Below are 288,358 nucleotides of genomic sequence, written 5' to 3'. Positions count from 1 at the left end.
GGGACCATGGTGAGTGGTGTGAGAGGTGGAGGGATTACTGGAGAGTAATTTGAGAGGTCAGGGTCTCCGGGGAGTGGTGTGAGAGGTGGAGGGGTCCCTGGTGACTGGTGTGAGAGGTTGGGGCCCCTGCTGAGTGTTGTGAGACGTCGGGACCCTGGTGAGTGATGTGAGAGGTCGGGGTCCCTGGTGAGTGGTGTGAGAGGTGGAGGGGACACTGGTGAGTGCTGTGAGAGGTCGAGGGGCCCTGATGAGTGGTGTGAGAGGTGGAGGGGTCCCTGGTGAGTGGTGTGAGGGAGCGGGGCCCCTTGTGAGTTGTGTGAGAGGTTGGGACCCTGGTGAGTGGTGTCAGAGGTCGGAGTCCGGTTGAGTGGTGTGAGAGGTCGGAGTCCGGTTGAGTGGTGTGAGAGGTCAGGGGACCCCGGTGAGTGGAGTGAGAGGTGGAGGGGTCACTGGTGAGTGGTGTGAGACGTGGAGGGTGTCTTGGTGAGTGATGTGAACGGTCAGGGCCCCTGGTGAGTGGTGTGAGAGGTGGAGGGTCCCCTGGTGAGTGATGTGAGAGGTCGGGGTCCCTGGTGAGTGGTGTGAGAGATCGGGGTCCCGGGCGAGTGCTATGAGAAGTCGGGGTCCCTGGTGAGTGGTGTGAGAGGTCGGGTCCCTGGTGAGTGGTGTGAGTGGTGGAAGGGTCACTGGTGAGTGGTGTGAGAGGTCGGGACCCCTGGTGAGTGGTGTTAGAGGTCGGAGTCCAGGTGAGTGGTGTGAGAGTTGGAGGGATTACTGGAGAGTAATTTGAGAGGTCAGGGTCTCCGGGGAGTGGTGTGAGAGGTGGAGGGGTCCCTGGTGACTGGTGTGAGAGGTTGGGGCCCCTGCTGAGTGTTGTGAGACGTCGGGACCCTGGTGAGTGATGTGAGAGGTCGGGGACCCTGGTGAGTGGTGTGAGAGGTGGAGGGGACACTTCTGAGTGCTGTGAGAGGTCGAGGGGCCCTGATAAGTGGTGTGTGAGAGGTGGAGGGGTCCCTGGTGAGTGGTGTGAGGGGTCGGGGCCCCTGGTGAGTTGTGTGAGAGGGTGGGACCCTGGTGAGTGGTGTCAGAGGTCGGAGTCCGGTTGAGTGGTGTGAGAGGTCGGAGTCCGGTTGAGTGGTGTGAGAGGTCAGGGGACCCCGGTGAGTGGAGTGAGAGGTGGAGGGGTCACTGGTGAGTGGTGTGAGACGTGGAGGGTGTCTTGGTGAGTGATGTGAGCGGTCAGGGCCCCTGGTGAGTGGTGTGAGAGGTTGAGGGGTCACTGGTGAGTGATGTGAGAGGTCGAGGTCCCTGGTGAGTGATGTGAGAGGTGGAGGGGTCGCTGGTGAGTGGTGTGAGAGGTGGAGGGGTCACTGGTGAGTGGTGTGAGAGGTCGGGGTCACTGGTGAGTCGTGTGAGAGGTCAGGGGACCCTGGTGAGTGGTGTGAGAGGTCGGGGTCACTGGTGAGTCGTGTGAGAGGTCAGGGGACCCTGGTGAGTGCTGTGAGAGGTTGGGGTCTCTGGGGAGTGGTGTGTGAGGTCGGGGTCACTGGTGTGTGATGTGAGAGGTCAGGATCCCTGGTGAGTGGTGTGAGAGGTTGGGGTCTCTGGTGAGAGGTGTGAGAGGTCGGCGTCCTGGGGAGTGGTGTGAGAGGTCGGGGTCCTGGCGAGTGGTCTGAGAGGTTGGCGTCCTGGTGAGTGGTGTGAGAGGTCGGGGGACCCCGGTGAGTGGAGTGGTCACTGGTGAGTTGTGTGAGAGGTCAGGGTCCCTGGTGAGTGGTGTGAGAGGTCGGGGTCCCTGGTGAGTGGTGTGAGAGGTGGAGGGATCACTGGTGAGTGGTGTGAGAGGTCGGGGTCCCTGGTGATTGGTGTGAGAGGTCGGGACCCCTGGTGAGTGGTGTGAGAGGTTGGGGTCTCTGGTGAGAGGTGTGAGAGGTCGGCGTCCTGGGGAGTGGTGTGAGAGGTCGGGGTCCTGGCGAGTGGTCTGAGAGGTCGGCGTCCTGGTGAGTGGTGTGAGAGGTCGGGGGACCCCGGTGAGTGGAGTGAGAGGTGGAGGGGTCACTGGTGAGTGGTGTGAGAGATGGAGGGTACCTGCTGGGTTGTCTGAGAGGTCGGGATCCCTGGTGAGTGGTGTGAGAGGTGGAGGGTCCCTGGTGAGTGGCGTGTGAGGTCGGGGTCCCTGGTGAGTGGTGTGAGAGGTGGAGGGGTCACTGGTGAGTGGTGTGAGAGGTCGGGGTCCCTGGTGAGTGGTGTGAGAGATGGAGGGGTCACTGGTGAGTGGTGTGAGAGGTCGGGGTCCCTGGTGATTGGTGTGAGAGGTCGGGACCCCTGGTGGGTGGTGTGAGAAGTCGGAATCCTGGTGAGTGGTGTGAGGGATCGGGGTCCCTGGTGAGTGGTGTGAGAGATGGAGGGTACCTGCTGGGTGGTCTGAGAGTTCGGGGTCCCTGGTGAGTGGTGTGAGAGGTGGAGGGGTCACCGGTGAGTGACATGAGAGTTTGGGACCATGGTGAGTGGTGTGAGAGGTGGAGGGATTACTGGAGAGTAATTTGAGAGGTCAGGGTCTCCGGGGAGTGGTGTGAGAGGTGGAGGGGTCCCTGGTGACTGGTGTGAGAGGTTGGGGCCCCTGCTGAGTGTTGTGAGACGTCGGGACCCTGGTGAGTGATGTGAGAGGTCGGGGTCCCTGGTGAGTGGTGTGAGAGGTGGAGGGGACACTGGTGAGTGCTGTGAGAGGTCGAGGGGCCCTGATGAGTGGTGTGAGAGGTGGAGGGGTCCCTGGTGAGTGGTGTGAGGGAGCGGGGCCCCTTGTGAGTTGTGTGAGAGGTTGGGACCCTGGTGAGTGGTGTCAGAGGTCGGAGTCCGGTTGAGTGGTGTGAGAGGTCGGAGTCCGGTTGAGTGGTGTGAGAGGTCAGGGGACCCCGGTGAGTGGAGTGAGAGGTGGAGGGGTCACTGGTGAGTGGTGTGAGACGTGGAGGGTGTCTTGGTGAGTGATGTGAACGGTCAGGGCCCCTGGTGAGTGGTGTGAGAGGTGGAGGGTCCCCTGGTGAGTGATGTGAGAGGTCGGGGTCCCTGGTGAGTGGTGTGAGAGATCGGGGTCCCGGGCGAGTGCTATGAGAAGTCGGGGTCCCTGGTGAGTGGTGTGAGAGGTCGGGTCCCTGGTGAGTGGTGTGAGTGGTGGAAGGGTCACTGGTGAGTGGTGTGAGAGGTCGGGACCCCTGGTGAGTGGTGTTAGAGGTCGGAGTCCTGGTGAGTGGTGTGAGAGGTCGAGACCCTGGTGAGTGATGTGAGAGGTGGAGGGATCACTGGTGAGTGGTGTGAGAGGTCGGGACCCTGGGGAGTGGTGTGAGAGTTCGGGTCCCTGGGGAGTGGTGTGAGAGGTCAGGGTCACTGGTGAGATGCGTGAGAGGTGGAGGGTCCCTGGTGGGTGGTGTGAGAGGTCGGGACCCTGTTGAGTGGTGTGAGAGATGGAGGGTCCTTGGTGAGTGGTCTGAGAGTTCGGGGTCCCTGGTGAGTGGTGTGAGAGGTGGAGGGGTCACTGGTGAGTGACATGAGAGGTCGGGACCCTGTTGAGTGGTGTGAGAGGTGGAGGGCCCCTGCTGAGTGATGTGAGAGGTGGAGGGGTCACTGGTGAGTACTGTGAGAGGTCGGGGTCACTGGTGAGTCGTGTCAGAGGTCAGGGGCCCCTGGTGAGTGCTGTGAGAGGTTGGGGTCTCTGGTGAGTGGTGTGTGAGGTCGGGGTCCCTGGTGTGTGATGTGAGAGGTCAGGATCCCTGGTGAGTGGTGTGAGAGGTTGGGGTCTCTGGTGAGAGGTGTGAGAGGTCGGCGTCCTGGGGAGTGGTGTGAGAGGTCGGAGTCCCGGTGAGTGGTGTGAGAGGTCGGGGTCCTGGCGAGTGGTCTGAGAGGTCGGCGTCCTGGTGAGTGGTGTGAGAGGTCGGGAGACCCCGGTGAGTGGAGTGAGAGGTGGAGGGGTCACTGGTGAGTGGTGTGAGAGATGGAGGGTACCTGCTGGGTGGTCTGAGAGGTCGGGGTCCCTGGTGAGTGGTGTGAGAGGTGGAGGGTCCCTGGTGAGTGGTGTGAGAGGTCGGGGTCCCTGGTGAGTGGTGTGACAGGTGGAGGGGTCACTGGTGAGTGGTGTGAGGGGTCGGGGTCCCTGGTGAGTGGTGTGAGAGATGGAGGGTACCTGCTGGGTGGTCTGAGAGTTCGGGGTCCCTGGTGAGTGGTGTGAGAGGTGGAGGGGTCACCGGTGAGTGACATGAGAGTTTGGGACCATGGTGAGTGGTGTGAGAGTTGGAGGGATTACTGGAGAGTAATTTGAGAGGTCAGGGTCTCCGGGGAGTGGTGTGAGAGGTGGAGGGGTCCCTGGTGACTGGTGTGAGAGGTTGGGGCCCCTGCTGAGTGTTGTGAGACGTCGGGACCCTGGTGAGTGATGTGAGAGGTCGGGGACCCTGGTGAGTGGTGTGAGAGGTGGAGGGGACACTTCTGAGTGCTGTGAGAGGTCGAGGGGCCCTGATAAGTGGTGTGAGAGGTGGAGGGGTCCCTGGTGAGTGGTGTGAGGGGTCGGGGCCCCTGGTGAGTTGTGTGAGAGGGTGGGACCCTGGTGAGTGGTGTCAGAGGTCGGAGTCCGGTTGAGTGGTGTGAGAGGTCGGAGTCCGGTTGAGTGGTGTGAGAGGTCAGGGGACCCCGGTGAGTGGAGTGAGAGGTGGAGGGGTCACTGGTGAGTGGTGTGAGACGTGGAGGGTGTCTTGGTGAGTGATGTGAGCGGTCAGGGCCCCTGGTGAGTGGTGTGAGAGGTTGAGGGGTCACTGGTGAGTGATGTGAGAGGTCGAGGTCCCTGGTGAGTGATGTGAGAGGTGGAGGGGTCGCTGGTGAGTGGTGTGAGAGGTGGAGGGGTCACTGGTGAGTGGTGTGAGAGGTCGGGGTCACTGGTGAGTCGTGTGAGAGGTCAGGGGACCCTGGTGAGTGGTGTGAGAGGTCGGGGTCACTGGTGAGTCGTGTGAGAGGTCAGGGGACCCTGGTGAGTGCTGTGAGAGGTTGGGGTCTCTGGGGAGTGGTGTGTGAGGTCGGGGTCACTGGTGTGTGATGTAAGAGGTCAGGATCCCTGGTGAGTGGTGTGAGAGGTTGGGGTCTCTGGTGAGAGGTGTGAGAGGTTGGCGTCCTGGGGAGTGGTGTGAGAGGTCGGGGTCCTGGCGAGTGGTCTGAGAGGTTGGCGTCCTGGTGAGTGGTGTGAGAGGTCGGGGGACCCCGGTGAGTGGAGTGGTCACTGGTGAGTTGTGTGAGAGGTCAGGGTCCCTGGTGAGTGGTGTGAGAGGTCGGGGTCCCTGGTGAGTGGTGTGAGAGGTGGAGGGATCACTGGTGAGTGGTGTGAGAGGTCGGGGTCCCTGGTGATTGGTGTGAGAGGTCGGGATCCCTGGTGGGTGGTGTGAGAAGTCGGAATCCTGGTGAGTGGTGTGAGGGGTCGGGGTCCCTAGTGAGTGGTGTGAGAGATGGAGGGTACCTGCTGGGTGGTCTGAGAGTTCGGGGTCCCTGGTGAGTGGTGTGAGAGGTGGAGGGGTCACCGGTGAGTGACATGAGAGTTTGGGACCATGGTGAGTGGTGTGAGAGGTGGAGGGATTACTGGAGAGTAATTTGAGAGGTCGGGGTCTCCGGGCAGTGGTGTGAGAGGTGGAGGGGTCCCTGGTGACTGGTGTGAGAGGTTGGGGCCCGTGCTGAGTGTTGTGAGACGTCGGGACCCTGGTGAGTGATGTGAGAGGTCGGGGTCCCTGGTGAGTGGTGTGAGAGGTGGAGGGGACACTGGTGAGTGCTGTGAGATGTCGAGGGGCCCTGATGAGTGGTGTGAGAGGTGGAGGGGTCCCTGGTGAGTGGTGTGAGAGGTCAGGTCCCTGGGGAGTGATGTGAGAGGTCAGGGTCACTGGTGAGATGCGTGAGAGGTGGAGGGGTCCTGGTGAGTGGTGTGAGAGGTCGGGATTCCTGGTGAGTGGTGTGAGAGGTCGGGGTGACTGGTGAGTGTTGTGAGAGGTTGGGGTCCCTGGAGATTGGTGTGGGAGGTCGGGGTCACTGGTGATTGGTGTGAGAGGTGGAGGGCCCCTGGTGAGTGGTGTGAGAGGTGGAGGGTCCCTGGTGAGTGATGTGAGAGGTCAGGGTCCCTGGTCAGTGGTGTGAGAGATTGGGGCCCCTGGTGAGTGGTGTGAGAGGTCGGGACCCTGTTGAATGGTGTGAGAGGTGGAGGGCCCCTGGTGAGTGGTCTGAGAGTTCGGGGTCGCTGGTGAGTGGTGTGAGAGGTCGGGGTCCCTGGTGAGTGGTGTGAGAGGTCGGGGTCCCTGGTGAGTGGTGTGAGAGGTGGAAGGGTCACTGGTGAGTGGTGTGAGAGGTCGGGGTCCCTGGTGAGTGGTATGAGAAGTGGAGGGGTCCCTGGTGAGTGGTGTGAGAGGTCGGGACCCTGGTGAGTGGTGTGAGAGGTCAGGACCCTGGTGAGTGGTGTGAGAAGTGGAGGGGTCCCTGGTGAGTGGTGTGAGAGGTCGGGACCCTGGTGAGTGGTGTGAGAGGTCGGGACCATGGTGAGTGGTGTGAGAGGTGGAGGGGTCACAAGTGAGTGATGTGAGAGGTTGGGGTCCTGGAGATTGGTGTGAGAGGTCGGCGTCACTGGTGATTGGTGTGAGAGGTGGAGGGCCCCTGGTGAGTGGTGTGAGAGGTGGAGGGGTCACTGGTGAGTGCTGTGAGGGGTCGGGGTCACTGGTGAGTTGTGTGAGAGGTCAGGGGACCCTGGTGAGTGCTGTGAGAGGTCGGGGTCACTGGTGAGTCGTGTGAGAGGTCAGGGGACCCTGGTGAGTGCTGTGAGAGGTTGGGGTCTCTGGTGAGTGGTGTGTGAGGTCGGGGTCACTGGTGTGTGATGTGAGAGGTCAGGATCCCTGGTGAGTGGTGTGAGAGGTTGGGGTCTCTGGTGAGAGGTGTGAGAGGTCGGCACCCTGGGGAGTGGTGTGAGAGGTCGGAGTCCCGGTGAGTGGTGTGAGAGGTCGGGGTCCTGGCGAGTGGTCTGAGAGGTCGGCGTCCTGGTGACTGGTGTGAGGGGTCGGGGGACCCCGGTGAGTGGAGTGAGAGGTGGAGGGGTTACTGGTGAGTTGTGTGAGAGGTCGGGGTCCCTGGTGAGTGGTGTGAGAGGTGGAGGGGTCACTGGTGAGTGGTGTGAGAGGTCGGGGTCCCTGGTGATTGGTGTGAGAGGTCGGGACCCCTGGTGGGTGGTGTGAGAAGTCGGAATCCTGGTGAGTGGTGTGAGGGGTCGGGGTCCCTGGTGAGTGGTGTGAGAGATGGAGGGTACCTGCTGGGTGGTCTGAGAGTTCGGGGTCCCTGGTGAGTGGTGTGAGAGGTGGAGGGGTCACCGGTGAGTGACATGAGAGTTTGGGACCATGGTGAGTGGTGTGAGAGGTGGAGGGATTACTGGAGAGTAATTTGAGAGGTCGGGGTCTCCGGCGAGTGGTGTGAGAGGTGGAGGGGTCCCTGGTGACTGGTGTGAGAGGTTGGGGCCCCTGCTGAGTGTTGTGAGACGTCGGGACCCTGGTGAGTGGTGTGAGAGGTGGAGGGGACACTGGTGAGTGCTGTGAGAGGTCGAGGGGCCCTGATGAGTGGTGTGAGAGGTGGAGGGGTCCCTGGTGAGTGGTGTGAGGGGTCGGGGCCCCTGGTGAGTTGTGTGAGAGGTTGGGACCCTGGTGAGTGGTGTCAGAGGTCGGAGTCCGGTTGAGTGGTGTGAGAGGTCAGGGGACCCCGGTGAGTGGAGTGAGAGGTGGAGGGGTTACTGGTGAGTGTTGTGAGAGGTCGGGGTCCCTGGTGAGTGGTGTGAGAGGTTGAGGGGTCACTGGTGAGTGATGTGAGAGGTCGAGGTCCCTGGTGAGTGGTGTGAGAGGTGGAGGGGTCGCTGGTGAGTGGTGTGAGAGGTGGAGAGTTCACTGGTGAGTGGTGTGAGAGGTCGGGGTCACTGGTGAGTGGTGTGAGAGGTGGAGGGGTCTCTGGTGAGTGGTGTGAGAGGTGGAGGGGTGACTAGTGAGTGGTGTGAGAGGTGGAGGAGTCCCTGGTGAGTGTTGTGAGAGGTCGGGGTCCCTGGTGAGTGGTGTCAGAGGTTGAGGGGTCACTGGTGAGTGATGTGAGAGGTCGAGGTCCCTGGTGAGTGATGTGAGAGGTGGAGGGGTCGCTGGTGAGTGGTGTGAGAGGTGGAGAGTTCACTGGTGAGTGGTGTGAGAGGTCGGGGTCACTGGTGAGTGGTGTGAGAGGTGGAGGGCCCATGGTGAGTGGTGTGAGAGTTGGAGGGCCCCTGGTGAGTGATGTGAGAGGTCATTGATCCCTGGTGAGTGGTGTGAGAGGTGGAGGGTCCCTGGTGGGTGGTGTGAGAGGTCGGAACCCTGGTGAGTGTTGTGAGAGGTGGAGGGTCCCTGGTGACTGGTGTGAGAGGTCGGGGTCCCCTGGTGAGTGGTGTGAGGGTCACTGGTGAGTCGTGTGAGAGGTCAGGGGCCCCTGGTGACTGGTGTGAGAGGTCGGGGCCCCTGGTGACTGGTGTGAGAGGTGGAGGGGTCACTGGTGAGTGGTGTGAGTGGTCGGGACCATGGTGAGTGGTGTGAGAGCTGGAGGGGTCACTGGTAAGTGGTGTGAGAGGTCGGGACCCTGGTGAGTGGTGTGAGAGTTCGGGTCCCTGGGGAGTGGTGTGAGAGGTCAGGGTCACTGGTGAGATGCGTGAGAGGTGGAGGGTCCCTGGTGGGTGGTGTGAGAGGTCGGGACCCTGTTGAGTGGTGTGAGAGATGGAGGGTCCTTGGTGAGTGGTCTGAGAGTTCGGGGTCCCTGGTGAGTGGTGTGAGAGGTCAGGGACCCCTGGTGAGTGGTGTGAGAGGTGGAGGGCCCCTAGTGAGTCCTGTGAGAGGTTGGGGTGTCTCTGGTGAGTGGTGTGTGAGGTCGGGGTCCCTGGTGTGTGATGTGAGAGGTCAGGATCCCTGGTGAGTGGTGTGAGAGGGAGGTGGAGGGGTCACTGGTGAGTGACGTGAGAGATCGGGACCCTGGTGAGTTGTGTGAGAGGTCGGGGTCACTGGTGAGTGATGTGAGAGGTGGAGGGCCCCTGGTGAGTGGTGTGAGAGGTAGAGGGGTCACTGGTGAGTGCTGTGAGAGGTCGGCGTCACTGGTGAGTCGTGTGAGAGGTCAGGGGCCCCTGGTGAGTGGTGTGAGAGGTCTCGGTCTCTGGTGAGTGGTGTGAGAGGTTGGGGCCCCTGTTGAGTGGTGTGAGAGGTCTGGGTCTCTGGTGAGTGGTGTGAGAGGTTGGGGCCCCTGGTGAGTGGTGTGAGAGTTAGGGGTGTCTCTGTTGAGTGGTGTGAGAGGTGGAGGGCCCCTGATGAGTGGTGTGAGAGTTCGGGGTCACTGGTGACTGGTGTAAGAGGTTGGGACCCTGGTGAGTGGTGTGAGAGGTCGGGGCCCCTGGTGAGTGGTGTGAGAGGTCGGGTCCCTGGTGAGTGGTGTGAGAGGTGGAGGGGTCACTGGTGAGTGATGTGAGAGTTCGGGGTCCCTTGTGAGTGGTGTGAGAGGTGGAGGGGTCACTGGGGAGTGGTGTGAGAGGTCGGGGTCCCTTGTGAGTGGTGTGAGAGGTCGGGCGGGCCCTGGTGAGTGCTATGAGAGGTCGGGGTCCCTAGTGAGTGATGTGAGAGGTCGGGGTCACTGGTGAGTGGTGTGAGGGGTCGGGGTTCCTGGTGAATGGTGTGAGGGGTCGGGGTCCCGGGTTAGTGGTGTGAGAAATGGAGGGTCCCTGGTGAGTGGTCTGAGAGGTCGGGACCATGGTGAGTGGTGTGAGAGGTGGAGGGGTCACAAGTGAGTGATGTGAGAGGTTGGGGTCCTGGAGATTGGTGTGAGAGGTCGGGGTCACTGGTGATTGGTGTGAGAGGTGGAGGGCCCCTGGTGAGTGGTGTGAGAGGTGGAGGGGTCACTGGTGAGTGCTGTGAGGGGTCGGGGTCACTGGTGAGTTGTGTGAGAGGTCAGGGGACCCTGGTGAGTGCTGTGAGAGGTCGGGGTCACTGGTGAGTCGTGTGAGAGGTCAGGGGACCCTGGTGAGTGCTGTGAGAGGTTGGGGTCTCTGGTGAGTGGTGTGTGAGGTCGGGGTCACTGGTGTGTGATGTGAGAGGTCAGGATCCCTGGTGAGTGGTGTGAGAGGTTGGGGTCTCTGGTGAGAGGTGTGAGAGGTCGGCACCCTGGGGAGTGGTGTGAGAGGTCGGAGTCCCGGTGAGTGGTGTGAGAGGTCGGGGTCCTGGCGAGTGGTCTGAGAGGTCGGCGTCCTGGTGACTGGTGTGAGGGGTCGGGGGACCCCGGTGAGTGGAGTGAGAGGTGGAGGGGTTACTGGTGAGTTGTGTGAGAGGTCGGGGTCCCTGGTGAGTGGTGTGAGAGGTGGAGGGGTCACTGGTGAGTGGTGTGAGAGGTCGGGGTCCCTGGTGATTGGTGTGAGAGGTCGGGACCCCTGGTGGGTGGTGTGAGAAGTCGGAATCCTGGTGAGTGGTGTGAGGGGTCGGGGTCCCTGGTGAGTGGTGTGAGAGATGGAGGGTACCTGCTGGGTGGTCTGAGAGTTCGGGGTCCCTGGTGAGTGGTGTGAGAGGTGGAGGGGTCACCGGTGAGTGACATGAGAGTTTGGGACCATGGTGAGTGGTGTGAGAGGTGGAGGGATTACTGGAGAGTAATTTGAGAGGTCGGGGTCTCCGGCGAGTGGTGTGAGAGGTGGAGGGGTCCCTGGTGACTGGTGTGAGAGGTTGGGGCCCCTGCTGAGTGTTGTGAGACGTCGGGACCCTGGTGAGTGGTGTGAGAGGTGGAGGGGACACTGGTGAGTGCTGTGAGAGGTCGAGGGGCCCTGATGAGTGGTGTGAGAGGTGGAGGGGTCCCTGGTGAGTGGTGTGAGGGGTCGGGGCCCCTGGTGAGTTGTGTGAGAGGTTGGGACCCTGGTGAGTGGTGTCAGAGGTCGGAGTCCGGTTGAGTGGTGTGAGAGGTCAGGGGACCCCGGTGAGTGGAGTGAGAGGTGGAGGGGTTACTGGTGAGTGTTGTGAGAGGTCGGGGTCCCTGGTGAGTGGTGTGAGAGGTTGAGGGGTCACTGGTGAGTGATGTGAGAGGTCGAGGTCCCTGGTGAGTGGTGTGAGAGGTGGAGGGGTCGCTGGTGAGTGGTGTGAGAGGTGGAGAGTTCACTGGTGAGTGGTGTGAGAGGTTGAGAGGTCGGGGTCACTGGTGAGTGGTGTGAGAGGTGGAGGGGTCACTGGTGAGTGGTGTGAGAGGTGGAGGGGTGACTAGTGAGTGGTGTGAGAGGTGGAGGAGTCCCTGGTGAGTGTTGTGAGAGGTCGGGGTCCCTGGTGAGTGGTGTGAGAGGTTGAGGGGTCACTGGTGAGTGATGTGAGAGGTCGAGGTCCCTGGTGAGTGATGTGAGAGGTGGAGGGGTCGCTGGTGAGTGGTGTGAGAGGTGGAGAGTTCACTGGTGAGTGGTGTGAGAGGTCGGGGTCACTGGTGAGTGGTGTGAGAGGTGGAGGGCCCATGGTGAGTGGTGTGAGAGTTGGAGGGCCCCTGGTGAGTGATGTGAGAGGTCATTGATCCCTGGTGAGTGGTGTGAGAGGTGGAGGGTCCCTGGTGGGTGGTGTGAGAGGTCGGAACCCTGGTGAGTGTTGTGAGAGGTGGAGGGTCCCTGGTGACTGGTGTGAGAGGTCGGGGTCCCCTGGTGAGTGGTGTGAGGGTCACTGGTGAGTCGTGTGAGAGGTCAGGGGCCCCTGGTGACTGGTGTGAGAGGTCGGGGCCCCTGGTGACTGGTGTGAGAGGTGGAGGGGTCACTGGTGAGTGGTGTGAGTGGTCGGGACCATGGTGAGTGGTGTGAGAGCTGGAGGGGTCACTGGTAAGTGGTGTGAGAGGTCGGGACCCTGGTGAGTGGTGTGAGAGTTCGGGTCCCTGGGGAGTGGTGTGAGAGGTCAGGGTCACTGGTGAGATGCGTGAGAGGTGGAGGGTCCCTGGTGGGTGGTGTGAGAGGTCGGGACCCTGTTGAGTGGTGTGAGAGATGGAGGGTCCTTGGTGAGTGGTCTGAGAGTTCGGGGTCCCTGGTGAGTGGTGTGAGAGGTCAGGGACCCCTGGTGAGTGGTGTGAGAGGTGGAGGGCCCCTAGTGAGTCCTGTGAGAGGTTGGGGTGTCTCTGGTGAGTGGTGTGTGAGGTCGGGGTCCCTGGTGTGTGATGTGAGAGGTCAGGATCCCTGGTGAGTGGTGTGAGAGGGAGGTGGAGGGGTCACTGGTGAGTGACGTGAGAGATCGGGACCCTGGTGAGTTGTGTGAGAGGTCGGGGTCACTGGTGAGTGATGTGAGAGGTGGAGGGCCCCTGGTGAGTGGTGTGAGAGGTAGAGGGGTCACTGGTGAGTGCTGTGAGAGGTCGGCGTCACTGGTGAGTCGTGTGAGAGGTCAGGGGCCCCTGGTGAGTGGTGTGAGAGGTCTCGGTCTCTGGTGAGTGGTGTGAGAGGTTGGGGCCCCTGTTGAGTGGTGTGAGAGGTCTGGGTCTCTGGTGAGTGGTGTGAGAGGTTGGGGCCCCTGGTGAGTGGTGTGAGAGTTAGGGGTGTCTCTGTTGAGTGGTGTGAGAGGTGGAGGGCCCCTGATGAGTGGTGTGAGAGTTCGGGGTCACTGGTGACTGGTGTAAGAGGTTGGGACCCTGGTGAGTGGTGTGAGAGGTCGGGGCCCCTGGTGAGTGGTGTGAGAGGTCGGGTCCCTGGTGAGTGGTGTGAGAGGTGGAGGGGTCACTGGTGAGTGATGTGAGAGTTCGGGGTCCCTTGTGAGTGGTGTGAGAGGTGGAGGGGTCACTGGGGAGTGGTGTGAGAGGTCGGGGTCCCTTGTGAGTGGTGTGAGAGGTCGGGCGGGCCCTGGTGAGTGCTATGAGAGGTCGGGGTCCCTAGTGAGTGATGTGAGAGGTCGGGGTCACTGGTGAGTGGTGTGAGAGGTCGGGGTCCCTGGTGAGTGTTGTGAGAGGTGGAGGGGTCACTGGTGAGTGATGTGAGAGGTCGGGGTCCCTGGTGAGTGGTGTGAGAGGTTGGGACCCTGGTGAGTGTTGTGAGAGGTGGAGGGTCCCCTGGTGAGTGATGTGAGAGGTCAGGGGGCCCTGGTGAGTGGTGTGAGAGGTCGGGGTCCCGGGCGAGTGCTATGAGAAGTCGGGGTCCCTGGTGAGTGGTGTGAGAGGTCGGGTCCCTGGTGAGTGGTCTGAGAGTTCGGGGTCGCTGGTGAGTGGTGTGAGAGGTCGGGGTCCCTGGTGAGTGGTGTGAGAGGAGGAAGGGTCACTGGTGAGTGGTGTGAGAGGTCGGGACCCTGGTGAGTGGTGTGAGAGCTGGAGGGCCACTGGTGAGTGGTGTGAGAGGTCGGGACCCCTGGTGAGTGGTGTGAGAGGTCGGAGTCCTGGTGAGTGGTGTGAGAGGTCGAGACCCTGGTGAGTGATTTGAGAGGTGGAGGGATCACTGGTGAGTGGTGTGAGAGGTCGGGACCCTGGTGAGTGGTGTGAGAGTTCGGGTCCCTGGGGAGTGGTGTGAGAGGTCAGGGTCACTGGTGAGATGCGTGAGAGGTGGAGGGTCCCTGGTGGGTGGTGTGAGAGGTCGGGACCCTGTTGAGTGGTGTGAGAGATGGAGGGTCCTTGGTGAGTGGTGTGAGAGGTCGGGACCCCGGTGAGTGGTGTGAGAGGTCAGGGTCACTGGTGAGATGCGTGAGAGGTGGAGGGGTCCTGGTGAGTGGTGTGAGAGATCGGGGTGACTGGTGAGTGTTGTGAGAGGTTGGGGTCCCTGGAGATTGGTGTGGGAGGTCGGGGTCACTGGTGAGTGGTGTGAGAGGTGGAGGGCCCCTGGTCAGTGGTGTGAGAGGTGGAGGGTCCCTGGTGAGTGATGTGAGAGGTCGGGGTCCCTGGTCAGTGGTGTGAGAGATTGGGGCCCCTGGTGAGTGGTGTGAGAGGTCGGGGTCCCTGGTGAGTGTTGTGAGAGGTGGAGGGTCCCCTGGTGAGTGATGTGAGAGGTCGGGGTCCCTGGTGAGTGGTGTGAGAGGTCGGGGTCCCGGGCGAGTGCTATGAGAAGTCGGGGTCCCTGGTGAGTGGTGTGAGAGGTCGGGTCCCTGGTGAGTGGTGTGAGTGGTGGAAGGGTCACTGGTGAGTGGTGTGAGAGGTCGGGACCCCTGGTGAGTGGTGTTAGAGGTCGGAGTCCTGGTGAGTGGTGTGAGAGGTCGAGACCCTGGTGAGTGATGTGAGAGGTGGAGAGATCACTGGTGAGTGGTGTGAGAGGTCGGGACCCTGGTGAGTGGTGTGAGAGTTCGGGTCCCTGGGGAGTGGTGTGAGAGGTCAGGGTCACTGGTGAGATGCGTGAGAGGTGGAGGGTCCCTGGTGGGTGGTGTGAGAGGTCGGGACCCTGTTGAGTGGTGTGAGAGATGGAGGGTCCTTGGTGAGTGGTCTGAGAGTTCGGGGTCCCTGGTGAGTGGTGTGAGAGGTGGAGGGGTCACTGGTGAGTGACGTGAGAGGTCGGGACCCTGTTGAGTGGTGTGAGAGGTGGAGGGCCCCTGGTGAGTGGTGTGAGAGGTGGAGGGCTCCTGCTGAGTGATGTGAGAGGTGGAGGGGTCACTGGTGAGTACTGTGAGAGGTCGGGGTCACTGGTGAGTCGTGTCAGAGGTCAGGGGCCCCTGGTGAGTGCTGTGAGAGGTTGGGGTCTCTGGTGAGTCGTGTCAGAGGTCAGGGGCCCCTGGTGAGTGGTGTGAGAGGTTGGGGTCTCTGGTGAGAGGTGTGAGAGGTCGGCGTCCTGGGGAGTGGTGTGAGAGGTCGGAGTCCCGGTGAGTGGTGTGAGAGGTCGGGGTCCTGGCGAGTGGTCTGAGAGGTCGTCGTCCTGGTGAGTGGTGTGAGAGGTCGTGGGACCCCGGTGAGTGGAGTGAGAGGTGGAGGGGTCACTGGTGAGTGGTGTGAGAGATGGAGGGTACCTGCTGGGTGGTCTGAGAGGTCGGGGTCCCTGGTGAGTGGTGTGAGAGGTGGAGGGTCCCTGGTGAGTGGTGTGAGAGGTCGGGGTCCCTGGTGAGTGGTGTGAGAGGTGGAGGGGTCACTGGTGAGTGGTGTGAGAGGTCGGGGTCCCTGGTGAGTGGTGAGAGAGGTGGAGGGGTCACTGGTGAGTGGTGTGAGAGGTCGGGGTCCCTGGTGATTGGTGTGAGAGGTCGGGACCCCTGGTGGGTGGTGTGAGAAGTCGGAATCCTGGTGAGTGGTGTGAGGGGTCGGGGTCCCTGGTGAGTGGTGTGAGAGATGGAGGGTACCTGCTGGGTGGTCTGAGAGTTCGGGGTCCCTGGTGAGTGGTGTGAGAGGTGGAGGGGTCACCGGTGAGTGACATGAGAGTTTGGGACCATGGTGAGTGGTGTGAGAGGTGGAGGGATTACTGGAGAGTAATTTGAGAGGTCAGGGTCTCCGGGGAGTGGTGTGAGAGGTGGAGGGGTCCCTGGTGACTGGTGTGAGAGGTTGGGGCCCCTGCTGAGTGTTGTGAGACGTCGGGACCCTGGTGAGTGATGTGAGAGGTCGGGGTCCCTGGTGAGTGGTGTGAGAGGTGGAGGGGACACTGGTGAGTGCTGTGAGAGGTCGAGGGGCCCTGATGAGTGGTGTGAGAGGTGGAGGGGTCCCTGGTGAGTGGTGTGAGGGGTCGGGGCCCCTGGTGAGTTGTGTGAGAGGTTGGGACCCTGGTGAGTGGTGTCAGAGGTCGGAGTCCGGTTGAGTGGTGTGAGAGGTCAGGGGACCCCGGTGAGTGGAGTGAGAGGTGGAGGGGTCACTGGTGAGTGGTGTGAGACGTGGAGGGTGTCTTGGTGAGTGATGTGAGCGGTCAGGGCCCCTGGTGAGTGGTGTGAGAGGTGGAGAGTTCACTGGTGAGTGGTGTGAGAGGTCGGGGTCACTGGTGAGTGGTGTGAGAGGTGGAGGGCCCATGGTGAGTGGTGTGAGAGTTGGAGGGCCCCTGGTGAGTGATGTGAGAGGTCATTGATCCCTGGTGAGTGGTGTGAGAGGTGGAGGGTCCCTGGTGGGTGGTGTGAGAGGTCGGAACCCTGGTGAGTGTTGTGAGAGGTGGAGGGTCCCTGGTGACTGGTGTGAGAGGTCGGGGTCCCCTGGTGAGTGGTGTGAGGGTCACTGGTGAGTCGTGTGAGAGGTCAGGGGCCCCTGGTGACTGGTGTGAGAGGTCGGGGCCCCTGGTGACTGGTGTGAGAGGTGGAGGGGTCACTGGTGAGTGGTGTGAGTGGTCGGGACCATGGTGAGTGGTGTGAGAGCTGGAGGGGTCACTGGTAAGTGGTGTGAGAGGTCGGGACCCTGGTGAGTGGTGTGAGAGTTCGGGTCCCTGGGGAGTGGTGTGAGAGGTCAGGGTCACTGGTGAGATGCGTGAGAGGTGGAGGGTCCCTGGTGGGTGGTGTGAGAGGTCGGGACCCTGTTGAGTGGTGTGAGAGATGGAGGGTCCTTGGTGAGTGGTCTGAGAGTTCGGGGTCCCTGGTGAGTGGTGTGAGAGGTCAGGGACCCCTGGTGAGTGGTGTGAGAGGTGGAGGGCCCCTAGTGAGTCCTGTGAGAGGTTGGGGTGTCTCTGGTGAGTGGTGTGTGAGGTCGGGGTCCCTGGTGTGTGATGTGAGAGGTCAGGATCCCTGGTGAGTGGTGTGAGAGGGAGGTGGAGGGGTCACTGGTGAGTGACGTGAGAGATCGGGACCCTGGTGAGTTGTGTGAGAGGTCGGGGTCACTGGTGAGTGATGTGAGAGGTGGAGGGCCCCTGGTGAGTGGTGTGAGAGGTAGAGGGGTCACTGGTGAGTGCTGTGAGAGGTCGGCGTCACTGGTGAGTCGTGTGAGAGGTCAGGGGCCCCTGGTGAGTGGTGTGAGAGGTCTCGGTCTCTGGTGAGTGGTGTGAGAGGTTGGGGCCCCTGTTGAGTGGTGTGAGAGGTCTGGGTCTCTGGTGAGTGGTGTGAGAGGTTGGGGCCCCTGGTGAGTGGTGTGAGAGTTAGGGGTGTCTCTGTTGAGTGGTGTGAGAGGTGGAGGGCCCCTGATGAGTGGTGTGAGAGTTCGGGGTCACTGGTGACTGGTGTAAGAGGTTGGGACCCTGGTGAGTGGTGTGAGAGGTCGGGGCCCCTGGTGAGTGGTGTGAGAGGTCGGGTCCCTGGTGAGTGGTGTGAGAGGTGGAGGGGTCACTGGTGAGTGATGTGAGAGTTCGGGGTCCCTTGTGAGTGGTGTGAGAGGTGGAGGGGTCACTGGGGAGTGGTGTGAGAGGTCGGGGTCCCTTGTGAGTGGTGTGAGAGGTCGGGCGGGCCCTGGTGAGTGCTATGAGAGGTCGGGGTCCCTAGTGAGTGATGTGAGAGGTCGGGGTCACTGGTGAGTGGTGTGAGAGGTCGGGGTCCCTGGTGAGTGTTGTGAGAGGTGGAGGGGTCACTGGTGAGTGATGTGAGAGGTCGGGGTCCCTGGTGAGTGGTGTGAGAGGTTGGGACCCTGGTGAGTGTTGTGAGAGGTGGAGGGTCCCCTGGTGAGTGATGTGAGAGGTCAGGGGGCCCTGGTGAGTGGTGTGAGAGGTCGGGGTCCCGGGCGAGTGCTATGAGAAGTCGGGGTCCCTGGTGAGTGGTGTGAGAGGTCGGGTCCCTGGTGAGTGGTCTGAGAGTTCGGGGTCGCTGGTGAGTGGTGTGAGAGGTCGGGGTCCCTGGTGAGTGGTGTGAGAGGAGGAAGGGTCACTGGTGAGTGGTGTGAGAGGTCGGGACCCTGGTGAGTGGTGTGAGAGCTGGAGGGCCACTGGTGAGTGGTGTGAGAGGTCGGGACCCCTGGTGAGTGGTGTGAGAGGTCGGAGTCCTGGTGAGTGGTGTGAGAGGTCGAGAGCCTGGTGAGTGATTTGAGAGGTGGAGGGATCACTGGTGAGTGGTGTGAGAGGTCGGGACCCTGGGGAGTGGTGTGAGAGTTCGGGTCCCTGGGGAGTGGTGTGAGAGGTCAGGGTCACTGGTGAGATGCGTGAGAGGTGGAGGGTCCCTGGTGGGTGGTGTGAGAGGTCGGGACCCTGTTGAGTGGTGTGAGAGATGGAGGGTCCTTGGTGAGTGGTGTGAGAGGTCGGGACCCCGGTGAGTGGTGTGAGAGGTCAGGGTCACTGGTGAGATGCGTGAGAGGTGGAGGGGTCCTGGTGAGTGGTGTGAGAGATCGGGGTGACTGGTGAGTGTTGTGAGAGGTTGGGGTCCCTGGAGATTGGTGTGGGAGGTCGGGGTCACTGGTGAGTGGTGTGAGAGGTGGAGGGCCCCTGGTCAGTGGTGTGAGAGGTGGAGGGTCCCTGGTGAGTGATGTGAGAGGTCGGGGTCCCTGGTCAGTGGTGTGAGAGATTGGGGCCCCTGGTGAGTGGTGTGAGAGGTCGGGGTCCCTGGTGAGTGTTGTGAGAGGTGGAGGGTCCCCTGGTGAGTGATGTGAGAGGTCGGGGTCCCTGGTGAGTGGTGTGAGAGGTCGGGGTCCCGGGCGAGTGCTATGAGAAGTCGGGGTCCCTGGTGAGTGGTGTGAGAGGTCGGGTCCCTGGTGAGTGGTGTGAGTGGTGGAAGGGTCACTGGTGAGTGGTGTGAGAGGTCGGGACCCCTGGTGAGTGGTGTTAGAGGTCGGAGTCCTGGTGAGTGGTGTGAGAGGTCGAGACCCTGGTGAGTGATGTGAGAGGTGGAGAGATCACTGGTGAGTGGTGTGAGAGGTCGGGACCCTGGTGAGTGGTGTGAGAGTTCGGGTCCCTGGGGAGTGGTGTGAGAGGTCAGGGTCACTGGTGAGATGCGTGAGAGGTGGAGGGTCCCTGGTGGGTGGTGTGAGAGGTCGGGACCCTGTTGAGTGGTGTGAGAGATGGAGGGTCCTTGGTGAGTGGTCTGAGAGTTCGGGGTCCCTGGTGAGTGGTGTGAGAGGTGGAGGGGTCACTGGTGAGTGACGTGAGAGGTCGGTACCCTGTTGAGTGGTGTGAGAGGTGGAGGGCCCCTGGTGAGTGGTGTGAGAGGTGGAGGGCTCCTGCTGAGTGATGTGAGAGGTGGAGGGGTCACTGGTGAGTACTGTGAGAGGTCGGGGTCACTGGTGAGTCGTGTCAGAGGTCAGGGGCCCCTGGTGAGTGCTGTGAGAGGTTGGGGTCTCTGGTGAGTCGTGTCAGAGGTCAGGGGCCCCTGGTGAGTGGTGTGAGAGGTTGGGGTCTCTGGTGAGAGGTGTGAGAGGTCGGCGTCCTGGGGAGTGGTGTGAGAGGTCGGAGTCCCGGTGAGTGGTGTGAGAGGTCGGGGTCCTGGCGAGTGGTCTGAGAGGTCGTCGTCCTGGTGAGTGGTGTGAGAGGTCGTGGGACCCCGGTGAGTGGAGTGAGAGGTGGAGGGGTCACTGGTGAGTGGTGTGAGAGATGGAGGGTACCTGCTGGGTGGTCTGAGAGGTCGGGGTCCCTGGTGAGTGGTGTGAGAGGTGGAGGGTCCCTGGTGAGTGGTGTGAGAGGTCGGGGTCCCTGGTGAGTGGTGTGAGAGGTGGAGGGGTCACTGGTGAGTGGTGTGAGAGGTCGGGGTCCCTGGTGAGTGGTGAGAGAGGTGGAGGGGTCACTGGTGAGTGGTGTGAGAGGTCGGGGTCCCTGGTGATTGGTGTGAGAGGTCGGGACCCCTGGTGGGTGGTGTGAGAAGTCGGAATCCTGGTGAGTGGTGTGAGGGGTCGGGGTCCCTGGTGAGTGGTGTGAGAGATGGAGGGTACCTGCTGGGTGGTCTGAGAGTTCGGGGTCCCTGGTGAGTGGTGTGAGAGGTGGAGGGGTCACCGGTGAGTGACATGAGAGTTTGGGACCATGGTGAGTGGTGTGAGAGGTGGAGGGATTACTGGAGAGTAATTTGAGAGGTCAGGGTCTCCGGGGAGTGGTGTGAGAGGTGGAGGGGTCCCTGGTGACTGGTGTGAGAGGTTGGGGCCCCTGCTGAGTGTTGTGAGACGTCGGGACCCTGGTGAGTGATGTGAGAGGTCGGGGTCCCTGGTGAGTGGTGTGAGAGGTGGAGGGGACACTGGTGAGTGCTGTGAGAGGTCGAGGGGCCCTGATGAGTGGTGTGAGAGGTGGAGGGGTCCCTGGTGAGTGGTGTGAGGGGTCGGGGCCCCTGGTGAGTTGTGTGAGAGGTTGGGACCCTGGTGAGTGGTGTCAGAGGTCGGAGTCCGGTTGAGTGGTGTGAGAGGTCGGAGTCCGGTTGAGTGGTGTGAGAGGTCAGGGGACCCCGGTGAGTGGAGTGAGAGGTGGAGGGGTCACTGGTGAGTGGTGTGAGACGTGGAGGGTGTCTTGGTGAGTGATGTGAGCGGTCAGGGCCCCTGGTGAGTGGTGTGAGAGGTGGAGGAGTCCCTGGTGAGTGTTGTGAGAGGTCGGGGTCCCTGGTGAGTGGTGTGAGAGGTTGAGGGGTCACTGGTGAGTGATGTGAGAGGTCGAGGTCCCTGGTGAGTGATGTGAGAGGTGGAGGGGTCGCTGGTGAGTGGTGTGAGAGGTGGAGGGGTCACTGGTGAGTGGTGTGAGAGGTCGGGGTCACTGGTGAGTCGTGTGAGAGGTCAGGGGACCCTGGTGAGTGCTGTGAGAGGTCGGGGTCACTGGTGAGTCGTGTGAGAGGTCAGGGGTCCCTGGTGAGTGCTGTGAGAGGTCGGGACCCCTGGTGGGTGGTGTGAGAAGTCGGAATCCTGGTGAGTGGTGTGAGGGGTCGGGGTCCCTGGTGAGTGGTGTGAGAGCTGGAGGGTACCTGCTGGGTGGTCTGAGAGTTCGGGGTCCCTGGTGAGTGGTGTGAGAGGTGGAGGGGTCACCGGTGAGTGACATGAGAGTTTGGGACCATGGTGAGTGGTGTGAGAGGTGGAGGGATTACTGGAGAGTAATTTGAGAGGTCAGGGTCTCCGGGGAGTGGTGTGAGAGGTGGAGGGGTCCCTGGTAACTGGTGTGAGAGGTTGGGGCCCCTGCTGAGTGTTGTGAGACGTCGGGACCCTGGTGAGTGATGTGAGAGGTCGGGGTCCCTGGTGAGTGGTGTGAGAGGTGGAGGGGACACTGGTGAGTGCCTCGAGAGGTCGAGGGGCCCTGATGAGTGATGTGAGAGGTGAAGGGGTCCCTGGTGGGTGGTGTGAGAGGTCGGGACCCTGTTGAGTGGTGTGAGAGATGGAGGGTCCTTGGTGAGTGGTCTGAGAGTTCGGGGTCCCTGGTGAGTGGTGTGAGAGGTGGAGGGGTCACTGGTGAGTGACGTGAGAGGTCGGGACCATGGTGAGTGGTGTGAGAGGTGGAGGGGTCACTGGTGAGTGATGTGAGAGGTTGGGGTCTCTGGAGATTGGTGTGAGTGGTAGGGGTCACTGGTGATTGGTGTGAGAGGTGGAGGGCCCCTGGTGAGTGGTGTGAGAGGTGGAGGGCCCCTGCTGAGTGATGTGAGAGGTGGAGGGGACACTGGTGAGTGCCTCGAGAGGTCGAGGGGCCCTGATGAGTGATGTGAGAGGTGAAGGGGTCCCTGGTGGGTGGTGTGAGAGGTCGGGACCCTGTTGAGTGGTGTGAGAGATGGAGGGTCCTTGGTGAGTGGTCTAAGAGTTCGGGGTCCCTGGTGAGTGGTGTGAGAGGTGGAGGGGTCACTGGTGAGTGACGTGAGAGGTCGGGACCATGGTGAGTGGTGTGAGAGGTGGAGGGGTCACTGGTGAGTGATGTGAGAGGTTGGGGTCTCTGGAGATTGGTGTGAGTGGTAGGGGTCACTGGTGATTGGTGTGAGAGGTGGAGGGCCCCTGGTGAGTGGTGTGAGAGGTGGAGGGCCCCTGCTGAGTGATGTGAGAGGTGGAGGGGTCACTGGTGAGTACTGTGAGAGGTCAGGGTCACTGGTGAGTCGTGTGAGAGGTCAGGGGCCCCTGGTGAGTGCTGTGAGAGGTTGGGGTCTCTGGTGAGTGGTGTGTGAGGTCGGGGTCCCTGGTGTGTGATGTGAGAGGTCAGGATCCCTGGTGAGTGGTGTGAGAGGTTGGGGTCTCTGGTGAGAGGTGTGAGAGGTCGGCGTCCTGGGGAGTGGTGTGAGAGGTCGGGGTCCTGGCGAGTGGTCTGAGAGGTCGGCGTCCTGGTGAGTGGTGTGAGAGGTCGGGGGACCCCGGTGAGTGGAGTGAGAGGTGGAGGGGTCACTGGTGAGTGGTGTGAGAGATGGAGGGTACCTGCTGGGTTGTCTGAGAGGTCGGGATCCCTGGTGAGTGGTGTGAGAGGTGGAGGGTCCCTGGTGAGTGGCGTGAGAGGTCGGGGTCCCTGGTGAGTGGTGTGAGAGGTGGAGGGGTCACTGGTGAGTGGTGTGAGAGGTCGGGGTCCCTGGTGAGTCGTGTGAGAGGTCAGGGGACCCTGGTGAGTGCTGTGAGAGGTCGGGGTCACTGGTGAGTCGTGTGAGAGGTCAGGGGTCCCTGGTGAGTGCTGTGAGAGGTCGGGACCCCTGGTGGGTGGTGTGAGAAGTCGGAATCCTGGTGAGTGGTGTGAGGGGTCGGGGTCCCTGGTGAGTGGTGTGAGAGCTGGAGGGTACCTGCTGGGTGGTCTGAGAGTTCGGGGTCCCTGGTGAGTGGTGTGAGAGGTGGAGGGGTCACCGGTGAGTGACATGAGAGTTTGGGACCATGGTGAGTGGTGTGAGAGGTGGAGGGATTACTGGAGAGTAATTTGAGAGGTCAGGGTCTCCGGGGAGTGGTGTGAGAGGTGGAGGGGTCCCTGGTAACTGGTGTGAGAGGTTGGGGCCCCTGCTGAGTGTTGTGAGACGTCGGGACCCTGGTGAGTGATGTGAGAGGTCGGGGTCCCTGGTGAGTGGTGTGAGAGGTGGAGGGGACACTGGTGAGTGCCTCGAGAGGTCGAGGGGCCCTGATGAGTGATGTGAGAGGTGAAGGGGTCTCTGGTGGGTGGTGTGAGAGGTCGGGACCCTGTTGAGTGGTGTGAGAGATGGAGGGTCCTTGGTGAGTGGTCTGAGAGTTCGGGGTCCCTGGTGAGTGGTGTGAGAGGTGGAGGGGTCACTGGTGAGTGACGTGAGAGGTCGGGACCATGGTGAGTGGGTGGAGGGGTCACTGGTGAGTGATGTGAGAGGTTGGGGTCTCTGGAGATTGGTGTGAGTGGTAGGGGTCACTGGTGATTGGTGTGAGAGGTGGAGGGCCCCTGGTGAGTGGTGTGAGAGGTGGAGGGCCCCTGCTGAGTGATGTGAGAGGTGGAGGGGACACTGGTGAGTGCCTCGAGAGGTCGAGGGGCCCTGATGAGTGATGTGAGAGGTGAAGGGGTCCCTGGTGGGTGGTGTGAGAGGTCGGGACCCTGTTGAGTGGTGTGAGAGATGGAGGGTCCTTGGTGAGTGGTCTGAGAGTTCGGGGTCCCTGGTGAGTGGTGTGAGAGGTGGAGGGGTCACTGGTGAGTGACGTGAGAGGTCGGGACCATGGTGAGTGGTGTGAGAGGTGGAGGGGTCACTGGTGAGTGATGTGAGAGGTTGGGGTCTCTGGAGATTGGTGTGAGTGGTAGGGGTCACTGGTGATTGGTGTGAGAGGTGGAGGGCCCCTGGTGAGTGGTGTGAGAGGTGCAGGGCCCCTGCTGAGTGATGTGAGAGGTGGAGGGGTCACTGGTGAGTACTGTGAGAGGTCAGGGTCACTGGTGAGTCGTGTGAGAGGTCAGGGGCCCCTGGTGAGTGCTGTGAGAGGTTGGGGTCTCTGGTGAGTGGTGTGTGAGGTCGGGGTCCCTGGTGTGTGATGTGAGAGGTCAGGATCCCTGGTGAGTGGTGTGAGAGGTTGGGGTCTCTGGTGAGAGGTGTGAGAGGTCGGCGTCCTGGGGAGTGGTGTGAGAGGTCGGGGTCCCTGGCGAGTGGTCTGAGAGGTCGGCGTCCTGGTGAGTGGTGTGAGAGGTCGTGGGACCCCGGTGAGTGGAGTGAGAGGTGGAGGGGTCACTGGTGAGTGGTGTGAGAGATGGAGGGTACCTGCTGGGTTGTCTGAGAGGTCGGGATCCCTGGTGAGTGGTGTGAGAGGTGGAGGGTCCCTGGTGAGTGGCGTGAGAGGTCGGGGTCCCTGGTGAGTGGTGTGAGAGGTGGAGGGGTCACTGGTGAGTGGTGTGAGAGGTCGGGGTCCCTGGTGAGTGGTGTGAGAGATGGAGGGGTCACTGGTGAGTGGTGTGAGAGGTCGGGGTCCCTGGTGATTGGTGTGAGAGGTCGGGACCCCTGGTGGGTGGTGTGAGAAGTCGGAATCCTGGTGAGTGGTGTGAGGGATCGGGGTCCCTGGTGAGTGGTATGAGAGATGGAGGGTACCTGCTGGGTGGTCTGAGAGTTCGGGGGTCCCTGGTGAGTGGTGTGAGAGGTGGAGGGGTCACCGGTGAGTGACATGAGAGTTTGGGACCATGGTGAGTGGTGTGAGAGGTGGAGGGATTACTGGAGAGTAATTTGAGAGGTCAGGGTCTCCGGGGAGTGGTGTGAGAGGTGGAGGGGTCCCTGGTGACTGGTGTGAGAGGTTGGGGCCCCTGCTGAGTGTTGTGAGACGTCGGGACCCTGGTGAGTGATGTGAGAGGTCGGGGTCCCTGGTGAGTGGTGTGAGAGGTGGAGGGGACACTGGTGAGTGCTGTGAGAGGTCGAGGAGCCCTGATGAGTGGTGTGAGAGGTGGAGGGGTCCCTGGTGAGTTGTGTGAGAGGTTGGGACCCTGGTGAGTGGTGTCAGAGGTCGGAGTCCGGTTGAGTGGTGTGAGAGGTCGGAGTCCGGTTGAGTGGTGTGAGAGGTCAGGGGACCCCGGTGAGTGGAGTGAGAGGTGGAGGGGGTCACTGGTGAGTGGTGTGTGAGACGTGGAGGGTGTCTTGGTGAGTGATGTGAACGGTCAGGGCCCCTGGTGAGTGGTGTGAGAGGTGGAGGGTCCCCTGGTGAGTGATGTGAGAGGTCGGGGTCCCTGGTGAGTGGTGTGAGAGGTCGGGGTCCCGGGCGAGTGCTATGAGAAGTCGGGGTCCCTGGTGAGTGGTGTGAGAGGTCGGGTCCCTGGTGAGTGGTGTGAGTGGTGGAAGGGTCACTGGTGAGTGGTGTGAGAGGTCGGGACCCCTGGTGAGTGGTGTTAGAGGTCGGAGTCCTGGTGAGTGGTGTGAGAGGTCGAGACCCTGGTGAGTGATGTGAGAGGTGGAGGGATCACTGGTGAGTGGTGTGAGAGGTCGGGACCCTGGGGAGTGGTGTGAGAGTTCGGGTCCCTGGGGAGTGGTGTGAGAGGTCAGGGTCACTGGTGAGATGCGTGAGAGGTGGAGGGTCCCTGGTGGGTGGTGTGAGAGGTCGGGACCCTGGTGAGTGGTGTGAGAGCTGGAGGGCCACTGGTGAGTGGTGTGAGAGGTCGGGACCCCTGGTGAGTGGTGTGAGAGGTCGGAGTCCTGGTGAGTGGTGTGAGAGGTCGAGAGCCTGGTGAGTGATTTGAGAGGTGGAGGGATCACTGGTGAGTGGTGTGAGAGGTCGGGACCCTGGTGAGTGGTGTGAGAGTTCGGGTCCCTGGGGAGTGGTGTGAGAGGTCAGGGTCACTGGTGAGATGCGTGAGAGGTGGAGGGTCCCTGGTGGGTGGTGTGAGAGGTCGGGACCCTGTTGAGTGGTGTGAGAGATGGAGGGTCCTTGGTGAGTGGTGTGAGAGGTCGGGACCCCGGTGAGTGGTGTGAGAGGTCAGGGTCACTGGTGAGATGCGTGAGAGGTGGAGGGGTCCTGGTGAGTGGTGTGAGAGATCGGGGTGACTGGTGAGTGTTGTGAGAGGTTGGGGTCCCTGGAGATTGGTGTGGGAGGTCGGGGTCACTGGTGAGTGGTGTGAGAGGTGGAGGGCCCCTGGTCAGTGGTGTGAGAGGTGGAGGGTCCCTGGTGAGTGATGTGAGAGGTCGGGGTCCCTGGTCAGTGGTGTGAGAGATTGGGGCCCCTGGTGAGTGGTGTGAGAGGTCGGGGTCCCTGGTGAGTGTTGTGAGAGGTGGAGGGTCCCCTGGTGAGTGATGTGAGAGGTCGGGGTCCCTGGTGAGTGGTGTGAGAGGTCGGGGTCCCGGGCGAGTGCTATGAGAAGTCGGGGTCCCTGGTGAGTGGTGTGAGAGGTCGGGTCCCTGGTGAGTGGTGTGAGTGGTGGAAGGGTCACTGGTGAGTGGTGTGAGAGGTTGGGACCCCTGGTGAGTGGTGTTAGAGGTCGGAGTCCTGGTGAGTGGTGTGAGAGGTCGAGACCCTGGTGAGTGATGTGAGAGGTGGAGAGATCACTGGTGAGTGGTGTGAGAGGTCGGGACCCTGGTGAGTGGTGTGAGAGTTCGGGTCCCTGGGGAGTGGTGTGAGAGGTCAGGGTCACTGGTGAGATGCGTGAGAGGTGGAGGGTCCCTGGTGGGTGGTGTGAGGAGGTCGGGACCCTGTTGAGTGGTGTGAGAGATGGAGGGTCCTTGGTGAGTGGTCTGAGAGTTCGGGGTCCCTGGTGAGTGGTGTGAGAGGTGGAGGGGTCACTGGTGAGTGACGTGAGAGGTCGGTACCCTGTTGAGTGGTGTGAGAGGTGGAGGGCCCCTGGTGAGTGGTGTGAGAGGTGGAGGGCTCCTGCTGAGTGATGTGAGAGGTGGAGGGGTCACTGGTGAGTACTGTGAGAGGTCGGGGTCACTGGTGAGTCGTGTCAGAGGTCAGGGGCCCCTGGTGAGTGCTGTGAGAGGTTGGGGTCTCTGGTGAGTCGTGTCAGAGGTCAGGGGCCCCTGGTGAGTGGTGTGAGAGGTTGGGGTCTCTGGTGAGAGGTGTGAGAGGTCGGCGTCCTGGGGAGTGGTGTGAGAGGTCGGAGTCCCGGTGAGTGGTGTGAGAGGTCGGGGTCCTGGCGAGTGGTCTGAGAGGTCGTCGTCCTGGTGAGTGGTGTGAGAGGTCGTGGGACCCCGGTGAGTGGAGTGAGAGGTGGAGGGGTCACTGGTGAGTGGTGTGAGAGATGGAGGGTACCTGCTGGGGTGGGTCTGAGAGGTCGGGGTCCCTGGTGAGTGGTGTGAGAGGTGGAGGGTCCCTGGTGAGTGGTGTGAGAGGTCGGGGTCCCTGGGTGAGTGGGTGAGAGGTGGAGGGGGTCACTGGTGAGTGGTGTGAGAGGTCGGGGTCCCTGGTGAGTGGTGAGAGAGGTGGAGGGGTCACTGGTGAGTGGTGTGAGAGGTCGGGGTCCCTGGTGATTGGTGTGAGAGGTCGGGACCCCTGGTGGGTGGTGTGAGAAGTCGGAATCCTGGTGAGTGGTGTGAGGGGTCGGGGTCCCTGGTGAGTGGTGTGAGAGATGGAGGGTACCTGCTGGGTGGTCTGAGAGTTCGGGGTCCCTGGTGAGTGGTGTGAGAGGTGGAGGGGTCACCGGTGAGTGACATGAGAGTTTGGGACCATGGTGAGTGGTGTGAGAGGTGGAGGGATTACTGGAGAGTAATTTGAGAGGTCAGGGTCTCCGGGGAGTGGTGTGAGAGGTGGAGGGGTCCCTGGTGACTGGTGTGAGAGGTTGGGGCCCCTGCTGAGTGTTGTGAGACGTCGGGACCCTGGTGAGTGATGTGAGAGGTCGGGGTCCCTGGTGAGTGGTGTGAGAGGTGGAGGGGACACTGGTGAGTGCTGTGAGAGGTCGAGGGGCCCTGATGAGTGGTGTGAGAGGTGGAGGGGTCCCTGGTGAGTGGTGTGAGGGGTCGGGGCCCCTGGTGAGTTGTGTGAGAGGTTGGGACCCTGGTGAGTGGTGTCAGAGGTCGGAGTCCGGTTGAGTGGTGTGAGAGGTCGGAGTCCGGTTGAGTGGTGTGAGAGGTCAGGGGACCCCGGTGAGTGGAGTGAGAGGTGGAGGGGTCACTGGTGAGTGGTGTGAGACGTGGAGGGTGTCTTGGTGAGTGATGTGAGCGGTCAGGGCCCCTGGTGAGTGGTGTGAGAGGTGGAGGAGTCCCTGGTGAGTGTTGTGAGAGGTCGGGGTCCCTGGTGAGTGGTGTGAGAGGTTGAGGGGTCACTGGTGAGTGATGTGAGAGGTCGAGGTCCCTGGTGAGTGATGTGAGAGGTGGAGGGGACGCTGGTGAGTGGTGTGAGAGGTGGAGGGGTCACTGGTGAGTGGTGTGAGAGGTCGGGGTCACTGGTGAGTCGTGTGAGAGGTCAGGGGACCCTGGTGAGTGCTGTGAGAGGTCGGGGTCACTGGTGAGTCGTGTGAGAGGTCAGGGGTCCCTGGTGAGTGCTGTGAGAGGTCGGGACCCCTGGTGGGTGGTGTGAGAAGTCGGAATCCTGGTGAGTGGTGTGAGGGGTCGGGGTCCCTGGTGAGTGGTGTGAGAGCTGGAGGGTACCTGCTGGGTGGTCTGAGAGTTCGGGGTCCCTGGTGAGTGGTGTGAGAGGTGGAGGGGTCACCGGTGAGTGACATGAGAGTTTGGGACCATGGTGAGTGGTGTGAGAGGTGGAGGGATTACTGGAGAGTAATTTGAGAGGTCAGGGTCTCCGGGGAGTGGTGTGAGAGGTGGAGGGGTCCCTGGTAACTGGTGTGAGAGGTTGGGGCCCCTGCTGAGTGTTGTGAGACGTCGGGACCCTGGTGAGTGATGTGAGAGGTCGGGGTCCCTGGTGAGTGGTGTGAGAGGTGGAGGGGACACTGGTGAGTGCCTCGAGAGGTCGAGGGGCCCTGATGAGTGATGTGAGAGGTGAAGGGGTCCCTGGTGGGTGGTGTGAGAGGTCGGGACCCTGTTGAGTGGTGTGAGAGATGGAGGGTCCTTGGTGAGTGGTCTGAGAGTTCGGGGTCCCTGGTGAGTGGTGTGAGAGGTGGAGGGGTCACTGGTGAGTGACGTGAGAGGTCGGGACCATGGTGAGTGGTGTGAGAGGTGGAGGGGTCACTGGTGAGTGATGTGAGAGGTTGGGGTCTCTGGAGATTGGTGTGAGTGGTAGGGGTCACTGGTGATTGGTGTGAGAGGTGGAGGGCCCCTGGTGAGTGGTGTGAGAGGTGGAGGGCCCCTGCTGAGTGATGTGAGAGGTGGAGGGGACACTGGTGAGTGCCTCGAGAGGTCGAGGGGCCCTGATGAGTGATGTGAGAGGTGAAGGGGTCCCTGGTGGGTGGTGTGAGAGGTCGGGACCCTGTTGAGTGGTGTGAGAGATGGAGGGTCCTTGGTGAGTGGTCTGAGAGTTCGGGGTCCCTGGTGAGTGGTGTGAGAGGTGGAGGGGTCACTGGTGAGTGACGTGAGAGGTCGGGACCATGGTGAGTGGTGTGAGAGGTGGAGGGGTCACTGGTGAGTGATGTGAGAGGTTGGGGTCTCTGGAGATTGGTGTGAGTGGTAGGGGTCACTGGTGATTGGTGTGAGAGGTGGAGGGCCCCTGGTGAGTGGTGTGAGAGGTGCAGGGCCCCTGCTGAGTGATGTGAGAGGTGGAGGGGTCACTGGTGAGTACTGTGAGAGGTCAGGGTCACTGGTGAGTCGTGTGAGAGGTCAGGGGCCCCTGGTGAGTGCTGTGAGAGGTTGGGGTCTCTGGTGAGTGGTGTGTGAGGTCGGGGTCCCTGGTGTGTGATGTGAGAGGTCAGGATCCCTGGTGAGTGGTGTGAGAGGTTGGGGTCTCTGGTGAGAGGTGTGAGAGGTCGGCGTCCTGGGGAGTGGTGTGAGAGGTCGGGGTCCTGGCGAGTGGTCTGAGAGGTCGGCGTCCTGGTGAGTGGTGTGAGAGGTCGGGGGACCCCGGTGAGTGGAGTGAGAGGTGGAGGGGTCACTGGTGAGTGGTGTGAGAGATGGAGGGTACCTGCTGGGTTGTCTGAGAGGTCGGGATCCCTGGTGAGTGGTGTGAGAGGTGGAGGGTCCCTGGTGAGTGGCGTGAGAGGTCGGGGTCCCTGGTGAGTGGTGTGAGAGGTGGAGGGGTCACTGGTGAGTGGTGTGAGAGGTCGGGGTCCCTGGTGAGTCGTGTGAGAGGTCAGGGGACCCTGGTGAGTGCTGTGAGAGGTCGGGGTCACTGGTGAGTCGTGTGAGAGGTCAGGGGTCCCTGGTGAGTGCTGTGAGAGGTCGGGACCCCTGGTGGGTGGTGTGAGAAGTCGGAATCCTGGTGAGTGGTGTGAGGGGTCGGGGTCCCTGGTGAGTGGTGTGAGAGCTGGAGGGTACCTGCTGGGTGGTCTGAGAGTTCGGGGTCCCTGGTGAGTGGTGTGAGAGGTGGAGGGGTCACCGGTGAGTGACATGAGAGTTTGGGACCATGGTGAGTGGTGTGAGAGGTGGAGGGATTACTGGAGAGTAATTTGAGAGGTCAGGGTCTCCGGGGAGTGGTGTGAGAGGTGGAGGGGTCCCTGGTAACTGGTGTGAGAGGTTGGGGCCCCTGCTGAGTGTTGTGAGACGTCGGGACCCTGGTGAGTGATGTGAGAGGTCGGGGTCCCTGGTGAGTGGTGTGAGAGGTGGAGGGGACACTGGTGAGTGCCTCGAGAGGTCGAGGGGCCCTGATGAGTGATGTGAGAGGTGAAGGGGTCTCTGGTGGGTGGTGTGAGAGGTCGGGACCCTGTTGAGTGGTGTGAGAGATGGAGGGTCCTTGGTGAGTGGTCTGAGAGTTCGGGGTCCCTGGTGAGTGGTGTGAGAGGTGGAGGGGTCACTGGTGAGTGACGTGAGAGGTCGGGACCATGGTGAGTGGTGTGAGAGGTGGAGGGGTCACTGGTGAGTGATGTGAGAGGTTGGGGTCTCTGGAGATTGGTGTGAGTGGTAGGGGTCACTGGTGATTGGTGTGAGAGGTGGAGGGCCCCTGGTGAGTGGTGTGAGAGGTGGAGGGCCCCTGCTGAGTGATGTGAGAGGTGGAGGGGACACTGGTGAGTGCCTCGAGAGGTCGAGGGGCCCTGATGAGTGATGTGAGAGGTGAAGGGGTCCCTGGTGGGTGGTGTGAGAGGTCGGGACCCTGTTGAGTGGTGTGAGAGATGGAGGGTCCTTGGTGAGTGGTCTGAGAGTTCGGGGTCCCTGGTGAGTGGTGTGAGAGGTGGAGGGGTCACTGGTGAGTGACGTGAGAGGTCGGGACCATGGTGAGTGGTGTGAGAGGTGGAGGGGTCACTGGTGAGTGATGTGAGAGGTTGGGGTCTCTGGAGATTGGTGTGAGTGGTAGGGGTCACTGGTGATTGGTGTGAGAGGTGGAGGGCCCCTGGTGAGTGGTGTGAGAGGTGCAGGGCCCCTGCTGAGTGATGTGAGAGGTGGAGGGGTCACTGGTGAGTACTGTGAGAGGTCAGGGTCACTGGTGAGTCGTGTGAGAGGTCAGGGGCCCCTGGTGAGTGCTGTGAGAGGTTGGGGTCTCTGGTGAGTGGTGTGTGAGGTCGGGGTCCCTGGTGTGTGATGTGAGAGGTCAGGATCCCTGGTGAGTGGTGTGAGAGGTTGGGGTCTCTGGTGAGAGGTGTGAGAGGTCGGCGTCCTGGGGAGTGGTGTGAGAGGTCGGGGTCCTGGCGAGTGGTCTGAGAGGTCGGCGTCCTGGTGAGTGGTGTGAGAGGTCGTGGGACCCCGGTGAGTGGAGTGAGAGGTGGAGGGGTCACTGGTGAGTGGTGTGAGAGATGGAGGGTACCTGCTGGGTTGTCTGAGAGGTCGGGATCCCTGGTGAGTGGTGTGAGAGGTGGAGGGTCCCTGGTGAGTGGCGTGAGAGGTCGGGGTCCCTGGTGAGTGGTGTGAGAGGTGGAGGGGTCACTGGTGAGTGGTGTGAGAGGTCGGGGTCCCTGGTGAGTGGTGTGAGAGATGGAGGGGTCACTGGTGAGTGGTGTGAGAGGTCGGGGTCCCTGGTGATTGGTGTGAGAGGTCGGGACCCCTGGTGGGTGGTGTGAGAAGTCGGAATCCTGGTGAGTGGTGTGAGGGATCGGGGTCCCTGGTGAGTGGTATGAGAGATGGAGGGTACCTGCTGGGTGGTCTGAGAGTTCGGGGTCCCTGGTGAGTGGTGTGAGAGGTGGAGGGGTCACCGGTGAGTGACATGAGAGTTTGGGACCATGGTGAGTGGTGTGAGAGGTGGAGGGATTACTGGAGAGTAATTTGAGAGGTCAGGGTCTCCGGGGAGTGGTGTGAGAGGTGGAGGGGTCCCTGGTGACTGGTGTGAGAGGTTGGGGCCCCTGCTGAGTGTTGTGAGACGTCGGGACCCTGGTGAGTGATGTGAGAGGTCGGGGTCCCTGGTGAGTGGTGTGAGAGGTGGAGGGGACACTGGTGAGTGCTGTGAGAGGTCGAGGAGCCCTGATGAGTGGTGTGAGAGGTGGAGGGGTCCCTGGTGAGTTGTGTGAGAGGTTGGGACCCTGGTGAGTGGTGTCAGAGGTCGGAGTCCGGTTGAGTGGTGTGAGAGGTCGGAGTCCGGTTGAGTGGTGTGAGAGGTCAGGGGACCCCGGTGAGTGGAGTGAGAGGTGGAGGGGTCACTGGTGAGTGGTGTGAGACGTGGAGGGTGTCTTGGTGAGTGATGTGAACGGTCAGGGCCCCTGGTGAGTGGTGTGAGAGGTGGAGGGTCCCCTGGTGAGTGATGTGAGAGGTCGGGGTCCCTGGTGAGTGGTGTGAGAGGTCGGGGTCCCGGGCGAGTGCTATGAGAAGTCGGGGTCCCTGGTGAGTGGTGTGAGAGGTCGGGTCCCTGGTGAGTGGTGTGAGTGGTGGAAGGGTCACTGGTGAGTGGTGTGAGAGGTCGGGACCCCTGGTGAGTGGTGTTAGAGGTCGGAGTCCTGGTGAGTGGTGTGAGAGGTCGAGACCCTGGTGAGTGATGTGAGAGGTGGAGGGATCACTGGTGAGTGGTGTGAGAGGTCGGGACCCTGGGGAGTGGTGTGAGAGTTCGGGTCCCTGGGGAGTGGTGTGAGAGGTCAGGGTCACTGGTGAGATGCGTGAGAGGTGGAGGGTCCCTGGTGGGTGGTGTGAGAGGTCGGGACCCTGTTGAGTGGTGTGAGAGATGGAGGGTCCTTGGTGAGTGGTCTGAGAGTTCGGGGTCCCTGGTGAGTGGTGTGAGAGGTGGAGGGGTCACTGGTGAGTGACGTGAGAGGTCGGGACCCTGTTGAGTGGTGTGAGAGGTGGAGGGCCCCTGCTGAGTGATGTGAGAGGTGGAGGGGTCACTGGTGAGTACTGTGAGAGGTCGGGGTCACTGGTGAGTCGTGTCAGAGGTCAGGGGCCCCTGGTGAGTGCTGTGAGAGGTTGGGGTCTCTGGTGAGTGGTGTGTGAGGTCGGGGTCCCTGGTGTGTGATGTGAGAGGTCAGGATCCCTGGTGAGTGGTGTGAGAGGTTGGGGTCTCTGGTGAGAGGTGTGAGAGGTCGGCGTCCTGGGGAGTGGTGTGAGAGGTCGGAGTCCCGGTGAGTGGTGTGAGAGGTCGGGGTCCTGGCGAGTGGTCTGAGAGGTCGGCGTCCTGGTGAGTGGTGTGAGAGGTCGGGAGACCCCGGTGAGTGGAGTGAGAGGTGGAGGGGTCACTGGTGAGTGGTGTGAGAGATGGAGGGTACCTGCTGGGTGGTCTGAGAGGTCGGGGTCCCTGGTGAGTGGTGTGAGAGGTGGAGGGTCCCTGGTGAGTGGTGTGAGAGGTCGGGGTCCCTGGTGAGTGGTGTGACAGGTGGAGGGGTCACTGGTGAGTGGTGTGAGGGGTCGGGGTCCCTGGTGAGTGGTGTGAGAGATGGAGGGTACCTGCTGGGTGGTCTGAGAGTTCGGGGTCCCTGGTGAGTGGTGTGAGAGGTGGAGGGGTCACCGGTGAGTGACATGAGAGTTTGGGACCATGGTGAGTGGTGTGAGAGTTGGAGGGATTACTGGAGAGTAATTTGAGAGGTCAGGGTCTCCGGGGAGTGGTGTGAGAGGTGGAGGGGTCCCTGGTGACTGGTGTGAGAGGTTGGGGCCCCTGCTGAGTGTTGTGAGACGTCGGGACCCTGGTGAGTGATGTGAGAGGTCGGGGTCCCTGGTGAGTGGTGTGAGAGGTGGAGGGGACACTTCTGAGTGCTGTGAGAGGTCGAGGGGCCCTGATAAGTGGTGTGAGAGGTGGAGGGGTCCCTGGTGAGTGGTGTGAGGGGTCGGGGCCCCTGGTGAGTTGTGTGAGAGGGTGGGACCCTGGTGAGTGGTGTCAGAGGTCGGAGTCCGGTTGAGTGGTGTGAGAGGTCGGAGTCCGGTTGAGTGGTGTGAGAGGTCAGGGGACCCCGGTGAGTGGAGTGAGAGGTGGAGGGGTCACTGGTGAGTGGTGTGAGACGTGGAGGGTGTCTTGGTGAGTGATGTGAGCGGTCAGGGCCCCTGGTGAGTGGTGTGAGAGGTTGAGGGGTCACTGGTGAGTGATGTGAGAGGTCGAGGTCCCTGGTGAGTGATGTGAGAGGTGGAGGGGTCGCTGGTGAGTGGTGTGAGAGGTGGAGGGGTCACTGGTGAGTGGTGTGAGAGGTCGGGGTCACTGGTGAGTCGTGTGAGAGGTCAGGGGACCCTGGTGAGTGGTGTGAGAGGTCGGGGTCACTGGTGAGTCGTGTGAGAGGTCAGGGGACCCTGGTGAGTGCTGTGAGAGGTTGGGGTCTCTGGGGAGTGGTGTGTGAGGTCGGGGTCACTGGTGTGTGATGTGAGAGGTCAGGATCCCTGGTGAGTGGTGTGAGAGGTTGGGGTCTCTGGTGAGAGGTGTGAGAGGTCGGCGTCCTGGGGAGTGGTGTGAGAGGTCGGGGTCCTGGCGAGTGGTCTGAGAGGTTGGCGTCCTGGTGAGTGGTGTGAGAGGTCGGGGGACCCCGGTGAGTGGAGTGGTCACTGGTGAGTTGTGTGAGAGGTCAGGGTCCCTGGTGAGTGGTGTGAGAGGTCGGGGTCCCTGGTGAGTGGTGTGAGAGGTGGAGGGATCACTGGTGAGTGGTGTGAGAGGTCGGGGTCCCTGGTGATTGGTGTGAGAGGTCGGGACCCCTGGTGGGTGGTGTGAGAAGTCGGAATCCTGGTGAGTGGTGTGAGGGGTCGGGGTCCCTAGTGAGTGGTGTGAGAGATGGAGGGTACCTGCTGGGTGGTCTGAGAGTTCGGGGTCCCTGGTGAGTGGTGTGAGAGGTGGAGGGGTCACCGGTGAGTGACATGAGAGTTTGGGACCATGGTGAGTGGTGTGAGAGGTGGAGGGATTACTGGAGAGTAATTTGAGAGGTCGGGGTCTCCGGGCAGTGGTGTGAGAGGTGGAGGGGTCCCTGGTGACTGGTGTGAGAGGTTGGGGCCCGTGCTGAGTGTTGTGAGACGTCGGGACCCTGGTGAGTGATGTGAGAGGTCGGGGTCCCTGGTGAGTGGTGTGAGAGGTGGAGGGGACACTGGTGAGTGCTGTGAGAGGTCGAGGGGCCCTGATGAGTGGTGTGAGAGGTGGAGGGGTCCCTGGTGAGTGGTGTGAGGGGTCGGGGCCCCTGGTGAGTTGTGTGAGAGGTTGGGACCCTGGTGAGTGGTGTCAGAGGTCGGAGTCCGGTTGAGTGGTGTGAGAGGTCAGGGGACCCCGGTGAGTGGAGTGAGAGGTGGAGGGGTCACTGCTGAGTGGTGTGAGACGTGGAGGGTGTCTTGGTGAGTGATGTGAACGGTCAGGGCCCCTGGTGAGTGGTGTGAGAGGTGGAGGAGTCCCTGGTGAGTGTTGTGAGAGGTCGGGGTCCCTGGTGAGTGTTGTGAGAGGTGGAGGGTCCCCTGGTGAGTGATGTGAGAGGTCGGGGTCCCTGGTGAGTGGTGTGAGAGGTCGGGGTCCCGGGCGAGTGCTGTGAGAAGTCGGGGTCCCTGGTGAGTGGTGTGAGAGGTCGGGTCCCTGGTGAGTGGTGTGAGAGGTGGAAGGGTCACTGGTGAGTGGTGTGAGAGGTCGGGACCCCTGGTGAGTGGTGTTAGAGGTCGGAGTCCTGGTGAGTGGTGTGAGAGGTCGAGACCCTGGTGAGTGATGTGAGAGGTGGAGGGATCACTGGTGAGTGGTGTGAGAGGACGGGACCCTGGTGAGTGGTGTGAGAGTTCGGGTCCCTGGGGAGTGGTGTGAGAGGTCAGGGTCACTGGTGAGATGCGTGAGAGGTGTAGGGGTCCTGGTGAGTGGTGTGAGAGGTCGGGATCCCTGGTGAGTGGTGTGAGAGATCGGGGTGACTGGTGAGTGTTGTGAGAGGTTGGGGTCCTTGGAGATTGGTGTGGGAGGTCGGGGTCACTGGTGATTGGTGTGATAGGTGGAGGGCCCCTGGTGAGTGGTGTGAGAGGTGGAGGGTCCCTGGTGAGTGATGTGAGAGGTCGGGGTCCCTGGTCAGTGGTGTGAGAGATTGGGGCCCCTGGTGAGTGGTGTGAGAGGTCGGGACCGTGTTGAATGGTGTGAGAGGTGGAGGGTCCCTGGTGAGTGGTCTGAGAGTTCGGGGTCGCTGGTGAGTGGAGTGAGAGGTCGGGGTCCCTGGTGAGTGGTGTGAGAGATTGGGGCCCCTGGTGAGTGGTGTGAGAGGTCGAGACCCTGGTGAGTGGTGTGAGGGGTCGGGGTCCCTGGTGAGTGGTGTGAGGGGTCGGGGTCCCTGGTTAGTGGTGTGAGAGGTGGAGGGTCCTGGTGGGTGGTGTGAGAGGTCGGGACCCTGTTGAGTGGTGTGAGAGATGGAGGGTCCTTGGTGAGTGGTCTGAGAGTTCGGGGTCCCTGGTGAGTGGTGTGAGAGGTGGAGGGGTCACTGGTGAGTGACGTGAGAGGTCGGGACCATGGTGAGTGGTGTGAGAGGTGGAGGGGTCACTGGTGAGTGATGTGAGAGGTTGGGGTCCCTGGAGATTGGTGTGAGTGGTCAGGGTCACTGGTGATTGGTGTGAGAGGTGGAGGGCCCCTGGTGAGTGGTGTGAGAGGTGGAGGGCCCCTGCTGAGTGATGTGAGAGGTGGAGGGGTCACTGGTGAGTACTGTGAGAGGTCGGGGTCACTGGTGAGTCGTGTGAGAGGTCAGGGGCCCCTGGTGAGTGCTGTGAGAGGTTGGGGTCTCTGGTGAGTGGTGTGTGAGGTCGGGGTCACTGGTGTGTGATGTGAGAGGTCAGGATCCCTGGTGAGTGGTGTGAGAGGTTGGGGTCTCTGGTGAGAGGTGTGAGAGGCGGAGGGGTCACAGTGAGTGATGTCAGATGTCGGGGTCCCTAGTGAGTGGAGTGAGAGGTGGAGGGGTCCCTGGTGGGTGGTGTGAGTGGTCGGGACTCTGGTGAGTGGTGTGAGATGTGGAGGGTCCCTAGTGAGAGGTGTGAGGGCTCGGTGTCCATGGTGAGTGGGGTGAGAGGTGGAGGGCCCCTGGTTTGAGTGATGTGAGAGGTCGGGGTTCCTGGTGACTGGTGTGAGAGGTTGAAACCCTGTTGAGTGGTGTATGTGGTGGGAGACCCTGGTGAGTGGTGTGAGAGGTCGGAGTCCTGGCGAGTGGTGTGAGAGGTCGGGATCCCTGGTGAGTGGTGTGAGGGGTCGGGACCATGGTGAGTGTTGTGAGAGCTGGAGGGCCCCTGGTGAGTGGTGTGAGAGGTCGGGACTCCTGGTGAGTGGTGTGAGAGGTCGGAGTCCTGGTGAGAGGTGTGAGGGGTCGGGGTCCCTGGTGAGAGTTGTGAGAGGTGGAGGGTCCCTGGTGGTTGCTCTGAGAGTTCGGGGTCCCTGGTGAGTGGTGTGAGAGGTCAGGGGTCCCTGGTGAGTGATGTCAGATGTCGGGGTCGCTGGTGAGTGGTGTGAGAGGTCGGGGTCGCTGGGGAGTGGTGTGAGAGGTCAGGGTCCCTGGTGAGTGGTGTGAGAGGTCGGGACCCTGGTGAGGGATGTGAGAGGTCAGTGTCCCGGGGAGTGGTGTGAGTGGTCGGGGTCCCTGGTGAGTGATGTGAGAGGTCGGGGTCCCTGGTGAGTGGTGTGAGAGGTGGAGGGGTCACTGGTGAGTGATGTCAGATGTCGGGGTCCCTGGTGAGTGGAGTGAGAGGTGGAGGGGTCCCTGGTGAGTGGTGTGAGTGTTCGGGGCCCCTGGTGAGTGGTGTGAGAGGTGGAGGGGACACTGGTGAGTGATGAGAGAGGTCGGGGTCCCTGGTGAGTGGTGTGAGAGGTCGGGGTCCCTGGTGAGTGGTGTGAGAGGTCGAGGGGCCCTGATGAGTGGTGTGAGAGGTCAGGGGTTCCAGGTGAGTGGTGTGAGAGGTCGGGGTCCCTGGTGAGTGATGTGCGAGGTCGGGGTCCCTGGTGAGTAGTGTGAGAGGTGGAGGGGTCACTGGTGAGTGATGTGAGATGTCAGGGTCCCTGGTGAGTGGAGTGAGAGGTGGAGGGGTCACTGGTGAGTGATGTCAGATGTCGGGGTCCCTGGTGAGTGGAGTGAGAGTTCGGGGCCCCTGGTGAGTGGTGTGTGAGGTTGGGACCCTGGTGAGTGGTGTGAGAGGTCGGAGTCCGGGTGAGTGGTGTGAGAGGTCAGGGGACCCCGGTGAGTGGAGTGAGAGGTGGAGGGGTCACTGGTGAGTCGTGTGAGAGGTGGAGGGTGTCCTGGTGAGTGATGTGAAAGGTCGGGGTCCCTGTTGAGAGGTGTGAGAGGTGGAGGGGTCCCTGGTGAGTGGTGTGAGAGGTCGGGACCCTGTTGAGTGATGTGAGAGGTCAGAGTCCTGGGGATGGTATGAGGGGTCGGGACCCTGGTGAGTGGTGAGATAGGTGGAGGGTCCCTGGTGAGTGGTGTGAGAGGTTGAGGGGCCCTGATGAGTGGTGTGAGAGGTCAGGGGTCCCTGGTGAGTGGTGTGAGAGGTCGGGGTCCCTGGTGAGTGATGTGCGAGGTCGGGGTCCCTGGTGAGTGGTGTGAGAGGTGGAGGGGTCACTGGTGAGTGGTGTCAGATGTCGGGGTCGCTGGGGAGTGCTGTGAGAGGTGGAGGGGTCCCTGGTGAGTGGTGTGAAAGGTCGGGATCCCTGGTGAGTGGTGTGAGAGGTCGGGACCCTGGTGAGTGTTGTGAGAGCTGGAGGGCCCCTGGTGAGTGGTGTGAGAGGTCGGGACTCCTGGTGAGTGGTGTGAGAGGTCGGAGTCCTGGTGAGAGGTGTGAGGGGTCGGGGTCCCTGGTGAGAGGTGTGAGAGGTGGAGGGTCCCTGGTGGTTGGTCTGAGAGTTCGGGGTCCCTGGTGAGTGGTGTGAGAGGTCAGGGGTCCCTGGTGAGTGATGTCAGATGTCGGGGTCGCTGGTGAGTAGTGTGAGAGTTCGGGGTCCCTGGTGAGTGGTGTGAGAGGTCAGGGGTCCCTGGTGAGTGATGTCAGATGTCGGGGTCGCTGGTGAGTAGTGTGAGAGGTCAGGGTCGCTGGGGAATGGTGTGAGAGGTCGGGGTCACTGGTGAGTGGTGTGAGAGGTCGGGACCCTGGTGAGTGGTGTGCGAGGTCGGGGTCCCTGGTGAGTGGTGTGAGAGGTCGGGGTCCCTGGTGAGTGGTGTGAGGGGTCGGGGTCCCTGGTGAGTGATGTGAGAGGTCGGGGTCCCTGGTGAGTGGTGTGAGAGGTGGAGGGGTCACTGGTGAGTGATGTCAGATGTCGGGGTCCCTGGTGAGTGGAGTGAGAGGTGGAGAGGTCCCTGGTGAGTGGTGTGAGGGGTCGGGGCCCCTGGTGAGTGGTGTGAGAGGTTGGGATCCTGGTGAGTGGTGTGAGAGGTCGGAGTCTGGTTGAGTGGTGTGAGAGGTCAAGGGACCCCGGTGAGTGGAGTGAGAGGTGGAGGGGTCACTGGTGAGTGGAGTGAGAGGAGGAGGGGTCACTGGTGACTGGTGTGAGGGGTGGAGGGTGTCGTGGTGAGTGATGTGAACGGTCAGGGCCCCTGGTGAGTGGTGTGAGAGGTGGAGGGGTCTCTGGTGAGTAATGTGAGAGGTTGGGGTCCTGGTGAGTGGTGTGAGGGGTCAGGGGACCCCGGTGAGTGGAGTGAGAGGTGGAGGGGTCACTGGTGAGTGGTGTGAGAGGTGGAGGGTGTCCTGGTGAGTGGTGTGAGAGGTTGGGGTCCTGGTGAGTGGTGTGAGGGGTCGAAGTCTGGTGAGTGGTGTGAGAGGCGGAGGAGTCACTGGTGAGTGATGTGAACGGTCAGGGCCTCTGGTGAGTGGTGTGAGAGGTGGAGGGTCTCTGGTGAGTGGTGTGAGAGGTCGGGGTCCTGGTGAGTGGTGTGAGGGGTCGAAGTCTGGTTAGTGGTGTGAGAGGTCGAAGTCCTGGTGAGTGGTGTGAGGGGTCGGGGTCCATGGTGAGTGCTGTGAGAGGTGGAGGGTCCCTGGTGACTGGTGTGAGAGGTCGGGGTCCCTGGTGAGTGGTGTGAGGGGTCGGGGTCCATGGTGAGTGCTGTGAGAGGTGGAGGGTCCCTGGTGGGTGGTGTGAGAGGTCGGGACTCTGGTGAGTGGTGTGAGATGTGGAGGGCCCCTGGTGAGAGGTGTGAGGGCTCGGTGTCCATGGTGAGTGGTGTGAGAGGTGGAGGGCCCCTGGTGAGAGGTGTGAGGGGTCGGAGTCTAGGGTGAGTAGTGTGAGAGGTGGAGGGCCCCTCGTGAGTGGTGTGAGAGGTGGAGGGGTCACTGGTGAGTGGTGTTAGAGGTGGAGGGGTCACTGGTGAGTGGTGTGAGAGGTGGAGGGTCCCTGGTGGGTGGTGTGAGAGGTCGGAACCCTGGTGAGTGGTGTGAGTGGTGTGAGAGGTGGAGGGTCCCTGGTGACTGGTGTGAGAGGTCGCGGTCCCTCGTGAGTGGTGTGTGGGGTCGGGGTCCATGGTGAGTGCTGTGAGAGGTGGAGGGTCCCTGGTGGGTGGTGTGAGAGGTCGGGACTCTGGTGAGTGGTGTGAGATGTGGAGGGTCCCTGGTGAGAGGTGTGAGGGCTCGGTGTCCATGGTGAGTGGTGTGAGAGGTTGAGGGCCCCTGGTGAGAGGTGTGAGGGGTCGGAGTCTGGGGTGAGTAGTGTGAGAGGTGGAGGGCCCCTCGTGAGATGTGTGAGAGGTGGAGGGCCCCTGGTTTGAGTGATGTGAGAGGTCGGGGTTCCTGGTGACTGGTGTGAGAGGTGGAGGGGTGACTAGTGAGTGGTGTGAGAGGTGGAGGGTCCCTGGTGGGTGGTGTGAGAGGTCGGGACTCTGGTGAGTGGTGTGAGAGGTCGGGGTCGCTGGTGAGTGGTGTGAGAGGGCGGGGTCACTGGTGAGCGGTGTGAGAGGTTGAGGGGTCGCTGGTGAGCGATGTGAGACGTCGAGGTCCCTGGTGAGTGATGTGAGAGGTGGAGGGGTCGCTGGTGAGTGGTGTGAGAGGTTGGAGAACATGGTGAGTGGTGTGAGAGGTCGGGGTCCCTGGTGAGTGGTGTGAGAGGTGGAGAGTTCACTGGTGAGTGGTGTGAGAGGTCGGGGTCACTGGTGAGTGGTGTGAGAGGTGGAGGGCCCATGGTGAGTGGTGTGAGAGTTGGAGGGCCCCTGGTGAGTGATGTGAGAGGTCATTGACCCCTGGTGAGTGGTGTGAGAGGTCAGGGGCCCCTGGTGAGTGGTGTCAGAGGTCGGGGTCCCTGGTGAGTGCTGTGAGAGGTCGGGTCCCTGGTGAGTTGTGTCAGAGGTCGGGGTCGCTGGTGAGTGGTGTGCGAGGTGGAGGGGGCTCTGGTGAGTGGTGTGAGAGATCAGGGGGCCCTGGTGAGTGGTGTGAGAGGTGGAGGGGTCCCTGGTGAGTGGTGTGAGAGGTCGGGACCCTGGTGAGTGGTGTGAGAGGTGGAGGGGTCCCTGGTGAGTGGTGTGAGAGGTGGAGGGTCCCTGGTGAGAGGTGTGAGAGGTCGGGACCCTGGTGACTGGTGTGAGAGGTCGGGCCCCTGGTGAGTGGTGTGAGTGGCCCGGGTCCCTGGTGAGTGGTTTGACTGGTCGGGGACCCTGGTGAGTGCTGTGAGAGGTGGGGGGGTCACTGGTGAGATGAGTGAGAGGTCGGGGTCCCTGGTGAGTGGTGTGAGAGGTCGGGGGGCCCTGGTGAGTGGTGTGAGAGGTCAGGGTCCCTGGTGAGTGGTGTGAGAGGTGGAAGGGTCAGTAGTGAGTGATGTGAGAGGTCGGGGTCCCTGATCAGTGGTGTGAGAGGTGGAGGGGTCACTGGTGAGTGATGTGAGAGGTCAGGGTCCCTTGTGAGTGGTGTGAGAAGTGGAGGGGTCACTGGTGTGTAATGTGAGAGGTCGGGGTCCCTGGTCAGCGGTGCGAGAGGTGGGGGGGATCACTGGTGAGTGATGTGAGAGGTCGGGGATCTGGTGACTGGTGTGACAGGTGGAGGGTCCCCGGTGAGAGGTGTGAGAGGTCGGGGTCACTGGTGAATGGTGTGAGAGGTCGGGGTCCCTGGTGAGTGGTGTGAGAGGTCGGGTTCCTGGTGAGTGGTGTGAGAGGTGGAGGGGTCACTAGTGAGTGATGAGAGAGGTCGGGGTCCCTGGTGAGTGGTGTGAGAGGTCGGGGTCCCTGGTGAGTGGTGTGAGAGGTCGAGGGGCCCTGATGAGTGGTTTGAGAGGTCAGGGGTCCCAGGTGAGTGGTGTGAGAGGTCGGGGTCCCTGGTGAGTGATGTGCGAGGTCGGGGTCCCTGGTGAGTGGTGTGAGAGGTGGAGGGGTCACTGGTGAGTGATGTGAGATGTCAGGGTCCCTGGTGAGTGGAGTGAGAGGTGGAGGGGTCCCTGGTGAGTGGTGTGAGGGGTCGGGGCCCCTGGTGAGTGGTGTGTGAGGTTGGGACCCTGGTGAGTGGTGTGAGAGGTCGGAGTCTGGTTGAGTGGTGTGAGAGGTCAAGGGACCCCGGTGAGTGGAGTGAGAGGTGGAGGGGTCACTGGTGAGTCGTGTGAGAGGTGGAGGGTGTCCTGGTGAGTGATGTGAAAGGTCAGGGCCCCTGTTGAGAGGTGTGAGAGGTGGAGGGGTCCCTGGTGAGTGTTGTGAGAGGTCGGGGTCCCTGTTGAGAGGTGTGAGAGGTGGAGGGGTCCCTGGTGAGTGGTGTGAGAGGTCGGGACCCTGTTGAGTGATGTGAGAGGTCAGAGTCCTGGGGATGGTATGAGGGGTCGGGACCCTGGTGAGTGGTGAGATAGGTGGAGGGTCCCTGGTGAGAGGTGTGAGAGGTCGGGTTCCTGGTAAGTGGTGTGAGAGGTCGGGGTCCCTGGTTAGTGATGTGCGAGGTCGGGGTCCCTGGTGAGTGGTGTGAGAGGTGGAGGGGGCCCTGGTGAGTGGTGTGAGATGTCGGGGTCGCTGGGGAGTGGTGTGAGAGGTGGAGGGGTCACTGGTGAGTGGTGTCAGATGTCGGGGTCGCTGGGGAGTGGTGTGAGAGGTGGAGGGGTCACTGGTGAGTGGTGTCAGATGTCGGGGTCGCTGGGGAGTGGTGTGAGAGGTCGGGACTCCTGGTGAGTGGTGTGAGAGGTCGGGACCCTGGTGAGTGTTGTGAGAGCTGGAGGGCCCCTGGTGAGTGGTGTGAAAGGTCGGGATCCCTGGTGAGCGGTGTGAGAGGTCGGGACCCTGGTGAGTGTTGTGAGAGCTGGAGGGTCACTGGTGAGTGGTGTGAGAGGTCGGGACTCCTGGTGAGTGGTGTGAGAGGTCGGAGTCCTGGTGAGAGGTGTGAAGGGTCGGGGTCCCTGGTGAGAGGCGTGAGAGGTGGAGGGTCCCTGGTGGTTGGTCTGAGAGTTCGGGGTCCCTGGTGAGTGGTGTGAGAGGTCAGGGGTCCCTGGTGAGTGATGTCAGATGACAGGGTCCCTGGTGAGTGGTGTGAGAGGTCGGGGTCGCTGGCGAGTGGTGTGAGAGGTGGAGGGGTCACTGGTGAGTGGTGTGAGAGGTGGAGGGGTCACTGGTGAGTGGTGTGAGAGGTCGGGGTCCCTGGTGAGTGGCGTGAGAGGTCAGGACTCTGGTGAGTGACGTGAGAGGTCAGTGTCCCGGGGAGTGGTATGAGAGGTCGGGGTCACTGGTGAGTGGTGTGAGAGGTCGGGATGCTGGTGAGTGGTGTGAGAGGTGGAGGGACCCTGCTGAGTGGTCTGAGAGGTCGGGGTCCCTGCTGAGTGGTGTGAGAGGTGGTGGGGTTACTGGTGAGTGATGTGAGAAGTCGGGGTCCCTGGTGAGTGGTGTGAGTGGGGTCACTGGTGAGTGATGTGAGAGGTCCGGGTCCCTGGCGAGTGGTGTGAGAGGTGGAGGGGTCACTGGTGAGTGATGTGAGAGGTGGAGGGGTCACTGGTGAGTGGTGTGAGAGGTGGAGGGGTCACTGGTGAGTGGTGTGAGAGGTGGAGGGGTCACTGGTGAGTGATGTGAGAGGTCGGGGTCCCTGGTGAGTGGTGTGAGAGGTCAGGGGTCCCTGGTGAGTGATGTGAGATGTCGGGGTCCCTGGTAGGTGGTGTGAGAGGTCGGGGTCGCTGGGGAGTGGTGTGAGAGGTCGGGGTCCCTGGTGAGTGGTGTGAGAGGTCAGGACCCTGGTGAGTGATGTGAGGGGTCAGTGTCCTGGGGAGTGGTCTGAGAGGTCGAGGTCACTGGTGAGTGGTGTGAGAGGTCGGGATCCCTGGTGAGTGGTGTGAGAGGTCGGGTACCTGGTGAGTGGTGTGAGAGGTCGGGGTTCCTGGTGACTGGTGTGAGAGGTTGGGACCCTGTTGAGTGGTGTGTGTGGTCGGGGACCCTGGTGAGTGATGTGAGAGGTTAGGGTCCCTGGTGAGTCGTGTGAGAGGTCGGGGTCCCTGGTGAGTGATGTGAGAGTTTAGGGTCACTGGTGAGTGACGTGAGAGGTCCGGGTCCCTGGGGAGCAGTGTGAGAGGTCGGGGTGACTGGTGAGTTGTGTGAGAGGTTGAGACCCTGGTGAGTGGTGTGAGAGATGGAGGGTCACTGGTGAGTTGTGTGAGAGGTCGAGACCCTGGTGAGTGATGTGAGAGGTGGAGGGATCACTGGTGAGTGGTGTGAGAGGTCGGGACCCTGGTGAGTGGTGTGAGAGGTCGGGTCACTGGGGAGTGGTGTGAAAGGTCAGGGTCACTGGTGAGATTCGTGAGAGGTGGAGGGGTCACTGGTGAGAGGTGTGAGAGGTGGAGGGGCCCTTTTGAGTGGTGTGAGAGGTCGGGTCCCTGGTGAGTGATGTGAGAGGTCGGGACCCTGGTGAGTGGTGTGAGAGTTCGGGTCCCTGGGGACTGGTGTGAGAGGTCAGGGTCACTGGTGAGATGCGTGAGAGGTGGAGGGGTCCTGGTGAGTGGTGTGAGAGGTTGGGATCCCTGGTGATTGGTGTGAGAGGTGGAGGGCCCCTGGTGAGTGGTGTGAGAGGTGGAGGGCCTCTGCTGAGTGATGTGAGAGGTGGAGGGGTCACTGGTGAGTACTGTGAGAGGTCGGGGTCACTGGTGAGTCGTGTGAGAGGTCAGGAGCCCCTGGTGAGTGCTGTGAGAGGTTGGGGTCTCTGGTGAGTGGTGTGAGAGGTCGGGGTCACTGGTGAGTCGTGTGAGAGGTCAGGGGACCCTGGTGAGTGCTGTGAGAGGTCAGGGTCACTGGTGAGTCGTGTGACAGGTCAGGGGACCCTGGTGAGTGCTGTGAGAGGTTGGGGTCTCTGGTGAGTGGTGTGTGAGGTCGGGGTCACTGGTGTGTGATGTGAGAGGTCAGGATCCCTGGTGAGTGGTGTGAGAGGTTGGGGTCTCTGGTGAGAGGTGTGAGAGGTCGGCGTCCTGGGGAGTGGTGTGAGAGGTCGGAGTCCCGGTGAGTGGTGTGAGAGGTCGGGGTCCTGGCGAGTGGTCTGAGAGGTCGGCGTCCTGGGGAGTGGTGTGAGAGGTCGGAGTCCCGGTGAGTGGTGTGAGAGGTCGGGGTCCTGGCGAGTGGTCTGAGAGGTCGGCGTCCTGGTGAGTGGTGTGAGAGGTCGGGGTTCCTGGTGAGTGGTGTGAGAGGTCGGGGTCCCTGGTGAGTGGTGTGAGAGGTAGAGGGGTCACTGGTGAGTGGTGTGAGAGGTCGGGGTCCCTGGTGATTGGTGTGAGAGGTCGAGACCCCTGGTGGGTGGTGTGAGAAGTCGGAATCCTGGTGAGTGGTGTGAGGGGTCGGGGTCCCTGGTGAGTGGTGTGAGAGATGGAGGGTACCTGCTGGGTGGTCTGAGAGTTCGGGGTCCCTGGTGAGTGGTGTGAGAGGTGGAGGGGTCACCGGTGAGTGACATGAGTGTTTGGGACCATGGTGAGTGGTGTGAGAGGTGGAGGGATTACTGGAGAGTAATTTGAGAGGTCGGGGTCTCCGGGGAGTGGTGTGAGAGGTGGAGGGGTCCCTGGTGACTGGTGTGAGAGGTTGGGGCCCCTGCTGAGTGTTGTGAGACGTCGGGACTCTGGTGAGTTATGTGAGAGGTCGGGACCCTGGTGAGTGGTGTGAGAGGTGTAGGGGACACTGGTGAGTGCTGTGAGAGGTCGAGGGGCCCTGATGAGTGGTGTGAGAGGTGGAGGGGTCCCTGGTGAGTGGTGTGAGGGGTCGGGGCCCCTGGTGAGTTGTGTGAGAGGTTGGGACCCTGGTGAGTGGTGTCAGAGGTCGGAGTCCGGTTGAGTGGTGTGAGAGGTCGGAGTCCGGTTGAGTGGTGTGAGAGGTCAGGGGACCCCGGTGAGTGGAGTGAGAGGTGGAGGGGTCACCGGTGAGTGGTGTGAGACGTGGAGGGTGTCTTGGTGAGTGATGTGAACTGTCAGGGCCCCTGGTGAGTGGTGTGAGAGGTGGAGGGGTCCCTGGTGAGTGTTGTGAGAGGTCGGGGTCCCTGGTGAGTGGTGTGAGAGGTTGAGGGGTCACTGGTGAGTGATGTGAGAGGTCGAGGTCCCTGGTGAGTGATGTGAGAGGTGGAGGGGTCGCTGGTGAGTGGTGTGAGAGGTGGCGAGTTCACTGGTGAGTGGTGTGAGAGGTCAGGGTCACTGGTGAGTGGTGTGAGAGGTGGAGGGGTCACTGGTGAGTGTTGTGAGAGGTCGGGGTCCCTGGTGAGTGCTGTGAGAGGTTGAGGGGTCACTGGTGAGTGATGTAAGAGGTCGAGGTCCCTGGTGAGTGATGTGAGAGGTGGAGGGGTCACTGGTGAGTGGTGTGAGAGATCGGGGTCACTGGTGAGTGGTGTGAGAGGTGGAGGGCCCATGGTGAGTGGTGTGAGAGTTGGAGGGCCCCTGGTGAGTGATGTGAGAGGTCATTGACCCCTGGTGAGTGGTGTGAGAGGTGGAGGGTCACTGGTGAGTCGTGTGAGAGGTCAGGGGCCCCTGGTGAGTGGTGTGAGAGGTCGGGGTCTCTGGTGAGTGGTGTGTGAGGTCGAGGTCCCTGGTGAGTGATGTGAGAGGTCAGGGACCCCTGGTGAGTGATGTGAGAGGTCAGGGACCCCTGGTGAGTGATGTGAGAGGTGGAGGGCCCCTAGTGAGTCGTGTGAGAGGTCAGAGTCCTAGTGAGTGGTGTGAGAGGTCGGGGTCCCTGGTGAGTGATGTGAGAGGTCAGGCCGCTGGTGAGTGCTGTGATAGGTTGGGGTCTCTGGTGAGTGGTGTGTGAGGTCGGGGTCACTGGTGTGTGATGTGAGAGGTCAGGATCCCTGGTGAGTGGTGTGAGAGGTTGGGGTCTCTGGTGAGAGGTGTGAGAGGTCGGCGTCCTGGGGAGTGGTGTGAGAGGTCGGAGTCCCGGTGAGTGGTGTGAGAGGTCGGGGTCCTGGTGAGTGGTCTGAGAGGTCGGCGTCCTGGTGAGTGGTGTGAGAGGTCGGGGGACCCCGGTGAGTGGAGTGAGAGGTGGAGGGATTACTGGAGAGTAATTTGAGAGGTCGGGGTCTCCGGGGAGTGGTGTGAGAGGTGGAGGGGTCCCTGGTGACTGGTGTGAGAGGTTGGGGCCCCTGCTGAGTGTTGTGAGACGTCGGGACTCTGGTGAGTGATGTGAGAGGTCGGGACCCTGGTGAGTGGTGTGAGAGGTGGAGGGGACACTGGTGAGTGCTGTGAGAGGTCGAGGGGCCCTGATGAGTGGTGTGAGAGGTGGAGGGGTCCCTGGTGAGTGTTGTGAGAGGTCGGGGTCCCTGGTGAGTGGTGTGAGAGGTGGAGGGGTCACTGGTGAGTGATGTGAGAGGTCGAGGTCCCTGGTGAGTGATGTGAGAGGTGGAGGGGTCGCTGGTGAGTGGTGTGAGAGGTGGAGAGTTCACTGGTGAGTGGTGTGAGAGGTCGGGGTCACTGGTGAGTGGTGTGAGAGGTGGAGGGGTCACTGGTGAGTGTTGTGAGAGGTCGGGGTCCCTGGTGAGTGGTGTGAGAGGTTGAGGGGTCACTGGTGAGTGATGTGAGAGGTCGAGGTCCCTGGTGAGTGATGTGAGAGGTGGAGGGGTCGCTGGTGAGTGGTGTGAGAGGTGGAGGGGTCACTGGTGAGTGGTGTGAGAGGTCGGGGTCACTGGTGAGTGGTGTGAGAGGTGGAGGGTCACTGGTGAGTCGTGTGAGAGGTCAGGGGCCCCTGGTGAGTGGTGTGAGAGGTCGGGGTCTCTGGTGAGTGGTGTGTGAGGTCGAGGTCCCTGGTGAGTGATGTGAGAGGTCAGGGACCCCTGGTGAGTGATGTGAGAGGTCAGGGACCCCTGGTGAGTGATGTGAGAGGTGGAGGGCCCCTGGTGAGTGATGTGAGAGGTCAGAGTCCTAGTGAGTGGTGTGAGAGGTCGGGGTCACTGGTGAGTGATGTGAGAGGTCAGGCCGCTGGTGAGTGCTGTGAGAGGTTGGGGTCTCTGGTGAGTGGTGTGTGAGGTCGGGGTCACTGGTGTGTGATGTGAGAGGTCAGGATCCCTGGTGAGTGGTGTGAGAGGTTGGGGTCTCTGGTGAGAGGTGTGAGAGGTCGGCGTCCTGGGGAGTGGTGTGAGAGGTCGGAGTCCCGGTGAGTGGTGTGAGAGGTCGGGGTCCTGGCGAGTGGTCTGAGAGGTCGGGGGACCCCGGTGAGTGGAGTGAGAGGTGGAGGGGTCACTGGTGAGTGGTCTGAGAGTTCGGGGTCGCTGGTGAGTGGTGTGAGAGGTCGGGGTCCCTGGTGAGTGGTGTGACAGGTCGGGGGACCCTGGTGAGTGATGTGAGAGGTGGAGGGGTCACTGGTGAGTTGTGTGAGAGGTCGGGGTCCTTGGTGAGTGGTGTGAGAGGTCGGGGTCCCTGGTGAGTGGTGTGAGAGGTGGAGGGGTCACTGGTGAGTGGTGTGAGAGGTCGGGGTCCCTGGTGAGTGGTGTGAGAGGTGGAGGGGTCACTGGTGAGTGGTGTGAGAGGTCGGGGTCCCTGGTGAGTGGTGTGAGAAGTGGAGGGGTCACTGGTGAGTGGTGTGAGAGGTCGGGGTCCCTGGTGATTGGTGTGTGAGGTCGGGACCCCTGGTGGGTGGTGTGAGAGGTCGGGGGACCCCGGTGAGTGGAGTGAGAGGTGGAGGGGTCACTGGTGAGTTGTGTGAGAGGTCGGGGTCCCTGGTGAGTGGTGTGAGAGATCAGGGTCCCTGGTGAGTGGTGTGAGAGGTGGAGGGGTCACTGGTGAGTGGTGTGAGAGGTCGGGGTCCCTGGTGAGTGATGTGAGAGGTGGAGGGGTCACTGGTGAGTTGTGTGAGAGGTGGAGGGGTCACTGGTGAGTGGTGTGAGAGGTCGGGGTCCCTGGTGAGTGGTGTGAGAGATGGAGGGTACCTGCTGGGTGGTCTGAGAGTTCGGGGTCCCTGGTGAGTGATGTGAGAGGTGGAGGGATTACTGGAGAGTAATTTCAGAGGTCAGGGTCTCCGGGGAGTGGTGTGAGAGGTGGAGGGGTCCCTGGTGACTGGTGTGAGAGGTTGGGGCCCCTGCTGAGTGTTGTGAGACGTCGGGACCCTGGTGAGTGATGTGAGAGGTCGGGGTCCCTGGTGAGTGGTGTGAGAGGTGGAGGGGTCCCTGGTGAGTGGTGTGAGGGGTCGGGGCCCCTGGTGAGTTGTGTGAGAGGTTGGGACCCTGGTGAGTGGTGTCAGATGTCGGAGTCCGGTTGAGTGGTGTGAGAGGTCAGAGTCCGGTTGAGTGGTGTGAGAGGTCAGGGGACCCCGGTGAGTGGAGTGAGAGGTGGAGGGGTCACTGGTGAGTGGTGTGAGACGTGGAGGGTGTCTTGGTGAGTGATGTGAACGGTCAGGGCCCCTGGTGAGTGGTGTGAGAGGTGGAGGAGTCCCTGGTGAGTGTTGTGAGAGGCCGGGGTCCCTGGTGAGTGATGTGAGAGGTGGAGGGGTCGCTGGTGAGTGGTGTGAGAGGTGGAGGGGTCACTGGTGAGTGGTGTGAGAGGTCGGGGTCACTGGTGAGTGGTGTGAGAGGTGGAGGGCCCATGGTGAGTGATGTGAGAGGTCAGGGTCCCTGGTGAGTGGTGTGAGAGATCAGGGAACCTGGTGAGTGGTGTGAGAGGTGGAGGGGTCACTGGTGAGTTGTGTGAGAGGTGGAGGGGTCACTGGTGAGTGGTGTGAGAGGTCGGGGTCCCTGGTGAGTGGTGTGAGAGATGGAGGGTACCTGCTGGGTGGTCTGAGAGTTCGGGGTCCCTGGTGAGTGGTGTGAGAGGTGGAGGGATTACTGGAGAGTAATTTGAGAGGTCAGGGTCTCCGGGGAGTGGTGTGAGAGGTGGAGGAGTCCCTGGTGACTGGTGTGAGAGGTTGGGGCCCCTGCTGAGTGTTGTGAGACGTCGGGACCCTGGTGAGTGATGTGAGAGGTCGGGGTCCCTGGTGACTGGTGTGAGAGGTGGAGGGGTCCCTGGTGAGTGGTGTGAGGGGTCGGGGCCCCTGGTGAGTTGTGTGAGAGGTTGGGACCCTGGTGAGTGATGTCAGATGTCGGAGTCCGGTTGAGTGGTGTGAGAGGTCAGAGTCCGGTTGAGTGGTGTGAGAGGTCAGGGGACCCCGGTGAGTGGAGTGAGAGGTGGAGGGGTCACTGGTGAGTGGTGTGAGACGTGGAGGGTGTCTTGGTGAGTGATGTGAACGGTCAGGGCCCCTGGTGAGTGGTGTGAGAGGTGGAGGAGTCCCTGGTGAGTGTTGTGAGAGGTCGGGGTCCCTGGTGAGTGATGTCAGAGGTGGAGGGGTCGCTGGTGAGTGGTGTGAGAGGTGGAGGGGTCACTGGTGAGTGGTGTGAGAGGTCGGGGTCACTAGTGAGTGGTGTGAGAGGTGGAGGGCCCATGGTGAGTGATGTGAGAGGTCATTGACCTCTGGTGAGTGGTGTGAGAGGTGGAGGGTCCCTGGTGGGTGGTGTGATAGGTCGGAACCCTGGTGAGTGGTGTGAGAGGTGGAGGGTCCCTGGTGACTGGTGTGAGAGGTCGGGGTCCCCTGGTGAGTGGTGTGTGGGTTACTGGTGAGTCGTGTGAGAGGTCGGGGCCCCTGGTGAGTGGTGTGAGAGGTCGGGGTCTCTGGTGAGTTGTGTGAGAGATCGGGGTCACTGGTGAGTGATGTGAGAGGTGGAGGGCCCCTGGTGAGTGATGTGAGAGGTGGAGGGGTCACTGGTGAGTCGTGTGAGAGGTCGGGGTCACTGGTGAGTCGTGTGAGAGGTCAGGAGCCCCTGGTGAGTGGTGTGAGAGGTCTCGGTCTCTGGTGAGTGGTGTGAGAGGTTGGGGCCCCTGGTGAGTGGTGTGAGAGTTAGGGGTGTCTCTGTTGAGTGGTGTGAGAGGTGGAGGGCCCCTGATGAGTGGTGTGAGAGTTCGGGGTCACTGGTGACTGGTGTGAGAGGTTGGGACCCTGTTGAGTGGTTGAGAGGTCGGGGTACCTGGTGAGTGGTTTGAGAGGTCGGAGTCCTGGTGACTGGTGTGAGAGGTCGGGGCCCCTGGTGAGTGGTGTGAGAGGTGGAGGGGTCCCTGGTGAGTGGTCTGAGAGGTCGGGGTCCCTGGTGAGTGGTGTGAGAGGTGGAGGGGTCACTGGTGAGTGATGTGAGAGTTCGGGGTCCCTTGTGAGTGGTGTGAGAGGTGGAGGGGTCACTGGGGAGTGGTGTGAGAGGTCGGGCGGGCCCTGGTGAGTGCTATGAGAGGTCGGGGTCCCTAGTGAGTGATGCGAGAGGTCGGGGTCACTGGTGAGTGGTGTGAGAGGTCGGGGTCCCTGGTGAGTGGTGTGAGAGGTGGAGTGGTCACTGGTGAGTGATGTGAGAGTTCGGGGTCCCTTGTGAGTGGTGTGAGAGGTGGAGGGGTCACTGGGGAGTGGTGTGAGAGGTCGGGGTCCCTTGTGAGTGGTGTGAGAGGTCGGGCAGGCCCTGGTGAGTGCTATGAGAGGTCGGGGTCCCTAGTGAGTGATGTGAGAGGTCGGGGTCACTGGTGAGTGCTGTGAGAGGTCGGGGTCCCTGGTGAGTGTTGTGAGAGGTGGAGGGGTCACTGGTGAGTGATGTGAGAGGTCGGGGTCCCTTGTGAGTGGTGTGAGAGGTCGGGCAGGCCCTGGTGAGTGCTATGAGAGGTCGGGGTCCCTAGTGAGTGATGTGAGAGGTCGGGGTCACTGGTGAGTGCTGTGAGAGGTCGGGGTCCCTGGTGAGTGTTGTGAGAGGTGGAGGGGTCACTGGTGAGTGATGTGAGAGGTCGGGGTCCCTGGTGAGTGGTGTGAGAGATCGGGGTTCCTGGTGAGTGGTGTGAGAAGTCGGGTCCCTGGTGAGTGCTGTGAAAGGTGGAGCGCCCCTGGTGAGTGATGTGAGAGGTCAGGACCCTGGTGAGTGGTGTGAGATGTCATGCCCCTGGTGAGAGTGCTAAGATTGACAGGATGCAGTGAGGGTAAGCAGTAAGGATGGTCCCAAGATTTGAGTAGACAGGAGCAGCATCTTCTGTGGGTAAGGAGTGCAGGGAACAAGCAGCCAGCAGGCCAGCCAGTGGTCAGCCTTACCTTGCAGACGCCCTGTATGCAGATGTGGCGGTGTCCAGGCTCACACAGCGTGCCATCCTTCACTGCCCGGCTATGCCGGTAGTAGAAGTTCTCCCCCTGAGGGATGCAGTTCAGCTCACACTTATTGGAAGCTGTGGGAGGGTGAAGAGCTCAGTGTTAGTGAGGAACACTATCTGTTTAAGGAATGGGCAGCTGAGACCCCCACTTGGACTGGAAGAGAAGAGAGGACACAGCAGGAGGGCTGGGCTGGTGACCAGAGACTCCGAAAGGCCAAAACGAATGGAAGACCGTTTGGCGAAGCAGTCACCTAGTCTGTGTTTGGTGTCCCTGATGAACAGCAGATCATGTTCGGAGCACCAGAAGCAAGAAACAAGCCTGAAGAAATATGTGAGAGTAACTGCCTCATCTAAAAGGGCTGCTTTGGTCCCTAGATGGAGTTGAGGGAGGATGTGTAGGGGCAGGCGTTGCCTAGAGGGGGATTGATGGGTGGGAGGGATGAGCGGACCAGAGAAATTTCTCCGCATCTCTATTTGAAATAGACACCCCTCTACCCTGAGGCTGTGCGCCCTTGTCCTAGACTCTCCTACCATGGGAAACATCCTTTCCACATCTACTCTGTCTAGGCCTTTGTTTCAATGAGGTCCCCAACATCCTTCTGAATTCCAGCAAGTACAGACCCAGAGCCATCAAACGTTTCTCATATGATAACCTTTTCATTCCCGGAATCTCCTACATGTAATCTCATGAAAGAATTCCAACAGGTTTGTCAGACAAGATTTTCTCTTAAAGGAACTATGCTGACTTTGTCCTATCCTGTTCTGTCTCACCAAGTACTCCATCACCTCATCCTTAACAATTGACTCCACCATCTTCCCAACCACTGAGGTCAGACTACCTGGTCTATAATTTCCTTTCTGCTGCCTCCCTCCTTTCTTAAAGAGTGGACTGACATTTGCAATTTTCCAGTCCTCTGGTACCATGCTAGAGTCCAATGATTTTTGAAAGATCATTTCCAATACCTCCACAATCTCAACTGCTCTTTCAGAATCCTAGGGTGCAGTTCTGGTCTGGGTGGCAGATCTTCTCCATTGAAATAGTAACTGCACCCATTTCTCTTCCTTCACACAGTACAACGTCTGGCTCACTGCTTGTGTTTTCCACAGTGAAGACTGATGCAAAATACTCTTAGTTCATCTGCCATCTCCTTGTCCCCATCATTATTTTTCTGGCCTTATTTTCTAGCAATCCTATATCCACTCTCATCTCTCTTTTATAGTTACATACTTGAAAAAGCTTTTACTATCCACTTTGATATTGTTTGCTAGCTCATGTCTGTGTATGGTTCAGTGTATCTGTGGATACGTACCTCTGTGTTTCCATCTTGTGGCACATTCCACGCTCACACCATCCTCTGAGTGAAGAAGTTCCCCCTCAGACACCCCTTAAATATTTCACCTTTCACTCTAAACCTAGAACCTTTAGTCCCAGTCTCAAATAACCTGAGTGCAAAATGCCTCGGTGCTTTTCCCTGCTTTCACCCCATATATACCCCTGGTAACTTTGTATACCTGTGTAAGATCTCCCTTCATTCTCCTGCACTCCACAGAGTAGTTAACAAACTGATAGGAGTTATATAGAGGACTCCAAACCCTAGCCAGGATTTGGGGTAGAAATTATAACGGGATTAAAAAAGATGCGTATAATGGGCAATGTTGTGATAATCAACATGCAAATAGATTGGGAAAATTAGGTTGGTGCCAGATCCCAAGAGTGAAAACTTGTAGAATACCTATGAGATAGCTTTTTAGAGCATCTTGTGGTTAAGTCTCCTAGGGGAACAGCAATTATGAATTGGGTGTTATGTAATGACTCAGATCTGATTAGGGAGCTTAAGGTAAAGGAACCCTTAGGAGCCAGTGATCATAATATGATAGAATTCACCATGCAGTTTGAGAAGGAGAAGGTAAAATTGGATGTATCAGTATTACAGCAGAGTCAAGATAATTACAGAGGCATGAGAGAGGAGCTGGCCGAAGTTGATTTGAAGGGGACACAATCAGGGATGTTGGCAGATGATGACTGGAGTTTCTGGGGGCAATTCCAAAGGCATAAGATAGATATATCCCAAAAATGAAGAAGTATTCTAAAGGGAAGATGAAGCAACCGTGGCTGACAAGGGAAGTCAAACACAGCATAAAAGCTAAAGAGGACATAATAGAGCAAAAATTAACGGAAATTAAGAGGATTGGGAAGCTTAAAACCAACAGAAAGCAATGAAAAAACTCTAAAGACAGAAAACATTAAATATGAAGGCAAGCTAGCGAATAATATAAAAGAGGATATGAAAGTTTTTTCCTATATAAAGAGTGAGAAGTGTGAGTGGATATGGGACCACCAGAAAATGACACTGGAGATGTAGTAATGGGGACAATGAAATAGCAGACAAACTGAATAACAATTTTGTGACAGTTTTCTCTGTGGAAGACACCAGCAGAATGCTAGAAATGTGAGAGTGACAGGGGGCAGAAGTGAGTGTTGTTGCTATCACTAGGGAGAAGGTTCTTCGGAAACTGAAAGGTCTGAAGTTAGGTAGGTCACCTGGACCAGATGGACTACACCCCAGGACTCTGAAAGATGTAGCTGAAGAGATTATGAAGACATTCGTAAGGAAGTAAGGGAGGTAGAAGAAAGGAAATAGGCCAGTTAGCCTGATCTGAGTGGTTGCAAGGATGTTGGAGTCTATTATTAAAGATGAGATTCAGGTACTTGGAGGCACATGATAAAATAGGCCAAAGTCAGCATGGTTTTCTAAAGGGGAGTATAGAAGATTGGTTGACTGGCAGGAGGCAAAGATAGGGAATAAAGGGGGCCTTTTCTGGTTGGCTGCCAGTGACTAGTGGTGCTCCACAGGGGTCAGTGTTGGGACTGATTCTTTTTATGGTATATGTCAGTGATGTGGAGGAAGGAATTGATGGCTTTGTAGTCAAGTTTGCAGACGATACGGAGAAAAGTGGAGGCGCAGGTAGAGCTGATGAAGTAGGGAGTCTGCGGAAGGACTTGGACAGATTAAGAGAATGGGCAAAGTGGCCAGTGGAGTACGGTGTAGGGAAATGTATGGTCATTCACTTTGGCAGAAGGAATAAAGGCATGGACTATTTTCTAAATGGGGAAAACATGTAAAAATCAAGGTGCAAAGGGACTTGGGAGTCCTTGTGTAGGGTTCCCTGAGGGTTAATTTGCAGGTTGAGTCAGTGGTAAGAAAAGCAATGGCACTCCTTTTAAGAAGACTACAATACAAAGCAAGGATGCAATGCTGAGTCTTTATAGACATTGGTCAGACCACACTTGGAGAATTGTAAGCAGCCTAGGGCCCTTTGTTTAAGAAAAGATGTCTGACATCAGAGAAGGTTCATGAGAATGATCTCAAGAATGAAAGGGTTAACATGTGAAAAGTATTTGATGGGCTGAATGGCCTAATTCTGCTCCTATGTCTTAAGGCTCTGGGCCTGAACATGCTGGAGTTTAGAAGGATGAGGGGTAATTTCATTTGCAGTGGGTACCCGGGACAGTGTGATCGAGAAACCATTGCAGCAGGACGAGGAGGAGCGAAAGGCTCATGAGATAATTGGCAGGGACAAATAAAAGGAGGGGTAACTGAAGAGGAGTGGCCAACGTGCGAGTGGCTCAGAGTAGGAGTGGAGCTTTGAGGCTTTGGTTTGAGAGGCTTCAGCTAGCAGAGGCTGACGATGAGCCTGCTCCCAGTGAGGTAAGGCCAGGTAAGTTCCTTTAATTATGATGGAGGCAGCAGTTAGGGCACTCAAGTGCTCCTTATGCAGTATGTGGGAAGTCAGGGCAAGCACAATTGTCCCTGATGACTACACCTGTAAAAGGTGCATCCAGCTGCAGCTCCTGACAAGCCAAGTTAGGGAACTGGAGCTGGAGCTGGATGAACTTCGGATCATTCGTGAGGCAGAGGCAGAAATAGGAGCTTCACCCCTAAAAGTCAGGAGGCAGGTAGCTGGGTGACTTTTAGGAGAGGGAAGGGGAATAGACAGAAAGAGCAGAGCATCCCCGTGGTTGTTCCCATCAATAATAAGTACATAGTCATAGTCACAGTCATACTTTATTGATCCCAGGGGAAATTGGTTTTCGTTACAGTTGCATCATAAATAATTAAATAGTAATAAAACCATAAATAGTTAAATAGTAATATGTAAATTATGCCAGGAAATAAGTCCAGGACCAGCCTATTGGCTCAGGGTGTCTGACCCTCCAAGGGAGGAGTTGTAAAGTTTGATGGCCACAGGCAGGAATGACTTCCTATGACACTCTGTGTTGCATCTCGGTGGAATGAGTCTCTGGCTGAATGTACTCCTGTGCCCACCCAGTACATTATGTAGTGGATGGGAGACATTGTCCAAGATGGCATGCAGCTTGGACAGCATCCTCTTTTCAGACACCACCATCAGAGAGTCCAGTTCCATCCCCACAACATCACTGGTTTTGGATACTGTTGATGGGTACGACCTACCAGGGACAAGTTGCAGTGGTTGTGTCCCTGGCACTGAGACAGGACCCTCAGCTCAGAAGGGAAGGAGGGAAAAGAGGAGAGCAGTAGTGACAGGGGATTCGGTAGTTAAGGGGACAGATAAGAGGTTCTGTGGAAGAGATCGAGAATCCCGGATGGTCTGTTGCCTCCCTGGTGCCAGGGTCCGCGATATCTTGCATTGAGTTCTCGGTATTCTCAGGAAAGAGGGTGAGCAGCCAGATGTCGTGATCCATGTAGGGACCAATGACATGGATAGGAAGGAGGAGGAGGAGGTCCTGCAAGGAGAGCTTAGGGAGTTGGGTGCAAAGTTGAAGGACAGGACTGCCAGGGTTGCAATCTCAGGATTGCTGCCCATGCCACGTGCTAGTGAGGCTAGAAATAGGAAGATACTGCAGCTAAATACGTGGCTAAGGAGATGGTGCAGGAGGGAGGGCTTCATGTTTCCGGACAACTGGGCTTTGTTCCAGGGAAGATGGGACCTGTTCTGACAGGATGGGTTGCACCTGAACTGGAAGGGGACTAACATCCTAACTAGCTTTGCTAGTGCTGCTCCAGGGGGTTTAAACTAGATTTGCAGGGGGAGGGGAACCACAATGTTAGAGCAGATAGTGAGTTGGAAGAGGATAAAGGTCATGTGAGGACTGCTTGTGTGGACAGAAATCAAAGGTTTGTATGTGATAGAAATGTTCTCAGGTGCCAAACTAAAGGGACTGGGGAACAGCCGTCTGGCTCTCAAATAGAGAAAGATAGGAGACAGCGTGTGAGGGAGGATAGGCAGGTGATAAAGAGACGCGCTCAGACCGAAGGTCTGAGATGTGTCTATTTTAACGCAAGGAGTGTTATGAACAAAGCAGGTGATCTTAGAGCGTATATCAGTACTTGGAGATATGATGTGGTGGCCATTACAGAGACTTGGATGGCTAAGGGACAGGAATAGTTACTTCAAGTGCCGGGTTTTAGGTGTTTTAGGGCAGGGAGGGAGGCAAAAAAGGTGGGGGCGTGGCACTGTTGATCAGAGATAGTATCATGGCTGCAGAAAAGGTAGACACCATGGAGAGATTGTCTACAGAGTCTCTGTGGGTGGAGGTTAGGTACAGGAATGGGTCAATAACTTTACTGGGTGCTTTTTATAGGCCGCCCAATAGTAACAGGGATATCAAGGAGCAGATAGGGAAACAGATCCTGGAGAGGTGTAATAATAACAGAGTTGACGTGATGGGAGATTCTAATTTCCCAAATATCAATTGGCATCTCCATAGAGCAAGGGGTTTAGATGGGGTGGAGTTTGTTACGCGTGTTCAGGAAGGTTTCTTGACACAATACGTAGATAAGCCTACAAGAGGAGAGGCTGTACTTGATTTCGTATTGGGAAATGAACCTGGTCAGGTGTCAGATCTCTCAGTGGAAGAGCATTTTGGAGATAGTGATCATAATTCTATCTCCTTTACCATAGCATTGGAGAGAAATAGGAACAGACAGGTTAGAAAAGCGTTTAATTGAAGTAGGGGGAGTTATGAGGCTATCAGGTAGGAAATTGGAAGCTTAAATTGGAAACAGATGTTCTCAAGGAAAAGTACGGAAGAATGTGACAAATGTTCAGGAATATTTGTGTGAAGTTCTGCATAGGTACATTCCAATGAGACGGGGAAGTTATGGTATGGTGCAGGAACGGTGGTGTACAAAAGCTGTAATAAATCTGGTCAAGAAGAAAAGAAAAGCTTACAAAAGGTTCAGAGAACTAGGTAATGTTAGAGATCTAAAGATTATAAGGCTAACAGGAAGGAGCTTAAGAAGGAAATTAGGAGAGCCAGAAGGGGCCATGAGAAGGCCTTGGCGGCAGGATTAAGGAAAACCCCAAGGCATTCTACAAGTATGTGAAGAGCAGGAGGATAAGACGTGAAAGAATAGGACCTATCAAGTGTGACAGTGGGAAAGTATGCATGGAACCAGAGGAATACTTTACTTCAGTATTCACTATGGAAAAGGATCTTGGTGATAATAGTGACAACTTGCAATTGAAAAGCTTGAGCATATAGACATTAAGAAAGAGGATGTACTGAAGCTTTTGGAAAGCATCAAGTTGGATAAGTCGCCGGGACCAGATGAGACATACCCCAGGCTCCTGTGGGAGGTGAGGGAGGAGATTGCTGAGCCTCTGGCGATGATCTTTGCATCATCAATAGGGACAGGAGAGGTTCCAGAGGATTGGAGGGTTGCGAATGTTGTTCCTTTACTCAAGAAAGGGAGTAGAGATAGACCAGGAAATTACAGACCAGTAAGTATTACCAGTGAGGATTTATGAACATTTGGAGTGGTATAATATGATTAGGAATAGTCAGCATGGCTTTGTCAAGGGCAGGTCGAGCCTTATGAGCTCGATTGAATTTTTTGAGGATGTGACTAAACATATTGACGAAGGAAGAGCAGTAGATTGTAGTGTATATGGATTTCAGCAAGGCATTTGATAAGATTAGATTAGATTCAACTTTATTGTCATTGTGCTGAGTACAGATACAAAGCCAATGAAATGCATTTAGCATCTGACCAGAAATGCAAAGAATAGTGTTATTTACAAAATAACTGCAAATAAAAAAAGTGCTACAGCACAAATATAAAAGTACTGAGACAGTACAATACGGATGCAATACTGCTTAGCGCTGTGATGAGAGGTTCAGCAGTGTCACAGCCTCAGGGAAGAAGCTGTTCCTGTGCCTGCTGGTGCGGGAGCGGAGGCTCCTGTAGCGCCTAGTGGATGGGAGTACCCCATGCAAGGCTTACTGAGAAAGTAAGGAGGCATGAGATCCAAGGGGACATTCCTTTGTGGATCGAGAACTGGCTTGCCCACAGAAAGCAAGGAGTGGTTGTAGATGGGTCATATTCTGCATGGAGGTCGATCACCAGTGGAGTGCCTCAGGGATCTGTTCTGGGACCTTTACTCTTCATGACTTTTATAGATGACCTGGATGAGGAAGTGGAGGGATGGGTTAGTAAGTTTGCTGATGACACTAAGGTTGGAGGTGTTGTGGATAGTGTGGAGGGCTGTCAGAGGTTACAGCGGGACATTGATTAGATCCCAAACTGGGCTGAGAAGTGGCAGATGGAGTTCAACCCAGGTAAGTGTGAAGTGGCTCATTTTGGTAGGTCAAATATGATGGCAGAGTATAGTATTAATGGTAAGACTCTTGGCAGCGTGGAGGATCAGAGGAATTTTGGGGTCCGAGTCCATAGGATGCTCAAAGCAGCTGCGCAGGTTGACTCTGTGGTTAGGAAGGCGTATGGTGTATTGGCCTTCATCAATTGTGGAATTGAATTTAGGAGTCGAGAGGTAATATTGCAGCTATATAGGACCCTGGTCAGACCCCACTTGGAGTACTGTTCTCAGTTTTGGTCGCCTCACTACAGGAAGGATGTGGAAGCCATAGAAAGGGTGCAGAGGATGTTGCCTGGATTGGGGAGCATGACTTATGAGGTTAGGTTGAGTGAACTTGGCCTTTTCTCCTTGGAGCAACGAAGAATGAGAGGCGACCTGATAGAGGTGTTTAAGATGATGAGAGGCGTTGATCATGTGGATAGTCAGAGGCTTTTTCCCAGGGCTGAAATGGTTGCCACAAGAGGACACAGGTTTAAGGTGCTGGGGTATAGGTACAGAGGAGATGTCAGGGTTAAGTTTTTTACTCAGAGAGTGGTGAGTGCGTGGAATGGGCTGCTGGCAATGGTGGTGGAGGCGGATACAATAGGGTCTTTTAAAGAGACTTTTGGATAGGTACATGGAGCTTAGAAAAATAGAGGGTTATAGGTAAGCCTAGTAATTTCTAGGGTAGGGATATATTCAGCACAACGTTGTAAGGTTTTCTATGTTTCTATGAAACCTATGAGGTATTGACAGGCCTAGATAGAGAGGATGTTTCCTATAGTGGGGAAGACTAGGACCAGAGGGCACAGCCTCAGAATAGAGGGACATCCACTTAGACCTGAGATGAAGAAAAGGCTCCTTAGCCAGAGGGTGGTGAATCTGTGGAACCTGTTGCCACAGGTGGCTGTGGAGGCCAGGTCGTGGGTGTATATAAGGCAGAGTTTGATAGGTTCTAGGTTCAGGATGTCAAAGATTACAGAAAGAAGGGAAGAGAATGGGATTGAGAAGGATCAGAAATCGGCCATGATGGAATGGCGGAACAGACCCAGTGGGCCGAGTGGCCTAATTCTGCTCCTATGACTTATGGTGTTATGGTTTTATATTCAACCTTTCCCTACAAGTCAGACCCTGAAAAACTAGCAACATGTGCTTGTATGAGTTTGTGTGTGCAATCCTGATTTGACATGAGTGTCGTGGACTTCCCATTACAGTTGTACAACATTATTGCATGTCGTATGGAACACTACAGTGTATGACCAGTTAGAAACTCCCCAACTGCCATGTCCTTGAGGTAGAGCACAATATGAGCACATATGAAGGGTCACAGAGTACATAGGCAAGCCCTCTGGCCTACCCTGTCAGTGCCCACCATTACCCTCCAGTACCAAACCTGGTCCACAGCCCTCTATGGAGCTCCCTCACCTACTGTCTGTGCCACACCTCCTGCATTTATTCAGATGCTCTCGAAGGAGGCACGCTTTTCATGGTGAAAAGTTCTACTCAGAGGGACAGTCCCTGAAAGTACTGGGATGGTGGAAGGTTCAAAGGGCAGCAGGGTAGATGCTCAGTGAGGATGTATGTCAGATCAGGGGGTGGGGAGGGGGAGAGACTTGAGTGAATGACACTCAGCTTGGGCTGTGCTCAAAGGCATTGGTCGGACCGCACTTGGAGTATTGTGAGCAGTTTTGGGCCCCATATCTAAGAAAAGATGTGCTGGCATTGGAGAGGGTCCAGAGGAGTTTCACAAGAATGATTCCAGGAATGAAAAGATTAACAAATAACAAACAAGAGAAAATCTGCGGATGATGGAAATCCAAGCAACACACACAAATGCACAAAAGCATAAATAGTTGACATTCGGGCCAAGTTCTGATGAAGGGTCTCGGTCTGAAACGTCAACTTTTCATTTTTCCATAAACACTGCCTGGCCTGCTGAGTTCCTCCAGCATTTTGTGTGGGTCAACATATGATGTATCTGGACCTGTACTCAGTGAAACTTTAAAGAGGGTGAATCTCATTGAAACCTATCAAATACTGAAAGGATATACGTGACAATGCACTTTGGTAAAAGGAATAAGGGCATTTCTAAATGGAGAGAAATTCAGAAATCAGATATGCATAGGCACTTGGGAATCTTCGTGCAGGATTCCCTAAAGGTTAACTTACAGGTTAACTTGGTATTAAGGAAGGAAAATGCAATATTTGAGTTTCTATAGTGAGGGAGTCTAGGATGAGAGGCCACAGCCTCAGAATAGAGGATGTCCAGAAATGATGAGGAATTTCTTTAGCTAGAGGGTGGCAAAACTGTGAAACTCACAGCCAAATGATTGGGCATATTTAAAGTGAAGGTTGATAGGTTCTTGATTAGACAGGATGTCAAAGGTTACAGGGTTAGGGTTGAAAAGATTAATAAATCAGCCAAAGAGTAGACTTGATGGACCGAATGGCCTTCTCATGGATCACCAGCTTTTCCTGATTTATCTATTCACCAGTGCCCACCTAAGCCAGGAAGATTATTGTACTAATCGTACAATCTTCACTGAACATATTCGTGTAGAACCTTTACTGAAGACACCAAAGTTAGTGGTGTTGTGGATAGTGAGGGAGGTTGTCTAATCCTACAACAGGATATAGATCTATCAGTTAAATTGAGTAGAGCATCAGCAGATGGATTTTCATTCCGGCCAATATGAAGAGATACATTTTGTGAAGTAAAATCAGATCATGACATATACAGTAAATGGTACGGTGTTATAGGATGTTGATGAATGGAGGGACCTTGTGATTTAAAGCCCATAGTTCCCTGAAAGTGATAACACAGGAGAAACTGTGGTGAAGAAGGTACGTGGTATACTTGTCTTCCTAGGTTAGGGCATGAAATAGAATAGAAAAGTTAGGATATTGCATTGCAAAGTGATAGAGCCCAAAGGCCAAATATTCCAAATGCTGCCTGACCAATGATAATAAAGCTTCAGCATTACATCCTTAATCTTATAGTGAACGCTAATATTGCATTTGCCTTCTGTATCGTATAGCCTACAGTATAATAAGGGACTAATTTATGTTTTAGTAACACGTCATTGAATGCTCCATTAGGTGCATTTTGAGCATGCACTATTAGGCGCATATTGATCTGTACGTGTGTGCCGAGTTCAGTTCAGTTTCTGCCAGTAAAGAACCATGAAACTTAGCTCCCACCTCCAGCGTTTTTATTAATACCATTGTTGTGTAACCAGGCCACATCCACAACAAATTGGTGACAAGGTTAATGAACCTACATCATATTGGAACATCGTGTTTTAATTGATAATGACACTCGGAAGAAGAGCGCAAGGAACGAGCCAAGGAGCGGGAGAAGGAGACATAGCGAGGCCACAAGTCTGAAAGGAAGCGGGAGAACAGCCGGTGTTGGGAACGTCGGGAGACCAAGAAACACAGTCAGAGCCACAGCACGTCCAGCCGAGACCACAGCTGGCGCTGACCGCCAGGGGCTGAGTGTCTGCCTGCCACAGAAGGAAGGTAGAAAGGAGCGACACACACATCTAGACGGCGTGCGCTTGTAAAAAGGACACGTAAGTCAAAGAGGAAAATAAGGGGAGAACGGGGATTAATTAACATAACAAAGATGGCGATGATTGGAACCATTACAGTATTTGCTAGTGGCATTGAAGACTGAGCAACTTAGATTGAGAGCGTGGAGTTATATTGTGATGCTAACGATGTTAATGATGAAAAGAAAGCCAGCGTCTTCCTCAGCGTTATGGGAGCAAAAACATACGGGCTGCTACGGAGCTTGTTAACCCCTGAAAAGCCAGCTGATAAAACGTTCAAGCAAATAGTAGACACTCTCTAACAGCATTTAAACCCCAAACCACTGGTCATTGCTGAAAGATTTAAATTTCACAAACGGAATCACAGCAAAAACGAAAGCATTTCTGAATATCGTGCTGAATTGAATATCAGAACACTGTCAATTTGGAGCTGGTCTATCAGACACATTGAGGGTCAGGTTAGTGTGTGGCATGCACTGTGAAACCACACAGAAGAAGCTCCTGGGTGAAAAAAGACCTTACATTAGAGAAGGCGCTGAACATTGCAATATCAACGGAAACAGCAGCATGGGGTGCTTCAGAGATACAACAAAAATCTCCAGGATATGCTACGAATAAAATGTCACAGAACAGAAATGAAGGAAAGAAATATTACCATTGTGAGAACATGTCACATGACCCTGATGATTGTTGGTTTAAAGACAAAGAATGCAGAAACTGTGGCAAACAGGGCCACATTGGCAAAGTATACAAAGCTAGTAAACAGCGGAAAAAGGACAAAATACAGAGAAACACGAAACCCCAGAAAGGAAAATACAACAAGGTACACAAAATGAAAGAAAGCAATTCTGATGAAAACGACTTAAGACAAAAGTGCATTGTCTTGTCTGCAACTTCACAGTGTGAAAGAGACAGATGATCGAAGAGTAATAAGGATCACTCCACAAGCGGCAGGCGTGAGACTGAAAATGGAGTTGGGCACAGGCTCAGCTTTAACAGTGATCTCTGTATACAACTACAAACGACTGTTTTCTCACATACCTCTGAAACAAACTAAATTACTGCTAAAGACTTACACAGGACAGAAAGTGTGTCCCAAAGGTAAAATTAAAGTAACAGTGACCTACGGAGACAAAACACAGCAGCTGAACCTCAATGTACTGAAAAATGGAGGACCATTGTTGCTGGGACGTGAATGGCTCAGGAAAATCCAGTTGGATTGGCACACCATCAGGGCACTCGATGTGTCAACAAAGGAGGGCAGCTCGGCGGGGAAGATATCTGCTGCTCTCCTCTCACCCATTGTCGACTATTACAATGACAAGGAGGAGCTAAACAGCATCGATGATGAGGATGAACGCAGTATCTGTGGCCGTGACTCAGATGAAGATACAGAGGATGCAAGTGAGACAGATATTGCCAATAAGCAGGATGATGAAGACTACCTGGAAGTAAAGGAGCAGATGTACCAGGAGAAATTGACATCTCTCAAAAGACAGCTATGGCAGTTACAGGAAGGCACTTTGCAGAAGTATCATAAAAGGATGAAGAAACTAGATCAACAATACAAGGAAAGAATATGAAATGCAGAGGTTTTTCTGCAACTGGAGACAGAACAAGTGGAAAGGAATTATATTAAAGAGAAGAAGGGAGCAGTGAAAGAATTTGAAGATAAAAAGATTGAGTTAGAAGAAAAGAAAATGATTGAGAATGAGAGGCTAACAATGGAACTCAAAGGAGATTCTATGGAGGTAAAGCCAATAATGACTAGGAAACTAGGGAGGAGACCTAATGACCCTGTTTCATTTACAGACAGAAGATGAAAGCCTGCACCTGTGCAGTTAAATTACTTGTTAACAGATGAACAGATAATGGAAGATCTGCGAACTTCCAATAAGCTTAAATCTCCGAAAAGAGCAGCATCTCCGTCTTCTCCTGAGCACCTTCCCAGCACTCCTGCTGAATTACCAGCACAAAGATATGAAGCACGAATAGTAGAGGGAAAGTTATATTACGATAAGAGATGGTATCGTAAAGGAAAAGCTATCTATTTGGCATCTAAGGAGAATACGAAGATTGGCTGTGTAATTAAGCTCAGTTGGAACAAATGAGATATGGGTAAAGAAGACAAGTGATAGTACAAAGATGTGTATATATCTAGGACAGCTGCACAGAGCAGTCTTCATTATACGGAAGCGATTTGCTGCCTAGAACTCTTAGCAAGTTGCAGGTGCATGTCTTCTTAACTCCCTATGCTCAGAGGTCAACTTTTCATGACTTTTATATGGAAATCTGTATTAAAACAAACAAGTTTATTGGCAGACTGAAGAAAACACTATTTGAAGACACTTTCCAATGCCATCTCAGTTTCGATGATTGTACATATTTTTAAGAATAACATTCACTTGCTTTCGTCATCTTTGCAAGATGGAGGTGGAGCTGGAACCTGCCAATTTGTGGATTGTTTAATTTATTCCAGACAATGGAGTGAAGACCTATTTGCTTCAGTGCCGGACAATCTAGAGAAGACCCCCCACCAGAGACATAAGTTATAAATGGGTCTTAGACCAAAATTTTTTTTAAAAGGCTTGTTATAATTTGATATTATTACATTACTTTGTTATAATTTGATATTAAGTTACTAAGTAAACAAATGGTAGGCATTTGTATGTTAAGGGTAAACATATTTGTTTAGCATAGTGCCCCAGTAAAACAAAACAGTTGATACACTATTAAAATAAAAGAGGAAGAGTATACCATATAGCCTACAGTATAATAAGGGACTACTTTATGTTTTAGTAACACGTCATTGATTGCACTATTAGGCGCGTATTCATCTGTACGTGTGTGCCGAGTTCGGTTTCTGCCAGTAAAGAACCATGAAACTTAGCTCCCGTCTCCAGCGTTTTTATTAATACCATTGTTGTGTAACCAGGCCACATACGCAACACCTTCCTTGCTACCCACACAACCTACAAGTTAACCTTTAGAAAATCCTACACGAAGATTCCCAAGTCCCTTTGCACCTCTGATTTCTGAATTTGCTTCCCATTTAGAAAATAATCTATGTCTTTATTCCTTCTACCAAATTGCATGACCAACAATCCCTACACTATATTTCATCTGCCACTTCTTTACTCATTCTCCTAATCTGTCTAAGTCCTTCTGAAGACTTCCTGCTTCCTCAACACTAACCTGCCCCTCCATCTATCTTTGTATCATCTGCAAACTTGGCCGCAAAGCCAACAATTCTGTGACAGTGAGAGAAAGTAGTTCCAAATGGGATCTTATTTGGTAGAAGTCTGGAATGCACTGTCAGAGGAGGTGGTGCAATCAAATACAATCATTATGTTTAAGAAGCAGTTAGACAGGTAGCTGGATAGGCAAGGTATAGCAGGATATTGCCCTAACGTGGGCAAATAGGATTAGTATAGACGGGCAAAAAGGTTGACATGGGTGTTGTGAGCGAAAGGGCCTATTTCTGTGCTATACTATCCAATGGTGTGGAGGGTGAGGTTGACAGCTTTAGCTTCCTAGAAGTGACATCAATAGTCTGTCCTGGTCAACCACATAGATGTTCCTAGCAGTGAACATCGAGAGCCTGTCCTGCTCCACCATGTAGCCGTTCCTAGCAGTGAACATCAAAAATCTGTACTGGTCAACCACGTAGACACCATGGCCAAGAAAGTTCACCCATGCCTCTACATCCTCAGGTGCTAAAAAACACTGGCACGTCCCTGTTACATTGATAATATAGAGAGCATTCTATCTGGATGTAAGCACAAGGTTGTGATTGTGGGAGATCTTTTAATTTTCCACACATAGACTGGTAAGCCCATACTGTAAAAGGGCTGGATGGTTTGGAGTTTGTAAAATGTGTGCAGGATAGATTTTTGCAGCAATACATAGAGGTACCAACTAGAGAAGGGGCAGTGTTGGATCTCCTGTTAGGGAATGAGATAGGTCAGGTGACAGAAGTTTGTGTTGGGAAGCACTTCGGGTCCAGTGATCACAATACCATTAGTTTCAATATAGTTATGGTCTGGACTCAGGGTTGAGATTTTTGATTGGAGAAAGGCTAACTTTGAGAAGATGCGAAAGGATTTAGAAGGAGTGGATTGGGACAACTCGTTTTATGGGAAGGATGTAATAGAGAAATGGAGGTCATTTAAAGGTGAAATTTTGAGAGTACAGAATCTTTATGTTCCTGTTAGGTTGAAAGAAAAGGTTAAAAGTTTGAGAGAGCAATGGTTTTCAAGGGATATTGGAAACTTGGTTCAGAAAAAGAGAGATATTTACAATAAATATAGGCAGCATGGAGTAAATGAGGTGCTCGAGGAATATAAAGAATGTAAAAAGGATCTTAAGAAAGGAATTAGAAAAGCTAAAAGAAGATATGAGGTTGCTTTGGCAAGTAAGGTGAAAATAAATCCTGGTGTCGGAGGGCTGGTCGGAGGCTCGAAGTTTTCGGACATACTGAGTCAGACTATGGTCGGGTGCTTCCAAGATGCTGCATCGGCAAGTTTGTGGCGCTGGAAGCTCACGGCAGGAAGAGTTTCTCCCTTCAACCGTCTGCGTGAGATGATGGGACTTTCGAGAGACTTTGAGACTTTTTTTCACCGTGCCCATGGTCTGTTCTTCATCAAATTACGGTATTGCTTTGCACTGTTGTAACTATACGTTATAATTATGTGGTTTTTGTCAGTTTTTTTTTAGTCTTGGTTTGTCTTGTGTTTCTGTGATATCATTCTGGAGGAACAAATTGTATCATTTCTTAATGCATGCATTACTAAATGACAATAAAAGAGGACTGCGTGTCCTCATAATCTAATCTAATCTAAATCTAAGTTATGGAAACTATGATGGTGAAAGAAGAGGAAGTACTGACACTCTTAAGGAATATAAAAGTGGATAAGTCTCTGGGTCCTGACAGGATATTCTCTAGGACCTTGAAGGAAGTTAGTGTGGAAATAGCAGGGGCTCTGACAGAAATATTTCAAATGTCATTAGAAACGGGGATGGCGCCAGAGGATTGGCGTATTGCTCATGTTGTTCCATTGTTTAAAAAGGGTTCTAAGAGTAAACCTAGCAATTAATGGCCTGTGAGTTTGACGTCAGTGGTGGGTACATTGATGGAAAGTATTCTTAGAGATGATATATATAATTATCTGGATAGACAGAGTCTGATTAGGAACAGTCAACATGGATTTGTGTGTGGAAGGTCATGTTTGACAAATGTTATTGAATTTTTTGAAGAGGTTACTAGGAAAGTTGATGAGGGTAAAGCGGTGGATGTTGCCTATATGGACTTCAGTAAGGCCTTTGACAAGGTTCCACACAGAAGGTTGGTTAGGAAGGTTCAATCATTAGGTATTAATATTGGAGTAGTAAAATGGATTCAGCGGTGGCTGGATGGGAGATGCCAGAGAGTAGTGGTGGATAACTATTTGTCAGATTGGAGGCCGGTGACTAGCGGTGTGCCTCAGGGATCTGTACTGGGTCCAATGTTATTTGTCATATATATTAATGATCTGGATGATGGGGTGGTAAATTGGATGAGTAAGTATGCAGATGATACTAAGATAGGTGGGGTCGTGGATAATAAAGTAAGTTTTCAAAGTTTGTAGAGAGATTTAGGCCAGTTAGAAGAGTGGACTGAAAGATGGCAGATGGAGTTTAATGCTGAAAAATGTGAGGTGCCACATTTTGGTAGGACTAATCAAAATAGGACATACATGGTAAATGGTAGGGTATTGAAGAATGCAGTAGAACAGAGGGATCGAAGAATAATGGTGCATAGTTCTCTGAAGGTGGAATCTCGTGTGGATAGGGTGGTGAAGAAAGCTTTTGGTATGCTGGCCTTTATTAATCAGAGCATTGAGTATAGGAGTTGGGATGTAATGTTGAAATTGTACGAGGCATTGGTGAGGCCAAATTTGGAGTATTGTGTACATTTTCGGTCACCAAATTATAGGAAAGATGTCAACAAAACAGAGAGAGTACAGAGAAGATTTACTGGAATGTTACCTGGGTTTCATCACCTAAGTTACAGAGAAAGGTTGAACAAGTTGGGTCTTTATTCTTTGGAACGTAGAAGGTTGAGGGGGGATTTGATAGAAGTATTTGAAATTATGAGGGGGATTGATAGAGTTGACGTGGATAGGCTTTTTCCATTGAGAGTAGAGGAGATTCAAACAAGAGGACATGAGTTGAGAGTTAAAGGGCAAAAGTTTAGGGGTAACATGAAGGGGAACTTATTTACTCAGAGAGTGGTAGCTGTGTGGAACGAGCTTCCAGCAGAAGTGGTTGAGGCAGGTTCGATGTTGTCATTTAAAGTTAAATTGGATAGATATATGGACAGGAAAGGAATGGAGGGTTATGGGCTGAGTGCAGGTCGGTGGGACTAGGTGAGCGTAAGAGTTCAGCACGGACTAGAAGGACTCTGACTTTGTTTTGATAACACTTTTAATTATGACCTAGAGAGAGAGAGAGAGAGAGAGAGAGAGAAAGAGAGAGAGAGAGTACGGTGCGAGCTGAGACACGAGCTGGGAAGTCACCATGGTAACAGCTCAGAGCGGTTGAGCTAACGGACGCTGGAATTTTGGGATGGATTATAAAAAGTGGATCCTTCGGGCTGATAACGACAGAGGAGACACGACACGAGGGAACTGCGGAAACTACCCGAGAAACCACTGGTGGAGTCTAAGACCACCATGAGGGTGGAGGCAACAGACCGATTAATTTCCACCCGCGATTACCAGTGCGGGTAAGAGCTTGCCCGTGGGGGTCTGCTGTTGGTGAACCTGTGCCGTGGGTTAGTAGACCGTTCCCTAGATGTTCTCTGTCCATCTGTGTCTGTGTGGGGGTCACATAAAGTGACTCTGAAGACTTCGGAAGCAAGAAAAACTAAAGCTGCCAACTGGAACATCAACTCAATTAACCCTCTCTCTCTCCATCAATTCAACTCGACGCAACACAAAGTGAACTGAACTGCTTAAACTTACCTGACACTGAACTCCTGGACTATTATTTATTTTTGTATCCACACACACATCTACATATATATATATATAAAATAGTTTATCACCTGCATCATATTATCTGGTTTAATGATATTAATTCCAAGTAGTAATAGTCTTAATTTATAGTAAACCAGACTCCAGGTGTGTCCCATTTCTGCTGGTCCTTTTTAACCCGTCACGGGGTTCGTGACACCTTACAGAACTGTAATGGAATCCAACTCTGTGCAGGACATCCCAAGCTGTAATACTGTCTTGTAATCGCTGTGGTTCCCAGCATTTTCCGTACGTTACTCCACCTTCAGTGTGCCAGCACAACCTTCGGTGGTTTGAAGATCGAAACTCCAACCTAATGGAATATTGAGCAACAGTGACCCTAGTTTATGTATGATCTAGAGTAGGCACCTTAAACCTCCAGCACAACACCTGCCGAGCCTCCTATACACTTGAACAAATATCAGAATCCTGTCCTGTGAAATGTCCCAGAACTGAGGCCCTCTCTCACTTCAGCTTTGTGGAGCAGTCCACTTCATTTACATTTCTGACAGCAGGCTCCCTAAAGGTACACTTGATTCCAAACCCTATGATTGGAGGATGCAAGCTTTGCAAAGATTCCAGGTTGTTCTTGAGGACCTGTAACACACTCGAGTCTGTAGATCCTGCGTACGAGTAGTCCACCACAAAAACTACCCGCCCCATTCTCCCACAGCCTTCTGGACAGACTGTGATTCCCACATGGCCAGTGCAAAGGTACGATCCTCGATCCCAGGCTCTGTCTGAGAGACCATCGTTGTTCTGCTGTCAGCTGCACTGCTGAACCTGGTCCATGAGATTAGGCAGCAATAAAACGCAGCTTCTGTGTTGCAGCCAGAGTCCTCGGATAAATTTGTGTCCAGGAAAAAACAAAGAATTAATTACTGCTGAACTATAACTTGCCTATTGCCAAACAACAGCCCATAACCCATGTAAACGAGAAAGCTTCTGTACCAACGGGATAAATGCGCTGGGACGTGGACGTGCATTTGGTGATTTGTGGAGAGCAAAGTGAGAAGTTTGGACCAATGGTGACACTGTCAGGGGCTGCCTCAGGTAGAGTTATCCAATCAGGATTGTGGTGTGACTGACATCACCCACCCTTTACCCCAGCTCTTTATCAAACTCCTTCACAATTTTCAACACCTCTGAAGCACAAGATAAACAACAGTTAGGAAACACAATCATGTGCCCAAACACAGTCAGTTGGAAAGGTTTTTTCATTTTTCTTTCAGAGAGACAAACCATTTACCCTTCTGCAAAGTCATTGATGAGTCAGGCTAATACCTTATGACCAATCGTGAACCTTTAAAGAGCGGACACTGGGAACAACCATATCTGCCTTCTTATTGTACAAGGGATCTGTTCAGCAGTGGGAATGCAGTTGTTCTCGAGGCTGGAGAAACAGCAAGATTGTGGACGTAGCACAATGTATCACAAAAACCAGCTTCCCCACATTGCTTTTCATTCACAACTTCCTGTTGCCTCAGGAAAGCAGCCAACATAATCAGAGCTGCTTCCCACACTGGCCAGTCTGCCATCACACAGAAAACACTGAGGCTTGCCATGTACCACCAGGCTTTAGTCCCACTGGATAAACAACTGCTGAATGGAACTCGTGTGTGATAAAGATGAACTTTGATTGACCAGCCTACCTGGTCCTGGCCTTGCACTTTCTATGTCTATGAGATCCACATCATCCCTGTAACACTTTATTCTGCATTCTGTTTTCCTTCTCTACTATCTCGATGTACCTCCTTGCATAATGATCTGACAGGAAGGCACACCAACAAGTTGTTCATTGCATGTGACAGTACTTAATACCAATGACACGGGGAAATACTGACCCTAGAGGATTATGACCCTTCCTACTTTATCAGTGAGGGGGATGTGGTGCTCAGGAAAGACACTGCCCACTGTAAATGGAGCTCATTGCCATTCAGAGTCCCTACAAACTGTGGACAGCACTGCTGGTATAAGGACAGGGGTCACCGTTCTGGCAAGAAGGCTGACAGAGGGAAGGGTTTACAATGTCATGAAAATCCGTGAACCTGCTCACCTCCGTAATATGGCAGCCATTTGTACCTCTTTCCCTGGAACTCAGTCCCATCAAAGGCAGAGCACTGCTCCTCCCGGAAATCCCTCGAACCTTCCGGACAGTCCTGTGGAACAAAAAGCCAAAATAATCAGAGCAAGGCAGCGAGAGCCCACTCTCTGTGACCAATGAGGAGTCAAACCCCACCACACAACCCTCCTGTCCACCTCCTCCTCCTCCCTCACACCACCATCTCCGCCCCATTCTCACCCTCCTCTTCGTACTAACTTTCCGCTCCACAACTCCCCAAATTATCATCCTCAGTCCTAATCCTCTCACTCACACTCCTTCGGCCCAACCCTCTCACTCAAACTCCTCCTCCTCACCCTCTCACACTCCTCTGTCCCAACCCTCTCACTTAATCTCCATCCCAACCCCCTCAAACTCCTCAGTCCCAACGCTCTCACTCAAACTCCTCCGTCCCTACTCTCTCAATCTCTGTCCCAACCCTCTCAGTCAATCTCCTCCTCCTCTCACTCACACTCCTCCGTCCCAACCCTCTCAAACTCCTCAGTCCTGCTCTCACTCAAACTCCTCCGTCCCTACTCTCTCAATCTCTGTCCCAACCTTCTCAATCTCCTCCTCTTCATCCTCTCACTCAAACTCCTCCATCCCAACCCTCTCACTCAAACTCCTCCTCACCCTCACTCATACTCCTCCGTCCCAACCCTCTCACTCACACTCCTCCTCACCCTCTCTCACTCTACTTCTCTTGCTTTTCCCCCTCACCTCCCCAACCCTCCCCTCCTTACACCCTCCAACCTCACTCATTGTCCTTCACCCTCCATCACTACCTCCTCTGCCCTTTCCCTCTCGACCCCTCCTCCAGTCACTCCACCCTTCATTCCTGCATCCACCTCCTTCCTGTCCTTTCCCACATCATTCTTCACTCCTGACCCTTCTCGTCTCCCACACTGTCCCTCTTTTCCCACACCCTCCTGCCCCCTGCCCCCCCAAGCCTTCTTCACCCCAGTCAGGCCCTTTGCCCACCGACAATGCATCTCACTCACAGCCATCCTAGCCCAGCCATTCCATTCTTGCTACATTGCCATTGCCTCTCCCTAGACTCGAGCCCTCTCTCACACACACTAGGGGTAGTTCACAGTCACCAGCTGTCCTCTGAACTGGCACATAGCCTAGGGGTCAGGTTCTCAGATGTGAGTGCTGGGCCATGTCATGGGCACCAGATTATCAAAGTCCACAGCAATGAACCGGCTAAGTGGACAAAACATTGTGGCTTCACGTTTGCTGTCTATACAAGGGGTGAACCTCCGGACCTTGTGAGTTGCAGAGGTTCACTCTTCCAGTCTGATTGAAGCCGATATGAGTCGACACTGAAGGAAGAGCTGCAGGCGCTGGGGCAGAAGGCCAGGGGACAATGGGTGTTGGAGCAGGCTCCAGGGACTGGATGGCTGCTCTTGCTTCTGGCCCTTTCTCCCTCTCCCCCACACCACAACCACACAGCCATTCAGCCCAGCACATCAATGCTGACCAGTGCACCCATCCGTATCAACCCCATCTTCTAGCACGTGGCCCGTAGCCTGTGATGTCTCTGTGATCCAAGTTCTCACCCCGAGGACAAGAGGGCACGACTTCAGCATTGAAGGACGTCCATTTACAACTGAGATGCAGAGAAATTACTTTAGTCAGAGGATGGTAAATCTGTGGAATTTGTTGACTGTGGAGGCCAAGTCATTGGGTGCATTTAAGGCAGAGATAGATAGGTTCTTGATTAGCCAGGGCATCAAAGGGGATGGGGAGAAGGCAGGGGAGTGGGGATGACTGGAAGAATTGGATCAGCCCATGATTGAATGGTGGAGCAGACTCAATAGGCTGAATGGCCTATTTCTGCTTCTATATCTTACGGTCATATGGTCATCCAGTCACTGTTGATGAATCTGCCTGCAATATTCTCTCTGGCAGTGTATTCCAGGGACTGCTGCCCATCACATCCTGTCTAAACTCTCCTTACCCCACATCACGTCTGTGTGGTCTCGTTGTGTCTGCCCGTGATAAGGCGAGAAGTATGCTGCGGTATAGCTCCCATTAGTTTATATCCCATGTTCACCTGCTCAGCGCCAGGGAGAACAGACGCGAACTCTCCCATCTCCTGATAACATTCACCTGGAGTTGTGTGCTCTGACCCTGCAAGCCAAGCTTACTGCCTGAGACTCTGTGGGACAGACAGTCCAGCCAAGGTCTGTGTCACCATCAGGTGCTGACAGGCAGCTTGTCGAGCCAGGGCTCTGTCTTGAATTCACTACAATACACACTACCCCAGTGGTGCTGAGGCCAAGCTGGTTGAAAGTTTCACGTTCCTATATCACCAATAGCCTGTCTTGGTCCAACCACGCAGACACCACAGACAACACAGCCAAAGAACAGCTTACTTCCTCAGGGGGGTAAAGAAATTCACCAACGTCCACCAATCTTTACCGATGTTTAACAACTTCTCAGCCCATGACCACAAGAAACTGCAGAGAGCCGTGGGCTCGACTACAGAGAGCCGTGGGCACGACGCACAGAGCCGTGGGCACGACGCACAGAGCCGTGGGCACGACGCACAGAGCCGTGGACACAACTACAGAGAGCCGTGGGCACGACGCAGAGAGCCGTGGGCACGACGCAGAGAGCCGTGGGCACGACGCAGAGAGCCGTGGGCACGACTACAGAGAGCCGTGGGCACGACGCACAGAGCCGTGGGCACAACTACAGAGATCCGTGGGCACAACTACAGAGATCCGTGGGCACGACGCACAGAGCCGTGGGCACGACGCACAGAGCCGTGGGCACGACGCACAGAGCCGTGGGCACGACGCACAGAGCCGTGGGCACGACGCAGAGAGCCGTGGGCACGACGCAGAGAGCCGTGGGCACGACGCAGAGAGCCGTGGGCACAACTACAGAGCCGTGGGCACAAGTCAGAGAGCTGTGGGCACAACTACAGACAGCCGTGGGCATGACGCAGAGAGCCGTGGGCACAACGCACAGAGCCGTGGGCACAAGTCAGAGAGCCGTGGGCACAAGTCAGAGAGCCATGGACATGACGCAGAGAGCCGTGGGCACAACTGCAGAGCCATGGGCACAACTCAGAGAGCCGTGGGCACAACTGCAGAGCCATGGGCACAACTCAGAGAACCGTGGGCACAACGTATAGAGCCATGGGCACAAGTCAGAGAGCCGTGGGCACAAGTCAGAGAACTGTAGGCACAATGCACAGAGCCGTGGGCACAATGCACAGAGCCATGGGCACGACTACAGGGAGCCGTGGGCACAACGCAGAGAGCTGTGGGCACAACACAGAGAACCGTGGGCACAATGCACAGAGCCATGGGCACAAGTCAGAGAGCCGTGGGCACAAGTCAGAGAACTGTAGGCACAATGCACAGAGCCGTGGGCACGACTACAGGGAGCCGTGGGCACAACGCAGAGAGCTGTGGGCACAACACAGAGAGCTGTGGGCACAACTCAGAGAACCGTGGGCACAATGCACAGAGCCATGGGCACAAGTCAGAGAGCCGTGGGCACAAGTCAGAGAACTGTAGGCACAATGCACAGAGCCGTGGGCACAATGCACAGAGCCGTGGGCACGACTACAGGGAGCCGTGGGCACAACACAGAGAGCTGTGGGCACAACTCAGCACATGAGAGAAACCAGTCTCTGCTCCTCAGACTTCTCACAGTCAGCCTCATGAAAAAGCCTACTCACCTGGGGCGTTCTCTCCTCTCCCCTGCCTAGTCTGAAAGCACAAACCAACAGGCTCAAGGACTGCCTCCACCCGACTCTTAGACTAATGAAGGTCCCCAGTGATAAGACGGTCCTCAGAATCTACCGTGTGTCATTTAGGCTCCGTGCACTTTCTCTATAAATGTGACACCCTATGTGATCTGGATGATGGCTGCAAATCTGTGCACTGTACATGGAAACAAATCTTTGAAAACAAAGCTTTACACTGCACTTTGGGGCACGTGACTATAATAAACTAATTTACTCCCGACACCCCCAGCCAATCACTGACAGACAGCACATGAGTGAAGACAGTAAACTTCGAAAATGTTGAAAACCATTTCAGCACAGGAATCCCTCCCTTCAAACCACAACACAGCTATCGGAACTGGGACCCTCCCACTCCCCCTCCCTCCTCCCCACCCCTCAGACAATTCAGACCCTCAGCAACCTCTCCCCCCACAGTCAGCTCCTCCTGAGCCAAATGTGGGACCACCGGCCAACTCTGGTCCTCCCAGCCATTAAGCCGTTTCAGGTCCCAATCATTTGGCTGAATCTCCTCCCTCCCACCAGCCTAGTGTTAACTGCAGCCTCTGATCTCAGCACACCGCTCCCTACCAGCACCCTCCCTGGCCACAGCCCCCCACCTCAGGGGACGCCCATCACCCCAGGGTCACAGAGCTGCATCACCTACCTGCACGTTGCAAACACGGTAGTCTCTCAGTGGTCCCAGACAATTGCTCCCACCAGTTCTCCTGTAAAGAAGGTGAAAATCTGCGGTTTGAGGAGGCACATACATTGTTACAGGAGTTCAGATTAAACCATTAGACAGTGCAGGATCCCCATTCTGGGAGCAGAAGCTACAAAAATGGCAGGGATATGTAGAGCCACAGCTCAGCCCTAGAGTTCAGCACAAGGATCTCAGAGAGGGCTGCATTAACCCAGAGCTTGCCTCATCTCCTTCCTGGCAGCAAAGGATTCCAATTCCATAGCCTGTTAAGGCTGCCCACCCATTCCACTCCACCAGGCCTTGGGCATCATGTGGAGATGATGCACAAGGCCTGGGTGCCTGAAGCAGTAAACTCACATCTCAGGCTGTTCCAGGAAACCCAGAGCAACAAAGGCCCAACAAGAACAAATGGGTTTTTGGAGAGACTGGACAGGCAAGTTTTGTTTTCTTTGGCGTGGGGGAGGGAGGCAGTGTGCGGGGTGGTGGGTCATGAAAGAATGCAAAATTATGAGAGGCAGAGGGAAGGTAGAGGTAGATATAAGGAGACTCTTCCCCATAACAGAAGTATCTACAACCAGAGGCTTAAGGTAAGGCCCCCGAAAGCTAAGGAGATGTCCATAGCATTCTGAAGGAGGAGGATGAGCAGCCAGAAGTCTTGGTGCATGTTGGCGCCAATGACATAGGTAGCAAGGTGGGAATGTCCTGAAGGGAGCTAGATAGAAAGCTGATCCAAGGTAGTAATCTCTAGTTTGCTGCCTGTGTCACATGCCAATAAAGATAAGAATAGGATGATTTGGCAGGAGAACGCTTGGCTGAGGGATTGGTGCAGGGGACAGGGTTTCTTATAGTAGCCACATAGTGGTGGAAGAACAGACCAAATCAGCCAGCCCTTCCTTGAACTCTAGCCATGAAATTCTCCAATCCAGCTGAGATTGGAGGCAGGGCATTCAACATCTGCTCCTGGGCAGAAACGTCAGCTTGGTTTACAGGAAGACTTGGAGGTAGTGGCAATGCTTAGACCTCCATGATGCTGGTTGACACATGGGCCAGAGGTCCCAGATTGAGCCTTGCTCCATTCCACGTGGGCCTGAGCCTTGGTCCATTCTGTTCGGCCTGAGCCTTGGTGCATTCCACGTGGGCCTGAGCCTTGGCCCATTCCGCTTGGGCCCGAGCCTTGGCCCATTCCGCTTGGGCCCGAGCCTTGGCCCATTCCGCTTGGGCCCGAGCCTTGGCCCATTCCGCTTGGGCCCGAGCCTTGGCCCATTCCGCTTGGGCCCGAGCCTTGGCCCATTCCGCTTGGGCCCGAGCCTTGGTCCATTCCCCTTGGGCCCGAGCCTTGGCCCATTCCCCTTGGGCCCGAGCCTTGGTCCATTCCGTTGGGCCTGAGCCTTGGCCCATTCCACGTGGGCCCGAGACTTGGTCCATTCCGTTGGGCCTGAGCCTTGGCCCATTCCACGTGGGTCCCAGCCTTGGCCCATTCCCCTTGGGCCCGAGCCTTGGTCCATTCCGTTGGGCCTGAGCCTTGGCCCATTCCATTGGGCCAATTACCTTTTGGGCCACTTTCAAATGCTGTGAAGTGACTCCTGCTGGGCATAATACAAACATCCAGTTACGAAGGGAGAAGGCTAACCGTACCGTGCCTGCATAAACTTCAGTGAATCGTGGATACAGCCAGACCTTCACAGGACTCTTCTACTATAAAAGGGCAGAGTGACAAAGAGTTTGTCGAATGTGCTCAGTAAAGTTTCCTTAGTCAGCACACAGAAGTCCCAACAACAGAGAGTGTAAAACTAGAATGCATATTGGACAGGGAAGGGCAGGTCACAGAAGTTTGTGGAGGGCAATACTTTGCATCCAGTGATCACGATGCAATTAGTTTCAAGGCGATTATGGAGAAAGATTGGTCTGGTCTTCAGGTGGAGGTTCCAAAATGGAGAAAAGGCAATTCTGATGGTATCAGAAATGATCTGCGAAGTGTGCATGGGGACATGCTGTTTTCTGGGAAAGGTGTACTTGGTAAATGGGAGGCCTTCAAAAGTGAAATTTTAAGAGTACAGAGTTATTATAATCCAGTTAGAATAAAAGACGAGGATAACAGGTTTAGGGAACCTTAAGTTTTCGAGAGCTGTTGACGCCGTAGTTAAGAAAATGAAGGAGCTGCAGAAGAGGTAGGAACCAATGTGGCACTCAGGCAGAGTAAGAGAACACACACCAGAGACATCTGGAGGGATGAGATAGGCGATTCAGGAGGGACGAGAGAGGCACATCAGGAGGGACGAGAGAGGTGATTCAGGAGGGATGAGAGAGGCACATCAGGAGGGATGAGAGAGGCAAATCAGGTGGGATGAGAGGCGATTCAGGAGGGATGAGAGAAGTGATTCAGGAGGGATGAGAGAGGCAAATCAGGAGGGATGAGAGAGGTGATTCAGGAGGGATGAGAGGGGCAAATCAGGTGGGATGAGAGATGCAAATCAGGAGGGATGAGAGAGGCGATTCAGGAGGGATGAGAGAGGCGATTCAGGAGGGATGAGAGAGGCGATTCAGGAGGGATGAGAGAGGCGATTCAGGAGGGATGAGAGAGGCGATTCAGGAGGGATGAGAGAGGCGATTCAGGAGGGATGAGAGAGGTGACTCAGGAGGGATGAGAGAAGTGATTCAGGAGGGATGAGAGAAGTAATTCAGGAGGGATGAGAGAGGCGATTCAGGTGTGTCAAGGAAAGCAAATCAGGAGAGATAGAAGCAGCAAATCGGGGCACTCAGAGAGGGGAATTGGGGGTCTCAGACGGGGGATTGGGGGGGTCTCAGAGAGGGGGATCGGGGGTCTCAGAGAGGGGAATCGGGGGGTCTCAGAGTGGGGGATCGTTTGGTCTCAGAGGAGGGATGGGGGGGCTCAGAGAGGGAGATCAGGGGGTCTCAGAGAGGGGGATGGGGGGTCTCAGAGAGGGGGATCGGGGGTCTCAGAGTGGGGGATTGGGCGGTCTCAGAGTGGGGGATTGGGCGGTCTCAGAGGGGGGATGGGGGGCTGAGAGGGGGGAATCAGAGGGCTGAGAGGGGGATCGGGGTCTCAGAGAGGGGAATCGGGGGGTCTCAGAGAGGGGAATCGGTTGAGCTCGAGACTGTCAACAGCAAACAGAATTGTTATTCTGTCCCCTAAGAAGGTGACTGGCTAGTAAGATGGTTGGGGGGTGCTGTGGGCAGGAAGTGCTGGTCATCAAATGCAAGGACCCAGCCCACGGACACACTTCTACACAGCATTCAGATGATGCTCCATGTTGACTGGCCACTGGGAGACCACCTTCATACAGTGAAGCACCAGAAAGCAGTTCAGCAAAAGTGAAGAGGCACTAATGGGAATGAGAAAAACAGCAAATTAAGATTTTCCAACTGAAGTGAAGCACCAGCGTCAGGTCCTGACAGGAAAGACATTGTATTGTTCACTCACACTTCTACGGGTTGTACTCAATGATTCTGGAGCAATACAACGTTCCTGTGCAGCCTCCCCAGCAACTACCACTCTGTTCAGAGGCAAGTTGTCACAATTACAAACGGCAGAAGCATTTTATGTTTAAGAAAAACCATAACAACTCATTCATTGAACTCCCAACGCTGAACACAAAGCACAGTAAAAGTGCTTTACATATTTACTTCATCACGTCAGACCATCCTCTGAAAGTGAAGCCTGTGAATTCTGTACATTTCCATCCATTACATTACCCTTATTACTGCAAAACACCACTAAATTATACAGCTTGGTGCAAGCCAATAAACAGCTGTTATACCCCACTGATGTATAATCTAATGTTAATCTAATGAAGGGCTGGTCTGGAAACTCAACTTTTGGAGGCATTTCTCTAAGGCCATAAGAGATAGGAGCGGAATTAGGCCACCATCATGGCTGATCCAATTTTCCTCTCAGCCCCAGTCTCATGCCTTCTCCCCGTATCTGTTCATGCTCTGACCAGTCAGGATTCTATCAACCTCTGCCTTAAATATATATAAAGATTTGTTGTCCACCGCTGCAGAGAATTCCACAGATTCACCACTCTCTGGCTAAAGAAATTCCTCCTCATCTCCATTCTAAATGGACACTCCTCTATTCTGAGGCTGTGTCCTCTGGTCTTAGACTTTCCCATCATAGGAAACATCTCTCCATATCCACTCTATCAAGGCCTTTCACCATTCGATAGGTTTCAATTAGATCACCCCTCATTCTTCTGAATCTAGTGAATACAGGCCCAGAGCTATCAAACACTCTTCAAATGACAAGCGATTCAATCCTGGAATCATTTTTGTGAACCTCTTTTGAACCCTCTCCGGTGTCAGCACATCCTTTCTAAGATAAAGGGTCCAGACCTGCTTACAATACTCCAAGTGAGGCCTCACCAGTATTTATAAAGTCTCAACATTACATCCTTGCTTTTATATTCTTGTCCTCTTGAAATGAATGCTAACACTGCATTTGCCTTCCTCACCACAGACTCAACCCGCAAATTAATCTTTAGAGAATCCTGCACAAGGACTCCCAAGTCCCTTTCCACCTCAGCTTTATGTATTTTTTCTCCATTTAGAAAATAGTCAACCCTTTTATTTCTTCTACCGAAGCGCATGACCATACCCTTCCTGACATTGTATTCCATCTGCCATTTCTTTACCCATTCTCCTAATCTGTTTTAGTCCTTCTGTAGCCTCTCAACTTCCTCAAAACTACCTGATCCCCCACCTATATTTGTATCACTTGCAAACTTTGCATCAAAGCCATCAATTCCATCATCCAATTCATTGACGTACAATGTAAAAAGAATCGGTCCTCACACAGACCCCTGTGGAACATCACTAGTCACCGGCAGCCAGCAGGAAGAGGCTCCCTTTATTTCCACACTCTGCCTCCTGCCAATCCGCCACTGATTTATCCATGCTAGAATCTTCCCTGTAATACCATGGGCTCTTAGCTTGTTAAACAGCCTCATGTGTGGCACCTTGTCAAAGGCCTTCTGAAAATCCAAGTACACAACATCTTCTTTGTCTATTCTGCTTGGTCCTCTTTAAGGAATTCCAACAAATCTGTCAGGCAAGATTTTCCCTTGAGGAAACCATGCTGACTATGGTCTGTTTTATCAAGTGCCTCCAAGTACCCCAAAACTACATCCTCAACTCCAACATCTTCCCAACCACTGAGGTCAGACTAACTGGCCTATAGTTTCCTTTCTTCTGCCTCTCTCTCTTCTTGAAGAGTGGAGTGACATTTGCAATTTTCCAGTCTTCCGGAACCATTCCAGAATCTAATGATTCTTGAAAAATCATTACTAATCCTCCACAATCTCTTCAGCCACCTCTTTCAGAACCCTGGGGTGTACACCATCTGGTCCAGGTGACTTATCTACCTTCAGACCTTTCAGTTTCCCAAGAACCTTCTCCCTAGTAATGGTAACTTCACACACTTCATGACTCCTGACACCTGGAACTTCCATCATACTGCTACTGTCTTCCACAGTGAAGATTGATGCAAAATATTCAGTTTGCCTGCCATTTTATTATCCCCCATTTTCCAGTGGTCCGATATCCACTCTCGCCTCTCTTTTACACTTTATGTATCTAAAGAAACTTCTGGAATCCTCTTTAATATTACTGGTTAGCTTATCTTCATATTCCATCTTTACCTTCTTAATGTCTTTTTTATTTGCCTTCTATTGGTTTTTAAAAGCTTTCCAATCTCCTAACATTAATTTTTGCTCTATTATATGCCCTCTCTTTGACTTTTATGTTGGCTTTGACTTCTCTTGGTAGCCACAGCAGAAAAGTTAGCTATGCTATTTTTCAGTTTAAAAAGCTATTTTGTAAGACAGGTATATGGAGGAATTAGACAGGTATATGGAGGAATCTAAGGTGGGGGCTTATATGGGAGGCAGGGTTTGAGGGCCGACACAACATTGTATTGTGCTGTACTATTCTATGTTCTATGTTCTATGTAAGGATATGGGAAGTAAAACAGGGAACCCAAGCCTGTGACTTTGGCTAAACCCATTCCCCCAATGAGTACCAGATGGCAGTCTGTCCCTAAAGGCACCGAGTGGGATCTCCGCAGTGATCGCCACAAAGGGGTGCCTTTGAAATGTGGACATGGCAATAATGAAGGAAATACCACTACAATATTCACTGATATAGCTCCCACCAGCAGGGGAGATACATCTGTGGTTTGCAAATGTTGAGGGGCAGGAGACAGGACAGCGCCACCCACCCAGGCGGCAGAATGGATCTCAGTGTAGTATCTCTTCAGCTGACTTGGTGCCCCAGCTCCATGACTGACTGGATAGGGAGTTCCGTTCCTGAGCACCAGATGGGAGTTCCACCCAAGATCAAAGGTGGGAGTGTAACCCATGAGCAAAGGCTGGAGTGTCACCCATAAGCATGAGGTGGGAGTGTGACCTGTGGCCAGCTGAATGTGTTGGATCAGACGACAGAATCTTGCTTCTGGCAGAGCTGGACAGCAGCTTCTTCGAGCTCATCTGTGGAAGCAGCTTAATCTCTACAGTTAATGCCTCTTTTTTTTTAACCTTTTCAAGATGGATGGGTTCTGTCAGTGCCCGTGACCTACAGCTGCAATCAAACTGCGGTTCTTTATGGTGATGGTTCCTGCTGCTGGGGCTCACCAAGTGGCCATTTTTCAATATCCCATGCGCGTGGCCTAGAAGACGAGAGCGCCTTCATGGTCCCGAGGCTTTGCAGCCCCGTGGATAAGCCAGTTCTATGCTGGTGCCGCCAAATGAAGCATCACAGGAGAAAAGCGGAATATCGGAGACAGAGGGTCAACCAGAGATCCCTGTACTTGGCCAATAACTATCTATCTCCCTCTCCCTCTCCCATGGGAAAAGTTTGCTGCCGATTGTCGAGTTGCAGAACTCAAAAGAAATGCAATGCGACATTGTAACCAGTGAGTTGTCTCCCCTCTCACTGTGTGATGCCTCTCTACCCCTTTATTTTTTTATATATTATTTTTATTGAGTTTTCAAAGTGAATACATGAGAAAATAATATCTACCCTCCCCCCTCCCCTTAACCCTCCCCCTCCGATATATACTCCTACCTAAAGAGAAAAGAAAAAAAGAAGAAAAAAAAGAACCGCCTGAATATTGGAAGGTTTGCACGTGCTCCATGGGATTAAAAATAAATTTTATATATATTTGTTACTTTCCCCAAGGAACCAAGATCTTTATCATCGAAGCTGTAAATAAGGGCTCCAAATATTCAAAAATGTTTCATATTTATCTCTTAAAATCTAAAACATTACTTAGCTTCTCAACTCTCATAGTTCCCTGGGGAATCTCTTTGAACTTCACCATGTTGCTATGTGTTTCCCTCCCAATCATCCAGGCAAAAAGAAAAATAAGATAGATAAGATACAAAAAAAGAAAAAACAAAATATCCCCCCACTAAAGTTGTGAATGAAAAGATACACAGCACCACCCCCCTCCATTTTGCGGGTCGTGGCTATTGCCACGCTTGCACACATAGAAACATAGAAAATAAGTGCAGGAGTAGGCCATTCGGCCCTTCGAGCCTGCACCACCATTTATTATGATCATGGCTGATCATCCAACTCAGAACCCTGTACCAGCCTTCCCTCCATACCCCCTGACCCCCGTAGCCACAAGGGCCATATCTAACTCCCTCACATGAATAACGTAGCGATTGGTCAGTATTTCTTCCAGCTCCCCCGTAACAAAAAATTGTATATATAAAAAAAAATTAATGTCATTATTCCCAGCTAGTATTCCTCAAATTTTAACCTTTCTTCCCCTCCCTCATATAATTAATAATACATTTATATATTCATCCGCCTAAAAATCCAACAGGCCTAATCCTTGATCCAGTCTTCATCTTCAATCCATCTTGCTCCCCTGGGTTTGTTCTTGTATCTGGTGAATATTCAGAGAGTCTTGCACAAACTCCTCCGCTTTCCGGTAATCGTCAAAAAATCTTTTTTCTCCACCAGCCAAAAAAATCTTCAAGGTTGCAGGATAACGCAATATAGATTGATAACCGTGATCCCATAGGGCTTTTTTCACTGGATTAAATTTCTTCCTTCTCTTCAAAAGTTCATAACTTATGTCAGGGTAGAAAAAAAATTTCTTCCCTTCTATCATCAGTGGCCCTTTTCTCTTCTTGGCAGCTTGGGCAGCCGCCTGTAGAATCCTTTCTTTGTCTTGAAATCTTAAGAATTTTATTAAAATTGACCGTGGATATTGGTCATCTTGTGGTTTTGGTCTTAGAGCTCTATGTACCCGCTCAATTTCAATTGATCGGTCTTCTTCTTTCATTTGCAAGGTTTTTGGGATCCATCTTTGAAAAAATTCTATTGGATTATCTCCCTCTATACCTTCTTTAGGACTAACAATTTTAATATTATTACGTCTACTAAACTTTTCCAACACGTCCACTTTCTCCAAGAGTTGATTTCTTTCCGTGTTCCAGACAAGCATATCGTTTTCTGTTTTTTCCACTTTATCGTTAATATGCTCCATTGTTCTTTCCATCTTCTGAAGTTTCTTATCTATTTTATCCTGTCTTTTCATAGCTTTATCATAGCATATCTTCACGTCTCTAAGCTCTGTTCTTAATTTTCTTAGTTCAGCCGTTAATTGCAATAAAGCCTCTCTTATGTCTCCGTCATCTCCTTTACTTCCAGTCTCTTCCAGTTCTTCCTCCTCTTCTTCATCTGTATTCTCTGCGGTATCCAATTCTGACTCTGAGTCACTTTCAGTTGCAGTGGCCGTCGGTTCTTGTAGTTTAAGTTGTGTCAATTTGCACATGCACACTTCTTTGGGCATGCGCATTTCCGGCATCTTCTTCCGAGAGACCGCTACCGCCGCCATTGCTCCCTGTTCTTCTATGCCAGAGATAAAATGCGTCTCCTCCGAAGGAGATTCAACCTGAATCAGAGGCTCCATCGCTGCAGTAGGCCCTTTTCTCTTCCCATCTTGCGGCGATCTCACAACATCAGACTTCTTCTGTTGCAGTTTATGAGGCATATCGTAGAGTAGTCTCACGAAGTTTATAAGTAGTTTTCGGAAAGTATTTATTAACTTTACTTTGTTTAAACGGCACTTTGCTGATTTTTTATGGGAGAGCTGGATTTACACATCTCAATCCCACGTCATCACATGACACCCCCCTCTACCCCTTTATTAGGGACAGACAGGGGCTGTAGCAGGTCAAACTGGCCAACTGAACAATTAGTATTTCTGTACTACAGACCATGGTCTCTCCTGAGACCTTTGCTATTGCTTGCTTGGTGTGTGGAGGGTGCCGATGCTTTTTTGCTGAAATTGTTGGGGGGGTGTTGATGCTTTGCTGTTTTTGTGCATGGGAGGGGGAGAAGGGGACTTTGAGGTTCTAACATTTTGACTGTTACTCGCTCTGTGGCACACTCTTCTGTTTTGCGGAGAGTAAGAATTTCAGGTTGTATATTGTATACATTCTCTGACATTAAATGGAACAACTGAACGAGGGCTATGGCGGGTTGACATGTGCTGATGAAGGGTCTTGGCCTGAAACAATAACCATTCATTCCCCTCCCTAGATGCTTTCTGGCCTTCTTCCAATATTTTATGTGGTGCACCTCAGGGGTGTGTACTTAGCCCACTGCTCTACTCTCTGTATACACATGACTGCGTGGCTAGGCATAGCTCAAGTACCATCTATAAATTTGCTGACAATACAACCATTGTTGGTAGAATCTCAGGAGGTGACGAGAGGGTGAACAGGAGTGAGATATACAACCTGGCACTCAACATCAGTAAGACGAAAGAGCTGATTGTGGACTTCAGGAAGGGTAAGATGAAGGAACACACACCAATCCTCATAGAGGGATCAGAAGTGGAGAGAGTGAGCAGCTTCAAGTTCCTGGGTGTCAAGATCTCTGAGGATCTAAATTGGTCCCAACATATCAATGTAGTTATAAAGAAGGCAATGAAGAGGTTTGGCATGTCAACAAATACACTCAGAAACTTCTATAGATGTACCGTGAAGAGCATTCTGACAGGCTGCATTCACTGTCTGGTATGGAGGGGCTACTGCACAGGAGCAAAAGAAGCTGCAGAAGGTTGTAAATCTAGTCAGCTCCATCTTGAGTACTAGCCTACAAAGGGAGCGGTGTCTCAGAAAGGCAATGTCCACTATTAAGGACCTCCAGCACACAGGACATGCCCTTTTCTCACTGTTACCATCAGGTAGGAGATACAGAAGCCTGAAGGCACACACTCAGTGATTCAGGAACAGCTTCTTCCCCTCTGCCATCCAATTCCTGAATGGATATTGAATCCTTGAAAACTACCTCACTTTTTAAATATATATTATTTCTGTTTTGATCTATTCAATATACATATACTGTAACTGATTTACTTAATTTGTTTATTATTACTCAGCCTGAAGAAAACCAATGTGTTGGGCCAAGGCAATGAGCACCCCCCTGCCATTACCATCAACAACTACGAGCTGGCGGTAGTTCACGAGTTTACATACCTTGGCTCCACCATCACGGACAGCCTCTCCCTAGACCCCGAGATCAATAGACGGATCGGACGAGCAGCCTCAACATTCGCCAGGCTGACAAAGAGAGTCTGGGAGAACAGAAAGCTGATGACGCACACCAAAGTTGCAGTCTACAGGGCCTACGTCCTCAGCACACTGCTTTACGGCAGCAAGACCTGCAGCCTCTACTGCAGACAAGAGCGGCGTCTCAACGCTTTCCACCTTCGCAGCCTGAGACGCATCCTGGGCGTCACGTGGACTGACCGAGTCACCAACAATGAGGTCCTGGCCCGTGCCCAGATACCCAGCCTCTTCACCCTGCTCCAACAGCGCCGACTCCGCTGGCTGGGCCGCGTACACTGCATGTCAGACGGGAGGATCCCGAAAGACCTGCTGTACGGGGAACTGGCCTCCGGTAAGAGAGCACAAGGACTGCCTCATCTTCGTTTCAAAGACGTTTGCAAGAGAGACATGAAGTCACTGAAAACGAAAGTCAAGAGGTGGGAGGACATCGCAAGCAATCACTCTCACTGGAGGCTGGAACTACGCAGAGGTCTAAAAAGAGGAGAAGAGAAGCTGAGGCTTGCTGCTGAAGAAAAGCGCACTCATCGGAAAAACAGCACCAAGACAACACTGGAGGACAGCGCCTTCAAGTGCAGTCGCTGCAGCCAAGACTGTCACTCCCGTGTGGAACTCTACAGCCACAACAGATGCTGCTCTAACGCAGACTGAAGCAAGACTTTCCAGGCGCAGATCCATGGTCTCGTGAGACTAACGGATGCCACCACCACCACTATTATTATTTTAGTTTTGTTAGTATATTGCGTTGAACCGCTGCCGCTAAGTTAACAAATTTCACGACACATGCCGGTGGTAATAAACCTGATTCTGATTTTGGTATAGAGGGTAAACAACTGAGTTTACACAAAAGCTTAAGGCATCAGTTAACCCAAGACAGCATAAGGTTTCTCAAACCCTTGCAATGCCCTGAGAGGAGGAATACTTTGTCCAAGATAGGACAAGTTTTAACTTTGGTATCACAGCAGAAGGTCAAGTTGTTTTATCTCCATCCTGGGAAGGGAATTCCAAGCTCCAGGTCCCTACAGCAGAAACTCTTGTTCATTGACACAAATTCCCGCTTGCCGCTGGGTTCTGTGGTGCTCTGGCTGATGTCCTGCATTGCTGAGAGAGCAGAACCTTGTCCTGGAGTTCGACGCCTAGCTCAGTGCCTCAGATGTGAGAGAGTTCCTGAACCCAGTGTACCCTGATCATCAACACCACACAAATGTATGGTCTATCTGGCCCGTACATCCCACCAAGGCAAAGGGGTTAAATGGGCAAAGCTCTCCTGTTACAGTTGACATAAGAGTGTTCAGAGTTCTTTTCCACCAAGGGTCCACCTATTGAGTCCATCCTGGTCTGCCCGCACTCACCTCAATGTACTGATCGTCAGCTGTCTCCCCAGATAGATACCGAGTGCCTGGCCCTTCCAGACCAATGAGCCCATGCCGCCCAATCACATCTACGTGACCAATTAACCTACTAACCCGTACCCCTTGGGACTGTGTGAGGAAACCCCAGCAGTCACATAGGAAACATTCAACTCCTGACAGACAGCAGTGGGTCTGAATCTGAGACACAAGTGTTAAGCCAACCACTACGCGACTGCGCTACCCCGAGAGTCTGTGCAACCTACAAAACTACCAAACCACAGACGATGTGAGACGAAACCAGAGCAGCCGAAGGAGACCCAAGTAGTCACAGGGAGCTCACCCACCTGGACTGGGGAGCATGCCTTATGAGAACAGGTTGAGTGAACTCGGTCTTTTCTCCTTGGAGCGACAGAGGTGATCAGATAGAGGTGTATAAGATGATGAGAGGCATTGATCATGTGGATAGTCAGAGGCTTTTTCCCAGGGCTGAAATGGTTGCCACAAGAGGACACAGGTTTATGGTGCTGGGGAGTAGGTACAGAGGAGATGTCAGGGGTAAGTTGTTTTACTCAGAGAGTGGTGAGTGCGTGGAATGGGCCGCCGGCAACGGTGGTGGAGACGGATAAGATGAGGTCTTTTAAGAAACATTTAGATAGGTACTTGGAGCTTAGTAAAATAGAGGGCTGTAGGTAAGCCCTGTAATTTCTAAGGTAGGGACATGTTCGGCACAAATTTGTGGGCCGAAGGGCCTGTATTGTGCTGTAGGTTTTCTATGTTTCAAAGGAAACCCAGGTAGTCACAGGGAGCTCACCCACCACCAGCTCTTGGGTCAACGGAGACTTCATCTTCTTCTTACCTCTCCTTCCCTGAACACCCCAAACCTCCCTTCCCCTCGGGCGACCAACCATTTTCCCACCCGCTCCCCTCACCGATCCCAGCTGTCATCTATGCCAGGTCTCTACCAGTACCTCTGACCTTCCTCTCTCTGAGACAGAACAGTCTGTCCTCAGTAAGGGCCTCTCCTTTGTCAACCAGTCCCTCCGACCTTCCCCTCTCTGAGACAGAACAGTCTGTCCTCAGTAAGGGCCCCTCCTTTGTCAACCAGTCCCTCTGACCTTCCCCTCTCTGAGACAGAACAGTCTGTCCTCAGTAAGGGCCTCTCCTTTGTCAACCAGTACCTCTGACCTTCCTCTCTCTGAGACAGAACATCCTGTCCTCAGTAAGGGTCTCTCTTTTGTCAACCAGTCCCTCCGACCTTCCCCTCTCTGAGACAGAACAGTCTGTCCTCAGTAAGGGTCTCTCCTTTGTCCTCCTGCGCCCACATCTCAGTGAGTCCCACACCCAGCACAACACTGAGCTCTACTTCAGCCGCCTCTGTCTCCGAGCCTAATTCTTTGGCAAGGACTCCCCACCCGACACCAATGACCCTTTCTCCCTTCTTCAACTCTCCTCCTCTTCCTGGACACCCCACCCTGGTCTTCTGCCTGATCTGGACCTTTTCATTGGCAACTGCCAATGGGACATTAACCATCTAGACTTTAACACTCCTCTCTCTTATTCCAACCTCACTCTTTCTGAATGCCCAGCTCCCTACTCCCTCCTTACCAATCCTAACCTTACCATCAAACCCGCAGATAAGGGGGGGTTGCTGTCGTAGTCTGGCGTACTGACCTCTACCTTGCTGAGGCCCAGCAACAACTATCAGACACCTCCTCATGCTTACCCCACGAATAGGACTCCACTAAGGAACACCAGGCCATTGCCTCCCACACCGTCACCAACCTTATTGACACTGGAGATCTCCCATCCACCGCCACCAATCTCAAAGTTCCCACAGCCCGTACCTCCCGTTTCTACCTCCTACCCAGAATCCACAAACCCGCTTGTCCAGGTAGACCCATTGTTTCAGCTTGTTCCTGCCCCACTGAACTCATATCGGCTTACCTCGACTCTGTTTTATCCCCCCTAGTTCAGTCCCTTCCTACCTACATCCGTGACACTTCACGCTCTGGATCTTTTCAAGATTTCACATTCCCTGGCCCCCATCATCTTATTTTTACTATAGATGTCCAGTCCCTACATACCTCCATCCCCCACCAGGAAGGCCTCAAAGCTCTCTGTTTCTTTCTGGACACCAGACCCAACCGGTTCCCCTCCACCACCACTCTCCACCGTCTAGCGGAACTTGTCCTCACGCTCAATAATTTCTCCTTTGGCATCTCCCACTTCTTTCAAACAAAAGGTGTAGCCACGGATACTCCCATGGGTCCCAGCTACGCCTGCCTGCCACGGCTACATGAAACAATCTATGTTCCAAGCCTACACTGACCCTCCCGCACTTTTCCTACACTACATTAAGGACTGCATTGACGCTGCTTCCTGCACCTATGCTGAGCTTGTCAACTTCACCAACTTCCACCCTGCCCTCAAATTTACCTGGTCCACTTCTAACACCCCGCTCCCCTTTCTGTCTCTATCTCTGGAGACAGCTTATCTACTGATATTTCACAGCCACCTGGACTATACCTCTTCCTGCCCTGTTGCTTGTGAAATCGCCATCCCCTTCTCTCAGTTCCTCTGCCTCTGCCCCATCTGCTCTCAGGATGAGGCTTTTCATTCCCGAACAAAGGAGATGTCCTCCTTCGTCAAAGAAAGGGGCTTCCCTTCCTCCAACATCAATGCTGGCCTCACCCCATCCTCCCACCACCCTACCAGGGATAGGGTTCCTCTTGTCCTCACCTACCACTCCATCAGCCTCTACGTCCACCACATAATTCTCCAAAACTCCTGCCACCTCCAATGGGATCCCACCGCCATGCGCATTCCCCCCCCGCCACCTTCTGTATGGATCGCTCCCTATATGACTCTCTTGTCCATTTTCCCTCCCCACTGATCTCCCTCCCCGAACTTATCCTTGCAAGCAGAACAAGTGCCACATCTGCCCCTACACCTCCTCCCTCACTACCATTCAGGTCCCCAAATGTCCTTCCAGGTGAAGTGACACTTCACCTGTGAGTCTGTGTCCAGTGCTCCCAGTGTGGCCTCCTGTGTATCAGTGAGACCCGATGCAGATTGGGAGACCGCCTCGCTGTCCACCAGAAGCGGGATCTTCCAGCGGCTGCCCATTTTAATTCCATTTCCCATTTCCATTCCGACATGTCAGTCCATGACCTTCCCTATTGCCACAATGCGGCCACACTCAGGGTGGAGGAGCAACACCTTGTATTCCGTCTCCAACCTGATGGTATGAACATTGATTTCTTGAGTTTTCAGTAATGGCCGCCTCCCTCTTTTTCACCATTTCCCTCTTTCACCTTATTTCCTTAGTTACCCATCACCACCCTCTGGGGCTCCTCCCCCTTCCTTTCTTCCATGGCCTTTGGTCCTCTCCTGTCAGATTTCCCCTTCTCCAGCTCTTCATCTCTTTCACCAATCGACTTCCCAGCTCTTTACTTTCCCTTTCCCCCTCTCTCGGTTTCACCTATCTCCTACCCCCTTGTATTTCTTCCTCCCCTCTCCCCACCTTCATATGACTTCTCATATTTTTGCTCCAGTCCAGATGAAGGGCCTCGGCCCGAAACATCGACTGTTTACTCTTTTCCAGAGATGCTGCCTGGCCTGCTGAGTTCCTCCAGCGTTTACTCCACACAGACAACATCCGGGTTCAGGATTGAACCTGCGTCTCTGGAGTTGAGAAGCAACAGCAGTGTCATTTCAGCCTCTGATGTGCACAGTCTTTGGAGAAAACTGTATCAAAGAGCCAACCTCTCTAACAACCAATGCTGCCTGGATTAGAGAGCACGTCTTATGGGGGGAGGTTGAGCGAGCTTGGGTTTTCTCTTTGAAGCAAAAGGAGTACGAGGGGTGACTCGACAGAGATATACAAGATGATGAGAGGCACAGACAAAGTGGACAGCCTGGTAGAAATAGCTAACACAAGAGAGTATAACTTTAAGGTGCCTGGAAGATGTCACGGTGGGGTTTTTTTACAGAGAGAATAGTGGGTGCATGGAATATCCTGCCAAGGGTGGTGGTAGAGACAGATACATTAGGGACACCTAAGAGACTCTTAGATCAGTGGTCTCCAACCACCGGGCCGCGGACCGGTCGGGCTGCAAAGCATGTGCTACCGGGCCATGAGGAAACGATACGAGTCAGCTGCATCTTTCCTCATTCATTTTCATACCACTGTTGAACTTGAACACATGTGAGGTCATTACCCACGCGAGGTCATCAGTCAGTCATTAACCTACAACTACTTGATGAGTAAAAAAACAAATGTCGCTTGAGAGTTTCTTTGGAAGAGATGGTAGGGGACATAAAAGGCCTAATGATGAAGATAATGCAGAGACAGCTGAGGCCGAGACTGCAAAAAAAAAGAAAGCTTCCTTCAACAGAAAATACAATGAGTCGCACATAAAATATGGCTTTATTGCGACCGGTGACTTGCATGCTCCAAGCCCCCTGTGTGTGATATGTGGAGACAAGCTGTCTAATGAGGCAATGAAGCCCTCAAAACTGCTTCAGCAGCTTGAGTCCAAGCACCCTGCACTTAAAGACAAACCCGTTGAGTCTTTTGAGCGGAAAAAACGTGAGCAAACAGAACAGAAGCAAGTGCTGAGAGCCACCACCTCCACAAATGCTGCTGCTCTGAGAGCATCGTACTTAGTGGCTGGCCATGTTGCTAAGGCTAAGAAGCCTTTCACAGTCGGTGAAGAATTGATTCTGCCTGCTGCCAAGGACATGTGCCGTGAACCGTTGGGAGAGGCTGCAGCTAATAAGATGGCACAGGTTTCTCTTTCAGCTACCACAGATTCAAGGAAAATCGATGACATAGCGGAGGACATCAAAGCACAGCTGTTGGAACGGCTTAACGAGTCTGGTTTCACTACCTGAGACAAGAAGTTGCTCCTGAAAGCCAGTCTACACACTGTGTCACACACAGTGAAATGCTGGCTAGCCGAAAAATGTCACCTGATCTTAACAGTGTATTGAGTGACGTTGTTGAAGTTATTAATCACATCAAAGCAAAAGCCCTGAACTCACATCTGTTTGAGCAGCTTTGCAAGGAAATGGATGCAGAACACAAACGCCTTCTCTTACACACTGAGGTCAGGTGTGTAAGGGAGAAGAGCCCTGGCCAGGGTTTCTGAGTTAAGAGAGCAGCTACAGAGATCTCTTACAGGAAAAAAGTCACCACTGGCAGAAAACTTCAGTGATGAGGAGTGGATAGCAAAACTCACTTATCTGTGTGACATCTTCAACCTGCTCAATGAACTCAATTTGTCACTTCAGGGGAGAATGACAACTGTCTTCAAGTTGGCAGATAAAGTGTCTGCTTTCACAGCCAAACTGGAACTGTGGGGACAGTGAGTGGACAGGGACATATTTGACATGTTCCCAATATTAGCTGGGAATTTGGGAGAGACTGAGGCACACAGCTAGTGCATGAACACCTATCTTCACTGACGACAGAATTTGAGCGTTACTTCCCAACCGCAAATGACCCAAGACATGCAAAGGAGTGGGTCTGTGACCTATTTGTGAATGTCCCTAGTAAATCATGCATGTCAGCGCGGGAAGAAGATCAACTCCTCGAGCTTGCAAATGACGGTGGGCTGAAAAGTATGTTTGACATAACATCTCTGCCGGCATTCTGGATCAAAGTCAAGGCTGAATATCCTGAGATAACCACTTCCAACGTTGCTTCCATTTCCAACATCATATCTCTGTGAAGCAGGGTTTTCTGCAATTAATACAACGAAAACTAAATTGCAGAATACACTGGACATAAGGAACCCCCTTATGACTTTTCACTATATTCATGCGAGGAAAATATGCGTTGTGTGTTTAATATTAAATTCATTAGATAAACCCTTTTAGAAACAAAATTGAGTGTATTAGCCGCTGATAAGTGACTTATTGTTGACTTATCACCTATATTCCGGTCGTGATTAACACCTCCCCCCCGTCGGCCAGTCTGCAAGAATATTGTCAATATTAAACTGGTCCGTGGTGCAAAAAAGGTTGGGGACCCCTGTCTTAGATAACCACATGGATGATAGAAAAATGGAGGGCTCTGTGGGGGGGGGGGGGGGAGCGTGAGACTGATCTTGGAGTAGTTGGCACCCATACACATGAATACAACCAAACAAAACAGCGTTCCTCACGGGCCACAATGCAAAGCACAGCACCAACAGTCACACAGCACACAGGCAGAAAAACACAGTCACAAAAAATATATAGCCCAAGTCCCTGAGCTACCTAGCCTGCAGAGAGATGATGCATGGGATGTTAGCCTGGAGCCAGGTTTCTGCAAGAACAAGCACGTAGCAGTTCCTCATCACACATCAGATGAAAACAATGCAGCTGGTCTTCCACTGAGTGAACACTAGAGGGCAACACCAATGGGCAGGGCCAGCCCCCAACCCAGCCAGAATTCCAACATGCCCAGTGCTCACTCCCACACCACCTCCTCTCTACACAACAACCAATGAAACACTGCTTTCCCACCATTGGTCTCACCAATAAACCAGTGCATTGGACTTGCATCATTCCGCATTACCAATGTCCAAAAGGGTCTTACAATCACAATAAAAGTGTCCAGGACAATCACTTTCTCCATTCGTTGGTTTGCTTATTGCCTCCACACAATGGTATGCCACAACTCCAGGTGACAACAAGGTACGCAATAAGCCCAGCTCCATTGCTATCTAGCAACTCACATGTGGGGTAGACCTGACCTGATGTTCTTAATATCAGGCAGTGTCTTGTGATCATATAAGAGAGGTAAAGAATGAACAATTACACCTTTGTTTGGACTATCATGAGCTGGAGGTGCTGTACTGTTCTATATTTTAATCATCAGAGCGCTCTTAGCAAATTACAACCACACCCATTCCTACTTGACTCAACTTTGGTTTGAACAAACACACTCACGTTTGAACTCTGCTGATGAATCACTAACCAACAAGGATTAAATTGTATTATTAGTCATAGTCCATAAATGCTTCCAAAACTTGCAGCACTCATTTCTCCTGCAGCCACAGACTCAATGAAAAACAACACACTTGGCATCATTTGATGGGGCACACTGAATACAACAGATGGGAGGTGATGCATCTGGAGTACTGTGCGCTCTCTGGTCACCTAGAACTGCACATCGTTAAACTAGAAAGGGAGCAAAAAACATTCACCATAATCCTCCCAGGACAGCAAGACTTGAGTTATATGGAGAGAGGCTGCAAGTGTTTTCCCTGGAGCAAATGAGGCCGAGGGGTTTATAAAATCATGAGGTGAATGATCAGTCAGGGGAGAGCAAATCCAGAGGGCATGGGTTATGGTGAATGGGAAATTTAAAGGGGGCCTGAGGGGCAAGTTTTTCACACAGATGGTGGTGGGTTTATGGAACGAGCTGCCAGTGGAAGTAGCAGAGTTCATGTTTGGAGATATTTGGGCAGCTAAATGGATATGAAAGGTTTAGAGGGATAGGGACCAAACGTAGGGAAACGGGACTGGTTTATACGGGTACCTTGGTCAGCACAGACAAGTTGGACCAAAAGATTAGTTTTGGTGCTGCGTGTCTCTCTGACCACTTCCCATCCCACAAGGTCCTGTTGTCCACTCCACCTTACCTCAGGATCTACTTACTACCTTCAAATCAAGTTGTAGGTTCCAACTCCATCCCCTTTAACCAACCCTGGGCATAGCCAAGGAAGAGATAAGTAGGGGAAGGACTGTGGGGACAGTGAGGCTATGCTGGGAGAGGGTTCAAGGACAACTATTTCCCTTCAACCATTCGTTTCTTGAACCAAGCAGCACAACCCTAATCACTAAGGTTTGGCACACCTGTAACCACTTTGATCACTTCCCACAAAAACAAACTTTCTTTGTCCTGAATGTGTTCTTTTTTGAAAAAATGTATAATTTATGATTTTCTTGTTTATCAGATGCTACGTACCTGAGATCCTGCTACAAGTAAGTTTTTCACTGCACTCATGTACATGACAATAAACTCTTCTTTGACTTTAATTCTTGTCCCCGCAGTCGGATTGAGGGAGTGGGACATATCGGAAATCTCTGTCCAAAACCCCAGGCAGTGGGTGAAAGGTGCCTCTACACACGCTGGTAGCAGGACAATATTCTGGAACTACCTGCTGCACTACCACCACCCACTGCAAGAACAAAACCATAAGAAACAGGAGCAGAATTAGGCCATTCAGCCCATTGAGTCTGCTCCACTATTTCATCATGGCTGATTTATTATCCCTCTCAACCCCATTCTCCTATCTTCTCCCTGTAAACTTTGACACCTTGATATGTTCAAGAACACATCAATCTCCACTTTAGATAGATCCAATGACTTGGCTGCCACAGCCATCTGTGTTTCGCTACCTTCTGGCTAAAGGAATCCCCCTCATCTCTGTTCTAAATGGACGTCCCTCTTTTGCTGTACCCATTGGTTCTGACCCTCCCACCAAAGGAATCATCCTCTCCACATCCACTCTATCTATGCATTGCTGGCCAGAAAGAATGACAATCTACATATCAGTGAATTCAAATGAATCGAGGGCAGTGGAAGCAGACAGACTAATTGGCTTTGTTCTTGCCGCATGCTTGGGGATGGAGGCTGCCATTTTGTGAAGACACTCTATTCTCCATTTTGTGAGCTTGACATGCTGGGCTTGATCAACGTTTTAGAGAAGGCACAACATCTCTCTGTGCCTCACTAATCATCATTATAAAAAATATTTTTTTACAACAGCAACACACATCAAAGTTGCTGGTGAACGCAGCAGGCCAGGCAGCATCTCTAGGAAGAGGTATACAGTCGATGTTTCAGGCCGAGACCCTTCGTCAGGACTAACTGAAGGAAGAGCTAGTAAGAGATTTGAAAGTGGGAGGGGGAGGGGGAGATCCGAAATGATAGGAGAAGACAGGAGGGGGAGGGATGGAGCCAAGAGCTGGACAGGTGATTGGCAAAAGGGATATGAGAGGATCATGGGACAGGAGGCCCAGGGAGAAGGAAAAGGGGGGGGGGGGAAACCCAGAGGATGGGCAAGGGGTATAGTCAGAGGGACAGAGGGAGAAAAGGAGAGTGAGAGAAAGAATGTGTGTATATAACTAACGGATGGGGTACGAGGGGGAGGTGGGACATTAGCGGAAGTTAGAGAAGTCAAGAAGTCAATGCAGCAGTAGCCAGGAGACACACAGCACATCTTTAAGAAAAAAGCCGAAATAAACATGCTAATTAACTAGGTGCCGCCCGACGCGTAATTGTCAGCCCAGATCAGAGGCAATGTAATTGGCAATCGGCACTGATCTGGGCCAACAATTACGTGCCAAGTGGCATCTAATAATTAGCATGTTTATTTCGGCTTTTTTTCTTAAAGATGTGCTGTGTGCCTCCTGGCTACCGCGGCGTGCTTCGCGGATCGGTTCACTGCCTGGAAGGTGGGGGCCACTGCACCACCCCAACCTCCGACTCAGCCTAACACACCATCATCAGTGTGCTCTGCGCTTCCCCAATTCCGGTCAGTGATACTACACTGTACATACGTTATTTCTACTTTATATTGGCTGTGTATTTTTACGTGTTATTTGGTATGATTTGGCAGCTTCATAGTTTAAAGGTTACTTTACAACAGCAACACACTGTTGTGAGTGAGAGTGTTCTTGCCGACAGCGCTTGCGTGAGAGTTTCGCTACGGAGAACAGTTCAGTAATGATTGTGGAAAAGTATTTCTACTTTATATAAGCTGTGTATTTATCACATCATTCCTGCTTTTACTATATGTTACTGTTATTCTAGATTTTATGTATTATTTGGCATGATTTGGTAGGTTATTTTTTGGGTCTGGAAACGCTCACAAAATTTTCCCATATAAATAAATGGTAATTGCTTCTTCGCTTTACGACATTCCGGCTTACGAACTGTTTCATAGGAACACTCTACCTTCGGATGGCGGGGGAAACCTGTAACAGCAAAGTTTGATGTTGATAGCATCCCTGAAGAATATGCTGTGGAGGTGAAGAACAGATTCAATGGATTAGAGAAAGCCAGAGGAACCATGGACAGAAGTAAGGAGTATTACAGAAGTGCAGGCTCTACAACAGGCTGGGCAGTGAAGACAAGTGAAGGCCAATGGAGATTGGAACAAAAACCTCCAACTAAATGCAAAATTCAAGAAGATAGCAGGAAAGCAGGAAACCTACTTAAAGGAGTGATGCAAAGAAGCTAAAGAAGCCAACAGAATTGGAAAAACAATAGATTGATTCAAGAAGATGAGAGAAATCAAAGGAACATTTCATGCAAAATAGAATACTGACTTTGGCCTACTTTATCATCTGCTTCCAAGAATCCTGAGAGCTCATCTTAATATTGGCCTCCAACAGCGTCCAAACCACTGGGGTCAGACTAACTGACCTACAATTTCCTTTCTTCTGCCTCTCTCCCTTCTTGAAGAGTGGAGTGACATTTGCAATTTTCTAGTGCTCCGGAACCATTGCAGAATCTTGGTACCGGGAAGAACAGTAAAAAGATGGAATCTGACAGGAATTCCCTGACTCCAACCCCAGCACTCTGTCAGATAAAGTTTTTAACAATGCAGTGAGCTGCTGAGAATATCTGCTAGTAAGGAACTTTATTTTCTGTTTATTGGAAGGCCAGCACGTAAATATTTTATAATGTTGTGCACTTTCAACCCCAACACCACTGAGCCCATTCTGGGCCATTTCCTTACCCCGTGCTTCTGAATTGTCCAACACCACAACACGGTCAGGGCCTTGCTCTCCTATTTGTTGTCACCTGTATTCAATCAAAACCTTAAACAGACAGTTTGCCCTGAAGGGAATCCATTGGGTTACTGCGGGTTTGTTAATATGTAAAAGATTCATAACCTTATGAGAGAGGGTTCCTGGAGAGAGAGTGGAAGCAGGTAGGAGAGATCTTTTCCAATGCAAAGATGTTCAGTCTCATTTAGAGATAACACGAAGTGGAGCCAGAGGTGATGTTTGGAATTAGGAAGAACTCTCATTTCCAAATTTCCCCCAGAGCAAGCTCCCATCTACACCTGCCATGCACCAAGTGATTGGTGCCAAGCAATACACAACCTGCTGACTGTGAGTCCGTGGGTTGAGCAGCGTCTGTTGGGGAGGGGATGGGAGGGGAAGAGAGGGAAGGAAGTAACTGTTGATCTGGCTAAGAGTGGCTGGGATAAAGAGGAGACAGGGAATGGTGATGAAGGAGTCGGAGGTGATTGATGGATTGAGAAGGGTGAAGGATGAGGGGTAGAGGAGGAGAGGGGTGGAGTGGGGAGACACGATAGTTGGAGGCAGACATAGAAAATGGAGCGAGGAAGGAGCAGGTGGAGCCAGCTGCTGGCCGGGGGGTGGCCGGGGGGAGGTGACAGTCTCGGTGATAGATATTGACGTGACGGTCTGCTACAGTAGCAGTCTTCTGGTTCAAACCCCCTCCACCAAGCACCCCACCTCACAGCCTGCAGTTGTGCCACCTCACACAATCAGGCACAGTGCGGTGCGGTTTCACATCGAACCGGGCTCCCAGCTCCCCTACTCACCGGTTCGAGTAACAGCCACGCTCTCGGAAGGTAACGCCAATTCCACATGTCCGGCCGCACTCTCCCCACTCTCCCCAGGGGCCCCAGTAATCTGCCTGGCGGCTCTTCCTTACAGGCTGGGTGTAAACCAACAGGATACAATGAGAACTTGTACATCATCAGCCTACAACAGAATATATCCCCAAACTGGACTTGGTTAAGAGAGGGACAGGAATGGGTGGTGAATATCCCAGAGTTTCAATACTTTCAAAAAGAGAGAGGGAGGTAAAAAGTGGGAGTGGGGAGTTATGCTGCAAATCGGGGACAAATTACAGCTGCACTCACAGGGAACAATAATGGAGAGCTTGTCCACTGAGTCTACATGGATTAAACTCAAAGATAGGAACAGTGATGGGATTGTATAACAGACCTGCCCCCCTAATAGCCATGGGGACATTGAGGAACAGATATGCAGGCGGATTAAAGAAAGGGGTAAAAATAATAGGGTTGTTGTCATGAGGGACTTCAACTTCCCTCATATCAACTGGCACCTTCTTAGTGCGAGTGGTTTAGATGGGACAGAACTTGGTAGGTCCATCCAGGAGGGTTTCTTAAATCAACATGGACATAGTCCATCGAGAGGACGGAGTTTACTGATCCTGGTAATGAGCCTGGCCAGCTGACCGACCTTTCAGTGGGTGAGCGATTATGGAACAGTGACCACAAGCTGGCTATAGATAAGGGTAAGTGTGGTCCTTGTGGGAGAGTTTTAAATTGGAGCAGGGCAGATTACAAGGGCATTAGGGAGGAGCTAGGGAGAGTTAATTGGGAACAGTTGTTTTTGGGCAAGTCCACATCTGATGTGTGGAGGGTGTTTAAAGACCAACTGTACAGAGTACAAGGCAGGTATGTTCCAGTCAGAGGGAAGGACAAGGATGGCAAGGTAAGAGAACTGTGGATGTCCAGAGAGATAATGAATGTAGTTAAGAAGAAAAAGGGAAAGCATGTAAATCTTGGGAAGCTAGTATTTTAAAGAAACCAGAAAAGAACTGAAGAAGGGAATTCGAAAAGCCAGGAGTAGCCATAAAAAGTCATTGGCAAGTAGGAATAAGGTGAGTCCCAAGGTATTCCACACATACATCAAGAGCAAGAGGATAACTAGGGAGAGGGTGGGACCACTGAAAGATAGAGGAAAACATTTGCTTGGATGTGGAGAATATAGGTGAGGCTCTAAATGAGTCCTTGACACCAGTAGCTACCATGAGTCAGGAAGAAAGGGAAATCCATGCCAAACACATTGAGGTGAAGGATGAGGTAGTGTTGGGTCTCTTAAAAAGCATTAAGGTGGATAAGACCCCAGGGCCTGATGCAATATACCCCAGGTTATTGAGAAGTGCAAAGATGAGATTGCTGGGAACCAGGGAAAATCCTAGAAACTATCGACCGGTGAGTCTCACATCAGTGGTAGGGAGATTACTGGAGGAAATTCTTAAGGATAGGATTTATGAGCGTTTGGAAACCATGGCCTAATTAGGGACAGTCAGCAAGGCCAAGTGTGCAGGGCAAGTCACGTCTTACTAAGTTGATTGAGTGTTTTTTGACAGGTGATGAGGGTGATTGATGAAGGTAGAGCTGTGCAGCCTGGTGTCACAGCAGCATCACATTAGCCCATAACTGAATGGCTTCAAGGTCTTGTTACCTGCAGCACGGACTGGTTCCCTTGTTAAGATGCTGCAAATGCAATCATCAGTGAGCATCCCCACTACTGATCATTTGGTACTACTGATGAAGGTCATATATATATATATACACACACACACACACACACACACACACACACACACACACACACACACACACACACAGTTACTCCAATATTATTGAAATATTAAATACACAACACTCTTCCCAGCTTAGCTATAAAATCTAACTCGATGGAGAAGGCATCTCAGCTATTTACACAGTATTTTATAGAATGAAACTTATATATACAGACATCCACAGCATAGTAAATTTTTTAATTGTCCCATTCGGTCTAAATATTTAATTACTGAGGAGGATTTCTTACTCTTGTGGGGGGTCCTCCTCCGTGGTGGTTGTAGGAGTTGACTCTGGGACTGCAGGAAGTGGTTCTGACAGCTCGGGACACCTTTCTGTTTCACGTTCTCTCTCTCCATCTCTTCTCTCCTTTTTCTTCTTCTTGTTTGTGCATCTTGATCTTGAGAAGGTGCATTTAGCTCACTAGAGTACTCTCATGGACCCTTCTATTTTTCCCTTTATGATCTGATCTCTCCTCTTGGTTTCCTCATCCACATCGTCTGACAAACCCTCTGTTTTTGTATCTTCATTGACTCCTTCCATTCATCGAGATGGGCTTTGGTCTTTGCATCTACTTTTACAAGCAGCTTTTCGTCTCCCACTTAAAGTTCATCCAATAACCTTAATGCACACGGAGTAGAATGGTAGGTCTCACAAAAGATGAATGGTTGTAACTTTCCTGAAGATCCTTGACCTCTCTTCCAGCTTAAAACCAAGCCACATTTCCTAAGTAACTGCCCGATTAACACATCAGAGGCCTCTCAGATATGTTACCTACAAAAATTGTCGTAGTCTGATTACTGCTTTCATCACTTTTACAATTCTTCTGAGCAGCATGGTTCTTTTTGGTCTAATATGCTTTCCAACCAGAGACACAAAGGTTGGCACCAACACCTATTTGTTGGGCAATGGTTCATGGTGTTCATGGAGACAATTATGGCCTCATCCAGTATATTTCTTAATTCACTTTCAGTTGGCCTCATTGCCAGGGTTATTGCATGCAAATGGAGAATGGATCTCCAATCAAATTGTAGTTGTCTCAGTCATTCACGCTCCCACAATGTTAGTCCTCCTGTTTTTTTTACCAGATACAAGCTCAATGTGGCTTGTTGGTCGTTGTATTTCACTGTGACAAATGTCATTCCCACAGGAGTTATCTTTTCTCCAGTATAAGTTCTTAGTTGGATATCTACAAGCTTCAGTTTAGTATCTTTAAAATGGTGTTCAAACTCATTTTGTGGAATGACTGAAACAATTGAACCAGTGTCTAATTCCATTTTAATTAATTTGCCGTTCACTTCTGGTAAAAGCCATATTGCTTGTCTATTGTTAATTTTCACACATTAAATCTCAAAGCTACACAGTCTTGTGTGACTCTTACCATTACCAGATATTTTTATCAACAGCATGCAGATCAGTGCTATTTTTGAAATTGCAATTGGAATTTTTAGCCTTTTCTCTTACCTGTGCAGTCCATTTAATTTTGAATGCCCGACATGCTCTTTATATGTGTCCTACTTCGTTGCCTTTTTTCCCGCAAATTTTGCCTTTAAATCTGCATTGGTCTGGTGTATGTGAGCCCTCGCATTAGGCCACAACAGTAACACATATTGTTAGGCCAGGCAGGTTTCTATTTAGAGAATACAATTCTATTCACACGTACAACACCTATAAAAAGTATGGAGACCAGTCATATTCTGCATGGAGGTCGGTGACCAGTGGTGTGCCTCAGGGATCTGTTCTAGGACCGCTACTCTTTGTGATTTTTATAAATGATCTGAATGAGGAAGTGGAGGGATGGGTTAGTAAATTTGCTGATGACACAAAGGTTGGGGGTGTTGTGGATAATGAGGAGGTTTGTCAGAGATAACAGCGGAACATTGATAGGATGCAAAACTGGGCTAAGAAGTGGCAGATGGAGTTCAACCCAGATAAGTGTGAGGTGATTCATTTTGGTGGGTCAAATATGATGGCAGAATATAGTATTAATGGTAAGACTCTTGGCAGTGTGGAGGATCAGAGGGATCTTGGGGTCCGAGTCCATAGGACACACAAAGCTGCTACGCAGGTTGACTCTGTGGTTAACAAGGCATATAGTGTATTGGCCTTCATCAATCGTGGGATTGAGTTTATTTGCTGAGAGGTAATGTTGCAGCTTTATAGGACCCTGGTCAGACCACACTTGGAGTACTGTGCTCAGTTCTGGTCACCTCACTACAGGAAGGACGTGGAAACCATACAAAGGGTGCAGAGGAGATTTTCAAGGATGTTGCCTGGATTGGGGAGCATGCCTTATGAGAATAGGTTGAGTGAACTCGGCCTTCTCTCCTCGGAGTGACGGAGGATGAGAGGTGACCTGATAGAGGTGTACAAGATAATGAGAGGCATTGATCGTATGGATAGCCAGAGGCTTTTTCCCAGGGCTGAAATAGCTAGCATGAGAGGGCATAGTTTTAAGGTGCTTGGAAGTAGGTACAGAGGAGATGTCAGGGTTAAGTTTTTTACGCAGAGAGTGCTGAGTGCGTGGAATGGGCTGCCAGCAGCGGTGGTAGAGGTGGAAACGATAGGGTCTTTTAAGAGACTCCTGGATGGATACATGGAGTTTAGAAAAACAGAGGGCTATGGGTAAGCCTAGGTAGTTATAAGGTAAGGACATGTTCGGCACAACTTTGTGGGCCTAAGGGCCTGTATTGTGCTGTAGGTTCTCTCTTTCTGTGTTTCTATTCACCCCTTCCCCCTGGGAAGTTTTCATGGTTTATTGTTTTAATAACAATAACAAAATAATTGATGCATAAAAATTCACTCCCTTTTAATATGACAGACCAAGTCATCACTGGTATAGCCAATTGGTTTTAGAAGTCACATAATTAGCTAAATGGCGATCACCTGTGTACAGTCAAGGTGTTTCAGTTGATTGTAGTAAAATACACCTGTATCTGGAAAGTCCAACTGCTGGTGAGTCAGTATTCTGGCAAAAACTACACCATGAAGACAAAAGAACACTCCAGGCAACTCCATGAAAAGGTTATTGTAAAACACAAGTCAGGAGATGGATACAAGAAAATTTCCAAGTTACTGAATATCCCTTGGAGTACAGTTCAGTCAGTCAAAAAGAAATGGAAAGAATATGGCACAGCTGTAAATCTGCCCAGAGCAGACCATCCTCAAAAACTGAGTGACTGTGCAAGAAGGGGACTAGTGAGGGAGGCCACCAGGAGACCTATGACAACTCTGGAGGAGTTACAAGCCTCAGCGACTGAGATGGGAACGACAGTGCATACAACAGCTGTTGCCCGAGTGCTTCACCAGTCGCAGCTTTATGGGAGAATGGCAAAGAGAAAGCCACTGTTGAAAAAAAAACTCACATGAAATCTCAGCTAGAGTTTGCCAGAAGGCATGTGCGGGACTCTGAAGTCAGCTGGAAGAATGTTCTATGGTCTGATGAAACCAAAACTGAACTTTTTTTGGCCATTAGACTAAACCAATAAATTTTGTCCCTTGCTAACCTTTTGCCGTCAATATATCGGCAGAAGCAGATCTGAGATTATGTCAGCAAAGTCCACCCAGTGGCAACAATTGCTCCCATTGTGATTGGAGAGTGTGGTGAAACAGTCAACAGACTGTGACATTCCACACACACATCTCACCTCTGGTGGCTGGAGCTGGGTTACTACCCAAAGGTGGTACAACCTGGACTGAGACAGATCCATGTGGCAGTGTCTGAGCTTACAGGGACTCACCGCTCCCAAGTGGGCCTCATCTCTCTCCCAGAGCTGACCTACAGAAGAATGGGAACCAAGTGGCAGCCATTCCACCTGCCCACCCATACTCCGCATCTGTCATTCACTGTCCCAAAGTACAAGAGATTGTTTGGCCCATGCAGTACATCTGTCTCCAAGGGAACAGTCCTCCCATTCCCCTATTCGTATTTCCTTGTAAACCTGCAACTCAGAGTGTCATGGAGATAAATAGCATGGGAAGGCCTATGTTGATGCACCTTGGTCCATGCTGACCAAGATATATTTATCAAGTTAATCAAATTCCCAGCACTTGGACCATATCCCTTCAAACTCATCCATATACCTGTCCACATTCTCAAATTCCCAGCATGTGGACCATATCCCTCTAAACTCATCCATATACCTGTCCACATTCTCAAATTCCCATCACTTGGACCATATCCCTTCAACCTTATCCATATACCAGTCCACATTCTCAAATTCCCATCAGTTGGACCATATCTTTCTAAACTCATCCATATATCTGTCCACGTTCTTCAAAAAAGTATCTAATGTACCTGCATCAACAGCTTTCTCTGCCAGGTGGTTCCATATACTGTACCTACCACCCACACTCGGGTTCTTATTTTCCTTTCACATTTAACTTAAAACCTCTAGTCTTTGATTCCCCAACCCTGGAAAAAACACTGCTCACCCTACCTATACTACACTGCCTAACCTCAGTTCATTGAGTCATGGAAATATCCTTCGAAATTCTTATTGTACTTTTCCCATTTTAAACACATCCTTTGCATAACAGGGTCACCAAAATAAACACAATACTCCAAATGTGGCTTCACCTAACATCTTGTACAATCACAACATCACCTCACACGCTGTATTCAGAGCTTTGACTGATGAAGACCAGCATGCCATAAACCTTCTTCACGGCCTTGTCTACACACCTGTCTACAACACTGCTCAGGGGCTTTCCATTCAACGTAAAAGTCCTACCTTGATTTATCCTTCCAAAATGACTCTCTTAGCACTTATTTAAATTCCATTTGTCTCTGGGCATCAGCCCACCTACCCAGATAGAAGATTCCTGGCACTGCTGGTAAGGAGTGACCGCGTTCCACATTCCTTGTTGCTCCTTGTATTCTGGTTTCCTCCCACAGTCCAAAGACAGACCAGTTGGTGGGTTAATTGGTCATTGTAAATTGTCGTGTGATTAGGCTGGGGTTAAATTGGGGAATTGTTGAACAGTGTGGCTTAAAGGGCCAGAAGGGCCTACGGTCTACTCCATGCTGTGTCTCAATCAATCAATCAATGGGGTTGAACAAGATCTTGCTGAAGTTCTTGATACTCCTTTTCACTCTCTACAACACCGCCCATTTTTTGTGTCATCTGCAAACTTACTAAGTATTCCTTGTACTTTCATCCAAATCATTAATATAGATGACTGCACAAACTGACACATCACTAGTCATAGGCCACTTGTCCAAGAAACATCCTTCCACCAACACCTAGCCAATTATTCATATTGTTAGTTCTTCTTCGATCCCATACAATCTAACCTTCCAGAGCAGCCTACCCTATCAACAGCCTTGCTGGAATCTATACACATTACATCGATCACTCTACTCTCAGCATTCTTCCTCACCACCATTACAAAACTCAATCCAATTCGTAACAAAGATCTCCCATGCTGATTACCCCTGATCAATCTCTGCCTTTCCAAATGTAAGTATACCTTACCCGCTGGAGTGTTTTCCAGCAGCTTGTCTGCTATGGATGTTAGGCTGATGGTTCTCTAATTATCAGGTCCATCCTGACAGCACTTTTTATATAAAGATACAACAGTTACTATCCTCCAGTCTTCCAGCACCTTGCCAGAAGACAGCGATATTTCACATATCTCAGTGAGGGCTGCTGCAATTTCTTCTCCAGTTTCACTTGGATATGCTTTGCTCAGGTCTGGAGATCTGTCTACCTTCATACACATTAATACATGCACCGCCTCTCCTACTGTGATATGGACTGTTTCCATTAAACTTTCCAGGTCCCCTATCTTCATGTCTTCCTCAAAACATCTCCATTAAATTTTCCAGGTCCCCTATCTTCATGTCTTCCTCAAAGTATCTTCATTAACCTTTCCAGGTCCCCTATCTTCATGTTTTCCTCAATGGTAAAAGTAAATAAGTAGTAGATCATTGAGAGCTCCACCCATCTCCAGAGACTGCACACATACATTTTATCTTGGTTGTTGAGGGCCTAATTCATTCCCTAGCGTTGATTTTCTTAATATACTTAAGAAATCTCAGACTTTACCATTGTTTTGTCTCCCAAAGATATCTTACGGCCTCCTCTACTGTTGCGAAGAGGCACATTCAAGTTGGAGGAACTACACCTTATATTCCGTTTGGGTAGCCTCCAACCAGATGGCATCAACATCAATTTCTCGAACTTCTGGTAGTGACCCCCTGCCCCCTTCACCATTCTCCATCCCCTTTTCCCTCTTTCACTTTATCTCCTTGCCTGCCCATTGCCTCCTTCTGGTGCTCCTCCCCCTTTTCTTTCTTCCATGGCCTTTATCCTCTTCTATCAGACTCCCCCTTCTCCAGCCCTGTATCTCTTTCACCAATCAACTTCCCAGCTCTTTACTTCATTCCCCCCAACTTCAGGTTTCATCTGTCACCTTGTGTTTATCTCTATCTTCCCTCCACCTTTTAAATCCACTCCTTTTTTCCTCCTCCAGTCCTGCCGAAGGGTTTCAGCCCGAAACATCGACTGCATTTTTTTCCATTGGTGCTGCTTGGCCTGTGAGTTCCTCCAGCACTTTGCGCGTGTTGCTCGGATTTCCAGCGTCCGCAGACTCTCCCAACCAGAAGTCCTGGATGAACCATGAGATGCACGATCTGCTGAGGATCAGATCAGTGGTGTTCGGAACTGGCAACCCAAGAAAGCACAAGAGGTTCAGACAAGCAAAATGGCAGCTCTGAACAAAATTGGAATCTCAAAAGAATGCCCAAAACTATGGCAGGGCTTGAATGTCATCACCTCCTACAATGCAAAACCAAGCAACATAAGTGACAATGAGGTTTCACTTACCGATTAGCTCAATGCCTTTTATTGTCGCTTTGACTGACAGAAAATGGAACCCCCACAGCCCCCAACGACCCTGTGATCTCAGTGTCTGAGGCCGACATCCTTCGAGAGAATGAGCCCAGCAGGCCCAGGTGGCGTACTTGGCTGAGTAACACCTCAGCCTGGTGCTAATCAATCTGCTAGAGTATTCACTGATATCTTCAACCTCTCACTTCGGCAGTCTGAGGCTCGCACCTGCTTCAAGCAGACTTCAATCATACTGGTGTCCCAGAAGAACATGGTAGCCTGCCTCAGTGTCTATGGTCCAGCAGCACTTGCATTCACTGTGGTAAAGTGCTTTGAGAGATTGGTCATGAAGCATATCAGCTCCTGCTTGAGGTGGGATTTGTATCCATTCCAATTTGTCTACCGTCACAACAGGACAACAGTGGACTTTTCACTCTGCCCTGGAGTGAATCACATCTGGATAAAGAAGTTGCGTACATCCGGTTGCTCTTCATTGACTACAGCTCAGCATTCAACACTACCATCCAAGATGGAGGCCCATGAGCCAGTCCTTATTAGGGGATCAAAAACCCAGAGAGGGGGATCAGAAACCCAGAGAGGAGAATCCATCACAAAGAAGGCAAGAAAGTGCCTCAACTTTCTTAGATGTTTGTGCAGATTCAGTATGTCGTCTAACACTTTGACAAAACTCTATAGATGCACAGTGGAGAGTATCCTGACTCGCTGCATCACAGCCTGATATAGAAAAACCAATGCCCAGGAATGGAAAAGTCTACAAAAAATAGAGGAGGGGAGAGTGGAGTACATCACAGGCAACACCCTCTCCACCACTGAGCACAGTTACGAGGAGTCCTCCCACAAGAAAGCAGCGTCCATCATCAAGAGCCCCAATATACAGACCGTGTTCTCTTCTCCCTATTACAATCAGGCAGAAGGCACAAGAGCCTCAAGTCCCACAACACCATGCTTCCAAACAGCTATTACCCTACATTCATCAAGCAGCATGGATCACTTGTGAAACTGACTGGCGGGATTGCTAGGGGTGGGATCATCACATGAGACGGGGTGGTCTTGACTTTTGGCCGGGGGCTCTGCAGAGAGAAGGTCCACACTTACAATGGGCTTTTCACAGTTTAGGCAGTCCATGGTCAACCCTCCAAACAGACTAGTTCTGTAGAGCCAGATATCCAGGTGGATGGCAGCTGTGAAGAGGCCAGACAACACGCTGCCTGAGTCATGCCCTTGGTCAGTGGAGACTGGCCCAGGACAGAGGTGGTGGGATCAACACTGGTCTGGTGAGAGTGTTCTTCATGGACTGCCCAAGCTGTGAAAGGCCCATTGTAAGTGCTGACAGCCTCTGATAAAAGTCAAGACCACTCTGCCTTCTACAGTATCCCCACCAGTCCGTTTCACATTACTCACAGTAACCAAAGGATGCCAAGATTCACAGAGAAGACTTGTGTTTCGTTAGAAGGCAGGCAGTTTTCATTACCACTCAGCCTATCCAGTCTATGAGAACTCTTAGATCAATCCTATTGCCCCAGGCATTTTCTCTGTATAAAAAGCAGGTGAGTGTGACTTTACAGTGAGAGGAAGAAGTTTTAAAGGGGATCTGAGTGGCACAATACTTTCATGCAGTGACTGGTTGATGTCTGGAACACAGAGACACAGAGAACATGGTGGAATCAGGTACCATCATGGCAGCAAATTAGGCAAGGCACAAATGGGCATGTCCTGATGCAGGGACAGGGGGGCAATGCAGATGGGCATGTCCTGATGCAGGGACAGGGGGGCAATGTAGATCAGCATGTCCTGATGCAGGGACGGGGGGGGCAATGCAGATGGGCATGTCCTGATGCAGGGACAGGGGGGCAATGTAGATCAGCATGTCCTGATGCAGGGACGGGGGGGGCAATGTAGATGGGCATGTCCTGATGCAGGGATGGGGGGCAATGTAGACGGGCATGTCCTGATGCAGGGACGGGGGGGGCAATGTAGATGGGCATGTCCTGATGCAGGGACAGGGACAATGTAGATGGGCATGTCCTGATGCAGGGACAGGGGGGCAATGTAGATCAGCATGTCCTGATGCAGGGACAGGGGGGGGCAATGCAGATGGGCATGTCCTGATGCAGGGACAGGGACAATGTAGACGGGCATGTCCTGATGCAGGGACAGGGGGGCAATGTAGATGGGCATGTCCTGATGCAGGAACAGGGACAATGTAGATGGGCATGTCCTGATGCAGGGACAGGGACAATGTAGACGGGCATGTCCTGATGCAGGGACAGGGGGGGGCAATGTAGATGGGCATGTCCTGATGCAGGAACAGGGACAATGTAGATGGGCATGTCCTGATGCAGGGACAGGGGGGCAATGTAGATCAGCATGTCCTGATGCAGGGACAGGGGGGCAATGTAGATGGGCATGTCCTGATGCAGGAACAGGGACAATGTAGATGGGCATGTCCTGATGCAGGGACAGGGGGGCAATGTAGATCAGCATGTCCTGATGCAGGGACAGGGGGCAATGTAGATGGGCATGTCCTGATGCAGGGATGGGGGGCAATGTAGATGGGCATGTCCTGATGCAGGGACAGGGGGGCAATGTAGATCAGCATGTCCTGATGCAGGGACAGGGGGGGGCAATGCAGATGGGCATCTCCTGATGCAGGAACAGGGACAATGTAGATGGGCATGTCCTGATGCAGGAACAGGGACAATGTAGATGGGCATGTCCTGATGCAGGGACAGGGGGGCAATGTAGATCAGCATGTCCTGATGCAGGGACAGGGGGCAATGTAGATGGGCATGTCCTGATGCAGGGACAGGGGGGCAATGCAGATGGGCATGTCCTGATGCAGGGATGGGGGGCAATGTAGATGGGCATGTCCTGATGCAGGGATGGGGGGCAATGTAGATGGGCATGTCCTGATGCAGACACAGGGGGACAATGTAGATGGGCATGTCCTGATGCAGGGACAGGGGGGCAATGTAGATGGGCATGTCCTGATGCAGGAACAGGGACAATGTAGATGGGCATGTCCTGATGCAGGGACAGGGGGGCAATGTAGATCAGCATGTCCTGATGCAGGGACAGGGGGCAATGTAGATGGGCATGTGCTGATGCAGGGATGGGGGGCAATGTAGACGGGCATGTCCTGATGCAGGGACGGGGGGGGGCAATGTAGATGGGCATGTCCTGATGCAGGGACAGGGACAATGTAGATGGGCATGTCCTGATGCAGGGACAGGGGGGCAATGTAGATCAGCATGTCCTGATGCAGGGACAGGGGGGGGGCAATGCAGATGGGCATGTCCTGATGCAGGGACAGGGGGGCAATGTAGATCAGCATGTCCTGATGCAGGGACAGGGGGCAATGTAGATGGGCATGTCCTGATGCAGGGACAGGGGGGCAATGCAGATGGGCATGTCCTGATGCAGGGACAGGGGGGCAATGTAGATGGGCATGTCCTGATGCAGGGATGGGGGGCAATGTAGATGGGCATGTCCTGATGCAGACACAGGGGGACAATGTAGATGGGCATGTCCTAATGCAGGGACAGGGGGGCAATGTAGATGGGCATGTCCTGATGCAGGAACAGGGACAATGTAGATGGGCATGTCCTGATGCAGGAACAGGGACAATGTAGATGGGCATGTCCTGATGCAGGGATGGGGGGCAATGTAGATGGGCATGTCCTGATGCAGGGACAGGGGGGCAATGTAGATCAGCATGTCCTGATGCAGGGACAGGGGGCAATGTAGATGGGCATGTTCTGATGCAGGGACAGGGGGGCAATGTAGATGGGCATGTCCTGATGCAGGGACAGGGGGGCAATGTAGATGGGCATGTCCTGATGCAGGGACAGGGGGGCAATGCAGATGGGCATGTCCTGATGCAGGGACAGGGGGGCAATGTAGATGGGCATGTCCTGATGCAGGAACAGGGACAATGTAGATGGGCATGTCCTGATGCAGGGACGGGGGGGGCAATGCAGATGGGCATGTTCTGATGCAGGGACAGGGGGGCAATGTAGATGGGCATGTCCTGATGTAGGAACAGGGACAATGTAGATGGGCATGTCCTGATGCAGGGACGGGGGGGGCAATGTAGATGGGCATGTCCTGATGCAGGGATGGGGGGCAATGCAGATGGGCATGTCCTGATGCAAGAACAGGGACAATGTAGATGGGCATGTCCTGATGCAGGGACAGGGGGGGGGCAATGCAGATGGGCATGTCCTGATGCAAGGATGGGGGGCAATGCAGATGGGCATGTCCTGATGCAGGAACAGGGACAATGTAGATGGGCATGTCCTGATGCAGGGACAGGGGGGCAATGTAGATCAGCATGTCCTGATGCAGGGACAGGGGGCAATGTAGATGGGCATGTCCTGATGCAGGGACAGGGGGGCAATGCAGATGGGCATGTCCTGATGCAGGGATGGGGGGCAATGTAGATGGGCATGTCCTGATGCAGGGATGGGGGGCAATGTAGATGGGCATGTCCTGATGCAGACACAGGGGGACAATGTAGATGGGCATGTCCTGATGCAGGGACAGGGGGGCAATGTAGATGGGCATGTCCTGATGCAGGAACAGGGACAATGTAGATGGGCATGTCCTGATGCAGGAACAGGGACAATGTAGATGGGCATGTCCTGATGCAGGGACAGGGGGGCAATGTAGATCAGCATGTCCTGATGCAGGGACAGGGGGCAATGTAGATGGGCATGTCCTGATGCAGGGATGGGGGGCAATGTAGATGGGCATGTCCTGATGCAGGGACAGGGGGGCAATGTAGATCAGCATGTCCTGATGCAGGGACAGGGGGCAATGTAGATGGGCATGTTCTGATGCAGGGACAGGGGGGCAATGTAGATGGGCATGTCTTGATGCAGGGACAGGGGGGCAATGTAGATGGGCATGTCCTGATGCAGGGACAGGGGGGCAATGCAGATGGGCATGTCCTGATGCAGGGACAGGTGGGCAATGTAGATGGGCATGTCCTGATGCAGGAACAGGGACAATGTAGATGGGCATGTCCTGATGCAGGGACAGGGGGGGGCAATGCAGATGGGCATGTTCTGATGCAGGGACAGGGGGGCAATGTAGATGGGCATGTCCTGATGCAGGAACAGGGACAATGTAGATGGGCATGTCCTGATGCAGGGACGGGGGGGGCAATGTAGATGGGCATGTCCTGATGCAGGGATGCGGGGCAATGCAGATGGGCATGTCCTGATGCAGGAACAGGGACAATGTAGATGGGCATGTCCTGATGCAGGGACAGGGGGGGGCAATGCAGATGGGCATGTCCTGATGCAGGGATGGGGGGCAATGCAGATGGGCATGTCCTGATGCAGGAACAGGGACAATGTAGATGGGCATGTCCTGATGCAGGGACAGGGGGGCAATGTAGATCAGCATGTCCTGATGCAGGGACAGGGGGCAATGTAGATGGGCATGTCCTGATGCAGGGACAGGGGGGCAATGCAGATGGGCATGTCCTGATGCAGGGATGGGGGGCAATGTAGATGGGCATGTCCTGATGCAGGGATGGGGGGCAATGTAGATGGGCATGTCCTGATGCAGACACAGGGGGACAATGTAGATGGGCATGTCCTGATGCAGGGACAGGGGGGCAATGTAGATGGGCATGTCCTGATGCAGGAACAGGGACAATGTAGATGGGCATGTCCTGATGCAGGAACAGGGACAATGTAGATGGGCATGTCCTGATGCAGGGACAGGGGGGCAATGTAGATCAGCATGTCCTGATGCAGGGACAGGGGGCAATGTAGATGGGCATGTCCTGATGCAGGGATGGGGGGCAATGTAGATGGGCATGTCCTGATGCAGGGACAGGGGGGCAATGTAGATGGGCATGTCCTGATGCAAGGACAGGGGGGCAATGCAGATGGGCATGTCCTGATGCAGGGACAGGGGGGCAATGTAGAAGGGCATGTCCTGATGCAGGAACAGGGACAATGTAGATGGGCATGTCCTGATGCAGGGACAGGGGGGGGCAATGCAGATGGGCATGTCCTGATGCAGGGATGGGGGGCAATGCAGATGGGCATGTCCTGATGCAGGAACAGGGACAATGTAGATGGGCATGTCCTGATGCAGGGACAGGGGGGGGCAATGCAGATGGGCATGTCCTGATGCAGGGATGGGGGGCAATGCAGATGGGCATGTCCTGATGCAGGAACAGGGACAATGTAGATGGGCATGTCCTGATGCAGGAACAGGGACAATGTAGATGGGCATGTCCTGATGCAGGGACAGGGGGGCAATGTAGATCAGCATGTCCTGATGCAGGGACAGGGGGCAATGTAGATGGGCATGTTCTGATGCAGGGACAGGGGGGCAATGCAGATGGGCATGTCCTGATGCAGGGATGGGGGGCAATGTAGATGGGCATGTCCTGATGCAGGGATGGGGGGCAATGTAGATGGGCATGTCCTGATGCAGACACAGGGGGACAATGTAGATGGGCATGTCCTGATGCAGGGACAGGGGGGCAATGTAGATGGGCATGTCCTGATGCAGGAACAGGGACAATGTAGATGGGCATGTCCTGATGCAGGAACAGGGACAATGTAGATGGGCATGTCCTGATGCAGGGACAGGGGGGCAATGTAGATCAGCATGTCCTGATGCAGGGACAGGGGGCAATGTAGATGGGCATGTCCTGATGCAGGGACAGGGGGGCAATGTCGATGGGCATGTCCTGATGTAGGGACAGGGGGGCAATGCAGATGGGCATGTCCTGATGCAGGGACAGGGGGGGGGCAATGCAGATGGGCATGTCCTGATGCAGGGATGGGGGGCAATGTAGATGGGCATGTCCTGATGCAGACACAGGGGGACAATGCAGATGGGCATGTCCTGATGCAGGGATGGGGGGCAATGTAGATGGGCATGTCCTGATGCAGGGACAGGGGGGCAATGTCGACGGGCATGTCCTGATGTAGGGACAGGGGGGCAATGTAGATGGGCATGTCCTGATGCAGGGATGGGGGGCAATGTAGATGGGCATGTCCTGATGCAGGGATGGGGGGCAATGTAGATGGGCATGTCCTGATGCAGACACAGGGGGACAATGTAGATGGGCATGTCCTGATGCAGGGACAGGGGGGCAATGTAGATGGGCATGTCCTGATGCAGGAACAGGGACAATGTAGATGGGCATGTCCTGATGCAGGAACAGGGACAATGTAGATGGGCATGTCCTGATGCAGGGACAGGGGGCAATGTAGATGGGCATGTCCTGATGCAGGGACAGGGGGGCAATGTAGATGGGCATGTCCTGATGCAGGGACAGGGGGGCAATGTAGATGGGCATGTCCTGATGCAGGGACAGGGGGGCAATGTAGATGGGCATGTCCTGATGCAGGGATAGGGGGGCAATGCAGATGGGCATGTCCTGATGCAGGGATGGGGGGCAATGTAGATGGGCATGTCCTGATGCAGACACAGGGGGACAATGTAGATGGGCATGTCCTGATGCAGGGACAGGGGGGCAATGTAGATGGACATGTCCTGATGCAGGAACAGGGACAATGTAGATGGGCATGTCCTGATGCAGGGACAGGGGGGCAATGTAGATCAGCATGTCCTGATGCAGGGACAGGGGGCAATGTAGATGGGCATGTCCTGATGCAGGGACAGGGGGGCAATGTCGACGGGCATGTCCTGATGTAGGGACAGGGGGACAATGCAGATGGGCATGTCCTGATGCAGGGATGGGGGGCAATGCAGATGGGCATGTCCTGATGCAGACACAGGGGGACAATGTAGATGGGCATGTCCTGATGCAGGGATGGGGGCAATGTAGATGGGCATGTCCTGATGCAGACACAGGGGGACAATGTAGATGGGCAAAGTGGTCTGAATGGATGCAGTGGGCCTCAGGGCCTCTTTCTATGCTGTACCACTCTTCTCACCACATTCCCCTCTGCTTCCCTTAAAGATTTCCCAACATCTCTGCGCCCGAGAGGAACTTGCTGCAGGCATCTAACACACCAACACACATCTATGAGAAAACTGGAGCAGACAGAGAGACCTGCCAGTTCCGAGACTCTGCTCCACACACTTCAGTCGCTGGTTAACCTGGCAATGTGCAGGTCTCAGTAATAGCGCCAAAGCTCTCTGATGAACAAGAGGGCCGGCAGCCTTGGCAGGATTAATGAAAGGCAACAACAGAGCCAGGAAGCATTCTAATGAAAGGCTCTGATTTAATGGAGCGAGTATCTTCCCAGCAGCTCAATGGTGAAAACCCTCTGGTTATAGCAACATATAAACACACAATCAATGAAATAGATTTTATTCCACTTTACTACCCCACACGGAGCACAAAGCAACGGCACAGAATGTCCACAACAGCACATTCAAACTACAAATTAATTACTGCAGGTTTTGGAGACTTTGATTGTCTGGAGCAAGAAACCCAGTTATTATAGGTGATAAGGACTGGGGACCCTGTGGGGAGTGACTATTCCAGCTGTACCCTAAGTTCTGCCCCATCTACAGGGCACAGGTGGATCGGATCTATCCAATACACTCAGCTTTGCTGCCTGAGCCACAAGTGTACGGGAGCAGTTCCAATCCAGGGAGCTGAATTCAGAATGTCAGGTCACTGTCACAGAATGTACAACAGGGTACTCAAGCTAACAGTTCTCCTTGCTGCCTTGACCAACCTTTGGTGCTTCATCAATTTTGCTAACGTCTGGCAATTGGACTATCACAAGTCTACTTATCCCCACAATGTTCCTGTGGTCAAAGGTACCAGCCTCTCTGAACTGGCCAAGAAAGAGTCTCATGCAAACTTGGAATGGAGATAGAATCACTGCTGTGAAAGGAAGTAATATCATTGGAGAGTGATGTAATAGATTAACTATGGAAAGATAAAGTACTGACTGAAACCACAGGACCAAAGAGGCAGGTGCGGGCCCCATCCAAGGTGTACACTGGGTGGGGTTACTGGAGTTTCTGAGTGGCTGTGCACAGCACAGACATCCTAATTCTCACTCACCCTACAAAAGGTGAGTGGATTTGAGAGTTACCCTTGCTTCTCCCCGTGTTATGTGAACCGGGGCAACTGTGTACCTTTCAGATCCCCTGGCACTGCCCATTCACCCAGCTCCTTGCAGAACCACCCCCCGAGGCAGGAAGGTTTGTGGTCTCTTGAACAGTGCTGGGGTCACACTTACAACAGTGGCAGAGATGTGCTTCACATTCCTTATGGCTCCTGTCACTGTTGTCGAACGTTGTACATTGCTCTTACAGAGGAGACACCAAATTATGTTTAACAGTGTTGGCTGAGCTGCAGCTGGGCTTATAAGAGAAGCTTTTGCAAAGGGGTCAGAGAGCGTAGGTGAGGGGGATTCAGTCTTCAGGCTGCCAAAGGTGAAACACTGACACTTTGGGGCAAAGTCAGAGACTCGGGACCCTATGGGGAGGAGCAGCACCCAAGCTCTGTCCCCGTCTACAGGGCACAGGTCAGCAGCTTGAAGGAACACCCTCCGTTTGTCTGAATGAGTGTGGCCTCAAGAACTTTGACACCATCCTGGGTATAGCAGCCAATCTATTGGCTCCCCATCAACCACCCTAAACAACCCCTAACTCTGACTCCCTAAACTCCCTCAAAACTGACTCTCTTTGCTTAGGGTGCGTCAAGTGACTGCAGAGACAGTGGGGGAGCACTTTGGGACCAGTGGCCATGCTTCTAATAGTTATGGAAAGGGATAGATCTGGTCTACAAGGCAGAGTTCCAAACTGGGAAAAAGCAAATTTTAACAGCATTTAACAGTATTGAATTGATTGGAGAGACTGTTTGTAGGCAGAGACACATCTGGCAAAAGGATGGTATTTAAAGGCAAGATGTTGAGGTATGCATACGTCTGTTAGAGTGATGGGTAAAGCTGGTAGGAATAGGGAACCCTGGATGATGAGCAATATTGAGCCTCCGTCTAGAAAAAGGAGGCATGAACTATGTACAGGCAGCTGGAAGCATGAATTCCTGAGATGCAGCAGTGTACTGAAGAAGGAATTCACAAGGACCATGAGATGTCTTTGCCAAAGACGAAGAAGAAGTCAAAGAGATTTAATGTACCTGAGGAGAAAAACAATGGGGACCTTTAAAGGAAAAGTGGACATCGTGTGTGGAGCAGCAAGATCCTCAATGAAGATAGTAAAGTGTCGTACAGAACAAGTATGACTGTAGGGACTCAGTGTGGTACAGGGCGACTGTGATTGTAGGGAGTCAGTGTGGTACAGGGTGAGAGTGACTGTAGGGAGTCAGTGTGGTACAGGGTGAGAGTGACTGTAGGGTGTCAGTGTGGTACAGGGCGACAGTGACTGTAGGGAGTCAGTGTGGTACAGGGTGAGAGTGACTGTAGGGAGTCAGTGTGGTACAGGGTGAGTGACTGTAGGGAGTCAGTGTGGTACAGGGCGACAGTGACTGTAGGGAGTCAGTGTGGTACAGGGTGAGAGTGACTGTAGGGAGAGTGTGGTACAGGGCAACAGTGACTGTAGGGAGTCAGTGTGGTACAGGGTGAGAGTGACTGTAGGGTGTCAGTGTGGTACAGGGCAACAGTGACTGTAGGGAATCAGTGTGGTACAGGGCGACAGTGACTGTAGGGAGTCAGTGTGGTACAGGGTGAGAGTGACTGTAGGGTGTCAGTGTGGTACAGGGCAACAGTGACTGTAGGGAGTCAGTGTGGTACAGGGTGAGAGTGACTGTAGGGAGTCAGTGTGGTACAGGGCAAGAGTGATTGTAGGGAATCAGTGTGGTACAGGGCGACAGTGACTGTAGGGAGTCAGTGTGGTACAGGGTGAGAGTGACTGTAGGGTGTCAGTGTGGTACAGGGCGACAGTGACTGTAGGGTGTCAGTGTGGTACAAGGTGAGAGTGACTGACAGAACTTGGTGAGAAGGGAACAACGCACCTCACAAGTGCCAAAACATGGGGTAATGTTTTCTTCATACAGTCTGTTTCTGCATTTTGCTTTTGAACACTCATAAATATAGCATGTTTTTATTAATGAATGGAATGCTCACAGTCTGTCCTTGGAACTAAGACAACTATAAACAATATCGCAAAAGACCCACCCAAAATCAGCTTATCTGTCAGGTCTGCACTTCTAAGTCTGCTGTTAGCATACACTGGCCCTGAAAACTAACTGCATCAATACATTCTGGGTAAAAATCCCCTCCTTCTCAGGCATTTTAAGGGTTAAGGTCTCTGCCTTAAAGTGGGTGAATGAGGTGATGCTGATACTCTAAAGTTCACTGAAGGAACAAATACGATAACATGCCTGATGTCACACTCTGAGGAATGCACATTGTGAGTGCTCAGATTGTTCAGTGAAAGCAAAGCCATCATTAGTTTGCTTTCCATTGTAAGAAAAGGATCATTTACCCTTTTAAATCACAACTACAAAGAAGTTGCAAATTTAGTGATTTTTTAAATCAGTCGCTGGATGATGATTGAAAGAGGATTGATTTTCAGCAAGAGTGAAGCACTGTTTTTATAATGTTGCTGACTGGTACAAGGAGAATTTGTATTTCTGGGCAACTTCTCTTTGTCCTACACTGAGAGGTAGCAAGCAAAGTATTTTTATTGCAAAGCTCCACCTCCCTGAAGGCCTAAAGTGGGTTCTGGAAGTGGTGGGCACAAACGAGTCAGGCTGAAAGGCCTGTTCTGACACTACTCTGTGAAGTGTCATCGCAGCTGTAACCTAGGAAACCAGCAGCCAAGTTGTGCAAAGCAAGACCGAACAGTGACGATATACTTAGCTTTAGCTTCACTACAAAACTTCCCAGATCTCCTGTAACTACTGCTTTTGGGACCTTCCAATGTCCTCGTCATTGTCCCTACAAGGCCAGAGCCTCTGACACTGCAGGATTCCCATTGGATGCACTGCACTTGGTGCCCAGGACTCTGGAGCAAGCTGTGAACGCATTCAGATTTTGATCTCCTGAGTCAGGAGGGAAAGTGTCACCAACACTGCTTCATGAACAAGCAAAAGACTTCTACCCAAACATGTTAATTAGAAATATTTGGAGAAACTGAAGGAATTCTTTGAGTCAAGCAGCATCTATAAGAGGAAAATACACAGTCTGAGAGTTTTACCACATGGAAACGGGTCCTTTGGATGGGTTACCAGTGTATTCCTGGTTTATATATACATGCTCAGTTATGTTGGACTTCCTTCCAGAGGATGAGTCCTCCGCAGTGAACATCCAGCCAGCAAGCAGCTCGGCACATGATAGCACTGTGTAGAAAATCTCCACTTCAACATGGCCTTTCTCTGGAGGCTTGGAGCAGCCTAAGTGTTAGTGGTTCATTCAGCAAGTCCAGCTGGAGTGGGTTCTTCTCACTGACAGTGATGGTAATGGGATTAGTGCATCACTGATAATGGTATCACAACACATCAGAGTTTACACACTACAAACCTTCTATAAATCACTCAGCGCCTACTTTCAACCAACCGCAATATACATATGGAGTGATTGGATTACTCCCCAGCTGATTCCACACCCAACTGCCTCAGGAAGCCCGTCACTGTCCCGGTGAGAGTGGGATCGTTACACCACTTCTCCTACCCGCCACCCCTACTCCACAGCTGCACTGCGCATCCTGCTAGATGCTCACTGGGGCTTCCTCTTGATCTGGCTACCTCTACTACCCAGAAGGACAAGGTGAGCAAGTCCCTCTTCAGTTCCAATATAGGCATACTTTGCCAATCATTCGTCACCACAGTCACACTCCTGAAGCTCTGGCCCTGAAGCTACCAAAATCTGAAGTACAGCCCATTTGAGGCCCTGCGTTGGTCAAGGTCAACCATGGAGGTCGCATTTCAGCTGACTACCTGATATGCCAGCCTGTACGCAAGCCTGGGCCGTATGACATGGAGAGCAAGTTGTTGCCCACGTAGTAGGCTCTCCCTCTCCATGCAGCTGATTGAATCCAAAGGAAAGGCAGAGACAAATACAGTTGAGGATAAGGATAGGTCAGGTCCTCAAGTTGAGTTATGGATAAGGATAGGTCTGGTCCTCGAGTTGAGGTTCTAAATTGGAGAAGGACCAATTTTGTGGAAATGAGAAAGGATCTAGGAAGAGTGGATTGGGATAAGTTGTTTTCTGGCAAGGGTGTGTTCAGTAAGTGGAAGGTCTTCAAAGGCGAAATTTTGAGAGTGCAGAGTTTGCATGTTCCTGCCAGGATTAAAGCCAAAGTCAACAGGTATAGGGAACCTTGGTTTTCGAGGGATATTGGCGATCTGGTTAAGAAAAACAGAGAGGTGTATAGCAGGTATAGGCAACAATGAACAAATGATGTACTTGAAGAGTATAGAAAATGTAAGAAATTACTAAAGAAGGAAATCAGGAAGGCAAAAAGAAGACATGAGGTTGCTTTGGCAGATAATGTGAAGTTAAACCCGAAAGTTTTCTACAAGTATATTAAGAGTAAAAGGATAGTAAGGGACAAAATTGGTCCCCTAGAAGATCAGAGTGGTCATCTATGTGTGGAGCCTCACGAGATGGGGGAGATCTTAACAGTTTTTTTGCATCAGTATTTACCCAGGAAACTGGCATAGCATATATGGAAGTAACACACATCAAAGTTGCTGGTGAATGCAGCAGGCCGGGCAGCATCTCTAGGAAGAGGTACAGTCGACGTTTCAGGCCGAGACCCTTCGTCAGGTCCTGATGCAGTCCTGACGAAGGGTCTCGGCCTGAAACGTCGACTGTACCTCTTCCTAGAGATGCTGCCTGGCCTGCTGCGTTCACCAGCAACCTTGATGTGTGTTGCTTGAATTTCCAGCATCTGCAGAATTCCTGTTGTTAGCATATATGGAAGGAAGGGAAACAAGCAGTAGTGTCATGGAACATATAGAGATTAAAGAGGAGGTGGTGCTTGCTGCTTTACAGCAAATAAAGGTAGGTAAATCCCTCAGGCCTAACATGATATTTCCTCGGACCTTGAGAGAGACTAGTGTGGAAATTGCAGGGGCTCTGCCAGAAAAATTTTAAATGTCCTTAGCCATGGGTGCGGTGCCGGAGGTTTGGAGGTTAGCTCATGTTGTTCCGTCGTTTAAAAAAGGCTCCAAAAGTAAACCAGGTAATTACAGGCCAGTGAGCCTGACATCAGTGGTAGGTAAATTATTGGAAGGTGTTCTGAGAGATCGGATATACAAGAATTTGGATAGCCAAGGGCTGAATAAGGATAGTCAGCATGGCTTTGTGTGTGGTGGATCATGTTTAACAAATCTTGTAGAGTTTTTTGAGGAGGTTACCAAGAAAGTCAATGAAGGAAAGGCAGTGGATGTTGTCTACATGGACTTTAGTAAGGCCTTTGACAAGGTCCCACATGGGAGGTTAGTTCAGAAGGTTCAGACACTAGGTATCCATGGAGAGGTTGTAAACTGGATTCGAAATTGGTTGTGTGGGAGAAGACAGGGACTGGTAGTGGATGATTGCTTCTCAGACAGGAGGCCTGTGACTAGTGGTGTGCCTCAGGGATCTGTGCTGGGACCATTGTTGTTTGTTGTCTATATCAATGATCTAGATGATAATGTGGTAAATTGGATCAGCAAGTTTTCTGATGACACTAAGATTGGAGACGTTGTGGACAGCGAGGAAGGCTTTCAAAGCTTGCAGAGGGATCTGGACCAACTGGAAAAATGGGCCAGAAAATGGCAGATGGAATTTAATGCAGACAAGTGTGAGGTGTTGCATTTTGGAAGGACAAATCAAGGTAGGACATACACAATAAATGGTAGGGCACTGAGGAGTGTGGAGGAACAAAGGAATCTGGGAGTTCAGATACATAATTCTGAACTGTGTTCTGCAATTCTGAATTAGCGGCGTCACAGGTAGACAGGGTTGTAAAGAAGGCTTTTGGCATCCTGGCATTCATAAATCAAAGTATTGAGTATAGGAGTTGGGGTGTTAATGTGAGGTTGTACAAAACATGGTGAGGCCAAATTTGGAGTATTGTGTGCAGTAAGATTGAAAGAGTGCAGAGAAGATTTACCAGGATGTTGCTGGGTCTTCAGGAGTTGAGTTACAGGGAAAGATTGAACAGGTTAGGACTTTATTCCTTGGAGTGTAGAAGAATGTGGGGAGATTTGATAGAGGTTTACAAAATTATGAGGGTATAGACAGAGTAAATGTGAATAGGCTCTTTCCACTTAGATTAGGAGAGATAAATACAAGAGAACATGGCTTTTGGGTGAAAGGAGAAAGGTTTAGGGGGAACATTAGGGGGAACTTCTTCACTCAGAGAGTGGTGGGAGTGTGGAACGAGCTGCCATCTGATGTGGTAAATGTGGACTCACTCTTAAGGTTTAAGAATAAATTGGATAGATACATGGATGGGAGAGGTCTGGAGGGTTATGGACTGCGTGCAGGTCAATGGGACTAGCGGAATAAAGTTTTGGCACAGACTAGAAGGGCCAAATGGCCTGTTTTCTGTGCTGTAGTGTTCTATGGTTCTATGGAGTGAACTCAGCCTTTTCTCCTTAGAGCGACGGAGGATAAGAGGTGACCTGATAGAGGTGTATAAGATAATGAGAGGCATTGATCATGTGGATAGTCAGAGGCTTTTCCAAGGGCTGAAATGGCTAGCACGAGGGGGCACAGTTTTAAGGTGTTTGGAAGTAGGTACAAGGGGGATGTCAGAGGTAAGTTTTTCACACAGGAGGTGAGTGTGTGGAATGCACTGCCAGTGACAGTGGTAGAGGCAGATACAATAGGGTCTTTTAAGAGACTCTTAGATAGGTACATGGAGCTGAGAAAAATAGAGGGTTATGCTGTAGGGAAATTCTCGGCAGTTTCTAGAGTAGGTTACCTGGTCGGCACAACATTGAGGGCCAAAGGGCTGTAATGTGTTGTAGATTTCTGTGTCTCTATGTTCAGTACAGCCCAATTGCCCAGTTAGACCATTTTTCTGTTGGGATCAATATTGGTGATTACAGTACTGTATTCTCTTCTGATGTGTAGGCTGTGCGTACACAACCCCCTCAACATGGTAAGGAAATAGGCTCTCATCTGTGGACTCATTCACACTTCCACATTGCGTCATGTCAAATTCTTCACCAACATCTGCCTCCTGAGTAAGGGCTTGCACCAAAATCACACCCTTGCTCTGACTTACTTCATACTCCCTCAGTTCCCTGGTGTTGCTGCAAATTGCACAGAGCAATCCCACACCTGCTGTTCTTGATTGTGTTATGACGGTAGTTTCTGCCCAAAACATTTAGCCCAACCCTTTCAGTTAACAAACACAACCATGTTGACTGCAGCCATCACAGTGCCTGGACACTTGCCAAAATTTCCCTTGGCCATTTCACAAACCACACTCCCAGCTCCTGACAAAGTTGGAGGCTAAGGTTTATCTGTCCATTTTCTCCAACTTTAGAACATGGAGTGATACAGAAACAGGCCCCTTCAGGCCAGAATGATCCAGCACAGGAACAGAAACCGGCCCCTCAGGCCAGAATGTTGTGGCAAACCAATTCAATTAATGATCAAATGGTCAACTAAACTAGTTCCTTCAGCCGACACAACATCCATATCTGTCCAAATTCCTCACATTCATGTGCCTGTCTAAACGTCTCTTAAAAGTCCCGAATGTATCTGCCTCTACCCCACCCCAGGAACACATTCCAGGCATCCACCATTCTGTGTAAAAACAACTTGCCCCTCACAACTCCTTTGAAATTACCCCCCTCACCTTATATGTATGCTCCCTGCTATTACACACCTGACCCGAGAGAAAAAATACCATCCGTTTATATCTATGACTCTCATAATCTTATAAACCTCTATCAGGTCTCCCCTCAGCTCCGCCGCTCCAAGGGAAACAACCCAAGTTTGTCTAACCTCTCGCTATAGCACGTGGCCTCTAATCCAGGCAACATATTGGTAAATTCTTCTGTATCCTCCCCAAGGCCTTGACATCCTTCCTATAACAGGGTGACCAGAACTGTATGCAATACTCCAGATGCAGCCCAGCTAGAGTTGTATAAAGCGCAACACAACTTCCTGACCTTTGAGCTCAATACCTCGCCTAATACAGGCAAGCCTTCTTAGCCATCAGTGCAGACACTTTCACAGAGCTCTGAACTTGGGTCCCCATTGTTACTCAGCAAAGGGTTGCCAGCTACCTACCAAAATGCTCAACACTGCCAGGCATGTGCCTCCCATCACTGCCCTGTCTCATATAAATGACCAAATGAGATGGGTGCAGGAGGGTGCTTGATGGCCAGCATGGACATCGGCCGGCTGAAGGGCTTAATTATGTGCTGTGTGATTCTATGAGCTCTCTAATCTCCTTGATCTCCACTGTATATAGCCGCTTCTTCCTTTGCCTGCTCCTGTTCACCTCCTCCCCAGTGCTGCTACCTTCCTGTTCTCAGTAACTCTCTCCTCTTCACCCTCCTAACAGCCTGCAAGATCCCCCCAACCCCACTTCCACACTTTGTCCTAAGAGCCTGAAAGATGTCTCAGCACATCTCCAACTTCCCTCTGAATCACTTCCACCACAATTCCCCTTCACCCAAACTCCTTCTTGATACCTCTGCTCCTCCGACCTCCTGTCACAGAAAAGTCTCTATTTTTCCGCATCCACCTGCTTTGCAGCATCTCGATTACATCTCTGGCAAGCCTTCATTTGCAGTTCCATTCAGCATGGAACTAGACGGACATGGCTACATTGCAGACGGTGCGAAGGAGATTCACTGGGATGTTACCTGAGATAAGGAGAGGCTAGGTCAGTTCTCCTTGGAGTGTAGGAGACTGATAGAGGCTGAAGGTAAGAAACTTTACCCAAAGGTAGATGTCTGAAACTGGAGTTGAAACATAGGTTATATGGTCGGCACAACAACGTAGGCTGAAGGGCCTGTAATGTGCTGTAGATTGTCTATGTTTCTCTGTATAGAGGGGATTTGAGGGGAATTTTTGCCCCAGACAGGTTTGGAATCAGAAATACACCAGCTGAGAAGGTAGTGGAGGGAGAGAGGGAGACTCTCACCACAAGTATGGAGACAAGCACTAAAATTGCTGAGACATGGCAGATAGGGACATAACCATGGGAATAGGATGGGTATTTGATGGTTGCCCTGGACAACGTGGGCTAAAAAGGGCCTGATTCGGTATGGTGAGACCATGATCTTAAGCGACTGACATTAACTCATTCCCTCCCTACAGGTGAAGCCTGACTTTTGGATGGACTGAGGTTATTTCCTATGGAACAGGGGAGGGGAGTGGGTGTTTAAAGTGAGGGTCTGAGACAATGAAATCAGATACCATGAGCATAGATTCACAGTGACAGAGCGAGGAAGGTGAGGGACGGGAGGGGTAAATCCTATTCTCACCGTTACGGGGGTGTGGTGGTGAACCTGAGGAGGGGAAGCCAGGGATTAACCTAGCGCTGTGAAGATCAGGGGAAGCTTCCCCAACTAGCATGGTCATGAGGGGCCGAGCGGTCTCTCCTTACTGTTCGGCAACAAACTCACACCCACACCTGATCCCGGGATTACCCCTCCCCTCCCCCCTTCCCGACCTGAACTAGCGGCAGTTTCGTACTCACCAAAGACTCGGGCACCCAAGTCAGCAGCAGCACGACTGGCAACGGCTGGAGAGGCAGCATCGTGTCCGAGTCCGCGTCCCGGTCTCGGTCGGCCCCTGATCCAGCTCTTTCCCTCGCTGCGCCTGATCCCGCTCTGGGTCCTTTCCGGCTGGGACGGTCTGGCTCCGGGCGGCGCCCTCACTAGAAGCTGCTGCGATCCCTGTTGCTGCTTCAGCCGCGGCGCCAGCGGGAAGGATCCGCAACTCTGCGGGGAGGGAGGGGTGAGTGCTGGGTGGGGAGGGGAGGGTGTGAGATGGAAGGGTGACAGTGCAAAAGCAGACTGACATGAGGTGAAAGGAGTAAGGGTGGGGATGTGAGGGAGGTGCGTGGGTGATGGGGAGGGGTGTAGGGTGGGGACGTGAGTGGGTGATGGGGAGAGGTGTAGGGTGGGTATGAGGTGTGTTTTTGTGAGGGGAGGGGAGGGGATGTAGGCTCCACCCATCGCTGGAAACCACCAGATGAAATTGGTGTTGAGTTGGGCCAGTTTGAGGGGAGGGAGCGGGCAATTGGGGGGTTGGACCTTGAGGTCCAGGATGGGTGTTGAAGATTTGTGGCAGCTGGCTCATCTTCGCTGAACTCATAAAAATGATAGGATTTCAGAGATTGTCTGCATGTTCCTTCTTGTAGAAATCCTGCAAAACTGGGGCGTTTGGGCCTTTTGGTCATGAACAGTTGCAATAGTATTAGACAGGGAGTGGTCCCTCAGACTCCCACCCCACCCTGTTTCAGCTGCTCTCCTTCATTCAAATCAACTCTTTCTCAGGCTGATTTGGCAGAACATCACAGTCACAGGTTGAGGGGAATATCAGGGACAGTGAAAGGAAGGACCACAGTCACAAGCATGAGGAGCTGAAGGACAGCCACCCTCTCTACACTTGAGGTAGTCAACCTGTTGGACTCCCATAGTTCCCAGAACAGGCTGCAACAAAGCAGGGAGGAGGGTTACCCCTCACCAACCTGTTCCCCTTGCCTAACAGCACCCACTTCTCTGACTTCCTATTACCCCTAAGACTCCTGTACCTCTCCACTCCCTGTTGCACTTCTCATCCTGTGATCCCTCTTGCCCTCTCCTGTCCACAAGGCCTCCAACCTCCTGCCCAGTGTTACCCTTTGAGGGATCCAAAGCAGGTAAAGTATTGAGTGCAATCAGACTGCACAGAAAGACTTATGCTGTCCGTTACCACCCATCTACACTCTGTCATTGACCAGCCTGTCATGATTCAAGTACTTGTTCAGGTACTTAAATGTTGTGTGTCTGCCTCCACCATCTCTCGGGCAGTGTGTTCTACACTTCAGCTAACCGCTCATCCTCAGATCCTCCAAAACTTCGTACCTTTACCCGTCCACCTGTGGCCTCTGGTCTTACACACCTCTGCTACGGGGAAATATTGCCTATTATCCGAATTTGTGTGTCACTTTGTTCATCTCTGTCAAGTCCCCCTCAGTCTCCTCGGATGCTGCAATGAAAATAAACCCATCCATCAGGACAAGTGAGATGTCGTATTTTGGGAAGTCAAAAGGGAAAGAATGCAGTAAATTGCAGGGCCCTTAACAGCCTCAATGTACAGAGACATCTTAGAGTCCAAGTCCATGGCTCCCTGACAGTCACCATGTAAATAGAAAGTGTGATAAACATCAGAACGTAAGAAATCGGATCAAGAGTCGGCCACTTGGCCTGCCAATCCAGCTCTGCCATTCGGTAAGATGATGGCTGATCTGACATATGGATACTTGCCCTCATTGATCGGGACTTTGAACGTAAAAGTTGACAAGTAATTTTGCAGCTGTCTAAGAGATTGGTTCAGTCGCACCCGGAGTGTTGTGTGCAGTTCTGGATACCCCACTGCAATAAGGATGTGGAGGCTTTAGGCAAGGTGCCAGAGAGATTCACCAGATCAGAAAGTATCAGCTCTTTAGTTGCACTCTATTAGACTATAGAGTATTAGAGGAATATTGAATTGTTTTCTCTGGAGGGCTAGAAGTTTCTACTAGAAGCCTAGTAGAAGTTTATAAAATTATGAGAGACAGAGCTAAGCGAAATGGTTAATCATTTTCCCAGGTTTGAGGTGAGGAGGGAAAGCTTATAGATTTGTAGGTTATTCTTTTTTTTAAACACAGAACAGCAGGTGGCTGGAACATGTTGCCAAGGTGTTATGGAAGCAGATATGAAAGCCACATGTAAGAAGCATTTGGACAGACATGAACAGGCAGGAAATGGAGGGATATAGACTAGTTCAGACAAGTGGGATGAGTCTAGACTGGCAACATGAATATGGCGGGTCAAAAGGCCTATTCACTGCACTGTGCTGTGTTCCATGTTCAGTGCAGCCTGTCCTCAGAACAGTGACCTTAAGTGTGCTGACGGTTGATGGCGTCACTGAAATTGAAGAATATGTGGCTGGAATCTCTCATTGGAGCTGTGCAGCCTGGTGTAACAGCAGCAACACATTAGCCCATAACTGAATGGCTTTAGACAATGGACAATAGGTGCAGGAGTAGGCCATTCGGCCCTTCGAGCCAGGACCACCATTCACTGTGATCATGGCTGATCATCCACAATCAGCCTTATCCCCATAACCTTTGATTCCGCTATCTTTAAGAGCTCTATCCACTTCTTTTTTGAAAGCATCCAGAGACTTGGCCTCCACAACCTTATGGGGCAGAGCATTCCATATATCCACCATTCTCTGGGTGAAAAAGTTTTTCCTCAACTCCGTTCTAAATGGCCTACCCCTTATTCTTAAACTGTGGCCTCTGGTTCTGGGCTCACTCATCAGCGGGAGCATGCTTCCTGCCTCCAGCGTGTCCAATCCCTTAATAATCTTACATGTTTCAATAAGATCGCCTCTCAGCCTTCTAAATTCCAGAGTATACAAGCCCAGACGCTCCAATCTTTCGACATATGACAGTCCCACCATCCTGGGAATTAACCTTGTGAACCTACGCTGCACTTCCTCAATAGCAGGAATGTCCTTCCTCAAATTTGGAGACCAGAACTGCACACAGTACTCCAGGTGTGGTCTCACCAGGGCCCTGTACAGCTGCAGAAGGACCTCTTTGCTCTTATACTCAATTCCCCTTGTTATGAAGGCCAGCATGCCATTAGCTTTCTTCACTGCCTGCTGTACTTGCATGCTTGCTTTCAGTGACTGATGTTCAAGAACACCTAGATCGCATTGTGCCTCCCCTATTCCTAACTTGACTCCATTTAGATAATAACCTGTCTTCCCGTTCTTATCACCAAAGTGGATAACCTCACATTTATCCACATTAAACTGCATCTGCCATGCATCTGTCCACTCAGCCTGTCCAAGTCACCCTGCATTCTCATAACATCCTCCTCACATTTCACACTGCCACCCAGCTTTGTGTCATCGGCAAATTTGCTAATGTTACTTTTAATTCCCTCATCTAAATCATTAATATATATTGTAAACAGCTGCGGTCCCAGCACTGAACCCTGCGGTACCCCACTGGTCACCGCCTGCCATTCCGAAAGGGACCTGTTAATCGCTACTCTTTGTTTTTTGTCAGCCAGCCAATTTTCAATCCATGTCAGTACTCCGCTCCCAATACCATGTGCCCTAATTTTGCCCACTAATCTCCTATGTGGGACTTTATCAAAGGCTTTCTGAAAGTCCAGGTACACTACATCCACTGGCTCTCCCTTGTCCATTTTCATAGTTACATCCTCAAAAAATTCCAGAAGATTAGTCAAGCACAATTTCCCCTTCATAAATCCATGCTGACTGGGACCAATCCTGTTACTGCTATCCAGATGTGTCGTAATTTCATCTTTTATAATTGACTCCAGCATCTTTCCCACCACTGACGTCAGGCTAACCCGTCTATAATTCCCTGTTTTCTCTCTTCCTCCCTTCTTGAAGAGAGGGACAACATTAGCCACCCTCCAATCCACAGGAACTGATCCTGAATCTATAGAACATTGGAAAATGATAACCAATGCGTCCACGATTTCTAAAGCCACCTCCTTAAGTATCCTGGGATGCAGACCATCAGGTCCCGGGGACTTATCAGCCTTCAGACCCAACAGCCTATCCAACACCATTTCCTGCCTGATATAAATTTCCTTCAATTCATCCATTACCCTAGGTCCTTTGGCCACTATTACTCTGGGAGATTGTTTGTGTCTCCCCTAATGAAGACAGATCCAAAGTACCTGTTCAACTCGTCTGCCATTTCCTTGTTCCCCATAATAAATTCACCTGCTTCTGTCTTCAAGGGCCCAATTTTGGTCTTAACTATTTTTTTCCTTTTCACATACCTAAAGAAGCTTTTACTATCCTCCTTTATATTCTTGGCTAGTTTACCTTCGTACCTCATTTTTTCTCTGTGTATTGCCTTTTTAGTTACCTTCTGTTGCTCTTTAAAAGTTTCCCAATCCTCCAGCTTCCCACTCGTCTTTGCTATGTTATACTTCTTCTCTTTTATTTTTGTACTGTCCATTACTTCCCTTGTCAGCCACGGCCTCCCCTTACTCCCCTTAGGATCTTTCTTCCTCTTTGGAATGAACTGATCCTGCACCTTCCGCATTATTCCCAGAAACACTTGCCATTGCTGTTCCACTGTCATCCCTGCTAGGGTACTGTTCCATTGAACTTTGGCCAGCTCCTCCCTCATAGCACCATACTTCCCTTTGTTCAACTGTAATACTGACACTTCCGAGTTTCCCTTCTCTCTCTCAAATTGTAAATTAAAACTTATCATATTATGGTCACTACCTCCTAATGGCTCCTTTACCTCGAGGTCCCTGATCAAATCCGGTTTATTGCACAATACTAAATCTAGAATTGCATTCTCTCTGGTAGGCTCCAGTACAAGCTGTTCTAAGAATCCATCTTAGAACAAGGCTTCAAGGTCTTGTTACCTGCAGCACGGACTAGTTCCCTTGTTAAGATGCTGCAAATGCAATCATCAGTGAGCATCCCCACTCCTGATCACATGGTGGAGCACAGCCGCTGATGAGGGTCACTGGTCCTAGGACACTGCAATAATATCCTGGGGCAAGTTGTGTCCTGCTAACCTGATTGAGTTGATGAGGGTGATTGATGAAGGAGAGGCTATGGATGATGTCCTCGTGCATTTTAGTAAGACAAGCCCTCTCATGGGAGGCTCATCCAGAAGATTAGGATGCATGGGCTGTTTGGATTCAGAACTCGCTTGCACACAGAAGACAGAGGATAGTGGTCTAAGGGATTTATTCTGGCTGGACAACTGTGATTCGTGGTGTTCCACAGGGATCTGTACTGGGACCCTCTGCTCTTTATAATATACAGTGGATTCCGGTTAATTGGGACACATGGGGACAAGCACATTTTGTCCCAAATAAATAAACTTCTGCTCCAATTAGCCAAAGTTTTATGGAAATAGATAAAAATGGCAAACTACTGTTTAACTGGTAATAAATTATATTTTTCAATGAAATACAGAACAAATTGTAACACTACAAATGCTACTACACTACTGTAAATGTGTATTAGTTTCTAATAATTATGGAAGGAGGAATTCATCCAGTGTATACTGCTGTATATAAGGTGTCTGGGGGTGGTGGGGTGGGTGGGTAGCACCTCTGGTGATGGGGCCTGTCATGTCTTTTCAGGGGCAGCTCACTCACCTTTGGTCACCACAGGCTGCTCAGCTGTCACCTGTGGCTCCAAATAGCTGTTGGCATATAACAACAGTCACACCCAGAAAAAGCTCTATTTCTTTCTTTGATAGCTCTCCTTTTTTTCCCTACTCAAGGTTCTTTTGAAGACCGTGACCTGGAGTTACACTCTGACTGGTTCTTTGTGGGAATGGGACCCGCTGTCAGGGCCTCATGACCAGCCGCTTTTTGATATCCCAAGGACGCAGCCTGGGAGACTGGCGCACCTTCAGGGTGCTGGATTTTCATGACTCTGAAGACAGGCTGATTCTAGGCCGTTGCCCCTAATTGGTCATTGTGGGAGAACGCGGAACAACAGAAGCAGCAGGTTAGCTGCTGTGGGCTGTGTGTCCAGATTGATGCGCCTTTCTGGGGCCGACTCTGGGCACAGAGCTCGGAAAAAGCGATGCAACAGACTTTTAACACCATAAATCAGCGAATTGTTTTGTTATGTGTCCCCTCTCACTGTGAAATGGGGACATCTCTTTTTCCCTCATTAGGGAGAGAGAGAGCCTGTGGTATGTCAAATACCAGGTGAACGAGTAGTCTTTGGGGTTCTGCAAGTCTGTGTCTTTAACTGATGCTTTGCTGCACGCTTGAGTGCTCAGTGGAGGGTGTTGATGCTTTTTTGCTGGTGGGGGGATCATTGATTTGCTGCTGTTTGTGTGTGGGGGGAGCGGGGGGTCTTTGGGGTTCTAACATTTTAATTCAATCATTCTTTGGGGCACTCCTCTGTTTTCGTGGATGACTGCGAAGAAAAAGAATTACAGGATGTATATTGTATACATTTCTCTGACATTAAACGTACCTGTTGAAACCCTGGTACATCACTTTGACAGGCGGGCTCGTACCCTGGTAAAATCGGGACATGCCTGCCCTAGCATGTGAAGTCAGCTTCGACAGACTGGGCAGATGAAAATATAGCTGGGTGGGTTAGTAAGTTTGCAGTTAATAGGAAGACTGGTGGTGTTGTGGAGAGCACAGAAGAATGGAAAAGGGATATAGGTCAGTTGTAGATATGGATTGAGAAATGGCAGATGGAGTTTAACCCAGCCAACTGTGAAGTGTTGCGCCTTGGTGGGTTACACATAAAGAGACAGTACACTGATAAGATAAGATGCTTAACAGCATTGATGAGCAGAGGGATCTTGGGGTCCAGGTTCAGAGTTCCCTGAAAGTGGCCACAGAGGCTGATAGGGTGGGTAAAAAGGCATGTGGCACGCTTGCCTTTTTCAGTCAAGGCATTTAGTTCAAAAGTCAAGGAGTTATGTTGTAGCTTTATAAACTCTGGTTAGGCCACATCTGAAGTATTGCATACAGCTCTGGTTGCTCCATTGTAGGAAGGAAGTGGAGTCTTTGGAGAGGGCGCAGAAGAGGTTTACCAGGATCCTGCTGAAGGGTTTCGGCCCAAAATGTTGACTGTACTCTTCCATAGATGCTGCCTGGCCTGCTGAGTGCCTCCGGCATTTTGTGTGGTTGCTCGGATTTCCAGCATCTGCAGATTTTCTTGTTTGTTGCCAGGGTTAGAGAGCATGTGCTATCATGAGAGGTTAGACAAACTTGGGTTGTTTTCTCTGGAGTTTCAGATGCTGAGGGGAGATCTGATAGAGGTTTTTAAGATTATGAGAGGCACAGAGTAGACAGACAGTATCTTTTTCAATCTCATTCGGGCTTTTTAAGAGATGTTTAGAGAGGCACGTGAATGTGAGGGAAATGGAAGGGTACGGACCATATTGAGTAGGCAGAATCCATTAGTTTAGTTGGCTATTTGATTGGTTTGACACATCATGGACCAAAGGGCCTGTTCCTGTGCTGTACGTTCTATGACTGGGGGAATTGGCCTTCAACTACCACAACTATCTCCCTTTGTATGAAGCGCAGGTGCAGCCGCTTTAGTATTATCACTTTGATGCCCGTTGACTTCAGTTTTACTGAGGCTGCTGGACGCTACTCAGTCACCTTCACCTCAGGAATTTAACTCTGTTATTGTGATGTATTCGAGTTGTCCTGGTGAAACCCAAAATGTGTTGGTGAGTAAGTGTCAGGTGTTAGCACTGCAGAATGGCCCTGTCCTGTCTGACCAGACACGGAACCATCTGCAGTGGGTGTCCGACCCAGAGACGGGATGTATTTCTCCAGCTGGACGTGAAGGAGTGTGTGAGATAGCTTGGATGTCCTGGCTGAGATGTGCTCTGTACTCACTCCAAGGCATATCTGCCAATCACTTCCAAACACTTATTTGTGGGATCTTGCTGTGCTTACACATCACATGTGTCTAAAATCCGAAGGGATAGATATGAAAGAGAGAATAGGAGAGGTGGGAAAAGCGGAGTGGGGAGAAAAGAGAAATGAGAGTGGAAACAGGGAAGAGGGATGTACAGAGGGTGAGGAGGAGAGATAGGTGGGAGGATATGAAGACACATTTGGTGGGAGATTTGGAAGAATTGAGAGGACAAATGGAGATGTGGAGGAAGAGGTATAGAGTTAAAGTCAGGTAATCCCTGTGCTCCTGAGGCAAGTTTCTGATGGCCATGTAGAGTCCAGTATGTTGTTTCAGAATCTCCACTGTGAGAGACAAGTGTCGGTATGAGACTGCAATTGCTGCTCATATGAACACTTGCTTGACCCGCTAATTTCCTCCAGTAGTTTGTATTTTGCAAGAGATTCAGTTCTGAATGCACACATTCAGTTCCCCCAGATTCTGTCAAAGGACACTTGAAGCCCAGGGAAGGTGTTGGATACCAAATTCTGAGAGGACAGAAAGGCAGTGCAGAGATGTAATGCGGTGTCTGCGAGTAGAGGCACCAAGCAGAGTTGAATGCAGGGGTCAGGTATATCAGGATAAGAGGTCCGGTCACATCAAATTGTGATGGGGTGGTGGGAGCAGATGTATTTAGAGCTGGAGGACGAATGTAGAGGGATTGGAGAGGCAACAAAGGGCAGGGAGAAGATGTAGAAGGGCTTCAGACCAGAGGAGAGTATTCAAGTTTATTGTGCGGAATTGAAGAGGAGGCAGGAGAGGGTGCCTGCAGGGTCTCTGCTGAGGCGGGGACCTTGCACAGGGATTTGGAGAGGCGAGGTTTCCACAGGAAAACTGCAGGGGCAAGAAACAGTTGCTCCAACTCTGGTTTGAAGGAGAGCAGAGTCCCACAGTCAGTGTGGGATGTCCCCAAAACCCTGAGGCTGAGTAACTCCAGGATACCTTTGCCAGACAATTTTTCCCTCCACATTCACTGAACACATCTTAGAGCAGCCACCTAGCAACCATAATGTGTCCAGCCCAGCTCTCCCCTCCTCTTTCCTCCGTTATGGGCCCGACCCAAAGCCCCTCCCTCCGTGAATGTAAGGTGGAGAAAGTCAGGACCATCTCAGCATATGCCAAAGGGAGTCCATGGAGAACAAAGGTCCTTGCCTCCACTAATCTCAAAATCTGCTCTGTAACAATTCAGAGCTACACCTGTGGCCTTGGATTCAAGAAAACCAACAGATTTCAATCATTTTTAATGTTGACAGACAAAAGTTAGCTCTGCTTGACCAAAGCAAAAATTGTGCTGATATATACGTAATTTGCTCAGTTGGTACTTCTCAGATCACTGCTCTCCAACTCTGTTCATCTCTCACATCTTCTGTCTCTGTTTGCCAATACAATGGTTAATGTATCAGTTAATGTAAGGAAGTGTGTTTTAGAAACATAGAAACATAGAAAATAGGTGCAGGCGTAGGCCATTCGGCCCTTCGAGCCTGCACCGCCATTTATTACGATCATGACTGATCATCCAACTCAGAACCCCGCCCCAGCCTTCCCTCCATACCCCCTGACCCCCGTAGCCACAAGGGCCATATCTAACTCCCTCTTAAATATAGCCAATGAACTGGCCTCAACTGTTTCCTGTGGCAGAGAATTCCACAGATTCACCACTCTCTGTGTGAAGAAGTTTTTCCTAATCTCGGTCCTAAAAGGCTTCCCCTCTATCCTCAAACTGTGACCCCTCGTTCTGGACTTCCCCAACATCGGGAACAATCCTCCTGCATCTAGCCTGTCCAATCCCTTTAGGATCTTATACGTTTCAATCAGATCCCCCCTCAATCTTCTAAATTCCAACAAGTACAAGCCCAGTTCATCCAGTCTTTCTTCATATGAAAGTCCTGCCATCCCAGGAATCAATCTGGTGAACCTTCTTTGTACTCCCTCTATGGCAAGGATGTCTTTCCTCAGATTAGGGGACCAAAACTGCACACAATACTCCAGGTGAGGTCTCACCAAGACCTTGTACAACTGCAGTAGTACCTCCCTGCTCCTGTACTCGAATCCTCTTGCTATAAATGCCAGCATACCATTCGCCTTTTTCACCGCCTGCTGTACCTGCATGCCCACTTTCAATGACTGGTGTATAATGACACCCAGGTCTCGTTGCACCTCCCCTTTTCCTAATCGGCCACCATTCAGATAATAATCTGTTTTCCTATTTTTGCCACCAAAGTGGATAACTTCACATTTATCCACATTAAATTGCATCTGCCATGAATTTGCCCACTCACCCAATCTATCCAAGTCACCCTGCATCCTCTTAGCATCCTCCTCACAGCTAACACTGCCACCCAGCTTCGTGTCATCCGCAAACTTGGAGATGCTGCATTTAATTCCCTCATCCAAGTCATTAATATATATTGTAAACAACTGGGGTCCCAGCACTGAGCCTTGCGGTACCCCACTAGTCACCGCCTGCCATTCTGAAAAGGTCCCATTTATTCCCACTCTTTGCCTCCTGTCTGCTAACCAACTCTCCACCCACACCAATACCTTACCCCCAATACCGTGTGCTTTAAGTTTGCACATTAATCTCCTGTGTGGGACCTTGTCAAAAGCCTTCTGAAAATCCAAATATACCACATCCACTGGTTCTCCCCTATCCACTCTACTAGTTACATCCTCAAAAAATTCTATGAGATTCGTCAGACATGATTTTCCTTTCACAAATCCATGCTGACTTTGTCCGATCATTTCACCGCTTTCCAAATGTGCTGTTATCACATCCTTGATAACTGACTCCAGCAGTTTCCCCACCACCGACGTTAGGCTAACCGGTCTATAATTCCCCGGTTTCTCTCTCCCTCCTTTTTTAAAAAGTGGAGTTACATTAGCCACCCTGCAATCCTCAGGAACTAGTCCAGAATCTAACGAGTTTTGAAAAATTATCACTAATGCATCCACTATTTCTTGGGCTACTTCCTTAAGCACCCTGGGATGCAGACCATCTGGCCCTGGGGATTTATCTGCCTTCAATCCCTTCAATTTACCTAACACCACTTCCCTACTAACATGTATTTCGCTCAGTTCCTCCATCTCACTGGACCCTCTGTCCCCTACTATTTCCAGAAGATTATTTATGTCCTCCTTAGTGAAGACAGAACCAAAGTAATTATTCAATTGGTCTGCCATGTCCTTGCTCCCCATAATCAATTCACCTGTTTCTGTTTGCAGGGGACCTACATTTGTCTTTACCAGTCTTTTCCTGTTTACATATCTATAAAAGCTTTTACAGTCCGTTTTTATGTTCCCTGCCAGTTTTCTCTCATAATCTTTTTTCCCCTTCCTAATTAAGCCCTTTGTCCTCCTCTGCTGAACTCTGAATTTCTCCCAGTCCTCAGGTGAGCCACTTTCTCTGGCTAATTTGTATGCTTCTTCTTTGGAATTGATACTATCCCTAATTTCTCTTGTCAGCCACGGGTGCACTACCTTCCTTGATTTATTCTTTTGCCAAACTGGGATGAACAATTGTTGTAGTTCATCCATGCAACCTTTAAATGCTTGCCATTGCATATCCACCGTCAATCCTTTAAGTGTCATTTGCCAGTCTATCTTAGCTAATTCACATCTCATACCTTCAAAGTCACCCCTCTTTAAGTTCAGAACCTTTGTTTCTGAATTAACTATGTCACTCTCCATCTTAATGAAGAATTCCACCATATTATGGTCACTCTTACCCAAGGGGCCTCTCACGACAAGATTGCTAATTAACCCTTCCTCATTGCTCAAAACCCAGTCCAGAATAGCCTGCTCTCTAGTTGGTTCCTCGACATGTTGGTTCAAAAAACCATCCCGCATACATTCCAAGAAATCCTCTTCCTCAGCACCTTTACCAATTTGGTTCACCCAATCTACATGTAGATTGAAGTCACCCATTATAACTGCTGTTCCTTTATTGCACACATTTCTAATTTCCTGTTTAATAACATCTCCGACCTCACTACTACTGTTAGGTGCCCTGTACACAACTCCCACCAGCGTCTTCTGCCCCTTAGTGTTATGCAGCTCTACCCATATCGATTCCACATCTTCTCGGCTTATGTCCTTCCTTTAACCCCACCTCAGTAGCTGAGGAAATAAAAAATCTGGAACTGAGCTAATACTGATAACCACAGAACTACTGGAATACTGTCAAATACATCTGCCATCCTTACCGGATATGGGCTGCAAGGTGACTCCATGGCAATCGATATGCCTGTCTCTGAAGTCAGGGTATCAGGGATGGACAGTAAACACTGACTCTGGTTACGACGTCCACATGCAGTGAATTAATAAATTTCCAATAAAATTTCATTTGATTTCCAATTAACTTTAATATATATAATCGCTGAAATTATGTTAAATATGCATCAAACATAGGGGTCTTTTACAGATTATCTGATTTACATGGATGCAATGGGCAACAGATTCAGTTCATCAAAATTACTGTACCAAGAGGAAGTGTAACACACCCAAACCGAGAGGTGAAGTTCTGAGAATCATTGTTCAAAACCAAAACTGTGGGAAAATAGAATTCGGAAGAGTATTTTTATTCTTAAAGATTGTTAGCAGAGTCCAATGGTTGGCTGGGTTTGGGCCTAATTTGAGTTTTATTTGGTAAGATGTCCCAAAAATGTAGTATTCTAAAGGTAAGATGACAGAACCATGGCTGACAAGAGAAGTCAAAGAGAGGGCGTATAATAGAGCAAGAATTAGTGGGAAGTTAGAAGATTGGGAAACTTTTAAAATCCAACAGAAGGCAACTAAGAAGCCTTGGGGGGTGGGGGAAGATGAAATCTGAAGATAGGCTAGTCAATAATTCAATAATTTCAAAGAAGATACTAAAAGTTTTTTTTTCAGATATACAGAGTAAAAGAAGCAAGAGTAGATATTGGACCGCTGGAGAGGTAGTAATGGGGACAAGGAAATAGCAGACAAACTGATTTAAATATTTTGCATCAATCTTTACTGTGGAAGTATGGTGGAAGTTTGAGAGTGGCAGGGGGCAGAAGTGAGTGCAGTTACTGTGACCAGGGAGAAAGTGCTTGGGAAACTGAAAGGTCTGAAAGAAGTTAACTCACCTGGACCAGATGGAATACACCCCGGGGTTCAGAAAGAAGTAGCTGAAGAGACTGTGAGGCATTAGTAACAATCTTCTAAGAATCAATAGATTCTGGCATGAGGAAAATGCAAATATCACTCCACCCTTCAAGAAGAGAGGATGGCAGAAGAAAGGAAATTATAGTCCAGTTAGCCTGACCTCAGTGGTTAGAAAGATGTTAGAGTTGATTGTTAAGGATATAGTTTTGGGGTACTTGGAGGCACCTGATAAAATAGACCAAAGACAGCATGGTTTCCTTAAGGGAAAATCTTGCCTGATAAATCTGTTGGGACAGACACAGGAGAATGGGTGGATGTTGTGAACTTGGATTTTCAGAAGGCTGCACGTGAGGCTATGTAACAATATAAGAGCCCATGGTATTAGATTAGATTCAACTTTATTGTCATTGTGCCGAGTACAGATACAAAGCCAATGAAATGCAATTAGCATCTGACCAGGAGTGCAAAAGAGTAGTATTATTTACAAAATAACCGCAAATAAAAAGTAAGTGCTACAGCATACAAATATAGAAGTACTGAGACAGTCCAATACGGATGCAATACTGCTTAGCACTGTGATGTAAGGTTCAGCAGGGTCACAGCCTCAGGGAAGAAGCTCTTCCTGTGCCTGTTGGTGCGGGAGTGGAGGCTCCTGTAGCGCCTACCGGATGGGAGTAGAGTAAAAAGTCCATGGTTAGGGTGAGATGCATCCTTGATAATGCATCTCGCCCTGTCCAGGCAGCACTTATGGTAGATGTCCTCAATGGTGGGCAATTGGGTGCCAATAATCCGCCGGGCAGTTTTCAACACCAGCTGGAGTGCTTTGCAGTCTGATATGGGACAATTGCCATAGCACACTGAGATGCAGTTGGTGAGTATGCGCTCAATGGTACAGCGGTAAAAGTCCGTCAGTATCTTGGGACAGAGGTGAGCTTTCTTGATGCTCCGCAGAAAATAAAGGCGCTTTGCGCCTTTTTGATCAGGATGGAGGAGTTCAGGGACCAGGTGAGATCATCGGAAATATGGACACCAAGGAATTTGAAGCTTGATACATGCTCCACGACAGCTCCGTTGATGTAGATGAGGACATGAGTGTGGCTCGTTAGCAGATTGGCAGGAGGCAAAGCGTGGCAATAAAGGGAGCCTTTTCTCATTGGCTGCTGGTGTTCCACATGGGTTGGGGCTGGGACTGCTTCTTTTACATTGTATGCCAATGATTTGGATGACAGAATTGATCCAATTCGATTAGATTATGAGGACACGCAGTCCTTTGTAATGCATGCATTAAGAAATGATACAATGTTCCTCCAGTGTGATATCACAGAAACACAAGACAGACCAAGACTGAAAAACTGAACAAAAACCACACTATTATAACATATAGTTACAACAGTACAAAGCAATACCGTAATTTGATAAAGAACAGACCATGGGCACGGTAAAAAAAAGTCTCAAAGTCTGTCGAAAGTCCCATCATCTCATGCAGACGGTAGAAGGAAGAAACACTCTCCCTGCCATGAACCTCCAGCGCCGCAAATTTGCCGATGCAGCACCCTGGAAGCACCCAACCACAGCTGACTCTTGAGTCCATCCGAAAACTTTGAGACTCCAACCAGCCCTCTGGCACCGAGCACCATCTCTACCGAGTGCTTCGATCCCAGCCCCGGCAACAGGCAATAGGCAAAGCCGGGGATTTGGGGCTTTCCCCTCCGGAGATTCTTGATCACACAGTAGCAGCGGCTACTGAAACTTCTGAAGTTTCAGAAGTTTCTCTAGATGTTCCTCACATCTGTCTCTGTCAAATCAGGATTGTGCACGATACCTTACTTAACAAATACAGATATCATTCCGGAGTGGACGCGCGTGCTGCATCGCACCGCCAGCTTCTCCTCCCCTCTGAATAGATGGCTTTGTGGCCAAGTTTGCAGACAGTATGAGGATAGGTGAAGGGGCTGGTACTGTTGTGGAAGCAGGGAGGCTGCAGCAGGACTGTAACAGATTAGGAGATGGGCAAAGTGGCAGATGGAATACAGTGTCGGGAAATGTATGAACATACACTTTGGTAGAAGGAATAAAAGCACCATTTTCTAAACGGGGAGAAAACTGAAAAATCCGAGGTGCAAAGGGATGTGGGAGTTTTTGTGCAGGATTCTTTAAAGGTTAATTTTCAGGTTGAATCAGTGGTGAGGAAGGCAAACACAATGTTAGCATTCATTTCAAGAGGACTATAATATAAAAGCAAGGATGTAATGCCTCGGCCTTATAAGGCATTGAGGTCTCACTTGGAGTATTGCGAACAGTTTTGGGCTCCTATTTAAGAAAGGATATGCTGACATCGGAGAGGGTCCAGGGAAGGTTAACGAGAATGTTTCTGGGAATGAAAAGGTTATTATATAAGTACTGATTGATGGCTCTGGGCCTTTACTCACTGAAATTTAGAAGAATGAGGGAGAATCTCATTGAAACCTATTGAATGTTGAAAGGTCCAAGCAGAGTGAATGTGGAGAGGATGTTTCCTAAGGTGGGGGAGTCTCGGACTACAGGGCACAACTTCAGAATAGAGGGATATTCACTTAGAATGAAGATGAGGAAGAATTTCTTTAGCCAGAGGGTGATGAATGTGTCACAGGCAGCTGTGGAGGCCAAGTCATTGGGTGTATTTAAGGCAGAGGTTGATAGGTTCTTGATTACTCAAGGTGTGAAAGGTTCCGGGGGAAGACAGGAAGAATGATGGAGTTGAGAGGGAAATGGATCAGCCATGATGAAATAGCAGAGCAGATTTGATGGGCCAAATAGCCTAGTTCTGCTCCTATGTCTTATGATATGCCATGCTGAAATATCAGGATCATGAACTTCTACCACCTTCGTCTGACAGTTGGCTATTAAGTTTCTGAGCTTGTCATTCCTTGACTTCAAAATCAAACATGGTGTCCTTAAGCTGACTTATCAACTCTTTGGTTGTAATTAACACGAGAGATTTGAGCACATTTTCCAATAAATCATTGTTCTCTCGTTGCGGTTCTGTGTTTGCTTGGTGCGGTGAAACTGTAGCTGCTCTAGTTCCGACATCATCATCGCCATGTTCTTCACCAATATTTCCAATTTATCTTTGGACATGGTGGCAGATTTCCAATAAATTCCAACAAAAGCACGAAGATGAATATTCCAGAGCAAATAAAATTCAAAGCATCTGATAATATGTACTTCAATTGCCATCTGTTCTTCTAAACCAATCAGGCAAAATACTTCTCAGTTTAATCAGTGTAAGATACTCAAGATGAGTCTACATTTGCACGTGACCTGTGATCGTATGCTACACAACCCTTACAGACAGTAGGTAGCACATTGATGTAGTCATTAGAGACATTCCCTAACATTTCCAAAGAGATACTGTAAGTTCAATCCTGCCCTCCAGTACTACTGATGTTGTGCTTGCACGTTTTCCATGACTCCATTGCTTTCCTCTGGATGCTCTAGTTTCTTCCGGCATCCCAAATACATGCTGGTTGGCATGTTAATCAATCACCATAAATTGGCCCTAGTGTGTAGGTTCAGGGCAGAATGTGTGAAGAATAGGTTAGCTTGGAGTCAATTTGGGGCAAGTTGAGTGCTTGATAGTTGGTACAACGCAGTGGCTTGTTTCAGTGCTCTGAGTAGTGATAATTTTTATTTGTTTACAGTACAGCTGCTTATTTGAATTCGAAGTACATTTATTTTTGAAGTATGCAGTATACAACATATACAAAAATATTCCTAACACATTGCACTGTGATTAACGATCTCCAACACAAGAAACTGTCATTCAGTTTAGTTAATACCAATGGTACCCTCTAATTTTAAACCACCATTTATTTATTTCAATTGCATCTTTCCCGTTTATTACTTTGCTCCTCTTTTTATGGCTTTTGTTATGATTCAACATCCTTTGTAATAGGATTATCTTTCTAAAATTTTTATTAACGATTACCTTCAAATAGGTTTAACATGGGGAATATTAACAGCTTGACCATGGTTTTCGGCCGGGGGCAGTGGTCGGTGACTCGGGCCGGCTCCCCCACTGGACTTAGTCTAGTGAGGAGGGTGTGAGGACACCCAGCAGGACTAAAAAAAAACAAGACCTGACAAAGGGCAGATGAGCTCCTTGTGAGTCAACGACCATCTTCCGTGGAAGAGATTAAAGCCTCACCATGTATCTACGAATCGTATGATATGCACCTAGTTCGAAGAGAGATGATGAACTTGGGGGCTGCACTGTGTGCCTGGACCTGCCCAAGGAAGGGCTGAGATCAAAGAAGCAGCTGTGGCTGGAGCCCGACACGGCCTCGGGCTCGAGTTCGGCAGTGCTAAGGCAGCCAGTGAGAACAAACTGAAGAAGAGGTTGTACTCGGTGCTGTCGCAAGATCAAAGAAGATGGAGGTGCATAGCCACCAACCCCAGATTCAGGACAGCACCCACTGACTGATTAACAGTTTAAATCTTGTTGATGGTGCATACCATCAGAGCATGGTTATTACACTTTAATCTTCTTTAAGGGAGATCATTTATGACCTTGTCAGGTTAAATGAAACATGAACAAAAGTAGATAAGGAATGGGAGAGGCCTTTGACAGAGGGTGAGGTGAAGCAATAGGACAGTGTTTAGCCCATTTCATACAATCTTGGCTCAGACCAAAGCTTTCAGAGAGCTCTCTGGTTTCTTCACCATTCTTCAATACTTCAGCAACAGTGACAACTTCAAGTACCTGAGCCAACTCCCTTTTGCTAGTTACAGATGACTAAATCACCCTTTGAGGAAACCACTCTGGTAAACAATCTGCTTGGACCAATTTATTTAAATCCCTACCCTTTGATCACAATCTAACTGCTGCATAGTTATGGAACTGCACAGAACAGAAAGAAGCCATTCCAACGTGTTGCCTATCTCTACCAATTCCATCTGCCCACATTAGAACTATTTCCTTCGATACCATACTGCTATAAATGCTACCTACACGCTTGTAAATGTAGTGATTGTATCCGAGCTCACCATCTCATAGAGCAATGCATCCCCTCTCTGTATAAAAAAAAACTTGGCCCTTAGATCCCCTTTAAACCTTGTCCCTCCCACCTTAAACCCTCATGTTTCCAATACCCCATCGATGCTTCTTGTAATCTTCAATCCAGTCACCCTTCAACCCCCATTACTCCAGGGAAAACAAGCCCAGCCTGTCCAATCTCTCCCATAACTGAAATCCTGTAACCAGGCACAACTACATTCTTCTTATAGTGTGGTAACTAAAACTTCAGAAAATACTGTGCAGTCTCAGCAGTGTTTTGGAAAGTTTCAATATTCTTTCCCAATTCTTATATTCTGTGCCCCACACCACCCAATTGTCAACTACAGGTTATGCCTTTGTCACTACCCTATTGCCAGGGTTCCCACATTCGACCTCAAGGTGCCTTTATTCATCGACATTCTTGTGTATATCCTACACCCATTTGACTTCCCAAAATGGACCCCCTCGCACTTGTCAGGGTTAAATTCCACCTGCTAACTCTCTACCCAAATTTCCCACTGAACTATATCCTGTTGAGGTCTTAACATCTCCCACTACACTCCCACATCCACCTAATGACTATAATGCTCTTTAACCACAGCCATATTCCCTGCTGAGTAGAGTGACTAACCAGTATATCTTTGAACCATGGGAGGAAACCTACGTAGTCACAGAGTGAGCATACAAACGGCACCAGAATTAAACTCCAAACTCCGGATCGCCTTGAGCTGTAATGTCTACACCACCAAGATGCCCTAATTTAAAATACTGTCCAGAAGGAACACTAATCAGCATGATGGATTGGCTCCAATTATTGTTGGCTTGGTCAAGACCACCCCTCCAGAGGAAGTAGTTTCTTTTAACTTTTCTTAGCCTTGAAAGTCTCATGTAAGAAAATGCCAAATGTCCCAAGGGTTGAGCAGGCAGCTGGGAGTCTGAAGTGTTTCCTGCATACTCCCATAAACCACCATCATGATTACTGTTGATTACTAGAAGGAAACAAGCAAGAGACAACATTCCAGTGTATCACTAACCTTTAATTGCTAACTCATCAGGGGCCAGACAAAAGCTGACTGGTCATGAAGAACCAAATAATTATTTATTTTTTTTTTAAAAAGATCAATACATTTGTATGCATTTTTTCAAAACACATCACAAAATCCACAGTGTCTTATTTATAATGTTTAAAAAAATAAAGTACATCAGTACAAAAAGCATCAGTACAGCTGCTAGAATTCTGCAATAAAAACAAAATGTGGTGCAGAAGACAACTTGGAACTTTAACCCTACCCCCTCTCCACAGCCACCATCAGTGCCCCCGGCATTTCCTGTTTTCATTTCAAAACTACAAACTGATTTTCTTTTAATTTGAAAGGATAAGTTGAGTTCAGGGTGAAGTAAAGTTTACAGAGTTCTGTTTACAGAGAAGAGGCCACCACCTTTCTGAAATATAAGAATATTTCAGAATACTAAACTAGTTTAGTGAAGTAATATTTCAAGTCCACATTTGGAGGCAGGTTAGAAAATATGTTTGGAGTCTATTTGCTGTCATTGCACTGTGAGACTATTTATAAGCAAAGTGCAGACAGGATCATTCGATAAGCTCTCCAGATATTCTTTACAACCAGATGTTAAACTTTCACACAAAGTATGCACCAGGTTGATTTTCTTCTGATGTCACTGTGATTTTAAATTAGAAATAAGATGAATTGAGTAGAAAATTATAATTCACAGAGTTCTATTCATCATTCTTTTCCCTAATCTTGTATTGTTACACCAATTACAAAATGTCTCTATTCCAGTTCTCAACGTGACTTACAGTGTAATCTCCCCGACAGCAAGGACAGCCCTATATATAAAACTGATGCAAAGCAAGCTGATCCATGAACGGGCGCACCAGGTTGTCTGTAGCAAAGTAGAAAACTAGCCCAAATGTAATAGAGATGGGAAGTGCTGGTAAAGCCTTCTTAAAGATGGCGAGCAGCAGCAGAGTAAGGCACAAACCCTGAAACACAAAGAAAAGAAATGCAGTTCACTCCCTCCATTAAACACAATGAGGAACAGAAAACAAAAAGGGCTTGTTTTTCACAACTTCGGGATGTCTCAGTCATTGCAAGAAAGAACCAGACAGTTGCCATAAAGAACAATGTTATCCGATAATTTGCTTTAGTGAGGCTGATTCAGACATAATGGCCTGAATCTATTGTCACCTTCACATCAGTGTTGTGGGATCTGCAGAAGCAGGAAGAGCCAAAGTGTGGGTGTAGGCATGTGATCAAATCCAGCCTAGTCAGGAGTCTACTCACACCGTCTCCACCAGACTAAAGAGGAACACTGGAAGTTACAGGAACAGTGGGAAATCTCTGGATCCCTTTTTAGATCATGAGGCAACTCCACTTGCCTGCCATTATTTCACATCCTATCATACCATTATTGAGCAAAGCATATCAAAGTACAAAGATGACAGCTGGGAGTATGCCAAGGATAATCCACTCCCAAACACACTCAACACAGGCAAGATAGTGAAATAGCTCAATGAGATCCCTCTCCTGTAATCATACCCATTTTATACTCTACATATGATAAGATTTACAATGCAGCAACAGCCTGCAACATACTCACAATTAATATTGCCACAAAACAGGCCAGGGTTGTGTTCCAGTCTCCACTTGCTGCTGCTGATGCTTTGCCAACAAGAACACTGTAGAATATGAAGTCACCTAAACCAAGCTTCACACCTCCTGGAACAGAAAAAAAAATTGACAGCAACATTGACGCCATGTGATCATGGGAAGAGTAAAAATGGAAAAATGAGAGTGAAAGGAGAAAACTGATCAGCATTAACTAACAGCATGGTAAACATTTAATTGTAAGACTCCTACTTTAATGTTTTCATCAAAATTAAAAGAATTGTAAACTCCACATATACTGATCAGAATAGCTCAATGCAACAGCTTTCTTGCACACTGTACCACATGAAAGCTACAGTACTGTGCAAAAGTCTTACGTGTAAGTAAACATAAGATACAGGAGAATTAGGCCATTCGGCCCATCAAGTCTGCTCCGCCATTTCATCATGGCTGATCCAATTTTCCTCTCAGCCCCAATCTCCTGCGTTCTTGTATCCCTTCACACCCTGACCAATCAAGAATCCATCAACCTCTGCCTTAAATATACATAAAGATGTGGCTTCCACAGCTGCCAGTGGCAAAGAATTCCACAAATTCACTACTCTGGCTGAATAAATTCTTCCTCATCTCCATTCTAAAAGGATACCCCACTATTCTGAGGCTATGTCTCAAACATCCTCTCCACATCCACTCTATCAAGGGCTTTCACCATTAGATAGGTTTCAATTAGGTCACCCCTCATTCTTCTGAATTCTAGTGAATACAGGCCCAGAGCCATCAAACGCTCTTCATATGGCAAGCCATTCAATCCTAGAATCCATTTGCTTTGTCTATCCTGCTTGTTATTTCTTCAAAGAATTCCAACAGGTTTTCCCTTGAGGAAACCATACTGACTACGACCTTTTTTATCAAGTGCCTCCAAATACCCTCAAACCTCAATCTTAACAATCGACTCCAACATCTTCCCAACTACTAAGGTCAGACTAACTGGCCTATAGTTTTCTTTCTTCTGCCTCTCTTCTTGAAGAGTGGAGTGACATTTGCAATTTTCCAGTCTTCTGGAACCATTCCAGAACCCAGTAATCCTTGAAAAATCATTACTAATGCCATCACAATCTCTTTAGCCACCTCTTTCAGAACCATGGGGTGTACACCATCTGGTCCAGGGGATTTAGATCATTCAGTTTCCCCAAGAACCTTCTCTCCAGTTATAGTAACTTCACACACTCCATGACCCTTGACACCTGAAACTTCCAAGATCAAAGCAAGCATAGAAGGCATTGAGCTCATTTGGAAGCAAAGTTTTGCTGTCCCCTAAGTCGTAAGATTTAGCTTTGTAGGAGGTTTTGGCATTTAAACCCTGCCACGGCTGTCAAGCATCCCTCATTGATTTCAGTCTAGTCCGGATGTTCTAATAAAGTCTGTAATCACCCCGGTGTAGTCATTCAGGTCCTCAGATGAGTTGCCGAACACGGCCCAGACCACTGACTCAAGGCAATCCTGTAACTGTTTCTCAGCCTCCTGCAACCACCTCTTGGTTGTCTTGACCTCTGAAGCCTTGCTCTTTAGGCTCTGACTGTATGGAGGAAGCAGGAGTACAGTCAAATTGCAATCTCAGGCAGGATTGATTGGCATTCCTTTTTTGTAGTGTAGCAGTGGTCCAGTGCGTTGGGACCTCTGATGCAACAGGTTACATGCTGGTAGAATTTTCTTCAAACAGGCCCAGTTGAAGTCACCAATTATAATTTGAAATGCATCAGGATGGGCGGTTTCTTGCCTGCAGACAACATTGTGCAGTTTTGTGAGTGTTTGCTTATAACTGGCCACTGGTGGTATAGAATCTGTGGTCAGGATTAAAGATAAGAACTCCCGATGCAAATAGAATGGTCTACATTTAATTATTAGGTGTTCCAAGTCAGGGGAACAAGTCCATACACCAATGAGAATTGACGAAAAAGCACATGCCGCCATCTTTCTCCTTATCAGAATTCGAGGTTCGATCCATTTTGAAAATCATAAAACCTTCTAATCGGATAGCTGTGTTCGCTGTTAACTAAGTCTCAACGCAACAAACAATTGAGATCAGCCTCATCTGCCTCTGATACAGCAGCCTTGCTCTGAGATCATCAACCTTATTTTGCAGTGACGGTACATTTGCCAACACAATGGTAGGGAGAGGAGGCCTCACCCCTCTGCGCTTCAGCCTGCTTTGAATTCCGTCTCTCCTGCCATGGCGTTGACCCTTAAAGGTGCTGCGCTCAACTGCTCTGCCAGAGCTCATGACTTCTGTTCATTCAATCGATAGTGAGAGCTGAAGATCATTGACGTAATTTTATAGTCTGTTGTTAAGAGGAAATTGACATGATGCAGATTGCAGCGAAAGTAATTCAAAAGTATATTTAAGAGGAAAACTGGTACAATTTACCGCAGCCCACAGCCAGTCACCACTGTACACTGGCGCCATCTTCTAATTTGCAAGTTGGTAGAGTCGCCGATGCAGGTTCAATCCTGACCTTGGTGGCTAACACGTGGGGTTTGCACATTCTCTCTGTGACCATACGGGTTTCCTCTGTGTGCTGCGGTTCCTTCCCACAACCCAATAACATGCAAGTCGATGGGTTAATTGGCCACTGTAAATTGCCTCCAGTGTGTAGGTGATGACTACAATCAGTGGGGAGCTGATAAGAACATGGGGAGAATGAAATGGGATTTGAGCAGGACTGGTATGCAAGGGCCAGTGAGCAATTGGCGGGCTGATTAGATTACGAGGACACTCAGCCCTTATTTATTGTCATTTAGAAATGGGGAGGGGAACGTAAACTCAGACCATGAGAGGCCTGTGTCAGGCATTTTCATGCCTTACAAGGCGCAGATTGGAAGTCTGTGTGGGGCACCACTCCTCACACAGACTAGCGCAATGTGTGATTAAATGCCTTGCTCAAGGGCACAAACACGCAGCCACAGCTGAGGCTCGAACTAGCAACCTTGCGGTAACTAGACAAACGCCTTAACCACTTGGCCACCTGCCCAACACATTTAGAAATGCATGCACAAGAAAAACACAAGACAAACCAAGACTAAAACTGATATGCCCACTTCTGTGACCATGACTCCATGAGACAAATCTACAGCTTAGAAATGAGCTGCCTGCCTGTGGTCATAAGTCAACTTCTTTTTCTTCTTTCTCTCCTTTCTAACTTGCTCTTAAACACACCTATTCAATTAGTCTCAACTATCCTTGTAGCCACTCTTTGATACCTTGGTAACGTTGATATGTGTGAGCAGTATGATGTTCACAGGGTCAGAATTGGAGAAACACTGATATCTGTGTCATTGCTGGTTATGGAGACAGAGAGAGTGAGCTATATGAAAAGATTGACTTGCTGGACCAGGAAGACTGACGGGTGGAGTATAATGATCTACTCCTTCCAATGATGTGGTTACTTACTCTCCTCCGGATCTTCTGTTACCACTGGAGGGCTCGGCAATGCCTGCACAGTGGCACGACTTTCCTGAGTTGATTCCATAGGACCCAACCTGGCCTCTCTGGTCTCTGTCCACTCCCGGCTGAAGCCTCCATCGTCTGCATCCATTGCACTATTATCAGGACAAGCCTGATTTAGCTCAAGTTCTAGATGAAGTTAATGGAAAGAAGCAAAATTATTACCAGTTATCTGTGTGTGCTTGGATGAGCAATGAGCATACTCCTTTTAATTTCAAAACAACAGACTTGGTAAAAGGAGCAGAAAAGAGAACTTAATATTCATATTTCATCTGTTTCCTTCTCTGCTGCCTCTCAGAGCACACCTCACTCCATTATATTTCCATGTAACTAATATCGCATATAACTGTGAGTTGTGGTGATCTAGAACACACTGGAAGCAGGTGGGTAAATTATCAAGAAGGAAAACATGCAGAAGTTTGGAAAAAGATCCAGGAAGTGTGACTAAACAGCTGGCTCTTCAAAGAAGCTAGCAAAAACATGACCTTCTCTGTTGTACAATCGAATGATTACATTCTTCACTCTCATGGAACACGAGCACAGAAACAGGCGCTTTTGGCCCATCTAGTGCCTGCCCAGTGTCATCAACCCACACCTCAACCGCACATAGCCCTTCATACCCTTCTCATTCATGCACTATCTAAATTTCTCTAAAATGTTGAAATCAAACCCACATTCACCATTACCTTCTGCAGCTCATTCCACATTCTCACCACCCCCTGAGTGTAACACAAAATACTCTGCAGATGCTGGGGTCAAAGCAACACTCACAACACGCTGGAGGAACTCAGCAGGCCGGGCAGCATCTGTGGAAACGATCAATCAACGTTTCCGGCCGGAATCCTTCGTCAGGACTGAAAAGGGAAGGGGCAGAGGCCCTTTAAAGAAGGTGGGGGGGTGGGTGAGAAGGACAATGCTGCTAGGAAAGGTGAAGAAGGAATAGGGGAAAGCACAATGGGTAGTAGAAGGAGGCGGAACCATGAGGGAGGTGATAGGCAGCTGGGGGAGGGGGCAGAGTGAAACTGGGATAGGGGAAGGGAAGGGGAGGGAATTACTGGAAGTTGGAGAATTCAATGTTCATACCCAGGGGCTGGAGACTACCCAGACGGTATATGAAGTGTTGCTCCTCCAACCTGAGTTTGGCCTCATCACAGCAGTAGAGGAGGCCATGTATGGACATATCCGAATGGGAATGTGAAGCAGAGTTGAAGTGGGTGGCAACCGGGAGATCTTGTCTGTTGTGGCGGACGGAGCGGAGGTGCTCAACGAAGCGGTCCCCCAATCTGCGTCGGGTCTCACTGATGTAGAGGAGGCTGCACCGGGAACACTGGATGCAATAGATGACCCCAACAGACTCACAAGTGAAGTTAAATGCAAACAACAGGAATTCTGCAGATGCTGGAAATTCAAGCAACACACATCAAAGTTGCTGGTGAACGCAGCAGGCCAGGCAGCATCTGTAGGAAGAGGTGCAGTCAACGTTTCAGGCCGAGACCCTTCGTCAGGTCTCGGCCTGAAACGTCGACTGCACCTCCTCCTACAGATGCTGCCTGGCCTGCTGCGTTCACCAGCAACTTTGATGTGTGTCACAAGTGAAGTGTTGCCTCACCTGGAAGGACTGTTTGGGGCCCTGAATGGTGGCAAGAGAGGAGGTGTAGGGACAGGTGTAGCACTTACGCTTACAGGGATAAGTGCCGGGTGAGAGATCCATGGGGAGGGACGTGTGGACCAGGGAGTCGGGGAGGGAATGATCCCTGCAGAAAGTGGAGAGGGGTGGAGAGGGAAAGATGTGCTTAGTGGTGGGGTCCTGTTGAAGGTGGCGGAAGTTGCGGAGGATAATGTGCTGGATCCGGAGGCTGGTGGGGTGGTAGGTGAAGGACAAGGGGAACTCTGTCCCTGTTGTGGTGACGGGAGGATGGGGTGAGGGCCGAAGTGCAGGAAATGGAGGAGAAGCGGGTGAGGGCATCATTGATGACAGCAGAAGGGAAACCACGATCCTTAAAGAAAGAGGACATTTGAGATGTCCTGGAACGGAAAGCCTCATCCTGGGAGCAGATGCGGCGGAGACAGAGGAACTGGGAATAGGGAATAGCATTTTTGCATGTGGCAGGGTGAGAAGAGGTATAGTCGAGGTAGTTATGAGAGTCAGTAGGCTTATAGAAGATGTCAGTGGACAGTCTGTCTCCAGAGATGGAGACCGAGAGATCGAGAAAGGAGAGAGAAATGTCCAAGATAGACCAAGTGAATTTGAGGGCTGGGTGGAAGTTAGAAGCAAAGTCGATATGGGCACTCGCATGGGCCCCAGCTATGCCTGCCTCTACATTGGTTATGTGGAACAGTCTATGCTCCAAACCTATATTGGTACTGCTCCCCAACTTTTCCTTCGCTACATTGACGACTACATTGGTGCTGCTTCCTGCACCCATGCTGAGCTCATCAATTTCATTGACTTTGCTTCTAACTTCCACCCAGCCCTCAAATTCACTTGTCTATCTCAGACACTTCTCTGCTCTTTCTCGATCTCTCAGTCTCCATCTCTGGAGACAGACTGTCCACTGACATCTTCTATAAGCCCACTGACTCTCATAACTACCTCGACCATATCTCTTCCCACCCTGCCACATGCAAATATGCTATTCTCTATTCCCAGTTCTTCCGTCTCCACTGCATCTGCTCCCAGGATGAGGCTTTTCGTTCCAGGACATCTCAAATGTCCTCTTTCTTTAAGGATCGTGGTTTCCCTTCTGCCGTCATCGATGATGCCCTCACCCTCCATTTCCTGCACTTCGGCCCTCACCCCATCCTCCTTTCCGCAGCGTTCGTTCTCTCTGCAACTCCCTGGACCACATGTCCATCCCCACGGATCTCCCACCCGGCACTTATCCCTGTAAGCGCAAGTGCTACACCTGTCCCTACACCTCCTCTCTTACAACCATTCAGGACCCCAAACAGTCCTTCCAGGTGGGGCAACACTTCACTTGTGAGTCTGTTGGGGTCATCTGTTGTATCCAGTGCTCCTGGTGCAGCCTCCTCTACATCAGTGAAACCCAACGCAGATTGGGGGACTGCTTCGTCAAGCACCTCCGCTCTGTCCGCCTCAGCAGACAGGATCTCCCGGTTGCCACCCACTCCAACTCTGCTTCACATTCCCATTCAAATATGTCCATACATGGCCTCCTCTACTGCCATGATGAGGCTAAACTCAGGTTGGAGGAGCAATACCTCATATACCGTCTGGGTAGTCTCCAGCTCCTGGGTATGAACACTGAATTCTCCAACTTCCAGTAATTCCCTTCCCCTATCCCAGTTTCACTCTGCCCCCTCCCCCAGCTGCCTATCACTTCCCTCATGGTTCCGCCTCCTTCTACTACCCATTGTGCTTCCCCTTATTCCTTCTTCACCTTTCCTGCCTGTCCCGCTCCCCGCTTCCCCTCCCCCACCCCTTTATCTTTCCCCTTACTGGTTTTTCACCTGGAACCTTCCAGCCTTCTCCTTCCCACCCTCCCCCACCTTCTTTATAGGGTCTCTGCCCCTTCCCTCTTCAGTCCCGACGAAGGGTTCCAGCCCGAAATGTTGACTGATCATTTCCACGGATGCTGCCTGACCTGCTGAGTTCCTCCAGTGTGTTGTGAGTGACAGTATAAGTTTCCCCTCAGGTTCTCCTTAAATATTTCATCCTTTACCCTTAACCCATGACCTCTAGTTCTAATCTCACCCAACTTCAGTGGATAAAGCCCATTTGCATTTATCTCATCTATACTCATAATTTTGTAGATGTCTATCAAATCTGCTCTTATTCTCCTATGCAGCAGTGAGTAAAGTCCTAATCAATTCAACCTTTCCATATAACTCAAGTCCTGGCAACATCCTTGTAAGTTTTCTCTGTGTTCTTTCAATCTGATTGCCATCTTTCCTGTAGGTTGATGATCCGAACTGCACACAATACTCCAAATTAGGCCTCACCGATATATTATACAACTTCAATACAACTTTTCAACTCCTGTACGCAATACTTTGATTTATGAAGGTCAATGTGTCAGAACCGCTCTTTAGGATCCTATCTAGCTTTGATGCCACTTTCAGGGAATTATGGATCTGTATTCCCAGATCTCTCTATTCTATGGCCCTCCTCAATGATATTGTGTACATCCTACCCTGCTTTGTCCTCCCAAAGTGCAACACATCACACTTGCAGTATCTGCATTAAATTCCATCTGCCATATTTCAGACCATCCTTCCAGCCAGTGCAGATCCTGCTGCAGGCTTTGATAGCTTTCCTCACTGTCCACAATGCCCACAGTCTTGGGGTCATCTGCAAATTTGCAGATCCAGTTTACATTATCATCTAGATTGCTGGTATAGATGACAAACAATGGATGTAGCACTGGTCCTGTGACAGTTAATGGTGCTCCCCTCAATAAGGGGAGGCAGTGACTTCAAGAGGTTCTGTTGAAGTGGGTGCATTTTGCAGAAAGAACAACACTATAGTCACCGTGCACTAGAGTGCAGAGAATGAACATTTTGGGTGATGGATGGAGTGCCAATCAAAATGGGCTGCTGTATCCTGGATGGTGTCTGGCTTCTTGAGATTTCTTAGAGCAGTACAGGCTAGTGAAGATTATTCCATCACAATCCTGACTTGTGCCTAATGGAAGATGAAAGGCCTTGGGGCATCAGGTTGGTCACACACTGCACCTTAACCCATCTAGCAGTCACAGTATTTACATGGGGAGTCCAGTTGAGTGCTTTATATACTTTTACTCCACTTTAATTCAATGTTCTGTATAAAGTTTAACATATAAACTATACTCACTGCGAGCTTCAGAACCAGAATCATTAGATGGGTCTATCTTGGCCTCTGGATCAACATCTGCCATGTTAACCAGCCATACCATCGTTGCTACAAGAGACCAAATAGGAGAGTTAAACAGGTGTACTGAGACTTTCAGCTAAGGAACCAAACATAAAGAACTCTACTTACAGGAATAGATCAGAGCTGGAAATATTGGCTCATTTCTTTCTTGGGCAGTTTCCACGAGAATGCGCAATGGGCCTTTTGGGCACAGAACTGCCACCAGATCTGAAAATCATACACAGCACTCATTATAAACTTTGCATCATCAGTACTTACAGAAGTAGAGTTAACAGGAAATGGCAAAATGAATTACAAGTTTTACACTCAAACCACAGTTGACAATCGACCATGTAAGTAATACTGAAGTAAAAGGAAAATGCAGCAATTTCACCATCAGGGGCTTTAATCCTGATTGACAAGGGGTTCCAACTCAAGATAACCAAGTCAGTAAGAAGACAGGGGCACGTGCGGCAACCAAAGAGTGTGAGCCTAGCAATTAGGATAGCATGCTTATAGTAAAAGGGCAGATAGATACAATTTAAACAGTGGTCCTATTTCAATGCACAGAGCTTACAGGTAAACTGGGCATCGATTGCCTCTATTGAATAGGATATTGTGTCCATAACTGAAACAAAGCTAAGAGAAGGGCAAGACTGGCAGCTCAATATTCCTTTAGCTGTGACGGAGGAACAGATAAAAGTGGATGAGGTGTTGCTTTTTTTGATAAGGGAGGACATATAAGCAGTGTTTAGAGAAGATATTCTAGAAGGATCATGTAACAAGGCCATTAGGGTAGAACTTAGAAATACAGAGGAGATGGTAATCTTGGTAATGCTATACTGGGGCTGCCCCCAAATAGTCTGTGGGAACTTCAGGTGCAGATGCGCCAAGAAATTGAGAGGAAGGATGCGGATGCTTTAGAGAGCAGAATTACTAAGATGCTGCCTGAACTAGAGGGAAGATAAACTTGAGCAAGCTAGGGCTTTTCTTTGGAGCAAAGGAGAATGAGAAGTGACGAGACAAAGGTGTAAAAGATGGTAAGAGGCATATATAGAGTGGACAGCCAGAGACTTTTTCCCCAGGACTGAAATGGCTAATACAAAGGGCATAATTTTAAGATAAGTTGTTGGAAAATATAATTGTCAGAGTCAAATTCTTTACGCAGAGAGTGGTGAGTGCGTGGAACACCCTGCCAAGACCGGTGGTAGAGGTTAAGGGCATTTAAGAAACTCTTAAGCAATGTTCTCTCTAAGGCGTGCACATATGCACATACACACATCTTTTGCTACTAACACACAAAGGAATTTAAACTGTGCACAAAATTCTTTGTCGAATTTGCAAATGGTGAGATATTTGGAAACTTAAATTTTTAAAGTGTCATTTAGCAAGCAACTCACATATGAACGGTGTGCAAAAAGCTCTTAAGTTCTTATTGACAGTGTTTTGCTAACACTTGAAATGAATACCCCTATTTCTTCAGCGATTTGAACGGGGCACGACTGCACAAAGCGTAGAGGTCAGCCAGTGAGAACAGCAAGAAGAGCTTAGAAAGAAGACAGATTTATACAGCAGGCATCAGAGTAGAGGGAGACAGAGTAGAAAGGCTTTGGCTCAACGGGGCTTCAGCAATAAAGGGTTGAGGCGAGGTAGGTTATCTGTGTAGAATACAGTCAGAAAGTACGTGTGTGAGGCTGGTTTTCTGTGCTCAGCGTCAGATGTGGGAGGTCCTGGAGACTCTCAGCCTCCTGGACGGCCACATCTGCACCAGGTGCATCGAGCTGCAGCTTCTTAGGGAACTTGTTAGAGAACTGGAGATGCAGCTCGATGACCTTAGTCTGGTCAGGGAGAGTGAGGAGGTGATAGAGAGGAGCTATAGGCAGGTGGTCACTCTGGGGCCTGGGGAGACAGTTAAGTGGGTTAACAGTCAGGAGAAGGAAGGGCAAGAGGCAGATGCTAGAGAGTACCCCAGTGGCTGTCTCCCTTAACAAGAAGTACTCCTGTTTTGAGTACTGTTGGTGGGGGGGGGGGGGGGGGTGGAGAATGATCTACCCGGGGGAAGCAACAGTGGTCGCACCTCTGGCACAGAGTCTGGCCCTGTGGTTCAGAAGGGTAGGGAAAGGAAGAGGATCGCAGCAGTGATAGGGGACTCTATAGTTCAGTGGGACAGACAGGCGATTCTGTGGACGCAGGAAAGAAACACGGATGGTAGTTTGCCTTCCAGGTGCCAGGGTCCGAGATGTTTCTGATCGCGTCCACAGTATCTTGAAGTGGGAAGGAGAACAGCCAAAGGTCGTGGTACATATTGGTACCAACGACATAGGTAGGAAAAGGGAGGAGGTCTGAAAGCAGACTACAGGGAGTTAGGAAGAAAGTTGAGAAGCAGGACCACAAAGGTAGTCATCTCGGGATCACTGCCTGTGCCACGTGACGATGAGTATAGGAATTGAATGAGATGGAGGATAAATGTGTGGCTGAGGGATTGGAGCAGGGGGCAGGTGTGACTTGTTCAAAAAGGATGGGTTGCACTTGAATCCCGGGGGGGCCAACATCCTGATGGGGAGGTTTGCTAAGGCTACTGGGGAGAGTTTAAACTAGAATTGCTGGGGGGGTGGGAACCGAACTGAAGTGACGGAGAAAAGGGAGGTTGGCTCACAAATAGAGAAAGCTGGGAGACAGTGCGAAAGGGAGGATAGGCACGTGATAGAGAAGAGATGAGCTCAGACCGATGGTTTGAGATGTGTCTATTTTAATGCGAGGAGTATTATGAATAAAGCGCATGAGCTTAGAGCATGGATCAGCACTTAGAGCTATGATGTTGTAGCCATTACAGAGACCTGGATGGTGCAGGGGCAGGAATAGCTAGATCAAGTGCCACACTTTAGATGTTTCAGAAAGGAAGGGAGGGAGGCAAAAGAGGTCGGGATATGGCACTGTTGATCAGAGAGCACGTCACGGCTGCAGAAAAGGAGGAAGTCATGGAGGGGTTGTCTACGGAGTCTCTGTGGGTAGAAGTTCGGAATAGGAAGGGGTCAATACTGAGTGTTTTATTATAGACCACCTAATAGTAACAGGGACATCGAGGAGCAGATAGGGAGATAGATTCTGCAAAGGTACAATAATAACAGGGTTGCTGTGGTAGGAGATTTTAATTTCCCAAATATTGATTGGCATCTCCCTAGAATGAGGGGATTAGATGAGGTGGAGTTTCTTAGGTGTATTCAAGAAGGTTTCTTGACACAATATGTAGATAAACCTCCAAGAGGGGAGGCTGTACTTGATAAGGTATTGGGAAATGAACCTAGTCAGGTGTCGGGTCTCTTAGTGGGAGAGCATTTTGGAGATAGTGATCACAATTCTATCTCATTGGAGAGGGATAGAAATGGACAAGTTAGGGAAATGTTTAATTGAAATAAGGGGAAATATGAGGCTATCTGGCAGGAACTATGAAGCATAAATTGGAAACAGATGTTCTTAGGGAAATGTACAGAAGAAATGTGGCAAATATTCAGGGGATATTTGCGTGGGGTTCTGCACAGGTACGTTCCAATGAGACAGGGAAAGGATGGTAGGGTACAGGAACTGTGGTGTACAAAGGCTGTTGTAAGTCTCATCAAGAAGAAAAGAAGTGCTTACGAAAGGTTCAAAAAAACTAGGTAATAACTAGGCAATGGGGTGACCCATTGGGGCACCCTTTGAGAGAAGGGTAGTGCAGTCTGATGTGACCAGAATGAACATTCAAATTTTCCTGAATGCTATTGCTATGTCTTTGATTTAGAAATTAAAGAAGAAAAACAGCTTATTAAAGAAGAAAGATGCATAACAAGACAAATATGTGACCAGAATGAACATTAAATATCCCATGACGTAAATTTGAAGGAATCGGGCTTGCTGGGTCGGGTCTGGAATTAAATGTCCAATGTAATGATAGATTTGGCCTTGAATAATCACAGAAGGATTCCATCGATTCCTAGTTGGAATGACTTCTTTGGCACCAAAGGATGTCATTTGGAAGAGGCAATTGTATTGTCTGATGTTCTTCCTGAACTCGTTTGCAGTAAGTTCATCACTGCTGTACAAATTGAGGAGATCATTAGGTAGAGGCTGCAAATTGCCTATCCTGACCTTTCCCTTCATACAGCAGAAATGTACGGTTTCTCCAGTGAACAGGAAGGCACGACAGTGAGGGCATACTCTGGTCATCGAACCAACATCAGCAGAAATGTGACGGCATGCGAGTTGTGCACTTTGCCTTACTCTTTCTGTCGAGGTATTGTCGAAAGCGGCCATGGCCGTCTTCAGCAACCCTCGCAATAATTACTGTGCCACATATTCTCGAGTTGATCTTTCCTTCTCTCCTCCGTCTCTACCTCTCTCCTCCTTCTCTGCCTGTTTTTGTCATTCTGAAGAAGCGCAGCCCTTTCATCCTTCGTCTCTTCATCTCTTCTACCATTTGTTCTTTCTCTCTGATCCTGGAGTCGTGTGGCCCTGGCCTGATCGGATTCTTGTTCTCTCCTTCGTCTGTGCCTATTGTTGTCATTTTGGAGACGTGCATGCCTGTCCTCCTATGTCTCACCTTCTCTCATCTTTTTTGTCCTGACTCTTTGATCCTGGAGTCGTGCAGCCCTGGCCTCATCCGATTGTTGTTCTCTCCCTCTCCTTGCCGCTTCCTGACGACGTTCGGCGTCATCTCTTGACCATAATGTCCCCCTTCTCTTTCCACACGGCATAATTAGGCTATCCATATATTTTTACCCTAATGCCTGATAGAAGTTAAGAAGCAGTAACACCAAAATGTCCAAGCTGCTGAGTTTGGCCGTGCGCATGCATCGGGCTGTGGCGTCGCGGTCTCCACGGAAGGTGGAAGCAGGTCTGTGAGCACCATGAGACGCCGCTGAGGCTGGCCGTGCGCATGCGTTGGGTTGTAGCGTCCCGATTTCCATGATGGCTAATCAGGTCTCAGGTGAAAGGCAGCCTGTTGATTTTTGGTGAGTGTGCAATTTGATACAAATATATAACCCTGAACTTTGCCTGCATTCTGTAAGTTAGAGTATTTTAATTCGACTTAGCCAAAAAAAGTGCCGCTGTAATGCAGCGTTTGCGCTAATTGGCGGTCACAGAGCATGAGAGTTTTAGTAGTAAATAGATAGAGATCAAGAAGATTATAAGGCTAGCAGGAAGGAGTTTAAGAATAAAATTAGGAGAGCCAGAAGGGACAATAAGAAGGCCCTGGTGGACAGGAAAACCCCAAGGCATTCTACAAGTATGTGAAGAGCAAGAGGATAAGACCTGAGAGAATAGGACTAATCAAGTGTGACAGTGGAAAAGTGTGCATGGGACCCGAGGAGAAAGCAGAGGTACTTAATGAATACTTCGCTTCAGTATTCACTACGGAAAAGGATCTTGGCGATTGTAGGGATGACTTGCAGTGGACTGAAAAGCTTGAGCAGGTAGATATTAAGGAAGAGGATGTGCTGGAGCTTTTGGAAAGTATCAAGTTGGATAAGTCACCGGGACCAGACAGGATGTACCCCAAGCTACTGTGGGAAGCGAGGGAAGAGATTACTGAGCCTCTGGCAATGATCTTTGCATCAATGAGGGCGGGAAAGGTTCCGAAGGACTGGAGGGTTGCAGATGATGTTCCCTTATTCAAGAAAGGGAGTAGAGATAGCCCAGGAAATTATAGGCCAGTGAGTCTTACTTCAGTGGTTGGTAAGTTAATGGAGAAGATCCTGAGAGGCAGGATTTATGAACATTTGGAGAGGCATAATATGATTAGGAATAGTCAGCACGGCTTTGTCAAAGGCGAGTCGTGCCTTACCAGCCTGATTGAATTTTTTGAGGATGCGACTAAACACATTGATGAAGGTAGAGCCGTAGATGTAGTGTATATGGATTTCAGCAAGGCATTTGACAAGGTACACCATGCAAGGCTTATTGAGAAAGTAAGGAGGCATGAGATCCAAGGGGACATTGCCTTGTGGATCAAGAACTGGCTTGCCCACAGAAGGCAAAGAGTAGTTGTAGATGGGTCATTTTCTGCATGGAGCTCAGTGACCAGTGGCGTGCCTCAGAAATCTGTTCTGAGACCCTTACCCTTTGTGATTTTTATAAATGACCTGGATGAGGCAGTGGAGGGATGAGTTAGTAAGTTTGCTGATGACACAAAGGCTGGAGGTGTTGCGGATAGTGTAGAGGGGTGTCAGAGGTTACAGTGGGACATTGATAGGATGCAAAACTGGGATGAGAAGTGGCAGATGGAGTTCAACCCAGGTAAGTGTGAAGTGGTTCATTTTGGTAGGTCAAATATGATGGCATAATATACTACTAATGGTAAGACTCTTGGCAGTGTGGAGGTTCAGAGGGATCTTGTGGTCCTAGTCCATAGGACACTCAAAGCTGCTGCACAGGTTGACTCTGTGGTTAAGAAGGCATACAGTGCATTGGACTTCATCAATCGTGGGATTGAGTTTAAGAGCCGAGAGGTAATGTTGCAGCTCTATCGGATCCTGGTCAGACCCCACTTGGAGTACTGTGCTCAATTCTGGTCACCTCACTACAGGAAGGATGTGGAAACCAACGAAAGGGTGCAGAGGAGATTTACAAAGATGTTGCCTGGATTGGGGAGCATGCCTTATGAGAATAGGTTGAGTGAATGCCGCCTTTTCTCCTTGGAGTGATAGAGGATGACAGGTGACCTGATAGAGGTGTACAAGATAATGAGAGGCATTGACCGTGTGGATAGTCAGAGGCTTTTTCCCAGGGCTGAAATGGCTAGCACGAGAGGGCATAGCCTTAAGGTGCTTCTAAGAGGAGATGTCAGGGGTAAGTTTTTTTATGCAGAGAGTGCGTGGAATGGACTGCTGGCGGCAGTAGTGGTGGCGGAAATGATAGGGTCTTTTAAGAGACTCCAGGATAGATACATGGAGCTTAGAAAAATAGAGGACTATGAGTAAGCCTAGGTATTTCTAAGGTCAGGACATGTTTGGCACAGCTTTGTGGGGCAAAGGGCCTGTATTGTGCTGTAGGCTTTCTATATTTCCATATATAAAATTCAGTGCACACATATTGTCACTGGGCAAAAAATTGCACAGCACAAGATTTTTGCACACACTGGTCGTTACAGATTAGAGAGAACATTGCTCTTAAGGTAAGCACATGGATGATAGGAAAAATGAAGGGCTATGTAGGAGGGAAGGGTTAGATTAATTTTACAGTAGTTTAAGAGGTCAGTACAACATCGTGGGCCTAAGGTCCTGTACTAGGCTGTGGTGTTCTATGTCCTAAATTGCACGTATGTGAGAAGAGGAGGGTAGTGCTACTTGGGGATTTCAATTTTCCTGGTATTGACTGGGCCACCCAAAGTGTAAAGGACCTAGATGGAACAGAATTTGTATGGTGTATCCAAAACGGTCTCCTCCTTGTAGAGGAACCTACTTAAAACGAGCAATACTGAACCTCCTGTTAGGGAAAGAAGCTGGCCAAGTAACTGAAATGGCAGATGGAAAGCATTTTGGGGTCCAGTGATCATAATTCTGTTAGCTTTAATATAGTTTTGGAAAAAGAACAGCTCTGCAGGTTAAGGTCCTGAACTTGAGCCAGGCCAATTTTGAGAGAATTAGGAAGGATCTAGCTGAGGTCTGAGGTCAATTTTTATAGATGCACCATAGAAAGCATTCTTCTAGGGTGCATCACAACCTGGTATGGAAGTTGTCCTGTCCGATAGGAGTTGGGGGTCATCAAGGGAATGGCGGCGTAAGTAAAAGGTCTCTCGGCCAAAAAGAAGGTAAACTGCCCGAAAATCGAACTTAGATGAATACTTAATATTGTATAAATATATTAATAAAAGGGGCAAGGATGATGTCTAAGAACGAGATTAAAAAGTCCGCTCAGAAGGCTGATAAACATAAAGAGACGCAGCAAGGCGACGGGCCTAGCTCCCCCAAGGCAAGCCAGGACCGAAATAATGAGCAGGAATCAGTGACTCTGTCTTTGATTCTCGAAGAGATTCGCAAGTTCAGACAAGATAACAACAAACAGCTGGAGGATATTAAAGGAGAAATAGTAAAAACTAACTCGAGGATAGATGAAGCCGAAGCGAGGATTGTTGGAATTGAAGAGAAGCTACAAAACGCCGAGGAAGTAATAGCAGAAATGCTAAAGCTACAAGAGCAGCTCCAGTGGAAACTAATAGATCAAGAAGGCCACTCAAGAAGGGAAAATGTGAGGATTTACGGAGTTCCCGAAGGAACTGAAGGTAAACCCGGATTGATGATTCCCTTCGTGGAGAAGCTGCTTAGAGAGAACCTTGATATACCAGCCGCAAAAGACCTACAGATAGAAAGGGCTCACTGCGCGTTGGCACCACAGCCTCCGGCAGGCGCCCAGCCCAGATCGATTCTGGTCAGATTTCTCAGTTACAGAACGAAGGAAGAGGTGCTTAAACGGGTATGGCAAAAGAAAGGTTTCATGTGGAGCAACTGTAAAATCAGTTTAGACCACGATTACACACCAGGGATTCTTGCCAGACGGAAGGAATATGCGGAAACACGGGGGGTCCTGAAGGAAAACAACATCAGATTTCAGACCCTGTATCCAGCTCGGCTGAAAGTCTTTTACGACGAAGGGACAAAAACTTACGCTACGGTGGAGGAGGCAACGTTGGACCTGGCGGACCGGGGACTACCTATTAAAGTTATCACCCAACCGGAGTCGCTACTGGAGAGGATTCAGCAGAAGTCGTGGCAGTCAGTGGGGCGAGGACGCTCCACACGAACCAGAGTGTCAAACTACAAGGAAAAGCTGCAAACATTCAGATGCAAATGTACAGAGAATACAGATTAAATAAGAGAAATGACTGAAAAGAGCAATTCGGACTCAAAGGTAAAATGAAAGCTGGTATCTGAAAATAAACTAGACGGAATAACTTGAATGATAGCAATATGGTCGAGACATAAATAGGAGAAAATTCTCTATGATTATTCAAACTGCGGAGGGCCCTCTAACACAGGGTGAAGATAGAGGTTATCCCTCTGAACTGAGGCGGGTCGGTGCTCACGCCTCCCTGTGGGAAGTCTGGAAAAATTTTCAAATGTTATACGTTCAAAAATGTCTAGGGTGTGGTTATATATTTTGGTTTACTGTGGAGAAGGGATTGCTTACTGTTTGGTTAGAAAAGGAGAGTGTTTTTTTTCTACTAGAGAAAAATGCAAATTGAATTGGTAAAAATAATTTCCTATAATGTTAATGGAGTTTTGAATCCAATTAAAGGAAATAAGATTATGTCTAAATTGAAAAAAGAAAGGGCACAAATAGCTTTCCTCCAGGAAACACATATGAGCCAATCTGAACATGGAAAATTAAAAAGAATGGGCTTTAAGCATGTATTTTATTCATCATATAAATTGAGCCACAAAAGAGGGGTAGCTACTTTAATATCAAGTACTCTTAGTTATGAACATATTTCAGAGACTAAAGACAAAGATGGAAGATTTGTAAAAATTACAGGAAGAACAGAAGGTACAGAAATAACACTGCTGAATGTTTATGCTCCTCCAGGTAGTGAATGGTCATTTTATAGACACATTTTTGACCTAATGGTCAGTTCTCAAGGGGTAGTAATTTGTGGAGGGGACTTTAATATTAGATTAAATCCTATATTAGATTCTTCAAGAATAGTTACTCAGAATAAACCTCTGACGCGGAAAATGAATTTATTGATGGAGGAGTTGGGAATTATAGATGTGTGGAGGGAATTACACCCCACTAGTAAAGATTATACACATTACTCTTTCCCTCATTCAGCCTATTCAAGGATAGACTATTTCTTTATCTTTAATACAGATAGACTCAGGATAAAAAACTGTAATATTGCAACAATTGATCTGTCAGATCATAGCCCAGTCTCTATGTTTCTAATCCTGGAAAGGAAAATGAGGAAAACCCTATGGAGGTTAAACTCACATATACTCAATAACCCGAAAGTAATGGAGAGATTAAGGGGAGAAATCAAAGAATACCTAGACCTTAATGACACGGGAGAAACATCACCAGTGATCTTATGGGACACATTGAAAGCTGTACTGAGAGGGAAAATTATTTCCATTACCACTCACATGAAAAAAATCAATACACAAAAATTAGCAGACCTTCAAGGAAAATTAAAACAACTTCAAGTTGTAGATAGCAACAAAAGTAATTCAAATTTAAAACAGGAAATTAGGAAATTGCAAAGTGAAATTGACGATATTTATACGTTGGAAACTCAAAGAAATTTTCTTTACCTGAGACAAAAGAATTATGAAGTAGGAGGTAAATCAGCTAGTTTACTAGCATATAAGTTACGAAAACAACAAGCAGACAATACAATTCATAAAATAAAGAATCCAAAGACAAAGCTTGTGGAGAGTACAATAGGAAAAATTCAAGAAACATATTATCGAGAGCTGTACTCCCAACCCCGGGCCTCCAATGAACCCTATATAGACAGTGTATTGAATTCTTTAGATCTACCTAAACTTACAGATTTACAAAATGAAAGTCTATTAGAACCAGTAACTGCCAAAGAACTGAATGTGGCCATCTCTAGGTTAAAGGCTGGAAAGTCCCCGGGTTCAGATGGGTTTACCTCAGAGTGGTACAAATCCCTGAAGTCACAGTTAGCCCCATTACTACTTAACACCTTTAATTGGATCTTACAGAGAAGAGAAACTCCACCTTCCTGGAGAGAAGCGATTATTTCAGTTATTCCTAAAGAGGGTAAAGATAAACTAGAATGTGGCAATTATCGGCCAATTAGTGTTCTTAATTTAGATTACAAACTACTTATATCTATATTAGCGCACAGACTGGAAAAGCTCTTACCTGGCCTAATCCACTTAGACCAGACTGGATTTACTCAACAAAGACAGACACAGGACAACATAAGGAGAACTTTACACATATTAGAACAGGTTAATAAGAACGAGACAGAGACAATGGTAGTAGGATAAGACGCTGAGAAAGCTTTTGATTCGGTTAGCTGGGCATTCCTATACAGAGTGTTAGGAAGATTTGGCTTTCAAGATAAGTTTATTAAAGTAATCCAGACTCTATATGACAGCCCTACAGCTCGAATTAAGATAAATGGGGACCTCTCTGACTCCTTTATTTTAGAGTGAGAGAGGCACTAGACAGGGATGCCCAATTTCTCCTTTCCTTTTTGCGCTATATGTTGAACCACTTGCCCAACTAATGAGACAGAGCGAAATTGTAAGAGGTATCAAGGTGGCAGGGATTGAACAGAAAGTGGCGTTATTCGCAGATGATGTTTTAGTCTATCTGAGTGAACCAGAAAAATCATTTATAGGATTTACATTGTTGGATGACTTTGGGAAAATTTCAGGTTATAAAATAAATGTAAAGAAAACGCAGGTTATGTCCCTAAATTATACACCATCCAAAAAATTGCAGGATACATATGATCTTAAGCGGGAAGCTAAATCATTAAAATATTTAGGAATAACCCTGCCGAAGGATCTTTCAACGCTGTCACAGGTAAATTATGGGCCATTAATCTCAGAGATAAAAGCAGATATGCATAGATGGAACCTTATCCCCTTTTTAAGTTTAAATTCAAGGATAAATACTATAAAAATGAATATTCTTCCTCGGTTACTGTATCTTTTCTGTACTTTACCTGTGGAGGTGGATGATGATCAATTCAGGGAATGGGACAAGTGGATTTCTCACTTCATTTGGCAAGGAAAGAAACCTAGAATTCGATATAACACCTTACAATTAGGGAAGGAAGGAGGAGGTATGGTTCTTCCTTGCTTGAGAAATTATTTTTATGCCTCACAGATAACCCCTCTGTTATATTGGTGTAATAGGGAATATAAGGCTAGATGGAAGGAAATAGAATTTGGATTGGTTGACAGTTTTCCTCTACAGGCCTCAATAGCTGACAAAGGATTGATGGCCCAATTGGAAAAATTTAAAAACAGTTGGATAAATCTTACATTAAAAATATGGCAGAAGGTGGTTAATTCATGTGGAATTAATAACATGCTAAAACTCTTCAGATGGTGTGCATAGGATACCAAATTCCTTCCCAACAGAGGAGATAAAAGATTTGAATTATGGATAAAGAAAGGTCTTACAACCTACCTCTTATTTATACATAAAAGAGTATTACAAAGTTTCCAAATCCTGTAGGACAAACATGGCCTAGAACACAATGACTTTTTTAGGTACCTTCAAGTACGAAATTATGTTAACCAGAGTTGTAGATATACAGACCTATCAACAGTAGAATTAGAATTTTTCAAGATTCTTAATTCAGCTTGCGGATCAATACCTAGTAAATCAGTTTCTCGAGTATATAATGCACTCTCCCATGCTAAAAATGTAAACACATTGTATATTAAAGAGAAGTGGGAGAAAGAAGCGAGGTTGGTACTTTCAGAGGAGGCTTGGGGGAAAATATGCAGATTTCAGTGGTCTTCGACTAATTCTTTGATTTGGAGAGAACATTGTTGGGAAAATATTATAAGATACTTTAAGACCCCATATCAGGAAAAATATAAAGATACAAACGTGACGTGTTGGAGAAGGTGCGTCTCCAAGGAGGCAAATCATTTTCATATTTTCTGGGATTGTCCTAAATTAAGTTTATATTGGGAAGGTATTCATAGAACATTAGTTAAGGTATTTAGGACCCAGATACCTTTGAACTTTGAGACGCCCTATTTGGGGCATGTATTGTTTCTTGAACAGAAGGAAGACATAAAGTTGCTGCAGGCCCTTTTAGCGGCAAGTAAGAAATCAATCACTAGAAAGTGGCTAAATCCAATACCACCTACATTAGAAGATCAGCACGAAATTATCTTGGAAATATTTAAAATGGAAAAGTTGACTTACTCCCTGAGAATTCAAAAAGAAAAATTTTATCAAATCTGGAATAAATGGATTGAATATATAACCCCAATGCGAGCAGACTTTAGATGAATCTCCTAATGATTTGTACTGCTCTTCTCATCAACACAGTAATATTGCTAATGTAAGCACCCCTAGTCTAAATGTTTACTGTTTTTGTCTTTTTTTTTGTTTGGAAAATAGAGAATTAATACAAGTAAAGGAAAAGATTTGGGTAAGGGATAAAAAATGATAAAATTAAGTAAATAAGTACATAGGGATCAGATAATTATGTTTGGGGGCAGGAGCAAGCATGAACAAGTTAGGATATAAACACCTATAATGGTTGTTACATAGGCTTACACACAACATCTTGGACCAGAAGAAGTGATCCAGAAGAGATGCATGGAAACTATTACTAATCCACTATTATTACTACCTTCCTTAACAATTAACACCATTACTTAGCCTAATAGATTAGAATTTCTATTGTACATAATTATCTATTTAAGTGTCTAATTTCTTTTTATATCATCTCAATGTGTACTTAAGAATGTATAAATAATTATAGTTTTATACATATAAAAAATGGAAAAGGTCATACATGTGAAAAAAGTACATGATACTTGTGAATTCCTTATACAAATAAAAATAAAATTTAAAAAAAAAAATTAAAAAAAAGGAAGTTGTCCTGTCCAAGACCAGAAGAAGCTGCAGAAGATCGTGAACACAGCCCAGCACATCACACAAACCAATCTTCCGTCCTTGGACTCACTTTACACCCCACGCTGTCGGAGCAGTGCTGCCAGGATAATCAAGGACATGACCCACCCAGCCAACACACTTTTCATCCCTCTTCCCTTGGGGAGAAGGCTCATGAGCTTGAAGACTCGTACGATCAGATTTGGGAACAGCTTCTTTCCAACTGTGATAAGACTGCTGAACGGATCCTGACCCAGATCTAGGCCGTACCCTCCAAATATCCGGACCTGCCTCTTGGTTTTTTTTTTTGCACTACCTTACTTTCCATTTTCTATTCTCTATTTATGATTTATAATTTAAATTTTTAATATTTACTATCGATTTGTAATCCAGGGAGCGCGAAAGCGCAGAATCAAATATCGCTGTGATGATTGTATGCTCTAGTATCAATTGTTTGGTGACAGTAAAGTAAAGGTCGACTGGGTGACTATTTTAAGGCAAAGGAAGAGATGGCAAGCGGAAGGCTTTTAAAAGGGTCATATCAAGAGTCCAGGGGTAGCATGTTCCTCGCAAACACTAGCAAATCTGCAGATGCTGGAATTTCAAACAACACACATAAAAATTGCTGGTGAACGCAGCAGGCCAGGCAGCATCTATAGGAAGAGGTATAGTCGACGTTTCTCAAACCTCCGGTGCCTTGCACCTATAGCCACTCATGGAGAAGGCTTCGGACTCATCAGATGCATGGAGGGGGGAAGCTTGCTCTCCATATTGTACTGCCCAGGCTTGCTAAGCAGCCAGGATGAAATATCCATGGTCAACTCTGACCGATGGAGGCCCTCAAACTCCACACACACACACACACACACACACACACACACACACACACACACACACGCAAAGTAGAGGGTGCCTGAAATGCTGGGCTGGTGATGGAGGCAGATATGATAGAAGTTTTCAAGAGGCTCTTAGATCAGCACATGAGTATAAAACCGTAAGACATAGGAGCAGAATTATGCCATTCAGCCCATTGAATCTGTTCCTCCATTCCATCATGGATGATTTTATTATCCCTCACAATCCCATTCTCCTGCCTGCTCCCTGTAACTTTTGACACTCTTAGTAAATAAGAACCTGTCAACTTCCACTTTAAATATACCTAATGACTTTGTCTCCATAGGCACCTGTGGAAATGAATTCACTACCCTCTGGCTAAGGTAGTTCCTCATCTGCTCTGAAGAGATGCCCTTCTATTTTGAGTCTGTGCCCTCTGGTCTGAGACTTCCCCACTATTGGAAACATTCTCTCCACTTCCACTGTATCATTAGGTTTCAATGAGGAACCCTCATTCTTCTAGGCTCCAGCGAGAATAAGTCTAGAGCCATCAAACACTTCTCCTAAATTAACCCTTTAATTTCCAGGATCATTTATGTGAACCTCCTCTGGACCCTCTCCAACACCAGCACATCCTTTTTCAGATGAAGTGCCCAAAGCTGCTCACATTACTCCAAATGCCATCTGACCAATTCAAGTTCAATTTATTGTGATTCATCCAGACACGTGTATGCTGCCAAACAAACAATATTCCTCCAGGCCAAGGTGCATAACACAGCACATATAACTCACACACACAACGCAAAGTAATATTATCACAAATAATAAGGTGCGTATAAGATACAAGATGAAAAGCAAACAGTATAACGCTACTGGTGCTGATGCTTCATGTGATGTGACCTGGCTGGTGGCAAGGAGTTGATCTGTCTTACAGCCTGAGGAGGAGCAATTTCCTATCCTGATAGTTCTGTCCTGATACTATGGTACCTTCTACCTAGTTCCTTCAAGCCAGGAAAGCATACCAACACCTTTGTTTCCTCAGAAGGCTAAAGAAACTTGACATGTCCATGTCAACCCTTGTGAATTTTTAATTGATGCATCACAGAAAGCACCCAATCTAGGTGGCAACTTGATAAAGCAACTACTCCGCATGCGATTCAAAGAAACTGTAGAGTTGTGAACATGGCTCAGCACGTCATGGAAACTAGCCTCCCTTCCATGAACTCTTTCCACACTTCTCATTGTCTCCATAGACCAGCCAACAAACCAAAAACCCTACCCATCAGCCATTCTCCCTTCTCCCCACACCCCACACCCACTCATCCAATCAGGCAAAATTTACAAAAGCTTGAAACCAAATACTACTAGTCTCAAGCACAGCTTCCATCCCACTGTCGTAAGACAAATGAACAATCACCTAGTACAATAAGATGGGTTGTTGACTTCACAATCTCTACCTCATTAGGACCTTGCAGGTTATTGTCTATCTACATTGTACTTTCTCAGTAGTGTTACACTTCATTCTACATTGTTATTACTTTATCCTGTTCTGCCTCAGTGCACTGTGCAATCATTTGTTATGTATGAACAATATACAAGAGAAGCTTTTCGCTGCATCTTGGTACCAGTGACAGAAATAATCTGGAGCAACACACAGTCCATTGGAGGAACTTAGCAAGCTGAGTAGCATCAGTCAGAGGGAAGAACATCTTGAGTCAAAAGAGATTTCCACACTAGAGATTTCATACTCATGTGTAAAAGCAATTACAAGTCACAATTACAATTACCTATTTATTTCTATGTTATGAAGTATAGGTGGTACAAGTGTGTTTGAACTTTTGGCTAATATTCCTATAAAATTCCTATAGAATGAGTAGCAACAGCAACCCCAAGGGCAAGGAGGGAAGTCCCAGGATATATACAGCGTTGAAGAAAGATCCAGAGTGTTTGAGGCAGAGAGAGTGGTAGCGAGAAGGCATACAGCTTTGAGAGGAAAGTGAGATATCCAGGGAGAGGTAGAAAGATAGGTGTGGAGAAGAGGAGTTGACAAAACCCAAGTTGTTAGAGTGAGAATGAGAACAAAAGAGAAAGCATTAAGGGTGGTGGAAGAAAGAATACAAGTCTGTTTGGTTGACAAGTCGTAACATGATTTTTGACGTAGATATTGAAATTATTTAAACTAATACACAGGAGCTCTTATTTGCTAATACTTTAAATTAACAATGTAATACAACTAAGAAACAATTAAATAAATTAAAGTGTAAATAAGATTTAACAGCAGTGACAACAGATTACCTCTGGCCACATGGTTGAAGGTGAAAATTAGTGTGATCCAGAGCAAAATCTGGCCACACACTGAGGAGTTTCAGCTTCAAGTCACTGAACAGCCTGCAGAAATAAAGGACATTACAGTGCAGCAGGAGTGAGGCATGTACTGGAACAGCATTATGATTGTCAGGGGTGGGGCATGTAATGGGATAGCACTGATATTTGGCCAGTCCTCAAGAGTGGGGATGTAACAGGACAAAACTGGGATGTAAGCAGTGGTTAGGAAGCAGTGTGACTGAAAAAAGATGCATCACTTCAGCAATCTTAGGCCAAAGGGCAGAAACAATAGCCTTAGACTACAGCAGAGACAATAGGGATAATAAAGTCTCATCAGTGTACACATCCTTATGTATTAGCCTGCAGCTTGAGGCCTGTGACAGGAGTAGCTGTCTGGTTAACAATAAGCAGACTGGGACAAGAGTCAAGCAGTCTTATGCTTGTAAACTAAAACAAGATAAAGTGTGAGCAAATTAAAATTAAAGGCACTATATTAGAATGCACAGAAAACTCAGAACAAACATACTAATGGAACCAAGAGAGATAATAATTGTTTAAGTTAAACTTGTTTATGAAGATGTGATTACATAGTGACTAACATTGGGAAAGGGGGCATGTGGCATTACAAAGATCAGACCAAGTGGAAATGAATGAGGAGCAGGCCTAATAACCAAGAATGACATTAATGCTATGGTGAGGCCAAGGGAATCAGATAATTCAGTGGGAGAATATTTTGGGACCAATGATCATAACGCCATACATTTTGAGATATTTAAGGATATGGGTAAGATGGGATCTCAGGCAGACAGTGGGTGGGTGGGTACTAAATTGGAGTAAAGCCAATGGGGGCAAGACCACGTGGCATATGGATAAAATTCTTAATACGATTTACTCACATTTGTAAAAGTATAGAATTATTAAACATGGCTTTGTGTGAGACAGATAATGAATTACAAACATGAGCGAGTTCATTGAGGATGTGATGAGGGTGAGGATGGTGCAATTGTTTCAATGGATTTTAGTAAAACATTTAGCAAGGTTCCTTGCTTGTGGTATAAAGACATGGATAAAAATGTAAGTGGGCCAGTTAGTAAGTTTGCAGACAACACAAAAATTAGCAGAGTTGTAGATACCAAGGAAGGCTGTCAAAGGACACAGTGAAGCACAAGCTAACCATGGTGTTTGCCAAATGATTCACAGGTAGCTAATGCTGTTCCTTAGTTCAAAGGAAATAGGGATAAACCTGGAAATTATAGACCAGATAGTTCCCCTACTTTTACTGGTAGGGGAACTGAGAGGATTTGAGCATTTGGGGAAGCATGGTCTAAGGACAGCTAGCATGGCTTTTTACAGGGAAGGTCATGTCTGACTAATCTGATTGAGTTTTGAGGAGGTGACAAAAGTGATGGAAGAAGGTAGAGCATTCAACAAGGTAGGCTCATCCAGAAAATTAGAATGCACAAGATCCATGGTGGCTTGGATGATTGAATCCAAAATCTGCTTGCCCAGAGGGTACTGGCAGACGGGTCTTACTCTGGATAGAGGTCTGTGACAAGTGGTGTTCTGCATTAGAACCTTATACTGTATACGACAGAGATCGGTGGTCTTTTGGACTGCACAGAAGATGCCAAGCAATATAGTGGGATATAGACAGAGAAGTGACACATGGAGTTTAATCTGAACAAGTGTGAGGTGCTGCATTTGGGGAGATCAAATACAAGGGGAGAGTACATTTAATGACAGGACCTTTAACAGTATTGAAGAACAGAGCATCTTATGGTCCAGGTATATGGCTCCCTCAAATTGCGCACATTAGTTGAGGAGGTGATAAAGGTGAAGCATGGCATACTTGCCTTTATTAATTGAGTTCAGACTTAGAAAGTTACATTGTAGATTTATAAAACTGGTTAGGTCACACCTGGAGTGCTGCATTTAGTTCTGGTCACCCCATTACAGGAAGGATGTGGAGGTTTTAGAGAGGATGCACAAGAGGTTTGCCAGGATGCTGCCTGTACTAGAGATCACGTGCTATAAGGAAAGTTTGAACAAACTCGTGTTGCTTTCTCTGGAGCACTGGAAGCCGAGAGAAGATGTAATAGATGCTTATAAGATTGTGAAAGGCAAAAAAATAGAGTAAACAGTGGTTACTTTCCTCCTCCAGGGTGGGAATTTCTCATGCTATAGGGCATGCATTTAAGTTGGGGGGGGGTGGGAATTCATGGAAGAGTCAAGATTTTTTTTCTAAACATAAAGTGATGGGTGGCTAGAACACGCTGCCAGTGAAGATGGTGGATGCAGATAAAACAGGGAATGGAGGACATATGGGGAGATGGGATTAGTTTAATTTGGCATCACGGCCATCACAGATGCAGCGGCCAAAGGTGCTGTTTCTGTTCCATATTCCAATTGGACACAGGTAAGAGATGGCTAACATCAAGAAAATGTGGTGAAAGTATTTCACAGGTTCTGACAGGTGGTGTACGTATTAATTTTCTGTATTCGGGAACAGGAATAGCAGAAATGTAGTACTATCGTTCGAGAGTAAACCAAGAAAATAGGGAACTATACTTACTGAGAAAATAGGAAAATAGGCAACTCTGAGTGAAGTTAGGATCAGATACCTGACAGCTGTGGTAGGGTTTACATGCCATTACTTATAAGGTGAAACCTACCAACATAAAATAGCAATGCTGCTTCACTCCCCAGTGATCTCAAAACCATTTTGTACACTTTGAAAGAGAGAATAACACTATACTCATGCAAGTCCTGTGTTCAACGACACTATGATCTCTTGTTTTGAACATCCTTCAAGAGAATGAAGCCTTGTAAGGCATCAGGACCTGGTGGTGTACCTGGTGGGGTATTGAAAACATTTGCTGACTAACTGGCCACAGTCTTCAATCTCTCGCTTTTGCAGACTGAGGATCCCATCTGCTTCAAGAGAAGAGCAGTTATTCCAGTGCTCAACAGCAGGGTGAGCCTCTTCAATGTGCTGATATCTACTGGAATGAATTGCCTCAGGAGGTTGGACATGGCTAACATTAACTCCTGCCTAGACCTGTGCAATTCACCTGCTGCCAAAGCAGATCCACAGCAAAGCCAATCTCACTGGTTCTCCACTCTACTTTGGCAGTAACACAACATATAGCACGTTATTGCTCATTTATCGCAGCTCGGGTGTTCAACACCATTATTCCCTCAGTACTAACAACAACATTTCAAAACCTTGGCCTCTGCGATTGGATCCTCATCTTCCTTATTGGAAGAAACAGCCAGTGCAGATAAGTAATAACACCTTCTCCTCGCTGACTATCAACTCAGATGCAGCTCAGGAATACACACTTAGCCCACTACTCTACTCTCTCTACAGTTATGACTACATGGCTAAGCACAGCTCAAACATCATGTATGAATTTGCTGATGACGCACAGCTGTCTGCAGAATCTCAGATCACGATGAGAAGACCGACAGGAGTGAGAAAGATCAGCTGATTGAATGGCATCGCAACAACCTTGCACTCAATATCAACAAGACCAAAGAACTGAATGAGGACTGGGACAAGAAAGTGCAGAGAACACACACAAAAACTCATTGACACCATCATTGATGAAAATGGTGAGCCGTTTCAAGTTTCCCAGCATCAACATCTTGGACCATAAGATAAAGGAGCAAAATTAGGCAATTCGGCCCATCAAGTATGCTCCATCATTTCATCATGGCTGATTCAATTTTCCTCTCAGTTCCAATCTCCTACCTTCTCCTTGTATCCCTTCATGTCCTGACTAATCAAGAATCTATTAACCTCTGCCAGTTTTGGGCTCTTCATCTAAGAAAGGATAAGCTGGCATTGGAGAGGGTCTAGAGGTGGTTCACAAAGATAATTCTGGGAATGAAAGGGTTATCATACGAGGAATGTTTGATGGCTCTGGGTCTGTACTCGCTGGAATTTAGAAGGGTGAGGGGGGACCTCATTGAAACCTTTCGAATGTTGAAAGGCCTAGACAGAGTAGATGTGGAAAGGATGTTTCCCATGGTGGGAGAGTCTAGGACAAGAGGGCACAGCCTCAGGATAGAGGGGTGTCCATTTAAAACATAGATGCAGAGAAATTTCTTTAGCCAAAGGGCAGTGAATTTGTGGAATTTGTTACCACAGTTTGTTGGGTGTATTTAAGGCAGAGCCTGATAGGTTCTTCATTGGACACGGCATCAAAGGTTACAGGGAGAAGGCCAGAGAATGGGGTTGAAAAGGGGGGGGAAAAAAAGGATCTGCCATGATTGAATGGTGGAGCAGACTCGATGGGCCAAATGGCCTAATTCTGCTCCTACATCTTATGGTCTTAAATATAAACAAGTTGGCCTCCACAGCTGCCTGTGGCAAAGAATTCCACAGATTCACCACTCTCTGGCTAAAGAAATTCCTCCTCATCTCCGTTCTAAAAGGACACACCTCTATTCTGAGGCTGTGTCCTCTGGTCTTAGACTCTCCAACCATAGGAGACATCCTCTTCACATCCACTCCATCAAGGCCTTTCACCATTCGATAGGTTCAATTAGGTTACCCCTCATTCTTCTGAATTAGAAACATAGGAAATAGGTGCAGGAGTAGGCCATTCGGCCCTTCGAGCCTGCACCGCCATTTATTATGATCATGGCTGATCATCCAACTCAGAGCCCCGCCCCAGCCTTCCCTCCATACCCCTTGACCCCCGTAGCCACAAGGGTCATATCTAACTCCCTCTTAAATATAGCCAATGTACTGGCCTCAATTGTTTCCTGTGGCAGAGAATTCCAAAGAATCACCACTCTCTGTGTGAAGAAGTTTTTCCTCATCTCGGTCCTAAAAGGCTTCCCCTCTATCCTCAAACTGTGGCCCCTCGTTCTGGACTTCCCCAACATCAGGAACAATCTTCCTGCATCTAGCCTGTCCAATCCCTTTAGGATTTTATACGTTTCAATCAGATCCCCCCTCAATCTTCTAAATTCCAACGAGTACAAGCCCAGTTCATCCAGTCTTTCTTCATATGAAAGTCCTGCCATCCCAGGAATCAATCTGGTGAACCTTCTTTGTACTCCCTCTATGGCAAGGATGTCTTTCCTCAGATTAGGGGACCAAAACTGCACACAATACTCCAGGTGTGGTCTCACCAAGGCCTTGTACAACTGCAGTAGTACCTCCCTGCTCCTGTACTCGAATCCTCTCGCTATAAATGCCAGCATACCATTCGCCCTTTTCACCGCCTGCTGTACCTGCATGCCCACTTTCAATGACTGGTGTATAATGACACCCAGGTCTCGTTGCACCTCCCCTTTTCCTAATCGGCCACCATTCAGATAATAATCTGTTTTCCTATTTTTGCCACCAAAGTGGATAACTTCACATTTATCCACATTAAATTGCATCTGCCATGAATTTGCCCACTCACCCAACCTATCCAAGTCACCCTGCATCCTCTTAGCATCCTCCTCACAGCTAACACTGCCTCCCAGCTTCGTGTCATCCGCAAACTTGGAGATGCTGCATTTAATTCCCTCATCCAAGTCATTAATATATATTGTAAACAACTGGGGTCCCAGCACTGAGCCTTGCGGTACCCCACTAGTCACCGCCTGCCATTCTGAAAAGGTCCCGTTTATTCCCACTCTTTGCTTCCTGTCTGCTAACCAATTCTCCACCCACACCAATACCTTACCCCCAATACCGTGTGCTTTAAGTTTCCACACTAATCTCCTGTGTGGGACCTTGTCAAAAGCCTTTTGAAAATCCAAATATACCACATCCACTGGCTCTCCCCTATCCACTCTACTAGTTACATCCTCAAAAAATTCTATGAGATTCGTCAGACATGATTTTCCTTTCACAAATCCATGCTGACTTTGTCCGATCATTTCACCACTTTCCAAATGTGCTGTTATCACATCCTTGATAACTGACTCCAGCAGTTTCCCCACCACCGACGTTAGGCTAACCGGTCTATAATTCCCCGGTTTCTCTCTCCCTCCTTTTTTAAAAAGTGGAGTTACATTAGCCACCCTGCAATCCTCAGGAACTAGTCCAGAATCTAACGAGTTTTGAAAAATTATCACTAATGCATCCACTATTTCTTGGGCTACTTCCTTAAGCACCCTGGGATGCAGACCATCTGGCCCTGGGGATTTATCTGCCTTCAATCCCTTCCATTTACCTAACACCACTTCCCTACTAACATGTATTTCGCTCAGTTCCTCCATCTCACTGGACCCTCTGTCCCCTACTATTTCTGGAAGATTATTTCTAGTGAATACGGGCCCAGGGCCAACAGAAGCTCTTCATATGACAAACCATTCAATCCTGGAATCATTTTCCTGAACTTCCTTTGAACCCCCTCCAGTTTCAGCACATCCTTTCTAAGATAAGGAGCCAAAGACTGCTCACAATATTCCCAGTGAGGCCTTGTCACTGCCTTATAAAGCCTCAACATTACATCCTTGATTTTAATTTCTAGTCCTCTTGAAATGAATACTAACACTGCATTTGCCTTCCTCACCACTGACTCAACCTGCAAATTAACCTTTAGGGAACCTTGCACAAGGACTCCCAAGTCCCTGCGCACCTCAGATTTTTGTATTTTCTCTCCATTTGGCAAATAGTCAACTCTTTCATTTCTTCTACCGAAGTGCATGACAATACACTTCCCTACACTGTATACCATTTGCCATTTCTTTGCCCATTCTCCTAATCTGTCTAAGCCCTACAGCCTCTCTACTTCCTCAAAACTACATGCCTCTCCACCTGTAAATTTTGTAACAAAGCCATCAATTCCATCATCCAAATCACTGACATATAACGTAAAAACAATCGGTCCCAACATAGACCCCTGTGTAAAACCACTCATCTCCAGCAGCCAGACAATAAAGCTCCCTTTATTCCCACCCTCTGTCTCCTGCCAATCAGCCACTGCTTTATCCATGCTAGAATTTTTCCTGTAATAGCATGGGCTCATAACTTGTTAAGCAGCCTCGTGTTCTCAAAGACTTTTTGAAAATTCAAGTACACATCAACCGATTCTCCTAACTATCCCATAGATTATTTCTTCAAAGAATTCCAACAGAATTTCAGGGAAGATTTCCCTTGAGGAAACCATGCTGACTACAGCCTATGTGCCTCCAAGTACACTGAGACCTCATACTTAATAATCCAACTTCAACATCTTCCCAACTACTGAGATCAGGCTAATCGGTCTATAGTTTCCTTTCTTCTGCCTCTCTTCCGTCTTGAAGAATGGAGTGACATTTGCAATTTTCCGGTCTTCCAGCACCAATCTAGTGATTCTCAAAAGATGATTACTAATGCCTCCACAGTCTCTTCAGCCACCTCTTTCAGAACTCTGGGGCATACATCATCTGGTCCGGGTGACTTATCTACCTTCAGACCTTTCACTTTCCCAAGAACCTTCTCCCTAGTAATCGTAACTTAACACATTTCATGACCCCTGACACCTGAAACTTACACCATACTGCTAGTGTCTTCCACAGTGAAGACTGACGCAAGATACTTATTCAGTTCGTCTGCCATTTCGTTATCCTCCATTACTACCTCTCCAGCATTGCTTTCCAGTGGTCCAATATCCATTCTCGCCTCTCTTTTACACTGTATGTATCTGAAGAAACTTTTGGTATCATCTTTAATATTATTGACTAGTTTATTTTTATATTCCATCTTTACCTTCTTAAAGGCATTTTAGTAGCCTTCTTTTGGTTTTAAAAAGTTTCCCAATCTTCTAACTTCCCATTAATTTTTGTTCTATTTTATGCCGTCTTTGGTTTTGATGTTGGCTTTGACTTCTTTTGTTACTCAATGTCAATAAGATCAAGGAACTGATTGTGGACATTAGGAGAGGGAAACCAGAGGTCCATGATCCAGTAATCATCAGAGGATCAGATGTGGAGAGGGACAGTAACTTTAAATTCCTGAGTGTAACTATCTTAGAGGATCTGTCCTGGACCCATCACATAAATATTACTGCAAAGAAAGCATGGCAGTGACTCTACTTCCTCAAGAGTCTGCGGAACTTCAGCACATCATTAAAGACTTTGGCAAACTTCTAAGGATGTGTGGTGTAAAGTATGCTGACTGGCTACATTACAGTTTGGTACGGGAACACCAATGCCTTTCAGCAGAAAATCCTACAAAAGGCAGTGGATTCGGCCCAATACATCATGGGTAAAACCCTCCTAACCATTGAGCACATCTACATGAAACCTTGCTAGAGAAAAGCAACATCCATCAATAATGATCCTCACTACCCAGGCCATGCTCTTTTCTCCTTGCTCCCATCAGGTATAAGGTTCAACTGCCTTAAGACTCATACCATCAAGTTCAAGATCAGTTACTACCCCTCAACCATCAGGCTCTTGAACAAATGGGGATAGCTACACTCATTTAAGGACTCTGTTATATTGTTGTTTCATGCTCATTAGTCATCACTACATTGACTTAGTCATTGCTATTTATTTATATCTGTGTTTGCAGTTTACTGTTAACAGTCCCTGATGTTTACAGTTACTGTTCTATAGATTTGCTAAGTATGTCCACAGAAAAAGAATTGCAGGGTTGTATGTGGTGTCATGCACGTACTCTGATAATAAATTTTACTTTGAACTTTTTGAACTCTTGTTAGCCACGGTTGTGTCATCTTGCCTTTAGAATACTACTTCTGCTTTGGAATGTATATATCTTGTGCCTTCTGAATTGCGTCCAAAAATTCCAGCCATTGCTGCCCTGCCAGTGTTCTTTTCCAATCAATTCTGGGCAACTCCTCTCTCATGCCTCTGTAATTCCCTTTACTCCACTGTAATACTGATACATCTGACTTTAGGTTCTTTCTCAAATTTCAGGGTGAATTCAATCATATTATGATCATTTTTCCTTAAGGGTTCTTTCACCTTAAGCTCCCTAAGCAATTCTGGTTCATTGCACAACATCCAATCCAGAATACCTGATCCACTAGTGGGTTCAATCATGAGCTGCTCTAAAAAGCCATCTCATAGGCATTCAAAAAATTCCCCCTCCTAGAATCCAGCACCAACCTGATTTTCCCAATCTACCTGTCTATTGAAGTCCTCCATGACTATTGTAAAATTGGCCTTTTGGCATACCTTTTCTACCTCCCATTGTAATTTGTAAGCCACATCATTACTACAGTTTAGGGGTCTGTATACAACTCGCATCAAGGTCTTTTTACGCTTGCAGTTCCTTAGCTCTATCCACAAAGATTCAACACCTTCCAACCCTATGTCACCTCCTTCTCATGACTTGATTTCGCTTTTTACCAACAGGGCAATGCCGCCCACTCTGCCTTCCAAACTGTCCTTTCGATATAATGTGTATTCCTGGACACTTAGCTCCCAGCTATAATCTTCTTTCAGCCAGGATTTAGTGATGCCTACAACATCATACCTGCCAATCTGCAACTGTGATACAATTTGATCTATCTTATTCCGCATACTATGCTCAACACGTTGATGCAACCTCGAACAAGGCATGTCAATGCACTATTTTGTTAGGAGATTTGGCATGTAACCAAGGATACATTTCTACAGATATATAGTGGAGAGCATTCTGACTGGAAGATTCAATGCACAAGATCTCAAGATTCCCAACCTTTTTTTATACCATGGACCCCAGGTTGGAGACCCCCGCTGTAAAGGGTTGTAGACTCAGCCGCAACACTCCTCACCATCGAGGGCATCTCTAAGAGGTGGTGCATCAAAAGGTGCCACAAAACAACAAATTTCACATCATAATAGGCAAGTCAAGGGGACAGAGCAATTTATCAAAGTACGTAAACCACATGCAACCTTGGGATTTAGCTTGGTGGTGAGAGAAAACCAGGTAAACAGCACAAGCTGAATTTCAAAAGCCATTTCATGAGGTAACACTTACAAACTGCTCCATAAAACAAGGGTTCACTGGGTTGGGGTACTCTATCAGAGGATAAAGGAAAGAAACACAAGAATGTCACATAACATTTTATTTTGTTACAAATAAAAGGAAGTACCTTAATTATTTATGCTGGCAAGATCAAGGTTAATGCACTTAATAGTATGGTGTAAGAAAGTGTGAGTGCATTGGTTGTTGGACAAGGAATGGCTATTCTCTGGAGGACAGCAAGGTAAAGATGACTGTGAGGGGATTTCTGTGAGTAAACTGGAAGCTGCAGTGCATTACAATAGTGACTATGACTACACTGACAGTGATGCTAGAAGGTCATGAAGCATGATGTTTAACAATTGAATGTTTCCATTACCAGCTGGGCCAAGACAAATACACCTACACTACAACACAACAGAAACAACTACATTCCTCCAGCAAGGCGGAAAACCTCCTTTTATGTTCCACTAAATGACAAGTAACCCAAACCCGACATGGTAGCAGTAGTATCCTCCCAAAGTTTGAAAATTAGAGTGTTAATGCAACTGCTAAATTGTTTGCAAATGTTTGACACATCTAGAGCTCTGCAATGTCTTATGCAGAGCTTACTGTAAAAAAACATAATATGAGCTTGAAGATTTTCTAAAGAGAGAGGAAAGTGGTTTTAAACATTCATAACAATAGCGGTCAACCCGCGTACATTTAGTTGTGATGAGATAGTCCCACTAACTAATAATCCATAACTGTACCCTACACCTGCTTTACTGCAAACATATTTAAATGAAACATTGGAATGGCATGCAAGTGCTGAAGTGTTATTTTACAATGTTTACACAAGGACATATCAAATGGGAGCAACCCTTGTCACACCACTGTGTTACCATGAAGTCTCCTGCTGCATGCTTTCATGAGCAAGAAGTTAAAATTGCAATATATCAGTCAACATATTAGCTTTACAGTGGAGTTCTTGAACAAAGTGCAAGACACAAAGGGAAAGATTTTCCAAAGTTTCACAATACCCAAAGCAACTTTGTAGCTAAAGTATTTTGAAACTCAAACTGCAATACAGACAAATGTGTGTCATCCAATCTTACAAATTCCAGCAATCAGAAAAAAAACCTATACATTTGGTGATATTGTGCTCTAAACAGTACCACACTATATATTAGGTCTGCACAGTATTGCACAGGAACAGGCCCTCTGACCCACCATATTTGCTTCTATAGGAATTATCCAAGAAAATAGATGTTATCAGTGTACAAGGAATAGCATGCAAGTTGGTCCTCTTACTTCCCAATCCAAATCCAGCAACACAAGCTAAAAGGAGCAAGATTCTGCTGCAAGACCAGGGCACATCCATGTCAAAAAAAGTTTTGTAGATCCTGCCAAAAAAAACTGCTTGAGCATCTGTTTTTACCAAAACCCTCCATCAGGGAATGATGCATGTTGCCTGACATTTGCAGACAAAACAACAGAAGGAGTAGGCCATTCAGTCCCTCAAGCTTACCCACTATCCATCACTATCATGCCTGATCTACACTGGCCTCAACTCTTTAGTGCCAGTTCCTGATAACTCTCAATTCCTCAATCTTTCAATTATTTATCTTTCTCTACCTAAAATATATCCAATGACCTGGCCTCTACCGACCTTGGAGAGAGAATCACAAATAAATTTCTACATACTTGAGTTAAATGATGAGACCCTTATTTTATACTTCATTTGTGATTCGCCCACAGGTGAGAATATCCCATCTAACCCATCAATCCCCCATAAGATTTTATATCTTTGCAAAAAGCTATCCACCATTCTTCTAAACTTGCAAACCCAAACTCTCTAGCCTCACTTGATCGGACAATCCTCTGATCCCAGGCATTTAGCCAGGCGAGTCTCCTTTGGTCTGTCTCCTATATTCTTTTTTAAGTAGTGGGACTAAAACATTATTCTAGGTGTGACCTCACCAGCACCCTGTATAACCTCAATGAAACCTCTCTAACCTTAAACTCCAACCACTTTGCAACAAAAGGCAACATGCTGTTTCTCTCAGTACAATACAGGAACAGGCTCTCGGGCCCATGATATTGTGCCAAATCTGGGACCAAGTCCCTTCTATTTGCACATGATCCATATTCCTCCATTCTCTACATATTGATATCCAAGAGCCTTTTACATACATCTAATGTATGCTCTACCACCACCCTTGGCACTGTACTTCATGCACCCATCAAATGTGAAAGAAACTTGCTATACACATCTCCTTTAGTTTATCTCCTCTCACCTTAAGTGTCTAATGTTAGACATTTCAACCCTCCGTAAAAGACACTGGCTGATTCATTATCTATGCCTTAATTTTATAAAACTTCTCCCCTCAGCTTCTGCCACTCTAGAGAAAACAATTTTAGCTTATCTAACCCTTCCTTATAGCACATTCCCTCGAATCCAGTTTAGTAAGTGTTTTGTGCTCTTTCTCCATTGCCTGCACATCCTTCCAAAACAGTGGAAATGAGAACTAATACAATATTCCAGATGTTTTATAGGGCTGCAAAATAACTTCCTGACGTCAACTCAATGCTTAATCAATAAAGGTCAGCATATCATGTGCCTTCTTTTTACCCTCTTAACTTGTACAGCAACTTTCAAGGAGCCATGGACTTGGACACCAAGATCCCCCTGCACACTAAAATTGTTAGGGGCCTATTAGTAACTGTGAACTTCCATAAGACACTGGAGCAGAATTAGGCCATTTGGCTCAACAAATCTGCTCCTGCATTCCATCATGGCTGATTTATTATCTCTCTCAACCTTTGATGCCCTTGCTAATCCCTTTATATTTGATCTCCCAAAGTGCAGCAACTCATACTTACCTGGTTTACATTCTATCTGCCAATTATCCACTCATATTTCCAACTGATCTATATACCGTTCCATCCTTTAGCAATCTTCTACACCATCCACAATGCCACCAATATGTGTCGGTATGTAAGCTTACATACCCTCCATTCACATTTTCTTACAAGTTATCGTCACAGAGCAGAAATCTCAATATAGATCCTTACAGAACATCACTAGTCATGGATTTTATCCAGAATAAGGCCCACAGACTACTACCTCTTTTCAATGGGCAAGCTAATTCAAAATCCAAATGGCCAAATCACCATGGATCTCATTCATCTTAACGTTCTGGATCAGCCTTCCATAAGGACCCTGGCGAATGCCCTACAAAAATCCAAGTAGACAACTTCTACTGCTGTACCCTCATTGATCAACTTGGTCATCTCTTCAAATACCTCAATTGAGCTAGTAAAGACATGACCAACATCAGAACGTAAGAAATAGGTACAGGAATAGGCCATTTGGCCCATTGAGCCTGCTCCACCATTCAATAAGATCATGATTGATCTGGCCATGTACTCAGCTCCATCCACCTGTCTTTTTTCCATAATTCCCCTTTGATGCAAAACTGAGGTCTTAACAATATCTGACAAGTCTCTACTCTTCCTTGGATGGAGAATTCCACAGATTCAATACTCTCAGGGAAAAGTAGTTCCTCCGCATCTTAGACCTAATTTCTCTGAATCTTTAGATCTAGTGTCACCTATCACCTGTGGAAACAATTCTTCTGCCTCAATCTAATCCATCTCTTTATTGATTTTATTTCAGAAGATCCTTTCTCATTCTAGTGAGTATAGAGCCAGGCAACTCAATCCCTCTTAATAGGCTAACTCCATACCTCCAGAATCAACCTGGTGAGCCTCCTCTGCACCACCTCAAAGCCAGTACATACTTTATCAAGGAGACCAGAACTACATACAGTATGGCCTTCAACCAATAGTAGTAGTATAACATCCCTGATCTTAAACTTAGCCTTTCCAGTAATGAAAGTCAACATTTCATTTGCCTTCTTGATAACCTGTTCCACCTGCAAACCAACCTTTTGCAATTCATGTACCAGCACTCCAAAGCCCTCTTCACAAAAGCATGCTGCAATCTTCCACCATTTAAGGAATAATCTGATTTTCTATTTTTCTTTACAAAGTGGATGACCTTGCATTTACAAACATTGTAGTCCATTTGCTAGACCTTTGCTCACCCACTTAACCTACCTATAACTCACAGCTGGCACTCTGCAGTCTCTGCACTAATGGTGTTTCTGCTCAATTTAGTTATGAGCAAACCTTGATGCAATATATTTGGCCTCAACTTCCAAATCGTTAATATAGTGAAAGATTGCAAGTCCAGCACTGACCCCTGAGCACTCAACTCCCCACTAATCGCCAACCAGAGAAACACCCATTTATCTATTGGATAACTAATCCTCTATCCTTACTAATAACATTATCCCCAAAGTTATGCATCATTATCTTATAGATAAGTCTTTTATGCAGCACATTATTGAACACCTTCCAGAAATCTAAGTATACAACTACCACTTATTGCCTTTTATCCACTGTGCTCGTTGTATCCTCAGCAAGCTCCAGTAAGTTTGTCATACAAGGCCTGCCCTTCCTGAAATCATGTTATGTTTGCCTAATGGAACCACTTCAATCCAAATGTTTCACCATTTCTTCCTGAATGATAGCTTTAAGACTACAGACATTAAGCTAACTGGCCTACAGTTAACCACTTTTTGCCAACTAACTTTTTTTCAACAGTGGTGACATTTGCTGTCTTCCAATCTGATGGAATCTCCATCAGACTATTTTGGTAAATTATCTCAAAAGCCTCTACTATAACTTTTGCCATTTCTTTCAGATTAAAAGGGGGGCAGGGGAGAGTTATATGGACAGTTTCAGGAGGCATTCACACCCATTAAATTAACTACTTCAAATTTCGTCTGGGGCCAGGGCCAAGAAGGTGTGAATATGAGTGAGGCAGGTAGGTGAATCTTAGAGATAGTACTGGAGGAGCCTCAGCCCTTGAGCATGCCCAAAAGGTCTGAGACTGTTGCTCCCTGTAAGGGATATAGGAAGCATGAGCAACCAAACCGTGGCACCGTAGTATTCATTTCAAGAGGGCTTGAATACAAGAGCAAGGACGTGATGCTGAGTCTTTATAAGGTATGTGAACAGTTTTGGGCTCCTCATCTAAGAAAAGATGTGCTGGCATTGGAAATGGGTCAGAGGAGGCTGACAAGGATGATTCCGGGAATGAAAGGGTTATCATACGAGGAACGTTTGATGCTCTGGGTCTGTACTCACTGAAATTTAGAAGGGTGAGGGGGGATGATATTGAAACTTGAATGTTGAAAGGCCTAGACAGAGTAGATGTGGAAAGGATGATTCCCATGATGGGCGAATCTAGGACAAGCGGACACAGCCTCAGGATAGAAGGGTGTCCATTTTAAAAAAGAAATATGGAGAACTTTCTTTAGCCAGAGGGTGGTGCATTTGTGGAATTTGTTGCCTCGTGCAGCTGTGGAGGACAGATTATTGGATGTATTTAAGGCAGGGATTGATAGGTTCTTCATTAAAAAAGTTCCATTTTAACCTCATCAGTCCACAGGACTTGTTTCCAAAATGCATCAGATTTGTTTAGATGTTCCTTTGAACTTTTTAAATAGAACCTTTTGGGCCACAATCAGCAAAGGTATGTTTGGAGAAAAAAGGGTGCAGAATTTCATGAAAAGAACCCCTCTCCAACTGTTAAGCACGGGGGTGGATTGAACATGCTTTGGGCTTGTGTGGCAGCCAGAGGCACGGGGAACATTTACTGGTAGAGGGAAGAGTAAATTCAATTAAATACCAGCAAATTCTGGAAGCAAGCATCACACTGTCTGTAAAAAAGCCAAAGATGAAAAGAGGATGGCTTCTACAAAAGGATAATGAACTTAATCACACCTCAAAATCCACAATGGACTACCTCAAGAGGCGCAAGCTGAAGGTTTTGCCATGGCCCTCATAGTCCCCTGACCTAAGCATCATCAAGAATCTGTGGATAGACCTCAAAAGAGCAGTGCATGCAAGATGGCCCAAGAATCTCACAGAACAAGAAGCCTTTTGCAAGGAAGAATGGTCGAAAATCCCCCAAACAAGAATTTAAAGACTCTTAGTTGGCTACAAAAAGCATTTACAAGCTGTGATACTTGCCAAAGGGGGTGTTAGTAAGTACTGCCATGCAGGGTGCCCAAACTTTTGCTTTGGGCCCTTTTCTTTTTTTGTTATTTTGCAACTGTAAAAGATGGAAATAAAAAAGTTTTCTTGCTTAAAGTATTAAAGAAATGTGTCACCTTTAACTCTATGCCTTTTGGAAATCAGTTCATCTTTTACTCGCTTAGCTATTCATAGTAACAGAAATTTTGACTGGGGTGCCTAAACTTTTGCATGCCACTGTATATAATAATCTCTGATTGTTACCTAAGCCACATGCAAATTGGCACAGGGTTAATAAGAACAGAGAGTTAAATGAGTGGTTCAAATATTAGTGTGAGAGAAGTGCGTTTGAATATGAGACACTGTCACCAGTATTGAGGGAAAGAGAAAGCTGCCATCAGAACCGTGCTGGAATCGTGGCACAACTGGGGCAATGGACAGGGCTCTCACGGTTAAGCATAGCTTAAACACCATCTACAAATTTACTGATGATACAACTATTGTTGGTGGAATCTCAGGTGGTGACAAGAGGGTGTACAGGAGTGAGATATGCCAACTAGTGGAGTGGTGCCGCAGCAACAACCTGGCACTCAACGTCAGTTAGACAAAAGAGCTAATTGTGGAATTCAGGAAGGGTAAGACGAAGGAACACGTACCAATCCTCATAGAGGGATCAGAAGTGGAGAGAATGAGCAGCTTCAAGTTCCTGGGTATCAAGATCTCGGAGGATCTAACCTGGTCCCAACATATCGATGTAGTCATAAAGAAAGCAAGACAGCAGCTATACTTTATTAGGAGTTTGAAGAGATTTGGCATGTCAACAAATACGTTCAAAAACTTCTATAGTTGTACCGTGTATAGCATTCTGACAGGCTGCATCACTGTCTGGTATGGAGGGGCTACTGTACAGGACCGAAAGAAGCTGCAGAAGGTTGTAAATCTAGTCAGCTCCATCTTGGGCACTAGCCTACAAAGTACCCAGGACATCTTGAGGAAGCGGTGTCTCAGAAAGGCAGCGTCCATTATTAAAGACCTCCAGCACCCAGGGCGTGCCCTTTTCTCACTGTTACCATCAGGTAGGAGGTACAGAAGCCTGAAGGCACACACTCAGTGATTCAGGAGCAGCTTCTTCCCCTCTGCCATCCAATTCCTAAATGGACATTGAAGGTTTGGGCAGTACCTCACTTTTTTAATATACAGTATTTCTGTTTTTGCACATTTCTTAATAATCTATTCAATATACATAATTGATTTACTTGTTTATTTATGTTTTATTCTATTTTTTTTTCTCTCTGCTAGATTATGTATTGCATTGAATTGCTGCTGCTAAGTTAACAAATTTCACGTCACATGCTGGTGATAATAAACCTGATTCTGATCTAACCAGCAGGAAGTTGGGTTCAACAGCCTGGAAAAGTATGGATAAAGTAAAAGGGAAGGAGCGTGCAGGGCAGGTTACTTAAGTCTCCAGAATAAAGTATAAGACAAAAAGGGAAAACATTTTAACTTTAGCCAGTATGGAGACAGAATTGAAAATAAGGGTGGTTTTATATTGGATGCATGCAGTAAGCAAAATAAGGTAGATGGCCTTGTAACCCAATTAGAAAGACACAGGTATAACATTGTGGGCATCACAGAGTCATAGTTGAAGGATATTCACAGCTGGGTGCTTAACATCCAATGATACACATCATATTGAAAGTACTGGCAGATGGGCAGGTGGCTTTGTTGGTTAATAAAAATAATGAAATCAAATCCTTAGAAAGATAAGAGCCCATGGTATTTAAGGAAAGATACCAGCATGGATAGAGGATTGGCTGACAGGCAAAAGGCAAAAAGTGGAAATAAAGTGTGCCTCTGGTTGGCAGCTGGTGGCTAGTGGTTTTCTGTAGGGGTCAGTGTTGAATCCAATACTTTTCACATTATTTGTGAATAATCTGGATGACAGATTTGATGGCTTTGCGGCCAAGTTCATGGATGTTACAAAAAATAGGTGGAGGAGTAGAAAATGTTGAAGAAGTAGGGAGACTGCTGAAGGACTTGGACAAATTACAAGAATGGACAAAGTAGTGGCAGATGGAGTACAGTATCGGGAAGTGTATGGTAATGCATTTTGGTAGAAGGATTAAAGGCATAAACTATTTCCTAAACAGAGAACAGATTCCTATAACTGGAGGAGCAAAGAGACTAGTGCAGGAATCCCTTCAGGTTAACTTATAGGTTGAATCAATCATAAAGAAGGCTAACAATTGTTAGCATTAATTTTGAGAGGACTAGGATATAAAAGCAAGGACTTTACAAGGCATTTGTCAGACCACCTTGAAGTGTTGTGAGCAGTTTTGGGCCCCATATCTAAGACAGGATGTGCTGGCACTGGAGAGATCCAGAGGAGGTTTACGAGAATTATCCCAGGAATGAAAGGGTTAATACATCACACAATGAAAGTCCTAGACAGAGTATATGTGGAGAAGATGTTTCCATTAGTGGGAAAGTTGAGGACCACACGGCACAGCCTCAATAGAAGGACAGGTTGTACCTTTAGAATAGAGGTGAAGAAAAATTTCTTTAGCCAGAGTGTGTGGAATCTGTGGAATTCATTGCCACAGATGGCTGGGGAGGCCGAGTCACATGGTATATTTAAAGCAAAGGTCGATAGGTTCTTGATTAGAAAGGGCATTAAAGGTTACAAAGAGAAGACAGGAGAATGGGGTTGAGAGAGAAAGTAAACCAGCTATGATCAAATGGTGAAGCAGACTCAATGGGGTGAATGGCCTAATTCTGCTTCTATTTGAGTGGTCTTAAGATTGAACTCAAATCAGATGATAGTAGCAGGCAAATGAACCCCACCTTTTCTCAAAATCAAATTGAGGATCAAAAGTTCGACTTTTGATTTTCTCCAAACTAAGACATAGCATCACCTGAGAGAATCATTGTATCAAAGTAGGAGCAGAAGCATCTTTCCATTTCAACAAAATCACCCTTCTGGCCAATAATGTAATGAATATAATTACATGTTGGTCTGTTAAGAGAAATATTGTGAATATATTGAGAGATTATACCAAACAAAACTGTCAATTTATTAGGTTGTAAATTAATTTTTAAGACTTCAGAAATTGTAGAGAAAATAGATTTGAGTTCATATGGTTTCCTTCCGATTTTTGTTTAAATGGATTTGAGTTGGCAGATCGACGTTTTTCTTTTATGGAAGCTTGTATGACGTATAGCTCCAGGGTTGTGCTCCCAATGGGGTTTTTTTCAGGTTTTTTTTTTAAGTTAGTAGGGTTTTTTTTCTCTTAGTTAGTAGGGTTTTTTTTTTCTTTTTTCTTTCAAAAAATATTCTTAACACTATTTTTTCTTATTATTGGTATATTGCTTAGCTTTGTTAATCAGTTACTTGCTAATTTAATTCTTCATTATACATATTGACATATTGACTTGATTACCTTAATGTATTTTTGTTGATCTTTAATAATAATTAATAAAAAAGATGTTAAAAATGAAAAGATTGAGGTATATAAAAATTATGAGGGATCATTCTTAGTTTTCCTGCAGTTTACTCTTTTCTCCTTAGAGGTGAATAAAACTGGAGGACAGGTTTAAGGTAAGGGGTAAAAGATTTGGAAGGGACCTAATAGGGTCCTCTTTCACCCAGAGTATCTGGACTGCACTGCTAGAGAGGAGTAGTGGAAGTAGTCGATGGCAGTATTAAAATGACAAGAACCTAAATCACCTAGGCATACAAGGATATGGAATGGGGTTAATACGGATGGGCACCAAATGGACAAAGCAGTTTCCAAGCTACAAGACTCTGATTCTAAAACCGATGTAAAAATTTGATTTAACATACCTTTTGTTTTCTGTTATTTATTCAGCAGCTTCATTCTCTGGAGGTTCAACACCACACCTGCATAAACTGCTGACCTCGTTCCCACCCTCCTTATAAACACGAAGGATCCTCTTTCCACACTCCTTATAAACACATTTGTTTTTTTTACTGCACGTTTTAAACTCATTTAATTTACTTAAAATTTTTATCACTAACAAACACCCTTAAAGCATGAATTAACAGTGTGCTGTGGAATAGGATAAATATCCAATACTCCAGAAAACCTATTAGTCCAGCACCAAAGACCCGAGGGTGTTAAATTATGGGAATTTTACTGGAAATGGAAGCTGGTTTACTCTTTATCATTCAACCCTTTTAGGATCATAGCCCCAGCAATTGCTCCCTTACTGCTAATGCTGGCAGATGTAGTCTTGCAAACAAATGAAAAGAAAGCTCTGTTTGAAGATCACAAATCAGATTTAATCTACAGACAAGAATATACTCCTAAATATACCTAACATGCAAATGCAACAATAGCTAACTTTTGGAAAACATATCCCAGGAAAGGAGTTATTGTGTCAACTGCCTTTTAAGTTCTTTAAACAGATAGTTGAGTGTGGTTTCAGTGTTGCTTTGAAAAGACAAACCCCTTGGGAACCCTGAAGTCTTACTTTTAATTTCAACACAGTAAAAAGGCAATGCTTAATTTCCTCTTATTTAACAATCAACAGAGACTAACATAAGCCAGAAAACATTTAACAAAAAAAGTCAAATGGCACAGTATGTTTGTCACATTCTCTGGGGATTGCAGTAACTCCTCCACCACAGGAATCCTTCAGGCTGGAAGTGGAATTCTATCTGGGAGAGTGTTTAGTGTGAAATTGTCAGAACCAGATGCTGGGTGAAGAAAACAGGTTTGCATAGTAAAGGTGACCACCCACACTAGTCATCATCCACTGCATGGACAAGACAGCGATGTCTCTTAAAGGCAGAGGGGCCAAAGTGTGCTTCATGATCAGCTCATCGTGGTGCAGACACGGTGGTTTTGTCTCAGTCCTTCTCACCCAACCTGAAACATCTAGCAGTTGAGAGTCATCCATTTTTTCTGCCGAGGGAGTTTTCCACCATCCTCCTGGTAGTGGTGTATATTCCACCCTGGCCAATGTCAGGCATGCACTAGGGGAGCTGCACACTGTGATCTGCAAACACACTTACCGTACCAAAGTACTTTGGCAACTCCAATCACCTCGCAGATTACAGGCAGAGGCTGAGGACTATAGCACCAGTGGTGAGGACCATGAAGGCATGGTCAAGAGAAGTGGAGAAGTACTTACCTGACTGCTTTGAATTGATGTATGGACAATACTCAGAGATGCCATAGTTGTCACTGACTTCATCAAGACGTGTGGATGAGTATGTGCCTTTGAGAACATACCAGACACAACCCACAAACGAAAAGCTGTGAATGAACCAGGTGATTCGCATTCTGCTGAGGACTAGATCTGTGGCGTTCAAGACTGGTGATCCAGAACTATACAAGAACTGCAGATACAACTTAAGAATGGAAAGCTACGTTAAGAGTGGAAAACAATTCCAACTGAATCTGGCAGGATTTGCCAAAGGCCATTACTTTGCTGGTGAACGCAGCAGGCCAGGCAGCATCTGGGTTTCCCCCCCTCCCCCTTTTCCTTCTCCCTAGGCCTCCTGTCCCATGATCCTCTCGTATCCCCTTTTGCCAATCACTTGTCCAGCTCTTGGCTCCATCCCTCCCCCTCCTGTCTTCTCCTATCATTTTGGATCTCCCCCTCCCCCTCCCACTTTCAAATCTCTTACTAACTCTTCTTTCAGTTAGTCCTGACGAAGGGTCTCAGCCCCAAAACATCGACTGTACCTCTTCCTAGAGATGCTGCCTGGCCTGCAACTTTGATGTGTGTTGCTTGAAATTCCAGCATCTGCAGAATTCCTCGTGTTTGCGATCATAAATGGCTATGATGTTTTACTCCCACATGAAGACAAAGCCTTTTGTTCACGCTCTGAAAGGGAGAATAAAACGACACCTGTGCAAATCCCTGCAGCACCTGGTGATCCTGTGATCTCTGACTCAGGACCAATGACAGAACTTCTTCCAAGAGGGCGAACCCTGGCAAGCTGCCAGGATCCAATGTTGTACTATCAGGCACAGAAAACCTGTGCCAACAAACTAGCGGCAGTGTTCAAACTGTCACTGTTGCAGTTGCAGGTTCCCATCTGGTTCCAAAAGGCATCAATCATGCAGTGTCCAAGAAAAGCAGGATTTGATGCCTAAACATCTACCACTTGGTTACTCTCACATCCACTGTGAAGTGCTCTGAGAGATTGGTCATGGTCAGAAACAACTCCTGCATAAGCAAGGTCATGGACCCACTGCACTTTGCCCATCACCACAACAGGTCTACAGCAGATTCAATATCACTGGCTCTCCACTCAGCCTTGGGCCACGTCACTAACAGCAAAACGTACATCAGGCAGTTGCTTTTTGATTATAGCTCAGTATTCAACACAATCACACTCTCAGTTCGAATCAAAAAGCTCCAAATCCTGGGCCTCTGTACCTCCTTCCTTGACTTCCTCACTGGGAGACCACAGTCAGTAGAGATTGGAAATAACATCTCCTCTTCACTGTCAATCAACACTGGCTCACCTTAAGGATGGGTGCTTAACCCACTGATCTAGTCTCTCTATGCTCATGACTGTGTGGCTAGGCACAGCTCAAACAGAATTTATAAAGTTGCCGATGACAAACTGGTGTTGGCAGAATCTGAGATGGTAACAAGGAGGCAAGATAGATCAGCTGATCCAGTGGTTTCGAAACAACAAATCTGCATTCAATGTAAGACCAAGGAATTGATTGTGGACTTTAGGAAGGGGAAGTTGAGGGAGCACACACAACTCCTTACTGAAGGATCAGCAGTGGAAAGGGTGAGCAGTTTCCAGTTCCTGGGTGTCATCATCTCAGAGAATCTATCCTGGGCCCAGCATATTGATGCAATTATAAAGAAGACATGCCAGCAGCTGTATATCATTTGGAGTTTAAGACGACTTGATATGTCAATCAAATTTCTTCAGATGTACTGTGGAGTATTTTAACTACTAACTGGATGGATCATCATCTAGCTGCACTGGATTGCAAAGAGCTGCAGAAGGTTGAAAACTTGGCCAGCTTCATCATGGGCACTAGTCTCCCCAGCATCAAAGATATTTCAAAAGGCAATGCCTCAAAAAGGTGTCATCATGAAGGACCTCCATCACCCAGGACATGACCCCTTCTCACTGCTAACGTCAGGGAGGAGGTACAGGAGTCTGAGGACACACACTATTGTCTGAAGACAAGTTTCAGGAACAGCTTCTTCCCCTCCATCAGATTTCTGAACACGCTGAACATGAACACTACCTCACTATTTTTTGGCTCTCTTTTTGCACTACTTATTTAATTATATACATTTTTTTTCCAGAGAGGGAAAAAGGTGTGGGTCTACTGTATGTCTCATGATAAGCTCTTTGTGGTTCTTGGACTTAGTATTCTTCTCCTACTCTTATTCCCACAACCTGGGATGTCTAATGATTGAGTGCCTACCACTCTCCTCTATAATTCTGGCCATAAGATCATAAACATCGGAGCAGAGTTAGGCCATTCAGTCCATCGATTCCACTCCACCATAGTTGATCCCGTACCCCCCCCCCATACACCTGCCTTCTTGTCATAACCTTTGATGCCTGTTTGATCAGGAAACTGCCAATTTTGGCTTAAGATATACCCACTTTCTTGGCCTCCACCGCAGTCTGTGACAGAGTGTTCCACAGATTCACTACTTTCTGGCTTAAAAAAATTTCTCTTTACCTCTGTTCTAAAGGGTTGCCCCTCAATTTTGAGGCTGTGCCCTCTGGTTCTGGATACCACCACCACCACAGGAAACATCCTCTCCACATCCACCTTATCTAATCCTTTCAACATTCAGTAGGTTACTATGAGATCCCCCCCGCATTCTTCTAAATTCCAGCCTGAAGCTGCCAAACGCTCCTCATATGTTAAACCCCTCATTCCGGAATCATCGTCGTGAACCTCCTCTGGACTTTCTTCAATGACAATACATCCCTTCTGAGATATGGGGTCCAAAACTGCTGACAATACTCCAAGTGTGACCTGACTAGTGACTTATAAAGCCTCAGCATTATCTCCTTGTTTTTATATTCTATTCCCCTCGAAATAAATGGCAACATTGCATTCGCCTTCTTTACCACAGACTCAACCTGTAAATTAACATTCCAGGAGCATTACATGATGACTCCCAAATTCCTCTGCACCTCTAATGTTTGAACCTTCTCCCCATTCAGATAATAGTCTGCACCATCATCCCTTTTACCAAAATGCATTATCATACTGACAAAGGGTCTCGGCCCGAAATGTCGACTATACCTCCTCCTATCGATGCTGCCTGGCCTGCTGCATTCACCAGCAATTTTTACGTGTGTTGCTTGAGATTCCAGCATCTGCAGATTTCCTCGTGTTACTGTATTCCATCTGCCACTTTTTTGCCCATTCTTCCAAATTGTCTAAGTCCTGCTACAATTGCATTGCTTCCTCAGCACTACCTACCCCTCCACCTATCATCGTATCATCTTCAAACTTTGCCACAAAGCCATCAATTCCATTATCCAAATCATTAACAATGTAAAAAGTAGTGGCTCCAATACTGACCCCTGAGGATCACCACTAGTCACTGGCAGCCAACCAGAAAAGGCCCCTTTTATTCCCACTCGTTGCCTCCTTCCTGACTGTATGCCATTCCTCTATCCATGACAGTATCTTTCCTGTAATGTCATAGGATTTTATCTTGTTAAGCAGCTTCACCTTATCAAATGCCTTCTGAAAATCCAAGCAAATGACATTCACTGCCTCTCCTTCGTCTGCACTGCTTGTTACTTCTTCGAAGAACTCGCTAACGGATTTGTCAGGCAAGATTTCCCTTACAGAAACCATGCTGACTTTGACTTGTTTTATCATTAGTCTCAAAGCATCCCAAAACCTCATCCTTAATAATGGACTCCAACACTTTCCCAACCACTGAGTTGAGGCTAACTGGCCAATAATTTCCTCTCTTTTGCCTTCCTCCCTTCTTAAAGAGTGGAATGACATTTGCAATTTTCCAGTCCTCTGGGACCATGCTAGAATCAAGTGATTCTTGAAAGATCATAACCAATACATCTGTTATCTCTTCAGCAACCTCTTTCAGAAATCTGGGATGTAGTCTGTCTGGTCCTGATGACTTATCCACCTCAGGACCTTTCAGTTTGCCTCACACTTTTCCCTTTGTAATAGCAATGGCACTCACTCCTGCTCCCTGACACTCACGGACCTCTGGCACACTGCTAGTGTCTTGCACAGTGAGGACAGATGCAAAGTATTTATTATGTTCACCTGCCATTTCTTTGTCCCCCATTACTACACCACCAGCATGATATTCCAGTGGTCCATTATCAACCCTCACCTCCCTTTTACTCTTTATATAACAAAAATTTTCAATACCCTGTCTTATATTATTGGCTAGTTTACCCTCATATTTCATCTTTTCCCTTCTTATAGCTCTTTTAGTTGTCTTTTGCTGGATTTTAAAAACTTTCCAATCATCCAACTTCCCACTCACTTTTACTACCTTATATGCCCTTTCCTTGGCTTTTATGCAGTCCTTAACTTCCCTTGTCAGCCATGGTTGCCTACCCCTGCCACTTGAGAACAACTTCTTCTGTGGGACATATCTATCCTGCGCCTTGTGAACTATTCCCAGAAACCTCAGCCATCTCTGTTCTGCCATCAACTCCACCAGTATCCCCCTCTAATCCACCTGAGCAAGCTCCTCTTTCATGCCTCTGTAATTCCCTTTATTCCATTGTGACACTGATACATCTGACTTATACTCCTCCCTCTCAAACTGCAGTATGAATTCAATCATATTATGATCATTACCTCTTAAGGATTCATTTACATCGAGCTCCCTAATAAGATCTGAGTTATTATACAATACAAGATAATCTTTCCCCAAGTAGGCTCAACCACAAACTGCTCTAAAAAGCCATCTCATAGGCATTCAACAAATTCCCTCTCCTGAGATCCAACACCAACCTGATTCTCCCAATCCCCTTGCATATCGAAGTCCCTCATTACAATTGTGTCATTACCCTTATGACATGCCATTTCCAGCTCCCTTTGCAATCTCAACCCCACGTCTTGGCTTCTATTTGAAGACCTATATATGATACCCATAATGTTTTTTTTACCCTTGCAGTTTCTTAACTCCACCCACAAAGATTCAACAATCTCTGACCCTATGTCACCCCTTTCTCAAGATGTAATTCCATCTCTTACCATCAGAGCCACACCAGCACCTATGTCTTCCTGCCTGTCCTTTTGATACAAAATATATCCTTTGATGTTAAGCTCCCAACTATGGTCTTCTTTCAGCCATGACTTAGTGATGCCCACAACATTATAGCGATCAATCTCTAATTTTGCCACGAGTCCGTCCACCTTATTCCACATGCTGCAGGCATTTAAATACAGCACCCTCAGTCCTGCATTCTTCGCCCTTTTGAATTTTGCCTATGTGGTATAATTTAGCCCTTTCCTCAGTCTGCATTTGTACCCAATCATTGGCTTGTCCTTCCTCACATTCATGTTACACCCATCATCTACTTGTAAACCTACTTGTGTTATGTTATGTTGTTGTTGTTCGTCCTTCGTAGTCAAAGATGATCATGGCTTCAAAGTCAAATGGGAGATTGGTGGCTGTGGGTCTGGAGGTGACTGATGAGGCCAATCCGGAACCTGAAGGCTCGCCCACATGTGGGACACAAGTGGGTGGGTGCTGTCGTGGCAGTGGATGCTGCTCGGGCCTTGCGCACAGCACGCTTTCGTTGCGCCTCGATGATGCACCTGACTTCAGCTGCAGGGGCTCCTGCGGTGATCTTGCTGCGCCAAGCTGGACGGTCGAGGGCAAGCGTCTCCCACATGTTGATGTTGACACCCAGGCCTTTGAGGGACGTTTTGAGGCAGTCTTTGTAACGTTTCTTCTGCCCCCCGACTGAGCACTTGCCCAGACACAGTTCTCCGTACAGCAGCTGCTTAGGCAATCGGCTGTCTGGCATTTTGACCACAGGTTCAGCCCACCTGGCTTGGGCTTTCAGCAGGAGGGTGTAGACGCTGCAGAGCCCAGCTCGTTCTAGGATTTCCGTGTCGGGGACTTTGTCCTGCCACTTGATGTGGAGGAGTCTGCGGAGGCAGCTCAGGTGAAAGTGGTTGAGCTGTTTGGCATGTCTGCTGTAGACAGTCCAGGTCTCGCTGGCGTAAAGGAGGGTGGTAAGGACCACTGCACAGTAGACCTTCAGCTTGGTGGTAAGGCGGAGTCCTCTCCGCTCCCAGACGTTCTCACGGAGTCTCCCAAAGACAGCGCTGGCTTTGGCAATCCTGTTGTTGACCTCAGCGTCTATATTCACTGTGAGAGAGAGTATGCTGCCCAGGTAGGTGAAGTTGCCGACTGTCTGGAGGTTCTGGCCCTTCACCGTGATGCGCGGTTCCTGGTATGGCTTTCCTGGGGCAGGCTGGTACATAACTTCGGTCTTTTTGGTGCTGATAGTGAGACCGAAGTTGTTGCAGGCTTGTGAGAAGCAGTCCATTTCACACTGCATTTCCTGCTCTGTGCTGGCGTTGAGTGCGCAGTCATCAGCAAACAAGAAGTCTCTGATGACAGTCTCTTGCACCTTTGTAACTGCCTGCAGGCACCTAAGGTTGAACAACCTGCCATCAGTCTTGTACCTGACGTGAATTCCTTCTTCGTAATTACGGAAGGCATCTGTCAGCATGGCAGAGAATACCATACTGAACAGAGTCGGAGCAAGAACGCAGCCTTGTTTGACGCCATTTGTCACTGGGAAGGCCTCCGACTCGTCGCCGTCATCCAGAACTTTCACCATCATACCTTTGTGGAACTGCCGGACGATTGTGATGAACTTGCTGGGGCAGCCAAACTCCTCCATGATCTTCCACAAGCCTTCTCTGCTGACCGTATCGAAAGCCTTGGTTAGATTGACAAAGGTCACGAAGAGGTCGCTGTGTTGCTCCTGGCATTTTTCCTGGAGTTGGCGAGCAGCAAAAATCATGTTCTCGGTCCCACGTTCAGCATGGAAGCCACACTGGCTTTCTGGGAGCAGACCTTGCTCAAGATGTTGGAGAAGGCAGTTGAGCAGGACTCGGGCCAGAATCTTCCCCGCAATGGACAAGAGGGAGATGCCTCGGTGGTTGTCGCAAGACTGGCGGTTGCCTTTCCTCTTGTAGATGTGGACTATGTTGGCATCTTTCAGCTGTTGCGGGACCTGTCCCTTTTTCCACATGGACTGGAAGAGAACAGTCAGCTTTTGCATCATGACAGGGCCTCCTGCTTTGTATACCTCAGCAGGGATTGCATCGGGTCCTGGCACTTTGCCACAGGAGAGTTGCTTCACTGCCTTCCTGACTTCATCTACTGTGGGGAGGGTGTCGAGGTTCTTGTTGATCTCTACCTGGGGCAGGTGGGCAATGGCCTCATCGTTGATGTCAGCAGGGCAGTTAAGGACGTTGTTAAAGTGCTCAGCCCACCGATCCAGAATCTGCTTCTTCTCTGCCAGCAGCTGCGTCTCATCTGCGTTGAGGAGAGGTGAGGAGCCGGAAGACTGGGGTCCGTATACAGCCTTAAGCGCATCGTAGAAGCGCTTTATGTCGTGGCTGTCTGCATAGCCCTGGATTTCATCAGCCTTCTTGCTGAACCAGCTGTCCTGCAACTCGCGAAGTTTTTTCTGCACCTTTCTTCTTGTGTTGGTAAAGGCATCTTTCTTGGCTAGCGATGTGGGGTCGTTCTGATGCGTTCTGTAATATTGATGTTTCTCCGTTAGTAGTGCCTGTATTTCTTCATCATTCTCATTGAACCAGTCTTGGTTTCTTCAGGTTGCTGGTCCGAGATGTTCGAGGGCGGTAGTGTAGACAGCGTCTCTGAAGGCCGTCCACTGTTCCTCAACACTGGTCCCGTCAAGGTTACTTGTACAATGTTGGAAAATGCATGGTCACGCACTTTGGTGAAGAAATAAATGTGCAGACTATTTTCTAAATGGGAAGAAAATCCTAAAATCTGAGATGCAAAGAGACCGGGAGTCCTTGTGCAGAACATCCTAAAGGTTAATTTGCAGGCTGATTTGGTGGCGAGGAAGGCAAATGCAATGTTAGCACTGGTGAGGCCTCACCTTGAGTACTGTGCACAGTTTTGAGCTCCTCATCTAAAAGATGTGTGGCATTGGAGAAGGTTCAGAAGAGATTCACAAGGATGATTCTGGGAATAAACAGGATATCATATGGGGAACATCTGATGGCTCTGGATCTGTACTCGCTATAATTTAGAAGGATGATGGGGGGAGCTCATTGAAACCTTTGAAGTGTTGAAAGGCCTAGACAGAGTAGATGTGGAAAGGATTTTTCCCATGGTGGGTGAGTGTAGGACGAGAGTACACAGCCTCTGGATAGAGGGGTGTCCATTAAAACAGAGATCCGGAGAAGTCTCTTTAGCCAGAGGGTGGTGAATTTGTGGAATTTATTAACACAGGCAGCTATGCAGGCCTGGTCATTGGGTGTATCTAAGGCAGAGCTTGATAGGTTCTTGATTGAACTTGGCATCAAAGGTTACGGGGAGAATGCTGGGGAGTGGGGCTGAGGAGGGGGAGAAAAAAGGATCAGCCATGATTGAATGGCGGAGCAAACTCGATGGACCAAATGGCCTACTTCTGCTGTGTCGTATGGTCTAAACCTGCTGGCTCATCCCTCAGCTCTATCATACTGGTTCCCATCCCCCTGCCACATTAGTTTAAATCACTCCCAATAGCTCTAGTAAACCTGCCCGCAAGAATTTCAGGAGAGAGCAGCTGCCCTTAACATCAAAGCAACTTTTAAGAGAGTCCGGGTAAAACAGGGGACAAGACCATATAGAGTGAAAATTTTAGCCCTTCTAGCTCATTGTTCCATAAACTTTGTGTGCTCTATCAACAACTGTTCTTCAATTACCAGGTCACAACATTTGTGATATTTGTACAATATCTGTTTTATTTGTTACTCCTCAGGAAATGAAGATAACCCATGCCTGCATGTAGGAAGACCTAGAGAACACTCAGACACTGGCAAATAAATGGCAACTAATGGTCTCATCACAAAAGTGCCAATAATCAACACCAAGACATACAATGATATTAACATTGTTGAGGTCCCCTCAGTCAACATCACTGACTAAAATCTCTGCTTGTCTGGATGACAGCAGCTCCAACACACAAAAAATACTGGAGGAACTAGGCAGGTCAGGCAACATCTATGGATGGAAATGAATAGTCAATGTTTGGGGCTGAGACCCTTCAATAGTCTTGCTGAGGAGTCTTGGCCCAAAATGTCAACAGATGATTTTCCCCCATAGAAGCATCTGAACTGCTGAGTTCCTCCAGCACTTTGTTTGCTTTGTTCAAGATTTTCAACACCTGCAGAATCTCATAATCAACTATTGGGCTCAATGCCATGCAGGACAAAGAAAGCCTGTTACTTAGTGCCTCATTAACCAATCCAAACACTCTCTCCACCACCAACTTCTGCCACGTACAAAATGAGCTCCAGTAACCGACCCAGCATGACCAAAACCTGTGACAAGGGCAACAGGCTCACAGAAACAGCATCCTCTGCACTTTTACTTCAAGTTGTGCACCATGGCTCAGAAATATATTAACAGTCTAAATCCTGATATTGCCTACCCAATAGCACCTTCACCAGAAAGGCTGGAATGGTTCACAGGTGATACCTCACCTCCTAAGGACAATGAGTAAACTGATGAACCACAGATCCTGAGAAATTATTAAAAGTTTCAGTGAACCAAATTTCAGCAAATCTAGCTTTTATAGGTTGTCACCAGATAAACGTGAGGGTCTCAGGTGATAGAAAAATATTGGTCCTTGAGAGCAAAAGTCCCCTCCAGCCTAGCCCTACACTTCGAATGACTCAATGGAAATACGCAATGAATACTTCAGCACTGCTCCTACATCAAGAACATTTACACACATTGTTCTTTTTACAACAGATGGGCAGTCCCTCGTCCCAGCAGCTCACTCAGCATGTCCCAAGAGAAACAAGTCATTTTGCTTAGCACACGCTTAGCCTACTCTACCACAAATTAACCAACAGCTGGACACCAGATGGCCTACTGGCTCAGAACAACAACAGTAACAATTCTGGCATCCTCCATTACCTTCACAACACAGGACAGAGCACACAGGTAAAACAGGCCATAGACTGATCCTGGCAAGTCTGAAAGCACACTGAACAAGTCTCGAGGGATGGAAAAGAGAGCTGCTTTCCCATTGCTTACGTAAAATGCTCATGTAAAAGATGAACAGAAGGATAAGCCAAGGCAGAAATCGCAGATCACCACCCGAGACTAAATTCCCTCTTTTCCTCAGAGTACAAATAAAATTAACAAACAACAATATTAACTGATCTATTACCAGTTCCAATTAAAGAATGACTTTCATTTTTCAACACCTTCCTCGTCTTTTTAGGACATAATTGCTTTCAGCCAACTATCTGCAGTGGATTCTGTTGTCAATTTACTGAGTCTCACACAGTAGTGAAATGCAAGAGTGAAATAATGAAAACATTGTCAGCGACTACTCCACTGCTTGCTTTGAAAAGTGTCATGGGACCTTTTAATTCCATTCAAGAGAGCAGAAAAGCCCACAGTTCCAGGAACCCTTGTTTGATCCTGACCTTAGGTTCTATCTTTGTGGTAATTCCATGTCTGCGCCATGACTATGTGGACTTCCTAGTGATGTGGTTTCCTCACATGGTCTGGTAGGTTAATTGAATGCTGCAAAGTGCCCTCTGTGTAGGGAAATCTCAAAAGAATCAAAGGGAAGCTGATGGGCAGGTGAAAGCACAAGCTGCAGCAGTATAGGGAAATGAAAGCCCTCAATTACTTTGCTGACAGCTAGCATCGACTCAGTGGGCTGAAGGGTCATCTTGTGTGTTGCAGCATTCATGCAAAAAAAGATTAACACCTTACCCAAAGCTAAACACTGACACTTAAGGCTGATTTATACTTGCGCATACGGGCTACGCCATAGGCCTGATTTATACTTTCGCGTAGCCCTACGCCGTAGCGAGCATGCGTAGTTGTGTCTGCGTCACTCTGCAATTTACTGCCAAAACGCTAGTTGGCAGTGGGGTTTCTATGCCACTGTGTTGAGTTTCTTCATGAGAGACATCGGCAGGTAGATTTGACGATTTGGTTCATCGTCTCCAACCATTTATTTCGCATCAGTGTACAGACATGGCAGAGAAAAGCACTGGAAATGCGTAGGAGGAAATGCAATGCTACCAAGCGGACCAATCACAGTTGTTGCAGTCTGCATCGCTGTGATGTGTGAATTACATTTTTGGGGAGGTGCACGTCACCCTACGGCGTAGGGTACGCGGTACCTACGGCATACATTTGACGCAGAAGTATAAATTGGGCTTTACTCAAAACTGTTTTAGAGTGTCAATCTAGATTTGCATTCGTCTTTGCAGTGAGTCTTGACTTCCTCCTTAGTGAGAGAATATCAGTCATAACTGTTATCAGGGATTCTAGATCCTCACCTCTTCATTAAAAATACATGACTTGCATCCATGGTCTAAAGCATACAAAAATCACATTACCTCAAATATGTCTGTTCAGTTTGAAAAGATGGAGGGCCATAACGTTGCTGCTCATCGAAAGAGAGTCATACAAAAAGAGGTCCTTTTCTCGATTGCCATGCTGACCTGGAGTCATCTTACCAGCATCTGATCTATAGTCCTTCAAGCCTTCCTTAACAGTGTGCCTGTGTCTAAACACCTTTTAAACATCTAATCCAATCTCGCACTCTTCAGAAACTGCAACAAATGGCTAATGGCAAATTCTATAATCATCTACCTGGTAAGAAATGGTATCAGGATAGAAGTTGTACAGAACAAACTGCACATGAAAACATGATTAAACACACACAGATAGGAGGCGGCCATTTGGCCTGCTTCCATCATTCAATATTGTGGTTACTCCTCCCCTTTCTTGCCTTCTCCCCACATATCCTGACCTTCTCAGCATTAACTAAATATTTCAGGTCCAAGACCCTGCATCAGAACAGATTTATAATGATAGACAATTAACATAATTTATTAGTGCAGGTAACTATTAAATATCTATTTTTGGATAAATATGTACCTATAATCACTGTATTTGTAATAATTCCCGGACACATTTTAAAAGCAGGTCACCAATGTCAGAATCCGCACTCATCAAGTAAAGTTATCAGACCTGCTTGTCTACTGAACTCATCCTACTAGGTGCCGAGGTGAACTGCAGGGTGCCATTCATTCATCATAACAAACTTCAGCCATTATTAGCTCTTACCATATATCGAAATCACAGCCAGGATGAGCCAAGCAGTCCATTCTGGAAGATACTTGATGAAAACTAGGGCCATCAAAGCACTGATCATAATCAGGTAGGCCTGTTGCAATCGAAGTGGCCCCTTCCAGTGAATACATATCATTCCAACCACCCCAAAGTTCCAGATTATCATTGCTAATGTGAAGACATCCATAGCAACATTATACGTTTTGAAGACTTCCCTGTTAAAGAGAAATAACATGATTGTGGCTTACTGAATAAAACAGACTATTTCTCTGCACTGGATCAGAAAAGGCAGCAGAAGGTTGTAAACTCGGCCAGCTCTATCATGGGCACTAGCCTCCTCGGCATCCAGGACATCTTCAAAAGGCAATAACTCGAAAAGGTGGCATTCATCATGAAGGACCTGCCATCACCCAGTACATTCCCTGTTCTCATTACTACCAACAGGAGCCTGAAGACACACAATCAGAAGTTTTAGGAAGAGCGTATTCCACTTGGCAATCAGACACCTGAATGGACAATGAATGTACAGAAACTCACTATTTTCCCCCACTCTCTTTTTGCACTACTTATTTAATTTGATATACACACACTACACACACACTCACTACACACACACACACACACAATCAGAATCAGGTTTATTATCACCAGTATGTGTCGTGAAATTTGTTAACTTAGTAGCAGTGGTTCAATGCAATACATAATCTAGAAGAGAAAAAATAAGTAAATCAATTACAGTATACGTATATTGAATAGACTAAAAATCGTGCAAAAACATAATATATATTTAAAAAGTGAGGTAGTGTTCAAGGGTTCAATGTCCATTTAGGAATCAGATGGCAGAGGGGAAGAAGCTGTTCCTGAATCGCTGAGTGTGTGCCTTCAGGCTTCTGTATCTCCTACATGATGGTAACAGTGAGAAAAGGACACGTCCTGTGTGCTGGAGGTCTTTAATAATGGAGGCTGCCTTTCCGAGACACCGCTTCCTCAAGATGTCCTGGGTACTTTGTAGGCTAGTACCCAAAATGGAGCCAACTAAATTTACAACCCTTTGCAGTTTCTTTTGGTCCTGTGCAGTAGCCCCCCCCCACCCTCCCCCGAATACCAGACAGTGATACAGACTGTCAGAATGCTCTCCACAGTACACCTATAGAAGTTTTGAGTGTATTTGTTGACGTACCAAATCTTTTCAAACTCCTAATGAAGTACAGTCGCTGTCTTGCCTTCTTTATATCTGCATCAATATGTTGGGATCAATATATTGAAACTGCTCACTCTCTCCACTTTTAATCCCTCTATGAGGATTGGCATGTGTTCCTTCGTCTTACCCTTCCTGAAGTCCACAATCAGCTCTTTCATCTTACTGACGTTGAATGCCAGGTTGTTGCTGTGGCACCACTCCACCAGTTAGCGTATCTCGCTCCTGTACGCCCTCTCGTCACCATCTGAGATTCCACCAACATTGGTTGTACCATCAGCAAATTTATAGATGGTATTTGAGCTATGCCTCACCACACAGTCATGGGTATATAGAGGGTACAGCAGTGGGCTAAGCACACACCTCTGAGGTGCACTAGTATTGATCGTCAGTGAGGAGATGTTATCACCAATCTGCACAGATTGTGGTTTTCTGGTTAGTAAGACAAGGATCCATTTGCAGAGGGAGGTACAGAGGCCAAGGTTCTGTAACCTTTCAATCAGGATTGTGGGAATGGTGGTATTAAATGTTGAGCTCTAGTCGATGAACAGCATCCTGATATAGGTGTTTGTGTTGTGTTGTCCAGGTGGTCTAAAGCCATGTGAAGAGCCATTGAGATTGCATCTGCCATTGACTTATTGTAGTGATACGCAAATTGCAATGGGTCCAGGTCTTTGCTGAGGTAGGTGTTCAGTCTAGTCAGGACCAACCTCTCAAAGCATTTCATCACTGTAGATGAGTGCTACCGGGCAATAGTCATTAAGGCAGCTCACATTATTCTTCTTTGGCACTGGTACAATTGTTGCCTTTTTGAAGTGTGAGAACTTCTGCCCATAGCACTGAGAGGTTGAAAACGTCCTTGAATACTCCCGCCAGTTGGTTGGCACAGGTTTTCAGAACCTTACTAGGTAATCCATTGGGACCTTCTGTCTTGCGAAGGTACACTCTCTTTAAAGACAGCCTAACATCGGCCTCTGAGACAGAGATCACGGGGTCATCAGGTGCAGCAGGGATCTTCACAGCTGTAGTTACATTCTCCCTTTCAAAGCGGGCAGAGAAGGCATTGAGTTCATCTGGTAGTGAAACAGCACTGTCATTCATGCTATTGGGTTTCACTTCGTGGGAAGTAATACCCTGCAAACCCTCCCAGAGTTGTCATACATCTGATGTCGCCTCCAACCTCGTATATATATACACATGTATATAAAAATTGTAACTGAAAGTTCTTTTAATTGAATTGCAATGTACCTACTGCTGCTAAGTTAATAAATTTCATGACATATGCCAGTGATGTTAAACCTGATTCTGACAGAGTTTTTTTTCGATATATTGCAACCATTGCCACCAGCTAGGGTCACGACCCTTTCTAAATGACAGATTGTTAAATAAAACAAGTATAATTTTCAAAAAGGTTAAACTTACCCTAAATAGATGTAGGAGAAAAAGAAAAGGAGCAAGAGTGACGAGATTATCAGCCATCCATGAATGACCTATTTCAAAAAACCAAGATAATGAATAAGCTTTCAGCTAAGCACTTTTATTTTACAAAGGCACAAAGTCATTAACATCCAGCTCGGGACAGGATTGGCGTAGTGTTCACCTTCACATACATACCCATTGCAGGTCATGAAAGGCTGTGGGTTCAAAAGACATGGGCGGTTAAAGAGTGGCAATGGGGGGGGGGGTGGAATTGCTGTGCGGCCAAGGGGGCTGCCTAATGGGTCAGGCTTTAAAATTAGCAGCCCAACTGCCATGGCTGTTTGAAGAGTCAGCTAGATTTCAGGAATGGCCTCACCAGTTTTCACCCCCAAACATCACATGTTACCAATTTATGTAATGGCTACTTGAGGGCACTTGCTGAGTGCAGACCAGCTGCCATATATACTGCATTGTAACTGCACTTCAAAAGTAACTCGATGGCTCTAAAGACCTTTGACTATTCCTGAGAAAGGTCAGGTGATAGAGAAGAGTAACTTCTGTGTTTTTTTGCAGAAATACATGAGCAAGTTGGTAAGCTTAAACTCGTGTTTCTTGCAGTCTTTTCATGTTTATTTTTATGTTTTGTAAACTTTCTAATTACTGCAAAATTATTAATTATTGCTCCACCTCAAATGAGTCTTTCACCCTAGGTTGGGAACCACTGACATGGGAGCTATTCAGCACAATATACTTATGCTCTCTCTTTGACATTATATAATTAATTCCATTTCTCTTCCCTTTCCCCATAGTCCTGAGTTCTCCCTTTAACATATTGATCTGCCTCCATCAGTGGAATCCAGATCACATTACTCACACAGAAAAAAACATTCCTTCCACTCTTTGCCACTTATCCAAGGATTGCCTTAAACTTGACTTCTCCAGTTATTGACTGCACTGTCACTGTGAATAAGTTCTCCATCCTTTGCTCTGTCGAAAAGCACCTGCAAAATCTCCTCCACTTGTGATAACTTAGGAGAACATTCCCTGGCTCTCCACATGTTCCTCAACCCTACAGTTATTCTAACAAATTTTCTTTTAAGACCTTTGCAGCAGCTTTCTCAAGGTATTCAAAATGCAACAAGTACTCCAGCTGACTACTTTAGCTCTCTATGGACATTCTGTATCACCATCTTGTCCCTGTATTTCATGATTAAGTGAAATATTTTTCAAAAGTAAAATTTTTGAGATCCAGTCACATTGAAAGATTATGCGCATGACCTTACTTTCTGCAGCTCTTTAAATTGTTTCTATTGCTGTTCTTTCTCCTGAACGTATCACTTCACACTTCCCTGTCATCGCCCTGAAATGTATTAACATGCTCACAGTTCACCTCATCTCCAGATCTTATAACATGTGCAAAACTTCAAATGACACCCAAGCAGGAATACAGTGGTCCTCATATTGAGTCCACCCTGGCTGTCACTTTTCCATTCTGGAAAACAGTCGCCACCACCACATTAATCCCTCACCTAATGTTGTATCCATGTTCCCACTGTACCATTAGTTTCTGGAGCATGCATTTCCTAAGAAACTGACTGAACTCTTCAAATTTCACCTAGACACCGTCTGGACCATCCTCACTGGCTATTACATTCAAACAGATTGATTATATGCAAACAACAGGAATTCTGCAGATGCTGGAAATTCAAGCAACACACATCAAAGTTGCTGGTGAACGCAGCAGGCCAGGCAGCATCTCTAGGAAGAGGTGCAGTCGACGTTTCAGGCCGAGACCCTTCGTCAGGACTAACTGAAGGAAGAGTGAGTAAGGGATTTGAAAGTTGGAGGGGGAGGGGGAGATCCAAAATGATAGGAGAAGACAGGAGGGAGAGGGATAGAGCCAAGAGCTGGACAGGTGATAGGCAAAAGGGGATACGAGAGGATCATGGGACAGGAGGTCCGGGAAGAAAGACAAGGGGGGGGGGAACCGAGAGGATGGGCAAGAGGTATATGCAGAGGGACAGAGGGAGAAAAAGGAGAGTGAGAGAAAGAATGTGTGCATAAAAATGAGTAATAGATGGGGTACGAGGGGGAGGTGGGGCCTTAGCGGAAGTTAGAGAAGTCGATGTTCATGCCATCAGGTTGGAGGCTATCCAGACGGAATATAAGGTGTTGTTCCTCCAACCTGAGTGTAGCTTCATCTTTACAGTACAGGAGGCCGTGGATAGACATGTCAGAATGGGAATGGGATGTGGAATTAAAATGTGTGGCCACTGGGAGATCCTGCTTTCTCTGGCGGACAGAGCGTAGATGTTCAGCAAAGCGGTCTCCCAGTCTGCGTCGGGTCTCACCAATATATAAAAGGCCACATCGGGAGCACCGGACGCAGTATATCACCCCAGTCGACTCACAGGTGAAGTGTTGCCTCACCTGGAAGGACTGTTTGGGGCCCTGAATGGTGGTAAGGGAGGAGGTGTAAGGGCACGTGTAGCACTTGTTCCGCTTACATTGATAAGTGCCAGGAGGGAGATCAGTGGATAGGGATGGGGGGGGGGGGGGGAACGAATGGACAAGGGAGTTGTGTAGGGAGCAATCCCTGCGGAATGCAGAGAGAGGCGGGGAGGGAAAGATGTGCTTAGTGGTGGGATATACCTCTTGCCCATCCTCTGGGTCCCCCCCCCCCCCGTCTTTCTTCCCGGACCTCCTGACCTCCTGTCCCATGATCCTCTCGTATCCCCTTTTGCCTATCACCTGTCCAGCTCTTGGCTCTATCCCCCCCCACCCTGTCTTCTCCTATTATTTTGGATCTCCCCCTCCCCCTCCAACTTTCAAATCCCTTACTCACTCTTCCTTCAGTTAGTCCTAACGAAGGGTCTCGGCCTGAAACGTCGACTGCACCTCTTCCTACAGATGCTGCTTGATTATATGCAATTTGCTTCGAACAAGTCTGTGCTCCCTTTCATTTATTATCCGCTCTTGCTAGATTATGACCTCAGGTTCTCTCCACCACTGATTCTGGATGGACTGGCCAACATCAGTCAGCTTCATCCTTCACACCTAATTTTAAACATGCTGTAATAACTACCATCCTCCAGAATCCCTGCAAAAACCACCTTCGTTCCTCCAGTTATCTCAGATCCATCCCATTTGGAGTTGAAAGATCTTAACCAGTATTGTTACTTCCTCCTCCTCAGTTAAATTAACAGTATCCCCATTTTACAAGCATCTCAACTGTGCCCGCTGCCTTTGTAACAACTAACAATCATATGGCTTTCCATTGGTTGAAGTAGAATGTGAATGTTGCATCCCCTAGATGGGCTACCAACTATGGCCGATGAGCACCACGTGTCCAAAGCAACTGGTTTTAAGATGTCAGTAACCCATCTTTGCCCCTTCTCCTGTCAGCAGAAGCAGTTCTGCTGGGCTTAGTAGTGAAGCCAAATGTGAAAGCCAGGAACAGGCTATCAGGGGTTATCTGAGATGCACGCCATTGGGAGCATTTAACATTCAGTGGGAGTTTACCCCCACTATCCTCACCCCAACGTCTCCTAGCTATGACAACCTTAAGGAACCTGTCAACAATATTATGATCACTGTTCCCAAAAATGGCCCTCACTGAGGCTACGCTTTTTCCAAAACTCTCAATTTGGCTCAGCTTCCATCTGCAGTGACTAGAGCACACGATCCATTTCAAGAACTGTTCCTTTCCCCATCTCCCACTGGCCTTAACACTTAACATACCAATATGGAGTGTGACGGGGTCCTGAATTACCCCTATGAACTGTGCTTTGGAAAAGAGAGAGAGTTATTTAACACCAACAACTTGTTTTTAAAAGACAGAGAGGGAGGGAGATGAAGAGTGCTCACAGGTTGTTTATACTTTCTTCAAGGATATTTGCCTGCTTGTACATTTCTTACACAGACAAAGGAAGGAGAAGTTATTTGAGTGACAGTTGATGCTCAGCACGGGAAGATAAAATAGGAGGTCAGATGATATAGACCTCAGACACATGTCTTGGACACTGATTGAGCTTTGTTGTGCCCGCAGAAAAAGTGGGCTTTTGGGGGATCGATCAGTGGCTGTTGCAGTGAAAAGGAAAGGGGTTGACTGGTGGGGAGTTGTCCATGTGTCCACCCTTGCCTGGGTGATAGCTCCACCACAGAAAACCAGTCCCCTTTGTTGTGGTCACAGTCGGTGACTTTTTAAAAGGATTTCAGAGGACAACAAGAAGATCGACGGCGTCAGCTCACCTGAAGACTCAAATCTCTCCTTCTCTCTCTCCATCACTACTCAAATCAATACCACGAACTAAACTGAACTTTACTCATCATCGTAATACATCCTTTTACCTCTAGACTTGATGAAGCTTGGTTTTCACATATATTTCCAACTTACTGATTTACTTACTTATATATAATCATTGCTAACCTGTTTGATTTATCTACATTTATATTACTGTATTGCCTAGTTACTAAGAAATATTATTAGTTAATAGCAATACTGGACTCCAAAGTGTTTTCCATCTCTGCTGGTTCTTTGTTCCCGTCATGGGGTATGTGACAAAATTGGGGCCTGCATCTGTGATATGAACAAATTGTGGGAGACTTGTTCGAATTAATAGGGGAAAATCCTTTTTGATTTGGTTGTGTGGAAATACAGCAGAAATGGATGTTAGTGTTGAGAAGTTTATGTTGGAACCAACCCTGGAAGCGTTGGATGATGCTACGAGGGTTGTGCTGTTGGGAATTGCTCAAAGTTAAAACTAAAGGTGACCACCAAAATGAGGAAAGCTCAGATGCAGACGATAATAGCCCAGCATGATATAGATAAGGGAATGTTTGATGAGGAGGCGTTAGAGTTGTTTGTTGGAAGGAAACCTACTGAGGCTGAGGTTCAGTTGAAATTGCAATTGAAATTAAAACAGCTTGAGGCTGTTGAAGCAGTAAAGAGGAGGGTCCACGAGGCTAAAGAGGCAGACAAACAGAGAGGAGAGGCAGAAAGACAGAGTCAGTTTAAAAGGAAGATGTGGCAGCTGAGAGGTTTACTGTCAGACCCTGATGATTTTTACAGCTCATAAGGGCTTGTTTTGTTTGATGAATTTAAAAGTTGTGTTCCTGATGATGTAAGGGCATACTTAAATTCAGAGGATGCCACTATCCTGTGGGGATCTGCTAAGAAAGCAGACGAAATTATTTTAACCCACAAGCTTGAGTTTACTCCAGATGACAGTTTGCCAGAGAATAGCTGGGAGGTTTGGGGTGACCTTGAATGTGAAACTGGGACAAGTGATGACAGCCCAGAAGAGGCAGCTGTCCCGATTGCCTGTGTTCAGGTTGTTGAAGTACCTGTGGGTTCACAGGGTCTGAACCTTGTGAAGCTCAGTTAAAGTCCGAGGTGTCTGACTTAGTTGAAAAGGAATGCAGTTTTTTTGTGTCAGATGATCTTGGTTCAGTGAATAAGGGGTTAACCTTGGTACCAGTGGAATGTGAGGATTCTCAGTCACCTGTATTAGACAGTGTTTTAAAAGTTAGTGATGAGATGGAAATTGGTGAGGTCAGTGTTGCTGAAAATAATGGGAAAAGGGCTGTTCCTGGACTTTTGGATAAAGTGCTGAAAAAGGTGATTGGTTGCGTGACCTTTGACCCTGCTTGCAGGACAAAGGCTTGCTGAGGAAGGACGTGCTACTCTGTGGAATTTTGTTTGGACATTTGAAAGTACACACCTGCAAGTGTGATGTTATGGAAGCAAGTTGAAGTGAAAGTTGTAATCAGATGAACAGATTGTTTGGTCTCTTCCATAATGTATACATGGTTCTCATAAGCCTGGTGATGGTGCCAAGTTTGGTAAACAATGTTGGGAGGTTGACAGCTCTCCAAGATAAAAGTACTTCAGCAATTCAGCTGATGAGCAAGGCTGTTGCTAAGGAACCACACAGAAAGACTGATGTTTATTTTACATGTGCCGATACTCAAAGCACGTTTAGGCAGCCTGTTGGGGCCTATGATAGAAAAACCAGAGGTTTAAATTATGATGATGTGTCACAGACTTTTCTACCTTCCAGATTTCCACAGGACTTAGAGGATAGTAAAGCTGATGAGAGTAAGGTGTATGAGAAAGTTTTGTCCTTATGCAGGAAGGAATATAGAGGAACAGAAGCAAGATTCTGAAATGGTGGCTTTAAAGGAGACAGCTCTCACAGATGAGGAGGTTCGGAGAGAGTCAGTGGGATATTACCTTAAAGATGGAGTATTGATGAGGAAGTGGAGACCAGCCACTGTGCCTGCAAGTCACGTGGTGGTTCCGAAAGTTTACAGGGCTGAAATTTTAAACATGGCTTACAGTATGCCTTTAGGTGGACATTATGGAGTAAGAAAGACAGTGAAAAGGATTATGAAGGAATTTTACTGGCCTAGTTTAAGAAAGGATGTTGTGTATTGTAACAGGACTTACCACACATGTCAAGTTGAGGGGAAATTTAAATCAGGTTATTCAAGTCACACTACTTAAACCGATACCTGCTTTTGATTAATCTTTTTCTAGGGTCATAGCGAATTGTGTAGGCCCATTGCCAAAGACTGCAGCTGGTTATCAGTATGAGTTAACAATTGTGTGTGCTGTGTCTAGGCTCCCTGAAGCAGTGTCTTTTGAAAATATCGAGGCCAAGACTGTGGTGAAGTCATTCAGTAAGTTTTTCACACTGGTAGGTCTGCCCAAAGAAATGCAATTTGACCAGGGCAGTAACTTTACTTCGAGAACATTCCAGGGGATAGTTAGAGAACTGGAAGCTAGGCACATGGTATCATCTGTATATCACACGGAGTCCAAGGGAGCCTTGGAACGGTTCAACTCAACTTTTAAGACCATGATTAAAGCATATTGTGTGAGAAATGGGAAAAATTGGAACGAGAGGGTTCCCCTACTCTTATTTATTGTTGGAGATTCGATTCAGAAGGCATTGGAGGGTAGTTTGTTGGAACCTGTGTCCAGTTACAGGCCAAAAGGACCTTTGACCCTACTCAGAGAACTATGGTCTGATTTGGAAATGTGTCAGTGTGCTTAATTATGTTTTAAAATTCTGGAAGGGATTTACTAAGATTTGTGGCCTTGCAAAGGAGGGTTTACAGAATGGTCGAATCAAAATAAAACACTTGTTTGCTAGAATTGCAGCTGGGAGAATTGTTATGGAACAAAATGGAGTCGTGGAATCTGATAATGGGATGGAAAAACATGTTTACCTACTGAATCTAATCTCACCAAGATGTCAGATTCCATTGTTTTGAAAAATATTTACTGATAAGGTCCATCAGTTGGACCCTGAACCTCAAAAACAAGTGAAAGGACTAATTGGCATTTTGAAGCGGTGCACAGGTGTAGTGCAACATGTCATTATAAATTCAGCCCAGCCCATGAAACAGTATCTTCACAGAGTGAACTTTGAGAGAAGTAAAATGGTTGAAGAAGAAATTAGAAACAAGAAAGAACAAGGAAAGAGAATGAGTGATTGTATTGATAGAGTGGGGAAGGCTAAATACCTTATTAAGATTGACTTGTTAAAAGGATGATGGGGTGTTCCTTTGACAGAGAGGGCTAAAGAGATATCAGCATTTGTGACACTGTCTAGACTGTATGAGCACAATGGTTTACCCTTCAGGATGAAAACTGTACCAGGGACATTTCAAAGAATGATCAATTCTGTGATTAGAGGTTTAGAAAACACAGGGGCTTATATCGATGATTTAGTGGTCTGGAATGACACGTGGGAAGAGCATATTGCAGCTGTAGGAAAACTGTGTGACAGATTTCCCAAGGCCAATCTTGCCGTGAACCTCACTAAAAGTGAATTTGGTGATGCCACAGTTACATATCTGGGCTATGTGGTGGGCCAAGGCCAACTGGCTCCTGTACAGGCCAAGGTTCAAGCTATTGCTGAGGTTCCTGTTCCGACCGGCAAGAAAGCTTTGAGTAGGTTTTTAGGAGTGGTTAGGTATTATTGTAAGTTTTGTAAGAACTTTGTTGACATCGCTCTCCCCCTAACAAAACTCCTAGGGAAGAGTGAAAGATTTTTATGGAATGACCTTTGCCAGGAGGCATTTGAACGTCTGAAAACCATCCTGTGCTCAAAGCACCTGATTTTTCAAAACTATTTTCGATAGCAACAGACACTAGTGACGAAACTGCTGGGGCATGGGGCAGTACTGTTACAGAAGAGTGTGGATGACATTGAACACTCAGTAGCTTATTTCTCAAAGAAATTATTCAACTGTTGAAAAGGAATTACTAGCACTTATTCTGGCCTTGCAACATTTTGAGACCTATATTCAAAAAAAAACCTCGAAATCTTTCTGTCGCCCAGAGACCACTTGTGGTTTACATGGATTATAATCCGTTGGTGTTTCTAACTAAGATAAAGGGTAAGAATAGAAGGTTGTTAAATTGGAGTCTGATATTGCAAGAATTTGATCTGACAATCAAACATGTGAAAGGTACTGACAATATTATTGCTGATTGCTCATCCAGATGTTAAGTTGGAAATTGTACACATTTTTGCTGTCATCTGATGATCATACATGTATTGTTTCAAACCCTGCAATTTACATTTAGACTAAAAATTTCACCTTCGTCAAAAATTCTTTTTTCTGAAGAAAGGGGTGTAACGGGGTCCTGAATTACCCCCATGAACTGTGCTCGATTACCCCTATGAACTGTGCTTTGGAAAAGAGAGAGAGATAGAGAGAGAGATAGAGATAGAGATAGAGAGAGAGAGATAGCGATAGAGAGAGATAGCGATAGAGATAGAGAGAGAGAGAGATAGAGAGAGAGATAGAGAGAGAGAGAGAGAGATAGAGAGATAGAGAGAGATAGAGAGAGAGAGAGAGAGAGAGATAGAGAGATAGAGAGATAGAGAGAGAGAGAGAGAGAGAGAGAGAGAGAGAGAGATAGATAGAGATAGAGAGATAGAGAGAGATAGAGAGATAGAGAGATAGAGAGATAGAGAGAGAGAGAGAGAGAGAGAGAGAGATAGAGAGATAGAGAGAGAGAGAGAGAGATAGATAGAGATAGAGAGAGAGTTATTTAACACCAACAACTTGTTTTAAAAGAGAGAGAGGGAGGGAGATGAAGACTGCTCATGGATTATTTATATTTTCTTCAAGGATATTTGCCTGCTTGTACATTTCTTACACAGACAAAGGAAGGAGAAGTTATTTGACTTACACGGGAAGATAAAATAGGAGGTCAGATGATATAGACCTCAGACACATGTCTTGGACACTGATTGAGCTTTGTTGTGCCCGCAGAAAAAGTGGGTTTTTGGAGGATTGATCAGGCAGATTGATCAGTGGCTCTTACAGTGAAAAGGAAAGGGGTTGACTGGTGGGGAGTTGTCCATGTGTCCACCCTTGCCTGGGTGATAGCTCCACCACAGAAAACTAGTCCCCTTTGTTGTGGTCATAGTCAGTGACTTTTTAAAGGATTTCAGAGGACAACGAGAAGATCGACGGCGTCAGCTCACCTGAAGACTCAAATCTCTCCTTCTCTCTCTCCCCATCACTACTCAACTCAATACCACTAACTGAACTGAACTTTACTCATCATCGTAAGACTGTATCTTTTTACCCCTAGACTTGATGAAGCTTGGTTTTCACATACATTTCCACACTTACTGATTTACTTATGCTAATTTGTTCAATTTATCTACATTTATATTACTGTATTGCATAGTTACTAATAAATATTATTAGTTAATAGCAATACTGGACTCCAAAGTGTTTTCCATCTCTGCTGGTTCTTTATTCCCGTCACAGGGTACGTGAGGAGATAATTGAAGATTTGCTCTTGCCTCACTCCACGCTCCCACATCTCCCTTGTTATCACAACAGTAGTTCATGCATCTTTGAGATTTTTATCCACACATGATTTTGATGTTTACTATTAATGAAGACATTATCATGTCACTATTCTTCCTTTTAGCCAAGAGTATGCAGTTTCCACCTGCCTTTTCGTTTAAGTTTGGTGACTGTTACTGCCACTACATCATCTACATGAGCCTACAGTTCACCAGTCTCCACATTACCACAGGGCTTACAACCACCTGTGAATGCTTCCCATAAATATCAAATTTACAGTGTCAAACTGCTCTTTACTTTTTCAAATTCTCATGTAATATTTCTCATACTTTCATACAACAGAAGAGATGATTTGACCCCAAGCCCATGTTGGGTCTCCTATTATATACAGTATCTTTTTCTTTGCAACCTATTCTCTCTCACATTACCAACAACTTTCCCATCACAGTTTTCCTGCTACCCACCTACACTAGGGGAAATTTCATTTATTTTGTTCCAATATAGAGGCCTATTGAGTCCATGCCAACTCTCAGAGCAATCTCGTCAGTCCCATTTCCTAGTAATCCATTCTATTCCACACATCCATCATCTCCACCTGACTCCCCCTTGACCTAACTACACACAGGGAAAATCAACCCACCAACCTGCACATCTTGGGGATGTGGGAGAAAAATGATTCACCAAGTTAGTCATAGGGAGAGCATGCAAACTCCACATAGAAAGTACCTGAGGTCAAGACTGAACACAAGGTGTTGGCACTATAAGGCACCAGCACACACTCTTTCTCTTCATTTCACCCTGGAAGTCCACCCACTTCCAAATTGGTTTCAACCTGCAACACTGGTTTACCTTGTCCTGACGATATTGTCTCTATGTACTAGTCATCTTTCCCACAAACTATATTCATTCAAATGATTACTCCCATCAGAAAAGAATGTTCTATAAATGTTTTTATAATTATTTCAATACATCCTCTTTCGTCTCCAAAAAACTAGAAACATAGGATAGATAAGAAGCAAACTCTTGAGTGGACAAAATGGTACCTAAACCAGAAATAAAAGCCAGAATTGAGCAGAACATCAGTATAGCAAAGTACTGGCACAGAGGTGAATAAAAACCAGGACTTGAGCTAGGGCAATTTGATTAACAAACAGAAATTATTAGGATTTGGGACAGAAAAAATACATTTGCTAAATTTTCCTGTGCAGGGGCAGCAGATCCCGAGACAATATTGGACACAGAAACAATGACATGGATTTGGATAGCTTTTCCAACAGCAAGATGTCCAAAACTGCATTACAAGAGGACACATTAGAAAATTTAACACAATAAAGTAGCTATAGGACACATTAAAATGGTAGAGATTTTTAAAACGGTGCTTAATGGAAGAAAGAAAAGAAAATGAAGCAAGGAACTCCACAGGTTAGTACACAGGCTAGTTTTCAGGGATACATAAAAGGCCAGCAGAATAGTTGAAAGACAGATTGGTGAGCACATGGTAACACTGATGTGAACAAATACAAGCCATTGATTAAGGAAACACATTGAACAGAGAAGATAACACAAGAGGAAGCTTCAACACATTCTATGAAGATTAAATATGTGCAACTGCTGTAAACCAATGACATCACCCTCACCCTCAAGATTTAACCCAGTCTCCACCACCAACCAGAAAAATCTTTTGGAGATAACTCTTGCAGGAGTTCCCAACCTTTTTTATACCATGGACCCCTACCATTAACCAAGGGGTCCCTGGGCCACAGCTTGGGAACCCTTGATAGAAGCAGCTTACAGTTTACACCCCTCATTCTCTCGGAGGGGATAACAAAACATGTGCCTTACAAATCAAGAAAATCTGTAGCACATACATACCTTGTAGCACCTGTACTTGTAGAGGAGTACAAGAATCAGTGTCATCACCACAATTACACTGATCATAATAAGAGTGTTCAAAATGGAATTTACAGCACGCTGTCCAATGTTATCCGTGTCTTCTGTAAAAGGTGTGTACAATCTGCAGACACAAAAAGCCCGTAGAGTCAGACCACTTCCATCTGGATGATTACTTCTTAAGTAAACTGGTGTCGAATCAGTTATCATTAACAAAAGTTTTTCAAAACTTTTCTTAACAGGCTATGCAACTGATATGGTTAAATCCTCACAGTACCAACACACCTATTCCCTCCATTTTTAAATAATTTCTTGTTTGTTTTAATTATAAGAAAATCCACTGATATCCTTAACCAACAATACTGATCATTTGCATTAGAAAAATAATTAGAAAGTTGACTAAAAACAAGGAAATTGGAAAGGCCCATCCACACCCCAAGATACCCTTTTCACTCTCCCTGCAGATGAGGATTTTCTCCTACTGATCAATGCCAAGCTAAAGTCAAATGGATCCTGTAAATCATCCAGGACCTCACTCTACTGACCACTCAGCACAGGCAAGTACATTGATAGAACAGGGTTAACAGACAAATTGCATCAGAGCACGATTGTTCACAATTGTCTCCATATATTCCACTGCTCTGCATTTCACTCCCAATGCAGCAAAAGCAACTATTTACTGATCAATTGCTTTAAATATGATCTTATAACTTTCTAGCTTCTCATCCTGTTTGTTTCCTGAATTAGATATATCACTTGAGTGACATGGAATTTGTCTGCGGCAGCAGTGCAGTGCAAAGGCAAAATTACTACAGATTACAAATAAAATCCATATTCTACATTGTATATCTGAATATAAATATTCAACCAAGTTATAATCTAGATGCATAACTATTTTCTGCTCGATAGAGATTTGCAGATTCAAAGAATTTAAATGTTTTCAACAAAAGATTAGTAAGGGATATGTGCTATCAAAATATTCATGGTTGTTTTTTCCCCTCAAGATCTTTCAAAAATACTCTGATTAAAATGTCTATGTCTCATGTATCTCTTACAAGTTTTGAATGTAAACAGTGGGTTTTTTTTTTCTTGTGCTGTTGCCAATTAAATTAGCCAGAGTGGAATGGTGAATTCAGCATCATTGGAGCAATGTGGGAAGCTAAAGACAGATGAAAATGTGAGAGCTTTGAAGAGTTACAGTGACTGACACAAGTAACTCAGAAATTTCCTTGTAGACTGAACACAAAGACCAAGGGCCCAAATAATCCTTTCAAATTAAGCAGCAATTGCACTTTTTCCAATTTAGTGGATTGCATTTAGTGCTCGAACTGCACTTCTTCGACAGCAGGCAAAGCCAAATGCTGATTGGGTAACCACTCTGCAGAACATCTTTGGCTCAACCTGCAAGGGTGACCTGAGCTTCCAAAATAACAATCCTGCTTTAACAATTCAAAAAATTGCTGGAGGAACTCAGTAGACTGAGCAGCATCTATAGGCTATCCCTGTAAGCGCAAGTGCTACACCTGTCCCTACACCTCCTCTCTTGCCACCATTCAGGGTCCCAAACAGTCCTTCTAAGTGAGGCAACACTTCACTTGTGAGTCTGTTGGGGTCATCTTTTGCATCCGGTGCTCCCAGTGTGGCCGCCTCTACTTCAGTGAAACCCGACTCAGATTGGGGGACCGCTTCGTTGAGCACCTCCGCTCCATCCGCCACAACAGACAGGATCTCCCAGTAGCCACCCACTTCAACTCTACTTCCCACTCCCATTCAGATATGTCCATACATGGCCTCCTCCACTGCCATGATGAGGCTAAACTCAGGTTGGAGGAGCAACACCTCATATACCATCTAGGTAGTCACCAGCCCCTTGGTATGAACACAGAATTCTCCAACTTCCGGTAATTCCCTCCCCCTCCCTTCCTCTATCCCTATGTCACTCTGCCCCCTCCCCCAGCTGCCTATCACCTCCCTATGGTTCCACCTCCTTCTACTATCCATTGTGGTTTCCCCTATTCCTTCTTCACCTTTCCTGCCTATCATCTCCCTGCTTCCCCTCCCCCACCCCTTTATCTTTCCCCTTACTGGTTTTTCACCTGGAACCTACCAGCCTTCTCCTTCCCACCCTCCCCCACCTTCTTTATAGGGCCTCTGCCCTTCCCTCTACAGTCCTGACGAAGGGTTCCGGCCCGAAATATTGACCAATCTTTTCCACGGATGCTGCCCGACCTGCTGAGTTCCTCCAGCGTGTTGTGAGCATCTGTAGGGATGCGGGAAGGAGCTGTGGGCAGTTTGAATCCTGTTGCAGGGTTTTGACCCAAAACATCAACAAATCCTTCCCCGACAGATGTTGCTTGACCTGCTGAATGCTTGAAGCAGATTGTGAGTTGGTCCAGATCCCACCAACTGTAGTTCCCGTGCCTCTTCCATTCTCGACCCCATTTTCATTCTGACCTCACTGCCCCTTCGCCTCTTACACCACTCCAAAAGTGGCCCACACAAGCCTTCTGGGCATGTTGTAGCCCTCTGGACTTCAAAATAGAACTTAACCATTTTAGGTAACCATCCTTTTCCGTGTCTCTACTCTTGTCACTCTGATTCAACTTGCTTCTTTTTTTCCTCTCCTGTTTCTAATAGCAAGCAATTGCCACCTTGTTTTCCCAGGGGCAAAGGAAGCTGAGGAATGATGTGAGAGATAAGAGCATCTTAGCTAGGAGTCCTTTATCTTTTAAAACAGAGATGAGAAACATGTTTTTTATTAAAAAAAAGCAGAGGCTGTTAATCTTGAATGTATTGTTAGAGGTGACAACAGAGTTACATACAATTATGCTTGAAGGACAGACAGAAACTTCGCTAGGCAAGGCACTAGAGACGATTTATAATGTGGGCAAATGGGTTCAGTGTAGGTGGGTTGAAGTACCTATATGGACATTGACCAATTTTAATCTCAGTTATCAGACACCCACTTCACTTCCTGCACTCCTCAAGACAACTAAAAACACACTTGTCTTCTAATTCAGTTTTCATATGAGTCCCTGACCTGATAAGTTGTTTCCCTTCTCATCCTCCTAGTTACATTAACAAACTACTGCATAGTTCCCTGTCCTTTGTGTATATTATTTTAAGCTACTGATACCCTTTTCTTGGACTAACTACTTTTCCAATGATTTGTTAGGGTTCATCAGCACCCCTACAGTGAAAAATATCTAGCCTGAATTTATCATCGCTGATGATGCTGATGGCAGGTTCTTCGCCTGTGAAGATCAACAGTGAAGAAGAGACCTCTGGAGTGACAGCATGATCATTGGTGACTCTAGAGGCCAATTCTGGATCTGCAGACTCTGAAGCAGTCGGGACTTGGGAATATCTGAGATATGGCGCTTGGGTAGTAGGACCCTTCCTGCGTCTCCTCTTCTCTTCAGCAGTTGCTCTTCTGGATTCCTCAAAATTCTGCCAAAAATTTTGGGGAATCCAGAAGAGAAATCCACTGATCATGACCTGATAACAAATCTGATTCTGAAAAGAGTCATTTACATTCAAAACCAACACACTCAAGGATGTGCTGGGAGCAGCCTGCAAGTAAAGACATACATTCTGCTGCCAACATAATATTTAGCAAAATTGTCAATGTTAAGACCCTGACACGGCTGTGAGTAGAAGAGGAAAGTAGTCAGTGTAAAGAGAATACTTTGCTCTCAGTGTCCAGAGAAAAAAAATTCTCACTATTCAAAGAAATCTCTGGTTTATTACCTGCCACATTTTTGTCTCTGAAGCCTTTCTGCATCCTTCCCAATGCCCGCACTGCCACTGAGATTTGTATCACTAGCAAACACCTGATCCCCTCACCCTCACTGATAAAACTTGATCTGTCACCCAACTGGTCCATTTTGTGATCGGAAAAAGACCTGTTCAATCTTTTTCTGCTTGTCTACCCCGTAAACAATCCTCGACCCATGCCTCGACGGTCCAAACCCCGATCCGATCCTCAATCCACGCCTCCACAATCCGATCCTCATTCCACGCCTCCATGATCCGATCCTCAATCCACACCTCCATGATCCGATCCTCAATCCACACCTCCATGATCCGATCCTCAATTCATTCCTCCATGATCCAATCTTCAATTCATGTCTATGTGACTCAATTTCATGTACTTCAATTCTGTTTAATAACTTCTTATGGGACATTTCATTGTGGACCTTTCCAAAGTGTAAAACCACAGCAGATTTGTCAAGCACTATCTCTCATTTAAAACCCTATGTAACACTCGCTTTGCCTAGTGGCATGATCTCGGGGGTGGCACCCCCTACCCGGCCAAACTTTAGCACTTGTTTGGGTGGATGCTGCGTGTTGTGTCCCCTGTGTAACATCAGTACCCCGAAATAACATTCAGGCCACAATGTGCGGTTAAACGATTGAGATTTTATATTTATTTAGTTAGTAGAGAAACAAAAGAAAAGGAAAACAAACAAAAGGTGCCAATAATCTCATAAACATGTCCTGTGCACAAACATTGGAGCTCACGAATTCCCTTTCGCTGATCCTCCTTTGCTCGTCGTCAGCCCCTGGGCTCCCGCCCCAAGCCCAGGCCCAGTGGGTCCGGCAACTGTCTCCTCAAGACACGTCTTCTCTCTTCATCCTCTTTGCGCCTTCTCCCCCAAGCCCGTGCAAACTAACAGCTTTCACACAGACAGAAAGAATAGCATCTATCCCAATTGGTTAGCAAATGAATACAAGTCCCGTTATTACTAATTATAACCCAAACATGCTGCTATAGAGAACCACTGCCTCAGCAGTTAACAGTACAGAGAAGCCATTTTATTCACCTTAGCAGTAACATAAAAGAAGAAACCTTTACACTCTCCCCCCACCCAATTTAGTCATGACTCCTAAATAACTTGCCAACCCTTCCTGCAGACACAAAAACCCAATCCAGGTACAAACAGCGACTTTGCTCCCCAAACAGTAGACCTTACAGTTCCCCAGGCGCTACATAGGCCAACCTATCTGGGAGTTTCCTAATCCTCTGAGACCTCCGTACTCCTCACCTAAACCCTTCAGGCTCAGACACTGCTAGGGATACCTCGGGTCTGCTTGCCGGCTGCTCTCCCAATCTCTCACTCATACCCCCACTGCAACTCGGAGCCTTCTGTCCTGTGTCCAGGCACCCGTCTCTCTTTCAGGGACCTGCAGTAACCCAGGCTGCCCACAGCTAGCACCCCACCCCCCTCACCTGACTCAGTGGGAGAAGGGCCAGGAGTCTCTTCACCCAACAAGGGGAAGTTAGCGAAAGGCAGCATTTACCACACCTCCATCTCATCATCTGTCGAATCCATATTCTTCCCTGTTTCCTTGATTTGTAGCTGCTGGTTGGTTCTCTCCATGCTGGAGCACTTGGCCTGGTCTGCTTCTGCAGCCTCTTCAGCCTCCTGTAATTGAGGCGACAGCTTCTTCTTGGACTCCTCCAACCCTCGCCACAGTCTCAGCAGTTCTGACTCACGCTTCTTGGCCATCTCAATCAGGGACGCAGTTACTCCACCAGCTTCTTCCACCCTGACCTGAAAAACAGCAGTTAAAGATTGTTCAGCTTCCAGTTTAGTGTCCACTGAACTTATCTCCAGCTCTTTCTTCCTGATAACTTCTTCCAGGTCAACTTTCAGGTTTTCCACTTCATTTAAACTGTGGATGGTCATCTTCAGGTTCCCTTCAAGCGTCCGCTTCCCTCTTCCAAGATCTGTCCGCAATTGCTTCACCTCCTCGGAAGTGTAGTCAAACTCCCCTCTCTGGGCTCTTGGTTTTCTGTTGGCCTTAGTCAGACAGCTTTCTTTGTCTTCCCCAATTTGCAAGTCTTCCAACCGGTTCTGGATCACTTTCTCCAGTCTCTGCTGGGAATTTTGTCTCTCCGTCTTCACTTCAAACTTGATCCCATAGAGACAGTCACTCATGAGCTGCAACCTTCGCCAGACCTGGCACGTGTCCAGAGAAAGCTTTAACTCTTTAGTTCTCAACCGCTCCTGCAACAGCCTCGCTTCATATTCTTCCAAGGCAGATCCACATACTAGGAGATCATCCAAATACACCAAAACTCCAAAAAATTCCACATCCCCCACCGTCTTCCTCATGCCCCACTGGAAAGTTGCAAGGGTTCCGGATATCACCTGGGGCATCTTTTCGGACTGGAAGGATCCCAAGGGACTTATAACGTCCGTCTTCTCCTTGTCAGCCTCACTCATTAGGATCTGGCAACATCCACTCCTCAGATCCCGCACATTAAACCACTTCGCACCACTCAGACAGACCAGCGCGTCTTTGACCCTCGTGACCGCATACTGGTCAGGTAAGGTGCGCCTGTTCAGGATCCTATAACCCACACTCACCCTGCCTATGTCCTCCATGTCTACAGGGGCCAGTCGCCGCGACCTCTCTCTCACCGAGGTGTCTTCAGCAGTCAACTCCCCACTCCCCCACCGTGGTACGTCAGAGCGTCCACTAAGAGGGGCTCACCCTCAGATACTTCCAGCATTGGCTCTCGCTTAAATTCGGTACCGGCCCAATGCTGCTACACACGTCCTCACAAACAGCTCAAAACAAGGGGTGCACAGACAGTGCCCCTAAACAGCTCTCACCCACCTCCTCCTGGCAGGCCCCCATGCGCCTTCCTCACCAGCAGGGTGTTGGTCCCCTCCAGAATCGAAACGCTTCCAGTCTCAATAGTGTTTGGAGACATCAGCACTAACGATGCACAAACCTCAGACACCCCCACCTTGGCCTCCAAGAACTCCAATTTCACTGGATTCCAATCGTCTTCTGGATAATCCCTAGCACTGATATTCCGAATTTCCAGTGCCCAGAATGGTGTCAAGGGTAAATGCTTCAAATACTGGTTGTAAAACGAACTGTACAACAACTTGACCTGCGCCCCAGTGTCGAGGATGGCCTTAGCATAGCTTCCCTCCATCCGTAACGACACAGGGGGGTGTGGTCCCACTAAGCCCTCAGAAATAAGGTCTTTTCCTCCCTGGAGTTCCTTGGTACATTGTTGGGAACGTGTTCCCCCAGAGACCCCAAGCCCCACTGGGTCTCCATTAAGTTTCCCAACACCTCTCTGATCAGCTGAACAACTGAGGGAGGGGCTGATCCCCTTAACTGATCCCCCTGGCACCACAAGCAATTTATCTGCCCCCCCCCAGCCAGAGAAAATACCCTGAAAACTTTCCCCCAATCTCCTGACACAGGTATGGAAAGCCCCCCAGGTGCTGCATTTTACTTCCAGTTGAACCAAATGCATTTCCCCCTGCTTTCAGATAACTGGCAGCTGTCACTACGGGGTAATTGACCCTGACAGTTCTAACACCATCACCAGCTCGCCTACTCAAACTTTCAACCAATCCCTGCTGCTTTTCCTCATCCGAGCACTGCCACTCATCTAACAACTGAGCGATCCACTCCGCCCATGTTTCGTACGCCTCTGCCCACGTCTCGTACGCCTCCGCCCCTTCAGGGGTGGGCATTGTTCCAAAGGAAAATCTGAGCCTGCCATAGTGGGAACATCTATTTGCTAGAGAAACAAAAGCATACACTACCCCAGAATTCTCACTCTCCACTGGGGGACGAGGACTGATTAGACGTTCAAACTCTGAACACTCTTCCCCCTCCCTCCTGACAGTATGGACAGTCCATGGCCCCACCTCACCTGGGGCACCAATAGACACTGGCAATCCCACCTCTACGACATCAGCGCTAGCCCGCGCTAAAGCAAGGTCTGAGACAGCCATTTTATCAACCTTTTGCGCTACAATTTCAAACTTGCCATCAGCTTTAACCATATTCAAAATTCGAATTAACAATTCATCCAAGGTATGAATATCCACCCCACTCAGCCCGTTACTAACCCCAATCCCACAGAGACACACAGTTCTAACCCCAACCCCACAGAGACACACTGGCACTGATTTAAACAGGGCGAACACGCAGCACCCTACAAGAATCCATATCCCAGACGAGCCCCCACATTGTAACACTCGCTTTGCCTACTGGCATGATTTCGGGGGTGGCACCCCCTACCCTGCCAAACTTTAGCACTCTGTTTGGGTGGATGCTGCGTGTCGTGTCCCCTGTACCCCAGAATAACATTCAGTCCACAATGTGCGGTTAAACGATTGAGATTTTATATTTAAGTATGGGGTTAGTAGAGAAATAAAAGAAAAGGAAAACAAATAAAAGGCACCAATAATCTCATAAACGTGTCTAGTGCACAAACGTTGGAGCTTACAGATTCCCTTTCGCTGATCCTCCTTCGCTCGTTGTTGACCCCTGGGCTCCTGCCCCGAGCCCAGGCCCAGTGGGTCTGGCAACTGTCTCCTCAAGACACGTCTTCTCTCTTCATCCTCTTTGCACCTTCTCCCCCAAGCCCACACAAACTAACAGCTTTCACACATACAGAAAGAATAACATCTATCCCAATTGATTAGCAAATGAATACAAGTCCCGTTATCACTAATTATAACCCAAACATGCTGCTATAGAGAACCACTGCCTCAGCAGTTAACAGTACAGAGAAGCCATTTTATTCACCTTAGCAGAAACATAAAAGAAGAAATCCTTACACCTATATCAACCAGGCCCAGGTTGCCTATTATTTTCCACATGCCCTGTTAGTTCTTCCCTAATAATTTCTACCATTTCCCTTCCCAAACTGATGACAGGCTAACTGGTTTATAGCTCCCCGTTTTTTCCCTTCTCCCCGTCTTTCTTAATGTATATGATGGCTCCTTTTTAATACAAGTTTTACAAATTTTGCCTGAAGTTTTATTTTCATTCCTCATCTTTGTCATTGCCAATGAACTCGGTACATGGCATTTTTTTCCACTTTGCTGCTGCCAAGTTTCTGGCTTTTTAATTGTGATGCATTTCTGCTGAACAGTTTCCTACTTTAGTTTGCTTATCTGTACATTGTTTTCTGGTTACTTCACTTGAGTCTGATCTCTTCTATTCCTCAATAAACACAGTCAGCCTATTAGCTCAATGATTACTTTCTACCTTGTGTTTCTGATACACTACTGGCAGTTTGGAAAGAGAATAAAAAGATTCCAGTGTGATGTCCTAAAAATGGAAAAGGTTCTGTTAATTGTTATTTTACCTCATTTAATAGATCCCTCTTATGAAATGAATGAAAGAAAAATATGAGTGCCAAAAAAAATAGAAATACCCAGGTGCTCTGCAGAGACAAGCTAAGAAATACAGAGTTAATGCTTCAGTCAAGGCAGTTCAAAGCAGCTATATTACGGATTTAACTACTTCAAAGTCAGTAGAAAGGTAAATGGAAGATCTGTGATGGTGAGGAGGGCAGATTGTTTTCCACCAGCCTCCACATCTAATTAACTTCTCTAATTTTCATCGCCAAGGCTATTCCCAACCAATCTGACAAGCTGTCTTTACTCAACACCCTTCTGCCTCAGTTACTTAAGTCTTTTTTTTGCATGGACTGGGTTAGGTGAAGAAAAGTTCCGAGAAATCCACTAACCCTTGTCGTTACTAGCTACTTCCTCTCCATTACACCCAATTGAACCATCTTTAATTTTTGGGCCAGGAATCCCCACAATGTACATTTTCCATTTTACTTTACATTTTAAGAATGTGCATGTACTGTTTTATTTTGAAAGTTGTTACAAGGTTTGTTGCACTTCATGTCAAATACATCTGTCATATGCATTTAAGGAAGTTTCCTTTATCAATACAAGAGATCCAAACTAGAGAGAATGTGATACTGGGTCTCCTATTAGGGAATGAGCCAGGGCAGGTGACAAAAGTGTGTACAGGGGAACACTTTGGACCTAGTGACTATAATTCCATTAATCTCCAGATAACTGTGGAGAAGGGTAGGATTAGTCCTTAAGCTGAAATTCTCAACTGGAGAAAGGCCAGCTTTGATGGCATCAGAAAAGTTCTGGCAAGTGACGATTGGGATAGATTGTTCTCTGGCAAAGGTACACTGAGTAAGTAGGAGGCATTCAAAAGTGAAATTTTGAGAGTGCGGAGTTGGCCTCATTCATTCAGGGTTCTTAATGTCATTTCTGGTACACAAATGTAAAGGAGAACAGAATAATTGTCAATTTGGATCCAATGCAGTGCAAAAAAACACAGTAAGATAAAGAACACAATAATAATCAAAAATACTATGATTATAAATATGTAAGCTAGCTTATTAACATAGATTGTATGCTCATAAGGTGACTCTCTGCTCCTGTTAGAATAAAAGGCAAGGCTAACAGGTTTAGGGAACCTTGGTTTGAGAGATATTGAGCCCTTGGTTAGGAAGGAGATGCACAGCAAATTATAAGCAGGCAAGAAACAAATGAGGCATTTGAGTATAAGAAATGCAAGAGGAAACGAGGGAAATCAGGAAGGCTAAAAAGGAATGGGATTGCGATGGCACTTGAGGTAAGAGACCCACAGATATATTAAGAGCAAAAGAACAAGAGACAACATTGGTCCTCTTGAAATCAGCATGATCATCTATGCATGGAGCTAAAGAGATAGGGAGAGATCTTAAATGGATTTTTGCATCTGTATTTACTTGGCAGATGACAACAGAGTCTATAGAACTGAGGCAAAACAGCAGTGAGGTCATGGACCATATATGCAGGTTACAGAGGAGCAGCTTGCTTTCTTGAGGCAAATTAAAGCGAATAAATTTCCAGTGCCCGACAAGGTGACCCCTTTGACCTGGTGGAAGGTTAGTGCAAAAATTGTACGGGCCCTGGCAGAGCTACTTAAAATGTTCTTAGCCACGGGAAAGGTGCCAGAGGACTGGAGAATAGCTGATCTTTCATTGCTCAAGAAAGATCTAAGAATAAGCTGGGAAATTATAGGCCGGCATACCTCTCGTCAGTACTGGGTAAATGATTGGAAGGCATTCTAAGGGACGAGATATAGAAATATTTGGACAGACAGAGCCTCATTAGGAATAGTCAACATGGCTTTATGTGTAGGAGGTTGTGACTAACCAATCTTAAAGTTTTTTTGAAAGGTTACCAGGAAAGTTGATGAAGGAAAGGCAGTGGATGTTGTTTACATAGACTTTAGTCAGGCCGCAAGACAACATCGCACATGGAAGGCTAGTCAAGAAGGTTCTGTCAGTGGACATTCAGGGTGAGGTAGTCAGCTAGATTCTACATTAGCTTCACGAATGCCAGAGATAGTAGATGGGTGCCTCTGTGACTGAAGGCCTGGGGCTAGTGGTGTGCTGAGGGTTGGTGCTGTGCCCATTGTTGTTTGTCATTTATATCTATGAGAGTCTGGCTCAGCAAATTTGCTGATAACACCAAGATTGGGAGTCTAGGCTATTTGGACCTCTGGAAAAATGAGCTGAAAAATGGCAGATGGGATTTAATGCAGACAAATGTGAGGTGTTGTACTTTGGGGGGACTTGTACTGAGAGTGGTAGGGCATGGAGGAGTGCAGCAGAACAGAGGGATCTGGGGATACAGATCCATAGTTCCTTGAAAGTGGCATCACAGGTAGATACTGTCATAAAGAGAGCTTTTAACATATATTGCGTATAGGAGTTGGGATGTTATGTTGAAGTCGTACAAGATTTTGGTGAGGCCTAATCTGGAGCACTGTGTGCAGTTCTGGTCATTTCCCTACCGAAAAGATAACAGTAAGGTTGAAAGAGTACAGAGAACATTTACAAGGATATTGCTGGGACCTGAGGATTTGAGTTATAGAGGAAGTTTGAATAGGTTCGGACTTTATTCCCTGGAATGTAGGAGAATGAGGGAAGATTCAATAAAGAACATTGAACAGAGAAGTGTACAGCACAAGAACAGGCCCTTCGGCCCACGATGTTGTGTCAAGCCAATTGAATTAGTAATCGTGGCTGACTTAACTAATCCCTTATACCTACACAATCTACATATCCTTCCATTTTCTTCACATTTATGTGCCTATCTAAACAAACCCCTAATTACTTGACAGCATATTCCAGGTACCCACCACTCAACCTTGTCCCTTGCGTCTCCTTTGGACTTACCCCCCTCACCATAAATGCATACCCTTTGCTATTAAGACATTTTAACCCTGGGAAAGAGATGCTCCCCTCACCATAAATGCATACCCTCTGCTATTAAGACATTTTAACCTCTATCAGATCTCCCCTCAGCCTCTGCCGTTCGAGAATAAACAACCCAAGTGTGTTCAATCTCTCATAATTGCACACACCCTCCAATCCAGGCAGTATCCTGGTAAACCTCTCCTGCACCATCTCCAAAGCCTCAACGTCATTCCCATAATGAAGTGACCAGAACTATATGCAATACTCTAGATTCAGCCTAACTGAAGTTTTGAAAAATGATGATGTCGACTCAGGCCCAAGAGGCCAGCGTCAGGAATTTTCATGCCTTACAAGGCACGGAACAAGAGACTGTGTGGCACTCCACTCCTCACACAGACATTTCGCGGTACTGTATTTTCTTTATTTTTACGAGGTCAAGTTGTGAGCACTCAACCTGGCACGGATGGAAAGTGTACTCAGGAACAGCCCAATTGGATTCAAACCCAGGAACCTCCGTTCCGGAGTCCAGCGCTAATGTCACTGCGCCACCAGCCGGTTGAAAAGCTGCAACATCAATACCTGATTATTGAACACAATGCCTCGAGTAATAAAGGCAAGCGTGCTATATGGCTTCTAAACCACTTTATCGACCTGTACAGCCACTTTCAGGGAGCCATGAAGTTGGACCCCAAGATCCCTCTGCTCATTAACTTTGCTACAAGTCTTGCCCTTAACAGTGTGCTGTTTCTTTACATTTGACCTACCAAGGTGTAACACTTCACATTTGGCCAGTTAAACGCCATCTACCATTTCTCTGTCCATATCTGCAACAGATCTGTATCCTGCTGTATTCTTTGCCAAACTTCTAAGCTATCTACAACACCAGCAATCTTTGCATCATTTGCAAACTTACTAATGCACCCTTGTACATTTTCATCCAAGTAATTTATATAACATCACAAACAGCAGAGGTCTCAGTATAGGTCCCAGCAGAACATCACTAATCACTGACCTCCAGCTAGACTAAGTGCCTTCAGTCACTGTGTTCAATAGGCCAAACAGCCAATTCACCATGGATCCCATGCACCTTACTCTTCTGGATGAGCCTCCCATGAAGAACCTTGTCAAATGCCTTACTAAAATCCATGTAGGCAACATCCATGGCTTTACCTTTATCAATCACCCTCATCACCTTGTCAAAAAACTCAGTCAAGTTACTTGCCCTGCACAAAGCCATGCTGGCTCTCCCTAATTAGGCCATGGTTTTCCAATTTCTCATAAACCCTATCCCTAAGAATTCTCTCCAGGAACTTCCCTACCACTGATGTGATGCTCACCAGTTTATACTTTTCAGGATTATCCCTGGTTCCCTTCTTGAATAATGGAACAATAGTAGCTACTTGCCAGTCCTCTAGAACCTGGCCTGTGACCAGAAAGGACACAAAGATATTGACAATCTTATTGCTTGCCTCTCTCAGTAACCTGGGGTCCCATCTGGTTTTAGATATTTATCACTTTAATCTTGTTTAAAAGACCAACACTATATTCTCCTTTATCTTGAAATGCCCTAGCAAATTAATACACTCAGCACTAATCTCCCTATCCTCCACATCCTCCTTCTTGGTAAATACTGATATAAAGTACTCATTTAGGCTATCCTCTGCATTCAAGGGAATGTTCCCTCCTTTATCCTTCAGTGGTCCTACTCTCTCCTTAGTTATCACCTTGCTCTCGTTGTATGTGTAAAACGCCTTGGGATTCTCTTTAATCCTACTTGCCAAGGACTTTTCATGGCCCCTCCTGGCATTCCTAATTCCCTTGAGTTCTCTTGTGGCTTCTTTTTATCCTATAGAGCTCTCTGATCATAGTTTCTTAGCTTTAACCATATAACCATACTACAATTACAGCACGAAAACAGGCCATCTCGGCCCTTCTAGTCCGTGCCGAACTCTTACCCTATCCTATTCCCACCGACCTGCACTCAGCCCATAACCCTCCATTCCTTTCCTGTCCATACATCTATCCAATTTAACTTTAAACAACAACATAGAACCTGCCTCAACTACTTCTGCTGGAAGCTCATTCCACACAGCTACCACTCTCTGAGGAAAGAAGTTCCCCCTCATGTTACCCCTAAACTTTAGTCCTCTAATTCTCAACCCATGCCCTCTCATTTGAATCTTTCCCACTCTCAATGGAAAAAGTCCAACCACGTCAACTCTATCAACCCCTCTCATAATTTTAAACACCTCTATCAAGTCTCCCCTTAACCTTCTACGCTCCAAAGAATAAAGACCCAACTTGTTCAACCTTTCTCTGTAACTTAGGAGATGAAACCCAGGTAACATTTTAGTAAACCTCCTCTATATTCTCTCAATTTTATTGACATCTTTCCTATAATTCGGTGACCAGAACTGTACACAATACTCCAGATCTGGCCTTACCAATGCCTTATACAAATTCAACATTACATCCCAACTCCTATACTCAATGCTCTGATTAATAAAGGCCAGCAAACCAAAAGTTTTCTTCACCACCCTATCCACATGAGATTCCATCTTCAGGGAACTATGCACCATTATTCCTAGATCCCTCTGTTCTAAAGCATTCTTTAATTCCCTACCATTTACCATGTATGTCCTATTTTGATTAGTTCTACCAAAATGTAGCACCTCACATTTTTCAGCATTAAACTCCATCTGCCATCTTTCAGCCCACTCTTCTAACTGTCCTAAATCTCTCTGCAAATTTTGAAAACCTACCTCATCATCCACAACACCACCTATCTTAGTATCATCTGCATACTTACTAATCCAATTTACCACCCCATCATCCAGATCATTAATATATATTACAAACAACATTGGACCCAGTACAGATCTGGCGTCTCCCATCTAGCCACTGCTGAATCCATTTTACTACTTCCATATTAATGCCTAACGATTGAACCTTCCTAACCTTCCGTGTGGAACCTTGTCAAAGGCCTTACTGAAGTCCATATAGACAACATCCACCGTTTTCCCCTCGTCAACTTTCTAAGTAACCTCATCAAAAAATTCAATAAGATTTGTCAAACATGACCTTCCACGCACAAATCTATGTTGACTGTTCCTAATCAGACCCTGTCCATCCAGAAAATTATATATACCATCTCTAAGGATACTTTCCATCAATTTACCCACCACTGACGTCAAACTCACAGGCCGATAATTGCCAGGTTTACTCTTAGAACCCTTTTTAAACAATGGAACCACATGAGCAATACGCCAATCCTCCGGCACCATTCCCGTTTCTAATGACATTTGAAATATTTCTCTCAGAGCCCCTGTTATTTCTGCACTAACTTCCCTCAAAGTCCTAGGGAATATCTTGTCCGGACCCGGAGACTTATCCACTTCTATATTCCTTAAGAGTGTCAGTACTTCCTCTTCTTTAATTGTCATACTTTCCATAACTACCCTACTTGTTTCCTTTACCTTACACAATACAATATCCTTCTCCTTAGTGAATACCAAAGACATTGTTCAAAATCTCCCCCATCTCCTTTGGCTCCGCACATAGCCGTCCACTCTGATTCTCCAAGGGACCAATTTTATCCCTCATTATCCTTTTGCCACTAACATAACTTTAGAAACCCTTTGGATTTATTTGCACCTTACTTGAAAAAGCAGCCTCGTATCTTCTTTTAGCTTTTCTAATTTCTTTCTTAAGATTCTTTTTACATTCTTTATATTCCTCGAGTACCTCATTAACTCCAAGCTGCCTATATTTATTGAAGATCTCTCTCTTTTTCTGAACCAAGTTTCTAATATCTCTTGAAAACCATGGCTCTCTCAAACTTTTAACCTTTCCTTTCAACCTAATAGGAACGTAAAGATTCTGAACCCTCAAAATTTCACCTTTAAATGTTCTCCATTTCTCTGTTACATCCTTCCCATAAAACAAATTTTCCCAATCCACTCCTTCTAAATCCTTTCGCATCTCCTCAAAGTTTCTCCAATCAAAAATCTCAATCCTAGGTCTAGTCCTATCCTTCTCCATAATTACACTGAAACTAATTGTATTGTGATCACTGGACCCGAAGTGCTTCCCAACAGATACCTCCGTCACCTGCCCTATCTCATTTCCTAACAGGAGATCCAACACTGATCCTTCTCTAGTTGGTACCTCTATGTATTGCTTCAAAAAACTATCCTGCACACATTTTACAAACTCCAAAACATCCAGCCCTTTTACAAAATGGGCTTCCCAGTCTGTGTGTGAAAAATTTAATATAAATATCTGCTATCTCCTTACAAATTTGCTCCTCCAGTTCTCGGTCCCCATTAGGTGGTCTATAATACACCCCTATAAGCATCACAACACCTTTCCTATTCCTCAATTCCGCCCAAATAGCCTCTCTAGATGAGTCCACTAATCTATCCTGCCAGAGCACCATTGTTATATTTTCTCTGACAAGCAATGCAACACATCCCCCTCTTGCCCCTCCTATTCTATCACACCTGAAGCAACGAAATTCTGGAATATTTAGTTGCCAATCACACCCCTCCTGCAACCATGTTTCACTAACAGCTACAACATCATATTTCCAGGTATCAATCCATGCTCTAAACTCATCTACCTTCCTTACAATGCTCCTAGCATTAAAATAGATGCATTTAAGAAACTCTCCACCTCCCACTCTCTGTTTATCCTTAATTGAGCAAACAACTTTATTATCTTTTTCTTCCTCCCCTGTCCTAGTCTCCTTAATTTGATTTCCTCCCCCCAACCATTCTAGTTTAAAGAATTGGGTGAAAGAAGACTGAGATTCCGAGCGGGAGTGTGGAGGAAGTCTTTTTTAAATTTTTCAGGTTTTTTTCATAGGCGTCGAGAGAGTCAGGACTGCGCAGGCGTGTGACGTCTTGGAGGGAAATGATGTTTCCCTCTCTTCAAATAACAGTGGAAAAAAAAATGAATAACCAAACCCTCTTTTATATATTTTCCCTTTTTCTTCTTAACTACATTCATTACCTCTTTCGACATCCAAGGTTCTCTTACTTTGCCATCCTTGTCCTTCCTTCTGACTGGAACATACCTGCCCTGTACTCTGTAAAGTTGGTCTTTAAACACCCTCCACATGTCAGATGTGGACTTGCCCAAAAACAACTGCTCCCAATTAACTCTCTCTGCTTTTTGCCAATTCTTTTGTGGAGGTCCTGTTCTTTATTGTAACTCCCCATACTCACTGTACTTCTTCCCCCTCCTACCCATGTCATTACAGCCAATGTGCACTACGACTGCTGACTGCCACCTTCCCACGTGAGAATTTTCTGCAGCCACTCTGAGACATCCTGGACCCTAGCATCGGGGAGGCAACACAACATCCTGGTACTCTCTTTCATGGCCATAGAATCAACCTATATGCCCCCTTAGCTATTGAGTTTCCTATCACTATCACCCTACCTTTCTTTACCATTCCCTGCTGAGCCTTAAAACCAGTCTCAGTGCCACTTGCCTGGCTGCTACTGCTGTGTCCTGACGGGTCATTCCATTCAGCAATATCCAAAGGGAACAAGAGAAAATCTGCAAAATGCTGGCAATCCGAGCAACACACACAAAATGCTGGAGGAACTCAGCAGGCCAGGCAGCGTCTATGGAAAAAAGTACAGCTAACATTTTGGAATGAAACCCTTTGGCAGGTCTGGAGAAAAAAAGCAAAGGAGTAGATTTAAAAGGTGAGGGAGGGGAGAGAGAAACACCAGGTGATGGGTGAAACCGGGAGGGGGTGGGAGAGGGAGAGGGATGAAGTAAAGAGATGGGAAGTTGTTTGGTTAAAGAAACAGAAGGCCATGGAAGAAATAAAAGGAGGGAGTCTCAGTCTCAAACTTCCAGTAATGCCTTCCACCACCCTCCCTTATCCCTCCCCCACCTTATCTCCTTGCCCACTTATCGCCTCCCTTGGGTGCTCTCCCCCCTTTTTTAATTCCATGGCCTTCTGTCTCTTTCACCAATCAACTTCTCAGCTCTTTACTTCATCCCTCCCCCTCCCCGTTTCACCTATCACCTGGTGTTTCTCTCTTCCCTCCCCACTACCTTTTAAATCTACTCCTCAGCTTTATTTTCTCCAGTCCTGCCAAAGGGTTTTGGCCCGAAACGCCGACTATACTCTTTTCCATAGATGCTGCTTGGCTTGCTGAGTTCTTCCAGCATTTTGTGTGTGTTGCTCAAATAACCAGAGATATTATTGCTGAGGGGAATGGTCACAGGGGAACCCTAGACTGACTGCTTACACCCCTTGCTTCCCCTGGTGGTCACACATCTACCATATGAATCCTGAAGTCTGGGTGTGACCACTTCAGTCAAAGTTTCATGCATAAGGTTTCCATCCTCCCAGATGGGTCTGAGCACACCCAGCTCCAGTTTTTTGACCTTGTCAGTCAGAAGCTGAAGCTGGTTGCACTTCCCAAAGATGTAATCATCAGGGATCCTGTGATCCCATATCTTACAGGAGAAGCATTCCAGTGCCTTAACTACCATCCTGCCTACAGAGTTAAGGATTAAAACATGCAAAATTATGAATGGTTTAGAAATAGTAAATGCATACAGGCTTTTTTTTTTACCGAGGATGATGAGATAACTGGAAATCATGGGTTAAGGGTGAAATATATAAGGGGAACCTGAAGGGGATCTTGGGGATCTTCGTTGGGGGGGGGGGGGGGGAGGTGCAAGTGTGGAACAAGCTACCAGCAGAAGTGGTGTATGCAGGTTTGACTTCAACATTTAAGGAACATTGTCTAAGTACAGGGCAATGGCTTGATGGGACAAGGCAGAATAACCGTTTCAGCATGGATAGATGGACCAAAGTGCCTGTTTCTGTGCTGTACTTTATGACTATGTGCCGCAAACATCCACCTTAATCAAAGTTTACAGCAGTTTCACAAATTCCTCCCAATTTTCTCACTAGAAGTAATTTAAAGAATCCACCAAGACAAATGTAATTCATATTCCAACTCCTTGCTTCACTCAAGGTGCCCAGACCAGGGTGTGATGTTAGAAGTCAGAGCTTTAGTTTGGTGCTTGAGTGGACAGTTTTGCAAACTAAGAGCACCGTGTTAATTTTCTCAATGCCCCAAAACATGCAGAAAAGCCTACAAATATAGTTGAGATGTTATACTTGGCTTCCAAAAATCAAGACTGATACACGAGATTAGCACTAAGAAATTCAATAAAGTATCTGAGACTTAATTTAGGGAGTATTTAGAAGGTGGAAGCTGTTGGGAAAAAATACGATAAGGCATATCTATTGAAGGTCAAGTGAAAATGAGCACAAATGGGAAAGGGATACTGGGGTGAGGAGGAGCAGGAGACCACTACAGGAGATAAACAGCCTGCTTAGCACTATACATTCTACAGTACTTCAAGTTCAAGGTGCTGCCTCTGCTACATCACTACCAAAACAACATTTCCTTAAAATGGCAAGTCAGAGGAGGTGGAGAAACTTTGAGCAAAGAAATACTTACAACTGGCCATCCTTCCTTGTGTAAAAAGTGACTGATTTGATCGTGGCCACCACCACCACCATGCACAAAGTGACAGGAACAAACAGCATGATGACATGCTTGGCTCCATATTTTAGAGACAGCTCTTCTTCATCCCCAAACTCCTCTTGCGTCTGCCTCATGTCATTCTGTGACTGACCATTACTCTCTGGACAAAGATCATCTTCATCTAGACCCCTGCGAGCAAGATTGGACTGGGAAAAGATTTGGGGGGGGGGAGGGGGGAAAAACAAAAACAAAACAATTATATGCCAACAAGTGCCAAAATGCAGTTTCCCAATGACAATGACAACTTGCTTTCTGGAGAAGTCAGGAGGTGCTGCAGGCAGTGGGGTGAGAGCTGGCAGAGAGAAAAAAAAGGGTTCACTGAGAGAAGGCTCACAAAGTTTGGCAGCATTGGGAAGAGAGAAGGGGGGACAAGGAGGTAAGGAAGCAATCAGAATGGAAGTGAAGAAGAAAGGGAAGAGGAAAGCAAGGAAGGAGAGGATGAGGGAAGAAACTCTGCAAGGGGATTTGAGGACGAGCAGAGGGATTGGCATTAAAATAATCACAGTTAACCACATACCCCTGGAGTAGACAGACCAGGAGAAACACTCCTGTTTGTTCCAGTACTGTACTCTGGCTTGGGTTTCTGTGATTCACCATGAGTGGGGTGTATGTCACCCAACAAAACATACCCTGAGGGAGGAGCTGGAGTGTTGTAGCAGGTTGGGTTGTTAATTAGTTCTACCATTTCATACAGTTCTCTAGCAGAAGAGCTCAAAGATGTAAAAACAAGTAATGCATATACTAGCTTTGACAGATAAATTGTAAATGCCTTCAGAGACACCGCAAAGATACCACATGGAGTGCTGGCTCAAAGTAAAAGTCCTTGGGATCCAAGTTAAAGGAGCAAAGTGGATCCAAAACTGGCTACAGAAGCAAGTGAAGGATAACAGTTTGCTGATATTCTGAGGCTAGAAAACATTACCGGCAGTACTCCACAAACTCAGTATCTGCTCCCTTGTTTTTTGCTTTATACTTTAATGATTTCAACCAAAATAAGAAAGCAGTGTGCAAATGATACTAAAAATGGCCATGCAGTTGGCAATAAGGAAGTCAGATTCAAGATGTAGGACAACATACCCGTTACTTGAGCAGAGGATGGAAAAGTGAAGTTAATGCAGACAAGTGCACTGAATTGCATTTGAAGAGGTGGCATGCGATATTGTATACAAAAGATAGTCTTGGGCAAGGAGGAACAAAAGAATCTTAGTCTCTATGCCCATAGATCCTTGAATGTAATAACAGATCAATTAGCTGATAAAGTGACAAAGACAATCTTTTCTCTTTTAATCAAGGCACAGTACTCAAGAGCATGGAACTGTATAGAAGACCTGATGAGACTTGAGGACTTGAGCTATAGGGAAAGTCGAATAGGTTAGGACTTTTTTCCCTAGAATATAAGAGAATGAGGAAAAATTTGATAGAGGTGTTCAAAATTATGAAGGCTATAGACAGGGAAAATGCAAGCAGGCTTTTTACACTTAAATTAAGGAAGACTGGAACTAGAGATCATTGGTTCAGGGTGAAAGGTGAAATATTTAAGGGGACCCTGAGGGGGAACCTCTCCACTCAAAAGGTGGTGTGAATATGGAATGAGCTGGCAGAAAAAGTAGTGGATATGGGCTCGATTGCAACATTTAAGAGAAGTTTATATAGGTACATGGCTGGGAGGGATATGGAAGGCTATGGTCCAGGGGTGAGTCGATCAGACTAGGCAGAGTAACAGTTCAGCACAGCTAGTTGGGTCAAAGTAGCTGTTTCTGTGCTGTAATGCTCTATGACTCCAGGATTCTACAACCCGTTAGGGTTCTGTTTGAGTACCGTGCACACCACATTGCAATAAGGGTACAACTGCTCTGCACAGGGTGCAAGGGAGATTTAAAGGGATGTTGCCAGGACTGAAAAATTATTGGTGAGAAAAGCTGGGGCTGCTTCCTTTCGAATATAAGAGCTGACAGAAGAGTCTTGATAAATGAGTGCAAAACTTTGAAAGTCTAAGAGTACCTCACAGAGGATCAAACACCAGATGCACAGACTTAAAGTACTTGGTAGGATGATTACTGGAGAAATAAGGAAATATATTTTTACATGGGGGAAGCTGGGTCAACACAATGCTGGGAGGTAGGATAATGTATATAGCTCTTTGAATAGCACAGACACAATGGCCTCTTTCTGGCATAAAATTTTCCATGATTACAATTTAGTTTACCATCAGAGACTTGCAGAGCTACAGAATATATCCGACTTTGTGTTCTTTGTCAGAATGAGGTCCTGTAATGGTCAGCAATTCAGAATGAAGTCATTCAAAACGTTAAAACTCAAGTAATCGTACACCTCATAACCATAAGAGCCAAAATCAAAACTGTATATTTAATATTTTTACTTTGATGAGCAATATAATTACCACTTCAAATGGATCTTGCAGTTAATATCCTACTGGCAAAAACACAGCTCAGATAAAGGATAATTAAAATGTTCACAAGCATACAGAACTAAAAGACAGTCAAAGGAAGCTCCATGCTCAGTACTAACACTGGATATGCAAAATTTATCAAATCTTCAGACGAACATTAAAACAAACAGTTCTGACAATAGTTTAGGAGACAATACATTAACAAGTGTAATTGTGGAGAGTAACATCTGACATGACAGCACTTCCCTTCCGAGTAACTTGGCTGTTGCACAAAACAAAGAATGCAATTGGCAGTCGGAGTCCGTATGAAAGATTCTCTATTCTACAGTATAAACTTGAAATCGACAGTCAGAGTAAATGAAATTGGCAGCCAGAGTCTGTTGTGAAAAATCCTCTATTCCTCAGTAAAAAACCTGATCCCTTCCAAGTTAATGCGTTTTCTGGGTAGGGCTCCAAGTAATTGGCAGCACTTCTTAATTGACTTGATTCATATGGACAAGGCCACTTGGTACTTCACAGCCCATCCTGATATTTAATATCATGCTGACCTCTCCCAAACTTATCTCTTCTTTCCAGTTCTCCACAGCCCTCAATTCCCTGATCTTTACAAACTTATCTACTTCCTCTTAAATATGCCCCATGATCTAGCTTTCACAACCAGATGAAGAACTGAAGTGTTTCACCACCCTCTACAAGAAATTCCTACACGTCAGTTTTAAATAACTGGTGATTCATCATATCTCAACAGTTATCCCATCAAGCACTCCAAGAATCTTACATGCTTCAATAAGATCACCGCTCATTCTTCTAAACTCAAAAGAATATCAGTCTCATAACCTTAGCAACCTGTGATCCAGCAACCCTTTAATCTCAAGAATTAGTTTGGCAAATCTCCTTTGGACTGCCTTCGGTATCAGTATACTTTATAAGGGTTCCAGAACTATGCAAAGTATTACACATGTGGCATCACCAGTAACACTGAAACAACACTTCCCATTCTTAAACACCAACATTTTTGCACATTGTTACATATTCTTCCACCTATTTTCAGGTCATCAGCAAACTTGGATAACTTGCGCTCTGCCCCTCCTCCACAATGGTGTGCAGTATTAGATCTATGCCACATGTACCACTAAAAACAGCATACCCTTGCCTGTAAAGACTTTGCAAAGCGTCACTGAGAAGATACTGTAAATATGTGGAAGGCCTTCTGGTCCATGAGACTAATAGAAACCCTACAGCACAACACAGGCCCTTCGGCCCACAAAGTTGTGCCCAACACATCCCTACCTTAGAAATTACTAGGCTTACCCACAGCTCTCTATTTTTCTCAGCTCCATGTACCTATCTAAAAGTTTCTTAAAAGACCCTATTGTAACCGCCTCTACCACCGTTGCAGGCAGCCCATTCCACACACTCACCACTCTCTGAGTAAAAAAATTTATCCCTGACATCTCCTCTGTACCTACTCCCCAGCACCTTAAACCTGTGTCCTCTTGTGGCAACCATTTCAGCTCTGGGAAAAAGCCTCTGACTATCCACACGATCAATGCCTCTCATCATCTTATACACCCCTATCAGGTCACCTCTCATCCTCCGTCGCTCCAAGGAGAAAAGTCCGAGTTCACTCAACCTATTCTCATAACGCATGCTCCCCAATCTCGGCAACATCTTTGTAAATCTCCTCTGCACCCTTTCTATAGCTTCCACATCCTTCCTATAATGAGGCAACCAGAACTGAGCACAGTACTCCAAGTGGGGTCTGACCAGGGTCCTATATAGCTGCAACATTACCTTTCGGCTCCTAAATTTAATTCCACAGTTGAAGAAGGCCAATACACCGTACGCCTTCTTAACCACAGAGTCAACCCGCGCAGCAGCTTTGAGTGTCCTATGGACACGGACCCAAGATCCCTCTGATCCTCCACACTGCCAAGAGTCTTACCATTAATACTATATTCTGCCATCATATTTGACTTACCAAAATGAACCACTTCACACTTATCTGGGTTGAATTCCATCTGCCTCTTCTCAGCCCAGTTTTGCATCCTATCAATGTCCCACTGTAACCTCTGACAGCCCTCCATACTATCTACAACACCTCCAACCTTTGTGTCATCAGCAAACGTACTAACCCATCCCTCCACTTCCTCATCCAGGTCATTTATAAAAATCACAAAGAGTAAGGGCCCCAGAACAGATCCCTGAGGCACTCCACTGGTGACTGACCTCCATGCAGAATATGACCCGTCTACAGCCACTCTTTGCCTTCTGTGGGCAAGCCAGTTCTGGATCCACAAAGCAATGTCCCCTTCGATCCCATGCCTCCTTACTTTCTCAATAAGCCTTGCATGGGGTACCTTATCAAATGCCTTGCTGAAATCCATATACACTACATCTACTGCTCTTCCTTCATCAATGTGTTTAGTCACATCCTCAAAAAATTCAATCAGGCTCGTAAGGCATGACCTGCCCTTGACAAAGCCATGCTGACTATTCCTAATCATATTATAACCTCTCGAAATGTTCATAAATCCTGCCTCTCAGGATCTTCTCCATCAACTTACCAACCACTGAAATAACACTCACTGGTCTATAATTTCCTGGGCTATCTCTACTCCCTTTCTTGAATAAAGGAACAATATCCGCAACCCTCCAATCCTCCGGAACCTCTCCCGTCCTCACTGATGATGCAAAGATAATCGTCAGAGGCTCAGCAATCTCCTCCCTCCCCTCCCACAGTAGCCTGGGTTACATCTCATCCGGTCCCAGCGACTTATCCAACTTGATGCTTTCCGAAAGCTCCAGCACATCCTCTTTCTTAATATCTACATGCTCAAGCTTTTCAGTCTGCTGCAAGTCATTACTACAATCACCAAGATCCTTTTCCATGGTGAATACTGAAGTAAAGTATTCATTAAGTACCTCTGCTATTTCCTCAGGTTCCACACATACTTTCCCACTGTTACACTTGATAGGTCCTATTCTTTCATGTCTTATCCTCTTGCTGTTCAGATACTTGTAGAATGCCTTGGGATTTTCCTTAATCCTGCCTGTCAAGGCCTTCTCATGGCCCCTTTTGGCTTACCTAATTTCCTTTTTAAGCTCCTTCCTGTTAACCCTGTAATCTTCTAGATCTCTAACAGTACCTAGCTCTCTGAACCTTTTGTAAGCTTTTCTTTTCTTCTTGACTAGATTTACTACAGCCTTTGTCACCACAATTCCTGTACCCTACCATAACTTCCCTGTCTCATTGCAACATACCTATGCAGAACTCCACACAAATATCCCCTGAACATTTGCCACATTTCTTCTGTACTTTTCCCTGAGAACATCTGTTCCCAATTTAAGCTTCCAATTTCCTGCCTGATAGCCTCATAACTCCCCCTACTCCAATTAAACGCTTTTCTAACTTGTCTGTTCCTATCTCTCTCCAATGCTATTGTAAAGGTGATAGAATTATGATCACTATCTCGAAAATGCTCTCTCACTGAGAGATCTGACACCTGACCAGGTTCATTTCCCAATACCAAATCAACTGTGGTCTTGCCTCTTGTAGGCTTATCTACATATTGTGTCAAGAAATCTTCCTGAACACACCGAACAAACTCCACCCCATCTAAACCCCTTGCTCTAGGGAGATGCCAATTAATATTTGGGAAATTAAAATCTCCCATCATGACAAATCTGTTATTATTACACCCTTCCAAAATCTGTTTCCCTTTCTGCTCCTCGATAGCCCTGTTACTATTGGGCGGCCTATAAAAACACCAAGTTATTGACCCTTTCCTGTTCCTAACCTCCACCCATACAGACTCTGTAGACAATCCCTCCATGACGTCCACCTTTTCTGCAGCTGTGACACTATCTCTGATCAACAGTGCCACGCCCCCACCTCTTTTGCCTCCCTCCCTGTCCTTTTTGAAACATCTAAAACCCGACACTTGAAGTAACCATTCCTGTCCCTGAGTCATCCAAGTCTCTGTAATGGCCACCACATCATAGCTCCAAGTACTGATCCACGTTCTAAGCTCATCCGCTTTGTTCACAATACTCCTTGCGTTAAAATAGACACATCTCAAACCGTCGGTCTGAGCGTGTCCCTTCTTTATCACCTGCCTATCCTCCTTCACACACTGTCTCCAAGCTTTCTCTATTTGTGAGCCAACCATCTCCTCCCCAGTCTCTTCAGTTCGGTTCCCACCCCCCAACAACTCTAGTTTAAACTCTCCCCAGTAGCCTCAGCAAACCTCCCCGCCAGGATATAGGTCCCCCTGGGATTCAAGTGCAACCCATCCTTTTTGTACAGATCACACCTGCCTCAAAAGAGATCCCAATGATCCAGTAATCTGAATCCCTGCCCCCTGCTCTAATGTGGAACTTTTGGGCACAACACTAAGTGGAACAGGTGGTGCAAATCTAATACTGCGCATCAACCATGCAACACCTTCCCTTCTGTAAAGTATGGTGGGGGAGCTTTTCAGCAGCAGGGACTGGAAATTTTGTCAGGACTGATGGGAAGATGAATGTTACTAAATACAGAAAGATCCTGGATAAAAAAGCTGCTCGCCTCTGCCAGAAAGCTTAAATTGCGGAGGAAATTCAACTTTTGGCAGTACAAGGACCTAAAGCACACTGCCAGAGCAACCAAGGAGTGACTTCAAATGAAGAAAATTGATGTCCTTGAGTGGCCCAGTCAGTTTTGACCTTAATCCGATTGAACATCTCTGGTGAGACCTCAATTAACCTGGCAGAGCTTGAGGAATTTTGCAAGGAGGAATGGGCAAATCTTACTCCATCATGCTGTGCAAAGCTTATTCAAAAAGACTACTGACTATAAAAGCTGTGAGAGATGGTTCAACTAAGTACTGAACAAAGGGGTGAATACTTTTGAACTGTTGATATTTCAGTTTTTGAATTTTTAGATTTTCATGTTTCGCTATTTTCCCTGATTTTTGGGCTCTACTATGAAAAAACGAGCATTTGATTCATAAAGATTCTCAGTTAAATTAATCAAAATCCTTGGTTGTAATACTCACTTATGTGAACAAAGGGGTGACGGCTGAATACTTTTGCAAGGCACTGTATAGCAGCTGACCAGTTCCTCTACTGTTTTATGAGAGAAATATGGGCCAAATGCAGGCAAAATGGGCCTCACTTAAATGGAAAACTTGGTCAATGTGAACGAGCTGGGACAAAGGACCACTTTCCCTAGTTCCCCGAATAAAACAGAGGACCAAATCGAGATCATTCTACTCCACACAATTCAGTTCTCTGTCAGCCAATAACCTTAGCAACTGAACCTGCCCAACATCTAATGATGGTCATCAATAAAACTATAGGCATTTACTTCTTGCATATTTAGTTAAAATATTATTTCATTGTAAGGTGCATTATTTTAATCAAAGAATTTTAAATGTTATGGAAATGCTTGCGGCATATTTAACAGCGTTCAGATAAACAGGGCTTCTATAAACTTCCACAAGGCTTTTCAAGTAATAAAATTCAATTTGCCTCTGGAACAGCTAAAAAAGGAAAATATTGCAGAACTCCTAACTAATTAAGCTGCTTGCTCATTTCTTTTTGTACATACATGTTTCCAATTATGTATGTTTGTCCTCTGCCTGCAACAGCTTCAAAATGTAAATTTTAAAAGGTAGAAAAACATTAAAGATTTTACAATGGATATATTTAAAGCCAACTGAAGCAAATTAAAACATTTCCCTATTTTCTGGTCACCCTCACCTCTGACAAGGGTCAGGTGGTGGGTACCATTGTAGATTGTTTCGTCTAGTTTTCAGTCATTTAACCAGCAATGGAACACCACATGCAATTCTTCCTCTTTCAAAGCTATGTAACTTTTAAACCGAATCTCTGTTAGTCTATGGTCCATACAAAAGATAGCCACTTCCTCTCATGATCATATCTCCAGACAGAATAATGATACGTGGCCTTACAAGGGCAGATGATGCAAATCCTGGTTTATCCAACAGAGGTTTTGACTGAGCATAAAAGGATTTTGTGCAGTAAATACAAAGAAACTATTTCATAAGGAATCACTCTGCACTGGAAAAAAAAAATCAATGTTTTAGGTCAAGGATCCTTCATTAAATCTAGAAAAATGAGAAAACATTTTGTGTGCGACAGTCCCAAGGAGACACCGAAATGCATAGGGGTAGACAGAGTTTAAGCATAATTCAGCACTTGGCAAGGACCAATAAAAAGAAGTTAGGTTTAAGTGGAGCAGCCACTGTGTGAGTGGGCTAGTGTTGGATTGGAGAGTTGAGGCTTTGGTGAGGAGAGGTGTAGGCATCAGGTAGATTTTTTCTTTGTTATTTATTCTTTATTTCTTTCTTATTGCACTTTGAGAGCAGTGGGAATGCCATTCAGGATACCAGAATGCTCCTCTTGCAGAATGTGGGAAGGCAGGGAGCTCCAGTATCCCTGATGACTATATCTACAAGAAGTGCTTCCATCAGACTGTGTTGAGCTGGAACTGGATTAACTCTGGATCATTCAGGAAGCTGTAGGGCTGATACATCCAAAGTGCTGGACACTGGTAACTGGGTGATCAGGAGGGGGAAGGGGATAATCAACCAGTGCAGAGTACCCCTTTGGCCATTCCCCTCAACAACACTCTGGATATTGTATGGGGGGGAGGGGAGATGACTTAGCAGAGGAAACACATGGTAAGGTCTCTGGCAATAATTTGGGCTCTGTGGCTCAGAAGGAAAGGTGGGTGGGGGGAGAGAAGAAGAGACTAGCTGTGATAGGAGATTGGTTGGTTAGAGGAACAGAAAGGTTGACGAGATTGAAATTCCAGAATGGTTTGTTGCTTCCCAGGTGCCAGGGTCAGAAGCATGTCAGTTTGAGTCCACAGCATTCTTAAGTGGGAGTGCAAGCAGCCAGAGGCCGTAGTCCACGTCGGCACCAACGCCATGAGTAGGATGGGTGATAAGGTCCTGCAAAGTGAGCTCAGAGAGTTCAGTAGTAAGTTAAGGACAGGATCTGCAGGGTTGTAATTTCAGTATTGCTTCCAAAGCTTTGTGCTAGCAAGGCCAGATATAGAAAGATTATTACAGTTTAACACATGGCTAAGGTGTTGGTGTAGGAGGGAGGGCTTCAGATTTTTGGATCATTAGGCTCTCTTCCAGGGAAGGTGGGATCTGTACAGAAGGAACAGTTTGCATCTGAACTGGAGGGGGACTAACATCCTAGTGGGCAGGTTTGCTAGTGATGCACGAGGGGGTTTAAACTAGAGTTGGGAATCAGAACACCAGAACAGAGAGTGGAGTGGTTGTGGAGAAAGTGGTCGTTAAGCCTACAAACAAAGTCAGGAATCAAAAGGTCAGGCATGGTGGGACCACTGCTCTGAGCTGTGTATATTTCAAGGCACAGTGTATTATAGGAAAGGTGGATGAGCTAAGGCATGGATTAGCATGTGGAGTTATTACATTGTAGCCATTAGTGACACTTAGCTTCAGGAAGGCTAGGACTGGCAGTTCAATGTTCTGGGGTTCCATTGTTTTAGATGTGACAGAGTGGGAAGGATGGCATTATTAGTCAGGGAACCGTAAGGTTGTGATAGTAGGTGAGCTTAACTTTCCACATATTGACTGGGACTCCCTTATTGGAACATGGCTGATAAGGTTAAGTGTCTGTCAAGTATGTTCAGGAAAGCTTCTTTAATCAGTACGTAGTACACAGAAGTGCCAGTTAGAGAGAGTGTGATACTGGATCTTCTATAAAGAAAAAAGACAAGGCAGATGATAGTTTATGCAGGGGAACACTTTGCATCTAGCGATCATAATGCCATCAATTTCAAGGTAATTTTGGAAAAGGATGTGTCTAGTCCTTGGGTTGAGATACGAAATTGGAGAAAGGCCAATTTGGATGATATCAGAAAAGATCTGGGAAGTGGGAGGCCTTCAAAAGTGAAATTTTTAAAGTACGGATTTTATATGTTGCTGTGAGAATAAAAGGCAAGAATAACAAGTTTAGGTTCCCTCAGTTTTTGAGAGATACTGAGGCTCTGGTTAAGAAAAAGGAGGAGATGCAGGTAGGCAGGCGATAACAAACGAGATACTTGAATAGTGTAAGAAATGCAAGAGAACACTTAAAGAAATCTGGAGGGCAAAAAGAAGACACAAGTTTCCTCCGGCAGAAAATGTAAAGGAAAATCCCAAAGACTTTGACAGATATATTATGAGCAAAATGATCCTCTGGAAGACCACAACGGTAATCCATGTGTGGAGTCGAAAGGGACAGGGGAGATCTTAAATAGATTTTTTGCATCTGTATTTACTTGGGAGATGGACACCGAGTCTGTAGATGTGAGGCAAAGCAGCAGCGAAGTCATGGACCCTATATGGATTATAAAGGAGGAGGTGTTTGCTGTCTTAAGGCAAATTAGGGTGGATAAATCCCCTGGACCTTACAAGGTGATCCCTCGGACTCTATGGGAGGCTAGTGCAGAAATTGCAGGGGCCCTAGCAGAGATTTTTAAAACATCCTTAGCGATGGGTGAGGTGCCAAAGGATTAGACGATACGTAGAGTTGTTCTGTGGTTTACAAAAGGTTCTAAGAATAAACCAGGAAATTATAGGCCAGTGAACACGACATCAGTGGTGGGAAAGTTATTAGAAGGTATTTTAAAGGACCAGATATACAAATATTCGGATATTCAGGGCTGAATAGGAATAGTTAATATGGCTTTATGTGTGGTAAGCCACGTCTAACCGATTTAATAGTTTTTTGAGGAAGTTACCAGGGAAGTTAGAACATAGAAAACCTACAACACAATACAGGCCCTTCTGCCCACAAAGTTGTGCTGAACATGTCTCTACCTTAGAAATTACTAGGCTTACCTATAGCCCTCTATTTTACTAAGCTCCATGCACCTATCTAAATGTCTCTTAAAAGACCCCATCATATCCACTGTTGATGAAGGCAAGGCAATGGATAATGTGGCAAGGTCTTTAGCAAGGCATTTGACATAGGACGTTGGTCAAGAAGGATCAGTCAATTGGCATTTAAGATGAGGCAGTGAACTGGATTAGACATTGGCATTGTGGACAAAACCAGAGCGTGGTAGATGGTTGCCTCTAGGACTGGAGGCCTGTGACTACTGCTGTTCCGAAGGGATCTATGCTGGATCGGTTGTTATTTGTCATCTATATCAACAATCTGGATGATCTGTGGGAAACTGGATCAGCAAATTTGCAGATGACACCATGACTGGGGATGCAGTGGATAGTGAGGAAGACCGTCAAAGCTTTCTGCTGGATCTAGACCAGCTGGAAAAACGGCAGATGGAATTTAATGCAGACAATCATGAAATGTTGCACTTTGGGAGGACCAGCACGGTGAGCAGTAGGTCATTAAGGAGTGTGATGTATCAGAGTTGTCTGGGAATACAGATCCATAATTCCTTGAAAGTGGCATCACAGATAGATAGGGAAAGCTTTTGGGACATTGGCCTTCATAAGTCAATACACTGATTACAGGAATTGGAATATTATGTTGAAATTGCATAAGATGTTGGTGAGACTAATTTGGAATATTGTGTCCAGTTATACCATGTACAGGAAAGATGTAAATCAGATTGAAAGAGTACAGAGAATTTATATTTATAGGGAATGGTGGAATAGATTATATGCCCTGACTGAGTTTGCGATGGAATTTCTATGGATTCCTGCTCAGGTGAGGAACTTTGTTATGCGGTACTACAACGATTTCCGGATGAGGTTTTCCACTCAATAGTTTACAACTAGGTGGCAGAGCTTGGATGTTGGAATCCCAATGGGATGTGCGATTTCACCCATCCTTTTTGTGTTAGCCATGGAGGTCATTGCGAGGGCTGCAGAATCAGTGGGACCAGGTGTCGCACTTGATGGCGGAGGGGAGTTACCACCAATACAAGCGTTCATGGACGATCTCACCCTTTTGGGTCCTAGCACAGAGGCAGTGGAAAGTGTACCATCTAGACTCCAGGAACTAATGGATTGGGGAAGAATGAAGTTCAAAACCAAGAAGTCAAGGAACCTTGTTCTTAGGAGAGGAAAGCTGGTTGACTTTCATTTCACCCTTTGTAGAGAGGGGATTCCATCTATTCAGGACCAACCAGTTAAGAGCCTCGGGCGATGGTACACAGAGGAGCTGAGAGACACCAAGAGGGTTCAACAGACAGGAGAACAGATCAGCAGAGGTCTGATGTCTGTCAACAAGTGTGGCTTGCCTGGCAAGTTGAAGTTGTGGGGCTTGCAGTACGGACTGATGTCACAGATAACGTGGCCACTAAGTGTCTATGAAGTAGCAATGTCCCATGTTGAGGCAATGGAACGGAAGATCAACAAGTATGTGAAGAAGTGGTTTGGAGTACCGAGCAGCCTCACCAATGTTGCAATCTACAGTAGCCAGACAAAGCTTACCATCCAGTACAATCCCTTGTTGAAGAGGTCAAGGTAGCCAAGGTAAAATCAGTCTTGATGCTTCGAGATTCAAAAGACCCTGTCATCAAGAACACCCAGCCGGATGTGCGATCAGGCAGGAAGTGGTCAGCCCATGTAGCAGTTGATGAGGCAGAGTCTAGACTGAAGCACAAGGATACGGTTGGGGCTACCCAGCTAGGCTTCCAGGGACTTGGATGGACAACCCACAAGTGGTGGTCATCTTTTACAGGTAAGGAGCGCCATGAGCTTGTAACGCAAGAAATACGAGAGGTAGAAGAGGAGAAGAGGTTAGCTAAAACAGCTGGCCTGGCCAAACAAGGGGCTTGGACCTGGTGGGAAAGTGTTGAACAACGACTTCTATCTTGGAATGTTCTGTGGCAGATGGAACCGCTCCGTATTTCTTTTCTGTGCAGAGCAGCGTATGACCTGCTTCCAATACCTGCCAACCTCAGCACCTGGTATGAAGATAAGACAGACAGGTGTGCTGCTTGTGGCGAGGAGGGAACACTTCAACATATTTTGAGTGCATGCAGAGTCAGTCTTTCCAGCGGCATGTACACTTGGAGACATTACAATGTTCTCAAAGTTGTAACAGAAGCGGTTGAGCAGAGAGTACTGCAGCACAACTTATCTCATGCCCCATGCTGCACAGAACATCGCATATCATTTGTGAAAGAAGGCTCCAAGTAAAGGGTGTACAGCACAGGCTCACGATCAAGCATACTTTCTTCAGCCAATGATTGGTGTGTCAAGGCTGACCTGGATGGGAAAGGCAGTTTCCCAGAGCAAATAGCTTTCACCAGATTGTGTCCAGATATAATTGTATGGTCTGAAACCAGTAGAGAAGTGGTTATTGGTGAACTCACAGTTCCCTGGGAAGACAACATCGATGAAGCTCATGAGTGCAAGTTAACCAAGCATGCAGAATTAAGATCAGAGTGCAGAGACAGAGGGTGGAAGGTCTCATGCTATCCATTCAAAGTAGGTTGCCATGGCTTTATTGCGTTCACTTTCCAGAAGTGGCTGCGTGACCTTGGCTTCACTAGAAGAGAGATCAAGTCAACCAGCTGAGGCAGCAGAGACAGGACCATCATGGGTGTGGACCAAGTATGTCCAGAGGGGCAGATAGTCAGACAGTGTATCCATCTTTTGCAAACCCTTCAGTAGTTGCATAGACACCTGAAGGGTAGACTATCTGTTGGATGGAAGTGACCAACAACTCTGATAGAAGCAGATGCCAAGTTTTTAAGCTCACCAGTGGGAGGTGGTGCTTTAGCACTGCTGGCCCACCACCTCGAGGGAGTCTTGATCATAAGTGGGCTGAAACTCCTGAAGACAGGTGGCAGATCAACTGATGATCCCACTGGTGATAGCACAGGACAGTTAACATCTCAGTCCAAGTGTATTTTCAATTCTGACTTTATTCCCTAGATGGTAGAAGATTGAAGAGAAATTTGATAGAGGGATATAAAATTATGAGGGATACAGACAGGGTAGTACAAGCCTGACGAAGGGTCTCAGCCCAAAATGCCAGCTGTACTCTTTTCCATAGATGCTGCCTGGCCTGCTGAGTTTCTCCAGCATTTTGTGTGTGTTGCTTGGATCTGCAGATTTTCTTGTGTTTGTAAATGGAAGCAGGCATTTGTTGGGTGAGACTACAACTACAGGTCATGGGTTAAGGGTGAAAGGTGTAAAGTTTATGGGAACATGAGCGGGAACATTTTCACTCATAGGAAGATGAGAGTGTGGAATGAGCTGTCAGTGCAAGTTGGTGCATGCAGGATCGATTTCAATATTTAAGAGAAGTTTGTATAGGTACCTGGATGGGAGAGGTGTGGAGGGCTCTGGTCTGAATGCTTGTTGATGGGACTAAGCAGATTAATGACTTGGCACAGACTAGATGGCCTGAAGGGCCCGTTTCCATGCTGTACAGTTCTAAGCCTAAAGATGAGAGAGGTTGAGGAGATATGTGATAGGGTACCGATCAGGCAACAATTACTTCAAAACCCAGCAATTAAGAATCAACACAAAAGTGATAAACCGAAGCAAGTACAACCACGTGCAGAGTTTAGAGTGGGACAGAAGGAGAATTGGAGTCATTACAGAAATTCCATCCAATTTCTGCATCTCTGCAACTTGAAGCATGGTGTCTTCTCACTGAGTTTTGATGAAAGTTAGCAACTTGCCACAGATGCTGCTTGGCTTGTTGCTTATTCCCCAGCATCTTCTTTTATGCTCCTTTAAAAAGATACATCTGTTCACTAAACATCTCAAAGCTTCAGCTGAAATCACCAAGGCAGACTGGATTGTACTTATTTCTACAAGTATACCACAACAAACCCCTTCAGCAACACAAAGTAAAAGTAAAAGTAAAGAGCAACTTCCACTCCTACACACCGAATAACCGATAGGCCGAGTTCAGGCTCACATTTAAATTAGATCCATCTGGGAAAATTATCATTCTCTACAAAAATAAAGTCTCTCAGCTGAGTTCTTTTTTCGATACAGACTTCCATGTCGATGTGCAGTTACAAAACTGCCTGAACAGGGAGGAGAAACACCCGTTTTATCAGGCACAGACCTCTGCACACATTGCGGATTCACATCTTTGCACGGTCCATAGCCTACCTGATCAGGTCTGACAGTCTCTTCAGCCATCTCCTCTCTAAGGATCAGCAAAGGAACACACTCCTCATTTTCATCAGCACTATCCATTTTCAAACCGGCCTGCTCACAACTTTGGCAGGTTGTGGCTGCTTTCTTTTCTATGTCCAGATATGTCTGGTCAGGAACAAGACAGGTGGTTACCACATTATAAACCCATTATAAACCTGTAACACGAGGCAATGGCTTTATGAGCCAGAACTAGGGATAAAAACAAAGGGTAAATCTGCAAATAAACTTAGAGAATATAAAGTTCCTATCTCCAATGCTGCATTCCTCGCCACAGTCATAAAGACCACAGTGACTGCATTTTGGGAAGCTTGGGGTTTCCTTGTTTACACACTTACTGAACTTCAAGCTGACTGTCTTGGGGCTAAGTACTCCCGTCTACTATGATGAAGTGGTTGGTCATGACTAGAATTAACTCCAGACCAAGGACTGCACCTGTCGCAATTTGCTTACCACCAACACAGGTCTAGAGTGGATCCAATCTCACTGGCCGTTTACTCAACTTTGGCACACCTTGTCAACAGCTTTTAATCAATTTTTAGCTCAGGATTCATCACTATCATCTGCTTGGTCCTAATCAACAAGCTTCCAAACCTGAACTTCTTGTTGGATGAGACTATATAATTGTTATTTTAATTGCTGTTTAACTTTCTTATGCTTGTTTATATTTTTATATAAATTACCCATGTATGTAACTGCTCACTGGCTTTATAATGGCTACAGTTCCTCGGTATTTTTCTGGAAACTTCTTGGTTTCAGAGACAGATACAGATTTACTCAAATGGGAGCTATCTTATTAACTGCTTCAAGCAATGGAATTTATTGCATTCAGCTAATTGGTATTCGAAGACCAGACCATGTTGGATCGGTCTCTTTTCTTTGTCTTCACCTTCCCTTTGCTATTAAGTTCTGCTTTCGCCTGCATGTGTGTCTGTGTCTGTCTGTCCACACGCGTGCCCTTAACTCCTGGTGGAGTCATCGGGGTGCTGTCATGACAAGCTTTTTGCTATGCTCATCGCACAGCGTGTCTTGGGCTTCTGAAACCTGGCGGACTCCATCCCTCTCCAGGTTTTTTTTTAAACGAGGTCGAGTTGTTATCTCGACACTCAACCCAGGCATGGATGGAGAGTGTGCAAGGGAGCCGGCCGGATTTGAACTTGGGACCTCTTGCCCCATAGTCCAGCGCTGATGCTGCTACGCCACCAACCGGTAATTGTTCTTTTAGCATTTAATAAAAAACTGCCATAAGCAACTATTTATATGCTTCATTGACTTATGAATAATCCCGGATCAAAAACATTATAATCAATTTCAGCAAGATGAAGGTATTTTTTAAATTATCTGAGAAATTGCCTAGTTCTTGTTTTAATACACCACCTAGTGGAAGTTTAAGAGTGTAGGAAAACTATGGTATTAGACTTTGCTATTCTGGAATAGCACCAAAATTAACATTATACTCAAATTAAATTCATTAGGTGAACTACCTAAGAAACATTCCAATTGTAACCTAGTGCTTAAAAACATTTATATTGCAATCCAATGAAATAAAAACCTGTTGTTTTCAAACTAATAGTACTTCGATTCCAATCCTGAGGTATTTCCAACTACTATCCTACAATACTCAGATTATAATACTAAGAAGATAATTCCAATTGCAATCCGACGGTATTCTGACGCAACCCAAGTGATAAAAAGTACATACAAATTAAGTGTTACATGAGATTAAATTAAAACAATGACCGAAGTCATCAAACCTACTACAGAAAAAAGGAGGGGGGCTGAAGGTTTTAGTTTTAACCAGAATAAAATAGGCATCCGTTAGTCTCGTGAGACCATGGATTTGAGCCTTGGAAGGTTTCCAAGGTGCAGGCCTGAGCAAGGTTGTATGGAAGACCGGCAGTTGCTCATGCTGCAAGTCTCCCCTGTCCACGCCACCAATGCTGTCCAAGGGAAGGGCACTAGGGCTGGTACAGCTTGGCACTAGTGTCGTTGCAGAGCAATGTGTGGTTAAGTGCCTTGCTCAAGGACACAACACGTTGCCTCAGCTGAGGCTCGAACTAGCGACCTTCAGATCATTAGACCGACGCCTTAACCAGTTGGCCACACGCCAACCCAGAATAAAATATTCCAGTTTGATAATATTAATGAAAATAACTGGATGAAATATACCATCAATGTTGAGTCTACTGAAATGTGGCTTTTACATGATATTGAGAAGGTATGGGGTAAGATCCAGAGAATACCTTTGACAAAGGAAAAAAACTGACTGGCTGTTAGCAGTATTATCGCAGTTATGCGCAAGGTACTGGGTTAGAAGGGCAGATCTAGGAGTTTAAGCTAGCACGTGATCATCTTGAGACGGTAGACACTGAAGTTAATGTGTTAGTAACCCCTGATTCAGTGCCTATGCTGCTAGGCTACAGTGAGCAAATCAGTAACCAGCCAGAAGACTTCAAGAGTTGATAACTATCAGACATTATGAAGTTTGTTCTAGTATAATTTATTGCTGTTATATTTCTACCAATTTTCCCTACTCACAATATGCCAAATAAGATGACTCAATGTGTACTTGGAGGCATCACATGAATTTGCTGATGCTGGTAATGCCTCCAACTGTGGGCATCTCATTATATACTGCACACTTCAAAATATTCACCAATGCTAGGCACTGCTGCAGATTCAGGACAAACATGCACCCTCTTTCTTAAACAAAGTTCATTATCACAATCCAGCAAAGGCGATATTGAAATTGTGCCCATGAGATATATGATAATCAAGCCTTTCACATACCATCTTCAATTAGATCACTTTGAGACCCTCCGTCAGTCCCAGCTGTCTACGTGATACGCAAGCCAGGGCAGTACAACATGGAGAAAGCTGTTGTCCATGTAGCAGGCTTCCCCTCTTGATACAGCTGATGAATTCAAAAGACCAATACAGTTTGGCATCAGCAGCGTCGCAGGAGTTGCTGCAGCCTTCCCCATGAATGGGTATAACTGCAAGGCAGCAAAGGTTTGAGATCAATTTTCCTTCTCCAAGATGAGCTGCCAACCACAGCTGAAGCGCCCCATCTCTCCTCAAAGCACCTGGTTTTAAGGTGCCAGTGACCTGCTTATCAGTAGAAACAGTTCCACCAGGCTTAGTAGCTAAGCCATAAGTGAAGGCCAGGAGCTGGACTTCATTTTCAGAGACTATTTGAGATGCACACCATCGGGAGCATTTAATCGGTAGTGGGAGCTTGTCCCCATTACCACCCCTGGCTTTAACAAACTTAAGAACCCGACATGATTTACTCAAATATAATCAGCATGATTTAGGGAATCATCTCGTATCTGACCAGACTCATGTCTTATGCTGAGATATCTCGATTTATGCATGCAAGTTTCATGACAAAGCTTTTAAGTCTTTTCACGGGTTTCCTATAAAAGCCACCTTTTGCTTGAATTCAGAAGGTACCATTCCAGTAGGGCACCGTTTACAGAATCATACTTTACATTGTCCTAAATAGGGAAATGAACACAGATGGTAGTTTGCCTCCCAGGTGTCAAGGTCTGTGATGTTTCTGAACACATCCACAATATCCTGAAAAGGGAGGGCGAGCAGCCAGAAGTCCTGGTTCTATTGCCAACGAAATAGGTAGAAAAGGGGAAGAGGTCCTGAAAACAGAATACAAGAAGGAAGCTAAGAACCAGGATCTCAAGGGTTCTAATCTTGGGATTGCTGCCGAGGATAGTGAGGATAGGAATAGAATAGTGTGGCAGATAAATGCATGGCTGAAAAATTGGAGCAGAGGGCAGTGATTCAGATTTCTGGATAACTGTGACCTCTTCTGGGGCAGGTGTGACCTGTACAAAAGGGGCAGGATGCACTTGAATCCATGGGGGAACAATATTCTTGTGGACAGGTTTGATAGAGCTGTTGGGAGTGGTTTAAACTAATGTGGCAGGAGGATGGGAACCAGTATGATAGAGCTGAGGATGAGCCAGCAGGTTTACAAGTAGATGATGGGTGTAACATGAATGTAAGGAAGGTCAAGCCAAACATTGGGTACAAATGAAGACAAAGCAAAGAGTTAAATTGTACCACAGAGGCAAGATTCAAAAGGGCGAAGAATACAGGACTGAATGCGCTGTATTTAAATACATGTGCCATTCACAATAAGGTGGACAGACTCGTGGTGCAATTAGAGATTGGTCTGTATGGCACTGTGGGCATTACTAAGTCGTGACTGAAAGGCGGCCACAGTTGGGAACTTAACATCAAAAGATATACTTTGTATCAAAAGGACAGACAGGAAGGCATAGGCGGTGGTGTGGCTCTATAGATAAGAGATGGAATTACATCTTTAGAAAGAGGTGACATCGGGTCAGAGATTGTCAAATCTTTGTGGTGGAGTTAAGAAACTGTAAGGGTGAAAAAAACATATGGGTGTCATATATAGGCCTTCAAATAGAAGCCAAGATGTGGGGTTCAGATTGCAAAGGGAGCTGAAAAGGGCATGTAGTAAGGGTAATGACACAATTGTAAATGGGGACTTCAATATGCAAAGTGATTGGGAAAACCAGGTTGGTGCAGATCGCAAGAGAGGGAATTTGTTGAATGCCTACAAAATGGCTTTTTAGAGCAGCTTGTGCTTGAGCCTACTCAGGGAATGGCCGTCTTAGATTGGGTGTTGAGTAATAACCCAGATCTTATTAGGGAGTTTAACGTAAAGGAATCCTTAGGAGGTAATGATCATAATATGATTGAATTCATACTGCAGTTTGAGAGGGAGAAGCACAAGTCACATTGGAATAAAATGAATTAGAGACATGAGAGATGAACTTGCCCTGGTGGATTGGAGGAGGATACAGGCGGGGATGATGGAAAAACAGATGACTGAAGTTCCTGGGAATAGTTCACAAGGTGCAGGATAAATATGTCCCAAAGAAGAAGTTGTTCTCAAACGGCAGGGGTAGGCAACTATAGTTGACAAAGGAAGTTAAGGACTGCATAAAAGCTAAGGAAAGGGCATATAATCATAAATATAAAGCGTGGGAGGAGGAGATAGCAGCGCGCCCCGCGCGGGCAGCCCTCCAGTGAAAATGATATCGTATCCGATAAATGTGGCCGTGGACAACTCTGATTTGATGGAGACAGACGTGAAAGCACAGAGGAACATCTGGAGAAATTTCTGAAACGCAGGTTCGCTGCTGTTGTTACTGCGCGATCGAGAATCTTCCGGAGGGAAGGCCTCAAAATCCCCGGCTTTGCCTGCTGTTGGCGACTGAGATTGAGGTTGAATCGTTCGGATAGAGATGGTGCTCGGTACTCGGAGTCGGAGGGCTGATCGGTGGCTCGAAGTTTTCGGATGACTCAGAGTCGGACTGTGGTCGGCATGGCAGGGAGAGTTTTACTTCCTTCTCCCATCTGCGTGAGATGTGGGACATTTGAGAGACTTTGAACTTCTTACTGTGCCATGGACTGTTCTTCATCAAGTTATGGTATTGTTGCACTGTTGTAACTATACGTTATAATTATGTGGTTTTGTTAGTTTTTTCAGTCTTGGTCTGTCCTGCGTTTTGTGATATCACACCGGAGAAAAATATTGTATCATTTCTTAATGCATGCATTACTAAATGACAATAAAAGAGGACTGCGTGTCTTCATAATCTAATATAATGTAGCGAAAGTGAGTGGGAGTTGGATAATTGGGACAGTTTTTAAAAATCTAACAAAAGACAACTAAAAAAACCATAAGAAGGGAAAAGATGAAATACGAGGGCAAACTGGCAATAATATAAAGCAGAGTACTGAAACTTTTTTCAGTTATATAAAGAGTAAAAAGGAGGTGAGAGTTGATATTGGACCACTGGAAAATGATTCTGTTGAGGTAGTAATGGGGACAAAGAAATGACAGATGAATATAATGGGTACTTTGCATCTGTCCTCACTGTGGAAGACACCAGCAGTGTGCCAGAGGCCTCTGAGTGTCAGGGAGCAGGAGTGAGCGCCATTGCTATTACAAAGGAAAAAGTGCTAGGCAAACTCAAAGGTCTTGATGTGTACAATTCACCTGGACCAGATGGACTACATCCCAGAGTCCTGAGAGAGGTTGCTGAAGAGATAATGGATGCATTGGTCATGACCTTTCAAGAATGACTTGAGGACTGGAATATTGCAAATGTCACTCCACTCTTTAAGAAGGGAGGAAGGCAAAAGAACGGAAATTATAAGCCAGTTAGCCTAACCTCAGTGGTTGGGAAAGTGTTGGAGCACATTATTAAGGATGAAGTTTTGGGCTACTTGGAAACTAATGACAAGTCAAAATTAGCATAGTTTCTGTAAAGGGAAAACTTGCCTGACAGATCTGTTAGGAGTTCTTTAAGGAAGTAACCAGCAGGATGGACAAAGGTGAGGCAGTGGATGTCATTTGCTTGGATATTTAGAAGTCATTTGATGAGGTGCCACACGAGGCTGCTTAACCAGGTAAAATAGTCATAGTCGTACTTTATTAATCCTGGGGGGAAATTGGTTTTCGTTACAGTTGCTCCATAAACAATAAATAGTAATAGAACCATAAATAGTTAAATAGTAATATGTAAATTATGCCAGCAAATTATGAAATAAGTCCAGGACCAGCCTATTGGCTCAGGGTGTCTGACCCTCCAAGGGAGGAGTTGTAAAGTTTGATGGTCACAGGCAGGAATGACTTCCTATGACGCTCAGTGCTGCATCTCGGTGGGATGCGTCTCTGGCTGAGTGTACTCCTGTGCCCACCCAGTACATTATGTAGTGGATGGGAGACATTGACCAAGATGGCATGCAACTTAGACAGCATCCTCTTTTCTTGTAATCCCATGGTATTACAAGAAAGATACTGTCATTTACAGAGGAATGGCTGACAGGAAGGAGGCAGTGAGTGGGAATAGAAGGGGCATTTGCTGGTTGGCTGCCAGTGATTAGTTGTGTTCCTCAGGGTTCGGTATTGGGTCCGCAACTTTTCGCATTCTTAGTCAATGACTTGGATAATGAAATTTGGGGCAAAGTTTGCAGATGATACAAAGATAGGTGTTGGGCTAGGTAGTGCTGAGGAAGCAATGCAATTGTAGCAGGACTTAAGACAATTTGGAAGACTGGTCAAAAAAGTGGCAGATGGAATACAGTGCTGGGAAATGCACGATAATGCATTTTGGTAAAAGGAACAATAGTGCAGACTATTATCTAAATGGGGAGAAAATTTAAACATCAGAGGTGCAGAGGGACTTTGGAGTCCTCGTGCAAGACTCCCAGAAGGTTAATTTGCAGGTTGAGTCTGTGGTAAAGGCGGCAAATGCAAAGTTGCCATTTATTTTAAGGGGAATAGAATATAAAAACAAGGAGAAAATGCTAGCACGAGGAATTCTACAGATGCTGGAAATTCAAGCAACACACATCAAAGTTGCTGGTGAACGCAGCAGGCCAGGCAGCATCTCTAGGAAGAGGTACAGTCAACGTTTCAGCCCAAGACCCTTCGTCAGGACTAACTGAAGGAAGAGCTAGTAAGAGATTTGAAAGTGGGAGGGGGAGGGGAAGATCCAAAATGATAGGAGAAGACAGCAGGGGGAGAGATGGAGCCAAGAGCTGGACAGGTGATTGGCAAAAGGGATATGAGAGGATCATGAGAGGCCCAGGGAGAAGGAAAAGGGCAAGGGGTATAGTCAGAGGGACAGAGGGAGAAAAAGGAGAGTGAGAGAAAGAATGTGTGTATATAAATAACAGATGGGGTAGGAGGGGGAGGTGGGGCATTAGCAGAAGTTGGAGAAGTCAATGTTAATGCCATCAGGTTGGAGACTACCCAGACGGAATTTAAGGTGTTGTTCCTCCAACCTGCGTGGCTTCATCTTTACAGTAGAGGAGGCCGTGGATAGACATGTCAGAATGGGAATGGGATGTGGAATTAAAATGTGTGGCCACTGGGAGATCCTGCTTTCTCTGGCGGACAGAGCGTAGGTGTTCAGCAAAACGATCTCCCAGTCTGCGTCGGGTCTCGCCAATATATAGAAGGCCACATCGGGAGCACCGGACGCAGTATATCACCCCAGCCGACTCACAGGTGAAGTGCCGCCTCACCTGAAAGGACTGTCTGGGGCCATGAATGGTGGTAAGGGAGGAAGTGTAAGGGCATGTGTAGCACTTGTTCCGCTTCCAAGGATAAGTGCCAGGAGGGAGATCAGTGGGGAGGGATGGGGGGGGAACGAATGGACAAGGGAGTCGCGTAGGGAGCGATCCCTGCGGAAAGCAGAGGGAGGGGAGAGAAAGATGTGCTTAGTGGTGGGATCCCGTTGGAGGTGGCGGAAGTTACGGAGAATTATATGTATTCTCCGTAACTTCCGCCACCTCCAACGGGATCCCACCACTAAGCACATCTTTCTCTCCCCTCCCTCTGCTTTCCGCAGGGATCGCTCCCTACGCGACTCCCTTGTCCATTCGTTCCCCCCCCATCCCTCCCCACTGATCTCCCTCCTGGCACTTATCCTTGGAAGCGGAACAAGTGCTACACATGCCCTTACACTTCCTCCCTTACCACCATTCAGGGCCCCAGACAGTCCTTTCAGGTGAGGCGGCACTTCACCTGTGAGTCGGCTGGGGTGATATACTGCGTCCGGTGCTCCCGATGTGGCCTTCTATATATTGGCGAGACCCGACGCAGACTGGGAGATCGTTTTGCTGAACACCTACGCTCTGTCCGCCAGAGAATGCAGGATCTCCCAGTGGCCACACATTTTAATTCCACATCCCATTCCCATTCTGACATGTCTATCCACAGCCTCCTCTACTGTAAAGATGAAGCCACACTCAGATTGGAGCAACAACACCTTATATTCCGTCTGGGTAGCCTCCAACCTGATGGCATGAACACTGACTTCTCCAACTTCCGCTAATGCCCCACCTTCCCTTCGTACCCCATCCGTTATTTATATACACACATTCTTTCTGTCACTCTCCTTTTCCTCCCTCTGTCCCTCTGACTATACCCCTTGCCCATCCTCTGGGTTTTCCCCCGCCTCCCCCTTTTCCTTCTCCCTGGGCCTCCTGTCCCATGATCCTCTCATATCCCTTTTGCCAATCACCTGTCCAGCTCTTGGCTCCATCCCTCCCCCTCCTGTCTTCTCCTATCATTTTGGATCTCCCCCTCCCACTTTCAAATCTCTTACTAGCTCTTCCTTCAGTTAGTCCTGACAAAGGGTCTCGGCCTGAAACGTCGACTGTACCTCTTCCTGGAGATGCTACCTGGCCTGCTGCGTTCACCAGCAACTTTGATGCGAGTTGCAAGGAGAAAATGCTGAGGCTTTATAAGACACTAGTCAGGCCGCATTTGGAGTATTGTCAACAGTTTTGGGCCCTGTATCTCAGAAAGGATGCATTGTCATTGAAGAGAGTCCAGAGGAGGTTCATGAGGATGACACCTGGAATAGCAAGGTTAACATACGAGGAGCATTTAGTAGCTTTGAGCCTGTACTCTCTGGAATTTAGAAGAATACCAGGGGATCTAATTGAAACATACTGAATGCTGAAAGGACTAGATAAGGTGGATGTGGAAAGGATGTTTCCTGTGATGGGGGTATCCAGAACTAGAGGGCACAGCTTCAAAATTGCGGAGCGATCTTTTAAGAACAGAGGTAAGGATGAACATTTTTAGCCAGAGAGTAGTAAATCTGTGGACTGCTCAGCCACAGTCTGCGGTTGAGGCCAAGTCCATGGGTATATATATTTAAGGCAGAAGTTGATAGTTTCCTGTTCATTCAGGGCATCAAAGGATATGGTGAGAAGGCAAGTGTAGGGGGTTGAGTGGAATCTTTGCTCCGCCATGATGGAATGGTGGAGCAGACTTGATGGGTTGAATGGCCTTATTCTGCTCCCATGTCTTATGGACTCTGAAATTTTCATGATGATGCCCATCAGAAAAATATTAGTCCAGCAAGGTTCTTGTCAAGCATTAAGAAATAATCAAGTTTAATGCCTCATTCTTGACTTCTGAAGAACCTTGGATCGAAAACGTCACGATCCAACAATCAGTATCTCAACCGTACTGACAGGAGGACAGTTAGTGTGGATCAGTAACATCTCCTTCTAATTAACAATCAACACAGGCGCACCTGAAGGACACATGCTTAGCCCACTGCTCTACTCTCTCTATACTCATGGCTGTGTGGCTAGGCACAGCTGAAATGCCATCTCTGAATTCATCCACGGCATATTGGCAAAATTTTAGATGACAAGGGGGCAGCAGTGGAAAGAGTGGGCAGCCTCAAGGGCTTGGGTGGCCCCCGTTTGCTGAACGTTCACTTTACGACACCTCACTGTTACGAAAGACATAGAGACATAGAAACATAGAAAATAGGTGCAGGAGTAGGCCATTCGGCCCTTCGAGTCTGCACCGCCATTTATTATGATCATGGCTGATCATCCAACTCAGAACACAGCCCCAGCCTTCCCTCCATACCCCCTGACACCCGTAGCCACAAGGGCCATATCTAACTCCCTCTTAAATATAGCCAATGAACTGGCCTCAACTGTTTCCTGTGGCAGAGACCTACATTAGTCACTTGTTTTCGCTAACAGAAGGTGTTTTCACCGTTACGAAAAAAGGAAGCACACACCCGAACAGCCAAGCTCCTCCCCCAGAACTGCATCCTAGCTGCCATTGCTTAAACATGTGCTTTATCTCGATTTATTTTGTGCATCCGTTAGCAAGATGAGTTCTAAGGGATCGGAAAAGCCTAAACGATCGTGTAAGAGTGTTACACAGAGTAAAACTAGACATAATTAAGCGTTTCGATCGTGGTGAACGAAGTAAGGTCATTGTCCGCGTGTTGAACTTGCCTGCGTCCACCGTTCACACTATTTATACGCAGAGAGAAAGAATTCTGAAAGCTGCCGATGTTACTGTTGGTTCTGCTCGTAGCAAAGTGGTCTCTCTCAGTCGGCATCCGATAATGGATAAGATGGAAAGTCTATTGCTTGAGTGGATTGATGGGTGTACAAAGCATGGTGTTCCGTTAAGTTTTCTTATACATAAGGGGAAATCAGTCAGTCTTTTTAATAAGCTGAAACAGAAGGCACTGGACGATGGTGATGAAAGTGTTGCTAAAGTGGAATTTAAAGGTAGTCATGGGTAGTTTGATCGGTTTCTGAGGCGAGGGCAGCTTCATAGTTTAACGTTTACCGGAGAGAGTGCTTCGGCTGACACTGAAACTGCCGAAAAGTTCCCAGCAGAACTGAAGAAAATAATTACAGAAGGTGGTTATTTGTATAAGCAAGTGTTTAACTGTGACGAAACTGCAATTTATTGGACTCTTCCCAATTCCGGTAAGTGAAACTACACTGTACGTACATTATTTCTACTTTATATAGGCTGCGTATTTTTATGTGTTATTTGATATGATTTGTTATTTGGTATGATTTGGCAGCTTCATAGCTTAAAGGTTACTGGAGAGAGTGTTTCTGCCGAGAGCACTTGCGCTGTGTTTACGCTGAGAGTGCTGCCGTGAGATTTCTTGCTGCACTAGAGAGTGCTGCAGAAAAGTATTTCTACTTTATATAGGCTGTGTATTTATCATAGCATTCCTGCTTTTACTGTATGTTACCGTTATTTTAGGTTTTATGTGTTATTTGGCATGATTTTGTAGGTTATTTTTTGGGTCTGGGAAGGCTCAAAAATTTTTCCCAAATTAATAAATGGTAATTGCTTATTCACTTTATGACATTCCAGCTTATGAACCGTTTCATAGGAACGCTCTACCTTCGGATAGCGGAGGAAACCTGTAAACATTTAAGAAGATTTATCCTGGACCCAACATATTGATGCAATTACAAAGAAAGCACACCAGTATCTCCTAATTAGGAGTTTGAGGAGATTTGATGCGTCACCAAAGACTCTTGCAAATTTCTACAGATGTACAGTGGAGAGCATTTGACTTGTTGCGTCTTCATCCGATATAGAGCCTCCAATGCACAGGATTGAAAGAAGATGCAATGGGTTGCAGACTCGGGGTACATCACAAACACCGCCTTCCCCACCATCAAAGATATCTTCAAGCAATGATACCTCAAAGTGGTGGCATCCATCATTAAGGACCCTCACCATCCATGATGCACTCTCTTTTTGTTAGTACTATTAGGGAGGTACAGGAACCTGAAAACCCACATTCAGCATTTCAGGAAAGGCTTCTTTCCCTCCAACATCAAGTTTCTGAACTGTTCATGAACACTACTTCATTATTTCTTTTTTTGCACTGTTTTCACAGCTTAAAATCATTTTTATATTTGCACTGTACTCTGCTGTGAAACAACAAATTTCAGGGTATATGGTGATAATAAACCTGATTCTGATTAATGCCAGTCTTTCTCAGACCTGCAGTTTTTTTTCTTCCGACCACAAAGACTGGCTCAAGCTAAGCCCAGGCTTTAACAAGCATCTTAAATAAGCACAGACGGGTAGAGAAGGTGAGAGCCCTAGTAATTCCAGAGATTGCAACCTACACAGATGGCAGATCTGGAAATAGGTAATGCAGACCAAGCAAACTGATGGTTTTGGCTAATGGAAGTTACAATGGAAGACCCAGTCTAAGATATCAAAAACATTGATGAAAATTTAAAAATCCAGTTGCTGCTAAACAACGATAGGATAGAGGTAATGGATGGACAAGGGCTAGTACACATGTTAAATAATTTTTAAACCAATGCTGAGACTTTAAACAGATAAGAAACTAACTATTGGGTAATTCAATTACTAAGAAAGTCAAAAGAAAATCTCCCTGATTAGCACTCAAGTAAATGAATTAACGCCTAGTACATCAACCCAACCCCATACCATGTATTGATCTGAGCTGCAGAGAGCCCAGACATCCATACCTCACAATAACCTCTCTGGGGCTCACTTAGAAAGAGCCAATACAAATAATTTAAGTGCAAGCAGAGCAGACGTTCTTTTGAATGTGCCAGTGTTTAGAGTGGCCTTGACTCATTAGGTGAGATTAAGTATTTGGTAAATTTCTCTCTTTCTGTTTTTATTGGTTCATTTCTCATCTGTTAGGACATTGTAATTTAGTGAAAATGGCTCTGGGGCAGTGTCTTGTACTCCATGTGGGAAGTCTGGGAGACCTCCAGTCTCCATGGTATTACAGGGAAGATTCTAACATGAATAAATCATCTGATCGGCAGGAGGCAAACAGTGGGAATAAAGGGAGCCTCTTCCTGCTGGCTGCCGGTGACTAGTGATGTTCCACAGGGGTCTGTGTGGGAACAGATTCTTTTTAGGTCATATGTCAATGATTCGGATGATGGAATTGATGGCTCCATTGTAAAGTTTGCAGATGATACAAAGATAGGTGGGGGAGCAGGTAGTTTTGAGGAAACAGAGAGGCTATAGAAGGACTTGGGTATTAGGAGAATGGACAAAGAAGTGGCAGTTGGAATAGGGTCGGCAAAGTGTCTCATCATGTACTTTGATAGAAGAAATTAAAGGGTTGACTATTCTCTAAACGGAGAGAAGATACAAACAGCTAAGGCACAAAGGAACTTGGGAGTCCTTGGGCAGGTTTGCCTAGAGGATAATTTATAGGTTAAATTGGTGGTGAGGAAGGCAAATGCCTTCATTTCAAGAGGACTAGAATATAAAAGCAAGGATGTAAAATTAGTCAGCTCCCTCAGGGGTACTAGCTTCTGTTGCATCCAAGACATCTTTAAGGAGCAGTGCCTGAGGAGGATGCCATCTATCATTAAGGAATCCCACAATTCAGGACAAGCCATCTTCTCATTTTTACCATTGTAAAATCAAGGGACCCACTCTGCTTCTTCCCCTCTGCATCCGGTTGCTAAATGGACATTGAACCCATCAACACTATCTCACTACTTCCCTCATTTCTGCTTTTTTTCACTACTTATTTTAACTTAACTATTTAATAGAGGTATATATTTAATGTAGGGTGTATGGGGTGTCAGGAAGGGGTAGCCCTCTGGTGGGGGAGTATGTCACGTCCTTTTCAGGGCAGTTAGTCCACCTTTGGTCCCCACCTGGCACTCAGCTCTCACCTGCGACTCCTCCTAGCTGTTTGCATGCGACAGCGGCCACACCCCAGGCAACGGCTTCGACAAGCTGGTTAAACCAGGTGAGGGTAGCTGACGGGTCTCAAACCCTCGGTGAGATAGGGAGTTGTCTATCCCAGCATGTGAAGACAGACTCCGGCGGATTGAGCGGAGAGACCAATGGAAGGTCCAACGGTCAAGAAGGCGGTCTCTGCAAGCGTCGTGGAACGTGTACAGCTGGACAAGACACAGAAGACGTCCTGGTCATCCACTGCGCCTAGTCCCATCTCCAGCCGTCTCGAATCTTGTCTTGCCACTGGATCCAGATGGGAATTGGGAAGAGAGAGTGAGGCTGATGCTGGGCATCGCTCCCTCATTTAAATCCAAATCAAGTGCTAGTCTCAACACCATCTAAGCCAGCTGGTGATGGGGTGGCATCAGTGCTGGACTTCAAGGCAAAAGGTCCCGAGTTCGAATCCGGCTGGCTCCCGTGCACGCTCTCCATCTGTGCTGGGTTGAACGTCGAGCTAGCAACTCGACCTCATGAAAAGTACTAATGGTGTTGAGGTCTTCATCGATGACGATGGATGAACCTTATACTTAATGAAACTCAATTTTCTCGATATTTATTGATCCTGTATTTCTTTGTACAGCTGCCGTAAAGTTAACAGATTTTTACAACATATGCTGGTGATATTAAACCTGATGTAACATTGAAGCTTTATAAGGCACTGGTGAGACCTCACATGGAGTATTGAGAGTGGGTCTGGGCCCCTTATCTTAGAAAGCATGTACTGATACTGAAGGGGGTTCAAAGGAGGCTCTCAAAAATGATTCCAGGATTGAACAGCTCGTCATATGAAGAGCATTTGATGGCTCTGGGCCTGTGTTCACTGGAATTCAGAAAAAAGAGGGGAAACCTATCGAATGGTGAGAAGGTTTGATAGTGTGGATGTGGAGAGGATGTTTCCTATGGTGGGAGAGTCTAGGATCAGAGGACACAGCATCAGAAGAGAAGGATGTCCTTTTAGAACGGAGTTGAGGAGGAATTTATTTTGACAAAGAGTGGTGAATCTATGGAATTTGTTGCCACAGGCAACTGTGGAGGTTAAGTCTTTATGTATATTGAATAATGTATCTTGGACAATGGACTACCGAACTGGTTGAACACAGTTGTGCAGCTTCAGGGCTGTGTGTCAGACATGGCTATAATCAGCTCATCAGCACTGGAGCCCTACAAGGGGCTGTATTGGCTCCCTTCTTGTTTTCCCTGTAAACCTCAGACTTTACATATAACACTGAGTCATGTCATCTGCCGAAATTCTCTGATGACTCTGCAATAGTTGGGTGTATAAAGGGAGAACAGGAGGATGAATACAGGGCCCTGGTGGAGGACTTTGTCAAATGGTGCAAGCTGATCATCTGCAGTTCAACATCAGGAAGACAAATGAGACGGTGATGGACTTTAGGAACATTAAGCCTGCACTGCCCCCGTTACGAATGATGGTGAGGACGTGGATGTGGTGAGGACCTACAAGTACCTGGAGATGCACCTGGATGACAGACTTGAGTGGAGCATCAACACAAAGGCTGTGTACAAGGGCCAGAGTCACCTCTAATTCCTGAGGAGATTGAGGTCCTTTGGAGTATGCAGGCCTCTTCTTCGCATGCTCTATCAGTCTGTTGTCACCAATACAATCTTCTATGTGGTGGTGTGTTGGGGCAATGGCATCAACACGGGTGATGCCAACAGGCTCAATGAACTGATTAGAAAGGCTGGCTCTGTTATAGGAATCAAAATGCACACACTGGAGGCTGTGGTAGAACAAAGAACTCTACAGAAAATCTTGGAAATTCTGGACAATGTTCCTTACCCTCTGCCTGCCACCTTGGCTGGACAGAGGAGGACTTTTAGTAATAGACTAAGACAACTGCACTGCTCTAAAGAGCGCTATATGAGGTAAATCTTACCCTCAGTCCTTAGATTCTATAATGACTCAACCTACAGCCCCCCTCCTGTTAGACTGTTTGAAGTAACTTATTTTTTTTATTCTTTCTTACTTCCCTTCTAATATTTGTATATCTGTGCACTCGTAATGCTACTGTGACACTGTCACTTCCTTTGGGATCACTAAAGTATCTACCTACATTTAAGGCAGAGGTTGTAGTTTCTTGATTAGTCAGGGTATGAAGGGATACGGGCAAGGCAGGAGATTGGGACTGAGGGGAAAAGTGGATCAACCATGATGAAACGGTGGAGCAGACTTGATGGGCCAAATGCAAGAACACTCCAGATCTTACAATTTTCCCAACTACCTGTGGATTCTAACTACATTTTGAAATCACGTTACCCAACCTCCAAGTAGCGATTCAATTCGTAAAATTTGGAGCAGCATTCATAGGCCTTAAAAAAAATTTTATGGAGCTGCTGCCTGACAATTAGTGTGATTCAATCCTAATCTCCACTGGTGTGCACGTAGCATTTGCACATTCTCTCAGTGAATGTGTGGGCTTTCCCCAGGTGCTCTGGTTTCATCTCAGATCCCAGGGATGTGTAGGCTGGTAGGTAGTTTGGCCACCGTGAGCTGCCCCTAGTGTAGGGAAGTGGCAGAATCTAGGTGGAGTTATTGGGAATGTGGGGAAAATAAAATGGGGTTCATGGAATGAGTGGCTGGTGGCCTACTCAGCAGTCTTAAGGTCCTGTTAAAGTGCCAAGGGCTGAACTGGAAAGAATATGGTAAATAACTGATCTATTGTTGTCACACGTAGAGGTACAGTGAAAAGGTCTCGACTTGCATTCTGTTCATACAGATCAATTCAGAGCATTGAGGTAGTACTTAAAAGAGAAAACAGTGCTACAGTACAGAGAAAGTGTAGCATAGGTAATAATATGGCGCAGTTACATTGAGGTAGATTGGGAGGTCAAGAGTCCATCTTATTGTATGAAGAAACATTCAATTGCCTTATCATAGCAGGAGATAAGTTGTCCTTGAGCCTGGCTTCAAGTTTTTGTATTTCCTGCCCAATTTGGGGGTGGGGGGGGGGGTGGGAGCAGGGTTTGGTGAGAAGAGAGAACATCCATTGTGGGTGGGATCAATTTTGGTTGCTTTACTGAGACAGCAAGCAGTGCAGACAACGTCCATATAGAAAAGGCTGGCTTCCACAATGTGCTGAGCTGTGTCCATAATTCTCTGCAGTTCCTTGTAGTGATGTGCAGAGCAGTAGCCATGTGAGGCACCCAGAGTGATGCATTGTTAAAAATTGGTGAGGATCAAGTTTCTCTAGCCCTCTGAGGAAGTAGAAGCGTTAGTGAGCTTTCTTAGCCATGGCGTCAATGTGGTTGGACTAGGAGAAAATATTGGTGATGTTCATACCTAGGAAATTAACCCCATTACCTCAGCATCATTGATGTAAGCAGATGCATGTGCACCCTCCCCCCCTTCCGAATTCAAAGACCAGCTCTTTTGTTTTGCTGACATTCAGAGGGAAAGGTGGTTGTCACGACACCATGTCACTAGGCTCACTATCTCCTTCGACTCATCATTTTTTGAGGTAAGTTACCACCTGCAAGCTTGCAGGTGGAGTTCGAGCAGAACTGAGCCACGCAGGCGTGAGTGGAGTAAGAGGCTGAATTTGCAGCCTTGTGGGGTGCCAGCGTTGAAGATAATCATAGAGCAGGTGTTATAACCTAACTTACTATAGCAGTCAGTTGATAAGGATCCAGTTGCAAAGCAAGGAAATGAGCCCCAGCTTTGGGAGTTTGGAGATGAACTCGCTTGGAGTTATAGAATTGAAGGAGAAGTTGTAGTTAATACATAGTCTAGCATAGGTACCTTTATTGTCCTGATGCTGCAGAGAAATTAGCGTAGGACCAGAGAGATGGCCCCTGCCAGAGACCTGTTTTGGCAGTAGGTGAATTGCAGTGGATCTCCAGGCCACTAGAATTAATGGGTGCCATGACTAGCCTCCTGAAGCTCTCATGATTATGAATGCCAGACCACTGGAGGCAGTCATAAAGCCACATTACCTTGTTTTACTTGGGTACTGGTATGATAGTGGTCTTCTTAAAGAAGGTGAAGACCTCAGACAGAAGCAGAGAGAGATTAAAAATTTCTACAATACCCCAGGAAATGCCAACCTACTACTCCCAATGTGATGTTCAGTACAGACAAATCACAGAAGAACTGGTGAAATTACAAACTATAATAATAGTGAAAAGTTCAAAGCAAATTTATTATCAAAGTAAAGATTTGACACCATATACTATGCTGAGATTCATTTTGTTTCGGGCACAGTAGAATAAAAAATACAATAGAATCAATGAAAAACTACACATAAAGACTGACAAATAATCAATGTACAAAATAAGATTTGTGCAAATACAAAGTAATAAGAAGAAATAAAAGATTGCTTAGTGAAGAGCCCAACCCTAAAGTGAAAAATAATCTAACTGAATAGCACAAATTAAGAAGTCTGAAAAATCTGCAAGAAAAATTAAGGTGACGAATGGGTTGTTTAATAAAGCCAACACATTCTTCGCCAAAGCAGAACCTCCAACCCAAATCATTTGGAAAGGCATGAATTGGCAGCACCAGTATACAGATGCTCTCTCCATGGATCAATCATGAGAAACGTGCAAACTTACGATCCACTGGATTAAACTATGTCAGAGATGTGCTGACTGCAGTAGTGTCAAAGCTTTAACAATGTCACATTTTTAAAATATTTTTTAAAGATCTGGGCATTACAGGCAAGTCCTGAATTTATTGCCTATTCCCAACTGTGATTTATTAGATCGTTTGAGGAATTTTAAAGGTTAATGACTCTTGGTGGCTCAGACTGACCTCTGGATCAGACTCATGAAGGAGGTCAGATCTTCTTCCTTGAAGGGCATTAATGAATCAAACTATTTTTTTTACAACAATCTGATGTACTTGGTGTCATCATTACTGATGTATCTCTCCAACACAATGCAAAATCCACACTTTAACCATATACAAATAACGTGAACATACAGTGGAGAAATAAATTGTACCAAATATACTGAGACCCAGAGAAAAATAAATAATTCCAGATAATATTTGGGAATATCTGGAATGATTATTATATATTGGAATAGAAAGGAAAAAATATAATTTAAGTTGAAATAGGACATAGAACAGTAGAATACAGGAAGAGGCCCACGATGTCTCTGCTGACTAAGATCCCAAAATGTTATAACAATCTAATATTGAAACAGAGTAACCTCAGATTTAGCTGATTGGAGGGGAAGGTCATCAGCACTTGAATTAGAGACAGGAATGTAGAGCAACAAAGATTAAATAAAATCAAGCTGAACTGATCCTTAAGAAGGATATTCTACTCCTGGACATTTAATGACTTCAACCCTAGACAATCATTAACTTGATGTCAATAACTTAACGTCATTGCTCCTCATTGAGTGAGCCCATTATATCTAGACTTTTATATATAACACATTAAAGGTTACTGGCTATTACGCCAGTGACAACCCTTTGGTAGAACTCTCCACTTAGCCCCACTTTTTCCATACAATCATTACTCAATGGTTTATCTAACTCTCCATCGAAAGTTACAGCTGAATTTGCTTCTAACACTTGCAAGCCAGCACATTCCAGATTGTAAGAAGATAAAATGCTCTTCTCATCTTCCCAGCCCACCCAAAATCTAATTTCCTGTCAACTTCCTTAAATTGATATGCTCTGGGCACATGGTGTTAAATCAGAAGAGATAGACATCTCACCGAGGTGTTCTGAGTGTTTTCTGAGGTAGTTTCCTTTGGCTGCCCAGCCTGAAAAGCAGGCACAATCTGAGCAGATAGTTCCGACATTGGGATCAAGTATGTCTCACTCGTTAATGTGGGTGATGCACTTTCTCACTGAAACAGATAATGAAAAAAATAACAATTTTAGTTATCTGCTCACAATCCTTCATCTGACCACCACGCTTTAAGATGCCCAATAAAATTAACTTTTCCTAATGATTCAATTTCCTTAATGACTTGTAGGCACAGACAGCTACACCAAATGCAATCCTATCACCTCCAAATCACAGATTGAAAGCCTCAGAATTAGGAGCACCTCTGCCCTTTTCAGACTAGAGAGCTACAAGCAAGGCTGTATTCAATTGGGTTCTTTAGAGTCAGAGTCATAGAAAAGTACAGTGCAGAAACAGACCCTATGGCCCACCTAGCCCATGCCAAATCCAGTTAAACTGCCTACTCCCATTATCCTGCACCAGAGCCCTCCATTTCCTACCATCCACGTACCTATCCAAATTTTGCTTAAACATTGAAATCGAGCTTGCATGCACCACTTGTACTGTCAAGCTCATTCCACACTCTCATGACCCCGAGTGAAGAAGTTTCCCCTCATGTTCACCTTAAACTTTTTACCTTTCACCCTTAACCCATGCTCTCTGGTTGTAGTTCCACCCAACCTGAGTGGAAAAAGCCTGCTTGCATTGACCTTGTAAATATCTCTCATCATCTTGTATATCTCTATCAAATCTCCTCTCAGTCTTCTGATTTCTAAAGAATAAAGTCCTAACCTATTCAATCTTTCCTAACAATTCACGTCCTCCAGACCCAGCAACATCCTTCTAAATTTTCTCTGTACTTTTTCAACTTTACTTACATCGTAAGTGACCAAAACTGCACACAATACTCCAAATTAGGCCTCATAATGTCTTATACAACTTCAACATAACACCCCAATACTTCTGTATTCAATACTTTGATTTACGAAGGCCAATGGGCCAAAAGCTTTCTTTACAACACTCTCTACCCATGATACCACTTTCAATGGATTATTGACCTGTATTTCCAGATCCCTTTGTTCTATCACACTTCTTCCGTTCACTGTGTAAGACCTACCCTGGTTGGTTCTACTGAAGTGCAACAGCTCACATTTGTCTACATTAAATTCCATTTGCCTCTTTTTCCTGCTGATCCAGATTCCTCTGCAGGCCACGATAATCTTCCTTGCTGTCCACTATACCTGGAATCTCGGTACCATCCGCAAATTTGCTGATCCCGTTAACTACATTATCATCCAGATTATTGATATAGATGACAAGCAACAGACCCAGTGGCATTCCACTGGTCATATGCCTTCAGTCAGACAGGCAACCATCTACTACCACTCTGGTCCCTTAGAATACTTTCCAATAACTTTTCCACTACTGATGACAGGATATAGTTTCCTGCTTTATTTTAAGAGTCTTCTTAAATAGCAGAATATTAGCTATCCTCTAATTGTCCAGTACCTCAACGGTCGCTAAGGATGATTTAAATATCTCTGCTCGGGCCCCTGCAGTTTCTGCACTTGCCTCCCACAGGGTCTGAGGGAATACATCGTCAGGCCTTGGGGATATATCTAGCTAGATTTGCCTCAGAACAGCAAACATCTCCTCCTCTGTAATCTGTTCAGGGTCCATGACCTCACTGCTGCTTTGCCTCGCTTTTGTAGACTCTGTGTCCATCTCCTGAGTAAATGCAGATGGAAAAAATCCATTTATGATCTCCCCCCCATCTCTTTCAATTATCATTCTGATCTTCCAGAGGACCAATTTTGTCCCTTGCAATCCCTTTACTCTTAATATATCTGTAGAATCCCTTAGGATTCTCCTTCACCATGCAACCTCATGCATTTGATAAGGTGCCACACATGAGGCTGCTTAACAAGATAAAAATCCCATGGTGTTACAGGAAAGATACTGGAATGAATAGAGGAATGGCTGACAGGCAGGAGGCAGCCGGTGGGAATAAAGGGGGCCTTTTTTGGTTGGCTGCCAGTGACTAATGGTGTTCCTCAGGTATCAGTATTGGGATCACTACTTTTTACATTGTCAATGACTTGGATAATGGAAATGATGACTTTGTGGCAAAGTTTGCAGATGATACAAAGATAGATGGAAGGGTAGGTAGTGCTGAGGAAGCAATGCGATTGCAGCAGGACAAATTGGAAAAAGAGGCTAAAAAGTGGGAGATGGAGTACAGCATTGGGAAATGTATGATACTGCACATGAAGACTATTATCTAAATGAGGAGAAAATTCAAACATCAGAGGTGCAGAGGAAATCCTTGTGCAAGACTCCCAGAAGATTAATTTACAGAAGGCAAATGCAATGCTGACATTTATTTCAAGGGGAATAGAATATAAAAACAAGTAAGTAACGCCGAAGATTTATAAGACACTAGTCAGGCCATATTTGGAGTACTGTCAGCAATTTTGGGCCCCATATCGCAGAAAGGATTTGTTGTCATTGGAGAGGGTCGAGAGGAGGTGCATGAGGATGATGCCAGGAATGAAGGGGTTAACACATGAAGAGCGTTTGGCAGCTTTGGACCTGTACTCACTGGAATTTAGAAGAACGCGAGGGGATCTCATTGTAACCTACTGAATGTTGAAAGGGCTAGATAGTGTGGAGGTGGAGAGGATTCTTCCTCTCACAAACAAGTGAAAATACGCAGATGCTGGAAATCCAAGCAACACACACAAAATGGTGGAGGAACTCAGTAGACTAGGCAGCATTCATGGAAAAGAGTACTACAGTCGGTATTACAGGCCAAGGCTCTTCGGCAAGACTGGATAAAAAAAGCTGAGAAGATTTAAAAGGTGGGGGAGGGAGAGAGAAACACAAGGTGATAGGTGAAACCTGAAGTAAAGAGTTGGGAAGTTGATTAGTGAAAGAGAAGGAGTCGTCTGAAGAGGACAGAAGGCCATAGAAGAAAGTGAGGAGGAACACCAGAGAGAGGCAAGGGGTGGGCAAGGAGATAAGGCGAGAGAGGAAAAAGGGAATGGGGACCAGTGAGGGGAGGGGGGGGAGGGCACTACCAGAAGTTCGAGAAATCAATGTACGTGCCATCAGATTGGAGGCTACCCAGACAGAATGAGAGTGGCCTCATCACGACATATTGGAATGGGAATGGAAAGTGGAATTGAAATGGATGGCCACTGGGAGATCCTGCTTTTTCTGGCAGACGGCACATAGGTACTTGGCGAAGTGGTCTCCCAACCTATGTCGGGTCTCACTGATATACAGAAGGCCATACCGGGAGGCACCAAGCACAGTTTATGACCCCAACAGACACACAGGTGAAGTGTCACATCACCTGGAAGGACTGTTTGGGGCCCTGAATGGGGGGACGTGTAGAGGCAGATAGAACATTAACATAGGCAGACATCAACTGAGGAAACAAAATTTCAAATAGTTAATGTTTCTGCTTAATGATTTGTTCTGACAACCAGCTCATTGACTGGAAATGACAGCTCCTTTCCTGTCCTGACAGATACTGGATCTATCATTTTGTTTCAATCTCCAATTACCAGCATCCAAGTTTGCTGCTATTCAAAGATTAACCTCTTAATTTTGAAAATGTTCAATCAACACCAGCCACAAGAGTTTTCTTTTGGGGTGTGAACTCCGGATTATCATTGCCAGTTGTAATCAGCCATGAATATTCCGTGTGATAGACAAGAGGTCCATTAATTCCACCGGGTTTGTGCTGCCTCACATACCATTTCTATATACATTAATTCCTCCATAAATTTATTCTTCCCTATTGCCATTATAGGTGACCAGTCCCACCCCTGGTAATACGATCCATCAGGTTACTGAAATTCATCCCAACAGAATTGGAACAAAGAACACTACATATCCTTTGTACCATGATGCTGCACCAAGGTTTTAACCTTCTCTTTAAGATCAATCTGACTTCCCTCCTACATAACCCTCAATTTTCCCATCATCCATGTGTCTATCCAACTATCTGCCTCTATCACCACCCCGGCATGGCGCTCCACATATTCACCAGTCTGTGTAAAAAACTTACCCCTTTAATCCAATCACGTTAAAATTATACCCCCATTGTATTAGCCATTTCTGTCCTGGGAAAAACATCTCTGGCTATCCACTTATCTTGTACACCTCCATCAAGTCACCTCTCATCCCCCTTCACTCCAAAAAGAAAAACCTTAGCTCACTCAACCTATCATCATAAGACATGCTCTCTAATGCAGGCAGCATCCTGGTAAATCTCCGCACTCATTCTAAATCTCCACATCCTTCCTATGAGGTGACCAAAACTGAAAACAATATTCCATGTGTGGTCTGCAATATTACCTCATAAATAAAATATAACTACCCAAAACTTCGAGATACTGAAAAAAATTCACTTAGGAGTGAGTGAACAAAAAAAAACAAGAAACTAATCTTTTCCTCCAAAGTTGTGCTAGCTGAAAAATGTACAGATGAGGGAGGAAACTGGAGCAGAAATAGAGACCGCACTGCAAGTCACAATTGAACCACGATTCCTTAAATTGTGAAGTAGCACTTGTACTAAACACACCCACCACATTGTCCCTGATCGAACATTTATAGTAAATTGCAGTAAGACATCTCAGGATGTTTTATAAATTCAGTTGCACAGCATTGAAATTTTGAGCCCATCATGTACAAAGCCCATGTTTTTGCCCACTTACACTAATCCCTGATGTCTGCACTATGACTATATCCTTCTTTGCCTTGTCTACTTAAGTGCCTTTCAAAATGTCTCAAACATAGACCACTACAGCCCATGATGTTTTTCCAAATTAATTAAATGTCTAACTAAACTTCACCCTTCTGCTTACACAATGTCCATCTCTCTCCATCCTCTGCACATCCATGTGCCTACTTAAGAGCTTATTGAATGCATTTTTCATATTTGCCTTCACCATCCAGCACACCAACTCCTGCAGTATTTTCCAGGCTCTATACAAAAAAACTTGCCCTGCACACCTCTCACCTTAAATGCATTAGACATTTCAACCTGGGAGAAAAATGTACCAGCTGCCTGTGCCCTACTAAAGCTTCTATCAGGTTTCCCCTGAGCCTCCACTGCTCCAGAGAAAAGTCTGTTCAAGCTCTCCTCATAACCCACACCCTCTAATCCAGGCAGCATCCTGATAAACCTCTTTCTCACCCTCTCCAAATTCTCCATATCCTACCTAGCATGTGGCAACTAGAATTTAATGTCATTACTCCCAATGCAGCCTAACTAAAGTGTTATACAGGTGCAACATAGCTCCCCAGCTTTTGAACTCACAGTCTTGATACATCTGCTTCCGGTAGGATCCCTCCACCACCTCCTCTAGCAGCGCATTAGCCACATTCTTACAAAAACATCTTCCTCAAATCCTCTTTAAAACTCTTCCCCCTCATCAGAAACCTATTGCCTCTATTTTAATACCTCTACTAAGGGTAAAAGACACATTACATACCCTTCACGCTTAGCCTATCCAACTCACACCATTCTGGGGAATCTCTTCTGCACTCCCTCCAAGACAATCACATCTTTCTGAGAATACGATGACCAAAGATGCACATGATACTCCAAGTGCAAACTAACCAGTGTATTGTCGTTTCAATATATCACCCCAGCTTTTATATTCTATTCCCCAAGCATGTCATATGCCCAATTAACCACCCTATCCATCCATGTAGCCATTAAGTATTGGTATCAGTGGAATATCGTCAATGAAACTAGAGATAATGATAAAGAAATAGGCCTTCAAAAACATTAAAGGACAAGTGGGAGACAGAAATCCAGGTCTGTAGAGAAACTTCCAGAATGTAAGCCCTACACAGAAGGCATGGCTAAAGGTGATAAAAAGAAAATGACTGTTTACAAGCCTTCAAGACCTCTGTTCAAACTCTGGCTGAAAGGATGTGAGGAAAATGGAAGAGCAGATTATTATTTCAATGGTAAAAAATTGCAGCATGCTGCTGTGCAGAGGGACTTGGGAGCACTTGTGCATGAATCACAAAAGGTTGGTTTGCTGGTGCAGCAGGCTGTCAAGAAAGCAAATGGAATGTCGGCCTTCATTGCTAGAGGGATTAAATTGAAGAATATGAAGGTTATGCTCCAACTGTACAGGGTACTGGTGAGGTCACATCTGGAGTACTGTGTGCAGTTCCGGTCTCCTTACTAGAGGAAGGATGTACTGGCCTTGGAGGTGGTGCAGAGGAGGTTCACCAGGTTGATTCCAGAGACGAGGGGATTAGACTGTGAGGAGAGATTGAGCCGCCTGGGACTGTATTCGCTGGAATTCAGAAGAATGGGAGGAGATCTTACAGAAACATATAAAATAATGAAATGGATAAATAAGAGAGGCAGGAAAATTGGTTCCACTGGTAAGTGAGACTAGAACTAGGGACATAGCCTCAAGATTCAGGGAAGTAGATTTAGGACAGAGATGAGGAGGAACTGCTTTTTCCAGAGAGTGGTGAATCTGTGAAATTCTCCGCCCAATGAAGCAGTGGAGGCTACCTAGGTTAGGTTTAAAACAAGGTTGGATAGATTTTTGCATAGTAGGAGAATTGAGGGTTATGAGGAAAAGGCAGGTAGGCAGAGATGAGTCCATGGCCAGATCAGCCATGATCTTATTGAATGGCAGAGCAAGCTTAATGGGCCAGATGGCCTACTCCTGCTCCTATTTCTTATGTTCTTATGACTAAACCCACAATGGGATGTACAAATGAGAACTTCCAAAGTCAGTGTTGAAATGGGAAGCAAAAAAAAATCATTACATTTCAGGAGTGAATGAAAAATGGTGCAAGTCGAGATAGAGGAAGAAAGAATTATAGATTTTGCCTAGAGTTAACACAAGCATGAATGGGGGTTTCAGCATTAGGCAGTGGTAAAACTGGAAAGGCAAAATGTAATTGGAATTAGATTGTCCTGCTGTCAGATGCTAATCTCACTGTCAAATAAGCCATGAAGGTCATGAACAGTCTGTTTCATTTTTTGACGGAGTTGGAGATGGTGGCCAAGGGACATATTTTTTGCAATCTGATGATAATAACTATTACCAACATCAATTGTTTGATGTTTTCCTTAAATAGGTTCCATTATGATTCTTGTTTTCGCGGCTGTCTGTGGGAAGACGAATCTCAAGGTTGTATACTGCATACATACTTTGATAATAAACGTACATTGAACTTTTACAATATTTGTTGAGAGGAAACGTCTCCTGATCTAGTAACGGAATTTGGATAATCAGTTTGACGGGGTCAGTGACATAGGAGAGATGATGGTGAAGTGGAGCTGGATGGCATCAATTGGCATCTGAAACATGACATATTAAAGTTCAAAGAACACTTATTATGAAAGTATGTATATCATTTACAACCTTGAGTTTGTCCTCTTGCAGGCAGCCACAAAACAGAGAAACACAATAGTACCCATTTTAAAAAACCCTGCACAACAAAGGATGTCAAACACCCAATGTGTGAAAAAAGAAAGATCATGAAAACAATAAAAATGTAAACAAATAACATTCAGAACATGAACTGCAGAGTCCCCGAATGCATGTTCAGTCACACAGCCAGTCCAAGGTTGCGGCGAGTGCCATGCAGAGTCAATTCAGGGCTGAGGCAAGTAAACGATATTATAAAAATTGTTATAACTTAGATCTGTTTTTCTTGTAAATGCTCTATCTCTGATGCTATGTGCCTGTGAAACTGCTGCAAGTCAGTTTTTCATTCCACCTGCGTGTACATGTGCTCAAATTCACTGTCATATATACACAACTTTGATTTCAGGGGTTACCAACAGGGAGCATGCAGGCAAGAAATAGATGTGGCCAAGTGAAGATGACTAGGACTAGAATCCAATCTGGTAGCTGTACTGGATAAACAAGAATAGAAACAAGGAAGGATAGGCCAACTCAGTTGAATGGCAAAATATTATCGGATGAAAAGTGTGAAGCAGGGTATTCAGTGATGGTTAGCAGTTACCCTCATCCCACATTACCAAGTTGAAAGAATTAAGATACCAAGTATGTCATACAGGTCATGTGAAAGCACTTAACAATCAATCCACAATAACTTGTTATTACAGGAACAGCATAAAGTTACTAAATTACTCTCTTTCGTTAACATAACATATGGTGTATGTGTGTTCCACAGGATATCGACAAGTACATGTTAAAATTCACCTCTTAAGTAATGGCTGGATTCCAACTTTGACCACCTAGCATAATTGGAGGTCACGTTTGATGGACACACTCAATTGCTTACTTTCCACATTGAGGTAAAACCAGGTAACAAGAATGCTGTTCAATAGCTAACTTGTTTTACAGCTGCTCATGAGACTAGGTATACAGACTGCTTAAATTTCAGAATCTAATGGCTAAACATTAAGACAGCACAATAGAACCAGTCAGACTTGTTAAATAAAAAGTCCCCAACAAGCTAATTTTTGGAGGGTGAATGACCACTCTGATGGACGAGTTGACCAGCAGCCGGGAGGGGTAAGAAGAGCCGGGCACTGTAGGGGAGGAAGAAAGTGGGGGTGGGGGCATATATTTCAGCCGTGATCTAACAGAGTGACAGCACTCGAGCAGTCGTTCCCGACAGATGTACATCACGGCGAATCCAGGGGAAGCAGGTCCTGCCCAGTCACAGCGGACTGACTGTGGGAAGGGCCGGGGACGGGCTAACACCGAGAATACCGCTCTGCTCCAACCCAAGACAACACATCCGAACTGGGCCCTTACCGCCCCCACTCACGATGAAGAGCCGCTCGGTCACGGCTGACACAACCTGGCAATCACCGGCAGCAGCACCACAACCCGCCACCGTTTCTGCGCCTCCCGGTGTGACGACACTTCCGGTGCCAAAACATCGCCGCAACACTGACGTCACCGCGTAACAGCCGTCCACCCCGGAGTCGGAGTGTCTCTCTGTCTCAGAAACAGTCCCACCCCAGCAACTGGTCCCTCCCCAACACACACACACACACACACACCAACAGCAACTTCCCTTTCCAATAACCGGAGTCGGAGTCCGAGAGTCTCCTTGTCTCAGAAACAGCCCCACCCCAGCAACTGGTCCCTCCCCAACACACACACACACACACACCAACAGCAACTTCCCTTTCCAATAACCGGAGTCGGAGTGTCTCTCTGTCTCAGAAACAGTCCCACCCCAGCAACTGGTCCCTCCCCAACACACACACACACACACACACACCAACAGCAACTTCCCTTTCCAATAACCGGAGTCGGAGTCCGAGAGTCTCCTTGTCTCAGAAACAGCCCCACCCCAGCAACTGGTCCCTCCCCAACACACACACACACACACACCAACAGCAACTTCCCTTTCCAATAATCGGCCCCGGAGTCGGAGTGTCTCTCTGTCTCAGAAACAGCCCCACCCCAGCAACTGGTCCCTCCCCAACACACACACACACACACACACCAACAGCAACTTCCCTTTCCAATAACCGGAGTCGGAGTGTCTCTCTGTCTCAGAAACAGCCCCACCCCAGCAACTGGTCCCTCCCCAACACACACACACACACACACACCAACAGCAACTTCCCTTTCCAATAACCGGAGTCGGAGTGTCTCCCTATCTCAGAAACAGTCCCACCCCAGCAACTGGTCCCTACCCCTCCCCCAACATACACACACACACACACACACACACACACACACAGCAACAGCAACTTCCCTTTCCAATAACCAGCCCCAGAGTCCGAGAGTCTCCCTGTCTCAGAAACAGACCCACGCCAGCAACTGGTTCTCTGTCATAACCTCCCCTTCAATTGGTTCTTCACAGCAATCAGCTAAAACTCTCTCACTCTTCAGTTGCTTCCTCCTGGACAACAAGCACACTAATATGGCATAAGGCTTCTTCCCCCAGCCAGAATTACCCCATAAGCTACTCCCACTAGCAGTTGCTCATCCCCTTCTCCCACTCCTGCATTAACACTGAACTCAACAATAATGAAATGCTTTGAGTAGCTGGTTATGGAAGACTACGTGTGCAAGAAGTGTGTCCATCCACAGCTCCTGATAGACCACATGGCAGCACTGGAGCTGTGCATGGACTCTCTTTGGAGCATCCGAGATGCTGAGAATGTTGTGGATAGCACAGTTAGTGAGTTGGTCACACTGCGGTTTAAGGATCTAAGGAAAGATAGGGAATGGGTGACCAACAGGATGAGTAGTCGCAGGAAGGTAGTACAGGAGTATCCTGCAGTCATCTCCCTCCAAAACAGATATACCGCTTTGGAGTCTGTTGGGGCAGATGGCTCATCAGGTGAAGGCAGCAGTAGCCAGGATCATGGCACCGTGGGTGGCTCTGCTGCGCACGAGGGCAAGAAAAAGAGTGGCGGAGCTGTTGTGGTAGGGGATTCCATGGTAAGGGGAGTAGAGAGGAGCTTCTGTGGTTGCAAACAGGACTCCCATATGGTGTGTTGCCTCCCGGGTGCAAGGGTCAGAGATGACTCGGAGAGGCTGCAGGGCATTCTGAAAGGCGAGGGTGAGCAGCCAGCTGTCGTGGTGTATGTAGGTACTAACGATATAGGAAGAAAGCAGGATGAGCTCCTACAAGCTGAATTTAGGGAGCTAGGAGAAAAATTAAAGAGTAGGACCTCAAAGGTAATCATCTCAGGATTATTACCGGTGCCACATGCTAGCCAGAGTTGGAAGAGCAGGATAGCTAGAATGAATACTGTATGTGGCTTGAGCGGTGGTGCAGGAGGGAGGGTTTCAGATTCTTGGGGCATTGGAACCACTTCTGGGGGAGGTGGGACCAGTACTGTCCGGATGGTCTACGTCTGGGCAGGGCCGGGATCAATGTCCCAGGGAGATTGTTTGCCAGTGCTGTTGGGGAGACTTTAAACTAATATGGTAGGGGGATGGGAACCAACACAGAAAAGAAGAGGGAAGTGATGCAGAGATCAAAGCTGGAGTTAGTGAATAAAAAGTAGGAGTAGAGTGCATAAAAGTAAAAAGCAAAAATCGCATAGGTCACTAGATTCTAAAAGGACAATGAGTATGAGGGCAATTTATCTAAATGCCCGTAGTATTAGAAACGAGGTTAGTGAACTTGAGGCACAGATCAGTACCAAGGCATATGATTTAGTGGCCATTACAGAAACCTGATTGCAAGATGGAGATGACTGGGAATTAAATATCCAAGGGTATCAGGTAATATGGAAAGATAGGCAGGAAGGCAAAGGAGGTGGCACTCTTAATTAAGGATGAGATCAGGGCAATTGTGAGAGACGATATAAGATCTACAGAACAGAATGTTGAGACCGCTTGGGTAGAGATTAAGAACAGTAAAGGGAAAAAAAAATCACTGGTGGGTGTTGTCTATAGGCCACCTAATAAAAATATTGCAGTGGTAGAGGCGATTAACCAAGAAATAACTGAGGCTTGTAAGAACGGAATGGGAGTTGTCATGGGGGAGTTTAACTTCCACATAAATTGGGTGAATCAGGTTGGTTAAGGAAATCTGGAGGAGGACTTCATAGAATGCATCCATGATGGCTTTCTTGAGCAGCTTGTTAGTGAACCTACAAGGGAAAATGCTATCTTAGATCTAGTCCTGTGCAATGAGACGGGTAAGATTAATGATCTTGCAGTCAGAGTTCCCCTTGGAAAGAGTGATCATAGTATGATTGAACTTCACATACAGACGGAGGATGAAATAGTTAGATCTAAAACTAGTGTATTATGCTTGAACAAGGGAGACTGCAACACGATGAGGGAGGAGTTGGCTAATGTGGACTGGGAGCACAGGCTATTTGGTAGGACAAATGAGGAACAGTGGA

General features: G+C 47.7%; 2 protein-coding genes and 1 pseudogene across 5 annotated transcripts; 1 reads left to right on the top strand and 2 right to left on the bottom strand.

The window, feature by feature from the left end:
- Positions 1-38,820: 38,820 nt before the first annotated feature.
- On the bottom strand, positions 38,821-128,294 carry LOC140192050 (papilin-like). The gene is made up of 6 exons (XM_072249914.1): positions 127,939-128,294; positions 100,703-100,818; positions 77,129-77,189; positions 72,672-72,774; positions 52,328-52,458; positions 38,821-38,865 (listed from the first exon to the last, which is right to left on the bottom strand). The coding sequence occupies exons 1-6, from the start codon at positions 127,996-127,998 to the stop codon at positions 38,821-38,823; spliced, it is 516 nt and encodes a 171-aa protein (XP_072106015.1). The 5' UTR covers positions 127,999-128,294.
- Positions 56,074-65,771, top strand: LOC140197600 (sin3 histone deacetylase corepressor complex component SDS3 pseudogene; annotated as a pseudogene).
- Positions 128,295-147,144: 18,850 nt separating the features above from the next.
- Positions 147,145-285,890, bottom strand: psen1 (presenilin 1). 4 transcript variants are annotated; one of them, XM_072263707.1, is made up of 12 exons: positions 285,288-285,890; positions 276,488-276,622; positions 256,633-256,785; positions 241,057-241,289; positions 221,482-221,623; positions 209,767-209,834; positions 207,141-207,361; positions 157,178-157,276; positions 157,010-157,096; positions 152,143-152,325; positions 148,687-148,805; positions 147,145-148,069 (listed from the first exon to the last, which is right to left on the bottom strand). In XM_072263707.1, the coding sequence occupies exons 2-12, from the start codon at positions 276,572-276,574 to the stop codon at positions 147,914-147,916; spliced, it is 1,548 nt and encodes a 515-aa protein (XP_072119808.1). In that variant the 5' UTR covers positions 276,575-276,622; positions 285,288-285,890; the 3' UTR covers positions 147,145-147,913. The 4 variants fall into 4 exon arrangements, with proteins under 4 accessions (XP_072119808.1, XP_072119817.1, XP_072119825.1 ...); XM_072263716.1 differs by having other exon boundaries at positions 285,301-285,890; XM_072263724.1 differs by lacking the exon at positions 285,288-285,890 and adding an exon at positions 284,727-285,274.
- Between the last annotated feature and the right edge of the window lie 2,468 nt (positions 285,891-288,358).

Source organism: Mobula birostris, chromosome 1, assembly GCF_030028105.1.
Source record: "Mobula birostris isolate sMobBir1 chromosome 1, sMobBir1.hap1, whole genome shotgun sequence".
Taxonomy (NCBI): Eukaryota; Metazoa; Chordata; class Chondrichthyes; order Myliobatiformes; family Myliobatidae; genus Mobula; species Mobula birostris.
Note: the sequence above shows the minus strand (reverse complement) of the source record. Positions and strands in the feature narration are given on the sequence as shown.

What these genes read in the sequence shown, in the direction of transcription:
- psen1 (XM_072263707.1), bottom strand. Translation starts at nt 276,574, where the DNA reads ATGTCGGAACTATCTGCTCAGATTGTGCCTGCTTTTCAGGCTGGGCAG. An exon ending in AAAACACTCAGAACACCTCG is followed by an intron (nt 256,786 to 276,487) that starts GTGAGATGTCTA and finishes GTTCCTGACCAG; the next exon opens with ACATATCTGGACATAGAAAA. An exon ending in AACAGAAGATCCGGAGGAGA is followed by an intron (nt 148,806 to 152,142) that starts GTAAGTAACCAC and finishes TTTCTGTTCCAG; the next exon opens with GAGGTGTGAAGCTTGGTTTA.
- LOC140192050 (XM_072249914.1), bottom strand. Translation starts at nt 127,998, where the DNA reads ATGCTGCCTCTCCAGCCGTTGCCAGTCGTGCTGCTGCTGACTTGGGTG. An exon ending in CTTGGGTGCCCGAGTCTTTG is followed by an intron (nt 100,819 to 127,938) that starts GTGAGTACGAAA and finishes GTTTACACCCAG; the next exon opens with CCTGTAAGGAAGAGCCGCCA. An exon ending in ACCGTGTTTGCAACGTGCAG is followed by an intron (nt 72,775 to 77,128) that starts GTAGGTGATGCA and finishes TTTGTTCCACAG; the next exon opens with GACTGTCCGGAAGGTTCGAG.